The sequence below is a fragment of the Theropithecus gelada genome, chromosome 3 (genome assembly GCF_003255815.1).
Source record: "Theropithecus gelada isolate Dixy chromosome 3, Tgel_1.0, whole genome shotgun sequence".
Classification (NCBI taxonomy): Eukaryota; Metazoa; Chordata; class Mammalia; order Primates; family Cercopithecidae; genus Theropithecus; species Theropithecus gelada.
In genome coordinates, this window is record NC_037670.1 from 162,312,185 (window position 1) to 162,600,399 (window position 288,215).

Below are 288,215 nucleotides of genomic sequence, written 5' to 3' on the forward strand. Positions count from 1 at the left end.
TTTTTTTTTTTTTTTTTTTTTTTTTTTTTTTTTTTTTTTTTTTGAGATGGAGTCTCGCTCTGTCGCCCAGGCTGGAGTGCAGTGGCACGATCTCAGCTAACTGCAAGCTCCGCCTCCCGGGTTCACGCCATTCTCCTGCCTCAGCCTCCCGAGTAGCTGGGACTACAGGCACCCGCCACCTCGCCCGGCTAGTTTTTTGTATTTTTTAGTAGAGACGGGGTTTCACCATGTTAGCCAGGATGGTCTCGATCTCCTGACCTCATGATCCACCCGTCTCGGCCTCCCAAAGTGCTGGGATTACAGGCTTGAGCCACCGCGCCCGGCCACTATCTTCTACTTCTAAACTGGAACACTCAATTGCTCCTGCTTCTGAACTTTTCAATGGTTCCCAATGTCCAAATCCAATCTCCCAGATATGACTTCTCTTGACGGCTATGTCTCCAGACTGTTCTTCTACCAATCATCCATGTGTTTTCTAAGTTCTCCTGCTCATGGCCAAGGACTCCTCACCTCTATATCTCTGTTCTTGTTGGTCTAGATTGGATGGAATGCCCTACCTTCCCACACCCACAAATACATACACACACACACACACACATATATATACCTCCATCCCCCTGCCACATACACACACATCTAGGCCCTAACCAGAAAATGCCTATCTGGTAACCCAAATATCACCTCCCTGCAGTCTTTTCTATGCTTTCTAGGCTGGGGAGTTAAGTGGATTAAGTGCCTCTGTGTAAGCATGTATCAAATTTTATATCGATCATCTCTGTGCTTCACTATGTGCCCTTCCCTGTGCTGCCCAACAAAACAAAACGTTAATCTTCAACAAAATCCCCTTTTTCTTTTTTATCTTCTTGTGCCAGTATGATTCTTGATACAAAGTAAATTGCTCAATAAGTATTTGTTTAAATGAATTACAGTGAAGTGAATTAATGGCTTCAAAGAATTTATAATTTAAAAGGAGAAACAAGAACAAGGATTCTCGTATTCATCTATAACACAGGTCTCATTGAAAGTTTGGGGATTGAATGAACGCATAAATAAATAAAAGAGTAGGCAGAAAACTGGGTATCCCCACAAAAGGAGCTAATAAAGAACTACAGAAATTTAATGGAGAGAGACATGACACTCTTTTTTACTTTTTGTTTCTCATTTTAGTACCCTAAGCTGCAAAGCTTAAAATAAATGAATGCAAAAGATTTGGAAGTGGGAGAGGCTTTTTTTTTTAAAAAAAATAAAAATAAAAAGACTACCACCCACTCCCCATGCCACCCTCCCACTGGAATGACTATAGTTTTAGCATCCGTAATGGGATTGTTGCAGTTTTGAGAATGTTGCCATAGTAACCAACCCCAGCCCTTCCCCTAATATAAGATAAAATTTAGCAAAAGAAATAAATAACAGACTCCCATAGAAACATTATCAAACCTTTCCATATAAATAACCAGGGTAATTAAATGTTTCAAAACAGAATATTTAGAGAGCAGTGAAAAAAAGAAAACATTCCACAAAGTGTATTTTTAAATGAAGGAGGAAAAAAAAAAAAAAAACACAAAACATCAGCTGGAACACTTGGCTGCCTGCATGGTTTCAAGGAGTCACAATTTCCAAACTTGCCTGGACAAGAACCACAGTCAGAATGGAGAAGCACAATTCTATATTTTAATACACAAGCAACATTCCTATCAGAAACTCTCCAACCTTATTCTAAGGAGTTCTTTCAACATATAAGTAAGAGAAACCTCCTCTTTGTATTCCCCCAAACACAACAAGGGGCACTTCGAAAATATTATCTGTAGTAGCTCCTCATAGTACTATTACCTAGGTAACACCATAGTTTTGCTATATTCATGCTCTGTTCTTTTCAAGAATTCTCTAGTTGATATGTTAATCTATAGCACAGATTGCAAACTTACTCAGTAAAGAACAAGAAAATAAATATTTTAGCCTTTGAAGACCACACAGTCTCAGTCACAACTACTCCACTCTGTCACTGTAGCACAAAAGTAGCCACAGATAATACATAAATGAATAAGCATGGCTGTGTTCCAATAAAACTTTATTTACAAAAACAGCCAGCGAGATCTGGTCCATGGGCCATAGTTTTCCAACTCTTTATTGATAGTCTTCTTTGACTATGTCACAGACTGTGTATTACCGACACACACACACACACACACACACACTGGAACCACTCTTTCGCCCAGGCGTATGACAGTATGCTGCATTCAAAGCCGGAGAAAAGGGATCAATGTATTCACGATGTGAAGACTGACTCTGGATATGACTGCAATAAGCTACTCTGAGAAACTGTGAAATTCTCTCTTATAGAATTTCAAAAGCCAAACAGAAAGCCATCTGTCAAAGAAGGGTAGGTACAATACTTCCAACCAACTGGCTGCTAGCTCTACTTTAAATAGATAAAAAGCTCAGATGTCTGGCATGGGGCCCAATGACGCACTAATCAATAAAGCAAATTATTATCAGTCTGAGGTGTGGAGCAATTTCTACCAATTTGCAAACTTGGATGATTTTTCTGAAATTTCTTTAAGTTCTAGAAAGAGATGTGGATGCAGCTGGTGAAACAGAAAGAGCAGGACTCAGAAGATGGCTGGCGCATGAATCCCGTTCTCTCCCTGTAACTAGTGGTGTTACCTGACAAAGCACTTAATGACTGTATTATCACCTGGAAAATGGGTATAACAGTGCCTGTTGTTAGATTTGTTGAAGATCAAATTAGATAACCTATATAAAGCACTTCCCACAGAATAATAATTCCATTAATATGAGTTGCATTCCCCTCAAAGGATTAGGCAACCTTCAGCATTTGGCTTAATTTTCTCTGTTCTCTCAGAGAGGCACCCCTGGGGTCAGTGTTGCTACAGTCCAAAGGATAATTTTTTTCGCCTGAAAAACTGCTGTAGAAGGAGCTGTAAGCAAGGCTTAAGCAACTCATTAGCAAGGAAACCAGCCCAAGTGAGCAATGGCATGTGACAAGCACCACACCTCAGTAACTCTCGCCTCGGTACTCACAAATCTCCTCCTCTCTATCCCTCTTGATTTCTATGTGTGTATGTCTACCTCTCCTGTTTTTCTCTCTTTCCTTCTTATCTACTCTATTTCTCCCCCTCTATATCTTCTCTCATCTTCCTCAATTGGCCATCATATGAACTAGAAGAATACTTATTTAATGGTTTTGCATTCTCTTGCAAGTGACCCAAATTAGGTTGTCCTTTCTTAAATGTGCCTGATTAATTATTTTGGTGGGTCAGTGGTCCTGACATAGGATGACTCTCCACCCCTGCTCAGAATCTTTGTAGCATATCTTCTCCAAAAGATTCATTGCTATTAAACACTAAAGAAAAGACTTGTTTCGTTACAAAAGGCAAGCCAACTTTAAATAAAGGGACCCAAGGCAATTAGAAGAGCTGGACTTCAGGTTTCTACAGACTTTTTCAAGCAGAGCTATGTCCCTTAAAATTTGTCAGATCCTACAAGATTTCTTTAGTATGAAATTCAGCTGCAGCTGTATATGAGAAGGTCTCTATTCTGTTGCAGAGATGCTCTGGTAATGAACAAAAAAACCTTTTAGCTCTTTGGAAACAGATGCTAGATAATGAATTTAATTCCATTCCCTAACTCACTGTCACAGGGTGACAGTGGTGGAAGAAGTTCCTGACATTTGCTTCAGAGAATATTTTATTTTAGTGGTGGGTGAAGAAATGTAAGCAAAACAAACCACTCAATCCTTTCCCCCTCACTTCAATTATGCTGTCAAATTATCATGAAATGTCTAGAGATTAAGTCTTCTGTACACATGTGCAGTTGAATACATTTCAGCCACATGAAATAAAGCAGTTTAGCCACAACTCATTAAGTTGGCTGTAACAAACATCTCACTGGCCATTCAGAAAGGATGAACTATTGAAAAGGACTGAATTAAATACAGCACAGAAAAGAGAGTGTCTTTTTCCCTAAGAGCACTGCTCTGAGGCATAAGCCATAGGTCTAGAATATATTGGTTTAACAATTAACACAAATATTGACTGATCACCTGCTGTGAAACACAGATGAGGGAGCTACCTTCCAGGAATCATGAGCATAGAGATGGAAATCCCTTAGGATGGGCGTAGACAAAGAGAGAAAGAGAATGAAATAGAGATAAAGTTAGTTTGGAGAACAGAATATGAGAAATCAATAACTACTTTCCCCCAATCCTCCATTGGGGGATTATATGTATAATAGAAATCAACAGCAAAATGTGACCCTATAATCAACATATTTCATTCCTACATCGAGGGATATTTTATTTCCCCTTCATCCATTCATTAAACATTTATTAAGCATCTATTACAAATAAGCACTGTGTTGGGTGCTGATTTTGAGAAACAGAAGTGCTGCTCGATAGCACCAGGAGGTTCTTTCTTCCAGGTAACAGTAGCTTATCACTAACACGTATGAGTGCTTGCCATGTGCCAGGCATTTTTCTAGGCAACTAATATGGTTTGGATATTTGTTCCTTCCAAATCTCATGTTGAAATGTGATCCTCATTGTTGGAGGTGGGGCCTGGCAGGAGGTGTTTGGGTCATGGGGCTGGATCCCTCATGAATGGCTTGGTGCCATCCCCTTGGTGATGAGTTACTTGTCACTCTATTAGTTTACCTGGGAACTGGTTGTTTAAAGGAACTTAGCATCTCCCTCTTTCACCATGTGATATGTGTGATCTCCCTTTGCTTCTGCCATGAGTAAAAGTCCCCTGAGGGCCTCACCAGAAGCCTAGCAGAGGCTGGTGCCATACTTATATGGCCTGCAGAACCATGAACCAAATAAACCTCTTTTCATTATAAATTACCCAGTCTCAGGTATTTTTATAGCAATGCAAAACAGACTAATATAGCAACTTAAAGCATTCACTCATTTAATTCTCACCACTGTCTTATGAGGATGGTAAAGAATAGTTGCTATTAGTGCTATTATATCAGATAGTTTATCTCTTTCCTCTCTTCTTTTTTCTTTTTAGGGTAAGAGCTAAACTGCTTAATTACACATCTCTCCTTTATAATACCAGGGACATCAAGGAGCAATGTTCCTCTGTCCTGACATTACCTTGGTCTCTGTCCATCTGCCTTCATCCCCAGATAATGAAAAAAAGCCCTAGTTGGTCTACTTGACTCATTCTCTTCCCCTTCCAATCCATCTAGCATTTTGCTGCCCTTTTTTTTTTTTTTGAGACTGAGTCTCACTCTGTCACCCAGGCTGGAGTGCAGTGGTGTGATCTCGGCTCACGTAACCTCCACCTCCTGCATTCAAGAGAGCCTCCTGCCTCAGCCTCCTGAGCAGCTGGGATCACAGGCACATGCCACCATGCCTAGCTAAGTTTTGTATTTTTAGTAGAGACAGGGTTTCACCATGTTGACCAGGCTGGTATTGAACTCCTGACTTGACCTTGAACACCCGCCTTGACCTCCCAAAGTGCTGGGATTACAGGCGTGAGCCACCACACCCGGCCTGCATTTTAATCACTTACAAACACCATTTTCACATGTCATTCCCCTGCTTAAGAACTTATCTAAAATATTAAAATGGGCTACTAATGTTTACCATATTTCTTCAACTTTTTTTCTCCTTAATGTGATTCTTACTATATGTTCTCATTCAAAGATCCACATATCTGGAAGAGCCAAGAAGATTTTGAAGGGCTTTATTTTCTGGAGTTTGAACAAAGTTATGTAATCTGTTAATAATTTTCTAATAATCACAAATTAGTCCCCTCCCATTCCCACGTACCTTACTGAAGATCACCCAACAAATTTAAATTTACAAACTCCTACCAAATTTTCAAGGTCACCATCATCTAGCCATATGCTAATAAATTTGTATCAATTCCCATAACTCTTATATAAACCCTCACCTCGAGTCAAACTAATCTTCCTACTATTCAGTTTGAAAACAATTTATAGAGCATCTGTGAAATGCCAGTCACTGAGGATATATATATATAAGCAAGACATAATGCATGTTCTCAAAAACGTTACAGTTTAGACCTCTACCGCACATGATAAATAATTCCCACCTCTGTAGGCTGGCCCATATTCTTTCATCTGCATGACATGCATTCACTTTCTCCCCATCCTTTCCTCAAAGCCCAATTCAAATAATGCCCTTTGAACCATTCCAGCCTACACAGATTTTCTCCCTCTCTGATATTCTTGAAGCTCAACTATTTATTTTTACCATAAAGAGCTACAAGAAGGACAAGACTACAAAGATTGATATTCTCCAAGACTTTAGGAGCAGATCCTTCTGAAATTTAAGTTGATACAAATGAACATTAAATAGATGAAGCTAGCAAATTGCAGGAATCCTCCCAGGACAACCACATAAAGATGTAAATATACTACAGGCATGTATTTATCAAACTTTAATGTGCGCATAAATCACCTTGTTGAAATGAAGATTCTAACTTACTAAAGTCTGGAGTGGGACTTGAGATTGTACATTTCTAACAAGTTCTCAGGTGATGCTGATGCTGTATTTTTTGAGCCATACTTCAAGTAGCAAGTGGATAGCAAGTGTATCTCAAGAGTCCCCAGTCAATCCCAAAGCTCTATTGCCTCAGTTGTGTTCTGCTGGCTTTATCAGGTTTCTAAGTTGAGACAGATATCTCCACTTTTATCAGCAGCAAATACCACCAGCATCCTCATTTCATGATCTCAAGGCTTAAGATAAATATTTAGTGGTGGTTATTGTTCACAGAAATATTAGATATACCATTCCCCTTGGAGACACAGATATCAATCTTCCTAAAGAGGAGACAAGCACCAGACTTCATCATCCAGCTACATCCTTTTTAACACATCCATTTCCATTTTTCTGATTCTGTACTCATGAAACAACTTTTTAGTCTGATATTTGTGTCTCAAAAGAAGTCAGTCCTGATATGAAAACCACCTAGGAAAAAGACAGAATGGTGCTCCCTAAAAGTATGAGAGCAGTTGCAAAAATTGTCAAAATCAACATTTTCAGAATTCTAAAAATTAACCAAAAGGTTGAAATAAAAATGGCTTATTCTGCACAACAGTGAGCTCTGTGATACTTAAACCTACCCTATTCCTATTCCCATCTCCCTTTCTCTATCTCTGCAGTACCCTTGAAAACCAGCAGCTTTAGAAACATGGTAGCTGTGAAAACCAGTGGTCTAGTAGCTATTGGAGAGAGGAGAATAGTTTTGGATCTCCCACGAAAGGCCCATCCTCAGAGAATTATCACTATTGTAATTGTCTGGAAGCTCCCTGGGAAAGCCTTATTCACATGGGATTATCTTTATTCGACCTAAGTCAGCTATTACTCAGTGAGGAAATCCCTGTACCCAGGGGATTTTTCCAAAAGAATCAGGAATTGTTTAACATCACAGCTGCCTGAGGTGACTCTATCTGTTGGGGCAAATAAGAAGCTGATCGAAAAACTTAAAAATCAAAATATGGGAAATGAGAGGTCCACAGGAGCTTTGGAAAGTTCTGACATATTCTTGGGAATCTGGAAAGTCATGCATATGTGCAAGCTGTGCGTATTCCCAGGAAGGACCTGAGAAGACCCCAATCTCTCACTTTTGGCTGACAAAGCAGGAAGTAAAGGCTAAGGTAGAGTTATCAACTTACCAAAGTATTGCATCCTCTAACTCACACATATAGTTCCACAAAAAAGTAGTGGGAAACTTATTGGTTGAATAAATTTAAGGAAATGTCTGTCCAATTATTAGCTGACCATGAAGCTAACCAAGTAGAGATTTTAGATGCTGCACACAACAAAGAACACAGACTTTACAGAATTTTAAAAGTCACTAAAAAACATACAAACACACAAAATCAACAACAACTACTACTACAAGAAGTAGCAACAAAAACAAAAGGTAAGGATATGATTTCCAAGGATGCTCTATTATATTACTTTAAAAGTCCAGTTTTCAACAACAACAAAACATAAGATACATAATAAAATAGGAAAGCATGGTCCATACACATGGAGGAAAAACAGCCAATAGAAACTGCCCCTGAGAAAGCCTAGATACTGGGGTTACGCAAAGTTTTACTTTTATTTTTATTTTTTATTTTTAGACGGAGTCTTGCTCTGTTGCCCAGGCTGGAGTGCAGTGGCGCAATCTCAGCTCACTGCAAGCTCCGCCTCCCGGGTTTACGCCATTCTCCTGCTTCAGCCTCCCGAGTAGCTGGGACTACAGGCGTCCGCCACCTCGCCCGGCCAGTTTTTTGTATTTTTTAGTAGAGACGGGGTTTCACCATGTTAGCCAGGATGGTCTCGATCTCCTGACCTTGTGATCCACCCGTCTCGGCCTCCCAAAGTGCTGGGATTACAGGCTTGAGCCACCGCACCCGGCACAAAGTTTTAAATAAAAAGCTTTAAGGCCAGGTGTGGTGGCTCACGCCTTTAATCGCAACACTTTGGGAGGCCAAAGCAGGTGGGTCACCTGAGATCAGGAGTTCAAGACCAGCCTGGCCAACATGGCAAAACCCCATCTCTACTAAAAGATACAAAAAATTAGCTGGGTGTGGTGGTGGATGCCTGTAATCTTCACTACTCAGGAGGCTGAGGCAGAAGAATCACTTGAACCCGCAAGGTGGAGACTGTAGTGAGTCAAGATTGCACCACTGCACTCTATCTAGCCTGGGCGACAGAGCAAAAATCCATTTCAAAAGAAAAGCTTTACATATGTTCAAAGAACTAAAGTACATCTTGCCTAGACAGTTAAAGGAAAATATAAAAATGATGTCTCACCAAATAGACAATTTCAACAGAAATAGAAATCATTTAAAAAAGAGCCAAATAGAAATTCTAGAGTTCAAAAGTGAAATAACATAAATGAAAAATTCACTGAAGGAGGTCAACAGCACAACTGTGCAGACAGAAGAAAGAATTAACAGACTTGGAGATAGGGCAATTGAGATCATCCAGTTTGAGAAACATAAAAGAATGAAGAAAAATAAACAAAGCCTCAGAGACGTGTGGGACATGAGCCAGCATACCAACATACATGCAAGGAGAGTTCCAGAAGGAGAGAAAAGAAAGAAAGGGACAGAGTGTATTTGACAAAATAAAGTCTGAAAATTTCCTAAATAATAAAAAGTATCAGTCTATACATCTAAGAAGCTCAATGAATTCCAAATAGGATAAACTCAGAAATTCATACCTATATATTTAACTGTCAAAAACCAAACCAGACAGAATCTTGAGATCGGCAAGAGAAAAATGACATGCAAGCAATCTTCAATAACACTAACAGCTGACTTATCCTAAAACATGGAAGCCAGAGTCAGTAGGAATGACATATTTAAAAGGCTGGTAGAAAGAGACTGTCAGCAAGAAGACCAAATCTAGCAAAACTATTCTTCAAATTTTATGAGAAATTAAGATATTCCCAGATAATCAAACACTGAGAGAACCCATCATAAGAAGATCCATCCTACAAGAAATACTAAAAAGAGCCCTTCTGCTAAAATGAAGGAACACTTTACAGTAACTTGAATATCCATGGAGAAATAAAGACTACCAATAAAGGTAACCACATAGGTAAATATGAAGGACAGTATTAATAAGTTTTGTTTGTAACTCTTCTATCAGATTTAAATAGAAACAGCATAAACCAATAATTATAAGATAAAGTTGATATAGCTATAATGTGTAAAGAGGTCATTAGTATGACAATAATTACACAAAAGAGAAGGAAGGAAACAGAGCTATATATGAGCAGTTTTTGAATACTATTAAAATTAAGTTGATATTAACCTGAACTAGATTGTTTTAGGATTTCAAATGTAATCAGCAGAAAAAAGCACTAATAAAGTAATTCAAAAATAAATGGAAGAGATAATTAAAATGATACATTAGGAAATAAATGTTTAACACAAAGGAGACAGTAATGAAAGAATGGAGAAAAAATATAAAGAAAGATTTCAAGCAAATAATATATCCTCACACCTTAAGAAACTAGAAGAAGAAAAACTAAACCCAAAGCAAACAGAAGGAAGAAAATAATAAAACTTAGAGCCTAAATAAATGAAATAGGAGTCAATAACAGAGAAAATCAGCAAAATCAAAAGTTGATTATTTGAAAAGTATAATAAATAAAATTGAAAAACTCTCAGCTAGGCTGACCAAGAAAAAAAGAAGGAAGACTCAAATCACTAAATGGGGGAACATCAGTACTGATCTTACTGAAATATGAGGGAATACTATAAACAACTATATGCCAACTAATTAGATAACCTAGATTAAATTTAAAAATTCCTATAAAGACATAAACGACTGAGACTGACTAAAGAAAAAAATAGAAAATTTGAAGAGACCTATAATAAGCAAAGAGATTGAATTAGTAATTTTAAAAGTTCTCACAATGGAAAGCCCAGACCCAGATGGCTCCACTGGGGAATTCTACCAGCCATCTAAAGCATTCACACCACTCATTCACAAAGTCTTGTGAGAACTGAAAGAGGAAGGAAAACCTTTCAACCTACTCTATGTGACCAGTGTTATCATGATCTGACAACCAAACTAAAGCATCACAAAAAAGAAAAGAGCAGGCTGATACCCGCTTTTTTTTTTTTTTTTTTTTTTTGCGATAGAATCTCAGTCCATCACCCAGGCTGGAGTGCACTGGCGCAATCATGGCTCACTACAGCCTCAATTTCCTGGGCTCCTGTGATCCTCCCGCCTCAGCCTCCTGAGTAGCTGGCCACAGGTGTGCACTATCACGCCTAGCTAATGTTTGTATTTTTTGTAGAGAGGGTGTTTTATCATGTTGCTCAGGCTAGTCTCGAACTCCCGAGCTCAAGCAATCCACCCACTTCAGCCTCCCAAAGTGCCGTGATTATAGGCATGAGCCACGGTGTTCGGACTCTATATCAATGCAAAAATCCTCAACAAAATATTATCAAACCCAACCTAGCAACATATAAAACGGATTATACCTATGATCAAGGAGATTTTACCCTAGGAGTGCAAGGTTAGTTTAGCCCAGTAAAATCAATCGATATAATATACCATATTAATAGACTTAGTGACAAAACCCACATGATCATCTCAATAGACATAAAAATAGCATTTTTCTAAAAACCCAACATCTGTCAATGATTAAAAAACACTCAACAAAACTAGGAATATAAGGTAACTTCCTCAACCTAATAAAGAACATCTATTTTTTTTAAAAAACTCACTGCCAACATCACACTTAATAGTAAAAGACTTAACGTTTTCTCTCTTAGATAAGGAAAAGAAGGTGTCTTCTTTCATCACTTCTATTCAACACAATATTAGTATATTCATACAATTGAATAATATCCAGCAATTACAAGGAAGGAAGGCCTGATACATCCGATAACATAGATGAACCTTGAAATTATTATGTTAAATGAAAGAAGACAGTCACAAAAACTCACATTTGCATAATTCCACTTATTTGAAATGCCCGGAATAGGCAAATATATAGATAGAAAGATTAGTGTTTGCCAGGGACCGTGGGGAATGGGGAAGTGACTCTTAAGGGGTACAGAATTTCTTCTGAGGATGATTAAAAGATTGCCAAGAAAGTAGTGATGATAGTCCAACTCTGTGAACACACTAAAATATACAAAAGTGTACACTTTACAAGGATGAATTTTACGGTATATAAATTGTATCTCATAATGCCATTATTAACAAAATCAGTCCAACTCCTCATAAGAACATACTGAGTACAGTTATTCTACCTAGAATTTACTCCTTTAAAAGTGATTATTTTGATATTACAGTTCGTCCATTTTGGGCTGGATTGGTTAAAAAGTCAATCACATGCTTTCCTAAGGAAAACTGATCAAAATCTGTTTCTGACATAAGCCAGCCAATCAAAGAAATGCTTGAATGAAAGAATGATCAAATGAGAGATTAGTTATAACATCTCCCATACAACTTAGATATTGTTTGCTGTCCCATTAGGTGCATCCATTTTGAATCTTTAGCCAGCTTTTTAATTCAATGAGATTACGAACCACGTATTGAAGTTTTTGAAATTTTCCTCTATAATGATTAGCTCAATGCTAATTTTAAGTATTTAACGGCATTAGAAATCACCTGATTCTGTTTTTCAGTACGGTTCTCTCTAGACAACTGTTAGAAATAAAACAGGAAGAAAATGCCAGAGGTCGCAGGGATAGGAGGCATGGTTGCTTTAGGCCAACCAGGACCTTTTAAGGAGAATGAGAAATCTCAGGTACCCAAGAGATTTGGGGATTCTAGTTTCCCCCCTATAGAATATGGCAAGGTTGGAGGTGAGATTGTTGCTCAACAGAATTGGCAAATTCCTACTACACCCTTAGAACAAACTGGAGTGATATACCAGCCAAGTGGGTTCTCACTGGTTACAGGCAAGGAGTGTAATATGGTTGCGATGTTTGTCCCCACTCAAATATCCTGTTGAAATGTAATCCCCAGTGTTGGAGGTGGGGCCTGGTGGGAGGTGTTTGGGTCACGGGGGCAGATTTCTCATGGCTTGATGCTGTCCTCAGAATAGTGAGTGAGTTCTCGAGATCTGGTTGTTTAAAAGTGTGTGCTACCTCCCCCCAACTCTCAGTTTTACTCCTTCTCCTGCCATGTGAGACACCTGCTCCCTCTTCGATTTCCGCCATGACTGGAAGCTTCCTCAGGCCTCACCGGAAGCAGATGCCAGTGCTATGCTTTCTGTACAGGCTTCAGAACCATAAGCCCATTAAACCTCTTCTCTTACAAATTACCTAGTCTCAGGTTTTCTTTATAGCAATGCAAGAACTAACAGAGAGTGAAATGTTTGAATGTTCATGTTTAACAGGTATAAAACTAGACCAGAAAAGACTGGCAAAACAGAGATTCAGCTGAGCCAAATCTTGTTGATATTGAAGTCTATTCCTGGGTTGTGCACTTTGATATTTCATGTATGACTTTAACATTTTCTGCCCCCACCCGAGGCTCCATCCAATGCTCATAATGCCCAGTTGTGCATCTCCCAGTTGATCCTCAATAACTACATACTCAGTAAAGTTTGGTAGTTAAATAATCCATCATTCTGTAGAGCAAGAATTTTGTAGAATTTGAAGCAAATATTTCGGCCTCACCTTAGACAATATTCTCCTAGAGCTTCATCCCAAAATGAATGTTGTTCAGCAGTGATCTAAGTGCTGATGCCCTTTCTGTAGAACAAGTGTCAGCACTCTGCAATTTTTCATTCTGCAAAGTGTTTTGTTCTATACTGTCTAATAAAATCTTGTACTTCTCTTCCAATCACTCTTATCCACTGAGTTGTCATTTCCACTTCAGGAGCCTGGGAAACTTTTGATGAGGCATGACTCATGGCTCAGGAAGAGAAGAGAAGGAAGTACCAGCTGATGCTAAGAGGCTGGAAGGTCAAATATTATACTTTCTTGCTCCCTGGAGTTGGAAATAGCATCAGCTTTCCTGAATCTCAGGAGCTGCTAGAAAGAGAAAAAAAAGATCAAGGTTTCGAAAGGAAAGAGTAAGGGGAAATGGATTTCATAAAACAACTGTGTCCTTTACATCATTATATGGCCATAAAGTATAGTGCAAAAATAAACAACAAAAGCATTAGTTCATTAGATGTAGGACTAGACAGCTTGGGACCCTCTTGTTTCTAACCATGTGATTTCGAAAAGTTAAACATTAGGTTTCAGTCTTCAGTCTCACTCGCCACAGAATAAATAATAATTCTGAATGACCTGATAGTGAGTGGCATTATCACTCTCTCTGCCATCTGCTGACAGTCCTATGAATCAGGATGGAGATTAGTCTCTTTTATGATGTATAAGATTCCATATCCTGAATGGGAAAGAAGGGAGTGTGTTTATATGCACAGGCTTGCACCCAAGGGGGTGACAGCAGGGGAGAGAGGATTAGTAAATGTTCTGGAAGAAATCAATATGGGTTTGTGGCCGGGCGCGGTGGCTCAAGCCTGTAATCCCAGCACTTTGGGAGGCTGAGACGGGCAGATCACGAGGTCAGGAGATGGAGACCATCCTGGCTAACACGGTGAAACCCCGTCTCTACTAAAAAAAATACAAAAAAACTAGCCAGGTGAGGTGGCAGGCACCTGTAGTCCCAGCTACTCGGGAGGCTGAGGCAGGAGAATGACGTAAACCCGGGAGGCGGAGCTTGCAGTGAGCTGAGATCCGGCCACTGCACTCCAGCCTGGGCGACAGAGCGAGACTCTGTCTCAAAAAAAAAAAAAAAAAAAGAAAGAAAGAAATCAGTATGGGTTTGTGACTGGGAAAAGCATCCTCCAAAAGAACTGCAGCCCTCAGCTCTCTCTCCGTGGCAAAAGCTTCAACTTTAGGATGTGCTCCCCATCACTTAGTGGAAAACTTTATGCAAAAAAAAAAAAAAATGCATTTTTGGAAGACACAAGCACACACGTTTATAGCAGCACAATTCGCAATTGCAAAAATATAAAATGGGCCTAAATACCCATCAACCAATGAATGGATAAAGAAAATGTGGTATAACTACAGCATGGAATACTACTCAGCCACAAAAAGGAATAAAATAATGGCATTTGCAGCAACCCAGATGGAGTTGGAGGCCATTATTCTAAGTGAAGTAACTCAGGAATAGAAAACCAAATATTGTATGTTCTCTAAGTGGAAGCTAAGCTATGAGAAGGCAAAGATATAAGAATAATATAATGAACTTTGGGGACACAGGGGGAAGGGTGGGAGGGGATTGAGGGATAAAAGACTACATGTTGGGTACAGTGTACACTGCTTGGGTGACTGGTGCACCAAAATCTCAGAAATCACCACTAAAGAATGTAACCTAAAACCACCTGTTCCCCCAAAACCATTAAAATAATTTTTAATGTCTTTCTGGGAATAATTCTTTTCCAGCTGCAAATTTACTACATCATGTCCACTTGTTGCTGACTTTCTTTGTTCCAGCTGTTTTGCACCTCAAATCATAATAATCCTCTATTTGGACATTATAATCATCACTAAGTAACCAATTGTGATGTCATAAGTGGGGTTATGGCTTTATGAGGACATGAGATTTGCCCATTAATTTGCAGAAGGTCCTGACTAATAAAGGGATATTCTCCATGATGAGAAAAGTGAAAGATGGTTTGTGAAAAACTGAGATTTTCCAGAATAAATTTTTTATTAGTGCCAAATTATAAGATAGCCTTCCTCTCCTACCGGCCTCTCTCCTCCAACCTCTTCCCTTGCTGGGAAGCAGTTCACCTCTGAGTCTGAGAAAGTCTAACACCTGGCTGTTCCAACTGCATATCTTACTCTGGCCTTTATTTAATTGAATTTTATTTAACTAATATCTACTGAGGTTCATTAATACAATGCGTGAAGCACTATGCCAAATGCTACAAAGATAAAAAAAAAAGATGAGAAAAACTCTCAAGAAAATTATAGTTTAGGAGGTAAAATAAGACAAGCACTAAAAATAATGAATAAAAAGCAAAGCAAAGTAAGAATCACTATGCAAATATTAACACTACAAAAGGGAATCGAGAGGAAAGGCCAGGGCAGGTCGCTTGCATTAAGGAAAGATCCATAAATGCATCCTAGAGAAATAAGTGAGCGATTAAATGTTTCTACATTTGGAGACAAGGGATGGAGGGGCGCAGGCTGAGAGAAGAACGCAGGTGAGACAAAACAAGGAAATTCAGGACACAGTGAGGAGACCAGTTTTGCTGGGTTGTAGAGAAGATCGAGGTAAGTCTGAAAAAGGGGGCTGTGATCACTCTTCAGAGGCCTTACATTCCAATGTACAGTTTAGACAAATTACAGAGCCAGTAACAAAGAGCCAAAAAAGATTTTCAAACAAGAAAGTAATGAGACTAGAACTGTATTTTATGATTCTGATATCAGGAAGCATGTTAAAAAGACCCTCATATGAATCCTATCCACTGATTTCATTTTTAAAGTTATGTATATTATTCAGATCACCTGTTACCTGTATATTTTCTTTCTTTTTGATGTTATTTTTCTTTATGTTGTCTACTAAGATAATCCACCTTTCACATTTACAGACAGGCATGTTAACTGGACACAGCCTTAACATATAATGTCATTTTGAAGTCTCTGGAAAACTTTTCCTGAGCACAATGATTTCCTCCACTTATTTAAGAATTTCTTACAAAAGTGCAGTTTCACCTCCAGAAGCTTCAATTAAAATACAACTGTTTCTGCAGATGTAGCATATTAAGTAAGTGTGTATCAAATATCCTGGAGAATTTAGCAAGCTTTAAACGGACATTAGAACACAGCAAGGATTTGAGGGCTAAATGCACACCCTATTTGGATAGGACCCAGGTCCCATCCCTAACACTCGCTCACTATATCATCTTAGCTTTGTGAGGTAGTCCCGGCATGCATTTTTCATTGTCTGAAAAAATAAGCTAACAAGTATGCCCACTTTGCACAATTATCTTCTCTGAGGCTAGACTGAGGGAGATCCTTTGTGAGAATAAGTGACAACCAGCAAATACTGAGCGCATGCTATGGGAAGCACTCAACAGTAAGTGCTTGGCCCATTCTATCCTCACGTCTCCAGTACGCAGCAAACACCTGGCATAGAGCAGGAGCTTAATGCTTGAGTTTGATATTAAATAGGAAGCAGTGTGGCATTGCCTTTGGACTTCCGTCTCTTCCCCACTCTCTACTGGATATGTGAGCTTGGGCAGTTATTTAGCCTCTCTGAGCATCAGTTTTCTCTTCAGGAAAATGAAGAAAATTACCACTTTACAGTTATTGTAAAGAGATCCTACAAGAAAGCACTCAGAACATTCTAGGCATATACAGATAGGCTAGTTTTCTCTGCTTCAATAAGATTTAATTACTGGCTTGATGCCCTGTTTCCTCTTCAGAAGAGAAGTTCTTCACTCATTCTATCCTTTTAATAAGTCTTTGACCCCTGTGCCTCCATTTAACATAAATAAAACTAGACCAGCTATTATAAATTATCTGTAAGAGCAAAGGCAAAGCAGTTTTGAAGTCTTTGAAGAAACATAAAAAGATTTAAACTTTTTTGGTGTTTGTGCAAACATTGATTCTAGCTGACAGAGGGTACAGAGGCACTCATTTCGATAACAAGCTTGGGTGGGCACAGGAAAGGAAAGGAAATGGATATATTTCTTTTTCTGTAAAGAAGTCCGCATTAAAACCATGATTCACAGCAGAGCTTTGCCTATCTACAAAAAGAAATGGAAAATGATGTTTATCCTTTGAGGGTAGAGTAAAATTTCAATCTATTTAGTCTAATCTTACTTCGTAGGTTTACGGAGTTGAATGGATCGTCTAAAACCTCATCCAGGTCTCCTTTTTTATGTTCAACTTAAATGACTCATTCATTTTCTGAGTCTGTGTTTTCAGCTGTATTTCCACCAACTCATTTTCAAAGAAAGTAAGTTAAGAGAAACCCCAGAAGCAGCTGGGCTGCTTATTACCTACTTGTTTACACATCCCTGTCATTAAGAACTACAGGTTGACACACATGGATGACTCCACTATTGTACTGATGTGTATTGAGTGCTATTTTGCCAAGATGTTTTTAAAAGATAATTTCTCTCTGTATGCTTCTCCATCGTTTTATTTATGTTTTTTAACATAATAGGCACTAGTTTGTGCACATCTCCAGTAAATCTGTTTCTTTGTCTTCCAGCTGTGCTTGAGGGAAGCTAGAGCTGACTCACGTTAGTCTGACATCTCTATTGAGCATGACAGCATTCTCCTTACCTGCCTGACAATCACTAGTGCTGATTCTGGCATGGGAGCGAATGGAGAAAGAATGCCTACCATCCCTTACACTGTCTGTGGGGAGGGCATAACAAGGTCCTGGCCAGAGAGGAGCTACCCCTGAATGGTTGAGGCAAACTACTACTGGTTTGAGAGCTTCCCAGACAAGAATCCAAAGATAAGCAGCCGTGGCTGGTTTCCCAAGCAGACGTGACATAGTCATTGTGATTATCTCCACCAGAAACAATGGAAAAAACCATGTTCTTCAAGGCCAAACAAGGGCAGTGCATAAGCATGCAACCAGGCAGATGACTATAAAACCCTGCCATATGAAAGCTTTCCCGAGTTCAAAAACAGGCATGATTTGCATCTATTCTTACTCCCATCTCAAGCATTTCTCCTTTGAAGGCTCCCTTCATTACATTAATTCCACTTGTTCTCAGATGGGCATAATCTCTTAGAACTGAATAATTGGAAATACCTTAGAGATCACAAAGGTTCATGCTCTCATTTTCAAGATAAAGAAACTGAGGTTAAGAAAGGCAAAGAAACTTATTTGACTTCGTACAGGTCAGCCAAGGCTAAACCAGTGTCAGAACTGTGGCCACGAGTTGGAGTGGTCTGAACAAAGCATGAGAAGATAATTTCTCTGACGCTAAATAATACAGGCTGCATTTGAGCCGGATAAGAGCACGAGCAAGGGGACAGGGTATTTTATTTTCTCTTCTCAAACTCATTTATTATGAAACACTTGGGAGCAAAAACAACTGTTCAACCTCCTTTTTCCACTCACTGTGCCTATCCTTCTTTAGCATCTGTTTGGTAGATGGAGGTCCCCACCTGATGGCTTTAGAAGGCAGGGGAAATGAGAACAACCCAGGTATCAGTGACTCTCACTGATCATGAGTAAATGCTGAATGACTTGCAACTTGCATTGCATCTAAGTCAGGTGTTGCTTCCCCACTTTGCAAATGAAGAAACTCAGAGAGGTCTGAGAGAGGTTAGTGAGGTAACCAGCCCAAAGTTACACAACAGCTTAAGTGATGGAGTCAGGATCTGAATGCAGGTCTAGCTGATTCCAGTGTCAATGCTACATGATTGGAAAAAAAATATCAGAAACGGAACCTTTGCTTCTATGCTCAGGACTGAGATTGGCAATAGAGCTGGGCTTCTCATCTGCCCACCTCCCCACCATGCATGACAGCATCCAGGCCAGTGACCCACCAAGAAGTCGAATAAGAACTGTATAAAATCCATAGATAGCCCTTTTGCCACCCCCATTTCCCAACCATCACCACCAACCTAAATGGCAGAAGACCAGGGAAAGGGCAAGAAATAGGACCATCCAGGTAATTGCTTCATCCACTATGAGCCCTAGGAATAAGGAGCTGACGCAGTATGAGGCACACATTTAAGAACTATGCTAAACTTTCAATCCTGGGTCACTGCAACGGCTTGCCATATATGTCAGTGATCTGTTCTGTGTGATTATGAGACAGTTTATTTTACTTTTGAGTCACAAGTCTATCTGTGAAGACCTAAAATATTCTGCATATGCAATACTAAAAGAACATATACTGGTTCCCAAATACTTGTTTACTGGTTTTCAAATACAAGCACTTTTTAATATAAAGCATTTCAAAAACCTTCATCCAAGATCCATGTTACTTTAGGTTTGGATGCCTGGAAAATGTCTAATGGCAAAAAACTACTAGGAATCAGTAACAGTTCCAAATGGATTTTATGTTTTTTCATAATGACATCTAGGTACATTTGGAACAAAGAATTATTACATTTATGCATGAGCTACCTCGTTTCTGCAGTTTTAAGCCTACAGTGGAAGTGCATATGCTTTTAAGGACCCTCTATTTTGTTCCAGCAGCTCACAGGAGAGCCCTATATAGGGGCCCCATCCGAGTCACTGCACATCCCTGGGCCAGCACTTCTCAAACTTTCATGTGCTCACAAATCATCTGGGGACCCTGTTAAAAAGCAGATTATAATCCATCAGCGTTCCCTGTGCTGCTTTTTCAGAGAAGCCACTGCAGCTATTGATAGGCCAAGGCTATCAAGGCAAGCCCTGAAACTAGAAACTGGAAAAAATAATGGGGCCAGCCTGAGATTCTGCATTTCCAGCAGGCTCCCAGGTGGTGGTGCTGCTGCTGCTGTCCATAAACACACTTTGAGTGGCATGGCCCTAACACTAGGACCAACCCAGACTCAGCCCAGACTCTCACCTGCCTGCCTCTCCCCTTGACCAGTGTCTTCCCCCACTCATCAAATCATACACCCTCTTGCCACCATTTTTCCTCCAGAGTGAATATATGTGTGTGTATGACTGTGTCCCGCAAAAAGGCAACTCTCGTCTCTTGGGAGTCAATGATTCTCCCTTCATTCCCATTGGCTTGCAGACCACACTTCGTTACGAAGCCAATTAAGATCTCTGCTGTGATTGGCTCATTGCTATTTCATAGCTGTTCGTGTTGATATTGGTGTGTTTTAACTGTAATCTCCTTGAGAGCAAGGACAACGTAGTAAATCATCTCCACAGCAACCAATATTTTTCCAGTAAATAAGTCAGGTGTTGTTATTCCCCATTTTGCTGGTATATAAACTATCTGGATGAAAAATCTATGCATCCTGGAAATTAGTGTAATTAATACAGCATATAAATGAGATAATTATACAGACTTACTAATCATCAAATATTTATTTCATAAAAATGGTAGGTGCGGTTTATTGTGCATTTATTAAGAGCCAGACACTAAGCTAAGTGCCTTGTTTACAGTATTTCATTTACTTGTCACAAGGAACACAGGAGGGAAGGCTCCAAAGCCCAGACTCAACCATCACACAGTGCTGCCTCATAAAGTGTGCTTCTCATTAAGTGCCCAATATGCACCAAACTCGGTCCAAATCTGGCAGAAGATTACAGAACCAGGCACCTGCCTCCCCTAGCCCCCACTGTCCAGGCAGTAGCAGGCACAAATAATGAGGCTGCAATATAACAAGGATAATGATGTAGGTCAACGCAGCATGCCGTGACAGGAGAAAAACAGTCATCTGGGAATGTCAGGAAAGGCCAAAGAACTAACATTTAAATGAAATCTTTAAAAACCATAGGAGAGACCCGAGCAGAAAAAGGAAAAAGAACATAAAAGGTGATGAGAATACACTTGCAAACCATGAAGATGTCAAAGATCATGATGAGACTAAGGAGGTCCAGAAGCCTGGCGTGGCTGGAACCAACATTACACATGGCAACATTAGAGCTTCTAGCTGTGGACGTGGGGATGGCTAAGTAAGGAAGAAGTGGTTTCAGAATCATCAGGGGAGCTTTCTCAAACTCCACACACCCCCACCCAGGAATGTGTCATATCTCCCTTCCCCATCACCCAAAAGTTTCCCAGAATCTCTTGGAGAAGAGCATTGGGGCATAAAGAGTTTGACAAGCTTCCTTGATGATTCAGATACAGCTAACATGGGTGAGAACACGGCTGAAGAGGTACAATGAGCTCAGACTTTGGGGCTTTATCCTCTAGGCAGCGAAGGCAAGAGAGCTTTATAAACAGGGAAATGACAGAAACTGATCTATTTTTAAAAGATACACAGTATGGATTGGAATGAAGAAAAACTGGAGACAGGAACAAGAGGCTGCAGAATAGCAATAATAAAGATAATAATAGCTCATACTTATTGATGTCTCAGACACAGTTCTAATTTAATAGTGTAATCAACAGATTTGAAAGCCTGATCTGAAGCAATGACAGGAGGAATGGAGAGAAGGAATTGATTCCAGGGAGATCTCTAATTGGGCAGGATACGTGCCTAGTGTTTAAGAGACTAGTATTTTGCCACTGGGTATCAGCCTGCAGTCTCAGGCTGTCCTAACCCTTGTCTCTTTCCTTCTTATCACTTTATCATAAAATAGACACTTTGGCATGTCCTGATATGTGCAAGTTTAGAGACAGGGAAATTCTCCAGGGTCAGGGAAGTTTTAGTTTAGTTAAAACTACAAGCCAGGCGCTGTGGCTCACGCCTGTAATCCTAGCATTCTTAGAGGCCAAGGCAGGCAGATTGCTTAAGCTCAGTTCAAGACCAGCCTGGGCAACATGGCAAAACCTTGTCTCTATAAAAAATACAAAAATTAGCCAGGCATGAGGACATGTGCCTGTGGTTCCAGCTACTCAGGAGGCTGAGGTGAGAGGATAACTTGAGCTGAGGAGGTCGAGGCTGCAATGAGCCATGATCACACCACTGCACTCTAGCCTGAGCAACAGAGCAAAACCCAGTTGGAAAAAAAAAAAAACAAAACAAAATCCACATAAGTTATAAAAAAAGAAAAAAAAAAGGTGAAAAAACTCTCCAGAGTCAGCAGCAGTTTGACTGCTATGGCCTTGGCCATAAAATGGCGCAGGAGTAACAGGTTCTTCTGCTTTCACCTCCAAGAGCCCCATATATTTCCTATTTGCTGAGTGTAGGCACTAGAAGGCTGAGGTCCCCTGTGCTGCTATCTCACAGAGGCCAATGCACCTACTGATAGGCCAAAGCTACCTCTCATCACGGCAGCCCTGGAAATAGAAAATAGTACGACTTAGGGTCGAATTCAGTAAAAGAGTAATTGACAACAATAAGTTCAGGAAGAATCAAAATACTTCCAAAATGCTAATGTTAATTGTTCCCTACCAATCAACGGATTTTTGTACAAATTCATTCATCACTCGCTTATTGAGTGGCTGCTATGTGCCAGGCAAAACATTAATGGCTGGTACAAGGAGACACAGAAAAAAAAATTAAGGAAAAGAAAATGAAACTATGAAAGGTACTAAGTTTCATTGCCCCAAGACATCTATTATTAGGGTCTTAAATTTTCTCAGACTGCTAGACAGACTTCACAGTAAAGACAAAGCAGAGAAAACAAGAGACATCAAGGTTACACTTTGACTGCTCACCAAAAAGCACATGTCCCTGACTATGGATCATTGTGTTAGTTGAGATGAAGTAGGTTATACTGTAGGAACATAAGACATATCTCACTTGTTAAAATAACAACAGTTTATGTCTATCTAGCACTGCCTGTCTATAAAGAATTGGCTGCGGCTTTCTGGACCCAGGCTGACAATCAAGAAGCTGTAACTGTGGCAGAAGGAAAAGAGATCCCTGGAGAAGCTTTTTTTTTTTTAGTTATTTATTTGTGGCAAGTAAACATTCCATCCCACGAGTGACACACATCACTTCCAATCACAACATATTGTCCAGAACTGGTTAGGTGGTCCCACTCAAATATACAAAGGCAGGAAGTACACCTACCATGAGCCAGAATATTTGATGAAGCATACCTATGATGACCACAGACAGTTGGCAGAGCTGGCTCTATCTTATGTAGTACATTCTACATACGTACTCGGATGTAGAATGGAAATAATCCCAAATATCAAACTCATGCATCAGCCTTGATCAGACAGGCTAACATATTTATTGTCAACAGAAAAACTAAAATTGTTGCTGAATTCTGGTCCTGAAGCAATGGCGTGCTATTGGAAGATACAGTGATAAAGAAGAGGGATGGTTCTGTAATAACACACGAAAATGGGCTTAAAGTGATTAAAAAGTAACACCCCAGAGCTACTCCTTACCTACTGCTGTCAGGAGGCTCTTTAATGATATTACACAGGAAGAGTTATGGGGTTTTCACAAATGGGAAGATCCATTAAGCTCTATTCCGACCAAGAACTAACAATACAGATTTAATTCTCTCTCTCTCTCTCTCTCTCACACACACACACACACACACACACACACACACACCCCATACTCACAGCTCACAAAAGTCAACTTCCCCAAAGTAATTTTCTGACCTCAGGAGAAAACAAACACAAAATACTCTGTTAGAAAGACAGAGAATTACTAGCATTTTTCAAAGCCATCAGAAAGAACTGAAATCTGTTGCAGAAGTCTCTCGACATTGAGAAACACGAAAACGTAGTATAAGGGTTGTGGTGCAGCATCCCCTGATTGATCAGACTTCTGAAGACAAAGGCATCATGTACAACCAATTAGGACCAAAACTATTCCCCAAATCACAATGGTTAAAGATAATTGAGCTCTGATTCCATACTGAAGAAGAACTGCAGCCTAATCTCAGAATGAATTGCCCAACCTTTATCATCTGTGCTAAATACTTATGTACATAACACAGAATATTTAGAATTTCTAATTGCTCCACACAAAGCTAGGTAGGCAGTGACTCTCAAAGGATACATCTTTGCCTGCTTTGTTATATATTTTAGCTTGTTTTGTCTCCCTCACGACAACCTGTGAAGTAACTGTTATCTTAGTTTACAGATTAAAATTCTGAACTTCGGGGACGTTACGTGGCTTGCTCAAAGTCCAACATCTCAGAAGGACTAGATCCCAGGGAGATGCCCTTCACTTTCCATTCCCTCAGGCTCCCTGTTTTGAGGGGAACCAGTCTATTGTAAAGCAGGAAGTTCATAATGATTATTCATAGTTAGACCTGGGTGTAAATCTAGCTCCAAGTCTTTGAGTTGCACTTTCCTCAACTAAAAAACAGAGATAAGCTTCTCATCGTATGGTTTTTATGAGGAATAAATATGATTACATATTTGGCTTAGGACAGGCCTGGTACATGGCAATTGCTCAATAAATGTTGACTATCATCATTGTCATCTGGGTTCTATATCCTATAAAGACGGGAGGGATTTAACTGTAGCAAAGCTTACACCCAACCTCTTAATTAGTTTTGTTTTATATTTCTCTAAAGTCTGAGTGGACAGGAAGGTGCCAGGGCAGGATGATTGATGAAGAAACCCTGCTCTTTCAGGAGCAATTTTGAGGTCATTATGCTGAGCCCCCAGCATCATCACTGTAACTAAAATTTGATATTTTAAGCATAAATGGCAGTATTCCAAGCCCTTTCCATGTATTAATTCATTTAATCATCCTCACAATAAAACAAAGTGACAGATTATACGAATATATCTATTTTACAAAGAAGGAAGTTGAGGCCAAGAGATTTCAAATCACTTGGCCGACTCCGCAGACCTAGAAAGTGGTAAATATTTAGACCCAAGAAAGCTGACTTTTTAAAGCCTGCGATCTACCCACTAAGCTATGTTGCACCTTTGTGTAATATTAGGCATACAGTCATATTTGAGGCAATAACAATACAGGATGTCTTACATGTGCAAAAGAGAAGACTGCACCTCTCAAATCATTACTGCACAATGCACCGAAGTACAGTAAGCATCAGTTGCAAGAACAGCAGAAATGGTGAAGAAGTCAATAAAGCAGAGCCCCAAACAATACCCTGAGAAAGTATGCCAGAGACACAAGCTGATATGCAATCAGAAGGAAGGGAGCTCCTCTGTTTAAAGAAAGTAAAGACCAAGAACAACCCTAAGAGACAGGGTCCACCCACACAGGAACAGACTTAGGGGGACCAGGTACGGTGCTCACTGGTGATGGCGCTAGAGCTCACAGGTATCGGCACTGCTAAGACAAAGTGCAGACAGTCACTCTCCGGAGCATCACTTCTCCCAGGTCACATCCATGAAGAGGCTGAAAACCAGCTCCTGACTTGGCCTCTGATTTCTTGTTTGGGTTTGGCAAGCTGACAGCCTTCTTCCTATATATTAAATTAGGTCAGAAAGGATGAACCCAATGTTCATATTCCCAGGCAGATTCAGGTCAGGAAAGAGTGAAAGTGACCATAATCATCACGTCGAGTCATGTCACACTGGGCGTGGCAGGGCTGTGGATGCACTTTGTGAACCACCCCCTTGGGTGTTGAGTGTGCTGGTGCTGATTTCACAGCATTTGATACTGAGGATGTCTACCATTCAACAAACTTAAAACAGAAAGAAACTGATGTCAACTTCTTCCTCCACCTCAGAGGATTGCTCCCAAGTACCTCCAGTCTGATTATATTCTCTAGTTCCAGACCACTTTGCAAAGATGACTGGAAGTCCTTAGCTATAAATTTCAAATCCTAAAAGAGCTTTTGCCATGAGACAGATGGAAAAATGCATTTTTGGCAAGATTCTAACCCACTCAAATGTAGTGATTTTTCTCCAAATTGAATCTTAGAATTTCAAGCTGCATTTAGTGCTGGCAAAATGCAACTTCCTGGTTCAGGATATCTAATAATGCTAATAGTTATTGAGTGAGATGTGGGCAAATGAGACTAATATATAGACATAATTTCCCTTGAAATAATCTCAGAAGTGAAAGCCCAAGGGAAAACGGGCTCATAATGAGGCAAAATGGATTTTTGCTAAACACAAAAATAGTACAGGACATACTGTGAAACCCCAAAGGACAGCTTTACTGCCTGTATCGATCGATGGTTTGCCCTTTCTATTCTCCCTTTCCAAAGGATCTCCAGAGCAGAATGAAGGGATGGATGTGCAAGTACAGTGATGGGTGAAGGTGAGGAATAAGGGGAGGAAACCACCCAGAGAGCAGGATGACCCCACTCACAGGAGCCTTCACGAAGCCTGTGCTCTAACAGCAGGGCTTTCTGTTTAAGAGTTAAGAACAGCTCCTCTGCACTGGAATGGAACACCGTCATGTGTTCTTATAAAGTAGAGAAATGCCAAAAAAGGATTCAAATTCCGTCATCCACTCCCCTTCTCTTCGAAGGGGTGAATCTCTCATACTCTTGAATATCTGACAGCTTCTGGCTTCTCTGAGGCTAATAAGAACTAAATTACTGACACTTAGTTCATTATTTTTCCCATCCATCTATGTTTGGGGGTGTATTGTTTGAAACCCCTCAAATCCAATTCCCAAAGCCCCTAACCCCCCACTCCCCATAGTATTCTCAGACTAATAGCCAAAAAGGGCATGTGTGAATAAATACATAAGATCACCTTGGATATTATACCTCTTGAACACTGCCCCTTGACAGATGTACATCTTGGGAAAATAACCTCAGAGACTTGAGCTGCTCCAAGCAACCGGGCACAAACATTGAGGTTTGAAATGAGACTAAGAAACACCCCAGACTCTGTAGGTATTATTAAATGTTATAAGCACCCCTGCCAGAGAATGAGTATAGAAAGGAATATGAGCCTATAAATATTCCAGACGTAGACAAACCATGCACGTATATCACATATATTTAAAAAAAAAAAAAAAAAAAAAGGTACACTGGTTTTAGGTCAAAAAGGCAGATGAACTAAAAGAAAATACACTCCTTCAGCAGCAATTCCTGCCACTGGATTACTCAAGACATCTCCAATTTGGGGAATGAAAGATTATGCTTCTCCTTGGCTAACTTGAATCCTGCTGCAAACATGGAAATACCAATAATTACCCAAAAGATCGGCTCTCTTTTTGCTTCCCAGTAAAAAATAAAAAAGCGCTAAATAATATTGACCTTTGGTTCATAAAAGTAGAATTATTGGTTTTATTACTACTTTTCTTGGATATTTCCAGAAATTGGATTCCTTCCCCTGAATCTTTTAAAAACTCATCCCCCCTCCTTCGTCCTGGAGCAGCTAGAAAGAGAAGACACCATGTGCCACCCGAGAGGAGAGAGAATTCAAGAGCCCTGTCTTCCATATGTGCAGCCAACACATCTGGTCATTCTCAGAATGAGAATTTGAGTGGCTGGCCCAGCTTCTGCACAGGGTTTGGTGCTGGATTAGCTGCTCCCTTTCAGAAATTAGCTAAATGGCTTGCCTAAGAAGTTGGGGGTTGAGTTTATTTTGAAATAGAAAAAACAACAGAAAATTCACTGTTCTACAAATTTCTTCTTCTTCTTTTGATGTGGGTTACAAACAAATTTTCTAATGAAATGATACATTTAGTCTCCCAATAAACATTTTCTAATTCACATATTTAACATCATCTATTTATTAATATTGAAAGCCTACTAGATGTCAGCCATGGATATTCATGCTAGGGACACGGATGTGAACGAAGATGAAAATCCAGGCCTGTGGAAGTTTGCGGGCTTAGGTGACACTCACAGCACTAGCTATTATCTAACACCTCCCTTATGTCACTTAACACATTGAAAATATAAAATACTGTAGGTAGAACAGAGAGAGAAAAGATTAGTTCTACAAGGGAGAAAAGAGACTTTAGACAGAAGCTTGTGCCCAAAGCAGAACTTGAAATGTGACTCTACTGCTCTTTCTATTTTCATTATGGGTACCCTTACATATTAATGTGATGTCGGGGTGTTCCTTGGTTCTCTTCCCATCATCAACTTGTCCCTAAATAATCAAGTCTGCTCTCATGATTTCAGTTCCCATTACAAATTCCACACTTCATCTGAGACCATTCTCTTGAATGAGAGAATCCTTTTCATGTTAGCCTTCACCTTGATGGCTCACAAGTCCCTTGAGTGCGATATGACCAACATTTAGTTCATTACTTTTCCCATCCATCTATGTTTTGGGATGCATTGTTTGAAACCCCTCAAATCCAATTCTCAAGTCCCTTAACCCCCAACTCCCCGTAGCATTCTCAGACTAATAGCCACAAAAAGCATGTGTGAATAAATACACAAGATCATCTTGGGCATTTTCCCTCTTGAACACTGCCCTTTGCTAGCTGTACATCTTGGGAAAATAACCTCTTTCTCAGTTGGTTCATATGTAGAACGGAAATAATCATATACCTACCCCCGGAGGTTGTTTTGGGGATTGAGTTAATACATGCAAAACACTTGGAACAGTGCCTAGTATCAGTGGTAAAAATGAATGTTAACTACTATTATTATTCCAGCAACTCAGAATCTATGTCATTCTTCCACTTAGAACACCCATATATTGAACTTTTCCAAGCATTTTCCAATGTGCCTCACACTATTCTAAGTTGTAGAGATATAGCAGGGAACCAATCAAAGACCTTGTGGTGCTTATATTTTAAAAGAGGAGAGACAGATAATAAAAATAAACAAATGTATAATATAACATTAGATGGTATCAAAAGGTATAAAGACAAAAAACATGGTTTTGTAATAGAGAGTGACAGAGAAGGAGAGGCAAATTTTTATATGACAATTGGGGTAAGGAAGCTGCTGAAGAAGGAACTTTTGAGTTAAGACCTGAACGATGCAATCCAAATGTAAAAAGATCTGAAGAAGGAAGTCTCAACCTTGGCACTACTGACATTTTAGACCAGAGAGTTATTTGTTGTGAGGGGCCATCCTGTGCATTGCAGGATGTTTATCAGCAGCCTGACCTCTAACCACTAGATGCCAGTAGCATCCTGGGAGTTGTGACAAAATCTCCCTCACGGAATAGTAACACTAAATGACAATTTAAGTAATAAACACTGTTATCATTCTGGTCTCACTTCTTGACCCAATTGATCATATTATATTTCTGGGTTACCAACTTGCTTTTCATTTCCCTTACAGCCAGGTCATTTCCCATGGCCATACCTTTGCTATGCTTACCTCTTGATCTTTGTAGAAGACCCTTCCCATCCCTCTTCAACTGAACAGTTCCCTTTCATCAATTCAATTCAAAGTGTCATCAATTCAAAGTGCCTCACTGTCTAATTCATTTGTATTCAGTGCCTATAACACACAGTAGGTGCCTGACACATACTGGGTGCTTAATAAATATTTATTGAATGAATTAACTACTTTGCCCTCAGGATTTAACAATTGTTTAGAGGCCACAAGATATATATACATATAACTCTCAAATAATACTAAAGGTGATAAGCGACATACGTTCAATAACAACAAAACGTTTGAGTTCAGAATCAGGAAAAAGTACTCTTCAATGAGTACTTTTCTTATGTGTACAGAACAAAGTAAAGACTGTTGCCGTCAAATTGTGACTCACCTTCCAATATAGTGCTATAGTCATAGACCAAGGTCATAATTTCACCAGTGATCAATAAAACCCTTGCCGACCAGATGTGAAGATATTTGGTGGGTCACACTGACCATTGCTCCTACTGGAAAACCAATCTGTAGATACCAGTGGATTATTTCAATGATAAGAGTCCTATGAATGTAGGGAATGCAAACTGTATCTGAGTGAGACCAATGCTAAAAGGTATCTTCCCATGCATTTTTTATCCTTTCTTGCCTTGTCTTTAATATGTCACATCTGTTTTACTCCTATGCTTGTGTGTCCCAGGCCTTCTTAGCCACAGCAGGGGCTAACATCAGACACTATGTACTAGTACGAATTTATCAGTCATCCACAACCAGTGTCCATGCTCACACCTTACCCGTTGCTCCATATTTTGAATATTCTTCTTGGCTTCACCCTTACTTGGCTACATACTATCAATGACATTGTCTTACAGCATGAGAATCATACAGAAAATGTTTATTCCATTTGGTTACAAAGATGAGCTAACTGGGAATATTTTGAGAAGCTGGCAGGCTACCAAGCTAAAAACGTTCTAAGACAAAATTGAAGAAAATATACCCAACCCAAAAGCAAACAGGCAACTCAGAGATTTAGAATTGCTCTGAAGTTGGCCCAAACTGCTCATCACATGATTCCATTCCATAATAATCCTCTAGGTCAAAAGTTCAATAAGCATCAACTAATACTTAGGAGTCCAGAAATGTGTCATTAACCACACAAGTGTACCCCTCAGATGGCTCAAGTGGACCATTCAGTAAAGCTTTGTATATCTGTACATTCATGAAGTGAGCTCCTGAGACACCGTTTTTTGCACATATTCCTATCTCCCAGAAATTTTTTTTGTTTTTTGAGATGGAGTTTTGCTCTTTTTGCCCAGGCTGGAGTGCAATGACGCAATCTCACCTCACTGCAACCTCCACCTCCCAGGTTTAAGCCATTCTCCTACCTCAGTCTCCCAAGTAGCTGGGATTAAAGACATGCACCACCATGCCCAGCTAATTTTTTTGTATTTTTAGTAGAGATGGGGTTTCACCATGTTGGTCAGCTGGTCTCGAACTCTAGACCTCAGGTGATCCACCTGCCTCAGCCTCCCAAAGTGCTGGGATTACAGGCGTTAGCCACTGCACCCAGCCCTCCCACCATTTTTTGCCCATATTTCCTACTCCCACCGGATTCCTACTCCATCTATGGATCAAAAACTCAGGAAAAACTCAACATAAGTGTATTACACACAAATCAATACACAGATAACTTCTATTTCCATGTATGTTGATAGTTCATAAGACAATTAGAAATAATGTTAAACTTTAAAATAATGTTTTTCCCCTCAAATGACCTAAGCAACAGAAAAATCATTATCAAATAAAGCTTCTACAAAAAGCCCTCCCAACTGCACAGAAGTGGAAATTTCCATTTTACAGGTGATGATCCTAAGGCTCTTTGACAGATCAAGTGCTTTAGCCATGGTCAAAAGCATGATCAAAGGCTGAAACAAGACTTGCATATTTAAACTCCAGCTTAACTGGGAACCTGGTGCTCCACTCCCTGCTTGATGCTACCTCTTAATATAGCTATTGAGTACAGCCCACATTTAAACACCTACTCACAGACGTTACACCAGATAACACTCCTCAACGAAGCTGTGTTCCCAGACCCACAGCTTTGTACCCACACAGAAAATCCAAGAACTTTAGACTACAAGGGATCTTAAAAGATCATATAGCCCAGCCTACTCATTTAGCAAATGATCATGGTTCTCTGCACAGCCCAGCACAACTCCCCACCCCCAACAAGGTGAGATCCAAACTCACTGTATGGCAAGCACTCTACGTCCACTGCCAGCCTCACAGCCTGCCAGTTCATCCTGCACATGCATGCTAGTGTCAACAAACAAACTCACCTTTTCTAGAATACACCATGTTTTCTTCAAACCTCCATTGCTATTCTTTGTCCCCCTATGGAATCAGTCTTCAACAACTAGTTCAAATGTCACTACCACTGTAGGGCATTCTCTGACCCTCTCAGAGAGCATCACTGCCCCTTCCTTCATCATCCCATGACACTGCTTGCATGCCTTTGACATAGTGCATTTCTCATCATGTGTAAGTCTATGTTATTTACATGTCCACCTTCTTCCACCAGAAGGTGAGTTCTGTGAGGACAGGGACTGCATTTGATTCATTTCGCTCATCCTTGCATCTAAGCTAGCACTCAGTGTGCTCCTTAAAAAGTTAGAGAAAATGAGATAAAGAGAAAAAAGATGAAGGATGCCAAAGTCAGAGAAATTAAGAGATTTGCTCAAGATCACCCAAATGAATCTCACAGCAGGAGGCCCCAGTCAGCACACTTTGTCAGACAGACCAGGAGACATAAAGCCATTTAACTACTTACTGAACATTCCACATCCACCCACTGCCCTCCATTTTCTCTCCATCAGAGCATAGTTTCTGATTCATCCCACAGACAACTCTGCCACAGCTCTGGCAGAGACCCTTGCAGATGAAAATGGTTGTGAGCGCGCTGCACCTTGCAGAAGCAGAGAAGCACAGCTTGTGGGAGCACTCAGGTGAACAGTTTAATGCATAAGAGGCTCTTCCAGGCAGAACAGGTGGACAAATGCTTGGGGGAGACGGATGGGCGTTCTTGTTTCAACAGTTGCTACAGTAATCTCTCTTCCACCACCAAACCCCAACCTCATAACCTTCTAGCATACCAATCCCAAGGACAGTGTCTCTGGGGGCTGTGGGTCTCCCTGGCTGTCTCTCCAATGTCTGGGAAAACCTCTCCAATGTTTGATCATGGCCTCTCCTGCTTGCAAGTAAAGCCAGCCAGAAAAGCCAGCCAAGAAATTAGCCAGCTGGCAGCAGCTCTGGAGGTGGGGCTGTGTGAGAACAGACCAGCCTCCCAGCAAGGTGCAAGGGCCTCCCCCAGCCAGGCATCAGGCCTTGCTAAAGGGTGAGGAGTCTGCAGTTCCAGCCCCTCACCAACCTCCTCTGAAAATGTCAGAACAACCCTCCCCTCCTCCCCTGGGGCGCAGCCCTAGCGGGAGAGAGCGGCTCCTCCCCAGCTGCTGCCAATTTGCACCTCATTAGCAACAGCCTCTCCCCAGTGACAGTCCCTCAGAAACCCCACACTGAGTACCTCGTTGGTGCTAAATGAACTCTGGGTGTTTGAGGAGAATGACATCTGAGCTGCTAGGAAAATGACAAGTCTCAGGGCTTCCCAGAAAACTGGGAGAACACGGGCTACAGAGAAGAGCATTGTTCCTGGAAGAAACCAACGGCTCCACCTTCGTAGTTACTGACAATCAAAGGGATATTTTGAAAGGAGTTGATGACTGCAAGGTAAATGATGAGCTGAATGAATGCAACTTAATTGCTGCAGAATGCCACTGGAAGCCACAGGGGGTGCCTCCTCTACTTGGAATGCTTGAAAAAAAAAAGATGTAAAATTACCAATTCGCCCCTGGTCACAGAGAATTGGGAAAGATGAAATACCTAAAAAAAACTCTTAAAAATCCTTTAGAAGTAAGAGGAACTAAGAACAACATTGTCTGTTTAAAAATTCTGAAGAAATATACGACTATGTTAACTTTTCTATTGCTGTAAAGCAAAACAGAATAAGCAACTTCCAGGTCACTATGGTGAGCTGGACACATACTTTTAGCCCAGCTCGCTCCAGAAACTCCCACTAAGATGAAAGTCAAGGAAATAAAAGACATACATCAGAAAAAAAAGAAAGAAAGAAAACATGAGACGACAATAAAAGAGACAGATGACAACCTTTTTGGAAGCGGAGAAGTGAGCTGAACGCAGGCAGAGTAGAGAAATCCGGAAATCAAACGTGTTAAGGAGGGAGCAGCAAACAAAAAGAGGTGGGCTCACCCCACAGAGATCCAGAAAAGCTCAGGAACTGGAGGCATCAGGTACTGCTGAAGGTGCCAATGTGAGGAGGAGCCAAAAACAGGAAAAATCCTTTCTAGAGAGTAATTCAACCCCCATTCTGAGCAGCTGTGGCTACTCCCATGTAACACACACAGCTATGAGACTGGAGATTTAATTTCTAAAAAAGCTACACCAGAGAGAACTAGAAAATACAACCACAGCTGGGTTTGAGTGTGAGACCCTCCACTAAAAGCAGAGCGAGCCAGATGAAAGTCTATCCACTGAATAATAATAATTCAGCCTCAGGGCGTGGAGTAGTGGCTCACACCTGGAATTCCAGCACTTTGGGAGGCTGAGGTAGGTGGATCACCTGAGGTCAGGAGCTCGAGACCAGCCTGGCCAACATGGCAAAACCCTGTCTCTACTAAAAATACAAAAATTGGTCAGGCATGGTGGTGGGTGCCTGTAATCCCAGCTACTTGGGAGGCTGAGGCAGGAGAATCACTTGAACCCAGGAGGTGAAAGTTGCAGTGAGCCAAGCTCATGCCCCTGCACTCCAGCCTGGAGGACAGAGCAAGACTCTGTCTCCAAAATAATAATAATAATAATAATTTTTATTCAGCCTCAGAAAAAAGATAGTTAGACATAGAACTCTTATAAGGAAAGTGGAGGATTCTTCTCTGAGGAAACTAAACAGAAAATGCTTAAAGTTTAGGGTTTTTTCAATAAAACAAACCAGGACCCCACAGTGAAGCATAAGTCACAGACATGCACACCGAGCTTCCATTCAGCCTTTTGGGGCCTCTCTCTTAAATATTACTGGATCATCAGACATTTGAATAGTCTCCAATGTAAAAAGCAGCTATCAGCATGAAGAGAAGAAAATTTTTGAAGAAAACAGAGTTAATGTAGGGTGAATACGACATCCAAAAATTATTATTAATACCCTCAATGAATAAAAGAAGATATTAAAGCTATGAAACAAAAATAAAATAAAACAAAAAGGAACCTCAGAAAACAAGAAAGAGCTTGTAGAAATAAAAAGTATGATCACAAAAAATTTAAAAATCCAATGAAAGGATGGCAAACAAATGAGGAAATCCCCCAGAAAGCAGAATAAAAAGTAAAGGAGAACTTTAATAGAAAAAAAATTCAGAGGAATAGTTCAATAGATATATTAGCTATTTAATATAAATTCCAGGAAAAAAGCAACTGGTAAATTGGGGAGGAGGAAAATATTCTCCCCCAACCCCCCCAAAAAAAATACCAGAAAATTTCTTGGCATTAAAATATTTTAAAGCAAAGAGATCTAAAAAGGTCCCCAAACCATGAATAGATGTACGTATATAAAGTACACCAGTTTTGAAACTCCTAAACAATACATATAAAGGGAGAAAAATGTTAAAAATAAACCAAAGAGAAATAAAAAGATGTAAAGTTATTGAGAATTAGGATGCAATTTTTCTCAGCTGTGGCTCTGTAAGCACAGCAGCAACACAGAAATGCTTTCGCAATTCTGAGGTAAAATTATTTCCCATCTAGAACTCCATAACCTGAAAAACTCTCAGTCAAGTGTGAAGGTAAAATGTATCTATATTCTCAGACATAAAAGGACTCTAAATATCTAACTCCCATGTACCCTCTGCAAAGAAGCTCCCGCGGGATGTTTCACATCCTGAAAAACTTTTTCAACTTGGTCACCTAAAAATAGGAAGAAAGTTCCTGGGGAAAAACCTCATCGAGGAGGCCGGTGTTGTTCTTCTCCTTCTTAAAATGGTTTGTTCCATCAAACAAGGCATAAGTCAGAAAAGAGGTGAGCTTAGAAAATCTGGAAGTCAGAGGATCAGCCTGAGGAAAATGCCAGAAGAATGTCAAGGTATTGGAGAAGAACGGAAGCTACGTAAAAAACCAGTGCAGACAGGGCAAGATGATGGAAGGAACCAGAAGCGCTGTCTACAAGAAAAACCATGAAACTGACTCATTATTTGATACAATTAAATGCAATAAAACATTTATTATTCTGTTAAGAACTTTGTGGAAGAATCATGAGTAAGTCCATATAGAAAATGAGTTTTAAAATGAGACCAGTAATACAAGAAAGAAAAAGTTTGATAGCACATTGGGTGATTCAGCTATGGATAAGGTTTACAAAGTCACGATAATATAAGCATTTATTAACGATTTAAATAAAATTGTAATATGAATGTATTGGAAGGATAGAAGAAGAGATACATAAAGGTGGCATAAAAAGAGAACTACTAAATCCTCACCTTAGAAGGGACAGTTAAGAAAAATTACCAAACAGCACTTAGTGGCTAGTAGCATGTGATGTATAAATACAAACGCAGAATCCAGAAGAAACAGTTAATATATCATAGCAACTCTGAAGAAATGAGAGTATGGGAGAGACATCGAAAATGGAACTACTGGCCGGGTACAGTGGCTCACACCTGTAATCTCAGCACTTTGGGAGGCCAAGGCAGGTGGATCACCTGAGGTCAGGAGTTCAAGACCAGCCTGACCAACACGGAGAAACCCTGTCTCTACTAAAAATACAAAATTAACCGGGCGTGGTGGCACATGCCTGTAATCCCAGCTACTTGGGGGACTGAGGCAGGAGAATCGCTTGAACCCAGGAGGCAGAGGTTGTGTGAGCCAAGATGGTGCCACTGCACTCCAGCCTGGGGGACAGAGCAAGACTCTGTCAAAAAAATAAATAAATAAAAATAAAAAAGAGAAAATGGAACTATGGAGTTTTATTTAAAGCCCTGACGTTCTTTTTTACTTTTATTTTAAGTTCAGGGGTACATGCGCTGGTTTGTTACATAGGCGGTTTGTTGTACAGATTATTTTCTCACCCAGGTATTAACCCTAGTACCCGTGAGTTGTTTTTCCTGATCCTCTCCCTCCTCCCCACCACCACCCTCCAAAAGGCCCCAGTGTGTGTGGTTTCCCTCCACATGTCCATGTGTTTTCATCATTTACCTCCCAGTTATAAGTAAGAACAGGCAGTATTTGGTTTTCTGTTCCTGTGTTAGTTTGCTAAGGACAATGGCCTCCAGCTTCATCCACATGCCTGCAAAGGACATGATCTCATTCTTTTTTATGGCTGCATAGTATTCCATGGTGTATATGCACCACATTTTCTTTATCCAGTCTATCATTTATGGGCATTTAGGTTGACTTCATGTCTTTGCTATTGTGAATAGTGCTTCAATGAACATATGCATGCATGTGTCTTTATAACAGAATGATTTATATTCCTCTGAGTATATACCCAGTAATGGGATTGCTGGATTGAATGGTATTTCTGTCTTTAGGTCTTTGAGGAATTGCCCCACTGTCTTCCACAATAAAGCTCTGTAGTTCTAACCATGAGCTATGCCTTAAGTCTTGCTTATACATTACTTTGGCTAAATAAATATTATATTTAAAAATGAAACCCAAAAGCTGGCCAACCCTCACATAACTGCACTTGCACATCTCCAAAACCATCTGTACCATTTATAAACCTATGCTCCAGAGCTGGTGTGAAGAAATTTCATTACCCTGAGAAGTTTATAGGGTCTTCACATTATCCCATGGCAGATGGCATACATGTGATGAAGCACGGTGGTGGTGACAGCAATATCTTGTATGACTATAGGGCTATAAAATTTACAATGTGCACACATTATTCCATTCAGCACCAACAGCCATGCTGGGAAATAGGTATCATTAGCCTCATTTTTCAGATGAGGACACTGGGGCTCAGAGAGAACGACACCTATCTGAGGATTAGCAAGTGACACGAATAACGCCCATTTACACAGGCATGCACCACCCCCCAACACACATACACACGCACACACACACTCAGTGGTAGGTAGTAGTATTTTCTAACATGGACGGATGGTGACACATTAACAGACTTGTTTTCTGAATTTGTTTATGTCCTTGTCAATCTAGGGCAATGAAAACTAAACCTTTTTGAATGAAGGCTATCAAGAAAGAAAATTGTGGGACACACTTTTCTTTTTCATTTAAAATAAAACTGCCTTTATCAAGTAACAAGAAAAAAATATGAAGTTTTACATCTTTGAATTTAGTATTATTGACTAGAATTACGACATTGCTTAGTAGTCTTCAAATTATCAACAATGGATTTAGTTGAAAAATCAAGTTTTTAACTTCTTAATCATGAAATCAGCTTGTAGGTTGTATCTCCAAGTCAGGCAGGTCATGTGGGCCTGGGGGTCTAAGACCACTCTGGGTGGCCTTAAACCGAGACTCTAGTTCTTCCTGCCTATTAATAATACTTTGATCTCAAAGTTGCTCTCTCTTCTATGTTTCTCTATTTTCCATTTATATGAGAAAAAAAGATGATTTCTCCAAAATACAGAGGGTGAGCCAGCTCTCAGGCATTGCAATGCATGTACATAATGCAGAGAATAAGCCGGCCATCGTCCTAATCCTTCTGGAACAGGTCTGAAAGCCAGCAGTTAGAATTGGTCACACTGACTTTCCTCCACAATGTTGCACTCCATTTACTGAAGATTATGTCTGAAAAGAGTGTGTGGTTTGCAGCTAAAAGCAAATCTTTCTTAGCTGCAAAATTATCTGTATTTCTATTAACTGGTCCAGCCAATCTCTATTCATGTAACAGTGTTAGACAGTAACACAGCCCTCTGACAGTGAACAATGTTTAAGCTGCTTGACTACTATTTTCTAATAAATTCAGAACACACATTTCTCCTATTCATTTGTTCAATGATTTCTAGGTATTGGAATCTGGGGGAAAAAACCCATCCACTTCATTTTTTTTTTTAAGTCCAAAGATGTGATTTGGTGGGGGGAGGGGGGCGCAGGGGAGTTTATGCAGACAGTTTAGAGGGAAAGTGCCCAGCTCAGAGGCAAGCCACGTTCCAGAATTTTCTGTGTATTTACATGTATAGAACTTAGGACAATGTTATTTTGCTAAAGTGTTAATGAATGGCATCAAATCTAAACACCATTTATTACATTCCTTTATGTAAAAATGAGTTTCACGTTCAAACTCTAGTCTCATCTGAGACTAGAAACTCACCCTACTTCCTGTTGTTCCTACAGCATGAGAAGAGCCTGGTTCTCAGCCACCATGGCCCCTGCAGAGAGAACAGGGGTCCCCCTTCCTTCTTCATGTGCTAGAGGAGAAAGAAAAGTTCTTGTCTATACTGGCGTGTCTGGAGGCAGGGCAGGGTAGAGGTGTCACTTGCACAGGAATGATTTGCAGCTATAACAGCGACTCTGGCTGCAGGGTAACCAGCAATGGCTTCAGAGAACACGAGGACCTCCCCACAGTTGAGTACGGAGCATCACTTATAGGCTCGAAAACCTCCAATGGCTCCCTATTAACTACAAAATCCAAATTATTCTGATGGCATTCAAAGTCCTCCATAATGAGCATTTAACTAACCTTCCCTGCCTTATCTTCCACTCTGTCCTTATGTTCAACCCAAACTACTTCATCACCATTCACACTGCTGCACAAATATGTCATACATTTCTACCACTGTGTCCTTTCTCATACAATTCCTGCTGCCTGGAACACTTTCCATACTCTCCCTCCTTGTATCCCTATCTCCTCCTATTGAAATCCCACCAACCCTTAAAAGTCAGTGCTCCAAGGAAACTTCTCCCAAACAGAGCTAACCTCTTCCACTTTTGTGTTCCTATCACCCAGATCCAGATACAATCATGTGCATCATGCTATGCCTGCTGCTTTACCTTTGTTCAAGCTGCTGATGTCTACAAAGCACAGAACAGATATCACTTCTAGTAAAGGTCATTTATGCGTGGAATTCTAAGTTACTGGAACCTGTTAAAACCCTTCATTCCTTCAAATATTCAAATTATCTACTCTGAGAGCTTTTCAGGAGAGATTAGAAGCAAATGGACCGTGTCCTATAAATCTGTTTCTTGTTTGCCATTTAGAACCCAGAGTATGTTTTCTCCATTGAATCAATGACATGAACAAGTCCTTTAATTCCTCTCTCCATCTGGTTATCTTCTCTTCCTCCTTCGAGGCACATTTAACCATCACTGGCTGCAGATCCTCCACACTCCACTCAGACATAAGTGCCCTCTCTCAGGGCTCCCCCATCCTGCCTGCTGACCGCCTGCTATCTTTGTATTTATCACCCTGTAGACAGGTCAGTATCTTGCTTCTCTCTATCACCAAGCCATAAATTCTTGATAACAGAGATTCTTATTTCTCTTTTATTTCTAGCACTTAGCATAGTATTTGGTACATAGTGGGCTATATTTTTTTTTATTTCTTTCTCCAATAAGCAACTTGAAACAACTTTAAGGTAAAAATCATTTATTATTCAATTTTGTATTCCTCACCAAGGGCTTGAAGTAGTGTTTTGCACATATAACAAATTAGTATTCCATATCTATTCTTACAACATAGGTAAGTTTTTATCGAGAGGAATTCTCATGCTATAAAACAGGTGAGAAAACCTCAATGTTCTCCCAGTGGTGCCTTTTTTTAAAGTACTTTTTCCCAGCTTTCAATACCAAGACTTCAACGAAAGCATTCAGTGCGTGGAAGAGCCTCAGAGACCATTGAGATGCATGTATTTCATTTCTCATCTTCTAAAGCTTCTCTCCTTTTTTCATTTCTCATCATCCTCACAAATTATCTCACTCCCTTCAGCAGAGAATGCACATTACTTGAGTTATTTTTAGAATACCCTTGTGTGCAATATTGGCAGTTCAAAGCACCAGATAGAATCCACACAAACACAAACAGATTCTCCTGGGGCTTTTGCTCTGTCCTTGAAGCTCTTTTCACAGCTTCCTAAGGTCTCTCCCCTAGGAACCAGGGGAGCCACAGTAAAAGTATAAGTCCATGCATTTACTTCTATGCCTCCCTAGTGAATTTACAATAAATATTTATTGAACATGATGGGAACTGATGTTAAGAATAATATAAGACCATAAGAAACAATTTATGTGACACAGACGTAACTTGAAGCTACACGTCCACATTCCAAGTTAATATCCTTCATCTTGAATGATCCTCTTACCCAAATTTTAGGAATTAATTGCTAGAGAAGCCATAACGCTCTTCCCATAACCTTTATTCTACCTCCAAGTGCAGCCACCACAAGATGAACTATTTTAGATGGCAAAACAGCTAGGCCACCCAAAAGCTACAGAACACATTCTTTTACATCTAATGCTCAATACGTCTGGCAAAGCAGAGAAAGACGCAGTTTGCAAAGGAAAGAGAAGACAAACTCTCTGTCTTTACCCTTATCCTCAGTCACCACTGTGGTGAGGAGAGGAACACAGGACAGGCAGGATGATGGGGAACACCAAAGAGGACTCTCCCTCCCTTTCCTGTCTACAGTTCTCTCACCTTCCTAGTTACACCCTGAAAGTATAATTTCTGGCCGGGCGCGGTGGCTCACGCCTGTGATCCCAGCACTTTGGGAGGCCAAGGCAGGCAGATCACGAGATCAGGAGATCGAGACCATCCTGGCTAACACAGTGAAACTCCATCTCTACTAAAAAATACAAAAACTTAGCCAGGCGTGGTGATGGGCACCTGTAGTCCCAGCCCTTCAGAGGCTGAGGCAGGAGAATGGCGTGGACCTGGGAGGCGGAGCTTGCAGTGAGCCAAGATCGTGCCACTGCACTCCAGCCTGGGCGACAGAGTGAGACTCCATCTCAACAACAACAACAACAAAAAAGAATAAAAAAGAAAGTACAACTTCTTAACTTGGGGAACTTGACTTCATAATTCAAGAACTTTATCATTCAAGGTTATCATTCAAGGATGGCTGGCTTGAGGCTTCTGTAATTTTGATAAATTAGTATCTTGACACTAAGCCCACAATGCTGTGCTGTTTAATAGAACTTTCCACAATGATGAAAATGTTCTCTATCTGTGCTGTCCAGCACCGCAACTACTAGCTACATATGGCCCTTAAGCACTCAATGTGCGATTAGTGTGAAGGAGGAACCGGATTTCAAATTTAGTTTACTTAATTAGTTTTGGTAGGCCCATGGGATTAGTGCCTACTGTATTGAATGGCACAGCCTTTGTACTTGAAATAGTAAAATGCTGTCCTCTGGATAAAATAAGTAATCTTCTTGGCCACCAAATATAATTTTAGCCAAAGTCCACAGGGATTTCTTTATTGGCTTTGTGTCAACTCACTGAAAGAAAGTTCGCCAAAACCTCTCAAATAGCTTAAGCCAGTTTTTGGAAGAGTTCGTCACAGGCATTTCTCCACTAGCAGCAGGGTCAAAAGGAGGACGATGCAGGCATAAGTCTGAAAAATAGAGATAATAGTAAATAGAACTTAAGAGACAGCTTGCCCCTTCTTATTTAGGAAAAATGAGAGAAAGAGAAGGAAGGAAGGACAGATGGATGGACAGAGGAAAGGATGGATGTGGAACATTCTAGAAGGGCTTGGCATCTGAAAAAAGTAGGAAACAAGCCAAGTAAACATTTAGCCAAGTTAAAACGGCCAGTCTTAAGTGAAATGGTTGCAACCTAAGCAAAACTTTGGAAATATTATCAGCAACTTGTTGAACTGGAAGTCTGGATATTCAACTTTTGGAATGAATTTCACAGCAATTGGTCCACACCCATACTAATCCATATCCACAACCAACAGTCACAGCAAGCTAATGACATCCCCAAAGCTATGCCTATGGTGTATAGGTGTATCCTGCCCTAGGGAATCCAAAGGAGGAGCAGATGGGGACAGAAACCCAGCCTCAGTGCCCCCCACCACAGGAGAGGTCCTAACTGGATCTGACTATGCTCTGGAGTGCAGGAGAACTTTTGTAAATTCATGCATCTCAGATTTGTAACCTGTGTCTAATTTGAACAAAGGCACCATATGTGCTAATGGTGACCTTGGTTGAACCACATTTCTAGTTTAGTGCTCCATTTTTATGAAGAAAGCCATGGATAACCCAGGATGCTGTCAAATTAGAAAGAGCCAGAAAAATGAAGTTGATTGAAAATCACTTTTGGATAAGGGATAGAATGGAAGTGGAGATGGTTCAGTCTAAAGAAACAAGAGCTAAAGAGGCATGTAATATTTGACTTCAAATATTCGACCTGTTATACAGAAAAGGAAAGGGTGTTATCCTGAATGTCCTCCAGAAGTACAATGTAATATTAAGTAGGTAAAAAAAATTAAGGAGTGAGTTTCGGACTCAACATGAAGACAGCAGAATATAATGGGAAAAAATAGGGGCTTTGGGTGACTTAGAACTGAGTCTGAATCAAATTAATTGACTCCATCAATTAATAGCCCTTTGACTTAAAACAAATTATTTCCCCTCTGTGAGACACAGTTTTCTCATCTGTACAATAGTGATAACTACTCAGAGTTGTTGTGAGAATTAAACAAGAGAACGACAAGAAGGAGGCAACAAAGCGCCTAACACATACTAAGTATTCACTAAATGATAATATATTCATTTATCCTATAACAAAAACTCTCTAACAATTAGAACTGACCAATGGTGTAACTATCCCCCTAATGTATCTAAGAGCTCTCTGGCACTGAGGACATTCACAAGCAGAGGCTGCTGGGCTATTTGCCAATGATATTTTATCAGTTAGACTTTTTTTTAAACCACCTAGTTAACTTAAGCAAAAGGAATTTTATCGGGAAGATGTTGGATAGTTCACAATGAATAGAAAGACTGATGATCTGTATTAGTCCGTTTTCATGCTGCTAATAAAGACATATCCAGGACTGGGAAGAAAAACAAGTTTAACGGACTTATAGTTCCACGTGGTTGGGGAGGCCTCACAATCATGGCAGAAGGCAAGGAGGAACTAGTCACATCTTACATGGATGGCAGCAGGCAAAGAGAGAGCTTGTGTAGGGAAACTCCCCCTTATAAAACCATCAGATCTTGTGAGACTTATTTACTATTATGAGAACAGCACAGGAAAGACCCGCCCCATAATTCAATTACTTCCTATTGGGCTCATTCCACAACATGTGGGAGTTATGGGAGTACAATTCAAGATGAGACTGGGTAGGGACACAGAGCCAAACTATATCATTCCACTCCTGGCCCCTGCCAAATCTCACGTCCTCACATTTCAAAACCAATTGTGCCTTCCCAAGAGTCCCCCCAAAGTCTGAACTCATTTCAGCATTAACTCAAAAGTCCATAGTCCAAAGTTTCATCTGAGACAAAGCAAGTCCCTTCTGCCTATGAGCCTGTAAAATCAAAAGTAAGCTAGTTACTTCCTAGGTACAATGGGGATACAGACCTTGGGTAAATACAGTCATTCCAAATGGGAGAGACTGGCCAAAACAGAGGGGCAACAGGCCCCATGCAAGCCTGAAATTCAACAGGGCAGTCAAATCTTAAAGCTCCAGAATGATCACCTTTGACTTCTTGTCTCACATTCAGGTCATGCTGATACAAGAGATGGGTTCCCATGGTCTTGGGCAGCTCCACTCTTGTGGCTTCGCAGGGTATAGCCCCCCTCCTGGCTGCTTCCACAGGCTGGCGCTGAGTGTCTGTGGCTTTTCCAGGTGCATGGTGCAAGCTTATGGTGGAACTACCATTCTGGGGTCTGGAGGACAGTGGCCCTCTTCTCACAGCTCCACTATGTGATGCCCCAGGAGGGACTCTGTGTGGGGGCTCCAACCTCACATTTCCCTTCTGCATTGCCCTAGCAGAGGTTCTCCATGAGGGCCCTGCTCCTGTAGTGAACTTCTGCCCGGGCATCCAGGTGTTTCCATACATCCTCTGAAATCAAGGTGGAAGTTTCCAAACTTCAATTCTTGACTTCCACGCACCTGCAGGCTCAACACCATGTGGAAGTTTCCAAGGCTTAAGACTTGAACCCTCTGAAGCAATGGCTCAAGGTATACCTTGGCCCCTTTTAGCCATGGCTGGAGTGGCTGGGACACAGGACACCAAGTCCATAGGCTGCACAAAGCAAGAGGTCCCTGGGCTCAGCCCATGAAACCATTTTCACATGGCCTCTGGACCTGAGATGGGAAGGGCTGCCACAAAGACCTCTGACATGCCCTGAAGACATTTTCCCCATTGTCTTGGTGATTAACATTCAGCTCCTCATTACTTATGCAAATTTCTGCAGCCAGCTTGAATAATGGGATTTTATTTCCCATTGCATTGTCAGGCTGCAAATTTTCTGAACTTTTATGCTCAGCTTGCCTTATAAAACTGAATGCCTTTAACAGCATCCAAGTTACCTCTTGATTGCTTTGCTGCTTAGAAATTTCTTTCACCAAATACCATAAATCAACTCTCTCAAGTTCAAAGTTCCACAAATCTCTAGGGCAGGGGCAAAATGCCACCAGTCATTGCTAAAACATAGCAAGAGTCACCTTTGCTCCAGTTCCCAACAAGTTCCTCATCTCCATCTGAGACCACCTCAGCCTAGATCTTATTGTTCATATCACTATCAGCATTTTTGTCAAAGCCATTCAACAAGTCTCTAGGAAGTTCCAAACTTTCCCACATTTTCCTGTCTTCTCTGAGCTCCCCAAACTGTTTCAACCTCTGCCTGTTACCCAGTTCCAAAGTCGCTTCCACATTTTCAGGTACCTTTTCAGCAGAACCCCACTCCTGGTACCAATTTACTATATTAGCCTGTTTTCATACTGCTGATAAAGACATACCCGAGACTGGGCAATTTACAGAAGAAAGAGGTTTATTAAACTTACAGTTTTACATGACTGGGGAGGCCTCACAGTCATGGTGGAAGGCAAGGAGGAACAAATCATGTCTTACATGGATGGCAGCAGGCAACTTGTGCAGGGAAACCCCCCTGATAAAACCATCAGATCTCATGAGACTTATTCACTATCACAAGATCATTAGGGGAAAGATGCATCCTCATACTTCAATTACCTCCCACTGGGTCCCTCCCACAACATGTGGAAATTATGGGAGTACAATTCAAGATGAGATCTGGGTTGGGACACAAAGCCAAACCATATCACAACCCACGCTTAGCATAAAGACAGGAACCAGAGCAGCAGGAATTGTCCTACCAGGGCACTGCCAGTAGATATGAACAAATTGGCAATCCCTTTGACAATCCTTTAAGAGTCCAAGTCTAAGAGAGGCTAGTTGTCCAAGCTCAAGTCATACACTTGCCCTAAGGTATTATCAGGGTGGTAAGTGGAAGTCCCCTACAACAGCTTCCAAAGACCTTATTGGTTACCATGGTGGAGAGCCAGGCACCTTGATGTACAGCCCCACAAGGCTACACACAAGGGGAAAGAGGTCATTCCTAAAAGGAAAAACAGGGTTTTGGATGCATATAGGAATATAGCACAGAATAATGGTTAAGTGCACTAGATAGGGAGTTCTGGAATTCAAACCCTGGCTCCACTGTTGGCTGGTAGTGAGGCCCTGACATATTATTTCATTATCCTGTGCCTCAGTTTCCTTTTCTGTAAAGCTATGGATAGTAAAAGCATCTACCTTATAAAGTTGTGATAAGAATTAACTGAAACCATACATGTAAAGCACTTCACAGTTCCTGGCAAGTAAGACCTCATTAATGTTGAAGGTATATTATCAAGCACCTCCCAGATATGCTTTTTCTGAAAGACACTTAGGATCTTGCACTTCTATGGGTTTCATACCAGGCCGGGAAGTCAACGTTTTAGCTCTCTCCTCCCCAGCCTTCCTTGTCTTGATTTCACCATCTATATAACGGGTTCATATAACACAAGTGCTGTTTTGCTAAAGCTGTTTTGAGTCACTGTAAAAGTGTGTGATGAAACATATACGAGAGGCATTAATTGTTCGAGAGATGCTAAAACCAACCATACTAATTAACTCATCACCACAGTGGGAATAACCATTCACCATTTGTGAATTCATCCATGTATTACTTCTTCTGAGTCCGACTTTTAGTTCCTGGAAGAAGTACTTTGCCTTAAATGGGAGGGCAACTTACTGGAAATTAAAAACAAGCTTCCAGGCATCCCAGCTGCTCCCGGAAAAGGGCATTTTCTCTCAAATATCTTGAGGGGAATTGTGAGGAGGAGTATTATGCAGCACACTCTTACAAAACAACAAAGTTTGCTCCCTTAACTCCCATGAAGCAGTTATCTGAAGAAAATACATTTGTATAGATACACATAAGTTTCACGATAGTTTGGCAAATTACCACAGAGATGGCAGAAATGCCTTAAAAGGCAGGGCCAAGGGCTTCCAAGCTTCCAGGCTTCCACACACAGATCAATCTGCCTTCAAAATTAATAGTAGTATTTCAATCAGAAAAATATAGCACCTGACAGCTTTGTATGTTGACATCACCCCTTCACACACGTATCCATTGGGACATTAAGTATTATACATCCTCCTCTGCACTCAGATCCTTCTGATAAACTGAGCTCCATGAATTATGCTCGTCTTGCATCATATTTTCTTTTTTATTATTATTACTCCTTTTTTATTATTGAAATGTTTTTTCTTTTTTATTATACTTTAAGTTCTAGGATACATGTGCACAATGTGCAGGTTTGTTACATATGTATACATATGCCATGTCAGTGTGCTGCACCCATTAACTTATCATTTACATTAGGTATATCTCCTAATGCTATCCCTCCCCACTTCCCCCACCCCACAACAGGCCCCGGTGTGTGATGTTCCCCTTCTTGTGTCCAAGTGTTCTTATTGTTCAATTCCCACCTATGAGTGAGAACATACGGTGTTTGGTTTTCTGTTCTTGCAATAGTTTGCTGAGAATGATGGTTTCCAGCTGCATCCATGTCTCTACAAAGGACATGAACTCATCCTTTTTTATGACTGCATAGTATTCTGTGGTGTATATGTGCCACATTTTCTTAATCCAGTCTGTCATTGATGGACATTTGGGTAGGTTCCAAGTCTTTGCTATTGTGAATAGTGTCGTAACAAACATACGTGTGCATGCACAGAGAAACTAAAAACCTTGAAAAAAGATTTGATGAATGGCTAACTAGAATAATCAATGCAGAGAAGTCCTTAAATGACCTATAGAGATGAAAACCATGACACAAGAACTACGTGACAAATACACAAGCTTCAGTAACTGACTCGATCAACTGGAAGAAAGGGTATCAGTGATTGAAGATCAAATGAATGAAATGAAGTGAGAAGAGAAGTTCAGAGAAAAAAGAGTAAAAAGAAACGAACAAAGCCTCCAAGAAATATGGGACTATGTGAAAAGACCAAATTTATGTCTGATTGGTGTACCTGAAAGTGACGGGGAAAATGGAACCAAGTCAGAAAACACTCTGCAGGATATTATCCAGAAGATCTTCCCCAACCTAGCAAGGCAAGCCAACATTCAAATTCAGGAAATACAGAGAACGCCACAAAGATACTCCTCGAGAAGAGCAACTCCAAGACACATAATTGTCAGATTTACCAAAGTTGAAATGAAGGAAAAAATATTAAGGGCAGCCAGAGAGAAAGGTCGGATTACCCACAAAAGGAAGCCCATCAGACTAACAGCAGATCTCTCAGCAGAAACTCTACAAGCCAGAAGAGAGTGGGGGCCAATATTCAACATTCTTAAAGAAAAGAATTTTCAACCCAGATTTTCATATCCAGCCAAACTAAGTTTCATAACTGAAGGAGAAATAAAATCCTTTATAAACAAGCAAACGCTGAGAGATTTTGTCACCACCAGGCCTGCCCTACAAGAGCCCCTGAAGGAAGCACTAAACATGGAAAGGAACAACAGGTACCAGCCACTGCAAAAACATGCCAAAATGTAAAGACCATCGATGCTAGGAAGAAACTGCATCAACTAGCAAGCAAAATAACCAGCTAACATCATAATGGCAGGATCAAGTTCACATATAACAATATTAACCTTAAATGTAAATGGGCTAAATGCTCCAATTAAAAGACACAGACTGGCAAATTGGATAGAGTCAAGACCCATCAGTTTGCTGTATTCAAGAGATCCATCTCACATGCAGAGACACACATAGGCTTAAAATAAAGGGATGGAGGAAGATCTACCAAGCAAATGGAAAACAAAAAAAGGCAGGGGTTGCAATCCTAGTCTCTGGTAAAACAGACTTGTACCGTATTTTCTATCTCCATTTTGAAGAGCTTTCAGCTGCCAGCAAAAGCTCAATACAATGAAATCTTGGCACCATCCAACCCCTTGGCTGCAACAACAAAATTTTGTTCTATACCGTATTATTTCAATACCCTTAGAATTCTAAATTACCCAGCGTATTTCATTGAGATAGTATCGGTGAATGTCAAACACCACCTCAAAATGTACTTGTTTGTCAACAGTATTTTCTGGAGACTTCCAAATCCTTCAAACTGCAGGTAGCCTGAACCTGCTGCCCCTGTGAACTGCATGCGCCTCATGGAAGTCTGGTTATTAGGTGATCAGCTATATTGAATTTTCTCCATATGTTCAACAAATATGTTAAGGTGGCTATTTCTTCCCCTAAAAATCACTGAGCCACAGAAGCATATGCTTTCTGGAGGCCTGAAATGCAATTGCTATAAAAATGAAATACTATTCTTGGAATACCTGTGCCATTTCTTGAACTGAATCTCCTTTACAATGAAATGGCTGCTGCTTAGCAACTAATGCAAAGAAAGGGCCTAACTCTACCTCTACCTGTTTTTTTTCTTTTTCTCCAGTAAGAGGAGTGTTAAACATATACCATCACACTTGCAGTTTCATGTTTTCATGTGTACAGGAAGGGTAATGACAATGCAATGAGGTCATCCTCGTTGTCGATGCGCTATGGATTTTAGAATGCCAGCTAGTGACTGATGCCAACTTTGTCCATTTAGTGAGATTAATTCAAGTAAGTAAAATTAATGAGAGGGAAATGGTGCTATCTTTCCATAGATTCATGTGTGGAAACAGCATCCTGCAGTGAAAAGAGTATGAGACTTCAGATCCGAAAACCAGCCTGAACCTGGCAATGTCCCTCATGGCACGTGGCCTTGGGAAAGTCGCTTAGCTACTGTGACTGTTTCCTTAAACGTACAATGCCTATGAAAACAATACGGGGTTGCCTAAGATTGTTTTGTGAGTAAAGTTAGATTAATTATGTGAAAGGAGTTTATAAATGGTAAGCCGTGAAAGCACCGCACACATTTTTATTATTATTAAGTGCCTAAATTTAGTCAGTATAACAGTTTAAGAAATCTCCATAAATTTGTCTTTAAAAAAATCCCTTAGACTTTGTTATAAGTAATTCCACGCTGGCTCATAGAAAGCTTCTGTTTTAATCTTTAAATAGCTTGGGCATTTATTTTTGAAGTAGAGGTTTATTTTCCTAAGAAATTGTGAAAGTTTTCTTCAAATGAGAAAGAATGATTCAGGTTTTCAAAATGTTCCTTTGGAACTTTCTAGGTGTCTCTAACTGCACTCATGAACATACTTATGAATTCTGAAGGATGTTGTTATGGAAAAACTCATATTGCAAAGACTTGCAGCTCAAACAGGTCCTTGAGCTAAAGGTAAAAGATCAGACTCTTCTAAGAATATCTTTTGTAAAAATCAAATGGGGCTGACTACACCATTTCGGACATGTCAAGTGCACATAAGTTAAACCGAGCTTCTTCACTGGACCCCAACGCATGGTACCATCGCCTCCCTTCAAGTTCCACTATGATTACAACAAATCACAAGGTCTTGTACTGAAGGTAGAATTTAGAAGGAGCAATACCAGTCTATAATCCCCATAATCATTTCTTGGCCCCAGGAAACTGGATTTATTCCCCCGTCTCGTGCAATGGAAAATTCATATAGTTTTTACAAAAAACACCATGGAAAGCTCAATCTTGGCCTCCCTACAACTGACAGTAGCACATGATTATTCACAGAGCTAAGTTTTATGCTTAGACGTAAAAAGAATGTTCATCCACTCAGTCAATCAACCTTTGTCAAGGCCTTTCTCTATGTCCTGTGTGAGGTCTGGCTAGGTCCATGAAGATGAAACACATGGGTCTCTCTCCTCAAGAGAGTTTGGTCTAATAAACCACTAGATTGTGAAAATATGGCTATTTGCACACAGAGAGGGTAATGGGAAAGGGTGAAAAGAGGACAAGAAAAGCTGCAATCGGGAAGTAATAAGCAATATGCAAATATGGGCACAGATCTTAACTCTGCCACTTAACTGGCTCTGTGACTTGCAGGCAAGTTACTTAAACGCTAAGCCTCAATGTCCTTCTCTGTAAAATGGAAATGATAATAGTCCCTACTTGATTGAGGGTTCAATGAAATCCCGAATGTAAAATATTTAGCAACTCTTGATACAGTGTAAGCATTTGGCAAAATCAGTAACTTATAATGATTAATATTCACAGGTAGGGAAGTAAGTTAATCATTGCAGTCAGTATTTGAAGCAAGAAAAGCTTCTTCCTTCTCTGAGCTGCACTTACAAAAAGCTTGGAAGTGCACGGATGGCCTTCGCTGCCTCTGGGAATGGCCTTCAGAGGCCACTGTGAAGGACAAGAGGAGTGGTGTCTGTGGCTTCCTGGGATATTGTGAGAAAAAGGTGGGGTGGGGGGGCTGGTGTTTATGTCCTCCCAAAAGTCACGTGTTGAAATTCTCAATTCTCACCCCCAGTGTGACGGTTCTAGAAGGTGGGGCCACTGGGGGTGATTCAGTCACGAGGGTGGGGTGCTAATGAATGGGATGAGTGCCCCTCTAAAAAGAGGCCCCCAGGAGCCTCACTACCTCCACCCTGTGAGGACACCATGAGAAGAGATCTGTCTACAGCCCCAAAGAGGGCCCTCCCCAGAACCTGACCATGTTGGTGCCCTGATCTCAGACTTCCAGCCTCCGGAACGATGAGAAAGAAATGTCTGTTGTTTAGAAGCCGCCCGTATGGGACTTTGTTACAACAGCCCAAGCTGATGAAGAAACCATGAAAGCCAAGCAGTCCCGAGGCTGTGTGCTGTCAGGGAAGCCCATGCTTGGCAGCTTCCTGTGTAACTTCAGATGCTGAGGACGGTGCTTCAATTACAAAGGAAAAGAAACATGCCACACCTTAGTCTTTGCATTGAGAGAGGGCTGATTTAAAAGGGAGAAACCTTTTTTTTTTTTTTTGAGACGGGGTCTCACTCTGTTGCCAGGCTGGAGTGCAGCGGCTTGATCTCAGCTCGCTGCAACCTCCGCCTCCCAGGTTCAAGTGATTCCCCTGCCTCAGCCACCTGAGTAGCTGGGACTACAAGCATGCGCCACCATATCCGGCTAATTTTTTTTGTATTTTAGTAAAGACAAGGTTTCACCATGTTGGCCAGGATGGTCTCGATCTCCTGACCTTGTGATCCGCCCACCTCAGCCTCCCAAAGTGCTGGGATTACAGGCTTTTCCTTCAAAACTCTTTTTTTTTTTTTTTTTTTTTTTTTTGAGACGGAGTCTTGCTCTGCCGCCTAGGCTGGAGTACAGTGGCCGGATCTCAGCTCACTGCAAGCTCCGCCTCCCAGGTTCACGCCATTCTCCTGCCTCAGCCTCCCGAGTAGCTGGGACTACAGGCGCCTGCCACCTCGCCCGGCTAGTTTTTTGTATTTTTTTAGTAGAGACGGGGTTTCACCGTGTTAGCCAGGATGGTCTCGATCTCCTGACCTCGTGATCCGCCCATCTCGGCCTCCCAAAGTGCTGGGATTACAGGCTTGAGCCACCGCGCCCGGCCCAAAACTCTTAAAGAGAATGCTTTCAGTCTGAAAGAGATTGTCTCAAACTCTGACACATCCATTAGGACAATGATGAGATCTCAGGCCTTTCAGCCTGAGGAATGTTCCAGAAGTTTGTCTCTAAATGATACATGGAACCCTTTCCCACCGCTTCCACATAAGCTTATGTAAAGCTCTTTTTATCTTTCAACAAATTGCTTTCAAGTTTTTTTAAAAAAAAGCAAAAATGTATTTTTCCCTACAAGCCTGACATCTTTCTCATGTACAAAGGAATGACACATTTTAAAAATGTACTTTGGTCCTTTCAAGGAATCTATTTTCCAGCTATTTCCTGAAAGACTACATGATACACAAAAGCGGTCCAACTGTCTTATCTTTGCCTTTTTTAAGGAAAACAAAAATGAATTCACCTCCTTAACATTTATTTCACAGTCCTGAGCAGTTTTACTTGTCTAACAAATATTTAATAACCATCTACATCTTTTAAAATATATTCTGCTGTTTGGCCTGGTTGAAATAACTAATGGAACATCCCAGAAGGCTGTGCCTTCCATTTCTGAAATAATCCAGCGCAGGTAGCATCTGCAAAGCTTCTTTCTGTGATTGCCAGGGCATGCCAGCCGGCCATTGTCTGCATGTACAAAGCAGACATCATCAAGACAGGCCAGAAGAGAAATAACCTCTGTCCTGGAATCACAGGGGACAACTGTTTCTAGTACCTCGGTCTTTATCAGCTTATCCATTCCTGACACTGCAAAGCTCTGAGATCCCTCTCACCCAACCCTCCACGTTTGGCTTCCTGCTCTCAGATGACCAGCTGGCAGTTCGGGCTGCTGCTACCTGACTCCTCTGCACACTGACTGTGCCTGTCTCCTCCGACCTCTGCCTTCTGTCCGCTCCAATTTCCAAAGCACTAAGAAGCAGCTTTCTCCTTTTCACATTCCCTAGTAACAATGAACTGTGTTTTAATAAGTTACGAAATAAAAATTACATATTCTATATCTTAAAGAATGCCAAAACCTGTCAGCTAAATTTCTTAAGTCTATGTCTCTCTCATTTTCATATTACCTGAATAATTTTATCACCAGCTGCTGACATTTGACTGATGTTCTGTATTTTGAAGAATAACACACAAATCTGCTCCTTAACGGGACTTAAGTATAGATAACACCACCTTAACAAACACACATATAGCATGTACTTTGTGACTCATTTAAATGTCAAATAATTCTACAGGATGAGTACCACTATCATTACTATTTTGTAGATGGGGAAATTAAGACACAGAGAGGTTAAGTAACTTGTGCAGGCACACAGCAGGCAGAGGTGGAGCTTTAGACCCAGGTGGCAGGGCTCTTCACCACTACTATCCTCTACCTCTCAAGTAATTGAAAGGTAAGAAAAATGAAATTTAATTGTGGTTTAAATATTACTGTTTTGAATGCTGTTCCCAACATCTAACAAAAGCCAGGCTATAAATATTACAGTTTAAACCAGAATTGGTTCTTTTATCAGAACATTATTTATGAGTCTAGACAACTAAAGGCAAATTTCCATTTCAGCAAAACTCAGGTTGGATGCAAGAATGACAGAAGCCCCCGTTAGAAAGCTGTTGCCTTAAAAAAAAGGAAAAAAGAAAAAAGCTGTTTGCTTTATTTCAAAGGCTCACAAAACTCAGGGCTGGAAGGAAAGAACATTAACATTCATATGCAAAGACCTTTCTTCCCACCTCTACCCAATCACAGCCCCCTCCTTCAGCTAATAGGCACACACAAGATGATTAAATTTTCTCTAAAGTAACCCAAGCAGTGCTCATACCGCCTCTCCCCAAACACTATGGGAGTCAGGACATTCGTGAGCCATTCTTCAAGTGCTCTGTATGGTACATGAATAAAAAGTAGCTGGTGCTTTTCCAAAGATTTTATTAAGTGGGTTAAAAACAAAGCAAAAGCTTAGAGTCACTGAGCAGATGAATGCACTCTTCCTAAAATAACTTCTTCACCAAAGTCAATCAGATGAGTTGGAAGGAAAGGGGGAGTGAAGTAATATAGAACAGAGGTGGCTGGAGTGACCTCTGGCTGGCTGGACAATGGTCAGGACTCCAGGAATGCTGGGTAGCCCTTTTCTGCATTTTTACGTTTTAATCACTGAAGGAAAAGTCAACAGAAATTTCCCTGAGGAGAAAATCAATGCTGCCCCCTGGAAAGGGATGAGACAGACAGAAAGAGAACCAGAGAGCTAATTAGTGCTACTCAGAAGGCAAATTAAGGCCTTTTCTTTGACAAGCTGCAAATAGCTGGTTAAGTAAGAGTTTCTGCCACCCCTCTCCAGCCTCCAACAGCTGGCTAAATGGCTGATGCAGGTATGCAAACAGGAAGCTGTAAACAGAAAGACAGTCCTGAGCTGCTGGACAAAGTGTAAATAAGAAAAAGGCAGAGGTTTCTTTGTAGAAAAGAAACTCGCAATTGAGATGAACCGAGAATGAATAACAGTAATAATTTATTTTAAAATGCCAATGAAATGTATTTATTCAATAAATACTTATCCAACACCTACCGAGCAAGAAAAATCTGAGTCATCGATTCAAATGATCAGGTGCAAGTTCTGCCTTCAAAGGAGCTAACAACTTAGTTTGGGGAATGGTAATAAGTACACAAGTTAACTCTGTGCAGGGCACTATGCCATGTCCTTTAAATAAAGTAACTCATTTAATCTTCCTAACAAACCTGTAAGTTAGGTATTACTATTATCTCATTTTAGAAATACATTGGCTGAGCCTCAAAGGAGTTACATAGCTTGTCTGAGATTAGCAGAAAGATGCCAAGTCCAAACCCTAGTCTAAGTCCCAGACCAGAAAATGACACTTCAGTCCTAACAAAGCTATTTGAAAGTGCCATGTGAGGACAGGGGAAGACCAGCCACCTATCACCCCAAGTGGATGCTTTTGAGCTTATACCAATCGAGGAGCTTTCCTGGTGAACAAGCCAGCAATGAGTTGTGGAAGCATTATGGGCAAACAGACTTAGCTTGGTATTTTTATTTCTCCAATTATCTGCATTGTTTGTTGTGCCTTGAAATAGGTTTCAATCAGTTCCAACAATTAGAATTAGCCCATTTTTATAGGCATTTTGAGCAAATTAAATTTTAATGACAAAAAGTTTTATGGCTTAGATTTCATTTTACTTCTGACCTTTCCTTCAAAGTTATCCACTGTAAGAAAAGCTCACATGCCATCATTTATTTGCAGTAACTACTGTCCCAAAACTACAGTTATAAGGCCTCAGGAAAAATAATTAGTCTCCACAGGATCAGTGTTACCAACGCATACCCATGGAAGAAAGCAAATGTCACAGCCCAACGTGTAGGCAACAATCTTCCAGATGCTTCTGGTGTCACTTCAAGGTACTCAGCTTCAAGGATAACTTCGGGTTGTGGAGGGAACATGTTCTCAGATCCCAGGCCAGACGAACATACAGGGTGTAGACACCCTGGGCTCTCACTGGGAACCCTCATTTCCTCAGATTAGAAAGTGCAGTGTTGGAAAGAGCTAGCTCTAGTCTAATTTAACTTGGCCCCATGAGGCAATGCTGTTGTTTGTTGCCACAGCAGAACTGAACACCAGCAAAGACCTCTCTTCAACTTCCCTATCCCCGGATTCCACAAGACCCAATAGTGTCAATCTCCCAGGTAAAAACCGAGCCTCTAAAAGATCACTTAGAACAGAATAAGTACTCTGGACAGTGGTTGAATTGAAATCTTCCCCAGTGTGTATCCTAACTGAGGAAGTAACAGTCAGTACGTAAGTAATTACTGAGAAAAGAATTAAATTAGAACAAAGATTTTAATCTGATCCTAAAGTCTTTAAAAATCTAACAGATGTGCAAAGCACAGATAAAAACAAAATAAAATGGATTTACAAAAGAGGACGCTACATACTGATATTCAGGAGAAGAAAGGTTCCCCCGTACACTATTGATTACAATGCAAGGAAGAACAATATCCATTTTATCCTACGTGGCTTCCAACTCCTCAGATATCTTTCTTGTAATAACATAACCTTACTTTATGGGACAACACACAAAACAAAAATACTACATTCTAATCATCAACCTATAAAGAATAATAGATCATTTTTTTCCATGGTTGCCCAAACTAAGGCATTTAATACTCCTTGCTCCCATTTCTATCTCATACCAAAAACTTCCTTTAAGAAAGGTTTGGTATTACCAAAATGGCTTATGAGTAGAGAAACTAAATCACAGGCATCAACATCTCGTAAGTCATGGTCTGCCCAGACCTACTGACAAGCAAAATTATACTTCATCCCTCATTCTGGGCTGCCCAAAGAGGTACCGATGGGCCAGCTCTTCACTGGACCTAGGTTCACCTACACAACCCTGTGTAAATTTTTTTAAAGGCATATAAACCTCTACCATGGATATCTTCATAGCAGGTGCATGGAGGTGGTTTTGTTCTCAGAAGAAAAACCAATATATTTGCAATCATGAATTTATATTCATTTATATTTCTGAGATAGTAGAAGGGTTCCCTAAAATTATATAGGCAAAAGACCACAATCCAAAAAAAGTATGCAATAATATATAATAATAATAATAGATAATGAGCTGTCATGTATTATGGATGAGGGGAAGATAACACACTGCACACATGCGTGCATACACATATGCACACATGGAGAGACAGTTCAAACCTAAAATAAATGTTTAGGGAAGCAGCGTGATGCAGAGTCTAAAGAGAAAGTCCTTTGGAGTCATCTGTGTTTAAATTCTGCCTCCTGCTCAAGCTCTATGCCTCAAGTTCATTTTCAATAAAATGGAAATAGTCATAATCACATCATAGGACTGTCACCAAGATTAATTAAGACAGAATATACAATAAGGCTTAGCCCAGTGCCTGTTGCATGAAAGACAATAAACTTCAGCTACCTTCTCCTTCCCCTCCCTTATGTGTTTCTGAAGGCTTTTTATTTTACTGACTTAAATGGGAATTCTTACAGCAGTTAAAAAAAAAAAAAAAACAGTTCCTACACATTATATAGTCATTTACACATATGTATCTGTTGCAGCACCATAATTTGCAAAGAAAAACGAAGTAGTAATTTTAAAAGAAAAGTACCAGCTCACTTGCACTGCCTTTTCAAACCTTCAGCTTTACAGTCGACAGAGACTATTTGCTCTAGGGGTGCAGATTCTGAAATAAAGGAAAAAATTCTCATGGGAAAAATGGTTCTCAAAAAAAGCCAACAAAGAAAAGATAATGAGGGGAAATCTAGGAGTATAGAAAGGAGTTTATTTTACTTAACAAAGTAAAAGTCAAGCAAAATGAATAATCTGCCTCCAGAAATGGTTATTTAAAGGCTTTTTGTAAAGGGCTCTGGTTCCTAAAAAGACAGGAGTCACTGCATATGCCCACCCACTCCTCATGTATTTTTAAACCCTAGCTTATATGTTCCTTAGCAACAGAAGGAGCAGATGAGACCCCCCTACACACACACACACACACACACACACACACCCTCTCTCCCAAAGCCCCCTTCTTTTTGCCTGTCAAGTTTCATTCCAAAAATATCCATGTTCTTCAAAAGATATTTTTTGCCTACCTGCAAATCTCCACTCCTCCACCTCAAATGATCCCCCTTACACAAGCAGCCACGCTCCATACCCTAACTGAGCCCTTTCACTCAGACTCCATTCTGTGTGTCTTCCTGCCTTCTCTCCATAAGCTCCCACCAGACACCGTCCTCAGGTGCCCCCAGAAGGGAGGTGGTGTGGTCCTCACTGAGGAGCCCACCCTCAGTTCCTGACAAAGTTGCTCATTTTTTACACACCCTTTGTCCATCCCACAGTAAAACAGCCAGCCCCGCTGCAGGAGTCCAGCACCAATGGCCGCCATGATGAGTGGGCAGGCCACTCACCATGACTCCAAAACAAATAAGTAACAGTAATCAAAATGGACACACTTTCCTGTTACCCAGGGACAAATATGCTCCAGATGGAAGCATCTCCTTTTCACCATCTTTTCCTCTGACTTTGAGACTGACTGGCCCGCTTTGGCTGGGGAGGGTTTATGAGTTCAAAGATCAATTGTTTAGTCTTGGGGGCAAAATAGGGTGGCAATCCCCAGATATTAGTCTGCATAAACACCGCCTGAGGAGCCTGTTAAGAATTCCCACCCACAGACAGTTTGATTCTGTAAGTCTAGGGTGGTGAGCACTTTTAACCAGCCACCTGAGGTGACACTGATGCAGGAATTGGAGACTGTAAAGCTTTATTTAAAAGGAAATGATGTTCATGAAGTAGAATCCACCTCTATGTATGGATTGTAAAGCAGATGCAATGTTATTATTCTTCTGTAGAAACATGCTGCATCTGTGTCCATGTCTATGCTTGTGTGTGTACACACTTACATGTGCATGTGTGAGCATGCAACTCAGGAAGCAAAACCCCACACAACATACATTTTGAAAAAGGAGGCTCAGAGAATGACCCCTGCCAAGAGGCAAGCTGAAATGATTTCCCTTGCAAACTCTGGCTTTGTATTCCTACCCAATGAGGACTCTGATGAATACCAATGAGCCAGGAGCAGCCCACACTGTGCTTCACGTAATCACCACCCCCTTCCAACTCCCTGCTCCTAAATTAGGCTGAATGTAGTCCCTGTTCCCCCAAGGGCCAGACAGGCCATCATAACTAGGAAGTAGAACTGTCAGTGTCCTAGCATACATCCCTAGAGCTACCCCCTCCCCATCACCTGTCTATTTTTAGAAACCAAAGTATAAAAAGAAAGATCAATTTGGACCTGATCTGTGTGAGTAACTAAGAGAACAACTCAGGTGGGGAACTCCCTCAGCGCACAGCGAACAAAATGCATGCGAGCAACGCAGAAGCAACAACCTCACCAGGAAGGCGTTTTAGGAGTCATCAGAAGTCAACACTTAGACACAGAGCACATGCCCTAGTGACTGTGGCCTCCAGGCCAGGCGATGTCTGTGGGGATCCCAATGATTCACACACCTGCCCCCATAAATAAAACACACCCTCCCAAACCCACACACCTCTGTCATCTGCGTTTGCTTACATAACAGCACATGGTGTGACAGGCTTCATACTTTATATGGTTTTTGGGAAGGGAACACAAACTCAGAAAGAGTAGGATTACAAGAATGTTTTCACTGACCCCTTTTCCAGAAACCCTCTGAGCTCCAGCAAGTGTACATCTTTGTAAACCTGTGCTTGCATATCACCTCGACCTTTAACATCAACAAGCAGTAGGGTTAGTGTCGACAACTCTCCAGACCTGTCAATATCTTTATTCTTGCCTGCGAAAGGGAGGTGGGAGAGAGACCTTAATAAATCCTAATTCCTCGTTGTTGGATTCTAATGCAATGTGGGGTTATCTTTTATCCTAATTTAGAGGCCATTGATCCCACACTGTCCTTGTGTAAAGGGCTCCCACACTCATCCTTAGGTGCAAATATGGTCCCTACTCTCACCTTCACCCCTAGCTTGCCAGCGGGCTCCCCACACTCTCCTCCAGCCAGGAGAGAAGCAAGGAGCACACAGGCATGGAACCCCCATAACCAGTGGCGCATCTACAGACATAAACCCACTCTTCCTTCATGAGGGATTTCGAGGCAGGTCCAACTTCCATAAGGATTTCTCTTCAGTATAGTGCTATTCATTTCTGCCTGTCGGAGTGATCTCAGCTATCAAGTTAGTGCCAAAGGTTCATCCAGCGAAATCTGGAAGGTGGGGGAAGGGTGGTTGAAGATGACACCTGCTTAGGGGCAACTTTGACGACTTCTCTTAAGAAAACTAAGCATCACTGAGTCTGCAACCCTTTCTCTCTCTCTTCTCTCTCTCTCTCTCTCTCACACACACACACACACAGAGAGAGAGAGAGAGAGAGAGAGAGAGAGAGAGAGAGAGAGAAGAAAGAGAGAGAGAAATACACACACACAAATTTCTGTTGTTCTGACCTTAGGGACCCAGTGCTTCTCTCCTGCCACAGGGCAAAGCCGGCGTTGCTTCCCTTCAGCCTGGAATGATAGGATGGGGAGAGGACAGACATCCCCGGGAGGAGAGGGGAAAAGGGGGAAAGAGAGGCTTGGAAACAGAGAGGTGCCCAACTCCGCGGAAGCGCCCCTTGCTGGGGGAAGAGTGGGTCTCCCGCCGCGGCGCACCTGTCTCGGCTGCCGGCTCCCCGCGCCTACCTGTACGAGACCTGCTTCCGGAAAGTTAAGTTTCTCAGCTTCTCCTCCAGCGCCTCGTCCTTCTCCTTCTGGCCGGCGGCCGCGGGCTCGTCCAGGGCAGCGGCCCCCGCCGCCGCGGCTGCCCCTGCGCCCCGCGGGTCCGCGCCGCCCTCGGCGCCCAGGCAGCAGCTCCCGGCGCCGCTTCCGCTGCTGCTGCTGCCGCCCGTCGCCCCCTTCTCCTCTCCCGCCGAGGAGCTGGGGTTCATGGCGCCCACTCCGGCGGCCGCGGAGGGAGCGCAGGCGGCCCCGCTGCAGAGGCCGGGCGGGCTGGCGGCGCTGGCGGCGGCGGCGGCTGCAGGAGCGCGGGCAGGTCCGCGCGCCGCTGGCAGGGGCAGCAAATGGCAGCCCCTTCCCGCAGCATCCATCCGCGGCTGCACCGCACCGGGGCATTGTGGGAAACTCCGCTCACTCCCCCGCCCCGGCCAATCAGAGGCCGCCGCTCCCCGCCTCCCGCGCCCTCCCGCGCCGGCCCGCGCCCTCCAGCCCCGCTGGCCCCTTCCTAAATCCCGAGCGAAATCCCGAGCTGAACCTGAACTCTGCCCAGAGGCGACGGGCTGCGGCGGAGGGGGAGAGAGAGGAGGAGAGGCTGAGCCCCCGGGCTGGGGACGCCAGGGCAAGGACAGCGAGCATCAGGAAGGAGAGGGTCCGGGGAACTCGAGTGACCGCGCCCTGTGTCCTGCACCGCGAGGCTAGGACCAGGACCGGCGGGCGCCCACCTTGGTCCTGAGCCCGGCTGCCGGCGCTGGGCCGGCACCCTCTCCACCGCCGCCCTCCAGTGAGCAGAGCTGGGGCCAGGCAGCAGCCCCCGAGCGCGGGAAGGTAGCGGGAGCTGCATTTAGAGGAGGGGGGAGGTAGCAGGAGCGCCGCCGGTGGGAACCTTAGAGCGAATTCGTCGGCGGGTGCCAAGTCGAAGCGCCGACCTCCGGTCTCAGGACTGGGGCCGGGACCCCTGCGTCCCGGAACCGCGTCCCCGCCTTGCTCCTCGCCCGGCGCCTTCCTTACGCGCAGCAGAAGCTCGCTAAACAGCGGTTAATTCGATGGGATCGGATCACAGGGCCCTCGGTGAAGCAGAAAGGCGGAGGAAATCCAGGAGGCAGAAGTCCTGAGGAACCGAGCGCCTGGCGCCGCTGCGGTGTTCCGATAAGGAGAAGAGGCATCCCAGAAGGGGCTTCAAACCACTTAGGACCGACTGCTGAAACGAATCCAAGCCTGTGGTGTCTGCAGAATTTAACTGCCCGCCTCAACCCCAGTTTTTGTTTCTAAGATTATCGAAAACTGTGCGGTTTGAGTGATGTGCTACACAGTGTTTAAAACAGATTGTTTCCCAAATTAGGGGTTTCCACACAAGAAATCGCTGCTGTCGGCAAACACAGGAACGATCTACGGTTAAGACAAGGTGGTGTTCGTAACCAAACTATAAACCTACACGTATGTGGTGGTAAGAGAACCAGACCAGTGAACAGTTTCAGGTTGGCGTGGTGTGCCCATGAACAAAGAAGTTTAAGACTGGCAAAAATCTAAATTGCTTTCTTTCCTTTTATTTTGTCATCGCTAAAATTAAGAAAATGAACAGATACGTCAAACCTCTTCTAACACCCATGTTCTGTAATTCTCCTTGTATGTACCTTATAGTAAGATAAAGGGAGAGACATTTCCCTGTGCAACGAGGAAAAGTAATAAAATTAAAAACAGCTAACAAGTATGAAGCCCTCCTTTTTATACGGTAAGTGCTGTATAAGCACTTCCCTCATCCACCTCTACGTTTTCACAGCACCTCTCAAGGGTTTGGACACGTGTGAGGACAAACTGGCAAAGCCAGTAGTCAAGCCAGGCTGCTCAGTGGTCTTTGTGCTTCACCCCGGTTTAGTGCACCCGTCTTCGGAAGGAATATGGTGTATTAGGTGCTTCAACAGCAAGATCCATGAATATCTAGCACATCCCTAAAATCAAGCAAATGTCATCTGAACCCAATTACTGGGACAGCCCCCTCACTACTCCCACTTACTTTCAGCGGTATCTTCCCCAATCCAATCTCAAGTGTGAGCCCCAAGATACTTCTGCTTTTTCACGCCTCCACTTAAAAATCTTCTGATTATGTCATATTGCCATTAGGGTAAAGTTCAAGCAACTCAACTGATTTTGAGGGCTACATTGGTGGGTGGTGGAGTACTGCCCACTTTCCCTTCATACTGTCATGACAGTGAGATTCTGAACTGTTCTGTGTGCAAACCCCACACGCTCTCTGCTCTCTCCCTTCCCATTTTTGCACGTGTGAGTCTGCTGTCTCCTCTTCTTTGCTTCTCCTATTCCTAAGATTTGCCAAGCCAACTACTCTATACCTCCATCGGATTTTAGTTTACATGTCTCGCCCCATGTTTTTCCCCACTAGAAGCCTCCATTGATGATTCCTTTCTAGATTGTGATGGACGTACCTCCCATAGCTCTCAGTGCACCATTGTACTAAACTTGGACCACTGCAGCTGTCCTGTGTGCACTTCTCCCACATGTATATAAAGGCTATATGTGTTTATCACTATATTCTCAATAATAATAAACAGATAACATAATAGCATAAGTGTGTATATTATAGACCATCATGAAGTGTTTATTGACTGAGAAAAGAAATATACATCATTGTGAACATAATGAAAAGATGTCATTTTTCAGAACAGTTTGATAATAGATGGTATTGATGAGGGGGGTATGAAAACAAATGTTTTCTCCAATTGTTGATGTACTTTAACTAGTAAAATCTCTCTGATGGTAAATTTTACAGTATCTATCCATTTTTGAAATGCATAATCTAATTAACCAAGCAATTTCGCTTCTGAAAATTCATCCTCTGATATACTTGTAGGTATACACAAGGAATTTAAGAGTGAAAACCACCTAAATTGTTATTCATCCAAACGATGGAATTCTCTGGAGCTGTCAAGATAAATAAGGCAAGTTAATATTCATTAGATAAAACAATCTCGAATATATGATGCTAACAAAAAAAGAAAAACCATGCTCAGAGTGTTTAGTAGTATGCTATCATTTATGGAGAAAATAAGATCTATAGAAATATAATATTTCTGGAAAGATACATAAGAAAATGGTCACAGTGAAGTGCAGTTGAATGGCTCTAGCTAGAATCTTGAGGTTTTGCCTGATTCAATAAATACGTACCAACAGAATGTCTCCCAGCCTATCAGAAAAGCCAGCTTGACCTGTCAAGTGTGTATTTGTATGTTTAAATAGTGTATTAATGGGTTGCTAATCAGAGGAATATTGGGTTTTTTAAAAAAACAGACATTGAACATTAACTCTAACTTAAGACGGAGAGACATTTGGGAAGCACAAATAATTCCAGCAAAAGACAAATGAATTCTGTTGTGGGGTGGCCTCCTGAGAAGTTACTTAAAATATTAGTCATTCTCTTGGACAATTTATTTTCCTTTCTATTTTTCAGTGATGCCAAGTAACCTTGTAATTATTCATCCTGCTTCTTAGTTTCCTTGACACTAAAAAGTGGAATCCTTGAAAATGGGTCAAAAGCATTCTAATCACAAAAATAAATTGACATTGTGCTTTGAAACTGCATTGCATGTGATTTTGAGTAACATAAGTATATAACCAAGAAAATGAGCATCTCTGGGTGTATTGAAACATCTAGTGTCTGGACCTGAAAGTATAATCTCAGACCTCAGATGGACAATGTTTCCATCACTGGGCCCAAAGCCATGCTCCATTTGGTGAGCTTCTTAACTCGCCTTTCTATTATTAATTACTGTTCAATCTAAAAGAGGTATCATCCTAGTCTTAAATACCAAACTTGAGTCTCCTAAATGCTAGACTTGATGAAAGGGCCTCAATGTGAAGTTTGAAAGAAAGAAGAAAAAAAACTTAAGTCTAGATAAGACTGCAAGACCAAATAATAATGAGAACATTATATCTAACATTTTTAAATGTATGTAGTTTTCAGGAACTTCAGGAATTTTCCAGAAATAACACATAGTCATGTTTTTTAAAAAGCAAGTGACACATTTAAATATGCATATGCACACTTTGGAGACCTCAGTTATGTATAAAACCAGGGAAAGATAATAGAGCTTTTGAAAATGTTGTCACTGAGGAAAAAAAGAAGTAGTAGTTTCCAGAATTAAGCTTGCATGTATCATGTTTTACAGAAATGATAACTGAGCTTCCTTGTCAAAGCCTACAAGGCCCTACCTGGTCTCTCCTGTGCCTCCTCCATCCCTGCAGTTGCTCACCTTCTCACTCAGCTCTCCTAACATCCCTTTTCTCATACATGCTGTATTACTCCATTTTCACACTGCTATAAAGAACTCCCTGAGACTGGGTAATTTATAAAGGAAAGAGACTTAATTGACTCACAGTTCCACATGGCTGGGGAACCTTTAGGAAACTTACAATCATGGCGGAAGGTGAAGGGAAAGCAAACACCTTCTTCGCATGGCCATAGGAGAGAGAGAGCAGGGAATGAAGGGGAAAGAGCACCTCATAAAACCATCAGATCTCATGAGAACTAACTCACTATCATGAAAACAGCATGGGGAACCAACTCCATGATCCAATAACTTCCCACCACGTCCCTCCCTTGACATATGGGGATTACAGTTCGAGATGAGATTTGGGTGGGGACACAGAGCCAAACCATATCACATGCTAAGCTTATTCCTGCCTCCCCATAAGGCTCCACCTCAGAGGTTCCCAAACTTTCTGAGTTCACACCACCCTTACTGAATGTCTCAGTAATTATTTTTCGTGGCACTTCTAGGCTGAGATTTATGAAGATGAACCTAACACTTATGTTTATTAAGTATTCAGGTGCTAACAATCCAATAAACATTTACTTCTTGACAACATTAGTAACTATTTGAAAAAAAACATAAATTGAAAGAAAAAAGGTTTGTATTTCATTTGTAAGCAGCCACAATCACCAATGGGATAGTAATGGGCATGACACAACCTCTCACATCTTAGGATTATATTAGTCACCACCACCTTCATTTCCTGTTCCACACTAATTTTCATGTGGTATTGCTCTTTAATACCACATTAAATTGCAACCACCAAAACCCAGCTTTGCAAATGTAATGATGTCACTGAAAGAATGTAGTGTAATCTAGTGTTGAAACTATCAACTACATTGAGCCGGTAGTAAGCATGGTGTCTAACAAATAAGTATCTCTGAGTTTCCTTCAAAATTTTAATATATCCTGCGGTGTCCCTGGGAAGGTACTGCAGAAACCTGAGCACCTCCGTGAACCTGAGCACAGTTCCTGAACTATGGTTCATATTTTTGCATTGTGTTTGTTTTTGCCTGAGTTTTCTAGAAAACAGATCCTGAGGCAAAACTTACAAGCCAAGGCTTTATGTGAAGTTGTAATTCCAGGACTCAAGAATGAAGGAAAAAGAGAATCAAGGCTTAAAAGAAGGGGAAAGTAAATTCAAGGTGGTGAGTTATGAATGACTACAGCATCACAAAACAACATACCTGCTTTCTTGGTCACCAGCACTTCTTCCAGACAGGACCTACGTTGTCATACCTAGAAACATTCTGTCCACAGAAGAGAGTGGAGATTCTCTGCCAGTGTCTTCCTGTCTCCTGTTGAAACTGGTTGAAGTTTGTCCCTTAGAGAACTAATTAATTCACCCTCACCTCCAGGTTGTGTTACTGGCTCTTTATGGCAACTACTAGGGAACCTTGATCCCCTAGTGATTGGAGGAACCTCTAAGGATACAGACTGATTGCACCTGAGCACCAAACTTGTGAGTCTCCTTCTAATGCAGTCACAGTGGAATCCAGTCACTGGGGGAGGCTGAGGTCACTGGCACAGATGGGATACAGGGTAATGGCAATGGCAATGGTGGGTTGGGCTGGCCATTGAACAAGCAAAGACACAAGGGTGTGAGAGAATAGATGGAGGCCAGCCATTCTGGGGACATAAGTCGTGTCTTATACACTCTGATTCTTCTTATCATTCAGGTCTTACTTCTCATGTCAACATGTCAGAGAAGCCTCTTGCTCCCTAAACTGCCGTTCTCAGTCATTAGCTGACATATAACTGTGTCTGTGTTAAACTATGCCTGTGTTAAACCTAGAGTTGAAGATTGTCAGACTTATATCATGGCCATAAAAAATATGAAGCTACAGTGGGAGCTTGCTGAATTAGTATAGAGAAAAATATTTTAGGTTCTATTGATAGGAATTGATTTCAACAGGCAGTGTCTAAGTTAGATTTAACTAAAAATAGAACTATTATATTGCTAGGAGGGAAGAGATCTTTAGATTACCCAGTCCAGCCCTCTCTCATGCATGATGCTCCCACAGCATCTCTTCATGTGATTTTTTTTTTAGACTTAAACAATTGAAGTTACAGAAGAGTCACTACTTTCTAAGACAACCTAGTCATTTTCAACAGTTTCTGTCATAAAGTGCTTTCCATTTTTTTATCATTATTCCTCATTCGAACTGCTGGTGTACCAAAAACCATATATATAATTTACAATGATTCTGTACTTGAGCAGCTAGTTTGTGGGGGACAAATTGAGGAATTAGCTTGCATTCCCACTAAATTTCCTCTTGCTGTGTTCTGACTCTCACTCTCTCATGCAAAAGTATTCGGGATCCAGAGTCTGTCATTCATTGCATTCACTATTTTTCTTGGTTACTTATCAAGAGCAGACCTGATCTGCAACAAACTCAATGAAGTCACCAATAAATTACCTCCCAAAAAGGATAAAGTTGGCATCAGAATGTGCAATGCACTCCTAGAAACCTAATTCATTCTGACAGTCATTTGTTTTACAGGCAGTTAGTAAATGTCTACTTGTAATTGTAATATACTGTTCTAAGTACCAGTAATTCAGTGAGAAAAAACTAAAGACCCTAATCTTTTGGTGCTAAACATTCTAATGTTCCACTATTTAATAACTTTTGTGTATAGTTATTAAAATCCATATTAAAACATTCAACTGGACTCTCATTGAATCCGCATTCCTGTATTTGTGTACAAAGTTTTGTTGGCAAACTATGCCTAATATTCTTTTTGTTGCATTTCCCTAAGTTATCAGACAAGAAATGCTATCAAGGAAAATGATGCTAATCTAATATGACTTTTTAATTAATCCATTTAGATTTGCAGGGAACATATATTTACTGTTTCAACACATTACAAAACTTTTTGAGCCTTTTCTATATGAACATTCTGCTAATGCTAAGGATTCAAAGATGGATACAATTAGATAACTTCCCTGAAAGAGATTACCATTTAATTGTAATAAATGAAAACCATTTCCTTTCTTCTACACTTCTTTTTACGTAGAGTAATGAAAGTCAGGTGGCAAACGCCATGACCTTTTAACTTAAAAGTCATTCACATTCCCTTTCTTCATCTTCCTAGAATATAGAGATGTACAAGATGAAATGCTTTCTTTTCCACTGCCCTTAAGTGAAGTGTGACTATGTGACCTGGTTCTGAACAAGGAGATCAAAGCCTAAATAATCAAATGGAGCTTCTTCTAGAGATGTGTTTTATTAGTACAGAAAGATAATATGCCCTCTCAGTCCTTTGCCCTTTTCCTTCTTCGTGCTTAGAGAGGAGCTCAGTGCCCACAAGTATAATAACCATCTTGCAACCATGAAGATGAAAACCATTCACTAAGCATGGAAGAGTCAGAAAATGTAACAGGCCTTAGTCCTTGATGACTTCTTTGAGCAGTTGCCAGCCCAATACAGTCCACCTACTGCTAGACTTTTTATTATGTAAGGAAATTAAACTCTGATCTGTATAAGCCACTGTTGAGTGGATTTATTTTTTTCTCTACTTGCAGCCAAATGCATTCTTATTACATGACACAATAAATTCAGAAAAATAATTAATATATTGATTGAAATATTCATAATCTATATAAAATAAGATATTTGGACTATATTGCCCCTAAAATTATACTTGTGTGGATAATTTTCAAACTTAACTATAAAATTAGCAATATTACTCTTTAATCAAATAATCTCATTTCTAGAAATACATGTTAAGAAAAAAATCTCAAGTAAAGAAGATTCCGAGTATAGAAAGATATTTGTTATAGAATCATTTATAATGTTAAATAAAAGAAAGTGACCTAACTGGTCAACAATAGGAAAATAATTAAGTAAATTTTTCAATGTCCAGTGAAGGAACCTTATGCAGACTTCCAAAATAATAGTTATGGATCTAAGTAGGAATAGTACAAATTGCTGCTGATGTGCCAAATGAAAACACTAGGATATAAAATTAAGTGATACCATCCTTGAAACTACATAAAATCTGAATCAACAAAGAAAAGGAGCACAAAACAGGAAATTAGTTGACTTTAAAGATAACCCTTAATTTTTAAATTATTTATAGTGTTATTATATACTTGTAAGACATTTTAAATGATAAATATTATTTTATTAAATACTGTATTATTTAAAAATATATCTTCTCTTGTGCCTCCACCAGGGACAGAGGTATTATAAACCTATGGTTTGGAACACTGGAAAAATTTAAACAGGGCTATAGATTTAGACAAATGACATATAACGTTTTAGTTAATTATACAGATGTAAAATTGGGCGTGCTCATGGAGATTAGAATGCTTCCACTCAAGAATGAACGTGAAATGTAAAGTCAAATAAGGTAAAGACATTTGGTTTTGGTTTTGTTTTCCTTGAGTGTCATGGACAATGAAGTTATTTTAATAATTAAGGTTGTCTTTTGCATAAATACAAATGGCAATAATAAGATGTCAGAGCTGTAAGGGATGTTGGAGATTATCTGTCATCATCTTTCACTCACAAATGAAGAAACAGACCTTGAGAAGATAAATGACTCACCCAAGGTCACATAAGTAGTCAGTGGAGAAGGAGCAATAAAGTTCAGGTCTTTTTCAATGTTATTCATCCCCCAGAATAAACATTCATTAAATAAGCATTCATGGCTGGGCGCGGTGGCTCACGCCTGTAATCCAGCACTTTGGGAGTCTGAGGCAGGTGGATCACGAGGTCAGGAGATAGAGACCACGGTAAAACCCCATCTGTACTAAAAATACAAAAATTAGCCGGGCGCAGTGGTGGGCGCCTGTAGTCCCAGCTACTCGGGAGGCCAAGGCAGGAGAATGGCGTGAATCCAGGAGGCAGAGCTTGCAGTGAGCCGAGATTGCGCCACTGCACTCCAGCCTGAGCAACAGAGTGAGACTCTGTATTAAAAAAAAAAAAAAAAAAAAAAAAAAAGCATTCATTAAGTAGCTAGCTACTAGGTACTCTGTGCTAGCTGTGGTTGGACACTGTGGATATACTGGACACTGTGTTTGGCACTCTATACAAAGATAATCTGGGGACATATCCTACCCGTAAAGGGTCAGAGTTTTATGGGGTGAGCATTAGGATAATAATTTTAAGACATATTGACATAAGTACTTGCATTCTACTAAGTTACAAGTGCCTTGGGGCATGACCTTGAAGGACATAACATTTGGCATCTGAGAAGTCTCAGTAAAGAAATGATTTTTGCCTTATCTCTAAAGGTTTGAGTGAAACTTTACCACTCAGAAACAGCACATTGCAAAAGTACAGAAAAATGAAAAACTCGGATGTTCTATAGAATGTGGACTACCTTGAGATGGAACAAATTTGGAATGGGGGTAGGTGGCAAGGAAGAAGTGGAGGTAGATGAGGCTAGAGTGGGGCAAGTCACAGACGCTTGGAGAGAGTCTTCTATTCTGAAGATTTTGAACTTTGTGGAATAGGAAGATAAAATACATGGATTATTCCTAGGCATGAAAAATGATGTAATCATATATAAGTTTCAGAAATGTATCAAGGTGTGGAGGACAAAGCTGGACAGGAAGAAGCAGGAAGACAAGTTATGAGGCTATGGAGGTAGTCTGTGCAAGATATACTAAGGACCTGATATAAGGAAGTGACAGTGGGCTAGGAAAGGGAATGAATATTTGAAAGATATTGCTGAGGTGTAATTTTTAAAATTTTAACAAATTGGTTGTAAATAGGGAAATGGTGGGATAAGAGTTAAATCCAACCATCCTGAAGTAGTTTAATCATAAGTAGCTCTAGAAATTTTAGGCAAATTTAAATAACACAAAAACCCAATAGAATTTAATTTGTTCCTATCTGTATGTCGTAAAGTGATGCTCAAAACTTCCATAACTAGCACATCAAATCTCTTGGTAATCAAATACAAGTTTTGCAAGGGTGATCTTGAATTAAGAATATATATCATACTTACCAAGGTTGAATCAGAAAGACATAGAAATATGAATCAGATCTAGAACTAGAAATGAGATTGAATTATTAATCAACTGTCAAACAAAGAAAGCCCAGGACCAAAAGGGTTTCACTGGGGAATTCTGCTAAACATTTAAAGAAGAATTAATACTGATTATCCTCAGACTCTTCCAGAAAATTAAAGAGTTCCAGACTCATTCTATAAGGCCAGCATTAACCTTATACCAAACCCAGACAAAAACACTTCAAAAAAACTATAGACTAATATCTCTGATGAATATTGACAGAGAATCCTCAACAAAGTGCTACCAAACAGAATTCAACAGCATATTAAAAAGATTCTACACAAGGACTGTGTGAGATTTATTTCTGGAATGCAAGGATGATTCAACACATGAAAATCAATCAATGTAATATATCACATTAACAAATCAATCTATGTAGTAAGTATATCACATTAACAAAATGAAGGGAAAAAACTTGGTCATCTCAATTGATATAAAAAAGAACCTGACAAAATTCAACAATCTTGAATAATACAATAAAATAACTCAATAAACTAAGGATAGATGGAAACTACCCTAACATAATAAAAGCCATATATGAAAAATTCACAGCTCACATCATACTCAATGGTGAAAGACTGAAAGCTCTTCCTCTAATATCAGAAACAAGACAATGATGCCCACTTTTGCCATTTCTATTCAACACAGTCCTGGAAGCTCAAGCCAGCACTATTAGGCAAGAAAAATCAGTAAAAGGCTACACACTGAAGGAAAGAGGTAAAATTATCTCTGTCTGCAGACATAATCTTAAGTGTAGAACACTTTAAAGATTTCACCAATTTTTTTTTTTAAATTACTCAAACTAACAAATTCAGCAAAGTTGCAGGATACAAACTCAACACAAAAAAATCAGGTGTATTTCTATACACTAACAATGAACAATCCAAAAAAATAATAAGAAGAAGCCAATCCCATTTACAATAGCATCAAAAAGAATAAAATAGTTAGGAGTAACTTAACCAAGGTGGTCAAAAAATTGTATACTGAAATCTACAAAACAATGTTTAAGGAAATAAAAGAAGACACAAATAAATGTAAATACATTTTTGTTTATTAGTTAAAAGACTTAATATTGTTAAAATGTCAATACTACCCAAGCAATCTACACATTTACACAATTCCTATCAAAATATCAGTGGCATTTTTTGCAGAAATAGAAATATTCATCTTCAGATTCATATGAAATCACAGGGGACCCTGAATAGCCAAAACAATCTTCAAAAAAAAGAAAAAAGATGGAGGTTTTACATTTCCTGATTTCAAAACTTATTAAAATGCTGTATTAATCAAAACTATGTGGTGCTGGCATAAAGACATGCATATAGACCAATGGAATAGAATAAGAGAGCTCAGAAATTAGCTCTCATACACAGGGTCAAATGATTTTTGGAAAGAGTGTCAAAACTGTTCAATGGGGAAACAGTGTCTCCTCAACAAATGATGCTGGGAAAATTGGACATCCATATGCAAAAGAATGAATTTGGACCTCTATCTTATACCACATAAAAAAAATCAAGTCAAAATGGATCAAAGATTTAAACTGAAGACCTGAAACTATAAAACGCTTACCAGAAAATATAGAGGAAAAGTTTTACGACATTGAATTTGGGAAAGATTTCCTGGACATGACACCAAAAACACAGGCAACAAACGTAAAAGTAGACAAATTGAAATATATCAAAATTTAAAAACTTCCATGCATCAGAGGACAAAAGCAACAGAGTAAAAAGGCAAACTATGGAAGTAAAGAGAATATTTGTAAATACATCTGATAAGGAATTAATATCCAGAATATATTAAGAACTCCTACAACTCAACAACAAAACAATAAATAGCCTGATTTAAAAATGGAAAAAAAAATCTGAACAGACATTTCTCAAAAGTGATATATAAACGGATATAAATGGCCAAGAAGCATATGAAAAGATATTCAACTTTGTTAATCATTAGGGAAATGCAAATCAAAACCAACAATGAGATATCACTCACACCCATTAAAATGAAGAAAAAAGAAGGAAGGAAGGAAGAAAGGAAGGCAGGAAGGAAGGAGAGAGAGAAAGAATGAAGAAAAAGAAAGAAAAGAAAGAAAGAAGGAAAGAAAAGAAAGAAAAGAGTTAATAAAGATAAGGAGAAATTGGATCTGTAGTGCGTTGTTGGGAATGTAAAATGGTTCCTTTTACACTGTGTGGAAAACAGTGGCAGTTTCTATACGATCCAACAATTCCACTGTTGCATATATATGCAAAAGAATTGAAGGCAAGATTTCAAAGAGATAGTTACATACTCATATTCATAGCAGCACTATTCACAATAGCCAAGAGGTAAAACCAACCCAAGTGTCCATTAATGGATGAACAGATAAGCAAAATGCGATCTATTCATACAATGCAATATTAATTAGCCTTCAAAAGGAAGAAAACTCTGACACATTCTACAAGTTGTATGATTTTTGAAAACATTATGCTAAGTGACATAAGCCAGTCACAAAAAGACAAATACTGTATGATTCCACATATAAGAGATATCTAGAATTGTCAAATTCTTAGAAATGGAAAGTAGAATGGTGGTTGCCAGGCACCAGAGGAAGGTGAAACCAACAGTTGTTATTTAATGGGTACAGAGTTTCTGTTTTGCAAATGAAAAAGTTCTGGAGATTGGTTGTACAGCAATGTGCATATACTTATTACTCCTGAATTATACAATTAGAAATTGTTAAGATGGTAAATTTTACATGTATTCTTAACTACAATAGAATTTTTGAAAAAGGAATACTAGTGGTGGAAAACCTCTGGAAGAAGGGTAAAAAACTATGTTATGGGAAATAATGAAAATAAATTTATGCTGAGGCCACAAATTATTGAAATTCATCTCTGACTTTAAGTCTCAGACCATGAGCAAGGAAAATAAATTATCCTAAGAAGATGGGCCCAACTGACTAAGAGCCAGGTAGAAGCAATTGCAAACCAAGGAAAGAAATAATTTCTTGATGGAGTCATCTACACTGTGATGCCGATCCCTGCACCAGATTTCGCTGGAGCTTGCCCTCCCCTGTTCATTAATCAAAGGTAATGCAGAATTACAGGATGGAATTACTTGCCAGTTTTCCATTTTCTGTCCCTGAGATGATGCTGATTGGAGTGAGAAAAGTTTTCTGAGGACAAATGCTCATGCTCTTAGGACCAGAGTTTGCCTGTAGCAAAAACAGAATGCTTAGAGGTGTGCTTTCATTATTATTATTCTCAGAGGCTCTGGTGAGCCCAGTGCAATCAGCAATACTCATCCAGGCCAACTCACCATTAGGGAGCCTCACATGGAAACATTTACATTTCCCACTTTGTTTCAAGCGAGTCAGGTCTTTAACTGGATTGTGGTAATTGAACCTTCCTGTTACAACACTGCTTTAGCTGCCCAAAGGACTCAAAAGCAGCTCTCGTTGCATTTATTTGAACTTTTATTTGATTCATACTTTATACCTCTGGTTCTCCATCTTCGGTCGTACACCGGACTCTCTAAAAGGAAAAAGAAATTCTTACAGAGTCTCATAGATTCATTTAAATTCTTTTAATGATAATTTTAATCAAGTATGTTTTACAAAAATAAGCCTAAAAGTCACAATCCTAATTATACAATAATAAAAACCAAATAACATTCAAATACAATGTGAGTATATAACCCAAACACTTGAAATCCTGATATTAATGTTGTATGATAGATAGTGTTGTTTTACCTTGAATTGTATCACCACCTTCACCTGTTTGCCCCAGAGCAGGTTCTTTTTAGATAGGTGCTGTGAGAACCCTCAGTTGTCCTGTCATATTTCTATGCAGCCATTACAGTGGAGCCTCTGCTCACACAGGCTGTCATGATGTCATTTGGCCTTTCTTAGCACAAAGGCAACATTTACATAATAATTCCATTCCTATCCTTTACTCATTAGCCCGCAGTCACAAAACAGTGCTGTTTGGTGATCAGCGCAAATGTGGCCCCTGAAATCACAGAGCAATTTTTTTGGAAGGAATAGTCTAAGTGATACAGAATACATCTCTACTCTATTAATTTTAAAATGACCATATAAATTAAAACAAAACTTTTAATTTTGAAGAGAAATAGCAGAGGTTCTTGGGATTGGTTGAGGAACACTACTCTATACCACGCTGCCCTTACTATCTATTTAATACTTAAATACAACATTTCATTGCTTTCTATTTGTCTCTGCCAGTTAGAGTGTCAGCTCCTTGAGAGCAAGAAGCCTTACGGTTCTATTGCTTCCCCGACAGTACCCAATAACGCTCTGCCCAGGATAGTAAATTATGAGTAATCAATTGATTGCTTGCTTCAGAGGTTGCTGAATTGAATGACTGATTAAGGCTTCCTGAGTGTTAATACTTCGGAGTCTGTACCAGTCAGTTCATTGGTTTAGAGAGGATATTATTATTGCAGATTACAGAAAATGAGTTCAGGCCAAATATGGGCCGTTTTGAGACATGAAGGGAGGTTCTGTCGGCTCACCACAAGTAGTGCTCCATTTGCTGCCATCTGTATTCAGATCATAACCCCTGAGCACCCACACCTCCTGCTGGAGCCCTGAGCTAGAGAATGGAGACTGGTCGGGTGTGGTGGTGCACGTCTATAATCCCAGTTTCTGGGGAGGCTGAGGCATGAGAATCACTGGAACCTGGGAGGCAGAGGTTGCAGTGAGCCGAGATGGCGCCATTGCACTTCAGCCTGGGAGACAGAGTGAGACTCCGTCTCAAAATAAATAAATTAAATTTTAAAAATTAAAATAAAACAAAGCAAGTACAGGAAAACCTAAACCAAACGTGTCATAGTCAACAATCTGTCTCAGAAGGACTTAGTCGTGGAAAGGATGCTGATGAGAATTTGGAGCCCTAGCTGCTCTATCTTTATCACCAAGAAGTTGTGTGGCTTCAAGCAGGTCATCTAACTTTTCTAATATTTAGTTCTTTTATTTTTAAAATGAAAGTTGAAAGAGAGGTTCTCCAAGATTCGTCCTTGCTCCAAGAATCTAATAAATATGAATGAGGCGGGAACTGGAGACTTGAGGCCGACTCTACCTTATCATGTACTTTGCTGCCTTAAACATCCTGAAAGAGGCCCTTACAACTCAACTGCTCCATTTTTTTCTCCTGAGAAATAAACAAAAGTCTCTCTCTCTTTCTCTGTGTTATCCCTCCTTCTCTTATTCCTCCCTTTTCTCTCCAGGTTGTGACTACCATAAAGGAAGAAAAGCAATGGTATCAGGAGCACTTTCACAGGGAGTAACGGCAGGACTTCTTAAAGATACCATTGTGTTCCCTTGCTCTCAGGAATAAATATGGATCCTTCTGATGTTTTTCCATCACAGAAAGTAAATTCACGGGTGTGCTTGCCAATCTGAACATTGAACTCCTTCCAAATGATCGCTTCATCAAAGCTAATGGATGACTGTGGTCTGATAGTCAAGAGCTCACTGATGTATTTCCTGCTCCATTACTGAATAAACATTAAATAACAATAGCAGAAAAGATACTATTAAAATCACTCTGTCTCAGTTCGTTGAGAGGGAAGAAAGTAGGAAGGAAGAGGAGGGAAGACATTATGCAGAAAGTTGTAACTCACGTAAAAGGAGACGTGTTTGTTCCCCATAGCACTGGAGCTGCCAAAATGACTTTGCATTTTGCTTTGTATCTGCGAATGCTGACTGAGTTTTGAATGCTACTCTGACATTTGCTGATGTGGAAGCCTCTGACCTCTTGTAGGAACATGTAATCACATGGAACACAGTGGCTTCCCTGTGCTGCTCAAATCATTATTACTTTTTTTAAAAGGATATGGAGAGATTTAAGAGCGTTAAGAGACAAGTAATGAAGATTACTGAAAAAAATTAAAATGGGGAAAAGGAAAGGAATGAGAGATGTTTTTTGAGTTTGAAAAGGAAAAAGCTAATGGCTGACTTAATTACCATTTTATGGGAATGTCAGTAGATTTGTTATGGGACAAAGCAAAAGAAAATAAACTTTCTGTATCCTCCAATAAATTTTTTAATTCAGAATTTCTTTTGATTCCAGAAACTCTAATTTGTTCTTCAAGCAAACATCTTCTCTTGATCCCCAATTACATTTTTATTAACATTGTGTTCAGTTCTTCCATTAGTTCTGCTTCCACAGAAGCATCTAATCTGATTGTTTCACCTGAGCTCCCCTTTTCTAATATCTCTTGCCTCCTAATATAGCTTGTGATGTTTCTTTGCCTACATGGGCCAAGCAGCCTGTGATTTCCTAAGCACCAGTGCAGTCAGACTGTTGGGCTTCCCAGGCAGATGTGGATAGTCAAGAAGTGAAGGTGAGGAAGGTGTCTTTCCTTTCTTCAGTGGGTCTGCAGCAACAAGTCTGGTCAGGAGGGGAGACCTCCAAATATCCCTCTGCTGCTAAGAGTTCCTGCCAGATTAAGCACAGACAAGCAGCCTCTCAGTTGGCAAAGCTCTTCAGCCCCTGCTCTGAAAAGGTCCATTAGCTCAGCTAGCTGATTGCTCAAGGCACCCACGCAGATGGCGGCGTTTGTCTCAGGGCCTTGACTAAAAGGCATGCCTCCTTTGCAGCTTTCAGTACTAGGATCATCGTTTCTGGTGTGGCTATCTGGACTGTTCACCAAGTTCCTAGTCTGGGTATCATCTTATATTAACTGTCCACCAAGTTCCAAAGTTTGGCCACAGTTATTTCAGTTGTCCACTGGCTCATGCAAAAAGTAGGAAAATTGGGGGGCCTAAAATCTGTGCTCAACTTATGAGGTCCCCAAATCATTCAGGGCATTACTTGAAACTAACAGCAGAAAAAAATCATAATTGGTTTTGAGGAATTCTTGGAACCTCTAGTGAATTCACTGGTTTCTCTCTCATTCTCCATTCCACCCACAATTTTACTGACCCATTTTTATTTCCTGGTACTTGTCTTCTGCTACACACCTGTCTACCTGTCTATTCAACTAACCATTTTTACATGTCAAAAAAATCTACAAATTCATTTCCTCCTTCCTACCTGCCTTTTTTTTTTTTTTGTACATGCATATCCATTAAGCTGGATAGGAATGCTTACATGAGTCAAAATGTGAGTGAATGTCTCAACAGAAGCATGTCATAAATACTGATGTCTGAACTTTACCCCAGAACAAATTATTTAGAATCTCTTGGAATGGGGCCCAGGCATCAACGTTTTGATAAAAACATTCCGGATAATTCTAACATATAGCCAGGTCTGAAAACCTTTGACATGAAAGCTTGTTGGTTTCTTCTGGCCCCAACACTCTGGGTACCAGTCACGAAGTGTTAGGAACCTGATAAAATAGCACTGGGCCTGGCTTGGTGGCTCATGCCTGCAATCCCAGCACTTTGGGAGGCCAAGACAGGTGGATCACTTGAGGTCAGGAGTTTGAGATCAGCCTGGCCAACATGTTGAAACCTCACCTCTACAAAAAAATCCAAAAATTAGTCGAGCATGGTGGTGTGTGCCTGTAGTCCTAGCTACTGGGGAGACTGAGACGGGAGAATCACTTGAACCCAGGAGGCGGAGGTTGCAGTGAGCCGTGATCATGTCACTGCACTCTAGCCTGGGTGATAGAGTGACACTCCATCTCAAAAAAGTAAAAATAAATAAAAAATAGAACAATAGAACAAATATTAAAGTAGCATGGTTCCCCAAGGCCCTTGCAATATAAATAATGGGTGTTAAAGTAGTTTCCAGAGGGGAGAGATTTCTGTGCAGTGGGTTGGGTCATTTGTAAAAGTTTTGTGGTATTAGTGGGATTCATAGAAAGTTTTAAATTATAGATATATTTCTATTCCATGAGGATTTCTATCTAGAAATTTTACACAAACAATAATAATTATAACTAACACTTATGTCATAAATACTATGTGCCAATTATTAATGTATTACTTATATTCACTCACTCTAAACTCATAATAACCCTGTAAAGTAGATATCATTTTTATTACCATTTTACACATGAAGGAACTAAGCAGAGAAGTGGTAAGACTTTCCTAAGATCATAAAGGTAGTACATTGCAAAGTCAGAATTTTGAACTTTAGGCGTCGGGCTCCAGGATCTGTGCCTTAAAAACTCTAGAATAGTAGTATGTCTCTAGGTCAGAATTCCAGTGTGGAACCACTTCATTCATCTATGATTCCTTACACTGATCTAAACATTTTCTCTTTTCCATCTCTATCTATGACTTCTACTCTTGCTTTTGAAGACAAATCTGTTTCTTATAATGAAGGACCCTTATATATCTAGGATTTTAGAATGTTAGGGCTAGAAAGGGCTTCATAAATCAACCAGCATTGCCTCTGCATTTATAGGAGTGTTTCCAATTTACTAGGTCTCCTTATGATTGTGTCTAGTCTGCTGTGACACACGTTGCATTCTCTGGAATAAGATGCTGAATTTGAGCCTGGTGTATACAGTTTATTGAGGATTCAAATCTATGGCAGGATAGAGAAAGAAGCAAGATTTGGCAGACAGTCAGACTGAAATAGAGTCCTAACAAACTCTGGCCAATCCAGTAGAGACATCTGAGTGAGTATTTCCTAGCAGAATTGTCCTGCACAGGGAAGAAACAGTCAGGGTCTTTATATCCTCTCATTGCTCAGAAACAGGATATTAACTTTTCCAGTGACCTTGAGAAAGGCAACTTGTGTCTTCTAAAGAAGATCCTGAAGGAACTGACAGCCTGTCAGTTGACCATACTCCTCGGAGTTCAATAGATTTAAAGCAATAGTCCACAGGGAAACAAATATAAAAGTTAAGAGATGTTACTGATAGAATGAGGTCTGTAATAAGAGCAATCAGAGTTACATAAGTGTAACAGAAGGAAAGGGAGAGAGTCATAATGGAAAAGATAATGGCAGAGGACTTCCAAAATTGATGAAATATACCAATCCTCAGATTAAGGAAATGCAATGAATCTCAAGTTTTAGAGGTTAATGAACACATCATTGAGTCCATTATTAGACAAAGAAAAGATTATAAGGAAGCCAGAGAAAATGCCAGATTAACTTCGGATAATTAAGAACTAGTAAAACTGCCTTTTCAACAGCAAAATTGAAACCCTGAAGACAGTGCAATCAAAGCATTGAGTGAGAATACCTGTCAACTTACAGTTGTATACCCAGCAAAACTATCTTTTAAGAACTGGGAAGAATAAAAGACAATTATAGACAAATTAAGGCTTAGAACAAGACCCTCAATTAGCCCTTTTCCTGTATAACACTTGGCAGGTATTTTAAAAATTCTTCTGCTGCCTCCTGATCTATAAGTAGCTTATTTGCCTGCAAGTTTAACATTTTTTCCTGCCTTATCACTTTTGAAATCTGTGAGGCAGTCAGCCAGCTGATACTTTGACATTTTCCTGACCCTGGGTGATGCACCCGTACATTTTGTTTTGGCCTTCAGTGTCACAACAATATTGTCCATTACGATTTTTTTAAAAATCAGTCTTCATCTCATGAATCCACAAATACAGCCACTTTTAAAATTTTTCTGTAACTTCATCACTCACTATAGATGTTATTTTAACACTTTCCAGAGTGACCTCACGAACAGATTGGCATTTCCTATACCTTTGTCTGGATGTATCATACTCTTGATTCATTAGCATTGAACTCATGGCCAGCAGCACTCTAACTCATGCCTGAGGGAAGCTTCTCTAACACACTATTTTCTCCATAAGATACATTGTAGCCATTTTGCACTTAGAAACACTAGACAACACTTCAGCACTATGCCTGGGAACCATTCGAAATAACAAAATCACCAACAAAAGGCACAAAATTGGGAAAAATGTGGCAACTAAATAAACTATGAAAAGGATACTTGCTTACAGTTATAAAGAGCTAAAACAAGAAGCCAAGGCATCACCTTGTTCAACCTCAGCTGAGAACATGTGTGTCAGGCAACTCAATATTTTTGCCACTCTGTTCATGCCCATGAGTTTCAATGATGGCACTGCCAGTATTGATTTTAGGGTTATAAGTAAGTTTTAATGACTACATGAGATCACAAATAAGGTATCTGTGAATAATGAGGGTCAACTGTACAACTAAAATATTGCACAGAAATTGCACGAAACTGGGAGAGTTGCTCAGTATTAAAGCATTCTAAGACTCTTCAGCTATTCAGGGGAGGAGATGTACTGATTAATTTTAGATGTTTAAGTAGAATATGCATTAAAATGATAAAAATCATGTGTTTCCAAAGAATAAAAAGAGTGGGTTTTACTTTAAATAAAAATGACAACCACCAGATGTCATTTTATGCCCATCAAACTGGCAAGAATTAAAATCCAGCAACAAACGTTGGTGTGCGTTTTAGGAAATAGGAACATATATTGCTGGTGGAAGTGTAAATTGATACAACCATTTTGATAAGAGTTTGTCAGTACCTAAGAAATGTCATCATATGCATTTTAAAATGTGGTACCCAGAACAGGATGAAATACCACATATGGGAATCGATTAATTCAAGGTGGGGTCACATTCTTGCTTCCAATGACTTGAGACAGATTCTAAGTTTGCGGTCACTTGAGGACAGTCACATTCCAACATGTCAACACAAACTTCCAGATACATTGCCAAGCCAGAGCTTCCTCAATCTTTTATTGGGAAGGTAAGGTTTTGGACCTAAATATAGAGATTCTCCACACTCTGAGTCTATCTTTTTACCCCCAGATTTGGCTGCATAGCTGCTGTAATCAGGCATCCAGGAAAGGATAAGGGAATGTGAGATGTGCCAGGGAGTCCTGCTTGGAGGGCTCTTTTTGCCATGTTATCATCTCTCCCTTTTACTCCAGGATATGTTCAGCTTCTCATTCACTTTTGATCCTAGCTTGAAAATTGTATTTTAAAACTTTAACAAAAATGTTAGCTCTTAATTGTTAGTAACATTTGCTCTTTTAGACATGCAGAGCTACTTTACTCTCATTTATGCAAAAACTCAGGCACCTCTGGAGCCATGAAAACAGCATCCAAGACAACTGCTGGCTCAGTAATGTCCAAGGGAGATGGAGTTTGAGCAGGGGAGACTCAATCACTGCTTGTCCTTGGTGTTCCTCACTGATTACATCAACTAGGCAATGGTAAAAGCAAGTGTTGAATCATCTTGAAAATTCTTGGAGGTTCTTTAATGGAGGCAATCAAAATGAACAGAGTTTAGGCCACTAGAGACAAAAGACAGCAAAAGTGAAGTATGGGACAAATTAAATAAATTGTATACTGAATGATTAGACTCACTCCACCTGGCTCTATTGCTCACTGTGATCCCAGAATACCTGCACCTTCCCCAGTTAGGACATGAAACATTCTCCTCTTGAAAAACTAAATGGCCCCAGGTACTCATATACTACCATTTGAGAACCCTAACAAAAGTTAACTTATCATCCTATCCCTTACAGAGAGTTCAATCAGTTCGTTAATACTCTTTTTTTTTTTTTTGAGAACTTCGAGCCTTTTTATTGTGACCATCAGAAAGACATAAATTTTACATTGTGAACCAGAACAACATTTACACATACACATACAGGACTGAAATGAAAGTTACATGAAACAGTATTAACCTCTTTTAGATGCACTATGGTATTTCTATTTATTCTGTGTAATTCTAGGCCATCCCATCCCATCCCATCCCATTCCATCTCATTTCATTTTGTTTCTCTTTTTCAAATTGTTGTTCAAAACATACTGAATTGATTTCTCAACCTTTTGACCCTCAATTTGAAAAACACTAGGCTAAAAGAATAAAAAAATCCACTTACCCTGACACAAATTTAAGACAATTAGTCATTGTGCATCATTAATGTTATTTGATGCCTGTGAAAGGACAGCAATATCCATCTATTCAGATATTTGAGGAAGACTGATAATACAAAATAGAGACCAAAACAAACAAACAAATAGGGAAATAAAATTAGAACAAAGCAGGAATCGGCCAGGCGTGGTGGCTCACACCTGTAGTACCAGCACTTTGGGAGGCTGAGGCGGGCAGATCATGAGGTCAGGAGATTGAGACCATGCTGGCTAATACGGTGAAACCCCATCTCTACAAAAAATACAAAAAAATTAGCCACACATGGTGGTGGGCGCCTGCAGTCCCAGCTACTCGGGAGGCTGACACAGGAGAATGGTATTAACCTGGGAGACAGAGCTTGCAGTGAGCCGAGATCACGCCGCTGCACTCCAGCCTGGGTGACAGAGCGAGACTCTGTCTCAAACAACCAAAAAAAACCCAAAAAACAAAACAACAACAACAACAACAAAAAGCAGGAATCAGAAAAATTTTAATACATTATAATTAATACACTTAGGTAAAAGACATTGCTTCTAAAATTCAGAACAGAGGGCTAGAAACAGGAAAAAACTGTAGAAAGAAAAAAGAGCTTTGAAATTAAAAACAAATGAAGAACAAAATTATAATAAAAAAACTGGAAGTTAAAGTAGAAGAAATTATAATCTAAAAAAGAAAAAGAATAGATAGAAAATCAGGAGAAAAATATAAGAAATATAAGGGCTCAATTCAGTAATTCTAAAAATCAGGAAAGGAAATTTATCAAAGAAATTATTCGAAAATGTTCCCAGAAGACACGAGTCTTCAGAATGAGAGATCCAATACAGCAAACGAAAAAGACCCTCCATAAGGTAGATCATCATTTTGTGACAACAGAAATAGAGGAAAAAAAATCATAAGAAACAAGAATCAAAGTAGCATTGGACTTCTCCATGAGAGCATTGCAAGATAGAAAATTATAGGGCAATTCCTTCAAAATTCTGAAGGAAGATTTTTTCAGCCAAATATGCTAGACCCAGCCAAACTATCAACTATGTAAGAATGAATAAGATATTATGAGCCTTGCAAGAATCAAGTAATTTACCACCAATGAAGCTTTTTGTAGACAGCTAATACAGAACATACTCCAACTAAACAAGGGAAGCAACCAAGAAAAGACAAGACATGTGATCCAGGACACAGGGACTCCAACAGAGCAAATGGGAAAGGGTTTTCCCACTACCATTGTGAAGGGGAATCCTAGAATAACAGCTGTAAAATCCGACTACAAAGCAAATGGATTAAACCAGGTGACTAGAGACTTCTTGGAGGAGTTTCTCAAAAAGAAAAAAAAAGAATGTTGATAGATTATCTAATTCATTCAACTATCAAGAACATATAATAATAAGCACTAAAACTCTTGACATAGCTGGTATATATTTACTATATTATGTATATAATATAATAAATACTTATATAAGATAAATGAGTTTTTAAAAATAATCATTTCTATATATTAAATATGAGCCATATACACACTAACCAAATGGAAAAATGAGGCAACTATTAATCCCAGGAAAGATGCAAATGTATACAAGGGAGGCAACCTAATTCTAATAAAATAATACATCACTCAGCAGAGAACAACATTTATGTCATTATATTAATGCAAACACACTATTGGGAAAATAGGACACAGAAATGTGTGTGTGGTCAACTTTTTATGTACCATGATAAGAAGCTAATAGTAAATGTCTAAAATTGATATATCAACTGTTAGCAACATAAACATGTTACTTAGAAATATAGAGATCAATGTGAAAAGAAATTGAAATTGGTTACTTCCAAGCAGTAGGAATTTGGATGGAAAAGAGATAAAACAATGTACCTCTGTTTTTCAATAAGAGCTTTTTAATTCTCTAATATTTTAAGCTATGTACAATATCACAATAATGTTTTTCATTTAGTTGTATTAGAGGAAAATTTTGTCATTGGTCCCAATGGCATTGTTTCTACCTCAGTATTTTCCGATTATTCCGTAAATGGCACTCTCTAATGCTGACTATCTCTACAGCATCTGTCCTAATTCAACGTACATCCCCCAGTCAAGTATTGCCCCTGGAGTGCAGTTGCATGAAATTATTTGTGCAATAGCAAAAATACCATCTAAACTGTATTTTCTGTGTTCAGTTACAATATAAACTACCTCAACCCATGATAAAAAGCTGTATCAACCACTGAAAGTTTAATTTAAACAATAAATAACCCAAGAAAGGAAACACTGGGGGGGATTGAGGATCCCTTTCCTGTCCCAGGGATCTCTAAATACTATGTAGGTTGCTTTACATTTAGAATTTTCCTTTTCAAGGAGATATTGTCTTTGAACTAGCCCAGGCATAGAGAAGCTGTCATGTACCCATTAGGAAGCTGAACTTGCCATCTGTTTTGCAGTGATACTGGGGAGGACATTAGTTATGAACTGGCAGCCTCAATTCCCAAATTCTTTTCACTTGAGAAACATTAAACATTTTGAAACAGACTTCTCAGAGAACAGTACAACAGCCTCTCTGGCAGCTTTTATGGTATTCCTCAATGGATATTTTTGTCCCTCCATCTAAAAACAACAGCATAGAGGGAGGAGGAGAACACATGGGCTCCTCATGGGGCCAGAACTTGTCTTTAAAATTGCCAAACTATCTAGCAACAGCTGTGACCATTGGAAGACAACATCAACTTGAGGGATCACGTGGAATCAGACTCTCAGACGGTGACGTGGACTAGTTTGCAGGAAATGACTGAGTTGAACCACTTTCCTTCTTCTTCCCTCTCTGTAGAGACAGACTCCTTCGGGTGTATCTCAAATCTGGGGTCACAACTCAATCCTGAGGATGCTAAGAAAAACAGCATGGCACTGGCACCTTGCAAAGCAGGTTCACTTCATGGATAAATGAAACTCCATGGAAGGTCATGGATGACTTGGACAGCGAGTGTTCCCTGCCCAGATGAGGCATGGCTGATGTAAACGGCACAAGGATGGAAGTCAGGACAGCCGATTCCTGATCTGCTCTGCACTCGTTCACTGTGTGACCTACTGTGGAGCCAGCCACATCTCTACGGCCTCTATTTCTCAGCTGAGCAACAGGGACAACAGTGATTGCTCCACCCTCCCCATGGAAGATCAGCCAGTCCAGCAGAGAACATGTAGACAGACTTGCTGTAAGGCACAAAGTCCTAGACATGTGACATCATTAGGATTTTTTAGTATACTGTGTTTCTCTTTTCAGCATGTTTATAATTAAAAAAAGAAACAGCAACCCCGAATTCCCAATGTTATGTAATAGTTAAATTATAATAATTTATATAAAATAATATAGTATTCAGACAATACAAATGTTGCTGTAGATTAATACTGATTCTCATAGAATGATTTTATGATATACTGTTTGGTGGAGAAAAATAAGACATAAAACCAATAGGTCCAAAATGATTTTGTTTTTATACAAAAACTAAATAGGAAAAAACTCATTTATATTCATATTCATATTTTTATTGGGAGTCTGGAAATACACACCAATGTATCCATGTGAGTTATCTATGGGTCAGGGAATTGTTTTATACATACGCATGTAGTTTATCTATTTGATATAATTTTTGAGATTAAAGAAGATTCATCGTTGAGAATAGGAAGACCAGACCAGACCACAAACTTCAGTTTTTCCTTCAGGTAGTGAGAAGAGAGGTCTCCAATGTGCAGATTACCCCACAGCTCACAGCCAAGCTGCCTTCCTGCTCAGGCCTCTGAGGGTGAAACTAGCCGCCCTCCCCACCTCTTAGTTCCATCACCAACACAGGATCTTTCCTTTTATTCCCTCTCGCCACTCCCCAGAATTTAGCCACCATCTAAACCAGAGGCAGTGAATTCAGATGACAGAAGGACCAGCTAAGTACCATGAATGACTGAACCAGCTTGGGTGTGGGGAAATGTGGCCACCAGAAATGACAACGCTGTCCTGGGGGTCGATACCTTTCAGCTCTTGAAGTTGCTGTGTCTCCCAGTCTTTCAAGAAAAGATGGAAATCTGGAGTTTTATGAAAATCCTTTGAATGTTGAAAAGTTAACCTATAATTTTTAAATGCCCTACAACCTTGTGGAATGTAGTTCGAAGACTTTGGACATGGTGTCAGCCCAGGACTCAACCTCTCATCTGCAGCTGCTTTGTTGGATGGTCTTGAGTAAGTTTCTTACTCTTTTGGAACTCCAGTTTCCTCAACTTTATGTTAAAGGTGGTATATGTATCCCCATGAAGGGGGTGATTTTGGAGGAATTAAATAAGATCATAGATAATTCATGAAAACTGGTCTGGTGCAGTGGCTCAAGCCTATAATCCCAACACCGATTCGGCAGGCTGAGGTGGGAAGACCACCTGAACCCAGGAGTTGAAGATAATTCATGAGAACTTCCTGGTACATGGTAGGCACTCAATAAGTGTCTCCTTTTGCAGGCCAGCAAGTTAATGGTATAACTAGTGCAATAACCCATACACCTCTATCTTCTGAGTCCCACTTGTTTCTTCCCCCCACTGTATCCAGGTGTTCCCTTGCCTCTATGGCACTCATTGTCAGAGATATCAAGTATGACTTAACTTGGAACCTGAGCACAGGACTAGCGTTTTAGACACTGCTTTCTCTTCCCATGAACAAGCCACACTACTCCCTGGAGATCTCTTTTCCTCTCCAGAACAAAAGTGACAACCAGTGTGCAAAGAGGTAATAGATCTGTATTCCCTCAAGCTAAATCACAGCAGGCCCATCTGTGAAGCCCCAGATGCCCATGAGTCTGGGATCAGCCTCTCATTTGATATTCATTTTAAAATGCAGGTTTGATGGTATGATTATTCGGGTATGGCGAGGCCAGCAGATTTTTATGATACGATTATTTGGGGATGGTGAGGCCATTGAAAAGACAGCTTGTTACTCATAGTCCCCAAGAGGAGAGTGGATGTCACGCAAGGCCACTTGGGGAAGCACCAGGGTGGGTCAAGAAGCAGGAGGAACGAAGGGAAAATGCAAGCAAGGGCTTTTATTGTGGTTTACACAGGAAAAAAACAGGCCAGGCAGGGTACACAGGCTTTGGATTGGCTAGTTTGAGTAATTTCAGTAGGCTGCAGGGTTAGAGACTGGCTCTAGTTGTCTGGTACCTGGCCCTAGGGTACCTAGGGCAGTGGGAGGGTGGCCCAGAGTATGAGAGGCCATAGAGGAGGTGGCTGGGCTATGGACTCCAGGTTGGTTTGTATATGAAAGGCATGCTCCTAAGCTAGGAATGGGCTAGCCCTGGCAGGGGCGGTCCCTCCAGGGTCAGCAAGGCCCTAGATGTTAAAGCATTAGAAATTCAGAAAATGGAAAGGCATGATTAACACAGAACATTCTCAAATCAGTGAGTATTTGCCCTCTCCACACACCACTGAAAAGATATCAGCATATTGGGGGGTGGGGGGGCTTCAGAAAAAGGCTCCCCATAAAAGAAAGAGTAGGGTATGATAATCAAAGCCTCTGAAGGGAAAGGCCCCCTTGTGTGACAACGGAAAGTCAAGGTGCTCTGGTGAGGACAAGATAGAGCAGATCAATGTACCCTCAAGGCCAGGGCAGGGTTGGGCATGCTGCTAAGGAAAAAAAAACACACAAAAGAAACAAACAAAAAAATCCCACATTTTGTTTTGTTTTTCCAAGTGAGCACAGTCCCTGGCCTTAGTTTCTAACATCCCAAGTCAGTCTGAGACTAAACGAAGCCCCCAGTCTCTGAGTGAAGAAAGCTACATTTGGATCCAGACATTGTAATGGAATGAAAATTACTCTGCTTGAGTGCATTGACCTTTATCAACCATTTCATCAGAATTTCTGGAGCATGAATCTGTTAGACCTCCTCTGCAACTGTTCGTAGGAAGAAGGATCATTCCTTTCTGGCTCAAGTCCAAAGGATCTTTCTCAAGCAACCAGAGATGGGGAAAGCAAAATCAAATCCACAGACAGTTGAAATCTAGTTAGGGAATGGTTAGAGGAGACAACAAAAATAACAGTCAGGCTGTAGAAGTTGCTAGAGGATACTGTTTTTCTTCCCGTGGCTGCCTGAAAAAAACAATTACATTCGCAATATTCCTCCAACTAAGGCTTGGATTCAGTCCTATATAACATACCGATTGCTGGTTTGAGGCTCTTCTTTCAGGCCAAGTAGATATCCAGGAAAGAATGGTTCGTTCGGCACACATACACAAATCCATGCTCATAAAAAAAAAAAAATGCTTTTCAAAATAGTACCAAGATTGTAAAGACTGGGCAACATCTTACTATTTAAGAAAAAATATTTATTTGCAAGAAATGGAAATACAAAAGCATAACAATTTCAATTTATTTTTTCCCCCAAACTAAGTACAAGTGTCCTACAAAGCTTTTTTTTTTTTTTTTTTTTGGTATTTACTTAGCTATAATAAAGAATAAAAAGTCATTTAAAAAACGCGATAGGACAGATAACAGACTCACAACCTATTTAGATTTAAACACTGCTGGTCTACGTAACCTGTTACAAAAAAGAGCAAAACCTAACTGTCAGCATAGACATTAAAGCTCACCGTTGATTATCGCCCAGGGTCTGCTCAGCATTGTTTAAAAAGGGTCACTCACAGTTTTGTCAAAGAGTGCCGGTGTTCTCCATGAACTCAGAAAGTGTTTTATCCGAAAAGGTGATTTTCTAAGTAGTGTAAGCCATGGGTACATGGTGCAAAAAGTTCATGTTCTCACTCAGCTGGTGAGCAAAGGATGGGAGCAGAGAACAGAGCTAAAACCCCTGGTTTTCCTTTCCCCAGATGTAAAGCCTGCTAGCTGGAACTCACAGAAGATTGGAACAAAAAGGTAGGAGATGGACACCTGGGGGGCTGCTCCAGCATGAAGGGAAGCAATGAGCATTGCACAGCAGGGCCATTGCAGGGGACAGGTGCTATAATTCCTGCCCAGAGAACTTGAAAGCTTACAGTGTGATAACAGGAAGGAATCGGCTCAGCTAGTCCGGAAATTGTTGCATTTCCCATATTACTTAGTTCTTTATTCATCCTGTGGTAAAGAGTCACCCTTGTTTTCTGTATCTATAAAACTGAAAGACTTAACACTTACTTAGCATAGCTCCCAACACCTTAGTAAATGCTCAAGAAATATTATTTCCCTTCCTTCTAGAAACCAAGACTAAATAAAACATTCCTGAATTTTATGTTGTCCAAAGTAACAAAACAAAACAACACCGAGTTTTTTCCTGTGCTGAGTACCGACCCTTTGACCACAAAGGCATGGAACATTAATCTTCAAATGGGCCAGGTTCCTTTGCCCTGAGAACTGTTCCGCTGTGAGGATTTATAATACCTATAATCCTGGCTGGTTGTTTTTCTGATGTGATTGCACTCCTGCAAACTGGGATTTTCCTAATGGATGTAACCCTATTTCTTTTCTCCTGATGTGCAAATCTGATAGTGGCTCACTTTTAGGAAACCACTTTTCAGCCTTTGGAAAAAATTCTTTCCCCCACACCCACCTCAATCTAGTAATGGAAGAATATATACAAAATCTCCCAGCGACGAGGGATTCCTCAGTCATCCTGGATTTACATATAAGGCACATTTAAGGCACAAATGAACATGTAAGGGAGGAATGTGAGTGTGTGTGTGTCAGAGAGAGAAGGAGGGAGAGAGAAGCATAGGCATTTGGGTGTTTTGAATAACTACTATTAATGTTTCCTCAATCCCTTCTATTCCCTGATATTCCCCAGGGCCTCAGGCAACACTCTTCCTTATGAAACTGAAAAGGCTTAGGAGTAACTGAATGAATGAATGAATGAATGAATGAATGAATGAATGAAACATCTAAGACTTGTCTCCGGATCCTTCACAGCCCCCACATCACCACCACTTACTCCCTCCTGTAACTGCTCTCCCAGTGGGGCCTATCCTAGCATGTGTCTACGGACAGCCTCAGTTGAAGGTGGCCAAACAAAATGACTCTCAAGAGGGCACTACCTGCCCACGGCTTCACAGGTCCAGCCAGCCCAGCAAGCAGAAGTGCTGGTGTCTTTAACCCAGGTTTCTTAAAGACTGGCTTTAACAGAACCAACTGTAGTGACTTGGGGCAGATGAAGGGGAGGATGAAGGTCTTCTCGTGCATCCCTGCCCTCTCTGTGTTGGCAAGGTCAGCATGAATGGGTCATTATTCAACTGGGGGTGGGATGTCTCCATTTCTGGACTGGGCTCAAATTCACACCTTGTATGACATGTGTGCAGAGGAGCTGGCCTGGAGAGGCCTCTGATTCTGCCCCTGTGCTTTTGCTGGGTCTGAGGACGTGGGAGGGAGGAGTCATAAAATGTTGGAAAACAATTTTAATAAAACACTTGTGAAAAAATGCTGGACATTGACTCACTGCCAGAATAAAGAAGAGCCAATTCAACATCCCAACTTTATGGGCACGTAAGATTCACAAGCTGAACTGAGAGATTTAGGAAGAAAAAAAAAACATGGTAATTATAGGGGGTTTGTGAATAAGTTGAACTAAAAGCTGCTTTCACAATCTACAAATCAGGCCTCCAAATCAAAATCATTTATATTAACCAAAAGGTTATCTAATTTTGCCCATATTGGTGTCAAATCTCATCCCCACTCCCTGCCAAAAAAGAGCAACCTAGTTCAGCTGTCGGATTTTTATATAACACTCTCTTTATGTGAGCTAGACTCCAGAGTCCTCACACTTCACAGAAATTCTTTCTTAAAACTGGCACTGCAGCCTTTCATTTACAATATCCCTTTTTAAGTGCAAAGTCGAGAGCTGCGAAAAGAACCACACTGGGGGGTCTGGGTTACGCAGGTCTTATCCAGTGAAAAATTAGTTCTCTGAATCTTTGCAAGACAGCTCTTTCACTGGTGCAATCTAAGAAAGGGAAATGGGAAACCTGTTTACATGATGAAAAATATAATTAAGAGATTTACTCTTTATGGCTTATGGTCGCTCTGACAGACTCGTATTTCTCAAAACTTACATTCAGGAGCCAATGTCTGCCACTGTTTGAAATCTTTAGAGCTAATCATAAGTTAATGACTCGTCTAAGAGGCCACTTGATGGGGAAAACAAATCCACTGATATTCTGGTCTTAATTCCTGAACAGAAAATGCGCACACATCCATTAATTATTTGGAACCAATCTGGCGCTATACAACTCTTCTGTGTCCTCTTGACCCCATTGTGTCCTCCTAAAGGGACAATTGTTAGTTCCTTTAACTCACTCAAGCAAGGAGTGGAGGGCAGAGGTTTATCTAAAAGAGCAGTGATGTTGGTTCTTGGAGCCCCCTTAAAAGGGCCATCTGAGCTCTCTGGCTAATGTCCCATGTTTCTACATAGATTCCGTTTTGGAAGGACAGTTTCCCAGAGAAAGAGTCCTGCTGTTTGGAGGTTTAGAGAGAGTGATGTCAAGCAAGGGTAGGTAAGGGAGAAAATAAAATCCTCAAAGCGCTAAGGACAGGGGCTAGAAGTTTCCTTTACCTTCTCCCTCCTCATTCAGAGGAGCATGTTTTCTACTCTACGTCCGGGAGCCTTGAAAACCCACTCTGGTTCAGTTGCAGCAGGTACATGAGCTGGCTCATTCTCTCACTTCTGCTCTTAAATTTGAAACCTTTCCTTCCTCATTGCCCAAATCTACTTAAGTAAATCTTATCTTTTTGCCTTCTTTGGGCCCTATAGGCTGCCTATGCCTGATAATGACCTGACAGTTTAAAAGAGAGGGATGGGTCAGTGGAGGCCCATGGCTACCAGACACTAGCCAGGCCCAACAGGATCTGGGCTGCAGACAGTGGAGCAGAGAGAAGCAGAAGCAGAACCTGCTAGCAACCCTCCTCCTGCACAGCCCAGACAGTCTCCACCCTGGCTAATGTGAGGGACAACAAGAACCCTCCAGACAACAGGGCTGCCAGGACTACAGGGGCCCAGTCCAGCTTCCACTCACAGTGAGAAGATGAACTTGGCAGCGTTCCAGGCTGGAACCCTCTCCAGCATAGCAGAGAGAGGGGAATCACTCACAGAGAGCCCCAAATGGGCCTAGACAGACAAGGCAGGGCCCCGCTTATGAGATACGATGACAAATGTTAATAACATCAAATCCTGTACCTGATATGGAATGGAAGCCAGGTTGTGGGCTTAATCCCTCTAAGTACAGGCTCCAATAACAATGCAGATGACGTGTGTGTGGTAGAGGGGAGAGAGAGAGAGAGAAGGGGGGAGAGAGAGAGAGAGCGAGTGAGAGAGAGAGAGAAGCCAAAACCAAAGGCATTTCAGCTGCTCCTAAAAATAAAATACAAACTCTATGCATATTTCTTACACAAAATCTTTCCTAAGCTGGGAAAAAAACACTTGAGGGTCTTCTACATTATACAATAAAAAGGCAATTTCCATTTCTTATTTGTATGAAAGAGGAAAGATTTTTTTAAACTACAAAAGTTACTTTTAATCATAAAAAAAAAAAAAAAAAACTAAAAGTAGGTTGGGGGTTACGTTGTATCTCTTTGGGCGAGCTGCAAAGTAGCCAAACCTGACTATCAAAGGTAAGAATGTGGATACACAAATGTCACCCACCCCACCGTGCTTTGTGGAGACAGGGGACGAGGAGGACAAAGTGGAAGTGTGGAAGGAGGAGGGGGCCAGGCAGGTGTGGAAAGACAAGCCAGCAAGGCTGTCTGAAAAGTCTGTTGTCAGGAACAGGGCTTCCCTTCTCTGTCACGAAAACAGGATAGAAAAAGCTTGTGGCCAGGGAGCCCCGGGCCTGAGCGAGGCATTGTGCCATCTCTCGCTCTGAGCTCATCCTAGAGGCAGACATATACATGCCTAAGGGAACTTCTTTTTCAATGGTTATTATTCCAGTTAAAAGAAAAAAAAAAAAAAAAGGAAAGGAAACAAAACATTGTCTGGAAAGACAGGGGATCCCAGAGCCTAAGGTGCCCTCCTCGCTCTGAAGGCTAGCAGAAAACTTGGCTAGCTTGAAAGGAGGCACTGATCTCTTCAGTGTGGTTGCTAGCAGGAAGCCTCAGCAAGCTAATAAATACTATTTACAAGTGGGGAGGAGAAGCCGGGGAGGCAGAACTATGGATGTGTGGGGAACCAGGTTGTGGGATGTCCTAAAAGCGACAAGATGGGGCAGGTTTGCCTGGAGTAGAAAAGCCTGATCCCCTCAGGCATTGCACTTGCGGCCTGAGAATATGAACGGGAGCCCTCGTCTGCCAGTGCTGGTGCAGGAGACGATCCAGCGAGGGCTCCCAGAGGGCAGAGTGGGTGGAGGGCTGCCATCGGGTGCGTTCACACGGGAGACCCCAGTGCGAGCAAGGGAGGACAGGGGTCAGTGCTTTGCCAAATACCAACAGGCATCATGGCATTTTTGTGGCCAGAGTCTGGGGTCTTGACTGAACAAGAGCCATCTCGTCTCCAAAGCGGGAGCGGATCACACCTCACAGGTGCACATTAGGCAGTATCTTTTTGGCACTGTTGGTGGAAACAAGCCTGCTTGTCCCACCTCCAGCCCCTAAAATAATTTCCTATGGCAGTAAGAGAAAGGAAGGGAGGGATGCAGGCTTCCTTCTGCACAGGAGGGGCATGGACCAGGGGGAGATGCTCTCTCACTGCAGGGGAAGTCCCAGGCTGGCCTCCCATCTGAAGCCACTAATGCTTGCCCATGTCTTCATGAAGATCCGGTGGCAAAGAGGAAAAGCTGATGACAAAGGTGGTTTGGGGATGTAAAAGTAGAGTTAAGGGAAAGGACGGGGTGCAGGCAGCCTCTTTAGAAAGTGGTGTTCACTCTTCTGTCGAGTTCTACAACTTTTAGTGTTTCATTTCCCTCCAGTTTGGCGCTGACCCTGTGAAGGCATTAAAAGGAAAAAGAAGTATTAGTCACCAGCTGTTAGCTACAATTCTCATGCTTTGTAGTGTGATGCAATCATTCAGGGGTTGTAACTTGGTGAGATGGCCTGGGCATGTTTCTTGTCCTCTTCTCTCCTAGTAGCAATTCTCTATTTCCAAAGTCCCCTGCTACCAGCCTCTCCACTGGTCCACATTCTTACCTTTATCCCCACCCAAGGCATCCCAGTCCTACTAAGGATAAGCATGGTGGCTTGATAATCACCTGTTATGAGATGCATTAAATTATTCTAGTTACTTAGGATGTTTAGCCCTATGCTAAACTCAGGGAAGGAGAAAATAAAATAAGAGCTGATCCTTGGCCTAGAAGAGTTAATAATCCAGACAAAGATTTTTAACAATGAGCTAATTTGAAATAATAATAAATCCATAACAGAAAATCAATACATTATTAAACTGTGTAACAACATGGAAAATCTGTAGGCATTCAGAGGAGTGCGAGGAGGCTCTGTTATCTAGGAGACATCACAAAACAAATGGGATTTGAACGGGGCCTTGAACAGCTTAGCTAAGAGGAGAGAAACTGTGTCCAGAGCCAAGTAAGAAGGCAGTTGGGTCTTCTAGAGAGCCCAGCGGTGGCTACATTGGGAAGTTTCTCTATGGTGGGAATAATAATGATGCCTTACCACCTGGGATAGCTAAAAGGATTTGTATGATACTGTTAGCCCTCATCCAAAAATCTAAAATCTAAAATTCTCCAAAATCTAGACATTTTTGAGCACTGACATGATGCTCAAAGGAAATGCTCACTGAAGCATTTTGGATTTTTGGATCAGGGATGCTTAACTGTTAAGTATAATGCAAATATTCCAAAATCTGAAATCTGCAACACTGCTGGTCCCAGGCATTTCAGAGAAGGGATACTCAACCTGCCTCACATCTGTAAAGTGCTTAAAATAGTAAGTGCTAGTAAATGTTAAATATGTATGTATAATGTACACACATAAAAGTACTTAATTGTAAACCATCCCCTGCTGAATTAAGGGATGAAAGCTGAAGAATCTGAAACAAAATATTTCACATTTACATTGGAATGGCCTCATTTCTGGGAAGCACAGGAGCAGAGTTCAGCTAAATCACCAACCATGCCACACGTAACCAGGAGCCCAGGGACCTCCCCTACCACAATAACAATACCTTGTCGTCGCATAAGCCTTTATGTTTACAAAGGGATTTTTCCCAGAAACTACCTAAGAGAAACAACTCATGTAGAATTGGAGCCAAATAGAGGTTGTTTTCAATATGGAAATGCATGCCTAGCGCCTCTTAAATGGTACCTCAACATACATTTATAAGTATAAAACTATAATAGCTATAGCTTTAACACATGTATATTTACATATAAATCATAAACATATATTGACTTATAGCCCAATATATATCTACTCCCTAGTTGAAGCCACGGAACATGTCTTAAAGTTGGATTTGCACAGTAAACACATTGTGGTTACCTGGGCTGTGCATTCACTTGTGTGGCTTGGAAGGGAGGATGGAGACAGTGGGGGAAGGGATTCAAGCCCTTCCCCCACTTCTTGACGCCATCACGCCAGCTACCCACTGATGCAGCAGACATAGGGGAGCTCATGCTGGGTTTTTCCCCCATCTCTACTCAGGGCAGCTGTTGGCCAGCAACAGACTCTCTGCAGTCCCAGGTCCCGGAAATAGGTCCTGAGAGAGCTGAGGGACTGAACCAGGCCTATGGAGAGTCTTGACCTCACATTCCAGGTTGGTGACTCATAACCCACCATCAGTGCACTAGAGGAGTTGGCTCTGTGTCTCTATGACTCACAGGTGCTGCTGCAGCTCCAAGAGCACTGACTTCTCCAGGCTGGTCTCATTCGAGATAATGAAATGGGGAAGATCCACATCCGGCCTGGACTCCAGCGTTGACACCCTGAGCAGGGAGGAACCTCTGTCCCAGCCCCCCAGCTCCCCAGCCGAGCCTGGGCTGGACGGCTCTTCTGGGGGAGAATGTTCCTCATAGATCAGCAGGTTCCTGGATCTCACTGAGGACAGAGCAGAGTAACAAGGCATTAGCAAAAGACCACAGGGGTCCAACACATCTCCTCACACCAGGTACTCAGGGCTGGTGGCAGATGACAACGTGTGGGTTCTTGTTGCTCAGAACTATGGGTGCCAACAGGATTTGGCTTTCTCTAAAGACTTTAGAGCTTTGGAGTTTGTGCGTTGAAAAATTATACCAATTATACGGTACTGGAAGAACAATAGAAAAGCAAATAAACACAAGGCAAACTACCACCCCCACTGCTTTGAAAATATAAAACTCGCCTCCTTACCAGCCATAACCATCTAGGGAACATGATTCGTGGAGAATGGGAATGGAATACTTGCAGATGTCCAGACCCAGCTAAAAGAAGAAGCATCCCCAGTGAGTAGGTCTGGCAGGGGGATGAGGTACAGGGCATTTCATCGAGAAAGTGAAGAGGAGACACAAAGCCAAAGCCATACATCAAAGGACAGACAATCTCCTTTGTTTTGTAGGACAGTCACACAGCTAGATGGCTCTGTAGCAATTTTCCACGACATAGAAACTATGCTTCCAATTAAATTTACAGAGATAGTTCCTTAGGGGGAAAAATTCCCAACAGGCCACTGAAATTATTTAATTGGAATGCCAGCACTTCTGTCATACCTGGCAGAGATGCACCTGCCTGGTGAAGGCCACAGATGTTTCAAAATGGCAAAATTTTCCCTATCCCAAATATAATACAGTAGTCCCTTATCCATGGGGTATACGTTTCAAGAACCCCAGTGGATGGTTGAAACCGAAGATAGAACTGAACCCTATGTATATGGTATAAGGTATATATTACAGGAAAAACCATATCGGGTTTATATATGGGCATATAGCATATAGGGTTTATATGCCTTTTCCTATACATATGTACCTATGATAAAGTTTGATTTAGAAATTAGGCCCAGTAAGCAATTAACAACAATAATAATAAAATAGAACAACTCTAACCATATCTTCCAATAAAAGTTACATGAATGTGGCCTCTCTCTCTCAAAATTTCTTATTGGGGTGTAGTCAGCTATTTTCACATAACTGCAGGTATTTTCATTGACTGCAGGTAATGTTTCTTATTGTAGTGTATTCAGCTATTTTAAGGGAACTGCAGGTATTTTTATTGGCTGCAGGTAGCGTTTCTTATTATAGTGTATTCAGCTATTTTAAGGGAACTGCAGGTATGTTCACTGGCTACAGATAACTGAAACCTTAGAATGTAAAACCTCCTAACCCCACGCTTCTTCCTATAGGTGTATGTGTGAATTTGTGTGTGTATTCCTTACTCACCATCCCTTTATTTCTAGATGACAACACCACACGCTTCTTATCTGACACCTGGGTCCCCAAATTCTCTAGATCTTGGGCCTAAGGTTTTGTAAGGCAGGCTGATTATTTTTGTTTGAGATGGAGTCTTGCTCTGTCGCCCAGGCTGGAGTGTAGTGGTGCAATCTCTGCTCACTGCAACCTCCGTCTCTCGGGTTCAAGTGATTCTCCTTCCTCAGCCTCCCAAGCAGCTGGGACTATAGGTGCGTGTGCCACCACGCCCAGTTAATTTTTGTATTTTTAGTAGAGATGGGGTTTCAGCATATTGGTCAGGTCGGTCTTGAACTCCTGACCTTGCTGATTCTTTTTTTTTTAGATGGAGTCTCGCTCTGTCATCCAGGCTGGAGTGCAGTGGTGCGATCTTGGCTCACTGAAAGCTCTACCTCCCAGGTTCACACCATTCTCCTGCCTCAGCCTCCCCAGTAGCTGGGACTACAGGCACCCACCACCATGCCCGGCTAATTTTTTGTATTTTTTAATAGAGACAGGGTTTCACCATGTTAGCTAGGATGGTCTTGATCTCCTGACCTCATGATCTTCCCGCCTCAGCCTCCCAAAGTGTTGGGATTACAGGCGTGAGCCACCACGCCTGGCCCTGACCTTGCTGATTCTTTAACTTCACTTTACAAGCCCTTACTATATACATTACATTACTTATCCAATCCCACTCAGTGGAGGCAGAAACACAGCAGTTCTCTTAAAATGTCACAGAAAGCGACAGACTCTGTCCCTCATCTACTTCCCTCTCCCTTATCAGAACTCAAAAATTAGATGTCAGAATGGATCAGGGAGCACAGTCTAGAACAGTAGTTTGCAAACTGTGCTCTGTCCAGCTCTAGAAAATTCCCAGTGATGCCTCAGTCCAGCGGATGAGGGGCCCCAGGGGAACCCCCACTTGCTTCTTCTAAGGGAGAAGCTCCACTTTTACCACTTTTTAAACATTGAACTTTCACAGAAGATTCCTTTTGGAAGGCTGAGAAACCCAGCTCCAGGGAAATAAAACAAGACCCCGCCCAAGTTGCCACGTGCTGTCTTACCCACGGAGGCTGTGTAGGGCTCCTGCAGGGAATGCTGGCTGGGCAGAGCCATCTTGGTGGCAGAAGGATAGGGCCCGTAGCCTTGAAAGAAGCTGCCGAATGCAACAGCAAAGCACAGCACCACAACCTGTGGGGAGAGAGAGAACACGAGGGGCTGCGGACTCCAGGCCCTGGACAGCACAGCTTTATACCCTGGGAGAGCCAGGGACACAGACGCTCCTCTTCAGGCTGGTGGACTGCACCCACGGGTAACATCACCGGAATGCCTCGCCGAGGAACAGCCTCGGAGTGGAGTTCCTCCGTGTGGTTTCTCCTGCTGCACAGCACTTGGCCTTGGTAAGCAGAGGGAGAGGGGAGACAGGGGCCAGGCCAGGGGCGGCCACGGCACCACCCTGCTGGGAAGCTCACCATGAGGCAGGTGCCAGTCTGCGTGCCGGCTAACTTGCAGGTTCGAGAAACCTTGCCCATCACCAAAGTCTGAAGCTTCTGGAGTTGCTGAAGGAGAGTCCTGCCAATGATAACAAAAGCCGTGAGGGGAGTCTGACAGAGAAGAGATGCTTTTTGATCTCCCCATGTGACCCAGAAAGGTCGCCGTGGCTTCATGCCTGCATTTCAACAGAGCCCCAAGGGACAGTTTCCTCTGGAAGAAGACACGAACACCAGTGCCTTCTAGCACTGTTGTCACAGAGCTCACTGGGGCTCAGAATCAGCCTTCACACTTGAAGGTCCTGTCCTTGCACTGCCCTGAGTTAGAAGTAGCTGCCTCCACATTACCCCTGACAGGCTGTGGCTTGTTTCTCAGCGATTGAGAACAAAGGAAAAGGAACACTCTGATTGGATGGTGGCTGAAGTCTGAATGGTTGTGTCTCTCCTAAATCCCTATGCTGAAACCCAGTCCCCTGTGTGATGGTATTAGGACACAGCACCTTTGGGAGATGATTAAGTTATAAGTGGAGGCCTCATTGATGGGATTTGTGCCCTTATAAGGAGCTGAAAAGACTAGAGTGCTTCCCTTCCACTATGAGAGGACACAGCAAGAAGCTGCCTCCTGTGAACCAGAAAGCAGGCCCTCACCCAACACTGAATCTCCCAACACTTTTATCTTGGACTTCCTAGCCTCCAGAACTGTAAGAGATCAATTTCTGTTGTTTATAAGTGACCTCGTTTATGATATTTTGTTATAGCAACCTGAACAGACTAAGAAAATGTTGACTAAAAGAAGAACTCATTTAACCAAGAGATGAGAAACATTGACAAAAACATAAAAAAGGGACAAAGGCAAAGAGAAGGAAAAATAAAAAATGACCAGCAGAGAATAACAGAAGGAGTGGCCAGGGGTGGGGGGCTGTAATTGGAAATGCCAACTGACAGTAAGAGGCATTCAGAGGCAGGTTGGAAGAGAGAGAGAAAGGAGAGGAAAAACAAGCACAGCTCTATTTAGGGCAGAGAGGCAAACAGCCACCTGCAGCTCAAGCCTATGGTTCTTAAAGGCTCACAGCAACTCCAGAGTCAGAAAAGAAGCCAACATATGAAAGAACAGAGATGCCTGCTCAACTGGACCCTCATGCCCAGAGCCAGGGGTCTTTAAAACCATCCTTTGAAACAGACTCTAGCCTTTCTCCAGGAAAAAGACAAGAGAGCAAGAGTAGGAAAAAAAAAAAAAAAAAAAAGGAGACATTTTATCCCTAAAATTGGACAACTGTGCCTCTCCTTAAAAGGCAAAGTTTGAGGGATAAGAACAGTCTTATATACTCTGCTCTGTGTGACATCAGCACACAGAAAGAGCAGATGGTAAAATTCTTTGCAAATTCTGAACACTGCAAGGCGTAGAAAAGGATCTGACAACACACCCTCCTGAGTTACAGCACCCGGGATGAGTTCCGTGTGAGTGGTGTAAAGAGTTGAAGCTCCTCCTTACCCTCATCCCCCACCCCCAAACCCAGTGCATATGGCAAAGTGGAAAGATATGATGAGCAGATGCTCTCTCTTGGGTCTCAAGGATTTTCAGAAAATGCATGCTGTGATGTAACAATGTTAGACAGCCACATAAGTTCATTGGAAAACATCATCAAATCATTTATTCACAGAACACTGTGGGCTTTCACAGATAACTTGCTTCTCATCACAGTCTACCCCCGAATAGCATTCAGGTGCTAGAAGGACAAGCAGATTTTTCCTGGGCTTGCATCTTCGCCCCCAGCTAGTACCAATGAAACAAGTTCTCCCAATTCAAGCAAATTAAGGACAGGTTGGCCCCAAGAATGGTTTTGCTTTCAGCAGTTCAAATGGCTAGTGGTAGTGGGTGAATTGGAGCAACCCTCAGCACACGGAGTAGAAGCTTTCTGGACTCAAAACGCCTTTGCGGGACAGGCGCTGTGGCTCACGCTTGTAATCCCAGCACTTTGGGAGGCCGAAGTTGGCCAGATCACGAGGTCAGGAGTTCGAGACCAGCCTGGCCAACATAGTGAAACCCCATCTCTACTAAAAATACAAAAAATTAGCTGGGCATGGTGGCAGGCATCTATAATCCCAGTTACTCGGAAAGCTGAGGCAGAATCACTTGAACTCAGGAGGCAGAGGCTGTAGTGAGCTGGGATTGCATCATTGCACTCCAGCCCAGGCAACAGTGCGAGACTCCATCTCCAAAAAAACACAAAAAAAACACTCCTATACGGTACCATCTACATGACATTTTTCCCAGGTATAGTGATTTTAATTTAAGCAACAAAAAGATCAGTCATTCTATGAGTTAATATCACTAAATTAAGTTCTATTTAATGTGAAGATTTTTTTTGTACTTAATCGTACATTTTTGTTTGTTTCTGATTATATAGAAGTATGACTGAATGTAGTTTAGACCTGGTTTATATTTAAATGTATTCAGGTACAATTTTTGTTTCTTTTTTTTTTTTTTTTCTGGAGATAAAGTCTTGCTCTGTCACACAGGCTGAAGTGCAGCGGAGTGATCACAGCTCACTGCAGCCTCAACCTCATGGGCTCTAGCAATCCTCCTGCCTCAGCCTCCTGAGTAGCCGGGAGGGAATACAGGCATGAGTCATCATGCCCAGCTAAGTTTTTGTATTTTTTATTTTTTGTAGAGACAGGTCTCACTTTGTTGCCCAGCTCGTCTGGAACTTCTGAGCTCAAAAGATCCTCTCACCCCTGCCTCCCAAAGTGCTGGAATTACAGGCACGAGCCACTTGCGCCCAGCACCATTTTCTTTACAAGCATTTTGTATGTTTACTTAATGCTGAGAAATACTCAACAGCATAATTACTTTAAATTCTACTTAAAGAAAGTTTGAGCTAAATGGTTCTACGATGCAGCACCTTTCCTTCTTCATGAAGCGTTTCTCTGTTCTCCCAGGACTTCCCCAGAAAATTCCCTTTCTACCCAACAGCACAGCTGCCTTTTCCTTCTGCACAGCCACTTCCCGAGTGTGCATTCATTCTCACAGTGAGATTTCACTGGCCGGAGCATATATTTGACCGTCGACCACCTGTAATGCCAGCCCCAAAGCCCTTGCTGGGTGCTCCCTGCTGATATCTCTTCAAGTCCTTGGGCAAATTTACAGGTAAGCCCACAGATAAGACCACACGGCACAAACCCTGTCCTCTTACTGCTGACCACTCTCCATCGTAGGAGCGGGTCTCTCCTTCCCGCTAAGCTATGAAAAGCGATCTCCTGTTCCGCTGGCCTGCTCAAGAGCTCCTTCTTTAAGAGATGGCTGTCACTTTTCCTGGCACCTCAGTTTTCCACTGGGCACTCCTGCTGCCCGTAAGCTGGTGGCCTCAAGGTGCTGAAGTTTAGCTATGCTCTGGGCATGAGTGGGTTAACGTTTCTCCATCCAGGCTTCAGTCAGTACCTTTCCAGATGGTACCAAAGCACGTTACTTTTGCTCTAAAGTCTTAAGCTGTTCTGAAAGGGGAAGGACCACTCCATTTTTTACCAACAATCCTTATTGACCTGCGGCCAGCCCATACTTCCTCCCTATCCATCCCCTACCCCTTGCCTGGTCCTTATAGCTTTAAAAAAAATCCACACAATACTTGGAATCAGTCCTGCCTTCCAATTTCTGGTTGAGATCTCTGGGCCTGGTACCCCTTCCCCTAGGAAGAATAGTCTCCCAGGAGGCTCCCCAGTGCCTCCTGAAAACAGACTTGCGGCAGGCCAGATATATCCAAAGCCCCCTGAAAGAGTATCTTAGGCTCAAATTGGAATCCCCCTTTTCCCAGTTACAGGTGTGAAGTGCTACAAGTTGGGAAGAAGGACCCTTTAAGAAGGGCTGGAGAGAGCAGGGAGGGCTGGTGTTTCCTGACTGCACAGCACTTTGGTTGGCATTCACGGGCATTTGCAGACACATCCTTTCCCAACTCCAGATGATTATATTCTGAATCCACTGCAAATGAAAATGGTTGTTTAATAGTCCCTGATTTCTAACAGTTTATAATCTAACTCTTTAAGATGAGCAAACATGTAGTTTAAAATACACATTTTTAGTGCGAAATGTTGGTGGAAAGCGCGACAGTGACTAATAACGTACTGTTTGCCATTGCTTCTCCTACTGGTGCTGGAGAAAGTAAACGGAACTGATGGTGGAAATGACAACATGCGCAAGGCCCCGTCAATCAGCAACACTGAGGCATTTCATGCAGTGTTGGATTTTGGATTCAACCAAAATCCAAACAGACTTCGATGATCCAATAAAGTTTGGGAAATTCATACACATCCATACAACAGAAACACTCCTTTTCATCATAAAAAAGAAAATGAACAATGACAGAGTACTGAGTGCCTACTACTTGAGTTCCAGGAACTACATACACTAAAATATTAAATAATCATCTCAAAGTCACGTAACTAATAAGTAGAGGACCTAAGATGTAAACCAAAACCTATCTGACCCCATAGCTTGTGTTCATTCCAACATGGCACAGCATGGTACCCTAATCAATAACCTACTCAAATTAATAATAAAGCATATCTTAGTTAAGTAGATTTTTCTTAACTCCAGTGACATTATATTGACACCAGCCCAACTGGAAGATATGTCCACCATTAAATATGAAAATATTACTATTAAAGGAGACTAAGCCTTAGATGGAAGAGCCACAATAAAACCCATTCCAATGGCAAGAAGATATATACTAACAAAATTTCAGTAACAACGACACAGAACCCATCAAGGCAAATGACTATTGTGTGGTATTTTCTCTGGGTACACCAAAGATAAAATGCAGATAATAGATAAAAGAATCAAGGGTACTCCTTGCCTAGTTAAGGTGTCAGGAAGACAAGCCTGGGCTTGGAAAAATGGAAAATATAAAACCTGTCCCTCTGTCAAGCACCAAAAAAGCTGATGAGATGGCTTTAGAATTGCTAAGCTGATGCATATATATCAAAACAGGAGGATTGGCTCTAAAGCAAAGACACCTGAGTTTCAATCAGAGGACAACAGATATGTGCCTTTAATCAAGTTAAGTTCTAAGCTTAGGCAGCTACTCAGATGAATTCCCTTGACCACATCAGCTAATGGAATCATGAGAGTATGCCCCCTCCCAGGGTAACTCCAGGTTTGCTGAAGCAGATACATCTTTGAAGGGTGCTTGCTGTCTCTTTTCATTGATGACAGAGGCGGCCAGCCCTTTTTATGGGAAAGCCTGTGACCTCATAACTGATATGTTGGTTTGAGATGATGTGGCACTTTCTCTGACGTCACTGAAACAGATGTCATTGCTGCGGCAATGGGAGCTTGGATGACAAACCCCACCCTACTTACATGAAGGGCTGGGTGGAGAAAAGGCAGCCAGCAGATGAAATGGAAAAGTTATTTTTAAACTACAGCTATAAAAAGTCAACCGCAGGACAGATCCAATGGTGCCTACGAAGCTCAGTATAAACTTCCTCTTTATTATTGTATTTTAAATCATCAGTGATCATGCCTAATTATGGCCTTAATGAATTCTTGGGCTTCCGGGAACAAAATCTTAATTTAGAGAAAGGAATACTCTTAGCATACGTTTATCTGGGCCAACAGATTTTTCACAACTTGTTAAATTGGAGTGTCCAACACTTGATTGAAAATGTGGATTCTGTCCTGTGGTGAGATGTAAAAATAAACTCAGTGGCTATCCTCATGCAGTTCCTTGCAAAAGAGCAGTCGAAAGCAGCTGCCAGCCTTGCCCAAAATAAACCATCACCCTATATCTTGGGAGGCATCAAAGGAAATGGGGCAAAACATTCAGAAGCATCCAAGAGTGGGAGACACAATCTTACAATAACTGGGAAATGCATCAACAGTCTCGTGTTTTCTTTGTCTTTGGTTTAATTTTGCTTTTTGTGTGTGTTTCCTTATTTACGAAAGAAAGAATGAGAACAGTCATACAGGTATTGAATGTTGGACTTTGAACATTCAGGAACCTAATTTCTCACTGGAGTCAGAAACCAGGACCAGGGGAAAAAAACAAAAAGTGGTGGTTCCCAATTATTTGCTATGTTGGGAGCTTCAACTTAGGCCCTCTCTGTAGACATACTTTCATCAAATCTTGTAACACAGCTTAGAAATGGAACTCTCTGGGAAGTGGTGTGTGCAGGTGCACATATTGTAAACTATTCCCTGGGTATATCACCCACCTTCTAAGATGAAGGAACTTTTTCACAGCCTTATGGAAGCACCTAGAGCAGTAACTTCCAAATTCCAAACCATGAACCATTCGTGAGTTTGTGAAATCAACTGGGTTGTGACTGGTATATGTTTTTAATGAAATGGAATCAAACAGAACACACAGTATCAGAGGGCACTGTATGCCGTAAAGAACTATCGATTTGTGCAGCATTCATATTAGTGAGGTGTATGATGTATACGCACATGTTCGTGTGGTATGTCTGGTGTGCCATTGACACCGCATAAACTAAAATAATTGTACAGTCCAAAAAGCTTGAGTGTCACTTATCTAGAGCATGCAATAAAAAAACAAACAAACAAACAAAACCCACAGAACTTGGCCAGGCATGGTGGCTCATGCCTGTAATCCCAGCACTTTGGGAGGCTGAGGTGAGCGGATCACTTGAGGTCAGGCATTCGAGACCAGCCTGGCCAACATGGCAAAACCCCATCTCTACTAAAATACAAAAATTAGCCAGGCGTGGTGGTGTGTGCCTGTAGTCCCAGCTACCTGGGAGTCTGAGGAACAAGAATCGCTTGAACCCGGAAGGCGGAGGTTGCAGTGGGCCAAGATGATGCCACTGCACTCCAGCCTGAGTGACAGAGTGAGACTCCATCTCAAAAAAAGACAAAACTCAAGCGACGATCAGGTGGCCTAATGATGGAAGAGGTGAGCATCCATGTCCTTCTGAGGCAAAATCCCCCCTGAATCCCTTCCTACCCTGCCTGAGTCACATGTAGAGTTAGTGCCTGGGAGATTCTGAGGTGAGGAGGGCGTGTCCAACAGCTGAAACCTCTACCTCAAAGTCCTGGGATGGATGGCAGGGAGGTGGCTGGATACAATGTTAATAATTACAAGTTCTACACATTTCATAAGGATATTTAAGGAAAATCATGAACAATCTCAAAGACTTTTAAATACTAAAGTGTATCATACACAAAAGACAACCATATCAGCTCAAACTCCTAAACCTTGAGTAAATTCCTATGTTTACGGCCTTTTACTTAAGTTTTGAAGGTTGTTCATGGGGATCTGGCCTAAAAGAAAAAAAAGGGGGTACAAATTTTCTCCTTTTTCTTCCTGTGTTAATTGCTACATTACAAGAGGCTTCTTGATTTTGCAGGAAGCAGAGGGCATTTCTGAAATGCTAAATTACCTACTGACCCAGGAACAAACACTGGCCGAGGAACAAAACCTGAGGCTGTGGAATTTTGAACTTTACACTAAATTACACTAAAACTCCTTTCTCATCTCTCTGGGGAACATAGTTTAGTGCCCAATAATCCTTTGAAGTTTGAAATATTTCCACGTGAAAAGAAAGTTCATACTCTTCGCACAACCAGAAGTTAGAGATAATGGAGAAACGAAAAGTGAATTAAAATCAAGGTAAAAGTGTATAGTAGAGTAACTTGGGTCATTTATCAGTCCTCAAATAGCTTCTCTGTGTGCAGCTGGGGGTGGGTTCAGCCGGTTATTGTCAGTCTAAGAGAGAAGAGATGAACCCACACACAGAAAACCGTAATAGTGTGTAGGGAACAAATACACAAAATTAGTGCAAACAGACACAGCTGTGTGGGCTAAACAAACAGACCAGGAGAGCCAGAATCCAGTCAAAGCCCAGTAAACTTGGCTGGAAAGACCTTTAACAGGAACCATATAGAGATTTTCAAGAACAAGAAAAGTAGAGTTAGAGAGAAAGACTACAGTTAAGAGGAAGATCAAAGAGAAAGATTAAAGAATTCTTATTTCTGATAACAACAGAGATAAATGTCAGGCAAGCATGTCCCTTACTCGTGAGGTCCGAGGAAAGTGTACAAATGAAGTCCCCATGCCACACATCTTAAGGTTTCTCCTTGCCTTACTCCAAGCCAAACAACCCAACACCTGCTCCTTCCGGCTCCCTCTATGGCCAGGTTTGAACTAGAATTCTTGGACTTCTCAGGGCTGCTTGCCAAAATGTGGTAGTATAAGCAGAATTACCCCAGGCCTCAGCCTGCTCCACTCCATTGGAGAGAGACAGTCTCTTGGGTCTTCTTGTGTTCCTATACATTCTGCTGGGGATGCCACGATGGAAAGGCTCTCACTCCTCTTTTATGATGGGCCACCTCTCAAGGTTGTTATGAAGCTGGTAACCTGGACAGATGAGGTAATGTCTCTCTCTGGGCAAGAAGCAGGCTTATTGATTGCTTGCTATAAAAGCAGTGGATTCTCCAAGCTCAGGCTTCCTTAGCTGTGACACAATCCCCACTGAGAGCACAGCATCCACCTGGATCTGTCCTGGCTCCTGGGGGCAAGGAGAACTGATACATATACGCTTATGCTCATACTGCCTGCTGAGCAATAGAGTCCTTTGTCTCTGACCCAGGAATCTCATGTCTTCTACAAATAAGGCTAAATTGAATCCCAGAGCTGACATATTGTGAAGGATGTCATGCACACACCAGCCCTGGTTCAAACTCCATATGCAGCCCTCACAAAGAGCTGTCTCTGTCTAGCCCATTGGCTTCATTGGTGCCCGCTGGTCACCAGGTTTGCCCTTCAGGGAACAGATTTGGGGTAGAAGTCCACATAGGCCCTGGAAATGAGCTAAGACCTTTGGACAGGGAATTCCAAGATCCTAGGTAGTAGGGTAAGTTCTAGAGGGCTAGGGTGAGAACTCCAGATGGATGCATCCCTTTGTTCCTGCCAACTACGCATCCCATGGAGGGGGACATGGCTAAAGGACAGCCAGCACAGGGCCCTCTAGAACACTGAGTCCAAATCAAGGGTCCTTGTGTCTAGGTCTAAAGTTGGCTCTTGCTGGGGCAAGGTCCTTGAAGGAGCAAGAGGCACAGCAGCAAGAGAAACCGAAGTAAGGGCCAGTTCAAAAGTTAAGTGACCAAGTTCTCACCCCCTTCTAGCTCTAAATGTTTAGATGACTTTAACCCCACCAGGCCTCAGTTTCTCCTTCTGTAAAATAAAGTGATTAGCAGTTCAATACAATGATGTCTAAGGTGTATATCAAGTCTAAGCTCCTACAATTCTACAAATCCATGCTCAAGGAGACTGGCTGCAGCTCACAGCCCTAAAGAAGCCTGAGAACAAAATAAGTAATAAATGGAGCAAACTGAGCCACAAACGCCTACAAGTGATGGGCCGGCCAGTGTATGTGCATCACTCGTGCAGAAGAAAACTATACCAGTGGGAAAACATGACAAGATTTCTCAGGGATGAGACCAGGGTGGGGCCATTCAGAGAGCTTGCAGCTTAGAGAGGTGCATTCACTTAGAAAAGCCAGAAGGATTCTCTAGCAGCCACACATGGGCACTGCCCAGACACTGGCAAGTGAAAATGTATTTCTTGATGGAGCACAGGAAGGAGGGCCCCCTGGGAAACCATCTCACTCCCATCTTACACATTTCCTGATAGCATGCAATTAGCGGATCACCTCAGCAAAGGAAGTGTGAAGGTGCTTTCACACTGCTTCAGCTCTGTTCCGAGAGGCTCCCAGAGAAAAACCAAAGAAAGATGAAGAGGACTTCCTCATCTCTCCCAGCCCTGTCCTCTTCCAGTTTCCATGGCTCAGATAAAAAGTCTTTTCACCTAGAAATCAGTAATAGGCTAGGTGGCTGCTGCTGAGTCCAGTACAAAAAAAAAAAAAGAAAGAAAGAAAGAAAGAAAAACTAACTCAGGATTGACTCATAATCCGAGCACAAATTTTCATCTGGGTAGATGGGAAAGTCCCCTGTGGGGTATTGTATAGGAGTGGAAAAAAGTAAAGAGGTATCATTTTCTTCCATTTGGTCAGTGATGAAACAGCCACTCCCCTTCCCTGCCATGCTATGGCAAGCCACATGAAACAATGGCCCCCAAGGCCTCTCCACCCCCCATTTCTGGTGACCCAGGATCCTGTTCACTTATCAAAGTTGTTCTACTTCCGTCCAGCTGCCTCTGAAGGATGATAATATGAGAAGCACCAACAGGAACACACACACAGGTGTGCATTCCCCAGCCCAGCCCTGCACACAGCTCAAACACCGGTCACCTGCACGGGGCGATGTGAGTAAAGGGGTCCCGACGTCTTCCCTTGCCCAGCGCCCCAATCACCAACTCCCCATGGCTGGCTCTAGGGCATTGCCAATGCTTACATCAGTCATTCTGGTTAGCATGGTGTTCTCTGAGTACCACAGAGGCCCTTGGCAGAAAACAAAGAGAAAGGGGGAAGAGCAGTCAGAGGAACTCTAGGTCCATTCCCCCTGTTTGAGTGAGGCAGCCCTGCTTTTATTTACTTCCCTCTCAAGCCAAAATACATTAAAAGCTACGGATTTTGTTTGTTTGTTTTGAGATGGAGTTTTGCTCTTGTTGCCCAGGCTAGAGTGCAATGGCGCAATCTCGGCTCACTGCAACCTCCGCCTCCGAGGTTCAAGTGATTCTCCCGCCTCAGTCTCCTGAGTAGCTGGGATTACAGGCACACGCCACTATGCCCAGCTAATTTTGTATCTTTAGTAGATACGGGGTTTCTCCATGTTGATCAGGCTGGTCTCGAACTCCCAACTTCAGGTGATCCACCAGCCACGGCCTCCCAAAATGCTGGGATTACAGGCGTGAGCCACCGCGCCCAGCCTTAAAAGCTACTGGTCTTATATATTATGACCTTAGGAGGTCCCTGCTACAATTATCTGTGGGAAGATCACAGATGAATCCATTGCCAGCCATTACTACCATAAAAGTTTTGTCCACGAGGAGAGGTGAGTCTTGAAGAGGTAGAAGAAATGGGAGAAGAAGCCAAACGGAGCCACTGCGCTCCTAGAGTCAAGGGAAGGCACAGAGTACAGGGAAGGAGGCCAAGGGGAAGAGGAACATCAACATACTTGTCCTGCTTTGTAAGTAAAGTAAGCCAGACAAAGACAAATACTGTATAGTATCACTTACACCTAAAAAAAAAAAAAAAAATTAAGTCAAACTCACAGAAACAAGAGAATAGAAAGGTGGTCACCAGGGGCTGGGAGTGGGAGAACTGGTCAAAGAGTACAAAGTTTCAGTTATAAGGTAAATACATTCTGAGGATCTACTGTACAGCATGGTGACTAGAATTAAAAATGCCATATCATATACTTGAAATGTGCTAAGAGAGTAGCTCTTAAGCATTTGCACCAAAAAGAAAAAAGAAAGGTAACTATGTGAAGTGATGGATGTGTTAATTAGCCTGATTGTGATAATCATTTCACAATATACACATACATCAACTCGTTACATTGTATACTGTAAAAATATGCAATTTTGTCAATTATACCTTAATAACGCTGACAACACATAAACAAACAAAAAACTTTCCCTGCTTTAACAGGTGGCTAAACTAGCCCTGGTCACATTTAGTTACAGCAGCCTATCAGGGAAGGCTAAAGATCCCAATAGCATGAAGCAGATTATTATTATTATTATTATTATTATTATTATTATTATTATTTGAGATGGAGTCTTGCTCTGTCACCCAGACTGGAGTGCAATGGCACAATCTCGGCTCACTGCAACCTCTGCCTCCCAGGTTCAAGTGATTCTCCTGCCTCGGTCTCCCGAGTAGCTGGGATTATAGGCATCTGCCACCATGCCTGGATAATTTTTGTATTTTTAGTAAAGATGGGGTTTCACCATGTTGGTCAGATGATCTCTGACCAACAGGTGATCCACCTGCCTTGGCCTCCCAAACTGCTGGGATTACAGTGGTGAGCCACTGCACCTGACCAAGGTAGATTATTTTTAATGGTGAGTCAAAGAATCCTGTAGAAATGTATGAGAATATGTCCAGTGTTTTGTTATGTGGAAATAGTTCTTAACAAAGAAGTATGCACAATATAAATACGTACACATAAAATATTCCAAAACATAAAGACAGTTCTGAGTGAAAGAATTCTATTTTTTTCCTACATTATTTTTACAAAGAGCACATATTATGTATGCATCTTCCTTAAGTCTGAAACATATGATAAACAAGTAAAACTATATCAAACTAAGAAGCTTCTGTACAACAACAACAAAAAACAATTAACAAAACGAAAAGGCACCCCACGGATTGGGAGAAAATGTTTGCAAACCATATAAACCATGAAGGGTTAATATTAAAAATATATAAAGAATTCATACAACTCAACAGCAAAAACAAAAACAAAAACAAAACCCGATTTTAAAAAATGGGCAAAGACCCTGAATAGACACATCTCTAAAGAAAACACAAAAATGGTCAACTGGCATATGAAAAGGTGCTCACTGACACTAGTCGTCAGAGAAACACAAATCAAAACCCTACATGATATCACTTCACATCTGTTAGTACAATCATTATAAAAAAGACAAGGCGTGACCAGTGTTGGAAAGGGTGTGGAGAAAAGGACCCTTCCACACTGCTGGTGGTAATGTAAATTAGTAAAACCATTATGAAAAACAGTGTAGAGGTTCCTCAAAATATTAAAAACAGAACTCGCATATAAGCCAGCAATCCCTCTGCTGGTATATACCCAAAGACAATGAAATCAGCATCTTATAGAGTTACCTGTGCACCCATGTTCGTTAATGATGAAGAGTCTCGCTTTACAAAAATATTCTGCTAATAACTGGAGGAGAAATGACAGAATTCTACAAGGCTACTTTCAAACCCCTAATGTATTGATCTCTCTAGTTAATAAGTGTACATTGTTGAGAACCAAATACGCAAATTTTATGTTCCTTCTGATAGAGGCATGTAGTGGAACCTATGATGAATTCTTACCGAAAACTGAAACCAAACAAAGTAGAGTCTGTAGTGGGCATAGGACTGTGCTAACAGACACCGCAAGGATATTACAAGTAAACGAAGACCACGGAAGACTCTGAAGGACAACTGAGTTGGCCTTTACTAGATAACAGCAAAGACATTCAAGAGAACGTACAGACAAAAAGATATAATGGACGGATCAAACAGTTTGAACACATGGCCCTTATTTGGATATCTGACTCAAACAAGCAAACAAAAATGAAAATGTGCAAGGAGGGAGAAAAGGAGGGAGGGGGGAAGGAGGGAGGAAGGAAAGAGAAAGGAAAGGAAAGGAAGGAAAAAAGAAAGGAAGGAAGGGAAGGAAGAAATGAAGAAAAAAAAGAAAAAAGAAAAAGAAAAAAGAAAGAGAAAGAAAAGAGGAAGGAAGGAAGGGAGGGAGGGAGGGAGGGACGGAGGGAGGGAGGGAGGGACGAACGAACAAGCAGCACAGTCCACCTGCAGAGGGGAGGAGAGACTTCCCAGGCAAGGTAGTGGATCGGTCCTTCTCCCTCACACAGCCCGACTTTGCCCCCAGCACATCCCTGCTGTGCCTCTGCTGCCCCCATGTGGCCGAGGGAAGGCCTGACACTGAGGCTGTAGAGGACGAAACCTGAACACGAACTCCAAGGAGGTCTTTGACAGATTGCTCTTTCCTTTTCACGAATTCCTGGCCGGGATTTGTCCCACCCACTTAGGAACATGGGACTGCTGCAGGAGCAAGTGCCAGGATGGGTGCCGGGATATCTGCTCAGAATGCTAAAAACTTGGATACAGATGCTGGCTGGGCAGGATCCAGAGAACCAGAGCCGCCTCAGGCAATCCCCCCAGGGGAGAGGAAGTGGAGATAAAAAGAGAGGAAGCCCCAGGAGACGAACGGCCAAAGGCAAGCAGTGAAACCAGCTCCCTTGCCTCCTGAGATCAAGGTAATGCCAGGCTAAGTTGGTGGCGCTTCCTCCCTTCGGGCAGTCTCTTACAGAGCACTTGCGGTGAACTGTCCCTGACTGCTCTCTGAGCACACGTTCCCAGAAATGCAGAGAAAATTTCAGGGGGATCCCACTGATGGTAGTTTTAGCTTATGTCTATATTAGCCAGCTTTTTGAGCAACAAACCATAAAGAATCAGGAAATGGGAATTAAATTCATTTGTTATTATCAAATAACATGCAAAGAGATTTAAACTGATCCCTTAATATTTGCACAACTGTTACTGGGCATTAATGCTGACCCTTAATCTGATTAAATTTTTGTTTACCCAGTAAGTTCATTTTTCTCTGCTTAATTTATTGGATCTCTAACACTCAGGGTGACAGGAGTCTCTGACTAAGAAATAATTGTCACAGCACAGGTACGTATCACGTGTGCACATGAACATATACATTCTGGATGAAACTCCCCAAAAGCCAGTTTCTTAACCCTGCACTTTCACCCCTTCCTCTTGCGTATGACCCAGACATAAACCTCCATATACTCCTCCTATACTGAGACTCCAGAGCCAGACCACCTGGGTTCAAATGCAGCTTTAGCATTTACTGTGTGACCCTGGACAAATCACCTAAACTTTCTGAGTTTCAGTTACCTCCTCTATATAGTGAGGATGATAATAATGGCACCTCATAGGGCTAAATGAGTTCATAGCTGTAAAGTGCTTAAAACAGCACTTGGCACAGTAAGTGCTAGAGGAATTTATCAACTTGGTACCATTATAATTTTTGTAAAATGGGTTTGAAATGCAATTAATTAACAAACTAGTTAATTTTTAAAAAACAAATTTAAAAAACAATTTTCAGCTGGGCACAGTGGCTCTGACATGTAATCCCAGCATTTTGGGAGGCCTCCTGATCATGAGGTCAGGAGATTGAGACCATCCTGGCCAACATGGTGAAACCCCATCTCTACTAAAAAAAATACAAAAATTAGCCGGGCGTGGTGGCACACGCCTGTAGTCCCAGCTGCTTGGGAGGCTGAGGCAGGAGAATCACTTGAACCCGGGAGGCAGAGCTTGCAGTGAGCCGAGATCATGCCACTGCACTCTAGCCTGGGTGACAGAGCGAGACTCCATCTCAAAAAAAAGAAAAAAAAATACCAATGATTTTCTCTTTTTTTAAACTAGTATCATTTGCTACTAAAATTGGATTATAACGAAGTGGCCAGTGCCTCCTTGTTCACCTCTAAATTTTGATGTCATTTTCAGGAGAATCAGGCTTGTTGATCTTATTCTCCTCCAAGCCTCTTTTTTAACCCCCTAGTAATAGCCCTTATCATGATCACCTTCTTCTTCAATGCTATATCATTTAGGAAAAGTAAAGAATATGCATGTATGTGTACATGTGTGTGCATGTGTGTGCATATGAGAGTATGTCCATGTGTATTGAGGATGTGAATATGACAGCATGTGTGCATATGTGTTTCTGTGTGTCCGAGAGTAGCACATGTGCATGCGTGTGTGCATATGTGTGTGTGTAGCAGGAGCGGGTGGGTAGAGTTTGGCCATGCTGAGCATCTCAGCACATCTGCACTTTCACTGTGACCTCCTTCACTTTTCTTCCATCCCTGGTTCTGGATTCTATCCTCTTCCTTCCCTACCTTCCATTTGGCAGCACAATCAGCTCTCAGTCCAGTGACACTTACCTGTTAGTGTTCTCTAGAACCTCTACCTTCTTCCGAAGCTCCAAGTTCTCAGTTGAACAAGACTCCACTCTACAAAAGAGGGAGAAAGAAGAAAATTATTATCCATAGAGCAAACACTAAGCCAGGAGCTAGGGTAGGTGGGGATGAGGAAAATGAGGGTTGGGGGGATCTGTTACTCCATGGAAGTGTGGGAAAGTATGGAAAGAAGGATGAAGAGACTTAAGAAAAAAAAAAAAAATAGGCCGGGCGCGGTGGCTCACGCCTATAATCCCAGCACTTTGGGAGGCCAAGGCGGGCGGATCACGAGGTCAGGAGATCGAGACCATCCTGGCCAACACAGTGAAACCCCGTCTCTACTAAAAATACAAAAATTAGCTGGGCATGGTGGCATGCCCAGCTACTTGGGAGGCTAAGGCAGGAGAATCGCTTGAACCTGGGAATCGGAGGTTGCAGTGAGGCAAGATAGCCACTGCACTACAGCCTGGTGACAGAGAGAGACAAGAAAGAAAGAGGAAGGAAGGAAGGAAGGAAGGAAGGAAGGAAGGAAGGAAGGAAGGAAGAGAGAAAGGAAGGAAGGGAGGGGGGAGGGAGGGAGGGAGGGAGGGAGGGAGGGAGGGGAAGGAGAGAGAGAGAGAGAGAAAGAAAGAAAAGAAAAGAAAAGAAAGGAGCTGGGGCCAGGCATAGTGGCTCACGCCTGTAATCCCAGCACTTTGGGAGGCTGAGGCAGGCAGATCACTTGAGGTCAGGAGTTCAAGACCAGCCTGGCCAACAGAGATGAGGTGAAACCCCATCTCTACTAAAAATGCAAAAATTAGCTGGGCATGGTGGTATGTGCCTGTAATGCCAGCTACTTGGAAGGCTGAGGCAGAAGAATCACTTGAACCTGGGAGGCAGGTTGCAGTAAGCCAAGATCATGCCACTGCACTCCAGCCTGGGCCACAGAGTGAGACTCCGTCTCAAAAAAAAAAAAAAAAAGAAGAGGGAGCTGAGTGACAAGTGCCTGAATAATGCAAGATGAATAGGGATGGTATAAAATATGACCCTCTTTTAGGGTGTTACAACCCTCTTTCCTCTCACCTCCTCCCTAGTGTTCTCAATGCCCATCATACTTCTCCCTCTATACTACGATGATCTGGACACTCCCGGCTACACTCTTACCAGGACTGATAAGAAGTGAAGAGACTTAAGCAAAGGGCAGGACAAGAGGGAGGACAAGAGCCCAGGACAAGGAATCCCGGTGCTGGGGCACACATGCCCAAAAGAGACAGTAAAGAGATTTTCATAGAAACATCTTAACCCTGGATGCCCATAGAAAACGGGGGACAGCATGGAACTACAGTCATCCCATTGTATTCAGGGGGGATTAGATCCAGAACTCCCCATAGCTATCAAAATCTCCAATGCTCAAGTCCCTGATATACAATGGTGTAGTATTTGTATATAACCTTTACATATCCTCCAGTATATGTTAATCATCTCTAGGTTATTTACAATATCAAACACAATATAAATACTACGTAAATATGTGTTATCTTGCATTTATAGTTGTATTAATTTTTGTTGTAGTTTTTTATTATTATTATTATTGAGTTGTTTGGTTTTGGTTTTGGTTTTTTGAGACAGAGTCTCACTCTATCATCAAGGCTAGAGTGCAGTGGCACAATCACAGCTCACTGCAGCCTCAACTTCCTGGGCTCAAGTGATTCTCCCCTCTCAGCCTCCTGAGTAGCTGGGACCACAGATGTGCACCACCATGCCTGGCTAATTTTTTTTTATTTTTTAGGGGGTCTGGCTACATTGCCCAGGCTGGTCTTGAACTCCTGAACTCAAGCAATCCTCTCACCTTGGCTTCCCAAAGCACTGGGATTACAAGAATGAGTCATCACACCCAGCCTATTGAGGTTTTTTTCTGAATATTTTAGGCCCATGGTTGGTTGAATCTGAGGATGCGGAACCCCCAGATATGGAGCGCTGACTATGCTTAATGCTACATTACCAGTACTTAAGTCAGGTGATAGAAGCACTAGACTTTAAATAGTAACTTCGAGAAACAGCCAAGAACCACCAGCCACTCCCTTCCCCAGATCCACATGAAGTTCATTCCTGGGTCTGGGGCCTCATGCCCATCTTCAAAAGGTCTTAAGTTTGTTAGCTGAAGAACTAACTTCTAGGGCTAAGACAAAACTGTATTTAATTCCTCTTTTTCTAACAGCCCGCCTGATGTTATAGACTTTTTAAAAGAACAAAGATTGCCTTCAAGTGTTTTTGCAAAAAAACATGAATTGTAGTGGCTGGAAAATAAAGGCCGCCAACCTGACATCTTTCTTTCCCTGCGTGCCCTCTCTAGAGCGTGAGGGAATTTGGCCAATGCGGGCTGATTAAGTAGCACCGCTCCTTTCGGCTAAAACAGGGTTTCTCCTGCTAGGAGTTCCAGGAATGTGCAGCAATGTTAATATTTGTACGTGTTAGAAAGGAAGTCTCTGAGGACTCCGGGGTCCTGGCTGACAGTGGTGTGATTCAAACACCTACTAAGGTGCTTTACTTCTTTCTTGCTTTATTATAGACATCTCCTCCAAATAACCACTAGGTGGCAGGCAAATATAGCTGATAAACCACCGGGTTTCCAAGGTGGCCAGAAAGAGGAATTGAACTGCTTCTCCGCGATTTTCCACACACCCACATTTCTCTGTGCATATTGCCCGTACTGCCTGATGAACGCAACAGTTTGCCAGCAGGCTTACTTTTTCTCCAGGCTGTCCATGTATTCTTTCTTCTTTCTCCTACTTTCTTGGGCAGAAATCTGAGAGAGAAGGGTGGGAGGAGAATGATTAATTTCCAGCTCTGTGAGTAAACCAGTTAAGACAGGAGGTGGTTAGCGTAGAAGTCACTAAAGCCCTGCTCACTTCTGCAAGCTGCTTGCCATTTGTTTAAGCTGCTGGTTCATCAACTAGTCACCTATTCTGTCCTCCTGGGTTTCCAGCTGCCGAACTCACACCTACTTTCCTACAAAGTAGGCCCCCAGTAAAATGGACACTGAGTGGCCAGACGCGGTGGCTCACGTCTGTAATCCCAACACTTTGGGAGGCTGAGGTGGGTGGATCACTTGAGGTCAGGGGTTCGAGACCAGCCTGGCCAATATGGTGAAACCCCGTCTCCATTAAAAATACAAAAAAATGGCTGGGCGCAGTGGTTCACGCCTGTAATCCCGGCACTTTGGGAGGCCAAGGCGGGTAGATCACCTGAGGTCAGGAGTTTAAGACCAGTCTGGGCAACATGGTAAAACTCATCTCTACTAAAAATACAAAATTTAGCTGGGCGCGGTGGTGCGTGCTTGTAATCCCAGCTACTTGGGAGGCTGAGGCAAGAGAATCGCTTGAGCCCGGGAGGCAGAGGTTGCACAGAGCCAAGATTGTGCCATTGCACTCCAGCCTAGGTGACAGAGTGAGACTCTGTCTCAAAACAAAAAACAAAAACAAAAAAATTAGCCAGGCATGGTGGCGCACATCTGTGGTTCCAGCTGCTTGGGAAACTGAGGTAGAAGAATCACTTGAACCTGGGAGGCAGAGGTTGCAGTGAGCTGAGATCACGTCACTACACTCCAGCCTGGGTGACAGAGTGAGACTCTGTATCAAAAAAAAAAAAAAAGAAAGAAAGAAAAAGAAAAGAAAAGAAGAGAAAAAAATGGACACTGAGTAAGGAGCCAGGCCAGAACATGTGGCTCACAAACCATCAGTGTGGTCTCAGATAAGTGAGTTTAACTCCCGGACTGCTGCTGGCTGAACTACATCTATAAAATAAGACAGCTGGGGCTTGGTCATACATCAACTTGCTGCTAGTTCCGCGCATGGATAGTGACACTAAGCTCTTGTCTTCCTTCCCTCTTTGCCCCCACCCTCCCGGTAGGCCTGTGCCTCAGCCATGCCCCTGGTTTTCATCAGCCCTGCTCAGCACTGAGCGGCCCAGGGGTAGGACACTACTGAGTCCAAATACAGACCAGCAAACTGCAGAAGTTTTGTAATCACTAAACCCTACAAGAAAAAAAAATTAACCAAGCACTGTCAATGTACTTGCATTATATATATAATACATATATATGCTGTATTTTTATATATATAATACATATATAATATACAATACATATATAATATGTAATACATATAATACATATATAATATATAATACATGTATAATATACAATACATATTATATAATACATATATAATATATAACATACACAAAACATATAAAATATATAATACATATATAATATATATAATACATATATGTCTACTAGAGGAAACTATTGTATATATCATAAACCCAAAATTTAAAAGGCTGAGATTTTAAAGAAAAACTAGATGGAAATTCTAATAGCTTCCTCCCACCCCTGAATGTATCATCGTGGGCACCAAGGAGGTAGACACTGATTTGGGAGTCTGTTGGCCTCAAGAGGGATGGGATGGGCTGGAGGAAGAGAGGGGCACGTGGTGAGGATGCTCCTCCCAGGGCCTAGGAAAGGGAAGGGCTTGGCCTTGGTCTCTGTCATGGGATGGGGTAGTGCTGGCCATTGGGAAGGCAGGGAAGGGGATGCTGACTCGATTCTGCTCATGTCTGTGCTCTAGAAGTGCCTAGATTTGAAAGGCTCACCTTATTCTTGATCTTCCTCCGAATTTTCTTCAGGGCCTTCTCCTCTGATTTTGACAGGGGCAATTTGGTGGGGATGGGATAGCCCTCAGCGATCAGGGTCCTCTTTTCCTCCTCTGTCAGGACCAGAGGGCCTGATCCCTGCAGTTTCTGTGCAGACCAAGGAGCAGAAAAGGGTCAAAGAAAAAGAACTGGGACCACTGAAGAATAGCCTCCCGATGGGGTGACGAGAATCTGTTACAATGTCTTACAGAAGGCTCTGGGACAAGGATGCCCCACCTGCTTTGGGTGATAGATGGGTATTTTGGAGGGCATGGGAAGATGGGGAAGACACTCCCATGTAAGTGTTATAACCTAGGGGTTATAATTCAAGTAAAAGAATAAAGAAACCTCCACCCATTATTTCCCAGGAAGCACCCCGCTCGCTAAAACATGAAAAGAAAAGGTAGAGAAGTCATTTCCCACATCCCTAGAGATTTCCTGGCCTTGGAGTGATGAAGGATTCATTTGCAGCCCTGCTTTGTACAAGAGTTTTGTTGTTCTCCTTCTGAAAATGCAATTTTATAAGGTACTCTCTACACACCAGGAATCACTTCTCCACTTTTAGCTAAGGGTGCAGAGCACCCAGGGACACACCTGCAGACTCTTTCCATAGAAGCCTCTGGCTTTGGCAGTCTCAGACTGTCCATCAGCAATGAAGACAAGAACAGTAGCCCATCTCATGGACCCCACAGTAGAATGGTGTGTTTATAATTAATCAGAGTCCCTATTGCATTTTAGCTCCATACTAAATGCCATGGAGGACTATCTCTCAAGTAGCTTGTGATCAAGACTGTGAGACTGAATTGATACCCATGAAAGGATAAGAGTAATTAAATGCTAAACTGTACTCTTAGCGGATATGGTTTGGCTCTGTGTCCCCACCCAAATCTCATTTTATAGCTCCCATAATTCCCACGTGTTGTGGGAGGGACCCAGTGGGAGATGACTGAATTATGAGGTGAGTCTTTCCCGTGCTGTTCTTGTGAGAGTGAATGACTCTCACAAGATCTGATGGTTTTAAAAAACCGGAATTGCACTGTATAAGCTCTCTCTTTCCCTGCTGCCATCCATGTAAGACATGACTTGCTCCTCTTTGCCTTCCACCATGATTGTGAGGCTTCTCTAGCCACATGGAACTGTAAGTCCAATTAAACCTCTTTCTTTTGTAAATTGCCCAGTCTCAGGTATGTCTTTATCAGCAGCATGAAAATGAACTAATACATTAGCTAAAGGTGCACTAAAAATTTGAAGTAAGAGAACAGTGCTATGAGCTGTGTAATCAGGAAAGGTTTAGGGCAGGAGATGAGATTTGAATTGGGCCTCCTGAAAGAAAGGGGATGATTTACATAAGAGAGAGGAGTGCATTCGAAGCAAAAGGCAGTATTTTGAAAAGTCACTGAAGAAGCCACTCTGCCTAGTGTGGGTAAGGAGTTCTTGAAGCAGCGGAGGGTTGGACACCTGATCATGAGTAAAGGTGTCACGGCTTGGTGCCAATAGATGATAGGGAAACACAACATAGTTGTTGGGCAAGCATCTGACATGGGGAAGAGTTCCTCCATCAACATGTAGAATGGACAGATCACAGTAGTACACACAGGTATATAGGATACAAGCTATTCTACTAATCCAAGGAGTGAAGTCAGGTTCCAGTTGAAAAGGTGAAGAAAGAGTGGAAAGGTGAATTCCCTTGTCCTCAGTAACAGTGAAATATAAGAATGTGGTTACAGATCTAGAACTTTCAGGGATGGAATCAATACAAACTTTCAAAGTTATGTTAATTAATGGATGGATGGTTCTTACAGAATTTTTAAACATCTCATTTCATTTAAATTTTCTAGTTGTGATACTGTAAATTCAAAATAGCTGATTATAATTTTTACAATTTCATAGAAATCAATTCACTCCTAGAACAGTAAGAAGTTAATGATCTATTCTTCTTTATTATGGTGTCCTCATGTATGTGAGGGATGAACGATGGGTCTTGATGTCTGATCTGAGTTTCTGGGTTAAGAGTCATATGACACACAGAAAAGGCTTAAACTGTTTTTGACCTTTAGGCATCAAAGACATTAATCTCATAGTAATTTTTAAGTTCACCAAAAATTGCTTATTTAAAATATAAAAGGTATGTCCTATGACATAGGTCACGAGGATCATTAAATTAACACAAATATTTATGATAGAACTTTGAGGAGAAAAACCCCAAATCTTTATTCCTCATGCCTATAGCTCTGTAAAATAAACATACGAATAAAAACCGGAAGTGTGCATGTGAAAAGGAAGAGAATTGTGGTAGTAAAAGGTGAGGTGTGCGGGCAGTTCTTGGAAAGTGTTCTTTAGGGTTGACATCACTCCGCTTTGGCCATTAAACAGAAACTTCTTGACAAAAGTGAAAAACAAACAGCCTTGAGTGGTCCTGCTCTAGATACAGCCCCATGGGAATGAATGGAGAGGGTTCCTTTTGGTCCAGGAACGCCCGCTGCATACTTACATGAGGAGCCGTGAGGAGAGGGGAGCTGGAGAGGGCGGAGGGGGCCCGGGATGCAGCTCTGGAGGGGCTGTGGGTCTGAGGCAGGCTGAAGGGGTGCAGGCGTGGGTTGGGACTCAGGCTGCCCTCTGAGTCACTGCCGTGACTGCTCGGGGGGGTGGGTGGCAAATGCAGGTGGTCCACTGGGGCTGCAAAAAAGGAAGCACATCTCATCCATCCCAGAGCCACAAATCAGGATACAACTGATCTGTGGGACAGTGAACTAAAGCACAAGGGGCCTCCACGAGCTGACACGGACAGATCTCCAAAGTGCAGAGGCTGGATACAGGAGTCCTCCTTTTGCATGAAAATGGAGACCAAGAGGATATTGATCCCACATTTGCTTGTATTGGCAAAAAGAAACACTGGAAGTGTATACAAGAAACCAATAAACATGCAACCAGGGGCCAGGCAAAGTGGCTCATGGCTATAATCCCAGCACTTTGCGAGGCTCGGGTGGGCACATCAAATGAGGTCAGGAGTTTGTGACCAGCCTGACCAACATGGCGAAACTCCGTCTCTACTAAAAATACAAAAATTAGCTGAGTGTGGTGGCACATGCCTGTAGTCCCAGCTACTTGGGAGGCTGAGGCAGGATAATTGCTTGAACCCAGGAGGCGGAGGCTGCAGTGAGCCAAGATTACGCCACTGCACTCCAGCCTGGGAGACAGAGCGAGACTCCGTCTCAAAAAGCCAGAGTGGCTGCTTTGAAAAACGCTGGTTTGTTTCTGGAGCAATGTGCGTGGTCATGCCCGCAGGCAAGACGCCAGGCATTCTTCATTCAGAAAACATGAAATTCATCTTCAGATAGGGGAGTGGGCACAGGAAAAGTAAGTGAGAGTTCAGTGGGGAGACTTTCTCCTGTAAAGTCTCCGCCCTTCCTCAGGGAGGCACAACACCCTCTCTGCCAGGGCCTATGGAGCCTTGGCCAGTGTCCATCAGGCATCTCCAGGGCAGCAGAGATGGGCTTCTGAAGGAGGAATCCAACCAGGATTCCTTGAAATGAAAGCACTCTTGGTTCTCACTGTTCTTTCTGAACAGTGCACATTTCTGTTGTACCAGCCACAGCTACTGAGCCAAGGGAGATAACTGCAGGTAAACACTTCATTCCTGGAGCTCCCAGGACAATGAGTCCTCTGTACAGCAGCCCCACGGTGGGCATGGCCCACACAGCTGGGTCTGCTCGGCCAGGGAACTAACTGCTGAAGGCCATGAGAAGCCTCAGCGCATCACCTCCTCGTCCCTTCTTCCGATGGAGACTATCCAACGTACTATGGACGGGAAGGGCCCTCCTGAGACACAACAACAACCCAAGAAAGATGACCTCATTCATAGCTGTCTGATACAGTATGGCTGTGTCCCCACCCAAATCTCATCTTGAATTGTAGCTCCCACAACTCCCACGTGTGGTGGGAGGGACCCAGTGGGAGATCACTGAATCGTGGGGGCAGTTTCCCCCACGCTGTTCTTGTGGTAGTGAATAAGTCTCATGAGAGCTGATGGTTTTATAAGGGGAAACCCCTTTTGCTTGGTTCTCATTTTCTCTCTCGCCTGCCACCTTGTAAAATGTGCCTTTTGCTTTCCGCCATGATTGTGAGGCCTCCCTATCCATGGTGGAACTGTGAGTCCATTACACCTCTTTTTCTTTATAAATTGCCCAGTCTCGGGTATTCATCAGCAGCATGAAAACGGACTAATACACTGCCCTCAGAGAGGATGAGCAGCAATCAGCAGCTCTCTCCTATAGGAATACCTGAATAGCCGAGGCCACAGCAGGCAACGCCCGGTCCCCCGGCCCCGGCATGCTATTTTTTCTTCTCTCTCTCTCATTGCCATTCCCTGTCTCTCTCCCACCCTTTCTTTCTCTTTCTGCCACATATAGCTTTTCTCTAGATGTTTCCTCTTTCCCTTTTTCTCTGCCAGTCTTGCCAAAGAGGTCCCTGGGGTTTTTAGTCTCTGTGGGCACTCTTAAAGCTAAAGAATATGCTAAAATAATCCTTATCGCACTATTCCCACTACTACTGCCACGGGTGCAGGCAGCCCAGGAAGGGAACCACATGCCTTAAATATGCAGGTGCTTGGCTAAGAAGGAGTCCTAAGCGTGTTAATCAAGGTTTCTTGAATGCCATGAATATTATGGCACTTCATAGTTTAAAAACAAAACAAAACAGGAAGCAGACGAACCTAACAGGGGCTCTGTGCTGTTACATTCCCAAGAATGTACCTAAAGTACCTAAAGCCACCCTGTCCCTTTCACTTGGTAGGGGCCAAATTATTCTAATACTGTTCTCCCGTCTAAGCAGAGGGCCCTTCACAAAAGACAGAAAGAAAATGATGAGAAAAGCAAGTGAAGCAACTTAAATCTTGTCTTTCCTACCTATGAAAGAGCTACAGGGCTGGCCAGAGGCACCTCAGGATCAGATTTCTAAATATCATTTGAAATGCCGCTTTTGGGTTACTGCAAGGTCTGGGGACAACAAGCTACTTTGCCTAGAAATTGCTGCAGTCAAGGATATAGAATTTCCTTATCTCTGTTTATCCAGGATAATAAGGAAGGTCTGTCCTTTACTTTATTCTTGAAACATTTCTCCTCCAATAACCCTGGATTCAGAAGCCACTATGGGATTCATTGTTATGGTGATGACACTTCTGAACCACATCAAAGCATAAATTAAAAGAGTAAGACGCATTTGATAGTAATAACTAGTGTTATACAAATGAAAGCAATTACTTTGAAGCAGTATATGAAGCTGCAAGGCACTACTGTCTGTCACTCAGTGCAAAGAAATAGTGTCTCGATATGGATTCTACTCAGTATTGTTAACTTTTAAAATTTAATCATGTCTTTATTGATAATAAAGGCAAATAAAGGGCCAGCCCTGACTACATTGTTACAAACCAAATCCTGAGTTAGTTTCTAATGGAAAGAAGATAGCTGATATTTTCATGAGAAGTGCTCATATGTAAATATCCTCACGTTTATATACTGTAGCACATATACCTTTTTGGTGACAACTGTATAAGCCAATTTCTTATTTGTTGACCAAAGTCATGAACTGTACTTCAAAATTTGTACTGAAAGTATGAATGGGACCAGATGAGGTGCCACATGCCTATAATCCTGTCACTTTGGTGGGCCAAGGTGGGAGGGTCACTTGAGCTCAGGAGTTTCAGACCAGCCTGGGCAACACGGTGAAACTCTGTCTCTAAAGAAAATACAAAATTCAGCTGGGCATGGTGGTGCATGCCTATAGTCCCAGCTACTTGGGAGGCCGAGGTGGGAGAATCGCTTGAGCCCATGAGGTTGAGGTTGCCGTGAGCCAGGACTGCACTACTGCACTCCAGCCTGGACAACAGAATGAGACCCTGTTTCACAGAAAAAATAAATAAATAAAAAGTAGGAATGAAAAGGGAAGTGATGGCATGACTGAAGGCACAGAAGTGAGAAGAGCAGGACCTATTCAGGAGAATCTGCATTAACAAGGCGGCAGAGAGAGTTTCATTAGACTTTATGAGGCTCAGCGGTCTGCATCCGGGATTCCTAGCTATGGGCTTCACAGGAGAACAAAGAGGTAGAAACTCAGAAAGAAACTGACATAGAGAAAGAGAAATATAGACATATAACAACCTTGGCCAGGCGCGGTGGCTTATGCCTGTAATACCAGGACTTTGGGAGGCCGAGGCGAGCAGATTGCCTAAGGCTGGGAGTTCAAGACCAGCCTGACCAACGTGGCGAACTCACTAAAAATACCAAAATTAGCTGGGTGTGGTGGCGCACGCCTGTAATCCCAGCTTCTCAGGAGGCTGAGGCACAGGAATCGCTTGAACCTGGAAGGCAGGGGCCAGGCGTGGTGGCTCAAGCCTATAATCCCAGCACTTTGGGAGGCCGAGACAGGCAAATCACGAGGTCAGGAGATCGAGACCATCCTGGCTAACACGGTGAAACCCTGTCTCTACTAAAAAACACAAAAAACTAGCCGGGCGAGGTGGCGGGCGCTCTGTAGTCCCAGCTACTCGGGAGGCTGAGGCAGGAGAATGGCGTGAACCCGGGAGGTGGAGCTTGCAGTGAGCTGAGATCCGGCCACTGCACTCCAGCCTGGGTGACAGAGCGAGACTCCATCTCAAAAAAAAAAAAAGAAAAAAAAAAAAGAACCTGGAAGGCAGAGGTTGCAGTGAGCCAAGATGGTGCCACTGCACTCCAGCCTGGGTAACAGAGTGAGACTCTGTCTCAAAAAAAAACAAAAAGTATGACCACCTCTGAAGGACGTGTTAATTCTAGATGGATGGATGTCAAGAAGCCCAAAAAGATGCACAACTGTAAACTATGAACATGACCAAATAGAGAGGGGGCTCCTTGCAATGGCTGTCATCCAAAGTCAATGTTTACAAACAATGAATTGGCCGCATAATTAATTGTGAATTTACTTCACAAAGAGTTGAAACTAGAGTTGTTTAAAATAAGCAAGGTGCCTTTGTAGAAGGTTGTTGATTTGTGGGGTTCTACAGGGTTCACACCTGGATGAGTAAGAGCTGCAGTTCTCTTGTTTGATAGCGTTTGTAGTAGTAGTCCATAAAGGTTTTGAAAAACATCACCCTGGCTAGAAGTAAAATATGGTAACACTTAGCCGAAACTTAATTAAGTGCATATATGGGAAAATAATATTTAGCTTGCAAAATTTTTATTTGGAAGCAAAATTTTTATTTTTTAAGAACAGAGCTATTTCATAAAGTCAGCTACCTCTGAGGTACAAACTCATCCCAGCTCCCTCGCCATATTCCCTCTCTGTAGATTCAGAGACCATCTCCACACCCAAAGGGACACAGGGAGGGCAGACAGACCTTCTTTAGGAGAGAAGTTTAGAAACTGATCCACTTCATGAGGCTCCAGCTTAATTTTAGGAATAATGGTCTGGCACGAGGAATCAACCTGGAGGAAGAATTTCAAACACAAGTTTTAAAAACCAATCACAGCCTTGAAGACACACGCAGCAGAGCTATTTGTCACCCATGTCTACCTCTCGGGACAGCCCTGCCTATCCTGGAGAATGGCTGAGTGTACGCAGCTTCCTCAACAGGGAGTCATTTTAGTTCTTAACCTTTTTCTCATCACCAGACTTGGCATTACAGCTGACAGGACCCTCCGAACTTACTTGAGACCACCCTGGGTAACATAGTGAGACACCGTCTCCCCCAAAAATATAAAAATTAGCCAGTCGTGATAGCGTGCACCTGTAGTTCCAGCTACTTGGGAGGCTGAGGCAGGAGAATCACTTGAGCCCAGGAATTTGAGGCTGCAGTGAGCTGTGATCATACCATTGCACTCCAGCCTAGGTAACAGAATGAGATCCTATCTCAAAAAAAAAAAAAAAAAGAAAAAGAAAAGAACGCTCAGAACTCTAAAGTTGAAAGTCAAATGCTCAAGCCCAAGACTATATCAATATTCTTTTCTAAGTTTTTGTAGTACTGTAAAGGCATTTTATTACAAAATATTCTGGTACTTTTTTTGTGTGGCATCATTCTGCTAACTTTATTCTTTATACACAGTTTGGGTTAAGTAAGAACCAAACATTGCTTCCACTCCCTCTATCCTCACTCCACTTTGGGGCTTTAAAAAGCGACTAATAGTTGATACGGGTCAGGATTCCCAAGACTGCAAAATTTAGCTGTAGAGCATAACTGTGCATTTGATCTCTGAAAGAAAATAAGAGACCTTCTAAGAGGTGGTGACCTTAGCAGAATGAGGAGGGGCCAGGGGGTCTGTTATCCCAGTTCAGCCTCACACCAGCCTGGGAGTTTTCCCTGCCTGCAATGTAAAGCAGCCTGTAAATTACATATAGCCACAATGCACTTAAATCGAGTCAATCACCATGGAAAACGGGAACTAAATTTTAAAAAGTCACAGGCGTCCACCAGCTTGCCCTGGGGTAAGGACTGTGCACCAAACCACATCCTTTCTCTTATATAACTTTATTAATATTGATTATTAATAATGCTTATAATATATAATTAATATTAATAATTAATGTTATTAAGGCTTCTTAATGACTGATGATATCTAATCATGAAATGCCTGGTAGGGAAAGGAGAAAAGTTACCTGGCCCATACACGGGAGCAAGACCATGCCTCTGAGCTTTGCTAGTTGCATGCTTTACAATAATTCAGCTAGGCCAGGCGTGTGGCTCACGCCTGTAATCCCAACACTTTGGGAGGCCGAGGTGGGCAGATCACTTGAGGTCAGGAGTTCGAGACCAACCTGGCCAACATGGTAAAACCCCATCTCTACTAAAAATACAAAAAGTAGCCGGAGGTGGTGGCAGGTGCCTGTAATCCCAGCTACTCGGGAGGCTGAGGCACAAGAATCGCTGAACCCGGGAGGCGGAGGTTGCAGTGAGCTGAGATCGTGCCACTGCACTCCAGCTTGGGCGACAGAGTGAGACTTCCGTCTCAAAAAAAAAAAAAAGTAATAAATAAAATAACTAAAATCCTGTGGAGCAAGGAGACTAATATAGACCCAGACAGCCTAGTCTAATAAAGAGACTCAGGTAGTTACTGAGAAAGGAATCCTAGCACACTTGCAGAGGCCTCTGTCTATAACCCTTCATCATTTACACAGATGGACTAACAAGTGAGTATGCAGTGACATTTTATGAGTCTACTGATTCAGTGTTATCTTATTCTGAAGAGGTAGACATTGTATCTTTTTTTCTTTTTTTTTTCTTTTTTTTTTGAGACAAGTCTTGCTCTGTCGCCCAGGCTGGAGTGCAGTGGTGCAATCTCGGCTCACTGCAGCTTCCGCCTCCCAAAGTGCTGGGATTGTAGGCATGAGTCACCATGCCCAGCTGCAGGTAGACACTCTATCTTGCTCATAAGAAATCTGACTTAAGGAATATTAATGAAGTTGTTGTTTATAACCCGAGGCTTTGAACTTAAGGGAAGCTAAGACAGGCTTCCAACACTCGCAAGAAGATGTACAAATATGATGCTGGTCCATGGCTGGACACTGGAAATACCCAGAAAGAAGGTAGAGTAGAATTAAATTCTATTTGCAGTAAGCATGGAATCCAGTAAGGAAAAAATCCTGATTTCTTATGCTTTCCACGGGTAACATAATAATAAGTGTTATTATTACTATTAATATTATTATAATGTTATTAATATTGTTATTATATTCATATTATTATATGAATCAATAGGTGGGAGGTTCCGGACTTGAGTAAGGACAACTCAGCATCTCACTAGGAAAGTAAAATACTACACAGGAGCTCACATTCCCAGGAGCCACGCACTGTAAGCCACAGATTGTGTCATCACCTCAATCACTCCCTTTCCACTGCTTAAAAATCAGTGCCATAGAGAATTTTTTTTTACCATAGATATTTTCTGTGTTTTTTATTTTGTAACAGTAATCAAAGAGAGAATGAAATCAGCTTACCTACTATCTTTTTCTGAACAATGGCTTTAAAGGAAGCTGGCACCAAATCAACATACCCTTATTAAATGTATATGTATGTATATACACACATACAAAGTTGCATGTCCTTAAATGTACACAGCCACTAACTCCAAAAAGATTAAACACCTTATTGGAGAATGATCTACCTGTATCTTTTAATCCAACCTGTTTATACAGAAGAAAACTGAGCATACCCCAGTATTCATTTCCAGAGGAGGTTCCTCCTTTTCATACGGGGTGGAGATGGCTGTGATCGTCAGAGTGACAGACGGAACGAGTCCTGGGGGTGGTTCGTCTGTAATTGGCTCTGTCTTGATGGTTGTCGAAGGGAAGTCTGTAGACAGGTACCATTTCTCACTTTCCACCTCATCTGCAGGAAAAAGACAAGCACACATGTGAACTTGTTCAGGGCATCAGGCATAAGCAAAACAAATAACCACTGGTTTTTCTCCCCAAAAAAGCTCAGTGAAGGATTACTGAGAGTGGAATAAAAGAAAATGAAGTATGTGAGAGAAAAGATCGATAGATGTGAACAGTAAAGAAAGAATCGATACTTGTATTCACTTGCATGTGAGTGTGCCTAAAGAAACTCTGGAAGGAATCCATAGAAAAGAGAAATTGCGTTTGTCAGGAAGAAGCCTGGGTTGATGGGGAATAGAATAGGAGGGAGGATTTTGAATATGTAATGAGCTACTCTTTTTGGTTGTCAAATCATGTAAATGTGTTATCTAATCACAAACAGATAAATAAGCAAATTTAAAAACATTAAAGAAAGAAGCAGCTGGGCACAGTGGCTCACACAAATAATCCCAGCACTTTGGGAAGCCAAGGCAAGAGAATTGCTTGAGCCCTTGAGTTCAACACCAGCCTGGGCTACAATGCAAGACCCTGTCTCTACAAAAAAAAACTTTTTTAATTAGCTAGGTGCAGGGGTGAGCATCTGTGGTCCCAGCTACTTGGGAGGCTGAGGCAGGAGGATTGCTTAAGCCAGGAAGGCCAGGCTTCAGTGAGCCGTGATCACGTCAATGTACTCCAGAACCTGGGCAACAGAGTGAGACCCTGTCAAGAAAGAGAGAGAGAAAAAGGGAAGGGAGAGGGAGGGGGAGGGAGAGAGAGAGGCGGGGAGGGAAAAAGAGTGAGGGTGAGAGTGAGAGCAAGCCAGTGAGTGAGAGAGACAGAGAGAGAGAGAGAAGCAAGCAAATGGTTGGCAACCAAGGGGAGACGATGGGAGAGCATGGTGAGTAGGTCTCTTTCTCCTTCTGCCCAAAGGGAAGATACTTGTTTTTTTCATATTTTTTCTTCTCACTCCATTTTTTTTGTTTGTTTTTGTTCCCTTCTGTTTTCACTGTGATCCCACCTAGGCCTTAAACCTTAACTTAGACTTCCAGAGACTTTGCTCAGCCCTTTGGGAGACTCTGGTTTGCAATAACCATCTGTCCTTTGCTGAAATGGACTAAATACTCTTCCAGAGAAAACAGCTGCATCTTGGTGAGTCTGGGTCTTGTCTGGTCTTTCCTGATCATCATCAGGCCTGGAGATAGCTAACAACCGAGAGACAAGACTAGAACAGACAGAGTGCCTCCGCCACTTAATGCACATTCTTCTCAGAGTCTAAGAGGTACCCTGTATTTCTTAACAAATTACTTTGGGGCTAGCACCTCAGCACTGCCTGGAAAAGCAGGGAGGAGGGAAGGAAAGGAAAAGACGAGAGGGTTGGAAACAGCCACAGAACAAGACAAAGCAAGCTAAAGGCCACATTCCTTAGCTGATACCAGTTTTACTAAAATGAGGCTAAAATTAAGCAAAGACATGCTCCTTTACCAAAATGCTTAAACACATACACCACATTTCACATACTTAGTGACCCATGACTGTTAGGAGAGCCAAGTCGTTCACATTATAAATTTATTTTACATTTAAGAATGTGACTCCAGTTTTCTTATGAAACGGTACAATCATTCAGAACCGCTAGCAGGAAGGGAAGGGTAGACGCAGAAACTAAGAACTAAAATCTAAGATTATTAAACTTGTGTTTCATAAGCAACTTCCTTCAAGTATAAAAACAGGTTCAAGGCCGGGCGCGGTGGCTCAAGCCTGTAATCCCAGCACTTTGGGAGGCCGAGACGGGCGGATCACGAGTTCAGGAGATCGAGACCATCCTGGCTAACACGGTGAAACCCCGTCTCTACTAAAATACAAAAAAAATTAGCCAGGCGAGGTGGCGGGCGCCTGTAGTCCCAGCTACTCGGGAGGCTGAGGCAGGAGAATGGCGTGAACCCGGGAGGCGGGGCTTGCAGTGAGCTGAGATCCGGCCACTGCACTCCAGCCTGGGCAACAGAGCCAGACTCCGTCTCAAAAAAAAAAAAAAAAACAGGTTCATATTTGAGGAAAATTATTTCCCCCCTAAATCCAGCTTATAATTGATGAATTATCCCAGCCTCAAATTATTTCCCGAGGTGAAATAAAGACGGGATGGGCAGGCCTTCTGGTGGAGGATGACGTTTTGCTTTTAGAGTGGCGCTGCTGAGTGCTATGGTGTGATGGGGATTTCCATCCTTCATGGGGTGTGGGCCATATCGTGGTGGAAGGGGAGGGAGGGGGAACAAAGGGCCTTCTGATGGCGGCCAGAGGAGGGAGACCACTCTGTACCGGACTCAGACCGTGCCCCAGCTCAGCCCAGAGAAGCAGCAACTGGACCACCAGCCAAAAGATTCTGTTGACTCTCCCCAAAGGAGTTTAGGAGCTAGAAGATACCGTCTGCTGCAAAGAACACCCACTTAGGACAGTCAGGGAAGGGTTGGGGAGACAGAGACATCATAGATTTCATTTTTTCCATTCAGCAATGACATGGTGATGCTTTTGCTTTTTTTGTCTTGTTTTGTTTTGTTTTGAGACATTCTTGCTCTGTCACCCAGGCTGGAGCGCAGTGGTGCTATCTTGGCTCGCTGCAAGCTCTGCCTCCCAGATTCAGGAGAGTCTCCTGCCTCAGCCTCCTGCGTAGCTGGAATTACAGGTGTGCACCACGACACCCAGCTAATTTTTGTATTTTTAGTAGAGATGGGATTTTGCCATGTTGGTCAGGCTGGTCTTGAACTCCTGACCTCAGGTGATCGGCCTCCCAAAGAGCTGGGATTACAGGTGTCAGCCACCCTGCACAGCCATGCTTTTGCTTTTTGAAGTCAACACTTAAAGCCTGCCCACACTGAGCAATATTTATCCCTGGCAGAGGCTGGAAGAAAGACGGTAAGATGAAATATAGCCTCAGTACAGGCTGAAATGGATGGTAAGGAAGCAACCCTGAGAAAAAGGTCGCACACAATTACCAGGAAATTGTGAGATAAGCCCAGGTCCCTTGACTATGCAGTGAAGGCGACTGTGATGAAACTTAATTCACAAGGCAAACAAAAGAAAAGGCAAAAGTTTAAAAAAAAAAAAAAAAAGAATACAAAAAAATTATAAGACAAAATGAAGATGGTTGATAGAATCAGTTCTTCTAATCTAGCGAAGCCATTCTCAAAGCATGCACATTCATAAAACAAGTCAAGACCATTTATATTCTTAATGCCCAGTGTCCTATAGCCTTCCTTACAAATGTGCAAATATCATCAGTGTTGCCTCAGGGAATGGAAACCGCAGGGCAAGCGATGGTGCCTGAACTGTAAAAGGAAACCTTCTCTCTCAAGGACAACTACATTTCCAAGGGAGAAGCCCAATGAAGTGGCCTCTCCTCCCCTGAGCTTGTTTGAGGACAAACAACTGGCGTTGCTTTCGTGCTTCCACTCCAATATAGCAATTTAGTCCTTGATCCTGAGTTATAGAGAGATTTAAGGCCATCAAGCTCAAATATCATTTTTTTTTTTTTTTTTTTTTTTTTTAGACAGAGTCTTGCTGTGTCACGCAGGCTGCAGAGCGGTGGCGCAATCTCAGCTCACTGCAATCTCTGCCTCCTAGGTTCAAGCAATTCTCCTGCCTCAGCCTCCCAAGTAGCTGAGATTACAGGTGTGTGCCACCATGCCTGGCTAATTTTTGTATTTTTTGTATTTTTAGTAGAGATGGGGTTTCACCATGTTGGCTAGGCTGGTCTCGAAATCCTGACCTCAGGTGACCCACCCGCCTCAGCCTCCCAAAGTGCTGGGATTACAGGTATGAACCACCACGTCCAGCCTATCATTTCTAGATGAGGAAAATGACACCTGGGCCTAGGTCACATGGCAAATTAGTGGCAGAACCCAGATCTCTGCACTCTGGCCAGTAATCTTCCCATTAACCAGAAAACTTTCTATGTGGATAAAGATTATGCATAAATAATGCTCACTGCGGCATTGTGTATAATGACAAAACACTGAAAATAACCAAAACATTAAAAAGCAAGAGAAAGGTTAAGTCAATTATGGTGCATCCATACAATGGAATATTTATGCAGACATTAATATTACATGTATACAGCCTTTTTAATTACAAAGGAAAGACATAATAAAATATTAAGACAAAAACTCTCTATATAAATTTAAATACTATTAAAGAAGAAAGTGACAGAGAAGAATCAAAAGAAATATGTCAAATAGTAAGCATCTCTGGATAATCGTTCAGAACATGCATGACTTTTTCTTCAGATTTTATAGTACTTCTGGATTTCCAATCTTGGGACACTATTGTCTTTGGATGAACACACAGGGACATGGCCTCTACTTCATGGCTTAGGATGGTAATTATTGGATAGAGGCTCCAATTGCCCAAGGGGCCATTTAGAAGCCCTTGACTCAGTAAGAGTCAATGAGTCCCTTATTATGTAAACACGTTGCATTCCTGGCTCCAGGTCTTCCTCCTCCCTCCTTCCAGGTCTTTTGTCTTAGAATTTTGCAGCGCCCTCCTCCCGTGGGCTGATCCCCACCTACAGCTTGGTTCTGTGGCTTGATGTACCAATAGTATGTGAGCTTTTTAATACAAGCAGAGTTTTGGAATGTGCTTGCAGGATGGAACTAATGTTGCTGCAGTTTTGCCATCAGCATGAGAGGAATGAGCTGGGACAATCTAGTTATCTCAGGAGAAAGATGACAGCCACAGAGAACAGTCACCCCCAGAGGAGCTGAGCCAAGACTAGCCAACTGTCGGCTGACCTCAGAGATGCCAGTGAATCTAGCTGAAACTCGCAGAACCACTCTGCTGACCCCCACACAGAAACAGACACGTGGATTACCATAATAAATGACTGAGTGACTGCGTTTGGGGGTGGTTTGTTATCCCGCAACAGAGCTGGCCGATACAATATAGCCGAATGTATGAAAAATAAATGAAACCCATTACATTAGAATCTATTACAATGAAATTACTACATTCATTTCCAAAATAATTCCTCTGAACCATCAACTATGGATCATATCAATAAATATTTGTAGACTGGCTGATCGGACCTACTAGTTACATCATAAAATATGAAATGACTTCATAGGAAGAAAGTCAGCCAGTAAGTAGTTTGGTGAGAACAGCATGCCAGTGGTAGCTGAAATGAAAGAAAAGAACTTTTATTCTGAACTACTGGAGGCTGGCTTGTACTTTCTTGCTCAATGGAAATAAATACCAAATCACAGAAAACAAAATGACAAATGTAATCTGTGAAGTGAGGGTTAAGGAAGGACAGAGTCTAGGAGAAGGAGCAGAATATGTATCACAATGTTTCTCTATGACCTTATTTTTGTAGTTTTACTTTACTGGCAAAAAGAGCAGTAGGGCCACCCTGGCTTAGAACTGGAATTATCCTTGGATGTCTTAGTTATTGGCTAAACTACAAACCTAAGAGTCAGTAGACACTCCACACCCTCTAATTTCTAAAACTTGAAGCTGAGATACCGAGTGGAAAAAATAAAAATGTTCTTTCTGCATTGTGTTTATACGTCTTTTAAGTGTCATTTCAGACGAAAAACATCCCTGGTAAAGTTTAGCAGTCCACAGTGTGAAGAATAAGAACAACCCCCGCCCCCCCATATCAGCTGATTCAAACAGCTTCCCGTCAAAGGTCAAACTCGACTGGCACATTTCCTCAGCTTCACCACTTAGCTGTCGCCAAGAAAATAAAAACAAGCCACCGATCGTGGTGAGAAGCAAGTCCTTTACACCCAAAGACAAAACGGAGCAGCCATGATCAATGGGGCTAGATGCCAAGTTATCAAATCATCGAGATGGACAAAGAGACTGAAAAAGACACGAACTCAAAGCCAAGGTAACAGCAACACCAAAATGCAGATGTTCCATCCTTTCCACATGTGCCACGTAGATAAGCACAAACGGATACAGGTTCCTAGGAAAGAAAGGAAAAAACAAACAAACAAACCAAAAACCCTAAATTGGGAGTTGGCATTATCTTGATATATAATGAAAGGAAAATAAAAACTCAGGACCCCAATCCACTATGCCAAAGGGAAAAATCAAGCTGAAAGCTGAGTCATGCAAGAAACTACCTTTCCTTTTATTCCTAAGCACAATTATAGATAAAAGGTTAAAGATCTCCACAAGTAGACACTCCATGTTGACCTTTTTTTTTTTTCTTTTTTTCAGACAGTCTTGCTCTGTCACTGCAGCCTTGACCACCCAGGCCCAAGGGATCCTGTCACCTCAGCCTCCCAAGTAGCTGGGACTACAGGCATACATCACCACGTCCAGCTAATTTTTTTTAAATTTATTTTTTGTAGAGAAGAGGTCTCACTGTGTTGCTGCACAGGCTGGTCTCAAACTCCTGGGCTCCAGTAATCCTCCTGCTTCGGCCACCCAAAGTGCTAGGATCACAGTCATGAGCACCCAGCTTAACATTCGTCTTATCTTAACGAAAAGTGTTGATTTACTGAGCACGAGATGAATGCGTAATGGACTATTCCCCACCTGCTCCTTTTTTCTCTTGCAACATGTGGATTACCACACTCTCCCTCTTTCCTGTTCAGCCACTTTTCCTTTAAATACTGAAGTCCTCAAAGTCATCTTTGCAGAAAGGCACAGACCACAGATTATTTCTGTGATTCTGTGTTTATTTGTTCTGGGCATGTCTTTAACCTTGGCAAAGTAAACTCCTAAATTGATTGAGACCTGTATCAGATACTTTTCGGTTTACAATACACACACACACACACACACACACACACACACACTCTTATATACATGTGAACATAGAGAGAATGGGCATTTATTCTTAAAAAGAGAAATCAGATGACGTACTACCACTTACATGAGAAAAACACATACGCAGTTGGTCCTTGAACAACACAGGTTTGAACTGTGCGGGTCCACTCACAAGCAGATTTTTTTTAAACAAACATTGATTGAAAATACAGTATTCATAGGATGCAAAACCCAAGAACAGTGAGGGCTGACTGTACATCCATTTACTATTTACATAACATATCTAAAGTGAAAAGAAAATTGTTTAAATTAAATAAATATGCCTCATCTAAATCCTTTAGCATTTCATTTGTTTGCCCTTTGAAAATTTTCAAAGGAGTTGGCACATCTTGAATTTTTTAATGTAAAATTCTCTTAAAGGAAAAATATAATGGCTGGGCTCTGGAAGCTGGGGAAAGGGGCAAGAATTCAGTTAAATGTGTCAGAATCATATTAAACTACAGCCCACTACATGCTCCAATGGAAGTTAGAGGACTATCTCCCCCTGGCCCCATTCCTGAGTATCTTAACCCTGAAATAACTTTCACTATTGAATGGCATGAAGAGGTGGTGATAATAGTAAAAATAGAAAATATTTACTATATCCTTTCTTCTTCATTGAAGAAGTTATGACTCTCATTCATGAATATCCAAAGTAACTGTAATGGCTAGATTAATGTGAACATTGCTTTCTTATACTAATCTAGCATGGCAATGGCTAGGTAGAGAAGTCATTATTTTACTTTTTTCCAAAAAATAAAAAGGGGAAACATCATTATTGTTTTTATCTGTTTGGAAAAAAGTAAAAGGTAACACCAAAACGGGGAGGAACAGCAAAATAGCGTGTATTACAAACCCAAGCTTCAGACGGAAGAGGTCAACTGGTCCTCTGCCTGTCCTCCCCAGTCACTGTCAGGTTCTCTCTTTGGCCGTGCAGGACAGAGGACCCGGTGACTCTCTCGGTAGATACACACACCTTCCTCTTCTACCCCTGAGTCTGGCTACTCTACGATGATTCAGACTGATGTTCTTGTCATCAGCTCACACTACATGTGATGAAGACACCGCTATGCACCTCATTTCTGTGATTTTCAAGTCTCGCTTCCATGGACCATGTCAACATCAAGATCTCTTCAACATTGCAAAGCAAAAACCTAAGTCATCTCTGACTCACCTCTGCCCCTTCCTCAGCATATTCGATCCTGTGCTTTTCCTGGGGCAGGTTTCATCAAATCATTTTAAAACCCATTCTTTCTTTGCCATCATGTTATATATACCTTTCCTCTTCTCCCTGGATAACTGTATCTGTGCACACCTTCCCTGTTCTCACATGGCAGCCATGAGATCTTTTGTGTTTCTTCTAAGCTCCAGAAAACGTCATCCTATGTTTCTCAGTCCCTGCTTCCCATCAGGCAGAGATCAAACCCTAGTCCTTGCCCTCCTCCAGGCTGTCTCACTTACCCCATGTGACTTTGCCCCAGCAATGTCTGCTCACCTTTACCTCACAGACAACTGTGTTCATTCCCACCTGAGAACACAGCTCCATAAATGTAAGGTATCATAGTGAACCAGCCTATCCAACCATCCCTTGCCACTGAGAGCCCTACTAAATTCATTAGGAGGAAGATGATTCTTATCCATGTCCCTGTAGACCTGGGACAGCCATAGTTATGATCCTTTGCTCCACCCTTAACTACATTTGTGATGCAAAGGTAGTATTAGACCACTTCTGTATTAGCATATTTTATGCTAAGGTCTGTTGATAGTCTATATAATCTTTAGCTCTGTTCTTGTATCATCTTAGAGGATAGGGGCCATGTCTGGTTCTCTCTGAACAGCCCTCATCCAGCACCACAGAGTTTCTTCTTTAGGAAGAACACCAATATTAAAGGACAATGCAAATGCATACCTAGCATCCCAATTGAATTACACAAAGGAACATGACTGAAATACAGTAACGCATAAAGACAGCCTCCATGTGTACAAGACTTGGTCATTCAAATGCAAGCTTTTGTTTCTCAAAGCATAAAAGTATCACAAATATTTTGCTTGGATGCTTCCGCTCTTTTCCCTTAACCTCATTACATGTTTTTTTCTTTTTCTTTCTTCCTTTTTTTTTTTTTTTTTGGTGTTTCGTTGTTGTTGTTGCCTTTTTTGTAGAACAGAAAACCCTGCTTAGCATCTGGTTCACAGCCTTAATCACAGGGAGAAATGGCTGAGTTGGATGTAGGATGTCTTTCTGCTGGTTTTGAAGCCTGCACCTACATTTCTAGGGCTGGCTCCTGTGGTTGCTGGGCCACGTGAAGTTCCTTAGCTCTAGTGTTTCAGAAGTCCACACTCAAAGTCCCCCTGAGATAGATGACTCCTGTGGAATCCTGGAACAGTTATTTTTAACTTTTTTGGTCACAAACTCTTTTGAGAATCTAAGAAAAGATGCAATAACTCTCAAAAAATTAACAAATGTAGATAGCCCAAATTTTTATATACAGTTTTAGGGGTCCGCAGTCCATCTGAAGTCCGTGATACAATGATAGGATAAGAACATCTGCGCGTGCCGTTTTTAGTTGCCCTGGGGTTCAGGTGGAGGATGGAGGGAGGAAGGGAAAGTTAGGAGAAAAAGGGCAAAGGAGGAAGAGGGAAAGAGAAGAGTTCTAGTGGGAAGGAGAAGGAGAGAGGGGAAGCAGCAGGCAGAGGGAGAAAAAAGGAGAAAAACTCTAATAAATTAGGAAGGCGTTTCCACCTAACTGTGTGTCATCACTCTTTTTCCAGGCTTAGAAGCAATTGCAGAAGAACTGTATTTAATCTAAGTACAACTGGACAGGGAGAGCTGAATCATTGGTTTTCCCAGGTGTAATGAAATATTAATTCCCCATCCGTCACTGAACACAAGGACTCCTAGTTTTGCTTAAGCTATTATCCCCATACAGCAGACAAAGAATATTAAATTTAAGGTATACAGCTGTCTATACATGCTACATATTTATGTATTGCCTAAAAATAACCATCCTTCTCCATCAGGGTGGTTATCTGCTCTAACAGAGCACTTGGATTTGGGAGAAATACTCGTGGATTGATTCCCCCACCCCATGGATCGCCACCTTAAGGGGGATGCAAACTGGGGTTCACATGAATAAAATAATTATGTTCCCAAACATCTGCCCATCCACACAACTCAGAAAAATAGATCCAGACAAAGCTTTGCTGGGCAAGTTCCCCATCCACTCATCCACACTGCTTCACTCTGATTTCACACATCTTAAATGACTAGTATCCTCAAAAAACTAGTATCCTCACAAAAAAGTTGGTGACCAAAAAAAGCCTCCCGAGTAGCTAGGACTACAAGCACCTGCCACCATGCCCAGCTAATTTCTTTTGTATTTTTAGTAGAGACAGGGTTTCACCATGTCAGCCAGCATGGTCTCAATCTCCTGACCTCATGATCCGCCCATCTTGGCCTCCCAAAGTGTATCCCATGTTTGCTGTCTCAGAAAAGTGCTTTTGCTGGCCTAGGAAAGTGACTTTTACTCAGAGAAGACATTGGTACTTCAAAAAAGATGAGCTGTGGATCAGAAACCCTTTGTAAAATATATCTGACCCACCGTACCTGTTCTCAGCAAATTACCAGCATGGCCTGTCACAGCCTAAGGGCTATAAAGAAAACAAAGCCCCAGCTGGGGGAACTGAATGGTGAATGCTTTGGCCTCACAATAAAAGTGCATCTCATGCCATTTAGAATGGCGATCAATAAAAAGGAAACAACAGATGCTGGTGAGGATGCGGAGAAACAGGAACACTTTTACACTGTTGTTGGGAGTGTAAATTAGTTCAACCATTGTGGAAGACAGTGTGGCGATTCCTTAAGGACCTAAAACCAGAAATACCATTTGACCTGCAATCCCATTAGTGGGTATGTACCCACAGGATTATAAATCATTCTACTATAAAGACACATGCACATGTATGTTTATTGCAGCACTATTTACAATAGCAAAGACTTGGAACCAACCCAAATGCCTATCAATGCTAGATTGGATAAAGAAAACGTAACACATATACACCACAGAATACTACACAGCCATAAAAAAGAATGAGTTCATGTCCTTTGCAGGGACATGGATGACGTTGAAAACCATCATCCTCAGCAAACTAACACAGGAACAGAACAGGAACCAGATGTTCTCACTCATAAGTGGGAGTTGAACAATGAGAACACATGGACACGGGGAGGGGAACATCACACACCAGACCCTGTCAGGGGGTGGGGGACAATGGGAGGGACAGCATTAGGACAAATCCCTAGAGGATGGGTTGATAGGTGCAGCCATCTTCAAAAGATGCTGCCATATGTACAGTGGTATGAGAACAAGAGGTCAACACTAACATCGAGAAGGTCAAGTTAGTGAGTATTCCTCACCATGTCATCCTCCTGTAAAGAAGAAGGCATATGCTGGACTGGCAGTAGGAAATGTAGTTTTAAAAATTTACAGTACTAAAATAGCTGGCTATCCCTCTAAGAAAACAAAACATAGAAAATTAAATTTAAAGCTGGGCATGGTGGCTCATGCCTGTAATCCCAGTACTTGGGGAGGCTGTGGAGGAAAAATCACTTTAGCCCAGGAGTTTGAAACCAGCCTGGGCAACATAGTGAGACCCCCCATTTCTACAAAAAAATAAAAAATTAAAAAATTAGCCATGTGTGGTGGCACATGCCTGTAGCCCCAGCTACTTGGGAGGCTGAGGCTGAATGACTACATGAGAGCCCGGGAGGTCAAGGCTACAGTGAACTGAGATCATACCACTGCACTCTAGCCTGGATGACAGAGCAAGACCCTGTGTAAAAAAGAAAGAAGGAAAGAAGGAAGAGAGGAAGGAAGGAAAGTGAGGAAGGAGAGAAAATAAAGAAAGAAGGAAGGGAAAGGAGAGGAGAGGAGAGGAGAGGAGAGGAGAGGAGAGGAGAGGAGAGGAAAGGAAAGGAAAGGAAAGGAAAGGAAAGGAAAGGAAAGGAAAGGAAAGGAAAGGAAAGGAAAGGAAAGGAAAGGAATGAAGGAAGGGTGGGAGGGGACGGGAGACAGGGAGGGAGTGAGAGGGAGGGAAGGAGGAACGGAGAGAGAAAAAGAAGAAGAAAGAAAAGAAAAGAAGGAAGGGAGGAAGGGAAGGGAGGCAGGGAGGGAGGAAGAGGGAGGGAAGGAGGAAGGGACAGAGAAAAAGAAGAAGAAAGAAAAGAAAAGAAGAAAATTACACTTAAAAGATATATATGCCTTGCAGAGTTTGGAACAAGATACAGTTTTTACCAATTACGGGCTGTAGAGTAATGGTGAAAACATCTTAACATCTCCAAGGTCAGAAAAACTAGACCTTCAACAAATACCACACTCATGGCATTGATGATGGGCATGAAAGTGTAACCAACAAGAAAGTCTAGGAATGTCCACTAAGATCTGGGGTGGGGGACATGGGGTCAATAGAACATGATGGAAGTGGGTTAGGAGGATGCCCAAGAAGCTTCTATAGAGGAATGGTTCTTTTTCATTTAAAAAGAAAAAAAAAAAAGGCATGACCCCTTGAAACACTGGACATACTGTACTGGCAGGAATGACCAGCCAGATAGGCCGGGCTGATTTGCAGAAGGCTGTTCTGCTGCTGAAGCCACAGGACGAGAGAGTACTGACTATCCTTCAGCTACGGCAAGTCCCCAGGGGACCTGAGCAGTGTAGAGAAATGGGTCCTGTGCCTCTTTGCTTTTCCCCACAGCCCAAGCACAAGGCCTTACACACTGTAGGTATCTCACTAACAAGGGTGCTGACACCCTCTTTAAGATAATACACACTCAGCACCCTCAAGAGCTCAGAACCAAAGGGGCTAAGGTCCAGGTCTTCCTCCTCCTCTGAGTTTACCGTCATTGAAGCTGTCACTGGTGGTAACGTGGGTGAAGGGCGACTGGGCCCGAGGCTCCTCGCACAGGGAGTAGCTGTGCTCAGCCTGGATGAGAGGCGCCGGGGACGTCGGGGAAGGTTCCACCTCCATTGACACACTCTTCTCTGAGAGGAAAGGGTCATTCAGGAGCTGACCCAAGACGTTCTGGGAAAACTCATCCAGAAGTTCTGAGAAGTGCTACAAGAAACAAAGGAGGAAGAACTCAGTTTCTCTTAACCATGATGTAATAGTTACACTACACACATATTCTAAGGCAAATTACCTCGTCCATGCTCGATATGAAGTCCCTTCTACACACACAATGTCCAGTTAGCGCATGCTGTGTAGCAAACCACCCCAATGTTTAGTGGCTGAAGGTAACCATAATATTAATATATTACTTCTCACTCCTCAGTGGGTTGGGCTGGATGGGTGAGCTGATTTCATCTGGGTTCCCTGACACAGCACATTAGTGGGAAGGCTGGCTGCGAATGCGCTGGGCTGGGACCCCTGGACACCTGGGCCTCTTTCTCAAAAGGGAAGATCAGGCTGGACTTCCTCCCATGATGGCAGAAATCTTCCATGAGGGAGAAAAACCAAAGCTGAGTGGCCCCAGACATCACGTACCATTACACCCTCCACATTCTTTTGGTCAAGGCAAGGGACAAGGCCAGCTCACGCCCGTGGGGCAGGAAAACAGACTCCACTGCTTGATGAGAGGAATGGCAGAGTCACAATGCAGATGAGTGTGGACGGTGCGGGGGGCATGATTCACTGAGGGTCCTTGCTGTCATGACCTACCACATTTTGCACTGATAATATTAATATGTTTAAATAAGCAATCCTCTATTTCTATAGCAGGAAGGTGCAGTTTACACTAAGGTGCCATGCCCAAAAATATTAGAGGTGGCTTCTCTCTAGTCTCCCCATGGCCTGGACTTTGTTCCTCTCTGGTTTTTCCTTAATATCCTCCCATCATTCATCTCTAATACCATGAACTTTCCAGTCCCCATCATGCTTTGGACATAATATAGAACTAGCCCATATAAATTCCCTGGGATTCCCATACCCGCTGTGACACTGTCCCACTCTAAAGGAGCTGCAGTGCCGTCCACTCTCCCTCCTTGATGGGTCTATATTCATGGTAGGTATGAGGATCTTCCGAGCAGGGTTTCTCAACCTTGGCACTAATAACATTTTGGACTGGATTATTCGTTGTGAAGGGCAGGGGTGGGCATTGTTTTGTGCATTGCAGGATATTTAGTAGCATTCTCAGTCTCCACCCACTAGATGCCAGTAGCACTCCCCCAGTTGTGAAACCAAAAATATTTCCAGACACTGCTCAAATGTCTGTAGGTGAAAAAGTCACCCCTGGTTTAGAATCATTGCTATTGACTATATTAGAAATAATAATAACAATATAAAATAGGGCCAGGTGTGGTGGCTCATGCCTGTAATCCCAGCACTTTGGGAGGCCAAGGTGGGCAGATCACAAGGTCAGGAGTTTGAGTCCAGCCTGGCCAACATAGTGAAACCCCGTCTCTACTAAATATACAAAAAAAGAAATAGCTGGGCGTGGTGGCAGCTGCCTGTAATCCCAGCTACTAGGGAGGCTGAGGCAGGAGAATGGCGAGAACCCGGGAGGTGGAGCTTGCAGTGAGCCGAGATCGCGCCACTGCACTCCAGCCTGGGCGACAGAGCGAGACTCAGTCTCAAAAAAAATAAAAATAAAAAAATAAAGAAGCAAAGTGAACAGCAGAGAGAAGGCCCCTGCAGGCTAGGTCCCTAAAGAGTCAGAACAGTGAAATTCACTGACATCACAAACACGGGACATGGTATTTCATCAGGACAGAATGCAGGGAAGCTACAGGACTTGGGTATGTCCTAATAGTCATGATTGTCTATGAGAACAAGAGAGAGGATCAGGGAGAGAGGTGTCTGAGTACAAATACATTTCAAACTGGAAGGTCCTTAGGAGTATTTGAGGCCACATGCCAACTGCCTGCATCACGATTACCAGGGAAATATGGGTTAGTCATTTCATAATGAAATATTTTAAGCATTCAGAAAGATTATACATATTATGAACAATTATGTAGTCATTCCTTTAAAAAAAAACACAAAAAACTGGGCAGGGCGAGGTGGCTCATGCCCGTAATCTCAGTACTTTGGGAGGCTGAGGCAAGAGGATCACTTGAGCCCAGGAATTTGAAACCAGCCTGGGCAACATAATGAGACACAGTCTTTACAAAAAAATACAAAAATTAGCCAGGCATGGTGGTGCATGCCTGTAGTCCTCACTACTCGAGAGGGTGAGGCAGGAAGATTCCTTGAGACCAGTAGGTCAAGACTGTAGTGAACCATGATTGTACCACTGCACTCCAGCCCAGGCGATGGAGTGAGAACCTGTTTTTAAAGAAAAGGCCAGGCATGGTGGCTCACGCCTGTAATCCTAGTACATTGGGAGGCCGAGACGGGCGGATTGCGAGGTCAGGAGATTGAGACCATCCTGGCTAACATGGTGAAACCCCATCTCTGCTAAAAATACAAAAAATTAGCCGGGTGTGGTGGCAGGCGCCTGTAGTCCCAGATACTCAGGAGGCCGAGGCAGGAGAATGGCGTGAACCCGGGAGGCGGAGCTTGCAGTGAGCCAAGATCACGCCACTGCACTCCAGCCTGGGTGACAGAGCAAGACTCTGTCTCAAAAAAAAAAAAAAAAAAAAAAAAAAAATTGGCCGGGCTTGCTTGGTAGCTCCTGCCTGTAATCCCAGCACTTTGGGAGGCCAAGGAAGGTGGATCACTTGAGGTCAGGAGTTCGAGGCTGGCCTGGCCAACATGGTGAAACTCCATCTCTACTAAAAACACAAAAATTAGCTGGTGGTGCGCACCTATAGTCCGAGCTACTCAGGAGGCTGAGGCAGGAGAATCACTTGAACCTAGAAGGCAGAGGTTGCAGTGAGCCGAGATCACACCACTGTACTCCAGCCTGGGTAACAGAGTGAGACTCTGTCTTAAAAATAAATAAATACAATTTTAAAAAATTTAAATACAAAATTTAAAAATCTTATTTTTACATGTTTGCCGCTGTAATCTTTCTTTTTTTGCTTTTGCTTTTTCTCAAAAACTAAAACATGAAGGACTGTTAAAGCTCCCATCCATTCCCTTCATCCGTCTCAAAGTTAACCATTAGCCAGACTTAGTGTTTATCTTTCCCATCCAGGTCTTTATCCTTTTACTACATATGCATGTATCCGTTACACATAGGCTTCTTTAAAACGTTAAGTAAATGGTACCATATCTCATATATCCTCTGCAATTTTCTTTTATCGAAAAAAATTTTTTAGATTTATTCATGTCTATACATGTAGCCCTATTTCATTGATTTAAACATCTGAATTCTACTCCATTGTATTTATCCATTTCCTCTCGAGGAACTCTTACATTTTCTTTACTATATGTAATATTGTAAAAAATATTCCTTAACATGAAAGGAACTTTTAAAAACACAAAAGTTTTGCTTTCAGAATGTGGTTTAAAGGCATAAATAAATAAAAACATACAAATTTGATGATCCACCCTCATAAACTTTGACTTAGTAGGTTAAAAACACCTATATTAAAACTACCACCTAGGCCAGGTGCGGTGGCTTATGCCTGTAATTCTCACACTTTGGGAGGTAGAGGTAGGCAAATGGCTTGAGCCTAGGAGTTCAAGGTCAGCCTGGACAACATGGCAAGACCCCATCTCTACAAAAAATAACAACAACAACAAAAAAACTCACAACACCAGTCCTTCTATGGTCACCTCAGTTTCTCAATCACTGGCTCCTTTTCCACTCAACACTCCTCTCCCTACGCCACTTTACAGTTAAGTCCCTAGAAGCTTACAAAGATCCTAGAAGTTCAAATATGCCCAAGGTAAGAGGAAGATTCAAGGATTTTGCAGCTACTGTGTGTTAAACTTCAGATAGACACTGGGGATACAAAATAATAAATAAGAAACTAGAAAATGCCCGTGCCCTACCAGAGTTTACCACTTAGGTCAATGCTCAAAGTTTTATGTGCAGGTGAATTACCTGGGGCTCCTAAGCCATCGCTTCTGATTCACAGGTCTAAGCAGGCCCAAGATTCTGCATTTTTAATCAGCTCCCAGGTAAAGCTGTGACTCCACAGACCACACTCTGGGCAGCAAGGCTCAGAGCAGTGGCAAGGCTAAGATTAGAACCAGACTTCCTGATTATACAACAATCTAAGTCAGCATTTGATTGCCTAACTAGCTCCCCAAGGACAAATTTCCTGGTTGCCTGATGGTGACTACTCTGCAACTGTTTGACAGAGATCCTTTCAAGACAAAACTAAGTTAACAAAAAGAGAAATAAATTACCGAATGCAACATGCAAATGCAAGAGGTAAACCCACAGTCCCTGTATTTCCAAGCTACAGTTTTGTTCCCTGAACTACAAGGTCAAGTCCCGATCTGCTGTGCTGGCCACTAAAGCTCTGGAATCCCATTCTATCCCAAGGCAAGGCTCTCTTTGATTGGCCAGCCTTTCCCATGGAAGTTGCCCAGGTTGGCCTGCTCTGCTGACACTCTGTTTTCTTTCTTCTGAGCAGCACTAATGAATGTTTTCATGAACATCCCCTGGATAACCAATAATAAATGTTCTCTAACTCTGCTAACTTTCCCTGAACTCCCCCTACTTTGGATTATGCAGTAATTCTCATATTACAAACCATTTAGCCCTAATGATAGACAGTTTTGAAGCGTTCACAGTTGTTATCAAGTGTATTATAACCTCCCCTCTGGAAAAGGATCCTCCTCAGAAGCCTAACTGTGCCTAAACACCCACCCACACCCAGGAATTTAGCAAAGTGGTGAGCTCTCAGTAGGCTCAGGGAGATCCTTGTGATGGAAAAGAAACCGGTTCCAACCACATGCTATGACTCAGCCCAGCAAATTAGCTCCAGCTGGGTCTCCTTGGCAGTGGTGGGCTCCAAGACTCAACAGACAGGTCAACATCCCATTGCTGGTGCCGGATCGGGCCAGAGTGGGCCCATCTTTAATGCCAGCCAGTTGGAGAGGGGCCTTATGGTCCTGAAGGCCAAAAACCAGAGAAAGGAGCAAAGTGAGCCTCAAAGAGGAAGCCTTTCTGGATCCTGCAAACGCTTTAGCAAAGTACTACTCATGTGAACCCAAGGGTTATGGGATTTTAGTTTAATTCCTTCAAAAGGCAATGGCATAACAACATTTTACCATTCTAATATTTGAATCAAACCTTATGGGTTTACAAAGTAATTTCATAGCCTTTTCCTCACTCAATACTCATGACAATCCTGTAAATTGGCTTTTAGTCCATTGTCCAAGATCTCTGTCCCCTACTGAGAGACCTTGAACTAGGGTACTCTTATTTCAAATTCACTGAATTTTTTCCTTATTGTTTCTTCTAGGAAAGAGGTATTTGAGCCTCACAATCCAACTGTATGGAGAGGTTGTAACAAGTGTAAAACCATGATGGTGATGATCATGGATGATGATGTTGACAGGATTAGGTGCTAGACTTGTCTGATGGACTAAGTACTTGACATATTAGATTTTCAGAAAATGAGCTGGGTGTTTTCCTAATAAAAGGTAAACATGTCCCCATTTACAGATGAGAAAACTGGGGCTCAGGATACTTAGCTATTTTGCCCTGAGATGCACAGCTGATGAAAGGTGAAACTGACATTCCATCCCATGTTCAGCCAGTTCCAAATCCCAGGCACTTTCTACTATAGCATGTTGCCTCATTTGCATCAGCCTCTAAAGCTAGATAAAGATAGGCTCACAGACGGTCATCCACTATGAACACACGGTCTCCTGCACTAAACCTGTAGAAACATGCCAAGAGTTTGTTAGAAGGACAGGCTCCTGGTATCACTTGCTGTGATACATCAGCAATAAGGATGGAGATAGTTATTCGGACTTAATGCATGTTTCTGCCAAAGGGTTCAGGCAACATCACAGAATCTCAGAGTTGGAAGAAATCTGCTAAAAGGATCGAACCCTTGCCTCACAACATAAATGTTCTTCACCCAGTTCAGAGAATACACATGGCAACTTCCCTTAAAAATTGTGTCAAGTTTTATCTGCCCCATTTGTGTCAGGTTTTATCTCCCCATTATCTAAAGATTCTGCATTAAACATCCTCCAACTATCCCAGAAAGTTTTGTCTCCCTTTATTCTTATAAACACAACACCTTCATTCCATTCCTAACGGTCAGTGTATGACATTGCGGCAATAGAGCTTTGGAGTCAGTCAGCCCTGAATTTGAACCCTGGCTGTGCAAGCCTGAGCAAGATATTTCCATACTCCAAACCTTGGTTTATGAAGTTAACAATAATGCCGGTAAAGTGAAGTTGACAATAGTTCTGGCCTTGTGTCATGAGAATTAAACTAAATAATGCATGTAATACACCTAACACTCCACTGCATAGCAATCTTTAAAAAAGCTCCTTTGAAAAACTAGCATAATTAAAACAATAAAATGTTGGCATTTTCTACTTGTACACCAGCTTCTCGCATTGTTCTTCCTAGAATATGCTTTCATTTTCATCTTTACCAATCAGTAAACTACCTAAGACAGAACAAATGTACTTCTTTTAGAAAGTCATCCCTAGACAGATACACCTTGAATCGATCTTTCATTTCCCTAAACAAGTAAAGCCCTTTAAGTATCTCTTAATTTGACACATTTTTTCCTTTTCTTTGATGTTCCTTTCATTGCCAAGTTACTTAAATATCTTATCAGTAGGCCTTCCAAACTCTATGGCCCAGATATAAACCGTTTACCCACCCCTCTCTCTGGACCTAGCCCAGATCAGAGATCACAGATCGTAGATAGTTGCTGCATTCAACAACTATCTCATCTGGATCTACTATCATTCTATAACATCTTAATGAAATAGAAGATAAATCCAAATTAGGGCTAGATCTCCCAACAGTTATAAATAAGTGCCTTCAAACATTTAAAATGTATATCCAAATTTGAAAATCAGATAAATTAGGAGAAATTTTTACCCTTACAAGAATTACTTATTTTATAAAAAATTACCTTGGCTCTGAAGCATTTACGCTTTGAGTTTTCGGGTCACTAATGAACTGCCAAAGTAGCTTGCAAGGATGGAGTGGTTTATGATCTGGGTCACCTCCTGCTGCTAACAACTGCCCTAAGATCTGAGGTCACGAGGGTGAGGAAAGGGGAACAAGGTGGGAGGAAAAGGAAGGATTCATGATTCTTTAGTTCAAATAACTGGCTACATAAAGCTACCAACCTGTCTTCCGTACAGCACTCTCCACTGAGGTTCACCCACTCAACAAATACAGTGGGAGCATGGGCAGAAAGATGAATAAAGGTCTTATAAAGACAGAATTGTCCCAAGCTGCAAAATGAGTTATCCAGAATGTATGTCCCAGAGAACTTGTAGAGTGTGTTCTAAAGCAGTTTTGCCATCCCATAGTCAGCCCAACAGGCCTCTTCTGTGCACAGGCTAACAGAACAGCGCTGCACCAGACCAGTTAGGGACAGGAGTTCTAGTCCCAGCCTTGCACTTCCCTGGTGGTCACTCTGCCTCTTCTAGATTCAGTTTCCTTATCTGTAAACCTCTGTGTGTGTGTGTGTGTGTGTGTGTGTGTGTGAGTGTATGGGTACTGGAGTTTTAAACCTGATCAGTAGTTTGTCACTTTTTCTCACCTTTTTTAAAATTCTTGGACCCTTTTGAGAATCTAATGAATGCTCCTGCCTGAGAATCTAATGCTCCTTTTGGGAATCTAATGACAGTCCTGCATGAGAAATGCTCACAGTCACGCCTGAGAAATGCTCACAGTCACATACACAAACACATCCCAGCATTTCAGGAGGTTGACCCGCCCCTGAAGTCTGTCTGCAGACAGCAGGGGGATTCCATGGATCCTGGGTTAAACCCTGCCAGCAGCGAAAGCAGTAATAACAGAGGGATATTTATAGGTCATTGCTAACAACCTATTCAGCTCTACTACCCTATCATTTTCTAAAATGTTGCAGGCAACATAAAATGGAGCTACAAAGGTTTTTCAACTTGGGAAAAGGAGGACGGAGAACACCCTCTTTCTGCCTCACGGGTTTGTTTAGATTTGCCCCTGTAACACCTGCCCAGGGGCAGTGAACCAGGTAGGCACGGCAGGTAATAGGATTCAGAAAGCAGAAGCTGGGCTGGCAGCAAGAGGCCCAAGGCCTGCCTGGGCTCCGTCTGAGCTCCCCAAGCATGCAATTCCCAGCCCTGCCCCCCGGGAAACAGGGATGCTTTGCAGCCAGTCTCTGGCTGAAAAGACAGTTCTCAGGCAGGCAGAAGAAGCCTTGTACTTAAAAATCATGGCTAGGAGCCTTGCCTAGAGCACAGAATGCCTCCCAAAGACTGGAGCCACAGAAGTAGTGAGTGTGGCGGGAGCAAGCTGACCCTCTCCATAAATGATTCAGAGGACACACCTCAAATTCACATTAGAAACCAAGGCCCCCTTGCAGCAAAACACAGTTTGACTGTATTGCTCAGGCAGGGAGGAGCTGCCCTGGGCTCCTGGCATCCCCTAGGCCACCCTCCCTCCTCCCCTTGCAGGGAGAGAAGGGAACTGCCTTCAAAACCAGTGCACCATAGACCTGAGTGGCTCTCACACAAGTACCCTGCACACAACACACAGAAAAGGGCCAGATGCCAACCAGGAGTAAAAAGGTGACCTTGTCAAAGTCCCAAGAAAAAAAATGGCTCACAAGTCAAACCCCATGACAGTAAAATTTCAAGGATACCCAATTCTTTTCTAGTAGAAAAATGTAGGCATATTACATTATTTCTTTAAATTTTAAAAAATGGGGGCTGAGTTTGGAACTCTTTATTACACCAGAGGTTTGGAGGTTTGTGGCAGGGGTTATTTTAGGCAGGGTTGTTTTGTTCTGAAGTGATATTTCCTTTACTGAAATTTCACTAGCAGTAACAAAAGCTGTGTTAAATTTAAAGGGCCTTATTACAATAAGTAAATAAATAAATAAACACCTTGCTTGGTAGTATCCAGATGAATAAATGGAGTATGTGAAACAGATTAAGCAATAAAGGCATTGAGACATGATATTTAAAGGAAACCTATTATAAATCCATTGGTAGGGTATATTGGTATACCATTGGTAGGGTATATTGGTATACCATTGGTANCCATTGGTAGGGTATATTGGTATACCATTGGTAGGGTATATTGGTATACCATTGGTAGGGTATATTCGATATTTTGTAAAAGGAGTCATCCTGGGAGAAGAAGGAATAAATAAGTGGACCACAGATGATTTTTAGGGCAGTGAAACTCTGACACGGACATTATAATGGTGGAGACACGTTTTTATACATTTGTCCAAATCTACAGAATGTACATGAGAGTGAACCCTAATGTGAACTATGGACTTTGAGTGATAACAATGTGTCAATGTATCTACCATCATGTCTACCAATATGATGGTAGATGCTGACAATGGGGAGGCTATGAATGCGTGGGGCAGAGGGCATATGGGAAATCTTTGTACCTTCTGCTCGATTTTGCTCTGAACCTCAAAGTGCTCTCAGAAATGGGAGTTTGTTTATTTGGGGACAGAGGATCACTCTGTTGCCTAGGCGGGGGATGCAGCAGTGTGATCTCGACTCACTGCAACCTCCGCCTACCAGGTTCAAGCGATTATCTTGCCTCAGCCTTCTGAGTAGCTGGGATTACAGGAGTGCGCCACCACACCCAGCTAATTTTGGTATTTTTAGTAGAGACAGGGTTTCACCATGTTGGTCAGGCTGGTCTCGAACTCCTGACCTTGTGATCCGCCCGCCTCGGCATCCCAAAGTACTGGGATTACAGGCATGAGCCACCGTGCCCGGCCAGAAATGGTTTATTTTTTAAAACTCATTCCTGATGTATATGTTATGTAAAAATGAATTTTTACATATGATATTTGCTTCAAGGGTCATGCACCACACTAATTCCTTTTAAACTACATAGTTGTTCATCATTAAAACAAGTAATGATCCACTTTCCCAAATGCATGCCAATCCTGAATGGCCTATAGCAGTTATTAGAATTTGATATGGGAAAAAAAAATCCACTGTTTCATTTTAAGAGCATCTGCCCACAATACAAATAAATCAGTTAATGAGATGAAGGCAGAAATATCCCATAGGTGGCTCCTGATAACCAAGGAGAGCTGCAAGATTCAGAATTAGCTAGCACACAAAAATTCAATCTGCTTCCTTCTTGGCTTATTTACACATATAGCCGCAAATGCCCCCAAAATGCACTTCTTCATTCTTTCTGAACCCAAACTAGCCTCTAGCATGGTAGGACCTGTCCTTCCAAGGCCCAAGAGTATCCAACAAGTACCAACAGGAATAAAAATACTGCGAAGAAAATATAATAATAATGGCACCTTCCATGTTCAATGCATAGTATTTACATACAACAAAACACTTGCACACTGTGACTGTATGTGATCCTCACAAGATGGAGAATTATCCCGAGGGTGGAGACAGTGGGGCAGCCTGGAGTAGGGCAGGACTCCTTTTTGCTCTCCCCTTCCCAGGCACGTTCAGCATAGTCCCTGCTGTCTCCCAATCACTAACACAGAGAACTTGGAGCTCAGATTTCTAATTGTTCCCCAAAAATGCTTTTTAAATTGTAACTTGGGCCTGAGAAAAGGGCAGTCTCTTCATGTTAATGGAGGAAACCCTCAGGATCCTTTTAGAGCACGCAGAGCTGTTCCAGAAATACCCGTATCAGGTGGAGAAGTCCTCTGATTTGCTTCAAGAAACTCAAACCATCCCTGAGTCCTCTTGCCCCTTCCTTCTGCCACAACAGACAGCTGAATCTCACCAACAAGTGAAAGACCATCAAAGCCATGATCAAGCCAACTGTTCAAGGCTGAGGCAGTACAGAACCTGTGATTCTGTTCTCATCATCTGTGGTGGGGAAGCCACGGAGACTGGGATGCTGAGAGCAGCTGCCATCAGGACCACCAATTCTTCCCTCCCCCTTTTCCCCACTTCTATCCCCGAGTCTAGACTCTACCCCGCACTCTTGGACAGGAGTGCTGGAGGCCCAGCAGGGCTTTTCGCCTGGTCTATCCCACATGCCAAGGTCAAAAAATATTTGCTTTTAACCCTCCCACACTTAAGAGCCTCCCACATAACTCAATCTATGTCCAAATTCCCCATAGTGAGAGTTAAAGTAGACTTAAATTTCTTACTACCCAGTTAAATTCTCTAGATACTCTTCCTAATTGGTGTTCTATTCCTTGTTGATATCCCTCCTTCTGTCCCTTATCCTTCAATTTGCAGTTTTCAACCCGTTTACATGCTCATTATATAAGGAAATTTGGAGGGTTTTTTGGTCAGACTGTTCTAATGAGGTCTCTTGCCCTCTCTGTAGTCATAAGCTTCTCCTCTCTGGTATCTTCCACTCTCTTAAACAGAAGGCATCCCCATTCCCTCTCCCACAGTATACACTTTCCATCTGCAACATTTCAGTCTTTACCTCACCAGGGAACACCCAGGGCATCCCCTCATATGCTTCAGTGAAGGCACAAGCTAAGGTATTTACTATTCCTACGCTCTTGCGTCCTACCCTAAAATAATACAATCTGGTACTTTGCCATTCATTCCAGAAAAACTTTGGTTTACAGCAGGCTCCGAATCACAGACTTATGAAGCTTGAGAAAACATTGGATATCATCTGGCCTGACCTGGTCACTCTAATTTGAGAAAACTGAGGTCCAAAATGGCACATGAAATCAAAGAGTTGAGAATTGAAATCTACACTACAGACTCTCTAACAAGAGAAATGGTGACCAGACATAAAGATCCCCAAATGGGTGACTGAAAAGGCTTCCACAGACAACCCCCACAGAATTCTCTGAACAGAACGTGCATGTTGCAATGGAACAATTCCAACTCCAAGTCAAGATCCAATGCCAAAAACATCAGGTATGAAGCACTAACGGGGCGATGAAGTTTGTGGGAAAAAACGAACGGTATGCATACTTCCTAGAAACCTATGCTTTATTTATGAGCCAAATATGTCATAAGCATTACTGAGATAATCTCATCCCTAGAGGACCACACTGGGGTAAAGGGAAAGTGCCTGAGAGGTACAAAGTACTATCTGTGTTGCTTAAATTCTCAGGCATGACTCTGCCAGGACGTACCCCTCTACCCCAAGATAAGAGCTAAGGGAATCCCGCAGGTCAGCAAATGGGAGACCAGGAAGGTTCTGGCTTCTAGCCACTTTGGCTCCTGCTCTGTGAGACCTCACATGTATGCCCCACCTCTCTGGAATGACACGTGTTGAAATATACCAGGGGATCTTAGCCTTTGGAGCCCTTGTGTTATGCACTGGACTCATGAGACAGAAGGCATATAGTCTACATCAACTCTGTAGATCCTAGCAGGAACCTTGGGTCAAATCACTCACGCTCTCTACACCACTAGAAAATGAGAAATCCAATCTGCCTTCCAAAACTGTAGTGAAGATAAAAATGAATTCATCGATACAATTCTAATCCAGATACAAGATGGTGCTATATTATGGTAAGTGAAAACTGGCCAAGAAAACCACGTGCAGGCTATGAACACGAAAGTGACTTCCCAGACATCCACAGAGTTATTTCTTATCTCCATTGTGGCCAGCCAGTTAGCAACAGCAGTTATTGGGAGCGCAGCAGCCATTGGCTGTCTGCTTCTGCGTGTTCCTTCCTCTCAAGAACCTCAATCAGCTGAGGCAATGAACCCTCTTCTATCTCTAAGTGCTACCAGAATCCAAGAGCTTTAAGGCCTGCTCAGGACAGACTGTCTTGGAGCAGTGGGAAGTAAAGGGCTCCGGTTGGCTCTCTGTTATCCCACATTGCTAGCCCCAGCCAGGTTATTCATTCCAACCACATTTCTAGAAACAAGACAGATCAGAAAGGGAAGCTTCATTATTTTAAATGAAGAACCTGACGTTAAGGTACACTAAACCACTACCCCAAAGAAGCAGAGTTTGATGTTTCTCTATTCATTTAGAAGAGTTACTTTCGCATAAGAGCTTAATAAATGTTAGCTGTTTTGTTGTTGTTTGTATTACATGCCTCGCTAAAACCGGGACAAAATTCTTAAGCATTTCTCTGACTTATCAGTCTATTAACACCATAAAAAATGATGAGGGTCACAAAACACCATTTTTCTTCAGTGAACTCAGTAGATTCTAGTTTGCCCATTTGCTTACCAGGGGACTCATTTTCAGTTCATCAATTCATAACTGATCGATCTTCCTTTCCTCTTTTTTGAAAACTAGGCCCATATCTCCAGTCTCAAAGCATCTCTCTCATTCCCTGCAATTTCTCCACAGATCACCAGCCACACTGTGCTCACATCCATATGCTTCTTTAGCGCCCTTTCATCTTAACCAGCAATTATAATTTTTAGGCAAACCTCTCATTCAAACTTTTATGAAGGAACTGTTTAAAGTTGAACTGAACTATCAAGTTCCTGCTTTGGTGGCACTGCTGAAAATCAGACGAATATTTTCAGGTTCTCAAATCTTTCTCTGGAAGTGGGGTCCGGGTTCTCCTAAAAGTGTCCCTCTAAATCCTTCTGCCCTCAGGCGGATCTCCCCTGTCACTGAGCCACAGTCCTGTCACACCTTTTGGAATAGAAAGGAACCATTCTCAATGAATAGGGAAACATCAAACTCTGCTTCTTTGGGGGTAGTGGTAGTGGTTTAGTGTACCTTAACTTCAGGTTCTTTATTGAAAACAATGGAGCTTCAATTCTTCAACTTGGTGGAGTCGAAGAATTTCTAAGAAGGGGCGGGGGGGAAAAACCACGAGGCCATAATATTCTCTTTCTAAGAAAGACCATAAATAGAATCTAGTGATCTCAGCAGGTTATTATGAGAACAAGCAAACAGAGATAGTCTGCAGTCCTGCTGGAAAACACATGCAACCACCATATGTTAAAAGTTATTCCCAAACAGTTTGAATATTTTTCTCCCAAAAGACGAGGTAGAGCAATGCTTCTGAATATTTTGTCATGACTGAACAATGGTGGATAGCTGCTTATTGGATCATGAATAGGACACATTTGCCTTCTAGTCACAAAAGATCATTTTTCTGTTACCTATAAAGCCAATGGTATCAGAAAGTACACAAGGTTTGAATGTAATAATGATGCAATGCCTCAGGGTGGGGGGCAGTGGGGAGATACTCTAGAAAGAAAGTCAGCACAGCTTCATTAAGAAGTAAGAAGTCAAAGGGGTAGTTGCTGGCATAGCAGAAAGAACGCCTTCTTTGGAATCAAAACGCTTGGGTTTTAGACCTAGCTCTGTCACTACTTGGTTCTGTGACCTTGGACAAGTCACTGAATCCCTCTGGGTCTCTTATTTCTTAGGAAATAAAATAAGAGGTGGGACCAGGCGGTCTCCCAGACCCCTGCAGCTCTGGTATTCTGAGACCATCTATGATGTAGGTAGCTTCTGCTTCCCCTCACACCTAAAGGAGTAAAACAGCCTGAAAATAAATCTTAAGCCTGAGTCAATGTTCCCTGCAACTCCCCCTCTCTGGCCTTTTCTGAGACTCCTTTTGGCAAAGAATGGGTTCCCTTGAGGATGGTTGAGCTAACAGCTGGGCAGTACTGGATGATTTTCGCCCTTTCAGCAGCTGGTCTCTGAGACAAACAACCAGACAGGCTTTATCAGAAAAAATGACTCAACTTGTGGAGACCAAGCATAGATGGAGAGCAGTATCAGACTTAAAACTACAGTACTACTTTCCCTTGAACCAAACCTCTTTCCATCTACCAATATCTTCTAGCCTCACTTATGCAGAACCTCCATGAGAAATGGGGGAGGGAAATGGCACTAGACAATTTCTGGGAAGCCTAGAAAAAAAATTCAGGCCATAGTTTCATGTTTTCTGCCCCATTCCTCAGAAAAAACTAACAATTTCTGAAGTGGTTAGAGATGTTCAACCAGGCCATGTTGATATTGTCGATAGGATGATTCTTCATTGATCAGGATTTTCCTGCACATTCCAGGGCCCCTGGGCACACAGTGCTAGTAACATCCCCCTTCCCATTGTGATAACAACCAAAACTGCCACCATATTATTTCCAAAAGTCAAAAAAGGAGCTTTCAAAATGTAGACCCAACTAAGAGGGAATGATAACGTTGATTTAGGTTCTTTCCAAGGGTCTGTTTTCAGCATTCATGTAAAATGCAGCACTGTGTCTGAAACTCCTCTTCACGACTGTCTCTGGCATGAAACTGTATTCTCTTCACTGTCTAAAGACCCACCAATATCCAAGAGCCCCTTTCCCCATTAATCCGAATACTCTTCACATTTGCAAAGTCGGGGTGTCTAATAGGTTAAACCTCTAACTTTTGAAGTTTGGGCTTTAAACTGATCTTTTGCTTACCTTTGTTTAAATAGATTTTTGCCACCAGCAGCCCATTTAGAAGGGAAAGAAAAAATAGCAATTCACAAAGCTGTACACAGAGTCTGTGTGTGGAACGAAGGTGCAGCTGGACCACCTCTCTGCCTCATGATGTCTGCAAACGCACAGTAAAATTAAGAAATTGTGCCAGTGCTAATATTCCCAGTCTCAACAAAGTGGTTTGTTTATTAGGTCTTCTAGCTCACAAAAGAGGTATTTAAAAACTCTGCAAGTAGCCTTGGGAACCAACCACGGAAAAAGTAAACCTAAAGCACAAGTTTTGCCTTTGCAAGCAGCAAGCACTGAATCAATGAACATTAGACCATTTGAGTGAAGGCAACAAGATCACAATCAGAAAGAACAGCTTACTGATCAAAGGTAGAGATGGCCCTGAATCGTGATCCATTGATCTATAAAATTTAAAATAGCCCACGTAAGAGTATTTAAATAAATTAAGGTATGTCTAAGTGGTTATTGAAAAAAATTGCTATTGTAGAAAACTAGCTGTTAATATACAGAAATGTCTACATCATATATCTAAATGAAAAATATATTGTGAAAACTGAATTCCCTAATTTATAATTGTCTTTATATATGTATACATTTTTGTTACATACTTTATACATTAATGTATTTTTATCTATTTCATAAATTTATAATTTTAGAATTTATAATTTTTAATTGAAAGTATAAATTGTAAGTGCTAGAATATAAAAATGTATGGACAGCCTTTTAGCAAAATGTTGACACACTTCTGTATAGTGCTAACAAGGTCTTTTTATTCTTATCTATATTTCTGACAACGAAGACCTCTAGTTTACAATGGGAGGAAAAAAGCATTTGTTTTTTCAAAACAGACTCTGTTTAACTGAATTAAGTGAGACCTGGTTTAAATAGTCCTCAGGGAACAAAAACCAGGGAAAACAACTGACTAGAGACGACATTTTCTGCCCAAAAGATAGATACTCTATATTTTACGCATGTTAAAAAATAAACAAGCAAACCCATTGGCAGGCACAGGCCTAAAAGACAGACTTTTCTGCAGGACAATAATACCCCAAATCACAGATACTTCTTCCTCTGACACTTTAAATGTCACATAGACAGAAATCTGCTCTCTAATTTTGCCCTCCATGTTGACAGCAATCTGGACTAAGAATAACTGGGCCTGTCTCCGACAAGCATGGCTACCTACAGGTGAACACGCAGGTTTTGTATTAGAACCTTAAATGCTAGAAAGGAGCTCCTCTTCATTCACTCCCCTCCTCACAAGGGTGGGTTCTGAAATGACTCCCAACAAATTGTCCTATCAAAACACTTTTCCTTTCATAAATCCAAATTTCCACCCTGAGCCGCTACAATTAAGCTTTTATCTTTAGATTGCATTTAGTGGCCACTTCTGTTCTCTCTCATGACTTGAGCTACCAGCCACAAATACTTAAAATAATATTTTTGATCCTGCTGTCCAAATGCACCCTCCCCCAAATTACAGTCTGTTAAATCCCTCTGCTTTTATGGAAAGAACAAACAGGCACTGGCCACACACTCTCTCCTGCCCACTGTAGTAGGCTGAAATTCTAAGATGACCCCCAAGATTCCTGCTCCCTGCTGTAACATGCTTGGTATAACCCCCTTCCCCTGAGTGTGGCCTGTGCAACCTGTGATTATGACAGATGGCCGTCCTGTGAGTGCCGGGTTACAATGGTGAAGGCAATTTTGTAGGTGTCATTAAGGTTCTAATTCAGTTGACTCTGAGTTCATCAAAATGGAGATTATCCTGAGTGCATCTGACCTAATAAGGCAATCCCTTTAAAAGAAGGTCTAGAAATGAGAAAAATTTTCCTCCTGCTGGCCTGGAAGAGGCAAACCACTAGAAGATGTATTAAAAAAACAAAAACAAAAACAAATAAAAACCCTGAATTCTGTCTCCAACCATGTGATCCTGAACGAGGACCTCGAGCCTCAAATGAGACTGCAGCCCCAGTTGACACCTAACTGCAGGTTGGTGAGCCACTGAGGACAGGACCCAGTGAAGCCATGCCCAGACTCCTGACTCGTGGAAAATGTGAGATAATAAATGTGGTTGTTTTAAGCCACAATGTTTGCGGTAATTTGTTAGGTGTAGTGCTCTGGATTAAACTGTGTCCCCCCCAAAATCTAAATGTTGAAGCCCTAGCTCCCTCTCTCTCTCTCTTCCCTCTACCCAGTAAGGACACAGCAAGAAGGTGGCTATTTACAAGTCAGGAAGACAGCCCTCACCAGAAACCAACCATGCTGGCACCCTGATCTCAGACTTCCCAGCCTCCAGAATCATGAGACATACATTTCTGTTGTTTAAGTCTCCCGGTTGTGGTATTTTGTTATGGCAGCCACACCCGATCAATACCTGTAGCAAGAGAAAACTAATACACCCACTGACTGGCTACATCTCTGTCCACTCCCTCGCCTACACCCTCGCTTCTCTGTGTCTACTATCTGAAGACATTCATGAGGAGGAAAAATGAATCCTGAAGAGAAATGTGAGAGCCGGAGAACCTGTGACACTTTCAGGCAGCCTCAAACTGGGGGTGTGGCCCTGGCCTGAGCCCTCCTGGGCTCCCCTGAGCCTCTCCACACCTGTGTCTTGATCCCGCCATTTGCCCCCCTCAGCTCACTCCTTTAGAGAAGGAAGTCAGACTAAGATGGCACCCGCGACTTCATACGTGGGCTCCCAGATCACAGGTCAGTTGTTCTGCCCTGGCCTAGGTTTAGGTAAATCTCTTTTTTCCTGATGGTCTAGCCAAGAACAAGTTGAGTTTTTTAAAGAAACTTTTACAGGAAAACTGAGGGGAGGGAGGAAGAGGAATTTTTGAAATGCTCAAAGTAGGCACATTTACATAAGACACATTTCTTAACTGAAGACCAGTCACAGCCTGGCTTGGCTGGTGTCACGCCTGGAATATCCACCTCCACATTCACTTCCTTCCCCTGCCCTGTCTCTGCAGGAGGTTTATAACTGTGCCAGGCCTCCTCCAGCCCGACCTTCATTTGAGTTGGCTCCCTCACTAGCCTGGAGCCCCGGGCCCTGCCACTCTACAGCTACCCCACCAAGTCCTCCTGCTCTGTTTCTGGCTCCCTGGATGAACGAGGTACTTCCATACCTGACCTCAACAATTTCTCCCCTGGATCTAATAGTGAGGACCTCACAAGACAGTGCTTTCCCATGACTCCCTGTCTCCAGGCCTCTTCGTTCTTGTGTCTTACCCTTGTTCCCTGACCACCTTGGCTTCAATTCAGCTAAGACATATTCAGAATTCATGATGTGTCAGTCAACTGTGCTAAATTCTGGAGATGCAAAGATGCTGTCTTGCAGCTCAAAGCCTACTAGGACTACCTAAAACATGCTCACTAGTTCATTATTGAAGCTGGTATTACATCATGCTGAAACTCAATTCACGATTAAACTGTTTTTCTCAACTAGTGCCCAAGCTTCATCTTGCTAGTAGCCAGGGGAACATTACGGTAGGGACCAAAACTTACCTGTAGCTTCTCTATCTCCTCCAACTCTCCAACTCTCCAAAGTTGGAATAAAGCAAATATATTGGAATTTTGGTGTCTCAGTTCCATGTCCCTACTAAATTTCTCACTATTAGACTGTTTACTTACTTGCAGATATCCACTGCAAGTTAACAGAAGGAAACAGGACACTGATTTACCTGGGCCAAGGTAAATATTAACATTTAAGAGGATCGTCCTGGCTATTCAAAAGTGTGCTGGGCTCACCACAAGACTTCTGTAGTTTCAATTTTCCTACTGAATCCACAGCATGAGTATTAGTACATAACTAAAGAATAGCCTCATGAAAACGAATTGACCATTCCTATCCAGTTATCTGTTATAGACTGCAAACTCCAAGAAGGTATATCAGATGCATTTTATTGTCCTTGTTCTGTGACCTGCACAACATAATGAACAACTGGCCATTCAAATGAGTTTTAGTGATGATGATGAAAACCAGCAGGATCATCAGTTTTGTGACGATCCCAGGCTTAAGGATGGCTGTCTGTTACCAACTTACACCACAGGAGTCAACAGAAATATACAGGACATTCACACAAGAATGTTCCAAACATGTTTACATGAAGGTGTACCTCTTCCTAGTTGAGAAATAAGTCTATACCTCACATCAGGGTACAGAGATCACTGGTCTCAGGGCAATCTCAAAGGCCAAGTCAGCCCAAAGAAGTATCATTTTCTCTTAGGCAAATGCCAGCTATCAAAGTGCAAAAGGAAATAGCCACTTGGACCTGGAGTTCAGCATTCAGACTGCTGACCCTATCATCTCTGCCATAGTGAGGCTGATACTGACCCGTGATGGGCAATCCAGCAGTTGGGATTCACTTGCTAGCTTCCCACAGATGTTTAAAAAAGGACAGGTCAGAAACGATGTCATTGTAAAGTGGAAGCTAATCTCAAAACACACTTTATAAAGGGCTCACATATTCTCATTTAATTGCAAAATTATCAGGAGAGAGGGAATCTTTTTGTTTCTCCAGTAATTCAAAGGCTTGGGGAGGCTTTCCCTGGTTTCAAGATCCTTCTGTGCAAGTTACTTCCTTATATTTCGCTTTTCCCATGGATTAAATAGGCACCAGTGTTGCAGTAGCCTCTTCCCACACCCCTTTGACCTGGGTCTGTTATATTCAGCAAGTCTCTTCTATGGCTTTATTCAACAGCTAACACAGACATAAAGCTTGTCAACACCCCAATCAAGATTAGAAAAAAAAATCTAAGGGGTATTTCATGAATGTTTACTTTGGAACATTTGTGTTTCTCACACCAGGGAAAAAATAACATGTTTTGGAAGAATAAAATTAAATAGTGACATTTGCTTAGACACTCATGGATGCAAAACCCAGTCCACACTGGTTATTTGATAATGGTGTTATTGAGAATGATCAACTTCAGGTCGAGTTGCTGGGAAACAAAGGTCACCGTCAAGATGACTCACTGATTTTCTCTAAGGATCTATTGATAAGCTCCTTGTCAAGAGAGGTACTATCAGAAGTATAATAAGGAAAGTGGCTAAGTATATTATTTTATTTAATCTTCACAACAGACACATGAGTGGGGTCATTATTATCCCATTAGCCCAACGAGAAAATGCAAGCTCAGAGAGGCTTTACAACTTGCCCAAAGTTGCACAGCTAAGGAAGGGGTAGAACTAGGAAATCAAAATCAGTTCCTCTGACTGCAAAAGCCACACTCTTTCCACTACACCATATGCTTCTTGATCTTTGATGGTGAAAATGTGAGTGGTTTTGTCATGGAATTGTGGGTCATATGAGGGGTACTGCGTTTTCCAATGGGATAGCTATTCTCACCAAACAGGCGCTGGTTAAAGAAAGGATCAAGACTCACACCCTGGATTTCTCCGGAGGGCAAAATGTCTGATAGTCATTTCAGGTAAGGTCAGATATGATTACCATCAGTTCACATTTATGTCTTTTTCTGGGGAAACTGGACCACATCAAAGAAGCTCACAAATGCTAAAGCCCCTCGTAAATGTAAGGTGATATTATCACCACCGCTCCCTTCTGAGACACAGAGGGCTGTTTCTCCCCATGCTTCTGAGCTACTCTGTAGTAGTGCTTTCTTCAGGAATTTGGTTTGTTTGGGGTGGGGAGTGAGGAGGTATTACGAAGGCTCCACAAACACCAGAATAGCAGTGTGTCTGTGTACGCATCTGAAGGTGAGCCATTTATCATTCAGTTTCATGGCAAAACAAACAAGGACATGTCAGAAACCGTGTCATTGTAAGGTGTAATCTAGATCTCAAAACACACTTTATAAAGGACTCACATATTCTCATTTAATTACAAAATTATCAGGAGAAAGGAACCCTTTTATTTCTCCACTCTAGTAATTCAAAGGCTTGGGGAGGCTCTCCCTAGTTTCAGGATCCCTAGTTTCATGGTACAGCCATGGTACAGTCTGAAGAATAATACACTGATCCTCATTATTCACAGATTCCATATTTATGAATTGTGTCTAATTGATAAAATTGATTTGTAACCTCAAAAATCAATACATGTGGCACTTTCATGGTCATTTGAGAATCCACGTAGTGTGGCAAAAAATTTGGGTCACTGACATGCACATGCCCAGCTAAGGCTGAAGCAGGGCATGCTCTGCCTTCTTGATCTAGCTCTCAGGCTGTTACGCAGGGTCCTTTTCATGGTCTATTTAGTGCCATGTTGTTTTTCACATCTTTGTGCTTTTTGTTGGTGACATTGCTGTCTAACACACCTCCCAAGCACAGTGCTAAGTGCTCTCTAGTGTCCTAAGTACAAGACGGCTGTGATGTGCCTCACAGAAAAAAATCCATGTGTTTGATAAGCTTTGTTCAGGTATAGGTGATAGCACTCTTGGCCGCAGTTCAATGTTAATAAACCAACAATATACTAATACATTAAGTATGGTGTCCTTAAACAGAAGCACACATAAAACAAGGTTATATACTGGTTAGTGATAAAAATGTAATCAGACACTGCAGGAACCTAATCCTCTATTTCCCTTAGCAGCAATGGTTTAGTATTTGCTAGTTCAGTGTTCACAGTGACTTAACAGACCCTAACCACTGCAAATAACAAGAATTGATTGTACTTACTGAAATGTATAAGTATGGTATATAAGCTTAAGGAAGTATTGGGGAAATGCCTGTTATGCATTCAAAGGGCAATATATTAACTATCCAAAATCACATACATGAAAAAGACTGTAAGAAATACACAAAACAGGCCAGACGTGGTGGCTCATGCCTGTAATCCCAGCTCTCTGGGAGGTGAGGCCCAAGGACTGCTTGAACCCAGGAGTTCGAGACCAGTCTAGGCAACATAGGGAGCCTCTGTCTCTAACAAAAACAAATATTTTAATTAGCTGAGTGTGGTGGTGCACAGCTGCAGTCCCAGCTACTTAGGAGGCTGAGGTGGGAGGATCCCTTAAGCCCAGGAGGTGGAGGCTCTAGTGAGTCAGGATCACGCCACTGCACTACAACCTGGGTGACAGAGCGAGACCTAGTCTTCAAAAAAAAAAAAAAAGAAAGAAAGAAAAAGAAATATACAAAATAGATAACAGGGCTGTTAGGATAGTGGGAACATAAGAGATTTTTCTGATTTCTCTAACTTCGGTAATATGTTATTTTCATAGTTTAAAAATAAAGTTTCAAATGCAAAATTACTCCCATCCATTAATATCTCTGAGAAAAACCCACAAGTCCTTATTGTCAAGTCTATGACTAATACCCTGTTCGGCAGCCCTACGAAAAGGTAATTAAAACCATCTGGAGGCCTGGTGAGGTTTGATTTACTTTTCTGGGAAACCTGGAAAAGATCTTCCTAGTATGGACCTGATTTGTCATCTAACATTGAAGGTTCTCGTTGTGTTTGATTTCTATTAACTATCTCTTCCATATACTCAGCCTCCTTCCCATCCTCCCCACGGCTGAGAGGATATCCCCACCCAGCCCTCAGGCTCTTAGTCTTTCAACTCAAATGTCACCTTAGAAAAGCAGTGTCCGTGTCCCCTACAGGAGCCACAGGTCCCATTTTGTCATCTTCACTGCATTTGCCAGTATCTGAAATTAGCTTACCGATTTATCTGCTCCAGTTTTTATCATGTGGCCCCTGCTTCCCCACCTTTGCACTAGAAGATACAGAGACTGTCCGTCTTGCTCAGTGTTTGACTGACACCCTACTACCCCACCCCACTCTACCATATCTGCAAGTGCTCAGTATTTGCTGACTTACTAAGTTTTTCCTGATTCCTCTTTCTCCTTTGACCCCAAATCCAGACATAATCACTTATTTACCTATTTATCCTATTCCAGGAGGAGTTTAAGAATCTTTCTTTCTTTCTTTCTTTTTTTTTTCAGATGGGGTCTCACTCTCTCACTCTGTCAACCAGGCTGGAGTGCAGTGGTGTGATCTTGGCTTACTACAACCTCCGCCTCCAGGGTTCCAGCGATCCGCCTGCCTCAGCTGGGATTACAGATGCCTGCCACCACGCCTGGCTAATTTTTGTATTTTTAGAAGAGACAGGGTTTCACCATGTTGGCCAGGCTGGTCTCGAACTCCTGACCTCAAGTGATCTGCCTGCCTCAGCCTTCCAAAGTACTGGGATTACAGGTATGAGCCGCTGCGCCCAGCCAGTTTAAGAATATTTCAATCACTTACTAAGACCTTTTAATGTAAACTCTTGATGTCTCTTGACTTCATCCTGATTTATTTCCTGGGAAACAAGAGAGCTCAGGGTTAGAGAGCTTGTTCCCTCTAAGTCACTGTAGTTGATGTTAAGTGGGATTAGCTCCCAGTGGTGTTTCACTGAAAACCTGCTTACCGCTTAGTTGATTAACTGCTACTCCACATAACACATTCTTTCTTTACGACCAAATTGCTGCCAGAGCCTTCTAACTTCTCTGCACCCACTCCAGTCTAGCTAAGGCCCGAAGAATGGATGGGTAAATAACAGTATCTGAGACCTGCTGTTGGTTTATGTTAAATGTTCTTTAAAAAGGGTCAACCCTCCCCAACACATGGCTCTCCTGAAAGGGAAGGGTATGTGGGTTTGCAGAGGAGGGGAGAGTTGGGTGGGTGATGACTGTCTCGAAATGTGACTATAGAGAAATCATGTCATCTCTGTTGGAAAGTCCTTGTTTCACTTGCATTGTGTTTTAAGGCTGGGAAGGGGTACACACTGAGCTCTTTCTAATGCCAAGCCTTCATCAGAAAGCAGCTGTAATATAGAAAAAATGCTTTGCCTAATCCTGTTTTCATAACGGTTTCTAGGCAACCACTTGATGCAAACTAGTTTGTAAACAGCTGGCAGCTAGATAACCAAGAGAAAAAAGAGCACTTACAACAGACGGTCAAAGACCTGCAGAAGGGAAAGGCATCATCATGGGGTTTTCACACAGCCCAGTAAGATCACAAGGTCCTGTAACCTCTCCAGGAGGAAAAAGTAGCAGGGGTGTGTGAGCTGGAAACCTGGAAGAATAAACAGCACTCTCCTGATGAATCATAAGGAAAGAGAAATTCTTCGTGTCATTCTTCACGGAGGAGACAAGATCAAAATCTTGAGAAGCAACCTCTCTGCATGGGTTTCTGCCTGGTATTCCGAAGTTCCACACACATAAGTAGAGTCCAGCCCTTTGACCTTGAGATACAGGTTGGACCTGTCCTGTCTACGTATGAGGGATAACTGAAATGACAACTGAAATTGTGAAATGACCTACAGCATTTAATGATTACCGGGAACAAAAGTGTAGGATCTTAGTGCTTGTTTACATTTGGCTTGAATTGTGTATTATTTTTCCTGAAAAAGAAAAACTAGTAATCCTAGGAACATAATCCACAGCTTACAAACACTCCTGCTCTTGCAGGTGGTGACAGCAGATGGCTACCTAGAAGTAGGGGTGGACCCAGGCAGGGCGCAGGGGGCTAAGGATCATCTCAGAGGTGTCTGTTTGCTCCCTGTTCTAACTGTAATGGCCACGGCTCTCTATTTTCAGAACACTTTCAGCAAAAAGGAAAGAACCGCAAAGAAATCATCAGGAGCACTGCAGGCAGCGCACATGTAACCTCTATAAAGGCAGGTCATGCTTGCATCCAAACTACCCTAAGAGCACTCCTACTTTTTAAAATGAATCACTTTGTGTTGCCAAACTCCCCAGGTGCACCACATGTAAAGTTTATCTGTCACAGCAGCCTAAAGAGTTTGGAATGCTCATGGAATTGTCTGGCCATGAGACAGGAGGCAGGCAAGAGGAGAAGAAGAAGGCACGGAGGCTAAAAAGTAGGAAGACCAGCTGCCCCAGTTGCCTCAGACTTTTCTGGTTGTAAAGTTCCACATCCTGGGATACCTCTCAGTCCCAGAGAAGCCGGAACAACTGCCCAACCTATAAAGGAATAGAAAGAAGACTACAAATGTTGCCTAAGCGCTAGGGTAATTAGTCACTCAAGACTCCCAGTGATTGAAAACCCAGATCCAAGAAACCAGGCCCTATAACTGCCAGAGTCTGGGTTCTTATTTAACATAAAACTCTAGGCCGGGCGCGGTGGCTCAAGCCTGTAATCCCAGCACTTTGGGAGGCCGAGACGGGCGGATCACGAGGTCAGGAGATCGAGACCATCCTGGCTAACATGGTGAAACCCCGTCTCTACTAAAAAATACAAAAAACTAGCCGGGCGAGGTGGCGGGCGCCTGTAGTCCCAGCTACTCGGGAGGCTGAGGCAGGAGAATGGCGTGAACCCGGGAGGCGGAGCTTGCAGTGAGCAGAGATCCGGCCACTGCACTGCAGCCTGGGCAGCAGAGCGAGACTCCGTCTCAAAAAAAAAAAAAAAAAAACAAAAAAAACTCTAAAGTTCCCCGGACAGAGCCACTGATAGAGACACCATTCTTCGACCACGTTAACCTACATTTAGAAGTAAACAATGAATGATCATGATAAACCAATCCCTCTCCTGACCCCTAATTCTCACCAGGCTGACCTTTTGTAAGTGGTTACAGATACACTACTACTCCATCAGAAATCCTTGCCCATTTATTTCCATCTTCAATGAGTACAGTAAGAATCCATTCAGCAGGTATAGAAAAAGCACGTGTTCACAGACAGTTTCTAGAGCAAGCAGCAAAGCCCGGGTGGATTGCAGCTGGTCGCATTCTGGTTTGGGAAGCACCACAGAATGGGGGAGGGTGAAGATGGCAGTCTTATGATTAGTTCTTCAGCACTGCCACCTCACTGCTCTCGCCTTAATCCCCACAAGCCAAACATACGCGTCCGGTTCAAAAATACTCATGGAGTCTAGAAATAGGTGTGAGGGCACTTGGCATTTTCACTTCTAATTTGTGATTAAATTTTTGGTCTAATTGGAAAACAATCTGAAACAAACATAACTCAGAAAATAATTTAACAGGTACCCGTGAAATCCACCACCTACACTTTTCAAATGTAAATCTGCGATCTTGGCCTCAAATTTTTGAAAAAGAACTGAAATATTACCAATAAAATTAAAACCCACCTCAAAGAGGCAGATCTGAGCACTGTCATCTCCTTTTTATAAAGACAGAAACTGAAGCTTGGAAAGATTAATATGCCTAGTGTTCCATTATTGGAACGCTAAGCATGTGGGAGTTATTTATATCCTACCACTCAAGGTCATCGCCAAGGTCTGATTTTTCATTCATGCAAAAATTCAAAAAATTGCAACCTAAGGCATTAATGGGTTAAATAACTTCCCCCAGGATATATGGGGACAGTCATTGGACACATTCAAATCCTAGTCTTCCTTGCTGCAAGTAAAATTTCTCTCACTGGGTACTTTTCAATCCAATTGAAATCACTCATACTTTGATGTTTAAAACACTAGCTAAGGCACTTGATTTCAGGTCTCAGATTTTGCTGCCGCTTGTGTTACCAGGCACCAGGTATTTGGTGGCAAGACAGAACCATCAGTTTGCCTCAGGAATGTAAGACTTTGAATCAGAGAAGACCCAAAGGCCTTCTAATTATTTATAAACAGTTGTTTCCCACTTATAAGTGGATATAAAATTAAAAAGCACTCACCAAGTGAGATGAATAAGCTATAAGGAGTAGAATACAATTTCAGTCTAATTGGACATTTTCATTATAGAGCATTTGCAAATAAGTGTCTAGTCAATTTACTTTAGAGAGCATCTCAGGTCAGTGTCTGGTTTAAATTCCAACTACCACTCCTGCCAGAAGAAAATCGTTTCGCAGTGTTAGCAGTGGACAGTAATACCCAGGTTTCCCCCCCCCCAGTGCAAGTTTCCAGTAATAGAATTAATTTTGAAATCAATTTCCGCTAAATCAAACCTGAGCTCTCTCTTATTCACAAAAGCTCCGAAGCCCACCTGAGCTGCTCTCAAACTGCCATTGCACTCTCTACCTTCCATCTTTCGGGTCCTGTAAATATTTGTCCTTTCGTGCCAAATATTTCTCGAGAAGCCACAGCCCAGATGAGCCATATTGAAACAGTAGAAAATAACAATGATAGTTATTTTACTTTTACTTGTATTTCACAATCCAGGTTCTGAATTCTTCGAGTTGGGCAAAGATTTGCGATTGCTAGCCTACAGCATAAGGCCCCACCTAAAAGAGACCATTCAGACAGGTGAAACAACATTCCGCACTGAGCTAGGTGAATCTGTTCACCTTTTTCTAGAAAAAGGGATTTGTCACTTACAGGAAAGTAGCCAAATTCAATTAACCCAGTAGTGAAGAGCTACTTTTAGAGCTGAACAGCATTTCATTTTGTCAAACAGAGGCCTTTTTAAAAAGCAGTGTGTGTGTGGATTTAATCCAATGCCCCCCACCCCCCAGTGAATATTAAAATTCATAAAATGTTTTGTCTTTTCTTCTTCTGCCTCTCCACTTGGTTCCCGCTCTGGTCTAGTCAGATGTAACGATGACATGGAGTTCCCTGAACACACAGTGCTCATCACTCCTCCCCGTCTTGAACACAGGTTCCTACAGCCTGGAATTCCACTTCCCTCCCTTCTCCACCTGGAAAACTGCTACTTCCACAAACTAGCCTTCTTCCACTCACCCAGGAAATCATGTCACTAGGCACCCAAAATGCGCCCAAAGATTTCCTTCTCTCAACACATTTACCACTTACTTTTTGCGTTTTTTTTTTTTTTTTTTTTTTTTACTTATTTCTCTCTCTTCAAGGATGTGACTACAGGAATCTACAATGCCTAGACATAACAGAAGCCAAATAAACACTTGGGAAATCCATTAATGTCACAACCTCATTGCTTTCCCCACCATCTGTACAGCATCCTGACTGTCCACAGGGATGCCTAATTATACAATCCCAAGTCCTCCTTCACCGTGGAATCTCCACTGGGCCCAGACTACTTCGCATCAGAGAAAAATACAGTAACTCCAACCTCAGCAACTAGGCCCAGCCCCTCAACTAGTATAGAACTCTTAAACTTGAGAAGATGGATAATTTGTCTTCATTTTTAGAAAGCGAAGAATATTTTAATAACCCAAATAATTCCTACTCCTTCCATTCAATTTACAGGCTTCACAAGTTTTCTTCAAAGAACGCACCTGTAAGAAAGCTGGGTGTATAAGAAGAGTGGTAAATGCAATGACATTTATCTCTTTCCTCTGCCAAGGTATTAATTCATCAATAAGCAAAAACACTTCAGATGCGTTCTTACTAATTTTTGCTGTATCACAGGGTGGAAGGCTGTTTGATCCCAAGGGAACAATGGCTACAATATAGGACCTCCTCCCAGAAGGCAGGAACATTGTGTCTGGCGTGTTCTGTCCCAGGCCTGGCCCACTGAAGTCCCAGGAGTTGTTCAACTGAATCAGTCACTTTCCAGTTTTCCCCTAAATCCAGGTCATCACTGTTCCTAATTTCCATGGTCACCAAGGGAAACACGCAGCTCCCTGACTCATGCAATTCCCTGGGGTCAGTCCTCAGTGGGAAGAGAGTAGAGTTTACAGGCCAGAAGTCAATTCAAACAGTTCACCCAAGCCCAAGGCTATGCATAACAAACGTGATGGCCCAACACAAGTTAGAACTCAGGTAAAATTCACGTAAAAAAAGAACCCCTTAAGTTTGTGACTTGGAGACAAACCACTAAGATCCTAAGTCTACTGTCTTGGGAAAAATCTTGGAATTTACTTTTCCCCACAATGATCAGAAAATAAAACTTTGGCCAGGGACAGTGGATCACACCTGTATCCCAATTCTCTGGGAGGCAAGGCAGGAGGATCAATTTAGCTCAGGAGTTCAAGACCAGCCTGGGCAACAGAGTGAGACCCTGCCTGTTTAAAAAAGAAGAAAGAAAGAAAGAAAAGAAATCCTTGGCTGCTTCAAACAAGCCAAACAGCTTGAGATCATCTGATGGGTGACAAGAGTTTTAAAAAGCTGCATTTGAGGAACTCACTTATCTGCTTGGCATTTGGTACAATGCAATGTTTAAATGTTTCAAGAAATCCAGTGAGTTAAGGGGCGGCCCTTTCTCCTATGTCTCACTTTCTGCATCAAAGACAATGAATAAGTTGCTCTTGATCCAGGGCCACCTGAAGAGCCTCTAGTGAGGTCACCAGCTGACACTTCCTCATTCTGCCTGACCACTGCTTAGACACGGGTGAGTGGATCTGGTCAGGATTAAATCCAAGGAAGGCCCAGTGTGGTCAGGGTCAATCCTCTGGTGCCAACACTTCACACACTTGCAATCTGTCTGCAACATAAGGGATGTAAAAACTTAAGTACTTCTTTTCAGTCTCCAAAATGCCAAGTCATTTTTTAAGAGACTAACATTAAAGCAGAAGTTACTACAGTATGTGTGTACGTCTGTCTCACATCTGAGAAGGAACCTATTGACTCCAAGAGACCAGAATTGACTTGTTAATGAGGACTGTAGAGACCCCACCTAAGGAGGATTGTGAAAACGGCCTCAATGTTTGGCAGGCCCTCCCAGGAAGAGGTGATGTCTGTTTCTCTGCTCTTCGATTCTGCAATGGCGTTTCGAGTTGCTTTGGCCAACACAATGAAGTGGAAGTATAATTGTCCAAGTTCTGAAACTGGGTCCCAAGAGTCTTTGGCAACTTGAGCTGCCATCTGAACAAGACAGGACTAGTCTCTGGGTAATGAGTGAACCCCAAGGTCCATATTCCCCACCATTCCCTTTCTCTATCACCCCAGCTGATCGCCACCCATCCCCTAGAAGCAGAGCTGGCTGACCAGCACCTGACCACAGACTCATAGGTGAACCCAGCTGAGACCAGCAGAAGAAGAGTCCATCTGAGCCCAGTCCAAATTGCTGGTTCACAGAATTGCAGGCTAAATAAATGATGGTGGTTTTAAGCCACTAAGTTGTATGGTGATTTGTTACGTAGCAAAACCTCAGACACCATTCCCAAAAACGTTCTGGGAGACAAGACATGACCATATGTTGAAATGACATTCAACTTCGTGAAGACAGGGAGCCCGATCAATGATTTCTCAAATATTCTACAAACCAGGGTGAAATAAAGCATGATGAGAATCAAAGTGTAATAACCAAATTAAATTACCCTAAGTAAACTGCATCTTTTGCCATCCAGTGAGGAAAGTACATGCAATATTTAGAAAATGTAAGGTAATTTAATTACTGGTTCACCAGTACAACAGAAAGTTGAGTGATAAAATACTTATTTACCTCAGTAACTTTTCACTTTCACTCTCTTCCCTTTATTTCTCAGAGGTCTACTTTCCACATTCCCATTCCCTAGTTTTTAGAATTCTCATTGCTTCATATCCCCATTGTAGTCCTCTAGCAAAAACAGAAGCAGCAGTAGTGTCCACTAATGGAGAGATTTTACTAGGTGCTTTTAACACCTAGTAAAAAATATATAATTCTCATTATATAGTGAATTCTCATAACTATCCCATTAGATAAGTAATAATTAGACCCATTTTATAGGGCAGTAAACCAAGGCTCAGAGAGGTGAAGTAACTTGCCAAGAACATGCGGTTTGAATGTGCTGGAGCTAGAATTTAAGCCACCATCTGTCTGGTTACACAGCTCATGAATTTTCCATTATCTAAACCGCCTCTGAGGAATAAGTGCTAAGTTCATAACATAGACTTTCCACGAGAATGCAAGCTTAAAATACAGTGACCATAAGTAAATGCAAAATAAATACATATGTGTGTATTTATACACATACACATGCACACACACACGGGGGAGGGGGGAGAGAAAATAAAAGACAGAAAAAAGTAATTGTGAAAACTGAAATTCCACCAAAAGAGTTAGAATATTAGTGATTTTGTCCAAAACCTTTCCAAGGCTTAAAGAGAGAATCAGGAATATATAACAGTTAGGGTCAGTGGCATATTAGCCTGGAAATATCTAATAAAAGACAACATTGGATCAATTACCTCTGGCTCTAAAGCATACACATGTAAAGACATCCACAGGGGAACCATCTGAAATTCAAATAATTAATTGTGCATATTGTGAACAGTTTTCCCATGATATAACCACTACAGAAGCATGTGTTTTATTTCATTTAAATTAACAAATAAACATAATCTTATTTATCAATTATTTTAAACTTAAAACTAAATAATTTCCTTTTTTTTTTTTTTTTTTTGAGATGGAGTTTTGCTCTTGTAGCCCAGGCTGGAGTGCGATGGCACGATCTCAGCTCACTGCAACCTCCACCTCCCGGTTTCAAGCGATTCTCCTACCTCAGCCTCCCGAGTAGCTGGGATTAGAGGTGCATGCCACCACACCCAGCTAATTTTTTGTATTGTTAGTAGAGACGGGGTTTCACTATGTTGGCCAGGCTGGTCTCGAACTCCCAACCTCAGGCAAAGACCTCGGCCTCCAAGAATTATTTCTTTTACTCAGAAAGAAATGTGGGCTTAAAAAGTCAATCTATTATTTTAGGAAGAAGCTTAAATTGTTAAATGTTTACATTCTGCATTAAATTTACTTCCTTCCTCCAAATTATAAACTGGGGGGTGGGGGGTAGAGGAGATGAGAATATTAAAATTTTTCATTTGTGCCCAATTTTCTCAATTTAAATGAATTCGCTCAGTGTCCTTGCAATCAGACCAGCATATAATTAAGTGGCAGTTTGGAGGACAGTGCGTATGTCTCTGAATTGAAATTGGGGAAGGAACATGGGGGCCCTCCCCCTGCACAGCCAAAACACAGGCTGAATCAGGCTCTCTGTGCTTGGGTCAGCTGTTGCTCCCCACACCCAGGCAACCCAAACCTGGAATAATCTCAGGCTTTCTCCTACGTCACCCTCTCAGGCAGAGGCCCTTTATCCCACCTTTGCCATCACGGGATACAGACAGAATGCGTCTTCTGTGGATCCAACCTCTAGGCCTCAACTCTTCCTGTCATCTTGGGGGTCTCTCCCCTGTGGCATCTCTTGCCCTCCCCTCCCCATTTCTACGCCAGACAGTCCTCTGTCTTTCACACAGGTACCTGTGATCCCTAGGAAACAAAAGCTTTCCTTTTCCCACCCAGGGACACACCTCACAAGCCTCTGATTATCACCTTGGTCACTCAGCTGGAAGCTCTGTCCCTGGCAACTCTTCCATTCATCCTCTGCTGCTTCCTGAAAGACCTCTAGCCTACCCCAGGCCTCTCCTCCACGATCTCAGGACCCATGCCCTCTTCATGCCCACTGCTCAGTCTCTCTGTGGCAGGCCCCCTCGCTTTTCTGAACCATGGGAAATTCTAGGAAGTTCTTCTAGGAACTCACACGGCTCCCCTGTGTCTCCATGAACCCAGCCTCCACTTCCCTCCTAGCATCCCCTGCACCTCCACGCGCCTGCTCTGCTCTTCCCCATCTGTGACCCCACCAAAGTCAGGACCAATGTCAGGAAACACCTGTTCTCCAAGGCGGAAGATTCAGTGAATGTTCACATTGAAACAGATCCTGGTGGTTTTTAAGCTCAAACCCAGGGACGCTAAACTCATGAAGCAGCACAGACCATTGCTTGGGCAACTTGAATTCTAAAGCTGCCATACACTGAACTAAAAGCTGTCTCTTGGTAGCTTTCACTAGATGGCCATGGCTCTGACTTTGGAACTGTTCCCTCTAAGCATTGGAAGGCTGTCATCAAGAAGGATCCTGAGTGTGTATTCCCAGATCTTGTCCCTCCTCTACTCAAATCCTGAATCTCATCAGGATGAACAGCGGGTTTCTAGGCCCCCTTCCTCTGCCCTCTCACCTGGAGCTTCTTCCCGCACCATCCTCCTTCCCCTTCCCTGAGGGCTCTCTGCTGCAGGCACACTTGCCTCTCCCAGCTCTAGCACCCACGCTGGGGAACCACTTTTCCCAGCCATCTGGGCTGACTGCACCTTCACTGCCCTCAGGCTCAAATACCACAACATCAGGCAGGACTCCCCACAACCCTGCGTAAGCCAGTCACAGCCTCCCGCCCTCCACCAGCATTCTCTTACCCCATGGTGGTTTATTGTTCTCCATAACATGAATCACCCCCTAAGAAATTACATGTATGTTTGTTTCCGATCTCCTGCACTACACATGAGCTTCATGGGGGCTGAACGTTTTTCTACTTGATTCACTGCTCCAATAGCACCCAGAACACAGTACCTGGCACAACGTGGGTGCAGTGCTCTGCACGTATATATCAATAAATGAATTCCCACTCCCTTCCATCCTCGCACTCATCCCCCAGCACACACAAACCTCTTTGCTTTCTCTCTGCATTCACTGGCCTGCATATCCAGCTTTCCTAAACAGCAAGGTGATTTTGGATACTGATCTGACATCTGACATCCCAGCAGTTCCTCTCAGCTTTGGGGCCCTTGGATCTTCATAAAGACGTCTCCCTCCCACTTCATCTCATTCACACCAGCCCCCCTCCTTCACGTTCCTTCCGGATCCCAAGCCTGCAACTCCCAGAAAGTCTAGATAAGGGTTATGGTCTATGTCATCCTCAGATATGCTGATAAGAAGGCTGAGCAAACAGAGCAAGTTTAAAGATCCCCCTCTCCAGAGGCTCTAAGCCAGAATTTACCTGCTTCTCAGGACCTCTTAGGCAAATCCATGTTCCCACTTAGTCAGCACTGCTTTCTTCCTATTCACAAAGGATCTGTTTAATAACCAGCTCTACCAGTTTTCCAGGTATTAATGTCAAGCTTTTCCCTTTTCAAAAACCAGTACAGTATTCACTTCTTTCTAGTTTTCAGGCACCTCATACTTGACTTTGTTAGTCCTTAAACTGATTTCTAATTCATGCCATTTTATATTTATCCTAAGGTAAACATCAATCTCTCTATCTTCTGAATACATTATTTTAAATTCTGAGCTTAACAGAAGAGTCTCTAGTCACTCTCTGGTATCATGATCCACCCCTCCCATCTTTGTTTTTATTGTTCATTTTTAATGGATTAAATTTAAATGTTTTTCTAACTTCCTCCTTCACAAACTGTATTTATATTAGAGTCTCTGGTCATGCAGCTTACCTAATTTTCCCCCAGGATCTTTTGAAATCTTGAAATCCTCTTCCCTAAATTGCCAAAGCAGGGATAATTATGTCCAGCCATTGCTTGATTTGTTTTTATAAGCTTAAAAATAGTTATTGCCCTTTTTATTTTGGTGTTTCTTTAAAAAAAAACAACAACAACTTATTTTGTTCAATGTTAGGATAGTATTTGACATATCTGTTGAGGAAAGAAAGAAAAAATAGAAATGAACAAATGATGACAACACCAAAGTAAGAACGCATCACAATCTGTTTTCAGCTGACATAAATTCCTAGAAGATCCTTTATCCCTTTTAAGATGGCCATGTTAAAGAAACCCTTGTGGCCGGGCGCGGCGGCTCACACCTGTAATCTCAGCATTTTGGGAGGTCAAGGTGGGTGGATCACCTGAGGTCAGGAGTTCGTAGGCCAGCCTGGCCAACATGGTGAAACCCTGTCTCTATTAAAAATAAAAAATTAGCCGGGCGTGGTGGCAGGAGCCTACAATCCCAGCTATTCAGGAGGCTGAGGCAGGAGAATCACTTGAACCCAGGAGACGGAGGTTGCAGTGAGCCAAGATCATGCCATTGCACTCCAGCCTGGGGGACAAGAGCGAGACTTCGTCTCAAAACAAACAAAACAAAACAAACAAAGAAAAACCCTTGCTTAACCCACCAGCATGTCTCTGGCTCCCAAAACACTTGTCACTACCAAATCAATCATGTGTTTCAACAGGGGAATGTTTTCCTCACGTGTTTAGCCTTTTGAGCACTGGCATCTAGACTAAAGCACCCAAGGCTATTGACCCATCAAATACAAAAATGTTAAGTCATCTAGAAAAACCAGATCATTGAGTTAAAGGCTTTCTTTGTGTCCCCTGCACTTCCACAAAGATGGGGAGGGGACAAGTGTGATATGCAAGGTAATCGGATATTGAACAATCTGGACAAACAGACTGCTTTCAAATTCTTCAAATTCTACCATTCTTTTCAAATTATAAAGAGTCATAATCCAGTAGTGATATGGTTTGGTTGGGTTTCTACCCAAATCTCACCTTGAACTGTAGCTCCCATAATTTCCACATGTTGTGGGAGGAACATGGAAGGAGATAATTGAATCATGGAGGCGTTTTCCCCCATACTGTTCTCATGGTAGTGAATACATCTCATCAGATCTGATGGTTTTATAAGGGGAAACCTCTTTTGCTTGGCTCTCAATTCTCTCTTGTCTGCCACCATGTAAGATGTGCCTTTCGCCTTCCACCATGATCGTGAGGCCTCCCCAACCACATGGAAATGTGAGTCCATGGAACCTCTTTTTCTTTATATATTACCCAGACTCGGATATGTCTTTATCAGCAGCATGAGAACAGACTAATACACGTAGTGACTACAGAAGATTATTCGATAGGGGAAACAAAAGATAAAGAAACTACCCATAAGGTAACATTCTAAATTCAGCTATCTCTAAAGCCAGAGTTAGATCAAGGGACAGGATAGTGCTCAAACTGTTGCCAACTCCAGTAACCACTCCTTCCTTAGATTACTTACAATTTTTCTATAAACAGAAATTTAGTCTGTCTCCTTCTGTCTTTCAAACATGTAGTATCAACACACATGTGCACAAATATATTTACACTCATCAAGGAAAACATGGCCAAGAAGGCAGAAATGTGAACTTTTGTTAGTTTAAGCATTTTATTTTCTCCCTTAGGATAATTAAATCAAACCAATGACAAAAGTCCCTTGATTGTGAGGCTTTGCAATCTACATCTGAAATATCAGAATATTGTTAATATTAAAATGTTAAGAGAACCCACAGGTGATTAGACCAATGCTATTGGTTCTTCTGGAATATTTCCTTAAGTTATTTTACAAAGAACCCTGGTCTCAGGAAGTACTGATTAAAGTCTCAGGGAAGTGACACAGCCCATGTTATAAGCAAGGAGACAGAAAGCCCTGGCTTCTTCAGCCAAACACTGCAACTATCTGCAAAGCTCTCTCTTCTATGGTAAAGTGAGTTGACCAGGGTGATATCCACTCAAAATCCCACTCCACTTAAAACTATGGGATTGTATGCCTGAGGAGGAGCAAAATGAAGTGCTACTATTTATGCAAAAATGGGCAATTGGGAGAAACACCCACTGAATGCAGTCTCCTCGTCTAGGGCAGGAATGCTTAAACCTGAGGGTATATCACAATTACCTGGAGAGTTATTAAAACACAGATGGGTGCATCTCACCCTAGAGTTTCTAATTCAGTAGGTCTGCAGACCCAAGAATATGTCTTTCTAACAAGGTCTCGTACGCTCAGCTGGTCCATAAAGCTCACTCTGAGAACCACTGGTCTTCAAGGAAGGAAGCTGATGTTCACTGATGGCATCAAGGACTTAGGGGAACAGAAGGTGGGAGGGGCATCAAGACAGAGGAGCCAAAGAAGATATAGATCAGAGACAGGAGGTGCAAACATGTGAAAAGTCATGAAATTCTTCCAGAAAGTGGAAAAATAAGGACGAGTTGCATCTTCTTAAATTATATCCGACTATGTCTTACTGCATAATTTGTAAAACAGATTATATGTTACTTGCTTATGTACTTTTAAAAATTATGTCCACTAAATTTGGATGGTAATGTGATGCACTTTCAGAAAGCAGGTTAAAAAAAGCAAATTCAGTCAGCAAAGAAAACTGTTAATGCATTGGCGCTCCCTCCAGTGGTTCAGGGAGAAGGAGGAGCGCTGTCCTTGATACGGAATTGGAATATTTAAGAAGTGTATGGTGATCCTAGCCACAACTCAGATAGAAGGAAAGCTCAGAATAAGTCACTCTTTTGGATAAAAGAAGAAGACTACCTCACTTGTGACTACAGACAGCTCAATTTGGAGATTTTACAGAGAACAAGAAATAACATATTTTGCCTCATTTTCATGCCTTTTTATAATAAGGAAATTATAAAAAGAAAAATTGTAGGTAGAAAGGAAGCACCTATGCCATATGAGAGTTCATCAAAGCTCACCTGCAGTGGCTTACTGACAAGCTGTAAAACTGTGCTTCTGAATCCTGTCTCTGCCTCCATATAACACGCAGGAACCGCATCCTCCTCAAGGTAACACTCTCATTACATATGGATTCTCAAGTGTCTGGGAATCAGGGCATGGAAGGAGGGTGTTATGAACTGAAAGTGTGTCCCCGCAAAATTCATATATTGAATCCCTAACCCCCAATGTGATAGTATTTGGAGATGGGGCCTCTGGGAGGTTTACATGAGGTCATGAGGTGGGGTTCCCATGATGGGATTAGTGCCCTTATAAGAACAGCCCAGAGAGCTCTCTCTCTCCCCCTCTCTTCTCTCTCTCTCAGTCTTCTCTCGTTCTCCCTTCCTCTCCCTCCCCACTCTTTTGCCCTGTGAGGATACAGAAAGAAGTCAGCTGTCTGCAAGTCAGGAAGCGGCCGCTCACCAGAGCTCAACTATGCTGGCACACTGATCTCAGACTTTCAGTCTCCAGAGCTGTAAGAAATAAATGTCTGCTGTTTAAGCCACCCAGTCTATGGTACTTTGTTAAGGCAGCCTGAGCAGACCTAGGCAAAAGGGGAGTGAATCTCGATCAGCCCAGCAGTTTGGACTCTGAGCTCATAATCAGGACATCATTATCTACCTAGAGACAATTCATCTAACTTTGGGCCAAGGACTCAGGAAGAAAAGAGCCTCTGGAATGTTATCACGGTCACCACACTACTAGCGGATCTAAAAGAACAAACACCAGGCTCAGCTTGAGTCCCAGCCCTCCTCCCACAGTCACTCCCCCAACCCTAGCTTCTCCCTAATGCTAACCCAAAACAAGAGATACTCCAGATGACTCAGCCACAAGTGCCCTTGCTATTGATTTGAACTTGATCGGACAGTATGGTTCTGGCTCTTCGATTCTTTCCCAGACACCAAGTCCCATGCCTTTGAACTGGAGTGTTCCTGTGGCCCCTGCTCCTGATCACTGGAAACTGACTTACAAGTTTCCCTCCCAGGAACACGAAGCCTGCCCTGCACTGCATTCCTAAGATCCTTCTAACCACTGGCAGCTCAGCCTCATGTTGGCCACCTGCATGAACTTCCAACCACCACCTCCCCTCGCTGTGATGCCCCATCCACTTGCTGGGACACCGTGTAAATACCTAACAGCTACTGTTGACTGAGCACCACCGTGTGCCAGAATCTCTGCTTTAATACGCATTATCCCTAATCCTCAACACAATGCTGTAAGGTAGGTAATACTCGTCCCATTTGCAGCTGAAGCACACAAGATTTATTGAGTTAAATAACTTTCCCAAGATCACACAGCCAGTCAGCAACAGTTTGCTATGTTCACCTTTCTGTCTGACTTTAAAGCCTATTTTCTTTCCAATACAACACAGTGTCATTTCTACCCCATTTTGGCACACCCCATCCCTTCCTTGTCCTCCACAGCTGATGTTGCCCTGGACTGGAGCTGGCCATTTTTTTTTTTGTTATTATTATACTTTAAGTTCTCGGGTACATGTGCACAACATGCAGATTTGTTACATAGGTATACAGGTGCCATGTTGGTTTGCTGCACCCATCAACTTGTCATTTACTTTAGGTATTTCTCCTAACGCTATCCATCCCCCAGCCCTCAACTCCCCACCAGGCCCCGGTATGTGATGGTCCTCTCCCTTTGTCTATGTGTTCTCAATGTTCAACTCCCACTTGCGAGTGAGAACATGCAGTGTTTGGTTTTCTGTCCTTGTGATATTTTATTGAGAATGATGGTTTCCAGCGTCAAGCATGTCCCTGCAAAGGACATGAATTCATCCTTTTATATGGCTGCATAGTATTCCATGGTGTATATGTGCCACATTTTCTTAATCCAGTCTATCACTGATGGACATTTGGGTTGGTTCCAAGTCTTTGCTATTGTGAATAGTGGAGCTGGCCACTCTTATATCCTCTCAGCCTCACACTGTTTCAAGCCAGCTGAACCTCCTCCAATGGGGTGTACAGCTGGATCAGTCCCTAGTATAGCACCAGCTCAGGCCCACCACCAAGTCTCTGTCCCAATCCATAAATGAATCCAATTTGGGAGGTCCCACCTACAACCCCATCGATTTCTAATTTCCAATTATAGCACATAAGAACAAGTCTTGTGTGTGTCCTAGGGGGTCGAAGAAAAGAAGAAAGGTGAGAAGGGGCAAAAGAAAATGAGGAAGAAAAAAGAGAAAGGAAGGAGAAGAATAGGGTCAAGGAAAAAAGTGGATCAGAGGAGAGAGAAGGAACGAAGATGTGGCATCCCATAAAACAGCATATGTCAAGTAAGGACACTGTGGGGCTGCTTAGTCAGGAGGGGCAGAGAGCTCAAATCTGGAACTCTAGCAAGATCCCTGGTCTCCTAGTTAAGCCAAAGAAAACTGTTCCTAGTCTGAAAAGAGAATGTGCGTAATGATATCAAGATTACAAATCATAAAAGCAAAGTTTGCTTTTTAATAAATTGGATCAGAAAAAGACATGGCTATAAAGGACATTTTGGGGACAGCTAGGGCAATTTGAACATGAATGCCTTAGATAATAGCACTGTATTAATGTAAATTTTTTTTGAGCATTATGATTTTCATTGAGGTTGTTTAGCAGAATGTCTTTTTTCTTCCAAGATACCAGCTAAAGTATTTAGAGATGAAATGCCATAATGTCTCAACTAACTTTCAAGGGTCATCAAACACACACACACATACACACACACACATACACAACATACACATATGCAGAAAGACAGAAAAATAAGTTAATATGGTAAAATACCAGCAATTGATGAATTTAGTCAAAGGATATATGTCTTAACTATATTATTTTTACAACTTTTCCCAGGTTTGAACTTTTTCAAAAGAAAAAAGAAAAGAAATTACAATGTAGCCACAATCTAAGAAGCAAATGTTTCCCAGAGGCTCAGGGTATTTTAATTTGCATAATAAGTTCTTCCAACTGACTTGAAAGCACTGCCATGGGCGGTTAGAAGATCATCCAGCTCTGGAGTCAGGCTGCCTACACTGGGATACCATATAAAGAGCAAGTTTCTTAACCTCTTCAAGCCTCAGTCTCCTCATCTGTAAAATGGTGCCCAAAATGGTATGGAATACAAAGGGTTGATTATGAGAGTTAAATGTAATAAGTCACAGAAGTTATTATTATTATTGATACGAGAAAAGACAGGATGAATAGTACTATCCTCACTAAAACTGCCCAAATCGAATTCCAAAGAATAAGTTGACCATTTCATTTTAGGACTTTCTTTTTCTTTCTTCCTCTTACATAAAACACAGAGAAGCAATTTCAGAAAGATGGTGTGTGCCAAAAACCACACATACTGGAATCAATCCAGATATCGTATCTTTTAACGAGAGAATGGGGTGACATTTCTCTACCAAATAAAGTTTCTTATAAACTCTGTTTCTTAACTTTACGTTCAGGGCGAATCACTTGCAGTGAAGAAACAGCAACTGTAAGAAGAAGAAATGGATCTTCTTCAATAAGCCGGACAGTTCACAGAAGCGGGTGGGTGGGGTGGGCAGGGTCCAGGTGGGAAACCCAATCTTCAAAACAGATTCCTTCTTTTGGCAGGAAAAGCTCAGGTCAAGGAACTGAAGAGCTGGCTTCTTCCTTTCCACAGTAACTGCCTTGATGACTGGGAGTGTGGCCCAGACAGAGCACATTCCATAGGGCTGGAGAGCGGGCATGGGGCCAGCAACCGTTAAACACACTTTTGTATCCTCCAGCAAAAAGAATGTCTGGAACCAACAGCATGTGCCTTGTTCGAAGAACAGATTTCTCCTCTAGCTACTTCTCCAGCTTACAGAAGAAGTGTTTATACAGTGTGCACCTACCCACACTACAGTTACTTTATAGCTGGGTGCCTCAGTGTGAGATACTTAAGAATATCCCTATTTTTAAAAAGCCTGGAGAATGGCATGCTTCCAACATCAGGATGAACCTAGTCCCTAAATAAAGTTAGCACACATATTAAGAGATACACACAAACTTAAAGAAAAAACAAAATCATGTCTACACAGAGCTTAAAGGTGCCTACTTATTTCCAGAGTCAGAATTATGTTTAAAAAAAAAATTGGGGCCGGGCGCAGTGGCTCACGCCTGTAATCCCAGCACTTCGGGAGGCCGAGACGGGCAGATCACGAGTTCAGGAAATGGAGACCATCCTGGTTAACACGGTGAAACCCCGTCTCTACTAAAAATACAAAACATTAGCCAGGCATGGTGGCGGGCACCTGTAGTCCCAGCTACTTGGGAGGCTGAGGCAGGAGAATGGTGTGAACCCGGGAGGCGGAGCTTGCAGTGAGCTGAGATCGCGCCACTGCACTCCAGCCTGGGCGACAGAGCGAGACTCTGTCTCAAAAAAAAAAAAAAAAAAAAGATCCAGGGAGACATACAAGTTGTTATGAAGGACACTAAGGCATGCTGCAGACACCGCAGAACTCGATCTTTTTGCGGCTATGCTGTGATGTGCGAGTGCGCACAAAACATCGGTCCTTACTCCCTGCAACCCTAATCCCCTGGATCTCTTTCCCCATTGTAAAGAACCTTATCATATGTTCTTACCTTAATCATTAACCTCTCTGGATGGTCCAAAAACAAAAAAGCCATGGACTGTTTCTAATGTATATTCTTGCTCTTTCCATTTTTCTAAAACTATTAATTAAACATTAAGCCAACCTATTTAAAAGAGGGAAAAATGGGAAATAACCTAAAATCCTAACAACTGAATGTCACTTAAGAACCTACAAAACATACACTCAATGAATAATACACAGCCATTAAAAAGTGATGGATAGGCTGCTCTGTCTATGGAGTAGCCATTCGTTCATTTATTTACTTTCTTAAAAAAAAAAGTAATGGTTAAGTATTAAAATAGGAAAATGTCCATTATTAAATACAAAGGAGCATGTCACAATAGTTATATGAATATAAGTTATATTAATAGCTATGTAAAAGAAGTATTCATAAACAAAAATCTGAACTCTAACACAAGAGACATTAACAGCAGTTTGGGGAGTGCATAATGAGCTTTTGACAGATGTCTTGGCTGGGCACAGTGGCTCATGCCTGTAATCCCAACACTTTGGGAGGCCTGTAATCCCAGCACTTTGGGAAGCTGAGGTAGGCGGATCACAAGGTCGGGAGTTTGAGACCAGCTTGGCCAACATGGTGAAACCCGGCTCTACTGAAAATACAAAACTTAGCCGGGAGTGGGGTGCACGCCTGTAATCCCAGCTACTTGGGAGGCTGAGGCAGGAGAATTGCTTGAACCCAGGAGGTGGAGACTGCAGTGAGCCAAGATCATGCCACTGCATTCCAGCCTGGGCAACAGAGCAAGACTCTATCTCAACCAAAAAAAGAGAGCGCTGTCTTTTTTGCTTGTTCTTTAGTTTCCTTAATGAGGTAATACTCTTTTTGTAATGAACGATAAAACAGTATTTTTTTCTTAATAAGTAAAAGGAAGCCAGGTCTGGTGGCTCACATCTGTAATCCCAGCTATTTGGGAAGCTGAGATAGGAGGATAGTTTGAGGCCAGGAGTTTGAGACCAGCCTGAGCAATGCAGTGAGATCCCTGTCCCTAAAAATATATATATATATATATATATATATATCTCTCTTATATATAGAAAAGAAAAATAATAAATCTAGGATAAAGGTTGATTTCTTATTTTAAATTCCACAGTCACCTAAGGGAGCTAAACTCTAAGGCGTCTATAACATGCATGAATAAATATACTGTGGATCAACCCAGGGAGCATTTTCATACCAGCAAGGCCCCAGATGGACACCCTGGTAACAAAGTCCTCTTGTTTGGGGGAATGTCCCCAAATCCCGATATAGGAAAGAAGCTTCAGGGCCTCTATGAAAATATTTACACATGAGAGAACACAGACACACACACCCCAAATCCACATGAGAAAATTGAAGAAATAGCATATCATGAAAACCTAAAATGGTTTGAAATTCTTCAACTAATGATGACCTTAATCACAGAGATCCCTATTCCAACTTATTTGCCTTGTGTAGAAGACTTAGGTCCTAAGGGGAATCCATACACTCATGGTGAGGGTGTGCTAAAGTTGATGAACTTTAACTAAATAGGTTTAGTACTGCACCAAGGAACACAGTTTCCCAGACAATAGCCCACCAGTGCCTATTCTCCTTGAACACAATGGAAAGGCACACGACCCTCAGGAGCTAGAGGAAAACTCACCTAGAATGAGTTAGAGTCTACTGTGCTCCTCGGTGGGAGTAAGCAGCAAAAAGGTAACAAGAGATGTCCTAAAGTCAAGAAGGTAGCAGCCCAGGGCCCATCCAACACGAGATCAGTGAGGAAGCCCAGAGACTTAATATGACGGATCTGAGACACTAATGCCTAATGCCACAAGGCAAAACAGTCAGACTGGCCAGAAGAAGGACCTTAGTCAGCCACAGCTTTACAACTCAGTCTCCAAATCCTCCTCTTACAAACCTCCTGGCATTGTTTAATCAATTATCCCGACAGGGCTTCTGATGAATGGCTCCCCCATTCATCTTCACAGTTAAATTCTCCAGTAGTTAAGTATGCACGTTTTCACAAGGTTTCCAACAACCTTGAAAATATTTTATGAACTGGCATTGCACGTTCTGGGGAGTATTTCCAAACCAATCACTGCTCATAATTGTCTCTGCTGTAGCGAATCTGGAACGAGCCAACACCGAGAAATGATGGCACAGAGAACCTATCAGAGGCAGAAATATCCATACTATAAAATTAGAAATAAAATAATGCCAAGCATCTGCTCTTTAAAAAAAATCAATCTCCGTGTGTAAAAAGAAAATGAATAAAAATACTTGTCCTACCTACCCCATTGGTTTCATTCATTGAACAAATATTCCTGAGAGCTGGGTACTGAGGTACGATGGTGATGAATAGCAAATAGACTCTTGCTCTACTGGAACTTACAGTAATGGGAGAGAAGAGGCGAAACAATCAAAATAATGAATCAATGATATGAAACATTATAACCCCTCTGAAATAAAGGAATACAGATCTCTAAAAGCAGGAAGAGTTTCCTTATGGCTTGAGCACAAACTGAAGGCTAAGCACTAGGCAAAGGGAAAAGGGTGAAAAGAGTGTTCCAGCCAGGACCAACTGGAGGTACGAAGGCCCCATGGCAGGAAGAAATGTATTTAAAGATCTTAAAAAGGGGAAGGACGCTGGGCGCGGTGGCTCACGCCTGTAATCCCAGCACTTTGGGAGGCCGAGACAGGTGGATCACGAGGTTAGGAGATCGAGACCATCCTGGATGACATGGTGAAACCCTGTCCCTACTAAAAACATAAAAAATTAGCCAGGCGTGATGGCGGGCGCCTGTAGTCGCAGCTACTTGGGAGGCTGAGGCAGGAGAATGGCGTGAACCCAGGCGGCGGAAGTTGCAGTGAGCCGAGATCGTGCCACTGCACTCCAGCCTGGGCAACAGAGTGAGACTCTGTCTCAGAAAAAAAAACGGGAAGGAGACTCATGGATGGAACACAGATTGTCAGGGACGAGCTATAAGAGTCACACCATAGAGGGAGGTGAAGGCCTTATTAGGAATTGTGCTTTTATCATAACTACAATATAAAGCCATTGATGGGTTTAAGGAATGACGGTGACATAGTCAGATTTGCATTTTGAAAAGATTTCTCCTAAACTTGGGGATGATAGGAAAGAGAGAGAAGGGAGAATGGATATGAGGGAAGTTGTTAATAGGCTACTGCAATAGTCCTGGCAAAAGACAGGGATAGCTCAGTCCTAATGAGGTGACCAAGGAGATGGAAAGAAGTGAATGGAGTCAAGCTATTCAAGAGGGAAGAGCCACAGGACTGAGTGACAGATGGGATACAAGTTAGGAGAGAAAGAATGACATCAAGGATGGCTCCTAGGTGCCTGGCCTGCCCCAGTGAATGTCTGACTGCACCATTTGCTGGAGATAGGGAACAGGTTTGGGGTAGAGCCTGTGAAAGTTGAGGAACCTTTAAGATAGTCCAGTGGAGAGACAAGGTGGCAACTGGATAATCCAGTCTTGGAGAGAGATGCAGGCTAACGATAAAAATTATGGGCCCATCATGATAGAGATGCCAACTGAAGTGCTGCCCAAGAAAAAGTTACAGAACGAGAAGAGATGACATTTCAGCATCAAGCCTTGAAATACTCAGACCTTTTAGGAAGTTGCATGAATCAAGGAAGATAAGGTATATGAATATGTTTTATAAACTGTAAAGCATTATAAAAATATTGGTTACTCTAAAAGATGAAAGGGCATGGAAATTAGTATTTATCTGACATTAAAAGCTATAGATCAAGCTCAACAAGGCCATCAGTTGTATAGAACTCATGAGGAGTTTAATCCGTATCAAAGCTCCAAAAGTCCAGGAGAACAGATTAAATTTGCTGTGAGCCCAAGAGGCTCTCAGAAGGGGACTTAGGGTTACTCATAACCAGCAGGCTATTTCTTCTTGCAGAACCCACAAATGAGTCCCATACTTGGGCCTCTGCAATCAGTTGACTGCAGCTCCCAGGCGGGCTGACACACACTGCAACCTCACATCTGCAGGACTCTCGCCCCTTCTCTCTTTTTTAAAGGGCCTTTGTCCTTTGTTCCCCAGCCTCACAGGCAGGACAGAAGAGCCTTTGCTTCTGTACTTCTTAAAAGCATTAGAAAGAGACTTCATTCTGCACACTTCGGGGAGGACCAGGACCCATGACTCCACAGGAAGTAACACACAAGTAGCACACGACACACTTCTAGACGCTCTCTGCGTCTTCCAGCACCTCAACATCCAATTTTAAAACAGCAGGAAAGATTCAGTTAGAGCCCAAAACTAAATTTAAAAATTAAAAAAGAAAAGAAGTAAATAAATTAATTAAACAGCAGGAAAGAGAGAGACAGTCAAGCTTTGCATAAAACAACTTTTATTTTTCTTTTGGGAAAACGGGTTTAAACTATAGTCATTCTCTGGAATTCAAAGTAGTTTTGCCCTTAAAAGGTTGACCTTAGAATCATTCCATCCAGCTGCATAAATCCAATACAATTCAGCTCAGGCCACTGGGAAAGACACTGAGTGGGAGGCTGAGCCAGATGACCCTCAGTGTTTCTCTGCTCCAAGAGTCTGATCCCGTAAGTGGGAACCAGATGTTCCGCACACATCATCTCCAATTAGGGAATCAGGATCTTCCAAAAACAACTCTTTCTCTTTGCTAATAATGTGGCCCAATGGCCCTCAGAACTCTGATTAACCAAGTATTGGGTTCAACATGGATATTTTATCAGCCAGGAGTCTGCTCTTACCTACTTTCCCGGTTGGGCATCCTTGGGTCCCTTTCCTAAATATATGGCCACCCAGCCACCAGGCATGTGCCACAATCTGCTTACTCGACACCCCTTACCCAGAGAACTAATGTAGTCTCTCTCCAATGATCTCCACACTCAAGCCTTGGGTGGCATCAGCCCCAGATTTCCTGCCCTGAGCACCTCAATGCAGTGGCCACTCGCTATTTTATCCTTTCGTCCAGTGATCCTCAAACCTGGCTGCATATTACAATCATCTGGAGAAGTGGTTATGTTTGGTTTTTTCCCAGCATTTAATTTAAAATATGCAAATCAGAGCAAAGTTGAAAGAATTTTATAATGAATACCATATGCCTACCTCCTAAATAACACCATTAATATTTCATTGTTCCTGCTTATCACAAACCGACCCATTGATATATTCATCCATCACCTCACTTTATTTTTTATGCATTACAGAGTAAATGGCAGACCTCAGTATAAATACAAATCCCATCTGGAGATTATTTTTAAAAATTTTACGCCCCATCTCCAGAAATTTTAATTTAGTCAGTTTTGAGTGGGGCTCAGGCATTAGTATTTTTTTTTTAAATCTCCCCAAGTAATTCAAATGTGCAACCCAAGGAATAGGGGAGAATGCTTCTGCCTCCCATGAGCCCTGCCCAGAGAGGGTGGGAGAGGCCAGTGGGTGGAGCCTGAGGAACACCATAAGCTATATAGGGTACGCAGCCAGCAGCCTGCCATCTTCTTGCACGTACGCACCCACACACGACACCAACCATCGACAAATGAAGCAAAGGCCAAGGAATGGGGTGGGAGGTGGAAAGAGAAAATTCCCTTCATTCCTTTAGAAATGAGGCTGCAGAAGGGGAAATTCAGGTCTACAGACAGACACCCCCTGAGCTTCCACACTTAAATACGGCCCCTGCCCCTGCACCTGCACCTCTAACCATCCTTTCCAGGTTCCTCCCCCATTATTCTGCCTCCCAAATACAGTGGAAGCCTGCATGGAAATGGGGTTGCAGGGCTTCTCAAAATCCAGCAAAAGGAAGCAAGTGGGATTAGCAATAAACCCTGCCTAGATTTTCTAGTCCAGACAGTTCAAAACCAAAGTGCCAAGGTGGCAGAAGCTACTGGTAAGCAGCATCTCCACTTCTGTCCTCTAAGAGACCCAGAGCACACAAGTGAAATGGTTATGCAACAACACAACGATTACAAAATAAGACTGTGGGGACAGTTAATACTTACAGGGGCTTGGAAAAAGGAATGACAAATAATGACTCAGGAAAGAATCTTGGTATAATCCACTGGGCATCTAACTACATCAGTAGTAGCCATTTCCAAAAGACCTGGAAAATTAATTTCATTTTGAAGGCAATAAATTATAGATAGATAGATAGATAGATAGATAGATAGATAGATAGATAGATAGAAAGACAGACAGATAACCATATGTAACAACATATCTTGTTTTGTTTAAAAAGAAATGTAGGGCTGGGCACAGTGGCTCACACCTGTAATCCCAGCACTTTGGGAGGCTGAGGCGGGTGGATCACTTGAGGTCAGGAGTTTGAGGCCAGCCTGGTCAATATGGGGAAACCCTGACTCTACTAAAAATAGAAAAATTAGCTGGGCGTGGTGGTGCACACCTGTAGTCCCAGTTACTTGGGAGGCTGAGGCATGAGAATTGTTTGAACCTGGGAGGTGGAGGTTGCAGTGAACCAAGATCATGCCACTGCCTTTCAGCCTGGGTGAGAAAGCAAGACTCTGTCTCAAAAAAAAAAAAAAAAAAAAAAAAGAAATGTAGAAGCAGTTTCCAACACTGCCTTATAGTTCAAACTTGATGCCTTACAATTAGCCTTTTCTGAAGAGATTCCTCACAATCTTAGTAATCATATCAGCTTTGTGAAATCAATAGGTATTATCATTTCACCTTACAAATGAAGCAGAAGAGACCAAGATAAATAAAAACAAATCAGAGACCATGGAGTACAAGGAACCCAAAAATGCAAGTATCTTGACTTCTGGACAACTTCTTCTAATCTCAAAGCATTTTAAGAAAACTTGAAGTCAAGGCCATATAGAATAATCACTCTTAAAACAGACTTTACGATAGAAAAGATGAGCTTGAAAAGCAGAAAAAAAGAAAATAGAATGTCCCGGGTCTAATTCCACAGGCATTTCAGAGGGTTGCAGGAATAGCTGTCTGTTTATGAAACACAGGTAAAATACAGTGCATGCCTAGACCTATATTATCTCAGTGCAGTTTACACAGGTGAGTATCTGTTAATAATCTGTCTGAATTTTGGGAAAGTCCACAATTTATCTCTGAGTGGCCCATAAGACACCTACTTTATGTTTTTTGTAGTTTTTTTTTTTTCCTGCATTTGTTGGCAGAATATAGTGGGCAACTTTTTAAAAGCAAGAGATTTGGCCAGGCATGATGGTTCATACCTATAATCCCAGCACTTTGGGAGGCCAAGGCAGGAGGATCACTTGAGCCAAGAAGTTCAAGACCAGCCAGGGCAACAATCTCTCTCTCTCTCTTTCTCTCTCTCTTATTCTCTCTCTATACATAAATACATAAAATATATATTTACATGTAATATATACTATATATGTTTATATATATTAATATATACATTTAATCAAAGATTGGTGGATAAACATAAATACAGCACATATACAGCACAATTACTTCAGATCATTCTTCATATTGTATATACACAAACCAATGAACATAACCTGAAAGAAACTTGTAGACGGCAATGAAATGCATATAGCTTTTTCTCCCCTCGCTCAAAAAAAAAAAAAAATGTTTAAATACACACACTTAGAATTTCATCAGCACACTCTCTCTTGTGACAAATGATTCAGAAATAAATAGTGGGTGCAAAGAAACTATATGATAACATTTGAATAACCTTTATTCAATGAAAAAACAGAAGCAGCAATAATGATTAAGATACACTCAGTTACCGATAACTAGTTGTGCCCTAAAGGGCATTATCAAAGAGGAATTATGCTGTAGAGAAAAGCGATATATACATACACAATGAGAAAATAAACTGCAAGATTAATGCATGCAAGTTTATACTTTCTCTATTTATATATAGAGAGATTATTTCTATACATATCTCTATATACAGAGATAACTCTCTATATCTCTCAAGAGATAATCTGTTTCTATATATAAAGCAAGAGATTTTACACACATATAAAATCTGTATTTCTAACATCTTTTGAAGTCAGATCATCTGAAAACACTGGGTCCAAATTAAAAATGGTAAGGGTCCATTGGAGCTGAGTGGCAGCTGCTTCCTTTAAGCAGGTCCTGAACTTTCCTATCCCCTCCATCCCTCCTCCTCCCTATGATGTCCCTGACCAGCTTCACTCCTTCATGTGCCTGACTCCTGAGCTCAAATCAACCGAGATGGTGATTTGAGGTGGTTCTGGAAGGTGGCAATGGCAGGCCTGGTATGATGTAAAGGTTAGGAAGTCATGTCATATTGTTTTCAAATAGTGGTGAGTGGGAAAAGAACGTAAGACACTGGTCAGGCAGTGACACAGGGGTCAAGAAGCTGAGTGACTCAGTGTGCTGTCATTCCCCCTGGGTGATGAGAAATGAGACGACTGGGGCTGTCCTGACTCGGGCAGTAAGTGACGCAGCTGAGGCAGGCAGCTGGGCCTCCACTAAGTTTGTGTTCTTCCAACACATAGCCCACTGCAGCACTGGGCACAAAGCTGCTCAGGAAACATCTGTGGAAGAGAGCCGTGGATGAAAACCTCAACGAGAAACACATACTCATTTCACCAACTGCCTGTGAGGGCCTAGAGTGGCCCCATGCATGGTGGGATGGCATCTCAAAGATGTGATCTGAGAACTTGGAAGCTGTGGGACAAAACTCAAGACTCACAACGAGAGCGGTAAATGATGCTACTCTGGGAAAAAGAAATTTCAAAATAGTTGCATCGTAAGTAATTGAATATGTCTGCCTGGTGTGCCCCATTGACAGAGGAACTAGCATCAAGTCTGAGCTCAGGAGGGGAAAGATCTGTGTTGAAAATAAGCATGTTCAGGACACACGGGGAGGGAAGAACACCAGAGCTTTGTGCCTGTCATCTCTGTTCTAATAGATCCCAGCTCTAGTGTATTGTACCCATTTTCTTTCATGAAACATTTCCTTTTAGCCTGATTTTCCTGTTCCTACCCTCCAGGGTCAGGATGGCAGGCTCTGCCAGGCTGACTAAGTAAAGCACAGCAAGGATGGGTCATGAGGCCAAGACATCAAAAAGCACAGGCTGCAACTGGTCCTACCAGTCCTTATTTTAAAATAAGAACACTGCCGGCCGGGCGTGGTGGCTCACACCTGCAATCCCAGCATTTTGGGAGGTGGAGACGGGCGGATCACGAGGTCAGAAGATCGAGACCATCCTGGCTAACATGGTGAAATCCCCTCTCTACTAAAAAATACAAAAAAATTAGCCAGGTGTGGTGGCGGGTGCCTGTAGTCCCAGCTACTCGGGAGGCTGAGGCAGGAGAATGGCGTGAACCTGGGAGGCGGAGCCTGCAGTGAGCCGAGATGGCGCCACAGCACTCCAGCCTGGGTGACAGAGCGAGACTCCGTCTCAAACAAACAAACAAACAAACAAAAAGAACACTGCCTGGCTCTTTCAATCCCCGGCCTTGAGACACGCTGGGGCTTCTGAGTGGGCAGGTGTAAAAGGGATCAGTCAGAAATGGAGAGAGCAGGGAGCCTAACTCAGATATAGAATGGACCCCCAAGAAGGGATCCTGGGGAGGCCACGTCAGTTTCTTGGGCTCCATCTAGCTTGATCTGGCATCAGTACCTGGTGGTACTGTACCTGCAGATGATAGGTGAGTTCAATCAGCCACAGGAGGGGCAGCAGAATATTCTAGCCAGCAGTTCTCAAATTTTACATGCACATGGATCATGTGGTGATCTTCAGATTATAATTCAGGAAGTCTAGAGGAGGGCCTGAGATTCTGAATTCGTGACAAACCCCCAGGAGATGAATGTTGCCAGACCATGGACCACGCTTTGAGTAGTCACGCTCCAAGCCAGTGGTTCTCAACCTTGGTTTCACTTTGGAAGCACTAGGAAAGCTTTTAAAATGCCTGGTGCCCAGGCCACATCCCAGAACCAATTAAATCAGAATCTCTTGGGTTGGGAGCCAGGCATGAAAATTGTTTAGGCTCCCAGGTAAGTGTGATGTGCAGACAAGACTGAGACTCTTTGCTCTAGACCGTGGGGATGGGCAGAGCCGGAGCTTCATCGTTCCATTGGGTTCACCTGGCCTGGGGCAGCTCAGGGGAGTGGTCACCCAGGCTGAGTTGCGCAGGTGACCACAGGCTCAGTTAAAAAGGTTCCAAACTGGTGGGCAGCAACCCCAGGTCTGGACAAACACAACCAGAGAAAGGGGGAGGCACTTGCTGGTGCCCAGGGCTTACCTCAAGCATTGCAGACACCTGTAAAAAGCAGGCCTGCTTTCAGACTTCCCCAACCAGTGGTCCAGGTTCCTAAAATACATGACATGGGATTTCTCTGTATAGGCTCCAAAGCTACTAGAGCTATAGGCTGAAGGTCCTCAGGATTTCTACTGAGAGGGAGGAGGTGGGAAGGGCAAACTAGGAAACAATTTTCCACTGGCCACCAACAAAATTCCTCATTAATCTCTAAGAGTGACCAGCTCCTCTCTTCGCGTCTCCTGCTCTTTATTGATGCACTGGTCCCTGTTCCTCCACAATGTGACCCCCCTTTGTTGCCAGCTACTCCAGACATTTACAAAGTCAATTCTGCAATTTCCAAATGCCAGATAGAAATCCCCTCCAAAGACTCTTAACGATGCACACAAATAATGTGACACCGTCCAGAATGGCACAGTCTGCTGAAGACTCCGAGTCCTTGCAATAAGGTAGGAGAACCTGAGACAAGATCCCAAGCCCTGAGTTCAGGTCCTCACATCAGGACTGAGCAAAGCTCTAGGAACACTGGCAGAGTTAAAGCCCAGAGGAGGAGGGGAAGACCTGCATGAACAAAAGAAAGAGGAGAGCAAAGGAGACAAAAAGGGAAAGAGAAGGAGAGAAAGGAGAGGAGGAAAAGGGAGCCTGGGTGGAGAATGGGAAGGTGGAGCATTGGCAAAGGCCTCCAGCGTCCTTTGGGGTCAGGGGTAGCAGTGACCTAGCCTGAGGATAAACCCAGATTCTCTGAGGGCCTGTGCTTGTAAAATGGATTCATGTTTACCAAGTTTTAAAAAGGACTGAAGTGACTTAGAGAAAACATATCAAATGAGGTCAAATAAAATTCAACATGGGTGTAGAGAAGGATTAGTCATGTGGGAGAACCAGGAAGTAGAGAATGAGAAAAAAAATAAGTATGGGGCTAGAAAACAGTCCAGATCCCACAGAAATTAACTAGGAAAAAAGTCACAGAGAAAAAATGTATGCCCAAGAGTCCCAGCCCTGCTCTTGAGATCAGTTAGCCGGGCAGGCAGTGGTTGAGCTCAAGCAGGGATGAATGAATGTGGGGGCCAGAGCCCTCCACTGAGAGGCAGAAAAGCCAGCTTCTAGTGTTGTCTGCTTTGAATCCGAATCTTGAGAATACTGTGAAATGTCTTTAATAAGCACAGTGGTTTTTCTGGTTTATGATGTCAGACAGCCACTCGTTTCATGTATTCTCCAAAAATAGAGTTTGCTCCAAAAATAAAGAGTAAAAGAAGTCAACAAAGGGTTAGGTTTCGAGTACAGAGGCACAGGGTAGCTTTTGGAGGAAGAGCTCTCTCTCTTTAGTTCTTGGGCAGTAAGCTCACCTGCCAGCAGTCAAGGTCTAATTAGTGTCTAGCAGCAAGAGGGAACAGAGCTTCTCTGAAATGCTCCGGGGGGATGGGACTGCACAATGAGGTGGGGGTCCTGGCCAGTGCACACGGGATGCTGGTGGTGGACATCACTGTGCACAGACCTGTTCCCTCACAGCCTCTACTTTAGAAGTACAGTCTCTGGGACAGTAGCTTTTACCACTGTCAGGTCAGCAAACCTTTTGAAAACGTGATGAAAGATGCACATATGCACTACATATACGATACCTTGAAGGGCATTTCTGGAAATTCCCAGACCCTCTTGAGGCCATGAACTCAGCTTAAGAACCTTCAGTCTGTAGGTTTCAACTCTCACAGGTTTCTTTCAGTAGAAAACACACTGCTCTGGTCACCACCACGAGTCCTTGGGAACCTTATGAAACTCTAGTTAACCCCCAGTGCTATGGGTTGAATTGTGTCCTCTGCTAATGTAATTTGGCTGTGTCCCCACCCAAATCTCATCTTGAATTGTGGCTCCCACAGTTCCCATGTGTCATGGGAGGGACCCGGTGGGAAGTCATTGAATCACAGCGATGGGTCTTTCCTGTATCATTCTCGTGAGAGTGAATAAGTCTCATGAGATCTGATGGTTGTATAAAGAGGAGTTCCCTTGCACAAGCTGTCTCTTGCCTGCCACCATGTAAGATGTGCCTTTTGCCTTCCACCAAGACTGTGAGGACTCCCCAGTCATATGGAACTGTGAGTCAATTAAACCTCTTTCCTTTATAAATCACCCAGTCCTGGGTATGTCTTTATTAGCAGCATAAGAACGGACTAATACACCTGCAAATTCATATGCTGAAGCCCTAACCACCAACGTGACAGTATCTGGAGACTGGGCCTGAGGGTTAAATGGGTGAAGGATGGTGCCCTCATGGTGGAATTAGCAACTTCATTGGAAGAGGACATAGCAAAAAGGAACAAAGAAGATGCTCTCTCTACCACATGAGGATATAGTGAGAAGGTGGCCATCTGCAAGCCAGGAAGAGAGCCCTAACCAGGAACAGAATGAGCCAGCACCTTGATCCTGGACTTCCCAGTCTCCAGAACTATAAGAAATAAATGCCTGTTGTTTAAGTCACCCATCTGTAGTATTCTGTTATAGCAGTCTGAGCAGACTAATATGCCCAGATACTCTCAATGCCAAAATACAGTCTACCTGTTCCCATGTGTGCCATAAGAGCCTCTAAAACACTAGTTCCCCCATTTCTGCCCCCTCCACCAACCACATGACAAAGCAGTGAATGCCTTCCAGAGGACTATCTACCACATTGCCCCAGGACAGAGGAGACTGGCTGGGCCCTCGAAGAAGAAATCTTAAACAGCAGAAGCAAGGGCAGAAATGCAACATCAGAGCCACCAGGCAGTGGGGAAGGGAAGAGAGGATGGAGATTGAAAGTTCAGAGGAAATGCTGGTACAGAGCTAGCGGTCTTTTAGACATGTTCCAATAAATCTGGCTAACTTAATACTCCCTCTACATCCATCAAGGAGTCCGTAAGCACTATTGACTCAGGCTGTTCTTCTAAAGAAAACACAGCAGGCTTCAGGCAGGTGTTGTTAAATTGCTCCAACCAGGCAAAGCTGCTGACTCTCAATTAGTATTTTTATACACCATTGTGAGCCACCAAATAATAGACCTTTACAAATCCCGAGTCAATGCCAGCTCCTCCAAGCCACCTTCCCGGCCTGGTCACTCCATTTGCTATGGGCTTTCTTCATTGTTCGCATACCTCTCTGCTTTATCTCTCCCCTGTGGTTGTTCTGTCCGCCCTGCTAGGCCTTCACTCCTCAGGGGCAGGGACTGAGTCTTGTATGGCTTTTTCATTCCAGAAGGCTGGATTCCAGGTTCTGCACTCAGGGGCGGCCCAGTCATTATTGTTGGCCGGCTGCTTTTCCTGAGAAAGCACAATCAGGCCTTTTGATTCCCACACGCACACTGCCCGCTCCCAGCCACTCTGCTCTCCAGTGAAGGAACTTCTCGGCCCATTCACAATCCAGGCACAGTTTAGGGATCAGGGGAAGAGCAGCGACACCCAGAAGTGCCAAAAAGTGCCACTGAGGTTTTTGGCACGCTGAGTAGAAGTAGAAGGAAATAAAGTAGTTCCTTTATCTGTGAGATGCAGGCGTCATTCTCCGCCATCTCACAGGTCCCGACCAGACCCTGCATTCTATAAATTTGGGAAAATGTTATTTTGGGATGTGGTGGACACTACTGCTTGACCATTCAATATCCATCCTACCCGTCCTCCTTACTATCAGACCAATTTTCTTCAGGGTGGCAAGTATTAAGCTAACACACTCACACCTTCCTGGCCTCTTCTGCAGCTAGGGATGGCCAGTGAAATCTAAGGGAATTCTGCTGGAGGCCTCAGAGAAAGCCCCGGCTTGTGCTAATATAGGTACTACCCTTTCTGCTTTGCCCCGCCACTTTCTTCCACCAGTGAGGCTGATGACAGGCTGGAAGTGAAGCAGTCATCTTGTAGTCATGAGGACAAAGGTGACAAACAGCCTCACGGAGGGGCCCCGTTGGCCCTGATCAAGCACTACACTAGCCCTGGAGGGCCTAGCTCAAGACTGTTCAGTCCACGAGATAAATAGGCCCTTACATGTTTAGATTACCAAATGCTAAAGCCAAGGGACAGAAAAGCTTGTCATCTTCATACTTTTATTCTTGTTATTTTGTTGCTGCTGCAGCTTTTTGTTTGGTTTTTCTAAAAGCAAACTTGGCTCAAGTAATAGTTCCTCAAAAAAAGCTATGGGGGGAAGAAAACATCTACCTACCAGGATATTTTTCTTTCAGTTGGCAAATACCAAAGAACAAACTTCTCCATGAAAGGAGTCTACGTTTCATGAAAGATCAAAGGTCTCGAAGTCTCCCAAATTGCAAACTCTTTTATAGTAACATAGCCCATAGAGAAGAACCATCAGGTACCTCATTAAAGCTTGTTGGCCTCAATAGCTAAGATTTTCTTTCTTTCTCATTGAACTCCATTATCAGCAATGAGTTCTGTGGGGAGTTGGGGGTTTCGTTTGTTTTCTTTTGCTTTTGCTTAAAATACAAATGTGTAACTTAACTTCCAAGAGAGATTGAGATTTGGGCACAGGTTTTGGTCAGCTCCCTCTTCAAAGACCTACCGAAACTGCCAAAGTAATAATAAGACATTATGAAAAGGAGGAAGGGGGCCCATTCACATGTCAGAATCTCCATATAACCTCTGTTTGATAAAATGCTGGTTGGTCCAGATAAAAGGAAGGCACGGGAGAGCAACTTAGAACCTGATTCCGAAGAAAGCAGGACTCAGAGAGGTTCTCTCACTCAACAATATATACATCAACTGCTTGGCAACAGCCAAGGCTAGATGCAGTTCAGGCCAGGGGTTGGAGGGAGCATGTGGCTTCAATGCCTTTGCTGCAGCGTATCAACAGCACTCCAAAGGTGCTCTGCTAGGAAGCCCCAGGCCTCGTGGATGGAGAGCACTTCAGCTGGTCCCTGATGCTACAGGCAGCAGCCCCACCAGGGCTGCTCAGTGCCATCCTGCTGCCCCTTACTCACCTTCCTGCTGTTAACAGACCCCTAAACAGGTCACAATCAGCCTCAGAAAAACTATTTTCATTCGCAAAAAATAATGTAAGTGACCTCAATGTCCAGTGATAGATGGTGTTTCAGGAAATGGCAGGGGCATGGAACAAGCTGTCCCCTTCTTGTCTTCCCTCTTGTAACTCAAAGAGTGCTAACACCTGCTGCCAACCCACCCCCTCAAAACTGACCAAAAAAATTTCAGTTCCTCAGAAGCAGGTGCCTGAAAATTGGAAGTGTTAATTCAGTCATGCAAATCAATACCAGGCATTGAACCTAAGAGGACTCAGGTAAGAATTGAAGAAATATTTCAGGTCTTTTTCCCTAAATACCTTTTCACAATTAGGCCACAATTCAGAGGTCTTATTCTATTTATTCATGTTCTCCATGAGTTCAGAATGCAGCAAACATTTTCTTCTTCCTAGGCCTCTCAGAAATTATTGGAGCAAAAAAAAAAAAAAAGGGAGGAAAGGAACCTAATATCACCCATCTAGCGGCCACACACCAGACATAGTGACATTTTACTTATGTCATGTCATGTATCTTCCTCCACCATGGCCTTGTGAAACAGTCTCAGAAAGGTGCTCACCGTAGGGAGAGCCAGAACCAGATTGTAAGCCTAGACTCATTCGCTTGTTCATCCATTCAGTCACCAAACATTTTACTGGACACCTACCATGCGCCCAGCACTGTTCTGCTAGCTGGGGATAAACAGCAGTGCATAAAACAAAGTCTCCGCTTTCACGGTGTTTCCATTTTGTTAGAGGAGAAAACAGACAAGCACACTTATCAGGGCTTCCCAACAGGTATACCAGGGAGTGCCCTACTCCATGGGACTGGGAAGGAGGGCAAGAGAGCAGCAGAGGCTGGAGCGACTGCACCCCTGAGATGGATTCCACCCACGATGATTAGCCTCATCCGTTACTCTGACACACAGCACCATGCACATATCATCATTTTCCATGAGTGCCATGTCAGCAGGGCTCGAGGGCACTAAAGAAATCATTTGCCAGTGGTGATAAGGGCTGTGCAGTTGTGCTGACTGCAAAATCCTTGTTCCTCCTACCAGCTGACTTTTCCAGAGGTTGAGCAATCTGCACAAAGACATTCAGAACCCCACCACTGAAACTGGGAGGGTAGGAATAAGAAGCTGAAACTTCCTCATGCTCCATCTACCCAGCCATCCCACCCTCCTTTCAGTGTCTTCCTAGAAGTCTGTATTTCAGTCAAAATGAAACAGTGGGTTTCGACGTGCCTCGTGTTCCTCAGCTTGTAAACACAGCTGAGAAACCAAATGGTTTTTTTTGGCAGCTACATTTCTGTCCCTCTCTTACCACACAAGAAAACGTGTCTGTGAAGACTGCCAGGGTCACTGGGTGCCTTCGTTAGAACATGATGCCCCAAGCCCAAGGGCGACCACACTGCACCATGCAGATATCATCACAGCTGTGCAGCAGTTGTTCACCTGCAGCTGGTTTGGGACTTGGCCTCCTCAGCCCACTGCCCCAGCTCTCCCAGCGGCTCCAACGTGGGTCATGGGCTGCAGGAGAGCCTGGAGTGCAAGCTTGCAAACCCAGAGCAGAACCAGAAAAACAATTCCTGGCAGTGCCTCAGAAACGAATACCATTCAGGGATAGGAAGTTAAAAATCAAAACTACGAAGATCGGAGTCAGGTTCTTTGGTTACAAAAAATATATACTGTTTCCTCACTAGATCCCATCTCTTTCCAAAGAACAACATCTACTGCCTAAATCATCTGTAAATGGAGAGAGGGAGGGAAGTGCAGCACCATAGTTTGACTTTTTAATGGTACTGAAATCTATAGGTATGTGCCTAGTCGTTTGAATAAGTTTTCAGTAGCAAAAAACAAAAAACAGGATACAACCTTTGGTGTTCAAGGCTCTTGTGGCCAATCTGGCTTCTTGCTAGAGTACAAAGGGAGGCTTATCTGTGACTAATCTTAAAAAATTAAGTTAAAATCAAAAGCTGCCCCAGGTGACCCCAGCTTATGAATTCATATGCCAAAAGTCTGTAATAGCAGGATGTGGATGGTGGGACAGGTTTTGTGTGTTGAGGGGCACAAGAGATATATGGGAACTTTTTGTATTTCTGCTCAATTTTGCTGTGAACATAAAACTGCTCTAAAATGCTTTCTGTTTTTGGAGAGACAGGATCTGGCTCTGTTGTCCAGGGTGGTGTACGGTGGCACAATCATGGCTCACTGCAGCCTCAACCTCCTGGGCTCAGGCGATCCTCCCACCCCAGTCTCCTGTAAGTAGCTAGGACTATAGGCGTAAGCCACCATACCTTTCTCCATCTTTTGTTAAAAGTTTTTAACACAGGTGGTTCAAACTCACAAGACATTTTCTCATTGACATAATGTGATTTAAAAAATCATCTGTTTCCCACTCAGGCCTCAGAAATCCACTTAATTCACCACAGAGCTAAACTGTGGAGTGAATCCTAAACTCTGTGTCTCCTTCCAAGAGCCTGCTCTGCTCTGGGCTGTGAAGGGTGGCCCTTTCCTCCCTGTGCAGTCCGAGGCAGAATTCTCCCTCCTCTCCACCCACCTCTGTCTTCAGTACTCACATGCCCGACCTCAGGCCCAGCTGAAGGGCTTCCTCCTCCCACCCCTGTTCCTCGTGTCCCTGGGAGGCCCGAGGGCCATGACAGAAACAGAGATTCAGTGAAGCAGAGTGCAAAGGCAGAATCCAGAATCCAGCCATGGCACATGGGAGACACAGGAAGGGAGCAGGGATGTGTCCAGCCAGAGCACCTTTGCGGGTCCTGAAACCTGGGCATTGCTAGCAGCTGCTCATTTTCTGTGAAGCTACAATTATTTACTTAATGTTCCTTTTACAGGCTCATATTCTTATTACAAAGCCATTTGTCCTCACCTGTCCTTATTATTATGTCATACAAAAACGGAACCAATTAGGGCTTGTTTCTATGTTTCTACCACTTGAGTATTGTTGATGCCTCTGTGATCAAACTCATCTTCGGCATTCAGTGGATCCACCTGATACTTCCTTGGTGGAAGAGGCAGAAGAATAAAGAGAGGAAAAGACTCACACCTTGGAGTCCTGTGGTGAATCCCAACACTCTTGAGCAGGTGTAATGAGAACGAAGGCTATCCTTTTGCAAAGCCCCAAAACTGAGAACTGCAAATGACACAGTCACAAAACAGACACAGGCACCAACTCCATCCAGCCGATGGGAAGGACATCCAGAGATAGATGGACTTATCTGGAGAGAAGAATGAAGAAAGGACCCTCAGAGGCCAGGCTCAGTGGCTCACGCCCATAATCCCAACACTTTGAGAAGTGGAGGGAGCAGGATGGCTTGAGCTCAGGAGTTCGAGATCAGCCTGGGCAACACAGCAAGAAAGCAAGAGAAACAGAGAGAGAAGGAAGGAAGGAAAAAAAGGAAGGAAGGAAGAAGGGAAGGGAAGGGAATGGAGAAAGAAAGAAGAAAAGAAAGAGAGAAAGAAAGGACCCTCATAAAACTACACAGGCACCAATGAACCAGTGATGGTCCCCAGTGCCAATTTTGAAGACTGATATTAATCTTGTTCCAAAAAAATCAAAAAAGGCAGTGCTGTGTTCTACACTTTGTCCATTTACTCTGACCTCCTGGCCTGCAGTTCGTGCTGTCACCTGGAAACCAGGCCTCTCCTTCCCAGCAGAATGCCACATCCCATGCACACAGGTCTGCCACAGAGAAGACCTGTGGCTGCGGAGACACAGACACCACCCTGAGCTAACATGCTAGTAAGTCCTTGGGGGACTCAGCGGTCAGCTGAATAGCACACTCAACCTTTATTTGTACTGACCACCCTGTAGCAACTCTCCCCTATTTTGGAGCCTATGATGGAATTTTCCTGGCTTTTCTCCACTTTTTTTTTTTATTATTATTATTCTTTCTGGGTTCTATCTGTAGGGTCTTCTCCCTGGCCAATCCTTCCGGTGCCCCCAGGGTTCCACACTCAGCCCTTCTCTCACACTCCTCCCTCTCACTCTAACCTTTCTGGACTATCTTATACGGATTATTGGCTTCAATAATCCCTCACCAGGATCCTAACACCCAAATCTACATCTCCAGTCCAGACATTTCTCCAGAACTCCAGACCCAAGTTTCCAAATGCCTTTTAGGTGTCGCTCCTGTGAATGTTCTGCAAGTACATCAGAATTACTGTGCCTGAAAGTGAACTCATTATCTTCTCTGCCAAACTCATCCTCCCTCCAAATATTCCCATTCGAGGTCAATGGCAACACCGTCAACTCAGCCTGCCAAGCCAGAAAACAAGAAGTCTCCCATAGCCCTCATGCCCTGTAATCACATCTCCAGTCTAGCCTCCCCTATCCTCTCTTGAATTCATCTACTCCTCCCTGTTGGGTTCAGGCCCTCATGGCATCCTGTTCTACTTCATGGATGAAATAGCCAGCCAGAACATCAACTTGCCACTATCAATTCTGCCGTCCAGTCCATCCTTTCTAAAATAATTTCTGCTCCTGTCCGGTATCTCTTGTTAAAAGCCTCTCACCTTCCTGCTTACAAAAGAATGTCTAAGTCATTTGCCAAGCACGCAAACCTCTCATGATCTTGTGATATCTCCCAAGACTCCCCATAGAGCACCCTACTCTCAAACTACATAAAATGACTTCAGATTCCCAGGATCAGTCATGACTTTTTACACGTTCCTATTCTGTACCTGCTGTTCCCACTGCCTGGTGAACTCCTATGCATACTTCGGAACCCTTTGTAAATATCACTTGCTCCTCCATGAAGTGCTCCCCAACTCTTCACCCCCTTCAGATGTGTCATTCCATCCTCTTTGCTACAGATATACTTTGAACACAGCTCTCATGCAAAACATATATCAGGTATTTAATGACTTATAATTCAATGACGTGTTTATACATCTTCCTTCCTACTCTACTTGGAAAGCCACAGGTCAAGAATGTTTATCCCCTGCCTAGAACATGCACATGTTTAGACAAGCAGCTCATTAAGTTCCTCGAATTGGAGGAAGGACCAGCTCTGTGAGAGGTTTCCCCAGGATGCACGCAGACAGGATGCGAGGGGAAGGAAGGAGTTAATGGCTGAACCTTTAAAACTCTGTGATTGGTAACCTTGGATTTAAATTTCGTTTTAACACAATTGGCCACTGAGAAAGCATTTTCATCACAAATCCTATTTCCTCCAAGTTTTCTAAAAACGTCACCCTATCAGTTTGAATCCTGCAAGCTCTTTCTCAGCCAAAAGGAATTTCCCTTTAAACAAAAACTGTTCAGACATTTCCAAGATATGAAATGTGAAAAACCAGGATTTTCCACTCAGACAACTAGGAAACTGTTTGCAAATTTTTTTTTCCCCAGACTCCTTTTATTTGCCAAGGAGTCTGAAGAGATTTTCTAATGTTAAAAAAAAGTTTCCTACCTCTGTGTCTCTCTGTTTTTCCATTCTTTATTTTGTCTGGGTTTCACTTAAACAAAGTTTTAAGTCAGAAAACAGAGACCACAAAATGCAAAACGACACCTGCCCGTTGAATTGCCCAAATGAAATACACAATCCACCAAATGCTGCTGGTGCTGCTGTTGTCGTCGCTGTTGTTGTTTTAAATAGCTTTCTGTTTGTTTGTTTTTGTTTTTGCTTTTTTTTGTTTTGTTTTTTTGAGACGGAGACTCGCTGTCTCCCAGGCTAGAATGCAGTGGCGCGATCTTGGCTCATGGCAAGCTCCGCCTCCCGGGTTCACGCCATTCTCCTCCCTCAGCCTCTTGAGTAGCTGGAACTACAGGCGCCCGCTACCACGCTCAGCTAATTTTTTTTTTTTTTTTTTTTTTTTTTTTTAGTAGACACAGGGTTTCACCATGTCAGCCAGGATGGTCTCGATCTCCTGACCTCGTGATCCGCCAGCCCCAGCCTCCCGAAGTGCTGGGATTACAGGCGTGAGCCACCATGCCCGGCCTTAAATAGCTTATTTTTTAAAGAATCTTCAGTGGTAGGGCCATAACACAGGTAATACCTGTGGGATTTTGAGATCATGTAACAAAAATGTAGAATTTACAAAGTGATCACCAAAGATATGAAGTAAATTGCACTGTGATGAGTTTATACATCAAAAGGCATGGCCGAGCGCAGTGGCTCACGCCTGGAATCCCAGCATTTTGGGAGGCCAAGGTGGGTGGATCACTTGAGGCTAGGAGTTTCAGACCAGCCTAGCCAACATGGCGAAACTCTGCCTTTACTAAAAATACAAAAAATTAGCCAGGCGTGGTGGTGGGCACCTGTAATCCCAGCTACTCGGGAGGCTAAGGCACAAGAATCGCTTGAACCCGGGACGTGGAGGTTGCAGTGAGCCAAGATCATGCCACTGCACTTTAGCCTGGGCAATAGAGCGAGACTCTTGTCTCAAAAAAAAAAGGCTTTATCCTCCAAAGAAAAACTCTCTTCCAAGAACTACCATTGATAATTGTAACAAAAATCAGGCATTAAAATATGGATGGTTCAGAATAACCCATCTCAATTCTTTAAAAAAGGATCCCCAAAGTAATATCAGACACCTACACCAGAATAGAGCAACTCAAAAGCAGGCAATTCAACATAAGGCAACTGTAGCTGAGCCCCAGAGCTGAGCCCCAGAGCTGCTGTACACACAAGAGGAAAATATGGTACGTAATCTAAAAAGTTATGTCTCACTTTTGAATTGGCCTTCCACACAGTCGAAAAGATTAGACCTACCCCCACAGGATGCCACAGAGGGTTTCCCAAGCCAAAGTACAAGCAAAACACAGCCTGTCTCTAATGAGTGACACTGACTGTAGAAGCAGCTGAATCCCAGGAATGACCCATGAGCTCCTCTTGGGTTTACACTGCAAGAGAGCTGAGTCACTAAACATTCCCTGAGATAAATGGGTGCAGCGATAAGAAGGATCAACGTCCCAGCTCTTCTTTGAAACACATCAAGAAACATACGAAAATTCAAGGGTTACCCAGCCAGAGCTGTGCTGCTGTTCATGTGGACCTCGCAGGTTTGAGTCAGACTCCAAAGATCTGCTTTTCATCAAAAGACAAATAGCAAGTATAAAAAACTGAGAACCAGTTGCACCGAAGTTTATAGCGGAGGCCAGGGGAACATACAGAGAGAAGAGAAGGCCAAGTACCAAACACTCACATTTCACAGGTGGTATGGAAGCCAGAGGAGGAAGAACTAAGCTTGCCAGAGTGTCATGGAAGCCAAAGCAAAAACGAGTTATGAGGCAATCCTGTGGTCAGTATTGCCAAATAATCCCATGAGGCCCTGCAGGTAAGGACAGAGAAATGACTATTGGATTTAGCAGCTAGGGAGAGGTTGAGCAGTAGGACCCAGGGGGCGGAGGATACAGGGTAGAGACTAAGGAAATGGAGGCCATAGCTGGTGACCACCCACTTGAGAAAACCTGGCAGTAAACAAGAGAAAAGAAATGAGTAAGAGGGAGCATCTGGCAAACATGTGTTCAAGGCAGAGGCCTGTGTTTACAGCAGAAGAGGAGAGGAAATAAAGATGCATGAGAGAGAATAATGACAGGCTCTCTCCACTTTCTGAATGATGTCAGACTCCCAAGGTTGGGACACTTCGTTCCCAAAGAGAAGACATGTGACTTAGGGGATAGGTTGGAAAAGTACTTCTATTACGGGTCAGGCAGTGACATGCAAAGAAACTGAAATCCACATAGGTGAAGTAATGTACCCAAGGTCACCAGAGAGCCTATGTCCCTCAACACCAAAATGGTCTGCCTTGAGAGCCCACCCTTTCCACTATGCCATCAACTCGACTCCCACTGGAAACAGGGACTGTCACTCAATCACCCCATGCCCATCTTGTTCTCTAATCAAAACAAGAAAAGATATTGACACAGAATTACCCAAGTCACTCTTATACTGAATTTTCACATTTGCAAAACCATTTACAAGAATCCAAAATTTATTTGTTTGTTCATTTATTTATTTATTTTGAGACAGGGTCTCGCTCTGTTGCCCAATCTGGAGTGTAGTGGCGTGATCACAGCTCACTGTAAACTCAACCTCCTGGGCTCAAGCGATCCCCCTGCCTCAGCCTCTGAAAGTGCTAGGATTACAAGCATGGGCCACCACATCCTGCCCAGAGTTTTTAAAATATATAAAAAGAGGCCAGAGCCACCCAGCTTATCCATTTTCCAGGACTGCCTCACTCTACTTAACTATGCATCAAGCACTTATGATTGGGCATCCTGCACTTGACTAAGGACCATGAGGGTATAGAAGAGACAGTGATGTCTCCTGTCCTCAAGGAACTTGTGCTGAGCAAATCTCTCTACTGCTCTACGTCTCACATTCCCCATAGATAAAATGGCCCGTCTTCTCCCATGTGCCTCATGAATAACCTATACAATTCGATTCAGGGAAAAATCAAGATCCCTTAGCACTTCATTGGGAAGGGCCAGAGAGCATCTACTGAGCAGGGAAAAGGAGAAATAGGCTCAAGGTTAATCCAGAGACAGTGGGTCTCATCATTTCCTTTCCATCCTAATTCCACAGGGGCAGAAAACATGGGCAGCACTCCCTCATTCATGAGATCACTCACTTGAACAATTCAGATGCCCTGCAACCATAGGCCTCAACCCTACCAAATGCCCAGCTAAGGCTTAAGGCTATTTGCCCCAAGAGAGTCACCAGACAGGGTGGAGCCATGTCAGGCTGAGGCCAGCAGTTTAAGCTGCAGACAGGCACATGTGGCCGCATCAATATTTGAACAACCATATGCAACTGGAAAAATAGCTTATTTGAAAAATGGCATTTAGCTTTCTACCTGCTGTCGATCCCAAACAGAACAAACCATTCTTGTCCTGCATGGTAAGCATGATTACAGGCTCAGCTAGCTACCTCCAGCCCTGGTATTCTACTCTGCTGCCAAGAGTCCAGATAATGCAGTTAATTCTACATCTCCTAGTTAGTGAGTCAAGACGTAGCCATAATCTCCTCCGGGCTCCCACCCCACCCTGAATAGCCTTTGCCTGGACTTTCAAGAGGCTATTTCTACATTTATAGTCTTCCTTCACTGGGCACTGGTAGCATAGCTAAATAACATTCTTAGAACTTTGCTGGGCCGGACATGATAGCTCATGCCTATAATCCTAGCACTTTGGGAGGCCGAGGCAGAGGATCCCTTGAGCCGAGTAGTTCAACACCAGCCTAGGCAACAGAAGGAGACCCTGTCTCTATTTAAAAACAAAAAACAAAAGAACTTTGCAAATGGCCCAGTACTTGGGTTTACTGTTTTACGCCCAGGGCAAATTACTGTGAATTTTAAATTTTCTAGTTGCTAGCCCAGGTTCATGAGAAAAGAAACATACCTTTTGACTAAGGAAAGAACTGTTAACTCAGACTGTTTTACTAATGATCCCAATGGTCATGCTGGTTGACTCTCCAATATCTCTTCCATCCCCATATGATTAATCTAAGCTGATGACATAAATCCCATTCTCCTTTCCAGCCATATGCTTAAGAATGGTCATGTGGCCCAATCCTTACCAATAAAGCTTTAAGAAAAAGAAGCTAGTGGGCTACTAAGAAAAGTTTCTTCCATTCTAAAAAAGGGACACAAGAAAGAGACAACTTATCTTCTTCCTCTGGAGGTTGTCATTTTGAACATAACACCTATGACTCCTGTGTCCATCACACATCCAACCTGAGGATGAAAGCTGCACATGGGTGGAACCAAGGTCCATGGGGACACTGAGGAACTGCTGAATCAGCCAAACAAGGAGCTCTATTTGTTTTTGTTTTTTTGTTTGTTTTGTTTTGTTTTGTTTTTGAGACAGAGTCTCACTCTGTCACCTAGGCTGGAGTGCAGTGACATGATCTTGGCTCACCGCAACCTCCCCTCCAAGTTCAAGAGACTCTCCTGCCTCAGCCTCCCGAGTAGCTGGGATTACAGGCGCCTGCCACAGCGCCTGGCTAATTTTTGTATTTTTAGTAGAGACAGGGTTTCACCATCTTGGCATGGCTGGTCTTGAACTCCTGACCTTGTGATCCACCTGTCTCAGCCTCCTAAAGTTCTGGGATTACAGGTGTCAGCCACCGCGCCCAGCCAGGGGCTCTATTTAAAAACCTCTTGCAACATGAGATAATTTACTTACTATATGAGCCAATCTGAATCCATTTTCAGTTATTTCCAGCTGCAAACATTGTAATGAATTCAATTATTAATCTAGATTCTATACCTTATAACTCCTTCAAAAGCAATGTCACATCACAGATCCCTATTTCCACTGAACACTATAACTCAGGGATCTTTCGAGAAGGAGGGCAAATATAAAACTCTGTACTGCCCTCTCATCTTTCAGGACTGTGCCTATGTCTACCGCCTCCCAACCAATGTTACTACCATGAGAACAATTTCAGAGACAATAAAATCATCGGTTAAAGATTTTTTGCTAAGCCAATGGAAATCCTTTAGATCACAGACAAATTAGCAACATATAAACAAGGCTGCCTTATGAATAAGAGCCACATTATGAAATAATGGAGGGGCAGTGAGGGTTCCTCTCCCATTCCCCAAATAGTCCCCCACTACTACCTATACCTAGCTATCGCCCTAGGTTCTCCAAGTAAAGATTCACCCTTTTGACCTGAAGTAATTATTGTTAAATATAAATGCCCATTTCGGGGTAACATGTTAAATCTTACTAATACTTAAATTTCTAGTGTAAGCTTATCAAATCTTTCCTGACAGCAAAATTTGAAGAGAGGAAATTGGAAAGAGAACATTACAGTGAACACTTGATGTCTGAGAAAGGAGGGGAACACAAAAGGGGTGAGCATGTTGAAAGGTACCCCAAGGGTCTGGAAAAATTATACTTACTTCCCAATTCTGTCTCCCGTTAGAACTCATTACATTTATTCAGCTTGGGGAGGTCTTGTGATCATAAGTAATGCCATTCTCAGCCAACGAGGACCCGGGTCCCCCTTCAGAACCTGGCGTGGGGCCAAGCCTAGGAGGTGACTCCAAAGTGGAACATCAAACCAAAAGCTTCAAGATCGCATTGAAATCATATCACTCTCCGGGCCAGGCAGGAGGAAGAGGAAACCACACAGTCTGTGAGATCAGCCAAGTCCTTTTCAGCACTCAGCAAGACATGGAAGCCAGATGGCCTTTCCATCTGGACCAGGCAGGTCGGATATTTCCCCAACTCCCTACCTACCACTGTCTGGGACCAGTAGTTTCACTTGAAGAACCAACCAGATATAAAACTGTAGTAGCATAACCAGCAAATGATTTTACAAATAACTTGGCTTTATAGGAATTCTGCATTTTAAACAAGCAGAACTTCTGTTGTTACTTTCACAAAAACTTAGTTTTTATTATACACTTTTTTAAAAGGATATAATCATGGCAAAAATTGTATTATTTTCCAGATGGCTAAACTGAGATAGAAGAAAGACAGAACATTATCAAGATCTTGACATTTATCATAGGCAAACCCCCTGCCGACCTCTCCCCCTAAAGCCTCTTTCCACAGGGCCTTCCCACTTCTCCTGTTCTTCACCCAAGGCCTCCACCGACCTTGAGTGGCATTGAGTTTCTATATACTCAAGCTATATACTGAAGTATATATTCTACATACTGAAGCTCCCTTTTCCCCAGAAGAACACTTGGTTGAAAATTACCTCTAGTTCAGTTTTACATGGTGCCCACAAGTTGTACTTCTTCCATTTTCTAGACACAGTCAAGAGATAAAAATTTGAATAGTACCAACGGGTGTAATGCGTAGACATGCTTCCCTTCATCTCTTGACTTCCACTTCCCCAAGCCGCTTTCCCAAAAATTATCCATTTCTTGAGCATCCTTCCAGATACAGTTCATACATACATAAAATACATTTTAAAATTTATAGATTATTTTGCTCTTTAAATTGCAAAAGGGGGCTGAGCACAGTGGCTCACACCTGTAATCCCAGCACTTTGGGAGGCCAAGGCAAGAGGGTCCCTTAAATCCAGGAGTTGGAGACCAACCTGGGCAACATACTGAGATCCCGTTTCTACCAAAAAAAAAAAAAAAGAAAAAAAAAATTAGCTAGGCATGGTGGCACAGACTGATACTCCCAGCTACTCTGGAGGCTGAGGTGGGAGGATCACTTGAGCCTGTAAGGTTTAGCTTGCAGTGAGCCATGATTGAGCAACTGCACTCTAGTCTGGGTGACAGAAAAAGACCCATCTCAAAAATAAAATAAAATAAAAGTAAAGTAAAAAATAAACTATAAAAACACAGATAATTCCCAGAAAGTAATTTTCAGAGAATCTTACAGGGATACAATACAAATGGCAGAAATGTCCAACATACAGGCAGGTTTGGGGAAAAGAGGCAAGGTTTCTTCTCACGGTGGTACCAAACCCCAAGAGATATTCTCCTGATTTTTAGATCTGCCATCTTTCCTGAACCAATTTTAGCCTGTATTCCATCTTGAAGCAACAGTTCTCCTAAAATCAGTACTCACTGAATTAAAATAACATTTCATCATCTGTATGGAAATAATTTTTTAAGCTTCAAGAGGAAGCCCAGAGTTTTAGCAATTCAGGATCTAATGATCAATCCACCTTTGCCCTATCCATATGCTTCATTATTTTGTACACTTTGAACCTGTCTGCCTTTGTCCTTGTAGACCAAGATGTCTTCATAACTAACCAAATGGAAAAAAACAAAACAAAACAAAACAAAACACTGCTCCTAATGGCTAACAGAAGGCTCCTGAGAAACATTATAATCTCAGCCTTGGGCAACAAACTTGAACATTCTAAATTGTTTAAATCAAGTATGCGACAGGTTTGCTAAAACAGAGCATTAGCAATCATGCATGTAGTAATTAAATCCCTAGTAAGAGCAACAAAAGTGATCTCACTAGGAAGGCTTGGTGGCTGCCACTGTCAGCCTCATTTAAACATTAGCTGCTTTCAGGCTCAGCAGTTCCTATATTCCAGTCATTCTCTTCCAACCTCTTACTCAGTTCCTTCTCTTTAAGTCAGGATTCTTCATTCAGACAGCCTGATGGGCAAGTACTTGGAGGCAGGCAGACAACGGGTTTGAATCCGGGTTCTATCACTAAATAGCTGTGGGAACTGAACCAAGTGCTTAAACTCACTAAGCCTCATTTTTCTCATATGTAAAATAAAAGTAATAAAAACGGCTCATTTCATTGGGTCATTACAAGGGTTAAATGGCATAATCTTTGTAAAGCACTAGACACAATGTCTTTCAGCAGGACCAGCTACGGAATGTGTGAAACCCAGTGTAAAATGAAAATGTAAGGTCCCTTGTTCAAAAAGAATTCGGATTTTCAAGATGGTGACAGCAGAGCATCAAACCAAGTGTGGACCCCATGGCACTGCATGGGTGGCAGGCCATGTGGTCAGCCCTGCCTTTCAGATGATAAACACTCAATAGATGGTAGCTGTCATCATCTCTTACCACCCTCGCACCTCACCCTCCCCTCAGGCTCTCTTCCACTTGGAAAGTTTTACTAAATCATTCCAAAAACAGGCACTGGTGTCTCAGAAGCACCCGGAGTTTATAAGACAAGTAACTCACCAAAATGAGTAATCTAAAATACATGATATTAACACAGGCTCATGAAAATGCACACCTACCTTAGGCCTTTGCTCTAGTTTTTCATCCTGCTGAGCTAACACTCTTACCTCCTTCCAATTTTTGTTCAGATCCATTTTCTATGGGAAGCTTGCTCTGATCACTCAGTTCAATCCCATACTTTGCTCTTCTTCCACCCTGTGTTCTCTATCCCCCTCACCTTGTTCTGCTTATACGTGTTCCATAGCATTTATTTCATCCAATATAATCACTTCTTTATTATGTTTATTGTTTATGTTCCCCTACACACACACACACACACACACACACACACGCACGCACACACACGCGCGCAAATATGAGCTTCTAGAGGTCAGGGATTTCTGTCTGCTTCTGTTCACTCATGTTCCCAAGTGCTTTATATATTCCACAAATAGTAATCAAAAGAACAAATATCTCTTTGACTGAATGCATAATCAGGCCATCCTTTTTCCACATAAAGATTCAGCTGGAGTAACAAACAGCTCTGCCCCTGGATATCTAACAGAGTTCAGGAAACAGATGGGAAAGTTATCTATCTCCCCACCTCTTCCAAACGTCCCTTAGTTTGAGAGAAATATAACCCAATCATCTGTACTGCTAAACCAATACCTCTTTCAACAGTAATTCATATGCACAGTTTGTTGCACTGACTTGCAGCAATGATAAGCAGCATTTTATAGGAATGAGCTGTTCACAACAGACATGTACCTAAGTGGAGGACATAATAAGCATTTTTAAAAAATTGAATTAAAAGAAAACTAATCACACATTCCTGCTTTATCACAATGACAGAAAAACTGGGCTGTTAATATCAAAGCAAATGTAAGGTCTCTACTCCCTGAAACTGTGCATAAAGATGTTAGTCAGAGCCAGTCCAAGCAGTTCTTCCTGGAGGGAATGCCACAGTCACAGGTAGCATCTCGCACCCTTCCCTGTGAACTCACAAATGCAAGCTACGGGCTCAAACAACAGCAAGGTAGATGCCTGTGCGTAATTCATCCCACCAGCTGAAAGACAGCCCCCTAACTGTAGCATTGCAGCTGTTGGATGAGACACTGTCACAGCAAAAGATTGATACTTTAAGAACAAAAGAGAAGGGCTGCCCCTCTGCATATGGATAAAATGTAGCCTGTCAGCAGAAACTCCTGGAGCACCCAATCATCAAAACATATTTGAGGACCAACATACTCCAAGTCCTTTACTGAGGACAGGAAGCACATCTGGGAACCCAACCCCCACACTGCCCGCATGGTGTCCCCAGGACAGGCTCAGCAAGCAAAGCCCAGAAGATCACACTGAACATCTGGCTTTTGCCCCAGCATGAACTACCACTCCCTCTCAGCCCTGCACTCTGCATTTTTTTTAAACAAGCCACTCTCAGCCGCCACAAATACTTTGGTGGGAATCAGCAGGGAGGCCCTCATTCCTTGTCCCAAAATAACGTCAGCCAGAGGCAAAGGCCAAAGAGGTGGAGCCTGCAGGCCATTTTGCAGAAGTTTCAAATATCCTGGTACTGACCCCATTAAAAAAGGGTGAAGGGGAAGCAGCCAAGCCTCTAGTGGTTTTCTCATTAGTGTTCCCCCTCACCCCAGCCCCACCACCATTACAAACGTCTGCATGGATAAGAATCAAACAAAGAGAACTCGCATAAAGTTCTATGATCAGTACTGGCCATTGGAAACAAAATAACATTTTGCAAACTTAATACCAAAAAGTTGACATTAAAAACTTTAAAAGAAATGTGCGTGCTCTGGGACAGCCTAACCCCCAAAGAGATCTCTGAGGCATTAGTAGAAGAGCGAACAAGCAACTGGTGAGCTGTCCCACCTTCCCCAGAGCCTGCCTTAAATATGCAACTGTCTCAGATTTTCCATACTCCTCTGCTGGTTTTTCCTCTGAAGAGGGAGGAAGGAGACTTCTTGGTCGTACAGTTTAAGAAGGCAAATAAAGCCGCCTTTCTCCTTAACGTAGGGGAGCCCTTTCAACACACACACACACACACACACACACACACACACACACGTGTACTTTTTAAAACATAAATATGAAAGAAGAGGGAGGGAGAGAGAATACGAGACAGATGAAAAGGAAATGCTACTTAATCTTGTCCAGTTTTTGAAAACCTCAAAAAAAAAAAAATCAATAGGCAGAGGCATGTTATTCTCAAAACACACACTCCTCCCGCATTACAGTACTGTTAGCAACAGCAAATGATGTTACAGATGGAAAAAGCCTCAGGGAAAAAAAGCATGAATTGTTAAAGGAATACAAAGTGGCATTACTCTCACAAGAAGTGCAAAGGGGCCAGTTGCCCTCCTTCATCTGGTCAGACATTAAAGTACACCTCGCCCAGGACCTCTTGACTCTGGCCATGCCCTGCCCCAAACCCTGCCTTCCCGGGTCCCAGGACTCCAGCTGCTCCTCGCGTGACAACACTTCCCCGCTTTGAAAGCCCTCCTGCCCCGCCCGCCGGGTCCTCACCGTGTGGTACATGAGGGCCTCGCCGTCCCCGGGCTCTGACAGCTCGCTCAGCTTGCGGTCCCACTGCAGCACGCCCTGCTCCCCGCTCTCCAGCACCTCCATGGCGGTGCGGGCCGCGCTGGGCCGAGGATGCTAAGCGCAGAGGGGACGCGCAGAGCTGCCTCGGACCGGCGAGGTTCCTCTCTTTCCGCGTGTGCGTGCGTGTGTGCGCGCGCGTGTGTGTAGATTTGCACTTGGAAGGCAAACGTCTGCTCTTCTGCCGGAGAGAGGATGGCCAAGCGCTCCCGTCCGGTGTCCTCGGAGATCCGGGAATCCCCAGGGACACGGGCCGGACCAAAGGCTGCCGAGGCTAAAGCGGGATGTGCATCCAAAATGAAGGCAGGAGACCCACTCTCATCCCAGGAAAATCCCTTCGCCGCAAACCCACTTGCCGCTACAGCTCCAGACACAAACTTTGAGACACCCCAGGGCTCCTAGGCTCTGCTCCAGGACCCAGCTGCGGCCGCACCTCCCTCCCAGGCTTGACCAATCGGATATCCGTCTTGCCCAACAGACCCAATCAGAAGTCTCACTCTCGGTCTTGTCCCGCCCCCCAAAGGCAGAGGCCGCGGGAAGTCTCCGCCCACGCCTTGGAAAGTAGCCAGGGAGTGTCTGTGACGTCACCGAGGAACTCCTCCTGCCTGAGCGCAGCCCGCTGACGGCTGTCGCCTACAGCGGACCAATAGAGGGCTTGGGTTCGGAAGTGATGGACTGGAGGCTTGACTAATGGGAAAAGGGCGTCTGAAAGGTACAGCCAATGAAATAGCGACAAGAATACATTTTGTAAAACGGGGAGGGTGAGCTTAGTCTTGCTGAGAATCCTCAGAAATTAGCCAGCGCGCCGACAGGGGGCGCGAGAGTTGCTGCGCGGGGGACTTACACATTTTCAGGTACTTTAGTTCATTTGGATCTCTCGGAATTTTTTTAATGGATTACATATTATACAAAAATCCAAATATTCCTCATGCACATAAATTTATATTAGTGCAGCTCTAGCAAATTGTCATTGTTCTTCACCTTTTTCGCCCATTTTCTGCTGGGTTCTTCTATTTTTTATGGACTTCACTTATTGTATTTTTTTCTTTCATCTGCTTGGTAAGAGTCAATGGCATGCTTTTCCAGGTCCTACAGAAGTGAGCCCAGTCCTTGAATTCATAGAGCTTTTATCTCAGAGGAGTCAGGCAATAAACAAAGAAATAAACATTTAAATTCAGAAAGTGGAAATTGCTATAATGAAAAATAAAAGCAGGAAAACAGGATGTGTCAAGATCGATGCTATTTTACGTGCTGATCAGGGAAGTTCTTCCTAAAGGAAATGAGATTTCAGGAGAAGCTGGTGTTCCCATGACTGCTGGGGAGGCCAGTGTGGCTGCAGCAGAGGTGCTTGGCAGGGAGGGGTGGGAAAGGCCGGAAAGGTGAGCCAGGGCCAGAGCACCAGGCCCACCTCCTAGAATAGGGAAGAGATGGCCTGTTCTAAAGGACTTCCCCCAACACTGTGATTCTTCCTCCTTTTTAATTCCAAAAAAAAAAAGAAGCCCTTGAAAATATAGTTTACCTATGTTAAATATAAAAGTAGGTCTTTACCAGTTAGCTCTAGAAGTTTCTTACAATGGCACATTCAAGTATTAGCTATTGTGTTGTCTCCTTGGCAAGTATTTTTTGGCGGTTGGGGACAAAAGTCTTTGAACTCTATGTTGTCTTTAAAGCAGCAGTTTATCATATAAACTATTCTATTTGTCTGGCTGGTCCTATCTTCTGGGGTCTTTCGAGATTTTTTTTTTTTTTTTTTTTTTTGAGACAGTCTCACTCAGTCACCCAGGCTAGAGTGCAGTGGCACGATCTCAGTTCACTGCAGTCTCCACCTCCTGGGCTCAAGCAGTTCTCCTGCCTTAGCCTCCCATGTAGCTTGGACCACAGATGTGCACCACCACACCGGCTAATTTTTTAATTTTTTGTGGAGACAAGATCTCACTTTGTTGCCCGGGGTGGCCTCAAACTCCTGGGCTCAAGCAGTCCTCTTTCCTGAGTCTCCCAAAGTGCTGAGATTTAAGGCATGAGCTACCACACCCAGCTTTTGAGATTATTTTAATGCTAAATAGAAGCTGTAGTTTATGGGCACACACCTTCCTTATATAATAGTTTTCTCATTTTTCTCTTAGGTTCTTGGTTTTTCTTTTCCAGCCAGGTATCCCCTTCACCACATTCTTTCCATAGATCGCTCTTTCCATTTTTAGAGGCCTTTCTTATTTTTTTAATCTGGCACTCAATGTACAATGGGATTACATCCACATAAACCCATCATAAATCGAAAATATCATAAGTCAAAAATGCATCTAATATACCTAACCTATCAAACATTATAGCTTAGCCTAGTCTACCCTACATGTGCTCAGAACACTTATATGAGCCTACAGTTGGACCAAATCATCTGGCAACACAGTACTAGTTTACTGTCATGATTGTGTGGCTGACTGGGAGCTATGGCTCCCTTGCACCAAAAGAGAATACAATATCGCGTATTGCTAGCCTGGGGAAAGATCAAAATTCAAAACTCAAAGTACAGCTTCTACTGAATGCATATCTCTTTCACACCATCATAAAGTCAGAAAACCATAAGTCATAAGTCAGGAACCATCTGTACATCTTCCTTAATGTAGGAATACAAACCATCTTCCTTAATGTAGGAATACAAACATTTATCTGTGAAGCATTTCTGCTTTTGACAAAGTCTAATCCTGCTTATGCACCCATGTAGTAGCCAGTTTCCAAGATGGCATCTAGTGATCCCACTTCCTGGTGCTCACATTCTTGTGTAATTCCTCCCCTTGAGTCTGGGCTAGACCTGAGGACTTTCTTCTAACAGAAAGAATATGCCAAAAGTGAGAGGATGTCAAAAAGATTATGGCTCCTGACTTGCTTTTTTCCTCTTCCTCTCTTGCTTGCCTGCTCTAAGAGAAGCCAGCTGCCATGCCATGAACTGCAATATGAAAAGGCCAATGTAGCAAGGATGTGTCCAGCCAACAGCCAGTAAGGATCTGAGGCCCTCAGTCCAACAACCTATGAGCAACTGAATTCCGCTAATAAACATGTAAGTGAACACAGAAGTGGGTCCTTCCCCAGGCGAGCCTTCATATGTCCACAGATCCAGCCAAGACTTTGACTGCAGCCTTGTGAGAGCCCCTAAGCCAGAGGACCCAGCTAAGCCATGCTCAACTTCTTGACCTGTCAGGTAATAAATGTATGTTGTTTTAGGCCACTAGGTTTTTCCTTTGTAAAATATGTATTATGATCATTGGTACCCTAAATAGTTTGGTTAAACTTACCTGTAATCTATTAATAACATCACAATCCCTCATGGTGAGTTTCTCCAGCCTCCTTTGTTTCACGTATACTTCTCTGTTAAATGTACACACAACTTCTTACCAGTCTGTCTTCCTGTTTTGCATTTTCAAAACTAAATTATTTCCCTTTTCTTCTCCTTCTTAGAACTTAGTAATGTAGTTGACTCTCCTTCCAGCTTCTCTGGCATCCTTGTTGTCCTGTCTCTGTTATTAATAGATTGATGGCACTTGCATGACTGGAAGTCATACTTTCCCAAAATGAAAATCAGATACATTAGCCAACAAGACATTTCTGTTTCTTTTTTCTGATATTATTTGCTATCTTTCCACATGTCAATCTATTTACAGATTTGTTCTATGTGCTTTCTATACCTTCATCTCAATTATTAAGACAAATTGTATCTAGAATTGGGCACTTGACAGATCCCCCACATCATGAAAATAGAATCCACCTGCCAAGTTCTCATGGCCCCATTCATCAGCATGCTTTTACTTTGACTACTCAACAAAAATTAATCTATTGAATTGTCCCTTTTCGTGTCCAGTACTTTTTCAGTTTATTCACAGGGATAACTGTTAACTACCTGCTAAATTCCAGACACCATTGCATATAAATTTTTCCAGGTTTAAAACTCCCTTAAAAAAAAGAAATGGGGCCAGGCATGGTGTCTCATTCCTGTAATCCCAGCACTTTGGGAGGCCGAGGTGGGGGGACTGCTTGAAGCCAGGAGTTTGAGACCAGCCTGGATGATATAGCAAGCTGTCTCTACAAAAAAAATTTTAAAACTTAGCTGGACGTGGTGGCACACGCTTTTAGTCCCAGTTATTTGGGAGACTGAGGCAGGAGGATGGGTTGAGCCGAGGAGGTCAAAGCTGCAGCAAGCTATAATTACCCCACTGCCCTCCAGCTTGGGAAAGTCTGCCTAAGCCAGTGTGAAAAGGCTGTGCAAAGGCATCCCTGGTGCCACATCCTGACACCCACACATGACACAAGCTGTGAAGACTCGGTCTTCTCAAGTGAAATTGTCGGCCAAAGAATGTGTGTGGGGTAGACAGCAGTTGGCTTATCAAGGTCTCCCTCACCGAATGGTGAGGATTATGTGAAGGGGAGAGGAAGGCATACTCTATTGGTTTCCCAAGGCTGCCATCACAAAGTACGACAGCCTGGGAGGCTCCAAACAACAGCAATGACTCTCCAAGGTGTATGTCACCCTCTAATGTTCTCTGCCTCCTCTCTTTCCTTTGTACCTGTCCATTCAAGAGCTCATCTCAGCCCTTTCCCAACCAACACACTGAGTTCTCCAAGTACAGCGCCCTTGCCATCCTTACTGAAACCATTTGGGATTACTCAATCAGAGCTGCATTTTTAAGATCATCTCATTCCTCTTGGGCAGTTTTTTTTTTTTTTTTAAATAATATAACAAACCATGGAATCCTGCCCATTTCATCTCTGACATTGTTTTAATAAATTCTGAAGATATATTTATTTTGCTCCTCCGCACTTTTGACTTTCTATCATCTGTTGAGATTTTTCTTTTTTATTTTAACGTGTTCTATCATTCTATTCCAATTTGGAATGGGAGCGAACTTTTATCACCCTCTGGCCTTCCTTTGTTTAATTCTTCCTGTTAACACTGTTCCAACAGTGTTCAGTATAATAGAAATTTCCCAGCTTTGAGGATTTTCTTTCAATTTCTATTTCTTATTTATTTATTTATTTGGAGACAGGGTCTCGCTCTATAACCCAGGCTGGAGTGCAGTGGTATGATCATGGTTCACTGCAGCCTCAACCTCCCAGTCTCAAGTGAACCCCCCACCTCAGCTGCCTGAGTAGCTGGGACTACGGGTGAAGGCCACATGTCCAGCTAATCTTTTATTTTGTATAGAGACGGGTTTCCTGCTTTGTTGCCCAGGCTGGTCTCAAACTCCTGGGCTCAAGCTATCCTCCCACCTCAGCTTCCCAAAGTGCTGGGATTACAGGTGTGAGCCATTGCACCTGGCCTCTTTAGTGTATATAGGACAAATAGGAGAGAAGATATCTGCAAGAATCTAATACCTTTCTAGGAAATCCAGGAAATCAAGATAGGCCTCAGGAATGTGAAGTAAATTGGTAATGAGGACTTGGAGTACTGGGATAAAGAGTCAGACAGAAGGAGGGGAAAAGGACAGCTGCTCCCCACCGCTGAGAAGTCCACCTGGGGTAGAAAATGAGCTGGAAAGGGGCAACACAGGTGCCTTGGCTTCAATTGGCTGCAGATTGCTTATTGATAGAGAATAGCCCCTGATGGGGGTCCTGGATGGAACCTTCCCCCCTGAAGTCAAGGAAACACGTCTGTTTGCCTCTCGGTTTCTGAAAGGGGTGGGGGCACTCGGAAAACCTACAAAGCAGGCTACCCTTGGAAACAGACCTTTTCCCGTCTTGGCAAATTCAGAAATGGCCAAAGTCCCCGGGACAACAGGAAGAGCTACAGATACGAGTAGCCAGAGTCACATACATTGGTCCTTCTCTACCTCTACTGATCTCAGGAGATCTTGGACTCCACCCTCCCAGGGCCACGCCCCCTCGGCTTCACAATTACATGCTGAATCTATACTCGTACTAACTTGCCACTGTGTGGTGCCTGCTAATGCACTACAGCTTTAAAGATTGTAGAAAATTTGAAAATAAAACTTTATTATATTAAACCCCTACCTTACCACTTATATGAAAAAAAGCTTCAGATGGACTAAGGATATTAGTGTAAAATAAAACAAAGCTATCCAGAGAAACCAGAGATAAAATGCTTTTATAATTTTAATTTTGGTGTGACCAAGGTCTAGGCATAATGTAAAAGGCAGAAAATAAATAGGAAAAAAACAGCTTTAATTTATACATAAGTATATGTGTCTGTGTGTCTATGTATGCACACACATAGCTATACAGAGATAATACATCTAACTTGTAATTAAATAAAAGAGATTAAAATGTTATACATGTTGCCGTTCGCATGAGTCATTTTGCAGTGAAGGTTTTTTTCTTTCTTCCCCCATTGTTTATCTGCTCATGGCCGTCTCATCCCAAGAACACAGTGGTAACAGCCTGGTACGTATCGTTCCATACTTCCTTTATGCTCATATAATCATATACAAATACACGGAGACAGAGAGAAGTTTGGTCATTGTTTTATTATGCTCATTTCTCTGTATTTTGCTCTTACGGCTTAATAAGAGATCTTGAAAATACCCCCAGTTCTCCAGTGTGGATTTAATTCATTCTTGTTAGCAGCTGACTGGAAAAGGATGAAGCATTTTTCATTCCCTGTTGATAAACAGGTTTTACTTCTAGAAACATCAGTTGTGTGACATGGGGATCATACACTTCGCACAACTGAATTTCCCGGTATGTGACCTTCTCCCAGTGATGGAAGATCAGGCTTAGGGTGTTGAATTTTTTTTTTTTTTTTTTTTTTTTTTTGGAGACAGAGTCTGGCTGTCATCTAGGCTGGAGTGCAGTGGCACCATCTCAGCTCACTGTAACCTCCACCTACTGGATTCAAGGAATTCTGCCTCAGCCTCCTGAGTAGCTGGGATTACAGGCGTACGCCACCAGGCCGGGCTAATTTTTGTATTTTTAGTAGCGATGAGGTTTCACCATGTTGGTCAGGCTGGTCTAGAACTCCTGACCTCGTGATCCACCCGCCTCGGCCTCCCACAGTGCTGGGATTACAGGCGTGAGCCACCGCACACGGCTTCAGGGTGTTGAATTTGACAGCCTAAGGGCACACCCAGTGCCCAAGGAGCGGGGCTAGGAGGGCAGGAGAGGAACAGAGAAAGGGATCAGGCATGAAATGGTGTGAAGGGCCTGCGGGATGGTTAGGCCGCAGGGATAGAGAGGCTCAAAGATTGACACTGCTTCACCACAATTTTTCCTCCGACCCCTGTAGGGCGTTCCCCTTAGGACACTGTTGGCACCGTGTCACAAGAGAGGTTGGTGGAGGCAAGAGTTCCCTTAAAGGAGGACGGAGGACACAGCCAGAAGCGAAACAGCCCTTTAGTTGAACTAGAAAGGACCGGAACTTCAATTGCAGCCGTTTTGGTCACTTCTCCAACACTGCCACCAAGTGGCTGTAGAGGAACAATGCAACTAGCAAACCCAAAGGGAAAGATTGTAAGAGCTGGGCTGTCGTAAGTAAAACCACCACGCCTGGCTAATTTTTTTTTTTTTTCAGTAGAGACAGAATCTCATTATGTTGCCCAGGCTGGTTTCGAGTTCCTGGGTTCAAGAGAACCTCCTGCCTCGGACTCCCAGAGTGCTGGGATTATAGGTGTGAGCGGCCACTCCCGGCCCCAGCAGTGGTAAAATAAAACCACATCTCACGGTCCAGATTAATTTGCAACCCTCAGGTGGAGATAGAGAACATTTCCATCAACCCAAAGAGTGCCCTGACGCTGTCTGCTAGTCAGTGCGCCTCCTGAGGTCATTGCCTTTCTGGCTTCCATAGATCAGATTTGCCTGGTCTTGAGCATGATGCAAATAGAATTTTGCGGCACATACTCCTTGTCTGACTCACGTGTCTGTGAGCTGGGTCCATGCTGTTGCATGTACAGCCTATTCCCGTTATTTGCAGTAGCTCTGTTCTATAAAATCACCACAGACGCTGAATCAACAAATACTGAACCACTGCTCATAGGGAAAACAGGGTTTAGGTTCCTGGGAGACTCTGCTCATGACAATTTCATCAGGCAATCAGTACATATAAAGAGACAAATGTATCAATCTATGTTTAACATGTATCAACTGATAAATATGCAGAAACAAAATAAAAGCAAATAACCTGGTTTTATGTGTATTTCTGTTTAAAGACACCTTGTTAAATATGTATTGGTGACTCATTAACGTTGAACTCATGGCCAACAGCACTGTACTTCATGACTGAACAAAACTTATCTATGTGTCTTTTACCCAAAAAAACACCTCACAGCCTTCTTGCACTTAGGAACATTAGACAGCACTTTACCCCTATGCTTGGGGCCATTTTAAACAGCAAAATCAGCAACAAAGCAGCACACAAATGAATTTAATGCTATGCTTAGCACTAAATTGACCACAAAAATGACACTTGTTTTACCGTATGACAGCCAGAACAAGAAGGCAGAACTTGGTCTTGTTTTACCTCACTGGGATAACTCAAATTTGGGGTGCAGTGGGGCACACCAGGAGATTCAAATTTTTCACTGTTCTGTGCAGGTCCAAAATATGGACCATAAGAATACCATGAGTATTTAGCAAGTAGGCAAATTCTCAAACACAGAATCCGTAAATAAAGATCAACTGTATTTGTACTTTGGTCTGTGGAGTTTATTGTTGTTGTTTTTGAGACAGGCTGTCACTGTGTCACCAAGACTGGAGTGCAGTGGTGGGATCACGGCTCACTGCAGCCTCGACCTCCCTGGCTCAAGCAATCCTCCCACTTCAGTCTCCTGAGTAGGTGGGACTACAGGCACACCACCATGCCAGTTTTTCCGACAGGCTATGAGCTCTATAAAGTCAATCTCAATTACTCAAAGCAGTCTTTTTATATCTGAAAATATGCCATTCCAGTCAAAGCCTTGGTAAAATACCCAGTGTCTCCACTTGTGACCTGTTACTAAACAAAAACAAAAACAGATTCTTATTGAACCTATGCAAATAACTGTACTGCCATAAATTAAGAATACTCAAATGGTTTCCAAATTCTGGAGAAATCAGGTAGAGAGAAATTTTACTCACAAGAGTATACTCAATTGTTAAAAGCTATAAATAACTCAAAAAGTTTTCAGCTGGGCACAGTGGCTCATGCCTGTAATCCCAGTACTTTGGGAGGTTAGGGTGGGAAAGTAGCTTGAGCCTAGTTGTTCAAGACCAGCCAGGGAAACATAGTGAGACCTCATCTCTACAAATAGTAATACAAAAAAATTATCTCGGTGTGGTGGTGCACACCTGTAGTCCCAGTTACTCGAGAGGCTGAGGTGGGAGGATTGCTTGAACCTGGGTAGTCGAGGTTTCTGTGAGCTGAGATCATGCCACTGCACTGCAGCCTGGGCAACAGAGCAAGAACCCACCCTTCAAAAAAGGAAAAGAAAAAAAGTTTTCTTGACTCTGAAAAACAAAACAAAATAGTATCAGCAATGTTCCAAACAAAAAAGGCATAAAAAATTATTTCAGTTATATATTAGTTCAGTTCTGTGTAATTAACCTTTGTTCTGTCCAAGATTGGGACAATAATCCTCATGAACATATCAGCTCTTCAATGAAAGATCTGGCAATTTTCTCTCTAGTCCAATGACACAGCCTCCAAACTTACTAGCAACCTGCATTCAAGAGCGCCCGTCAGAGTCCTTTCCATGAACTTCCCTAAAGAAGAAGTAACTTTTGAACTGTAGCTGATCATAAACTACTTTTTGAGATGAATCAAAGTAAAACAATAACTGTCCATGGATGACAGTCCTGTCTTAGGACAGGCCAGCTGCAGTGGCTCATACCTGTCATCGCAGCATTTTAGGAGGCTGAGCAGGTGGATCACTTGAGTCCAGGAGCTCAAGATCAGCCTGGACAACACAGGGAGATCCTATCTGTACAAAAAATAAAGTAATTAGCTGGGTGTGGTGGCATGAGGCTGTAGTCCCAACTACAGGGGTGCTGAGGTGGGTGGATCACTTGAGCCTGGGAAGCAGAGGTTGCTCAGTGAGCCGAGATCATGCCACTGCCCTTCAGCCTGGGTGACAGAGTGAGACTCCTATCTAAAAAACAAAAAAGTCTTAGGACAGGCATGGTTGAAGGTACAATTGGCAAGAAAATTTGCTTATTTCTATGACATGCAATTTACATCAGAATCATAATTACTACTGATAATATAATATATACTAAGACATATCAGGATTACAGGAATCTCATACGATTTTGGAACACATACTAATATTTATTTAACTCAAAGTTAAATAAACATTTGATATTTGACAATGCTTCCTTTATGATTTTAACACACCAAATAAGGCAAGTAAGTCCAAAATCTCTTTTGGACTTCAGGGATCCTAATATTTAAAAAAGTTAATGAGGTCAAAAAGACTAAATTTCAAACCTGAAATTTTGATTTTGGAAAGTTTGTCAAATTTCAAAAGTTGAAAACACTTGAGATCACAAAATAGGATCACAGGTTATTCATTTAGCCAAAAGTGGTAACTCAAATATTGCCAAAAAGAAAAAAAAATCTTTGCTCTTTGATAGAGAAGAGACTCGGTTTCCCAAACAATAAGACCTAATAAAGACAGCATGCAGCCAACTGAATCTGTCTCTTTACTTTCCTCTTTTTTCCTTTTTTTTTGGCAGTTTACTCAAAAAGTAAGCAAACATATTTTACTGTTTCTTAATTATTACATGAAAATCTTGTTTAAAAGAGAAAACCAAATTTTGCCTTTGCATAGTATATTACTTCATAGTTAATTTTTAATAAAATCTTATAAACAAATCCATTTAATCTCAATCACTTTGACTATAAGGTAAGATATCTGTAAATCTTTTAGAATTTTCTAGTAAAGAACAGATCAGTGCTCTAAGAAAACCCTTTTATTCCAACACAGGGTTTCTGACTCTGGCCCTGCATCAGTGTGCTCTTGATATTAATGTTTAATTTACAGAAAAACTAAATAATACCCTTTAAATTGTAGCCAACTTGATCACACAAAAAAATTCCTTTCATAAGATCAATTCATCGTAAATCTTACTTAAAGCTTCACTTTTATCCTATCATTTTATCTTAGGACAAAAATTTACTTTTCCAATTTTCTATATCCATTTCATTTTATCTATCATTTTTCCTTCCATTTAAAACAACTTAAAAACCTCTAAGCTAGGAAAAATAACTTTTCCTTTAAAAAAACAAAAAAAACAAAACAAAACTACATTTCTCTGACCTTTTACCAAAAACACATCCTACTTTCCTTATATACTTTACATATAGAATTTTTCTCTTCTATCTAGTGGTTTTAATTACATATATTAGTTACAATGTTAACTCTTCATAATTTTTAAACAAAAACCTAGGAGGTAAGCAATTTAAGTTATGTGTCAGATGTGTAGCCCAGGACAAAAGGAGAGAGCTGCAGATAATACATGACCCTTCCTACCACGGTGAGGAGGCATAGTTGGGCCAGAGAGAATTCCACATGTCCCCAGGCCCTACCATGCCACCTTTTAGAGCCTAGAATCTAAAGGTGCTAGCACAGGCAAGTCAAACAAGCATCAAAAATATTCCAGAAGCAGTTTATAACCTTAAAACATCTAGCAAAGATAGCATCTGACCTACCCAATTCAGATCAAATGTCTACATTAAATTCTGAAGATGATTCTATTTTATTTCACCAGTAATTATAAAATTATCTTTATTTACTAAAGATTATTAAGGTCATGTGAACGAAAAGATATTTGAGTTAAAGTTTCTGTTTTTCTGATAAAGTATTTGATGTAAGCACTTACTTTTTTTCTTTAAGCCAATTGGTTGGAGCTCTATTATATATTTTGGTAGTGAAACATCATACGTGTGACACAGATACATAGATAGAAGCAGATCTTAAAAGTTTACATGAGTCTCATCAGCCAGTTTTTAAATAGGTTTTTTTTCCCCCATATACTCTTCCAATTGCCTATTTTATTGCCCTAGGCAATTATTATCTAGGTAACCCTATATTTGTCTTTATAAAGGGACCATTCTTAGGTGAAATGAGATAGAAAATGTTTATTTCAAAAGCACAGAGCCAAGACATTAGTCCTATATATTGTACCATCATTTGCTCAAACCAAGGACAAAATGGTATAAGTTCAGTTAAGATGGCCAGGAAAAGTTTGCTTGCTTACTTGCTCTTTCTGTCTCTCTGCTTCTCTCTCTCTCTCTCTCTCTTTCTTTTTGTATTAGTTTGTTTTCGCACTGCTGTAAAGAAATACCTGAGATTGGGTAATTTATGAAGGAAAAAGGTTTAATCAGCTCACAGTTGTGCATGGCTGGCAGGCCTCAGGAAACACAATTATGGTGGAAGGGGAAGCAGACATGTCTCACACGGCAGAGGTGAGAGGGACAGAAAAAAGAGAAGGAAGAACTTCCAAACACTTATAAAACCATCAGATCTCATGAGAACTCACTCACTATCACGAGAACAGCATGGAGGAAACTGCACCCATGATCCGATTATCTCCCTTTCTCGACACGTGGGGACTACAGGTCCCTTCCTCAGCGCATGGGAATTACAATTCGAGATAAGATTTGGGTGGGGACACAGAGCAAAACCATATCACTTTTCATTTTTGAGAGAGGGTCTCACTCTGTCACCCAGGCTGGAATGCAGTGGTGTGATCATGATTCACTGCAGCCTTGACCTCCCAGGCTCAAGCAATCCTCCTGCTTCAGCTTCCCAAGCTGGGACTGTAACCAACTTTCCCATTTTTTGTAAGAGAAAATTTATTTATTTTTTCTATCTTCTTTTATCTTTCCTCCTTTTCCCACTTTCTAGTTAGTCCTTTAGAAATGCAAGTATAGCCTTTTACCTCCCCTTCACCAGACATTCCCTACAGGGCAAGTTCATTTAACTATCTGCTTAGGACCTCCTTAAAGGAAATCTCACCCACCAGGAGGTTGCCTTGAGAGATAACAGTCAATCTACAACCCAAAGTACACATGCCCACAAAGAAACAGGCAGTCACCGCCTTGACCACCTAGTAGATAAGGTACCAAGCTAACATGTAGAAGTCCCACTTGCTTACTTCCCCCCACCCCATGTGCCGTTCATGTTAAGCGCCCTTTAAAAGTGCGCACTTTCTGCTCCAAAAGCAAAGTTATATTTTAGGCAGGAAGCCTGTACTTGTTCCCCTCATCTAGCTTTGGAATTAAAAAAAAAAAAAAAAAAAAAAAAATCACTTTCTTTATACCAGACCTTAGTTGGACTCTGCAAGCAGCAAATAGCTGAACCTGCATATTGGTTACAATTTTGGTGGTGCATATAGGGAAAGTGCTGCGTGCTCTGGGTGAGTCTGTGCCTGACAGCCAGGTTTTGCTACTGGGCAAGGTGTGGGGTCACCTGTGAGCACCAGCTGCTCGTGGCTAGCAGATCTCATGACAGGAACATCCGGGAACTTCTCAGCAACTGCCAAAAATGCTTTTGTTTTGGGGGAGCCTCCCTTGTGCCTCACGGCACACCTGCTGCCTTCAACTCTCCGCTGGTACAAAGAAAGTGACCTCTGTAAAACCTGGCAAACTTTGAAAGTGGCTGAGTTAGCTGGAAGTGCACCCGATCACCCTCTGCTTCTTTTGGGGTGTCACTGGGGCCCTGTTCTACCTCAGACTTGGCTGCTAGTGACAGCATCTGAGCCTTTTAGGTATTTCTATTTGTAAGTGCAGTACCATAGAAGCTTTGCTGGGCCTAGGGAACCATTTGAACCTGGGGGGGGGGCATTCAGGACCTCACTCAGCCTCCTTGATTGGAGACTCGTTTGGAAGTATGCTGTTTGTTTGCAAGCACTTTGTGAATGGGCCCTGATTTCTTTCTTTCCTCTCTACTTCCAATCTCACTCTTCTATCTTCAGAGAGCCACCTACAGCCTTAGTCCTCTCAACTGCAGGCTCCCCTATCTCTCTATGACTGAAAGAGCTCATCTTGACCAGTTACTTGTGAAGGTGGGAGGGTCCCATCCCATATCATGTGGACCCTGGGTCTGAGTCTCTCCTGAATGGGAGATAAACAAGGGTGATGGGAGTATCAACCCTGTGCCGTGTAAGTGACTGGAAGCTCTTGAGCTCCCTTTCTATCACTTTACTGTTCTTTTTATTTCCTTCTCCTCTCTCTCATGCCCTGCTTGTAAAACCTGGCTCCTATGCAGAGGCTGGCCAGACTATATATTCCTCTATTTTCTTTTCTGCCTGCTTTAAATCTGCTGTTATACTGGTGTTAAGATAAAAACGACCATTTGGATTCAACTGTTTTTTTAATAAACGGTTGAGTCTGCATTGATATCTCTTGGCTAGAGTTCAAAAACAAAAGCTATAGGATCTTTGTTTATATGAGTATGTATATGTGTGTTTATGTGTACACACATGTATTTTGTTATATGTTGCTGCTACAAGGTACCAAATTCACTTAAGGAGGACTCATGAGACTTAAGTAAAATCTTCAATAAATAAGCTGGCTTTAAAATTATTGGTGAAATAATATTAGAAATGTCTTATGAATTGTCAATATACATTTTTGTTCAGATTTATTGATCAAGTGGTTTCATATTTATCTCTGCCAGATATTATAAGGCATCAAAATTTGGCATAAAAGTTATAAAACTGTAAACCTAGCCCCAAAAAGAATGATCTTTGTTTGGGTAATTTTTGATAAATAGTGTCATGCACGTCCATGTGAAGAGACCACCAAACAGGCTTTGTGTGAGCAATAAAGCTTTTTAATCACCTGGGTGCAGGCGGGAGAAAAAGAGAGTCAGCCAAGGGAGATAAGGGTGGGGCCGTTTTATAGGATTTGGGTAGGTAAAGGAAAATTACAGTCACAGGGGCGTTGTTCTCTTGGTGGGCAGGAGTGAGAGTCACAAGGTGCTCAGTGGGGGAGCTTTTTGAGCCAGGAAAGGGAATTTCACAAGGTAATGTCATCACTTAAGGCAAGGACCGGCATTTTCACTTCTTTTGTGGTGGAATGTCATCAGTTAAGTCAGGGGCAGGGCATTTTCTCTTATTCTGTGATTCTTCAGTTACTTCAGGCCATCTGGGCGAATACATGAAGGTCACAGGGGATGCAATGGCTTGGCTTGGGCTCAGAGGCCTGACATTCCTGCCTTCTTATATTAATAAGAAAAATAAAACAACAAAATAGTGTTGGGGCGGTGAAAATTTTTGAGGGGTGGTATGGAGAGATAATGGGGGATGTTTCTCAGGGCTGCTTAAAGCGGGATTAGGGGCAGTGTGGGAACCTAGAGTGGGAGAGATTAAGCTGAAGGAAGATTTTGTGGTAAGGGGTGATATTGTCAGTTTGTTAGAAGAAACATTTGTCGTATAGAATGATTGGTGATGGCCTGGATGCGGTTTTGTATGAACTGAAAAACTAAACAGAAGATAAAAGGTCTGAGTAAGAGAAGGAGAAAAAAACAGGTATTGAAGGACTAAGAATTGGGAGGACCTAGGACATCTAATTAGAGTGCCCAAGGAGGTTCAGCTTAGCCTTGCCAGCAAAGATTATTTATTTACTTTAAGAGGGAATTTAGAGTGGCGGTTTGGGATAGCACCAGGAGATATGAGCTGTGATGGCTTGGAGAAACAGTGTAAACCGGCAGTATAAACACGAGCAGGGCATTCATGAGTAGTTGAGAACAGACGGTGAATAGGAGTATGACTAGACAGAAGACAGTAGGGATGACAAGTTTTTTGGGGTCCAGTCCAAGTTGGTCTGGTGTCTGCAATGAGACTGGGCCTTAATAAAAAGGAGTGTCCACACAGGAGCTCAAATGGGCTGTACCCTGTAGCATTCCGAGGACAGGCCTGAATTGTGAGAAGGGCAAGTGGTAAAGGTATTGTCTAGTCCTTTTTAAGTTGGTGACTGAGCTTGGTGAGGTGTGTTTTTAAAAGACCATTAGTCCATTCTGCCTTTCCTGAAGATTGAGGATGGTAAAGGATATAAAGGTGTCACTGAATACCAAGAGCCTGAGAAGCTGCTTGGGTGATTTCACTAATAAAGGCTGGTCCGTTATTAGACTGTATAGAGGTGGGAAGGCCAAACCGAGGAATTATGTCTGACAGAAAGGAAGAAATGACTGCGGTGGCCTTCTCACACCACGCGGGAAAGGCCTCTACCCATCCAGTCAGTGTCTACCCAGACTAAGAGATATTTTAGTTTTCTGACTCGGGGCATGTGAGTAAAGTCAATTTGCCAGTCCCGGGCAGGGGCAAATCCCCGAGCTTGATGTGTTAGGAAGGGAGGGGGCCTGAACAATCCCTGAGGAGTAGTAGAAGAGTAGATGGAACAACTGAGAAGTGATTTCCTTGAGGACAGATTTCCATGATGGAAAAGAAATGAGAAGTTCTAAGAGATGGGCTAGCGGCTTGTAACCTACATGGAAGAGGTTATGAAATGATGATAGAATAGAATGGAAGGAGGTATTTTCCTTGGTCCAAGAACCATTTGACTTGTGTTGGAAGAGATAGGTGGAAGTTTCAGCCGGGGAGTAGGTGGGAGTGGCCAGATGAGAAGGAGAAAAACTGCCAGGAGGGATAGAAGTTGGAAAGCTAGCTGCTTTTTTAGCTACCTTATCAGCATAAGCATTGCCCTGAGCAATGGGATCTGATGCCTTTTGATGGCCCTTGCAGTATCTGACTCCAGCTTCCTTTGGAAGTAAAGCAGCCTGGAGAAGAGTTTTGTATTAAAGAGGCATTAATGATGGAGGACCCTTGGGTAGTGAGGAAACCTTTCAGCCCATAAAACAGCATGGTGGTGCAGGATATGGAAGGCATATTTAGAGTCAGTATAAACATTGATGCAACAGTTATGGAGGCAAGGGAAACAGACCCTTGAAAAGAAGGTAATGTGGAGTTGGTAGCCTCCATATTAATTAAGAAGAGGATGGACTTACCCTCCACTGTAAGAGTTACCAAAAGCGCCTGTGATGGTCCTGTAGGCTTCCGAGGCGATCGGGCAGTGTCAGTCTTCAGCCGCTAAGCTGAGAAGATCTGGGAAGGAGTCAGTCACAGCCCTGGGCCAGTTGGAACAGTCCAGTTTCCAGTGGGGTCCCACACAGATGGGACACAGCTTAGGAGGAATCCGGGGCTGCGGGCATGCCTTAGCCCAGTGGCCAGATTTCCAGCACTTGAAGCAAGATCCTGGGGGAGGAGGTCCTGAAGGAACGCTTGACCCCTGTGGCTTAGGTGTTTTGAAGTTCTTGTGTGCTGGAGATATGGCTGGGGTTTCTCTCACAGCGGAGGCAAGTAATTGCAACTCTTCTCTATTATTGTACACCTTGAAGGTGAGGTTAATTAAGTCCTGTTGTGGGGTTTGAGGGCCAGAATCTAATTTTTGGAGCTTTTTCTAATGTCGGGAGCTGACTGGGTGATAAAATGCATATTAAGAATAAGGCGGCCTTCTGGTTCCTCTGGGTCTAGGGTGGTGAAGCGTCTTAGGGTTGCTGCTAAGCGGGCCATGAATTGGGCTGGGTTTTCATCTTTACCTTGTGTAGTTTCTTTAAGTTTGTTGTAATTAACAGCTTTGTAAGCTGCCTTTTTAAGACCTTCAACTAGGCAGGAAACCATGTAATCTCGCCTAGCTATACCTGGGGAATCTGCCTGATAGTTCCATTGGAGATCTTCTCGGGGAACTGCTCTAATGCCTTCCTGGAGGTCTGGCTCATGAAGCTGGCGGTTATTGGTGTGAGATTGGGCTAGAGAAAAAACTCTTTCCCGTTCATCTGGGGAGAGGGTAGAAGTTAGGATGACATTTAAGTCACTCCAGGTTAAATTGTAGGATGGAATTCCTGTATATATTTAGTGGGGTCTGATTGAGAAAGAGCCTAAACGCTGGCTGATTTGGGAAAGGTCTGATAGAGAAAAAGGAGCATTAACCTTGACTATGCCTTTAGCTCTAGCCACTTTTTTAAGAGGAAATTGCTGGGCAGGTAGGGGAGGGCTAGTCAAGGAACGAAACTGTAAGCCAGACTGGGTGTAAGGAGGGGAGATAAAAGGATTATAGGGTGAGGGAGCGGAGGCTGAGGAAAAATTGGGACCTAGCTTGGCCTGGCGAGGAGGGGAGAGGTCAGATGGGTCTGTAGAAAAGGAATATTAGAAAGACTCAGCGATGCTTGGGGTTGGGACTGAGGGGACAGGCGGGAGGGAAAGAAGGAGAATTTGGGACAAGTTGCATTGGGAACAGAGACTAGGGAGGGACCAATGTGTAAAAGAATGCTTGGACGTCAGGCACCTCAGACTGTTTGCCCATTTTACGACAAGAATTATTTAGATCTTGTAGGATGGAAAAATTGAAAGTGCCGTTTTCTGGCTATTTGGAACTACTGTCGAGTTTGTATTGGGGCCAAGTGGTATTGCAGAAGAAAATAAGATGCTTAGATTTTAGGTCAGGTAAGAGTTGAAGAGGTTTTAAGTTCTTAAGAACACAGGGTAAGGGAGAAGAAGGAGGAATGGAGGGTGGAAGGTTGCCCACGGTGAAGGAGGCAAGTTTAAAGAGAAGGGTAGAGACATAGAGAAAGGGGTGGGGAGCAGCCCTAGACTGCAACATGGGTGAGCAGCCAAAGCAGGTGTCCCCGCAATTGACTTGCCACCAAGGGAACATGGGTGAATGATCAAGGCAGACGTCCCCGCAGAGATCAGACACCAATGGAACATGGGTGAATAATCAGAGAGGCATCCCCGCAATGATTAAACACCAAGGGAAGGCTGCCTTCCTCAGTCCGTGACCGGCATTTTGGGTCCACGGATAAAACATGTCTCCTTTGTCTCTACCAGAAAATGAAAGGAATTGAAATTAAGAGAAGGGAGAGATTGAAGGGTGGCGCCAAGATTGAAAGGAGAAAGAGGTTGAGGGATAGCTGAGGTTGGAGAAGAAGAGAGTAAAAAGAGGTCGCTTACCGGATTTAAAATCGGTGAGATGTTCTTTGGGCTGGTTGGTCTGAGGACCCAAGGTCATAGGTGGGTCTCTTCACGGAGTGAGGATGAGGACAGCAGATTGGTCTCCTGAAGGAGTCCCGCTGACCCGGGTCTTCGGCACCAAATATTTCACGTGTCTGTGTGAAGAGATCACCAAACAGGCTTTTTGTGAGCAACACGGCTGTTTATTTCACCTGGGCGCAGGCGGACTGAGTCCGAAAAAGGAGCCAGCAAAGGGTGGTGGGATTATCATTGGTTCTTATAGGTTTTGGGATAGGCGGTGAAGTTAAGAGCAATGTTTAGGGGGCAGGGGGTGAAGCTCACCAAGTACATTCTCAAGGGTGGGGAGAATTACAAAGAAACTTCCTAAGGTTGGGGGAAATTACAAAGTACATCTATCTGTGAGGGTGGGGCAGAAACAAATCACAATGGTGGAATGTCATCAGTTAAGCTATTTTCACTTCTGTGGATCTTCAGTTGCTTCAGGCCGTCTGGATGTATACGTGCAGGTCGCTGGGGATATGATGGCTTAGCTTGGGCTCAGAGGCCTGACAAATAGGACATTTAATATTGTTTAACAGGAACAGCTAAATCTTCTAAGTCAGCACTCCTCAACCTTCTTGGCACCAGGGGCTGGTTTCGTGGAAGACAATTTTTCCACGGACCCCGTGAAGAAGGTAATGGTTTGGGGATGATTCAAGCACATTGCATATATTGTGCCCTTTATTTCTATTATTATTACATTGTATATATAATGAAATAATTCTACAACTCACCACAATGTAGAATCAGTGGGAGCCCTGGGCTTGTTTTCCTGTAACTAGACTGTCCCATCTGGGGATGATGGAAGATAGTGACAGATCATTAGGCATTAGAGTCTTAAAAGAAGCACACACCCGGATCCCTCTCGTGCACAGTTCACAATAGGGTGCATACTCCTATGAGACTCTAATGCCACTGCTGCTCTGACGGGAGGCAGAGCTCAGGCAGTAATGCAAGCAATGGGGAGTGGCTGTAAATACAAATGAAGTTTCACTTGCTTGCCTGCTTACCTCCTGGTGTGCAGTCTGGCTCCCAACAGGCTATGGACCGGTCCATAGTCCATAGCCTGAGGGTTGGGGACCCCTGTTCTAAGTTATCAACAAAATGTCCATGTATTTGACTATAAGGTTCTTACTTAAACAAACAACTGATGTTCACAAGCTTTAAAAGTGGTTAATAGAGAAATAACTTTAAATAATGACCACCTTTGTGTCATAACCTAGTTTTCAGAAGTAATCTAAATAAATGTTTAAAAATGAGAAAATGATTAAAAATGAGAAAATAAATGAGACAAATGCTTAGAAAAAATAAACTTTTTGTATAATTTAAAATCTTAAATTTTTTTTTTTTTTTTTTTTTTTTTTTTTTTTTTTTTTTTTTTTTTTTGAGACAGAGCCTTGCTCTGTCACCTAGGCTGGGGTGCAGTGGAGTGATTTCTGTTCACTGCAACATCTGTTTCCCGAGCTCAAGTGATTCTTCTGCCTCAGCCTCGCAAGTAGCTGAAACCACAGGTGCATATCACCATATCCTGCTTTTTTTTTTTTTTTTCCTTTGTATTTTTGGAAGAGACAAGGTCTTGCCATGTTGCCCAGGCTGGTCTTGAACTCCTGAGCTCAAGCAATCTGTCTGCCTTGGCCTCCCAAAGTGCTGGGATGACAGGCGTGAGCCACTGTGCCTAGCCTATTTTGGATGCTTATTGAATATTTGGATCATTTCCAATTAAGAAATGATTATATGGGAAATATGTTCCAAAATTGTGAACTATAAAATGCTGATAGTGCATCTATAAAATGCTAGTATCTGACAGGCAGTTCAGGATTTATTGCTTCCCAGGTTTACATAAAATGTGCCAAAGAAGATGTGTTCTTATTGAGAAAAAGAATACTTTCATCTAATTCAAAAGTTATCTAAAAGTTTATTCAGATTATGGATTTGAAAAGGTTATTGCATCCATGTAACTTTCTGTATTGCCTTTAAAGTACTTCTGCCATTAAGTCATAGGGCTTTGACTCCTTACATCTAAAAAGGGCACATGATAATGTCGTGTCTAGCCTCAGTTCTCTTGAATAGTTAAAAATCCTTTGCAAGCTCAGTAGTAACTGCTCTAGACTCCTGGAAAAAGCAGCAGCAACCACCTTGTGCTAACTCAGTGGCTAAGGCTTTGCTCTTTCACATTGGCAGCCTAGGTTCAACTCCTGGCTTTGGAAGTCAGTCCTTTCTGGCTACTTCCATGGTAGTCATGGGACTTACCATTTGTTGACTCTTTTTCCCCTCCATGGACAGCTTCTGATTTCCTCTCTTGAATTTTCTTTTCTCTGAGCCACCCTACTGGGAATTCTAGATCTTGTGAAAACTGCTTGCTGTCTTTTTGGAGATACCTCATACATCCGTGGTGAAGTCATAACCTTCATTAAAGCTTATTGGTTTCACTTGGGAGAATACTTTTGGGGGAAAACAAAACAAAACAAAACAAAACTTAAAGGCCAGAGGTGTCAGCTGTTTTTCCCAGCTAGAATCTGGTAATAAGAGATTTTAAAAGATTTTTGTTTTTTGTTTTTTTAAGAAAAAAAAGCTCTATCATTAAAAGTCAGCCCAACTAAATGCTGATATGTATTATATACATATTATATAAGTATATATAATATATAATCATAATATACAACATATATAATTTTAATATATGTTTATATGATATAATAATTTATATATGATAGATATATACATATATCCAGTCAACTGAATTCTGTCTGTCTTCATGCTACCCTCAACGCTCACATGAGAGGGCCTAAGGTAATTTCTGATATCCTGGAACTCCTTGGGAGAAACAGAGAAGGCACTGCAGACACCATTTCAGGAGAAACCTCTGTTTTCCCCATGGAACTCCAAGAATTGTGAGTAGAAAGATCCCTATCAAAATCTAAGGCTCTGTTCTGTTTTGCATTGTGTTACCTGAACTTTTTGACTTTTAGGGGCATCAGAAATTACTTTGCATTACAGTAGAACTTTTAGCCTTGGTGTGTAATAGATAGGTAACAAATATATTTCTAGGGATGGTTAATGGCAGTTGCTTACAGTGTGTAGGCATTACTACAGGCTGGTACTTCTTTCTTGCATTTAAATAGGAAGAAAAGCATGCTCTATTGGCACCTAAAAGGCATGGAATGGGGGATGGGTCGATTATAAAATGGGCTGATTGGCTTTGGTTTGCCCATCGGCCTCTGGAGAATGCCCTTGAAGTGAAAGGCACCAGTGAAACCATTGTACTGTCTTCTCCTATATCATTTCCTTCAATTCTGCAGGACAGCCTGTCACCCAGGCTGGAGTGCAGCGACACAAGCTTGGATCACTGCAATCTCCACCTCCTGAGCTCAAGCAATCCTCCCACCTCAGCCTCCTGAATAGCTGGGACTAAAGGCACAAGCCACCACACCCACCTAATTTTTGTAGTTTTTGGTGGAGATGGGACTTCACCACGTTTGCCCAGACGGGTCTCAAACTGCTGAGCTCAAGAAATCCACCCACCTCAATCTCCCAAAGTGCTGGGATTACAGACATGAGCCACCACACTGGGCCTCCTTTTTTTTTTTCCCTTTGAGACAGGGTCTCCCTCTTTTGCCTAGGCTGAGTGCAGTGGTGAAATCACAGCTCACTGCAACTTCAACCACCCAGGCTTAGGTGATCCTCCCACCTCAGCCTCCCAAGTAGCTGGACCACAGGCATGCACCACCATGCTTGGCTAGTTGTTTTTTTTGGTTGTATTTTTTGTATTTCATCATGTTGCCCAGGCTGGTCTTGAACTCCTGGGCTCAAGCAATTCACACCTCAGCCTCCCAAAGTGCTGGGATAACAGGAGCCACCACCCCTGGCCTTTTATTAAGAATAGTACACTAATGCAAAGATGAAATTTCACTTTTGCTTTTGAACAACACTTTCATGCATTTACTAAAAGATAATGAAAGATTTTTTTTTCCTTTTAAATAAACAACCAAAAAAAAAAAAAAAAAAAAAGAGGGAAGGGAGAGAGAGAAAAGTCAGATTCGGGTTAGCCTCATGCTGTCTTTATTGGGTCTTGTATGGAAAGTTGAGTTTACTCTCAATCAACAAGTAACATTTTTGCTTTTTAAAAAATGTCTGAGCTGCCATCACAGCTACTGCAGCCTCTGGGTGCCTAGAAAAGGGGAATGAGAACAGTGAATGACTCAGTCCCCCATGGCAGTGGTGGTGGTTGTGGCCAGGGAGGCATGATGACGAGGTGGGGGCACTGCAGCTTCGAAGAGTAGGCAATGGTGGGGTGGTGTGTTTGGGGTGGGGCCAGGGCGGGGTGTTGGGGGCAGCACGTGAATAAAAAGAATCATCAAAAGCAGGGAAAAGTGGAAAAAGTTTAAAAGAAGGACAAGACACAGTAAGATCAGAGCAAATTTCCTTCAGGAAAAATAGCCTTGTTGCTGTCCCATCTACAGTATCTGCTAAAATAAATGTACCAATCTGTCAGCCCATAGTGAAGAAAGACAAACAGCAAAATTCGTCAAGGTTTAGCGTGAGCAATAATAAAGAACTCAAACACTACCATCTTTAAACGATGTTCCTCCTGCTGATCCAGAGACACTTTTCATTTGGAAGTTACATCAGTGTTGTGTCCTCTTTGACTTTGTTTCTGATCCACAAAATGACCTAAAGTGGAAGGAAGTACAATGAGCTACTTTAAGTGAAATGGAAAAATGTATCACCCATCATTGGAATTGGATCACAGAACCTGTTTACCCAGAGGTAGTCCATATGTTTGAAGTTGACATGTTTCAAACATTACCACCTTCTAGTGTCCAGAAGCTGAATTTGGCCCAGAGAAAAACAAACCAATGTCAGAAGCAACCTGGCCTCATTTACAGTTTGTTTATGAGTATTTCTTAAGATTTTTAGAGGCCGGGCACTGTGGCTCATGCCTGTAATCCCAGCACTTTGGGAGTCTGAGGCAGGTGGATCACGAGGTCAGGAGATCGAAACCATCCTGGCTAACACGGTGAAACCCCGTCTCTACTAAAAATACAAAAAATTAGCCAGGCATGGTGGTGGGAACCTGTAGTCTCAGCTACTCGGGAGGCTGAGGCAGGAGAATGGCATGAACCCGGGAGGCGGAGCTTGCAGTGAGCCGAGATTACACTACTGCAGTCCAGCCTGAGCCACAGAGCGAGACTCCGTCTTAAAAAAAAAAAAAAAAAAAAGATTTTTAGAGTCTCCAGGTTTCCAACCTACTACAGCAAAGTAATATATTGGTCAGAAGTTTGCACTGCAGCTTTTAGAGTGCTTTGACAGTGAAGATGCTGAGGGAAGAGTTTTTTGTTGTTGTTTAGTTTTTTCTTTGTTTGTTTTGAGACAGAATTTTGCTCTCTCACACAGGCTGGAGTGCAGTGGCACAATTACAGTTCACTGACTGCAACCTCTGCTTCCCAGGTTCAAGCAATTCTCCCACGTCAGCCTCCTGAGTAGCTGGGACTACAGGCATGTGCCACCACACCTGGCTAATCTTTGTATTTTTTATAGAGACGGGGTTTCACCATGTTGCTCAGGCTGGTCTTGAACACTTGGCCTCAAGTGATCTACCCACCTCACTCTCCCAAAGTGCTGCGATTACAGGTGTAAGCCATGTGCCTGACCTGGGAGAGAGCTTTTCCTTAAACAAGCCTTTGCAGAATCTATGGGAAATTCTTAGGCTTGAGAGCTTACATAAGAAAACAGATAAATATTACATTTCATAGGTTTATTTATGAAACAGCTTCACGATGGTATAGCAGAGTTACTAGATATATTGGGAAGTATAATTAATGGATTTGTTTTACCACTAAAAGAAGAGCACAGATTTTCTTATTCAAGGTGCTATACCTTTGCACAAAGTGAAATCTCTAAGTGTCTACCATCCCCAGCTGGCATATCATGTAGTACAGTTTTTAGAAAAGGATAGCACCCTCACTGAATCAGTGGTGAAGACACTTCTCAAATATGGGCCAAAGCCTTACAGTCCAAAAGAAGTAATGTTCTTAAACAAATTAGAAGAAATTTTAGATGTAATTGAACCATTGGAATTTGGAAGATCATGGAGCCTCTCTTCTGGCAGCTAGCCAAATGTGTCTCCAGCTCACACTTCCAGGTGGCAGGTGGCAGAGCAAGCACTCTATTACTGGAATAATGAATACCTTATGAGCTTGATCAGTAACAACGCAGCAAAGATTCTGCTCATCACGTTTCCATCCTTGTACTGCAATTCAAAGACCCATTGGAACAAGACAATACATGGCTTGATATCCAGCATCCTGAAGCTCTTCATGGAGATGAACCAAAAGCTATTTAATGACCGTACCTAACTGTTCAAAGCAGAGAAACTGAAAGAGAAGCTAAAAATGAAAGAACAGGAAGAAGCATTGGTTAAAATAGAAAATCTAACCAAAGCCAATCATGAGGTACTAAAAAAGAGAGTAACATGAAAACGTCCAGGGTGTTACTTGAATGCTTTTTTTTTTTTTTTTGAGACGGAGTCTCGCTCTGTCGCCCAGGCTGGAGTGCAGTGGCCGGATCTCAGCTCACGGCAAGCTCCGCCTCCCGGGTTCACGCCATTCTCCTGCCTCAGCCTCCCGAGTAGCTGGGACCACAGGCGCCTGCCACCTCGCCCGGCTAATTTTTTGTATTTTTTAGTAGAGACGGGGTTTCACCGTGTTAGCCAGCATGGTCTCGATCTCCTGACCTCGTGATCCGCCCGCCTCGGCCTCCCAAAGTGCTGGGATTACAGGCTTGAGCCACCGCGCCCGGCCACTTGAATGCTTTTATAAGATAGGAATATATCTTCATCCTGAGAAGGAGGGATATCATTTTGGCTAACTAAATGACTTATAGTGACCTGGGATTCTATTTTGTAATAGCAAGTGTTTAAACCTTTGATATTTGACAAACTTTCCAAAGTCAAATTCTAAGCTTTTTCTTTGATCTGGCTAACCCTTTTAGATATTAGGTAGCCTAAAGTCCAAAAGGGACATATTTGGCTTATTTGGCATATTAAAACCATAGAAAAAACATTACCAAATATAAAATGGTGTTTAAACTTTCTTTGGGTTATATTCATATAAATATATTATTAGCTTGTGTTCCAAAATTGTGTAAGATTCCCATAATTCTGATATGTCCTATAATTCTGATATGTCTATATATTATCAGTAACAATTATAATTGTTAAGTTAAATTGTTTTGTGCCATAAGGTAATCAGACTTTAACCATAGCTGTTGTGAGCCTTTAGCCCCTCACCTGGCCTGGGCAGCCCCTCCCCTGACCCTGCCATGAGCAGCCCCCTTGCCCCAGTACTCTTCAGGACCTGGTGGCCTGGCACTCACTTTGCAGGCCTGAGTGGCAGTGAGCCAAGTTATTTGTTAGGCTCGGGGAGAGAGTTGGCAATCCCCAGAGGAAAGGGAGCCTCAAACCCCTCTGTATGCAGTTGCCAATTGTTATTTCACTCTGATTCTTTTCAAAGGCAGTTTTATAATCAGCTATAGGACTCTGAAAGGTGCCCTGGAATCTAGGTTTCTGATAACTTTGAAAATTGTGAAATTAGAATAGAGGGAAAAACTTCCAAGACTCCCATAGAGAGTTAATGTATTCATAAATGTCAAGCAGAACAGGAGTTAATTACATGGAAGACCAAAATAGTCTTTTTATGACTTTTTGTTTGAAACATGCTAATTCTTTTGTTTTACAGAGTTCAGAAAACTTTTCGTCTTTTGTACTGTTTACAGCTTTTAACAATTGGGTAAAGTACACTCTTGTGAGCAAAATTTAGAGCGTATTTCTTTCTCTCTACCTGGTTTCCTTAGAATTTGAAAACGATTTGTAAGTATACTTAATTTATGGCAGTATAGTTGTTTGCACAAGTTCAATAAGAATCTTTTTTCTTTTGTAACAAGACACCATTGGAGACCCTGGTTATTTTACCAAGGCTTTGACTAGAGTGGCATACTTTCAGGTATAAACAAACTGCTTTAAGGAATCAAAGTTGACTTACAGAGCCAATAAAAGCCCCTTGGGAAAATTGGCTTCATACCTTGTCTACACAGTCCTTGTATAGAGTCCTCACCTGTGGTAAGTAAAGAATGTCACCTTCTGACAGGTCCAGGAGCCCCAAATTATCTTGAGGTCTTAAGGAGAGGAATTCCCCCAACTCATACAGGTATTTGCAGGTACAGATAACTCCATGACTGGGCTCAAGGCTTTAAAAATCTAATCTGAGATTCCTTATGGAATAAAGGAATCAAACACTACCAGCGAAGCCAATTTTAGAAAGAGTCTACGTGGCAAGTAATTATTCTTGTTATACTTTATGCAAATATTCAGGCCACACATAAGACTGAAATTTATTATGCAAATAAATTGGTTCTACAATGACTTGTCTTTAGTAAAAATAACTAGAGAGAAAAAAATATGTTTTAGAAAAAAACCCATAGTACACCTGTTGTTAGAGTCTAGTTGTGTTCACTGTTTGTGAGTTTTTATTTTCTGCAATTTGGACTGAATCCTGAATTCCATCCAGCCTTCAAGTCCCAAATTATTGCTTTCAGATTTTTCTGGCTTGGAATCAATGAAATTACTACTGCATTATTCCTTGTAATAGAGATGAGAAAGACATGTCAGACTACCACAGCCTTCCTCCTCTGTAACTAAAGATGCTTTGAGTCTAACATCTGAATAAATTGTGCTCAGTGTTAACCTTTGTTTTTCTTCTGTCTCCATAGAAATGCCTCTTATTAATAATCTGTTTGCCTTCATCACATGTAGAGGCCTAGCCCATCTGCAATGCCACCTCCGGGATGGGACGCAACTATTTAACTAACCTGATCCATTCTCAAGAACTAGACAGTGCTTATGACTAGGTTCATGAGTATTCATAGCTCTTCCTGGAACCTGTTAAATACATATTTAGCCAACCTGTCATTATATCCAATTATGACGGGCAGTGGGCAACCTATATGATAGTTAAGACTAACTGCTGTGTACACATCCCAGTAAATTTGGGAAATGTCTCAGATAGCCCTGCAAGACACATCCCAACAAATCAAAGCTATGTCTGACTCCACATTGTCACTAGACCAGTGATTATTGTCCTGACTCAGATCAGTACCATCCTGGTAGCAAAAGCTGGCTGTAACATTGGCCCTGATTTCAAGGATAAGCATGTCCCTCTGTTGTGGAGTTCAATGCGGCTGCACCCTCCGTATGGAAATGTAAGACGGACTTTCCCCAGAGACTTTCCAGACCTTGCACCATAGTGGTCCAGCAAATATCATCTGTAAAGTCCAGGTATTCGTAAATATTTCCAAATCCAAACAGATCAATTCCATACCAACACCCAATAACTACACCGTCTTTCAGCAGAAAGTAGCCAGAATAAATACAGTACCCCAATTTCACAGAGATGGAAGGGAACTTGGCAGTGGGGAATTGTAACCAAGTACTCCCATTTTCCTAAGAAATAGTTTAATTATTTTTTCCTCTCTTCTTCTCTTTTTCCTCCTTGTCCCCACTTTTTACTTAGTCCTTTAGAAATGCAAATTTCTAAATTTGAATAGCCTTTTACCCCTCCTTCACCAGACATTCTCTACAGGGCAAATTCACCTAACTATGTGCTTAGGAGCTCCGGAAAGGAAACCTCACCCACCAGGAGGTTGCCTGGAGAGATAACAGTCAATTTACAACCCAAAGTATGCCTGCCCATGGAGACACCAACAGTCACCGGCTTGATCACCTGGTAGATACGGCACTAAGCTAACATGCCAACCCCTCACCTGCTCACTTCCCCCCACCCCTTGTGCCATTAATGCTAAGCCCCCTTTAAAAGTGCTTGCTTTCTGATCCAAAAGAAAAGTGGTACCCTTAGGCAAGAAGTCTTATGACTTCTTCCCCTAAGCTAGCTTCGGAATAAAATATCGCTTTCTTTATACCAGACCTCACCCTTATTAAATGGACTCTGTTGGCAGTGAGCAGCTGAGCCTCCATTTTGGTTATAAGACTACAGGGCATGCCACCATGCCCAGTTAATTTTTAATTTTTTTTTGCTAAAAGTGGGGTCTCACTATGTTGCCCAGGGTGGTCTCAAACATCTGGCTTCATGTGATTCTCCCACCTTGACCTCCTAAAGTGCTGGGATTACAGATGTGAGCCACTGTGCTCTGCCTCTATTTTGGCTTTTTAACTTAACTTATTCCCTATGTAGATAACTGGTTTTCAGTAAGGAAAGGGCCAGGAGAGCATGCAGCTTTAATGTTTAAATATGTAACAAGTAGGCAAAGCTGGAAAGCAGAACACAGATGCCCCAAAATCAAGGATCCCATTTTACATTAAATCTCGGGTCCCCAAAAAGAGGGGAGTACAGTGGAATGTGAGAGTGCAATGCTTTTATAATACACTTCACTGCAGGGACATTCTCCCAAGATTGGTAGACAACTCAACACTAATCAGCCCACTCTGATCAGCCCATCCCCCACAGGAGTCTTATCCCTTATTGGAGAGTGAGGGTGTTTACATAGCTTTTAAACACCCAAAAGCACCTTTTTTCCCCTCCAAGTGTGCCACAAAATAAGTAGCACCTTGGAGTAATAACCATTCACTATAAGTAACTACCACGAGCCATCTCTAAGAGTGCATCTCTTACTTAACTATTACACACACCAAGGTTATTTTTGCATCATGCAAAGTAATTTCTGGTACCCCCCAAAAGCCAAAAAGACCACATGACACAATTCAGAAAGAACAGTTTTAGATCTGAGAGGACTATGTCCATTTACAGCTTGGGATTCCCTGAGGAAAAAAAGCAGCTGCTCCCGAAAAGGAGTCTGTGGCACCTTTTTGTGTTTTTCTTAAGGGTTCTTGGACTGTTAGAATTTACAATATATGAAGAATAGGGTGAAATAAAACTAACTTGAAGAACAATTCTTAAAAAAAAGAAGTGAACATAGAAACCAAACACATAGGTTCTTTAAAAAGGTTCCAGTCATCTGAAAAAAAAAATTCCCAAAAATAGAATTAAAAAAAAGGGAAGAAAAGTATAAGGCCTTTTAAATACACACACACACACGTATATATATGTGTATATGTTTATAGAGAAAGAGAGACAGAGAGAGAGAGAGAACACTTGAATATCAGCTTTTAATTAAGCTGATTTTTAGCCACAGAGCTCTTTAAAAAAACAATTCTTTCAAGTCTCCTGTTACCAGATTTTAGCCAGGACAACAGCTGATATTTTTGGCTTTTGAGTTTCTTTACCAAAGGTATCTTTCTAAGCGTCTCAACCAGAATTATGACTTAATCATGGGTGCACGAGTTATCTCCAAAGAGGTGGCAAACAATTTTTACACGATCCAGAATCACCCTAGAGATAGCTCAGAGAAAGGAAAACGCAGGACAAGAAATGAGAAACTGTCCATGGAAGAAAAAAAGATCAATAAATGGCGAAAGCCACAAAAATATCAAACCAGAAAAGACTAATTCCCTGGCTGGGTATTGAACTCATGCAGCATTAGTCAAATGGGAGAAACTTAGCTACTGTACTATAGCATGGGGTGGTGTGTTAACCTGCATTTGCGTTGCTATAAAGAAATACCTGAGCCTGGGTAATTTATAAATAAAAGGGGTTTGATTGGCTCATGGCTCCGAGGGCTTTAAAGGAAGCATGGTGCTGGCATCTACTTCTGGTGAGGCCTCAGGAAACTTACAATGATGATAAAAAGTGATAGGGAGCCTTCTCTTGGCCATGTCATATGCCAAGAGTGAGAGAGAGAGAGAGAGAGAGAGAAAGAAAAGAGGTCCTAGACTCTTTTAAACAACCAAATGTTGCATGAACTAAGAACTCACTTATCACCAAGGGAATGGTGCTAAACTATTCATGAGGGATCTGCTCCTATAATCCAATCACCCCCCACCAGATCCCACCTCCAACACTGAGAATCACATTCAACATGCGATTTGAGAGGACAAATACCCAAACCATATCAAGTGATCTCCACTGATCTTCCCGGAAGGAATCTAGAGCAGGCAGTTTTGAACTTGCAAATGATTTTAACTTTTAGGTCAAAACTTTTTTTTTCAGTCTTTTAATTTTATCAAGAGAATTTTTTTTTTTTTTTTTTAGACGGAGTCTTGCTTTGTCACCCAGGCTGGAGTGCAGTGGCCAGATCTCAGCTCACTGCAAGCTCCGCCTCCCAGGTTCACGCCATTCTCCTGCCTCAGCCTCCCGAGTAGCTGGGACTACAGGCGCCCACCACCTCGCCCAGCTAGTTTTTTGTATTTTTTTAGTAGAGACGGGGTTTCACCAGGTTAGCCAGGATGGTCTCGATCTCCTGACTTTGTGATCCACCCGTCTTGGCCTCCCAAAGTGCTGGGATTACAGGCTTGAGCCACCGCGCCCAGCTATCAAGAGAATTTCTAAGGCTAGCCATGATACTTTAAATACTTTAAATATAAATATATACTTTAAATATAGCAGATAAATATAGCAGATAGCTGCAGATAAAACGTTAATCATCTCCACAGGCAGCTACTCTATGTTCACCTTATCTTATGTAAAGTGCTGATTTATAGTATATACTTTATAGTATATGTCCTTTTAAAATTTCTGGTTTTCCCATTAATTATTTAGAATAAGAAATGTATAAAATGTTTTTTATTTTCAATGGTGTACTTAGTTCCGATAGCAACTCAATGCAAAAGCCTCTTGAAAGCCCAGGTAGTAATTTTCCAGGTTTTTTTCTACATAAGCAAGAGGTATTCCTGGAGAGGGCTTCGAGGAGGCAGTCCCCATGATCATCAAAAACTTACTCTCAGAAATAGACTTAAAATAACAAAAGACAATGTGAAAGGAGAATAAATACTTGGGGCCCCAATTCATTATGCCAAAAGAAAAACATTATCCTGAAAGCTGAGTCATGTAAGAAGTTGCCTTGCCTTTTTTGCTCCCAAGCAGATAGCTGCAGATAAAACGTTAATCATCTCCACAGGCAGCTACTCTATGTTCACCTTATCTTATGTAAAGTGCTGATTTACTGATCATGAGATAAATACATAATTGTATACATAAATTGAATACATAAATTCCCCTACCTGCTCCTTTTCTCTTGCAACATGTGGATTACCATACCCTCCCTTTTTCCCCCCCAGCCCACTTTTCCCTTTTAAAAACTGAAGCCCTCAAACTCACAGTTAGAGAAAGGCACAGACCACAGACTCTTTCTGTGATTTTATGTTTATTTCTTCCAAGGATGTCCTTAACCTTGGCAAAATAAACTTCTAAATTGATTGAGACCTATCTCAGATACTTTTTGTTTTACACAACAGAAGCCCCATAGAGACGGAACCTTTCAAGACAAAACTCCCCTAAGAGCTTGAGACACTTGAGGTGAAGAGTATGCTGCTTAAAATATTACATGTCTTGGACTCCCAATCCTTTCAGACTAGTCCCCTGATGTGAACCCAAAAATTCATGCCCTCCTCCTGGGCACAGTGTAATGCCTGTAATCCCAGCACTGTGGGAGGCTGAGGCAGGATCCAATCACCTCCCATGAGGCCCCACCTACAACATTGAGCACAGGAGTTCAAGACCAGCCTGGGCAACATAATGAGATACCATCTCCACCAAAAATCAAAAAAATTAACCAGGCATTGTGGACGTACCTGTAGTCGAAACTACTTGGGGAGCTGAGGTGGAACGCTCACTTGAACTGATGAGGTCAAAGCTGTAGTGAGTCAATATCACACCACTGCACTCCAGCCTGGTTGATAGAATGAGATCTTGTGTCAAAAATAAAAGTTAAAATTAAAAAAAAAAATTCATGCATTCCAAATGGTAGAGACAAAGAGAGGGTATCCCCATCTAGTCACAAGGTAAAGCTCTCAAGGACATAAAACAAGATGAGAGGGGACTCTCATCTGATTTTTATTTCGGAAACCTACAGCAAAGTTTGTCTTTACAGATGCCAACATAGAACTGTGAAAACTGATCAGTCTGCAGGGCCTTGAACAGTGGGTTTAAAGGCTCATGTTCTCCCCTATGGTACCCCTCTTAATGACAGAAAAATACGGAAAGAAAAAGACAAAGGAAAAGAGCAACAGAAAAAGCTATTTCTGAGAGGAAATGGGGAAGTGGGTCAAACAGTATGAATATTCATACCACAAGTACCAAGTGTACACCAGAGTCACTACAACCCAAGACTTGTCACACAAATTCTTTTTTCCCATTGATCAAAACCGTGTAGAGGAGACAACCAGTGATTTTTACCATCTCATCAGCTGGAGTGCACAGAGGGAGAGAGGCCCCCTGGCTGGTAAGAAATTCTTACCTCTTTGCTGAAAAAGGTTCTACCCAGGTTCCTGTTTTGTCTTCAGTGCAGCTTGCAGGAGAGAAGCATGGCTTTGACCATCCTGCTCACACTGCCATACTGTGGGGGCTATGGCCATTCACCCACTAAAGGTTCATTGAAAAATCACTGGCATGAAGCAGACTGATCAAGAGGAGAAAAGACATACAAATTAATTCAATGTGTCTACATAGGAGCCTTCAGAATGAACACCCAACTTCCCAGTGAGTAATAGAAACTTTTCGAGTTATAGAAATTGCTATATTATCTTAAAATTATGAAAAAAAATGGGGGCTTGTACCCTGGTAATATAGATTATGGGAGCAGGTAGAAGAGGAATTCCATTGAGGGGCAATAAATAATTGATAGGGAGAATGATTGGACTGGGGAGCAGAGATCAACTTGCAAATCATTTTCTTTGGAATTTCAATGATCCTTGGAGACAGTCATTATACTGTCTTCTCAGGTATGGTCACATCTGGGTCTTCTTTCCTGCAATAGATAATGAGATAACAGGAAGCGGAAGAAAGAACAACTGTCCTCCTTGCTGGGTCCAGATCCTAGGCAGATAAAGGAACTTCGGCTTCTTTGAGAGAGACGGTGGAGGATAGGGGAAGGTTAAAGAGACCGTAGGCCTTTTCAGTTCAGCAAGTCAAAATGCCATACTTGGAGGTATTGGTTTCTGAGCCCCAAACAGCTTTATATTTTTACTTTTCACATTTAAATAGATGATCTGTGAAAGGAAAGTAAAAAGTTGGGACCCCAACTCACTCTGCCAAAAGAAATAAAATTAACCTGAAAACTGAGTCATGCAAGAAGCTACTTTCCATTTTGTTACTAAGCAGCAAGCTACAGGTAAGTTAAGTATCTCCACAAGTAGCTATTCTGTGGTCGCCTTATGGTATAGTGAGCACAGGATGAATACATAATTGACTATTCCCCTACCTACTTTTTTCTCTTACAACATGTGGATTCAGTAATGTGACCAAATCCTCCCTCTTTCTCCTCCAGCCTGCTTTTCCCCTTTAAGTACTGAAGCCCTCAAAATCATCTTTGGAGGAAGAAATAGGCCTGTCTCCCAGGCACACATCCTTCACTTTGGCAAAATAAACTTCTAATCTATTGAGACCTCTCTTGGATACTTTTTGGTTTATAAATTGGCAACCCAGGTAAGGGCCTCTGAGTGGAGGTGTCCCTTACCTTTGACAAATCTCCTGTTGGTGCTTGGTACCAGCTTGAATGAATATCTTTAATGCTCAAACCGATAGGACATTTTGCTGAGGTCTGGGAGCTACTGCCCTTCAGAGGATCCTTGATCTCCCCAAATTTGGTTGAGATTTAAGGTTTATTTTGCTGTAAAGCTCCTTTTTCTGGAGTTTTACTCACTTCCAACAAGAAGGCCAGCTGTTTTGCTTCCATGACATTGGACAGCAGGCAGTTCTTTCCTGGAGTTTCAGCTCACTTCCAACAGGGAAGGCATGTTTGAGATTTTTCCTGCTTCTAAGATGGTAGAGAGCAGTCTTCAGTCTGGGCCCCATTCCTAGATAAGTAGCCGAATTTGGGTTTTATCTTGGAAATTCTCCTTAATGACTAAAGTTAACCTTACCAACCAGCTGATCTTAATTTTTCCTTACCATTAGAGCATTCAGTTATTGTATGAATTATGCAATTGGGCCGGGCGCGGTAGCTCAAGCCTGTAATCCCAGCACTTTGGGAGGCCGAGACAGGCGGATCACGAGGTCAGGAGATCGAGACCATCCTGGCTAACATGGTGAAACCCCGTCTCTACTAAAAAAAAAAAAAATACAAAAAAAAAAATTAGCCGGGCGCGGTGGCGGGCGCCTGTAGTCCCAGCTACTCGGAAGGCTGAGGCAGGAGAATGGCGGGAACCCGGGAGGCGGAGCTTGCAGTGAGCTGAGATCCGGCCACTGCACTCCAGCCTGGGCGGCAGAGCAAGACTCCGTCTCAAAAAAAAAAAAAAAAAAAAGAATTATGCAATTGCTTATTTTGCTAACTGTTTTTTGTTTGTTTCTGTTTTTGTCGTTGTTTTGGTCTTTTTCCATTGGGTTTGACCAACTCTACCCAACTTGATCAAATCTGAAAAAAAGTTCCAAATTATGGGGAACAAAGCCTCTGAATTGGCTAAATTTCCATAGCTGGGGTGGGGGGGGGAAGGCCAGCAAAAAAAAGAAAGATTTTTACTACTTGAAGGACTACATTTGCATAACTAGGCCACCTTTTGCTAGCCGAGCCAAACTGATAGAGCAATGACTGTCACTTCACATTGTAATTCAGTAGCTAAGATTCTACCCTTTTTTTCACCATGACAGCCTGCATTGGTTTCTAAATCAGGTCTTCTCTGGCTTGATATTTCTGTTAACTTTAGAAATATCAGTAGTTTATCCCAGCTAAAAAATGGTATTGAGATTTAAAAGGATTTTTTAAGAGCTCAATGGTTAAAAGTCACCTTAATTAAAAGCTAATATCCAAGATATAAATGTGTGTCTGTGTAGGTTTTCATATTTATATATTACCTACATAATATGTAATTCATATTTATATATTATCTATAATATTTAATTCATATTTACATAATATACATAATGTGTATATATATTTAAAAGGTCTTTATGTTTTCTTTCTCTCTAGGGTCTTGTTTTTTGAGAAAAAGTTTTTTTTCTTCTCAGTTGACTAAATTATGTTTTCTCCATTTACTTCTACCTGTCTCTCCTTCCTCTTGCCACCCTCTGCTGCATGAGGGAACTAAAATAATTTCTTTTTTTTCTTTTCTGAGATGGAGTCTTGCCGTAGTTGCCCAGGCTGGAGTGCAACAGTGTGATCTCAGCTCACTGCAACCTCTGCCTCCTGGGTTCAAGTAGTTCTCCTGCCTCAGCCTCCCAAGTAGCTGGGATTACAGGTGCCTGCCAACACACCTGGCCATTTTTTTTTTGTATTTTTAGTAGAAACAGGGTTTCACCACGTTAGCCAGGATGGTCTCGAACTCCTGACTGCCTTGGCCTCCCAAAGTGTTGGGATTACAGGCGTGAGCCACCGTGCCCAGCCAAACTAAAATAATTTCTAACAGCCTGGGCTTCCTTGAAGAAAACAGAAGGTGCTAAACTCCTTTTTGGGGCAACACCTCTGCTTTTCTTATGACCCCAAGAGTATAAACAGACAAAGTCCTCTCATATCATAATCTGCTTGCTTTTGTATTGTGTTACCTGATTTATTTATTTATTTATTTATTTATTTATTTATTTATTTATTTTTTGAGACAGAGTCTCACTCTGTTGCTTAGGCTGGAGTGCAGTGGCAAGATCCTGGCTCACTGCAACCTCCACCTCCTGGGTTCAAGCAATTCTCCCACCTCACCCTCCTGAGTAGCAGGGATTACTGGCATGCACCGCTACACCCAGCTGATTTTTGTATTTTTTAAATAGAGACGGGGTTTCACCATGTTGGCCAGATTTTTCTTGAACTCCTGACCTCATGTGATCCTCCTGCCTTGGCCTCCCAAAGTGCTGGGATTACAAGCATGAGACACTGTACCCAGCCTTACCTGATTTGCAGTGAGCCGAGATTGTGCCATTGCACTCCAGCCTGGGTGACAGAGCGAGACTCCATCTCAAAAAAAAAAAAAAAATAGTTATTACAACAGAGATACTCTTGTTTTACATAAGAAAGGGTGTTTAACATAAGAAAGGGTGTGTTAGTCCGTTTTCATAATCCTCATAAAGACATACCAGAGACTGGAAAGAAAAAGAAGTTTAATTGGACTTACAGTTCCCTATGGCTGGGGAGGCCTCAGAATCACGGCAGGAGGCAGAAGGCCCTTCTTACATGGTGGCGGCAAGAGAAAATGAGGAAGATGCAACACCAGAAATCCCTGATAAAACCATCAGATTTTGTGAGGCTTATTCACTACCACAGAATCAGTATGGGGGAAACTACCCCCATGATTCAAATTATCTCCCACTCGGTGCCTCCCATAACATGTAGGAATTACAGGAGTACAATTCAAGATGAGATTTGGGTGGGGACACAGAACCAAATCATGTCATTCCACCCCTGGACCCTCCAAATCTCTTGTCCTCACATTTCAAAACCAATCAGTCCCCTTCCCAACAGTCCCCCAATGTCTTAACTCATTTCAACATTAACCCAAAAGTCCACAGTACAAAGTCTCATCTGAGACAAGGCAAGTCCCTCCTACCTATGAGTCTGTAAGATCAAAAGCAAGCTAGTTACTTCCTAAATACAATGGGGGTATGGTATTGGTAAATTCAGCCATTCCAAGTGGAAGAAATTGGCAAAAATGCAGGGGTTATAGGGCCCATGCAGGTCCAAAATCCAGTGGGGCAGTCAAATTCTAAAGCTCCAAAATGGAGTAGGCTGAGACAGGAGAATCACTTGAACACGGGAGGTGCAAGTTGCAGTGAGCCAAGATCGCACCACTGCACTCCAGCCTAGGCAACAAGAGCAAAACTCCATCTCAAAAAATAATAATAATAATAATTAGGTAAATGGAGTAAATTCTTATAAATAAGCTTGTCATATAATTTAGAATCTAAAATTACATTGGATTAAATGATATTCATTGTATGTCTGAGTCATTTCCAATTTTTTTTTAGAAAATTGTAGGAAAACATTTTTCTAAAAAATTGTGCTCTTGGCTGGGTTTAGTGGCTCATGCCTATAATCCCAGCCTTTTGGGAAGCCATGATAGGGCAATCACTTAGGCTTAGGAGTTCAAGACCAGTCTGGCCAAGTTGGTGAAACCCTGTCTCTATGAAAAACACAAAAATTAGCCAGGCATAGTGGCATGCACCTGTAGTCCCAGCTACTCAGGAGGCCTAGGTGGGAGGACCAGTCCAGCCTGGGAGGTGGCGGTTGCAGTGATCTGAGATGGTACCACTGCACTCAAGCCTGTGGAGGACAGACAGGGTCTGAATGTCATACACACACACTCACTCACACACACACACACACCAAATGTGTTCTTATTTAAAGGAAAATAATTTTTGTCTAATTCAAAGGTTATTTCTGAAACAAGGTAAAAGGAACCAGTAAATAAGAGAGACAGAAAGACAGTCATAGTTATAAAGAGACATTTTTTGGTAAGAAAGGTTAAAAGGAAAATAATTTTATATGAGAAAGAATCTTGTACGGTAAATTTTCTGTCCTGCAATGACTAGTTATTTAAGAAAGAGCGATGTTTAAGGCAAAACGGGAAGCCCAAGCATGTCATAAATGTTTTGTGTAAGTGGTAATAAGGTTTGTAAAAAGAGGATTTATGAGGAAAAAAACTTTATGTAATCAAATTCGCTAGAATTAAAAGGAAATTATTGGTCGGGCGCGGTGGCTCATGCCTGTAATCCCACCACTTTGGGAGGCCAAGGCGGGTGGATCACAAGGTCAGGAGATTGAGATCATCCTGGCTAACATGGTGAAACCCCATCTGTACTAAAAAAAATACAAAAAAATTAGCCAAGTGTGATGGCAGGCACCTGTAGTCCCAGCTACTTGGGACTACTTGGGAGGCTGAGGAAGGAGAATGGCATGAACCCAGGAGGCAGAGCTTGCAGTGAGCCGAGAATGCCCCATTGCACTCCAGCCTGGGCAACAGAGCAAGACTCCGTCTCAAAAAAAAAAAGGAAATTATTTATGATAGTCTTTCTAAAAATTGGGCTTTGATATGAAACAAAACCCATGAATACACTAAAGAATGAGTTATAACAACATTTTCTTAAAGTATTAATTTTCTCCTAATAAAATTACAAGAGATTTGTTTAAAATTACTATTATTTTTTTTTTTTTGAGATGGAGTCTTGCTCTGTTGCCCAGCCTGGAGTGCAGTGGTCCACTCACTGCAAACTCCACCTCCCAAGTTCAAGCAATTCTGCCTCAGTCTCCCAAGTAGCTGGGATTACAGGTGCATGCCACCACACCCAGCTAATTTTTTGTATTTCTGGTAGAGATGGGGTTCCATCATGTTGGCCAACCTGGTCTCGAACTCCTGACCCCGTGATCTGCCTGCCTCGGCCTCCCAAAGTACTGGAATTATAGGTATGAGCCACTACGCCCAGCTGAGATTTTTATTTTTTTAACCCAAAAGTTCAACTTTTACTGCTTCTTACTGTTTTTAGCTTTCTCTTCAGTTTGAGAAGGCTGTAGATAATAACTCTCTCTCCTCCAACTTTTTCATCAGCTCTTGTGACCTTTTTCCTAGGTTCTAACTGCAGTTGTGGCCTGATGCTAAAAAGGTTTTATTTTAAAGGAAATGTTGTCTTCTAAGATAACATTCTGTGCTCTTGGCTTTAAATTCTTCTATGAAACTTAAAATGTTCACTTACGACCCAGGACATACTCTTCCTATGTCTAACTAATTCAAGTATACTTTTCATGAGTTTTGACTTCCAGATTATTGAAATGGACTCCCCATAGGGAATAACAATCACATTGAAGATGCTTTTTTTTTTTTTGCCTTTTGGTAACTGGCCTCAAACAGATTTTTGTTTCTTCAAAATAGTTCCTATGACATTGTTATTAAGTTTTGATTTGCTTAGGAAAACTGAAATTAAACTTTTAAAATGTAAGGTTATTACACCCATGTAACTTTCTGTATTTCTTTTATAGTCCTTATGCCATTAAGTTACAGGGCTGTGACTCTTGGGTCACCAAGACACCAAGTCCTGCTAAATCTTAAACACTGATGGCAGTTAAAGCTGCATCTTAAAACTCAGGAAAAGATGACAATCAAAATAAACTGTGTTCATGAGACCCAGGGCCAGAAATTAAAACTACTGAAACCGTCTAAGCCCAGGGAAGAGGTGGATGCATGAGATTGTAAAGGTGAGACATTTTTTGAGAGATAAAATTAATTCAGATTTTCTCTGTAAACATTAATATCAAAGGCACATTGATGTTACTAGACCTTGTCAAATTAACAAGGTTTTCTTGGAGCATTAGCCCACTTTCTAATTTAAATAAATTATAAAATGTTATAAAAAAGGTTTATGGAGGCCAGGCATGGTGGCTCATGCCTGTAATCCCAGCACTTTGGGAGGCTGAGGTGGGTGGATCATGAGGTCAGGAGATTGAGACCATCCTGGCTAACACGGTGAAACCGCATCGCTACTAAAAATACAAAAAATTAGCCAGGGGGTGGTGGTGGTTGCCTTAGTCCCAGCTACTTGGGAGGCTGAGGCAGGAGAATGGTGTGAACCTGGGAGGCAGAGCTTGCAGTGAGCCAAGATTCTGCCACTGCACTCCAGCCTCAGTGACAGAGTGAGACTCGGTCTCAAAAAAAAAAAAAGGCTTATGAAATTTATATCTTATGATTAAGATAATTACAATTTAATAGATTTATTTATAACATATGAGAGACAGACTTGACTGGCCTCATGCTATCTTTATTAGGACTTGCTTACTGTTTGGGAAATTAAGTCTCCTCTCTGAAAGAATAAAGGTTTTGCTTTTAAAAATATATTTGAGTTGTCACTTTGGTCAAATGAATGACTTATTTTACAATGACTTGTGATCCTATTTAGCGATATCAAGAGTTTCAAACATTTGACATTTGTCAAAGTTTCCAAAATCATATTCTAAATTCAGTCCTTTTGACATCATTTAATTTGTTTGATATTAAGTCCCCCGAAGTCCAAAAGTGACATATTTGGCTTACTTGGTATAATAAAATCATACAGGAAGCATTGTCAAATATGAACTGATATTTAACCTTCTTTGAATTATATTTATATAAATGTGTTAAACGTATGTGTTCCCCCCACTGTCAATATTAGCCAGATCAATGAGACACAAGATTAAAAGGGATATCCAGGACTTGAACTCAGCTCTGCAGCAAGCAGACCTAAGAGACATCTACAGAACTCTCCACCCCAAATCAACAGAATATACATTCTTCTCAGCACCACATTGCACTTATTCCAAAATTGACCACATGGCTGGAAGTAAAGCACTCCTCAGCAAATGTAAAAGAACAGAAATCACAACAAACTGTCTCTCAGACCACAGTGCGATCAAATTAGAACTCAGGGTTAAGAAACTCACTCAAAATCACACAACTACATGGAAACTGAACAACCTGCTCCTGAATGACTACTGGGTATATAATGAAGTAAGGGCAGAAATAAAGATGTTCTTTGAAGCCAATGAGAACAAGGACACAATGTACCAGAATTTCTGGGACACATTTAAAGCAGTGTGTACAGGGAAATTTACAGCACCAAATGCCCACAAGAGAAAGCAGGAAAGATCTAAAATTAACACCCTAATATCACAATTAAAAGAACTAGAGAAGCAAAAGCAAACAAATTCAAAAGCTAGCAGAAGGCAAGAAATAACTAAAATCAGAGCAGAACTGAAGGAGATAGAGATACAAAAAACCCTTAAAAAAATTCAATGAATCCAGGAGCTGGTTTTTTGAAAAGATCAACAAAATGGATAGACCGCTAGCAGGACTAATACAGAAGAAAAGAGAGAAGAATCAAATAGATGCAATAAAAAATGATAAAGGGGATTTCACCACCGACCCCACAGAAATACAAACTACCATCAGAGAATACTATAAACACCTCTACGCAAATAAACTAGAAAATCTAGAAGAAATGGATAATTTCCTGGACACAAACACCCTCCCAAGACTAAACCAGGAAGAAGTTGAATCTCGGAATAGACCAATAACAGGCTCTGAAATTGAGGCAATAAATAATAGCTGACCAACCAAAAAAAGTCCAGGACCAGATGGATTCACAGCCAAATTCTACCAGAGGTACAAAGAGGAGCTGGTACCATTGCATCTGAAAGTATTCCAATCAATAGAAAAAGAGGGAATCCTCCCTAACTCATTTTATGAGGCCAGCATCATCTTGATATTGTGCCTGGCAGAAACACAATAAAAAAAGAGAATTTTAGACCAATATCCCTGATGAACTTCAATGCAAAAATCCTCAATAAAATACTGGCAAACCGAATCCAGCAGCACATCAAAAAGTTTATCTATCAAGATTAAGTTGGCTTCATCCCTGGGATGCAAGGCTGATTCAACATACCCAAATCAATAAACGTAATCCAGCATATAAACAGAACCAAAGACAGAAACCACATGATTATCTCAACAGATGCAGAAAAGGCCTTCAATGATAGACTGGATTAAGAAAATGTGGCACATATACACCATGGAATACTATGCAGCCATAAAAAAGGATGAGTTCATGTCCTTTGTAGGGACATGGATGAAGGTGGAAACCATCATTCTGAGCAAACTATCGCAAGGACAGAAAACCAAATGCCACATGTTCTCACTCATAGGTGGGTTTTGAACAATGAGAACACTTGGACACAGGGTGGGGAACATCACACACTGGGGCCTGTCAGGGGGTGGGGGGCAGGGGGAGGAATAGCATTAGGAGAAATACCTAATGTAAATGACGACTTAATGGGTGCAGCAAACCAACATGGCACATGTATAGCTATGTAACAAACCTGCACATTGTGCACATGTACCCTAGAACTTGAAGTATAATTTTTTAAAAAAAGTATGTGTTAAAAACATGTACTTTTGTGTGATATTCCTATGTGATTCTGATGTCTTAGTGTATGTTATTAGTACTAATTATGATTATTATGAAAAATTGTTGTACACCACAGCAGTAACCAAATTTCTTTGTCAATTGTGTCTTTAACCATAGCTGTTCTAAGATTTTTGTCATGCATAATTGTTTTACTCTGCTACTTTTATAAGGCAGTTTATAATCAGCTACAGAACTCTGAGGAGTACTCTTAAATATAGATTTCTGATAACTTTAGAGATTGTTCCATTGAGAACAATAAAGAGAAAAACTTACAGGACTTTCATGGAGAGCTGATGAATTCATGAGGTTTGCTAATCCAATATCAGGAAGAACAGGAGTTAATTGCATGGGCCAAACTAATAGAAGACTGAAATAATGTTTTATAATTTTTTGTTTAAAACATTTGCTTATTCTTTTGTTTTTCAGTTAAGAGAACTTTTTCTTCTTTTAAGCTATTTACAGCTCTTAACAATTGAGTAAGGTATACTCTTATGAGCAAAATTTAAAACAAAGTTCCTTTCTCTCACTGAATTTCTACAAATTTTGGAACTATTAAGTGAGTATTCTTAATATATGATAATATAGTTATTTGCATAATTTTAATGAGTCTGTTTGCTTTCATAACAGAGCATAATTGGAGTCACTGATTATTTTACCAAGGCTTTGAGTGGGATGACATTTTCATACTGCCTTGAGAAAATGAGGCTGACCTATAGAGCCAATAAAACACCCTTAGAAAAATTGGCCTGATATTTTGTCCTTTACAGGGTCCTGACCTGTGGGTAAGCAAAGAACGTCACTTTCTTCCTTTTCTGAAGCACGTTAAAGAAAAAAAAGAATGACACTTTCTGATAGGCCCAGGAACCCTAAGTTTTCTCAGGACCTTAAAAAGAGGAATTGTCCCAATTCATACAGGACTTTGCAGACACAGGTAAATCCTTGGCTAGGCTCCAGGCTTTTAAAAAGGTCTAATCTTAGATTCCTTATGAAAAAGGTTCTAGCAAAGCAAATTGTTAAAAGGATTAGGGATAAAAGTCTTTAAGGTAAAAAAAAAATAAATAAAGAAAGAAATTTAGAAAAGAGAGACAGAGAGTCATATGGCAAATGATTATTCTTGTTGCACTTTATGCAAATAATTAAGCCAAATGTAATAGGACTAAAACTTACTTTACAAATAAGTTGGTCCTACTGAACTAATGCTTGGACTTCTGCTTCTGGCCAAGACAGAGTAACAGGGAGTATAATTAACCTTCTCTCTGGAACAATCTAACAAACCAGACAAAACATATAAAAACATTTTTTAAAGACACTGAATATTAGACAATAAAAGACAGTGATACCAGAAGGAATAGCATGAAATCCTGTATTTCTCCTTTGAATAAAAACTGATTTTTAAAAATATTAGAATTATATCAGTTTTCTTGTTGTTGACCTGAATTAAATTTGTGTTTACATAGATATTTTCATTTCCAGGTGTGTTTTTCTCATTTCAGTGATATGCTAGCAGACTGCAAATCTTGTTGCCCAATATACTTGAAAATAGACATTTTCACAATGACTATGATATTCACCTTAATTTATCTATTGGTAATTGCAAAATGGTGATATTATAATTCTTACATTTATCAGTTGCATTCTTCAGAAAATAAGAGTCTTTTCTCACCAAGTGTAAATAAACTGTGTTACAAAATTCGGGATGAAAATGTAATCATTCGTATTTAACTATCAGTTTTTGGAATGGGAGTAGATGTAGTAATTGCCTGCAGTGGTAGTCTACGAAGTGTTTTTTGTTTGTTTGTTTGTTTCAGTTCTTAACTGTTTAAAAATAATTGTATTAGCTGGGCATGGTGGGCATGCATCTGCAGACCTAGTTACTCAAGAGGCTAAGGCAGGAGGATCACTTGAGCCTAGGAGTTGGAAGCTACAGTGAGCTATGATCACACCACTGCACTCCAGTCTGGGCAACAGAATAAGAACCTGTCTGTAAATATATAAACAATGATTCTAGACTCATGAATTTTTATTTCCTTAAAGTTTTATAATCACTATTTTTAAAATAATTAAATTGTCCCAAATTGGACTAGCTCCAGTTTGCTCCAGCAAACTGATCTCTGTGTCCTTTTGATGTCTGTGTCCTTTTGATGTCCTTTTGATGTCTTTGAGCACTTTCTTCCCTTGGCACATCCAGAAAGGCAAGTTCACCCTGTCCTTTCTCTGCCCCAGTCCATATCCAGTCATACCTCTAAAGAGCCTTAATTTCCTGGATTAGAGAAAGGTATTTAGACGCTTAGATCTGAGCTCTAGGAGGGCTCACTACTAAGCTATCATTACTTTTAGGTGACTTCAGTGTGAAGAATATATGAATATCTTCTTAACTTGAGTTTATGTTAATCTATCCAACTCAAATTTGATATGACATGGCATGATTTTATGTTTATAGCTCTTTGGCACTTTAAATCTTGATTCCTAATAACTTTAAGATATTTATTTATTTATTTGCTTTATTTTGCCCTGTGCTAATTTTGTAAATTTTTTTCTAACGTGACATTTGCATACGTTGTATGTGATTCACTTCCTTTTCATCTTGCCTTTTTTTCCTTTCAGCATCTTTATATGGGGCTTGATGTAATTCTTTTCTGTTGTTCATCTTTAAATGAGATGTGTCAAGTAGTTATTAATTTCAGACAAAGCCAACTTCATAACAAGGAAAATGACCCAGAATAAAGAAGGATATCACATAATGAAAGAGAAATCAGTTCTTCAAGAATACATAATTTCTAATGTGTGTGCACCTAGCAACAAAGCATCAAAATATACAAGGCAAAAACTGATAAACTGCAAAGAGAAACAGAGTAATCCACTATTATATGTGAATACTTCCATGCCCCTTTGGAGTAATGAATGGATCCTGCAGTGTGAATATCAGTGAGGACATAGTTGAGCTGAGCAGCACCACCAAACAACGGGATCTAATTGACATCTATAGAATATGTCATCTAGCAACAGAGGAATCCATATTCTTCTCAAGTTCACACACAACATTCACTATGATATAAGACCACATTTTGAATCATAAAACACATCTTAGCAATCAGAAATTATATAAAGTATCCTCTCAGATTACAATGGAACTAAACCAGAAATCAAATCAGAAAGATAGCTGGAAAACCCCCAAAGCCCCAAAATACTTCAGTTTAAACAATCCAATTTCAAATAAACATAGGTTTAAAAAGTCTCTAGATAAATTTTAAAATATTTTGAAATAAAATGAAAATACAACTTATCAAAATGCATAGGATACAGTGAAAGCAATACTTTGACAGGAATGTATAGCACTGATAGCATTGAATGTGTGCACCAGAAAAGAAGGAAGACTTCTGATTTGAAAGTGGCAGCATAGAAGCAAGCTGGCTTCACTGCCCTCCTGCAGAAAACCAGAACATCTATGGAGAGCATTGAGATTTTTACCAGCAACAATTCAGAACTCAAACATGAAGATGAGAGAGATACCAGATCCACAAAAAAAGTAAAAAATTCCAAGCCAATAGCAGAATCAGACTTTCATATACCTGATGCTGTATCTCCTCATTGTGCCCAGCAACCTACTTGTGAAAAATCTTTCCTCAACCTACAGTTTCTACACTAGGAAAAGTGAGATTGAGGTGGTCAACCAGCTTTCTCACCACAGTTACCAATATCGGAAATTAAAGAGGGGCCATTACTACTAACTCCATGGACAGTAAAAAAAAATGCAATGAATAATCTATGTCCACCAATTTGAAAACCTATATAAAATAGACCAGTTTCTTGAATGGCACAAACTAGATCCTGCCAGTCAGCCACTCAGCCTACACAACCGCCTGAGTTCTCACCACCACTGCTGTGGTAAGCAGCTGCAGTGCCACCTTCTCATTATCCTGGCTGGATATAACTGAATCTTCAGGAAACTGAGGATTGAGCCTCGGGGATGCCCAGAGGGGCTGGTAACAGGGCTGGTGGGAGCCTACAAAGATTAGTCTGGGGTGGCCGGGTGCAGTGGCTCACACCTGTAAACCCAGAACTTTGGGAGGCCAAGGTGGGTGGATCACCTGAGGTTGAGAGTTCGAGACCAGCCTGACCAACGTGGAGAAACCCCATCTCTACTAAAAATACAAAATTAGCCGGGCGAGGTGGTGCATACCTGTAATCCCAGCTACTCGGGAGGCTGAGGCAGGAGAATTTGCTTGAGCCCCGGAGGCAGAGGTTGCAGTGAGCCAAGATCATGCCATTGTACTCTAGTCTGAGCAACAAGAGCAAAACTCCGTCTCAAAAATAAATAAATAAATAAATTACTCTAGGGTTCAAGTTGGCATTGAGAATGCTTATTCTCAATGTGCTGTTTCATGAGGGGTCAGCAGTTAGAAGTGATCACACCTTTTCAATTATACTTCAATTCCTTAATTAATCTTTAAACACTTTCAAATATGGAGATTAATAACAAAGTTCTTACTTTGAGGGGCAGTTGGATTCCATTTTTTATTTAACATAATTTTTCTATCATTACTGTCAAATGCTAGAAGGCTGTTTCTAAGGTTGGACAGTAGACTTTGTATTTATGTTCCTCTCTGGTGGATTCTTAACGACCGTATCCTTCAACAAATAGAACACATACAGGAAAATGTTAAAGAACACCCTGTCTCTTCCTAAAGCTGTTCATCTGTCTCCCTTGATTCACTAGATATTCTGAACAGATAAAAGCAGACCTCCAGATTTTCACTTCAGGGCACCGCCATTTATTTTACAGCACATTTTCTGTGACAACTTTCCAAGCCTAGAGGTCAAACAGGATGAGCATGTCAGAGGAGCTTTTAACCAGGCATTGCAATTGGATACATATATTTTTTCTTGGAAGATCTATTTCCTGGTCAGCCTGATGGAATAAGAATTCTGAAAACAGGGCCGGGCGCGGTGGCTCACGCCTGTAATCCCAGCACTTTGGGAGGCCGAGACGGGCGGATCACTAGGTCAGGAGATCGAGACCATCCTGGCTAACATGGTGAAACCCCGTCTCTACTAAAAATACAAAAAACTAGCCGGGCGTGGTGGCGGGCGCCTGTAGTCCCAGCTACTCGGGAGGCTGAGGCAGGAGAATGGCCTGAACCCAGGAGGCGGAGCTTGCAGTGAGCTGAGATCCGGCCACTGCACTCCAGCCTGGGCCACAGAGCAAGACTCCGTCTCAAAAAAAAAAAAAAGAATTCTGAAAACAGAATCTATTTTGAAAGCGATTTTTGATACACCAGATAAGGATCCAAATTACAATCCACACCTGAAGAATGGTCAGAAGGTTTCACCTGGGGTGAAGGCCAGCACCTCAAAGGTTAAAGCAGCAGTGCCAATAATGAGACCCAGCTGAGAAGGACCCAGTGATACCCACTGGGATTCTTTTATCCTTTGTTGCAAAAGTGTGGACACTTGACAGCCTAGCAGATTTTAATTCCAGGAGCACTTTATGAAATGGTACACTGACAAATTCAGAAGACATTTCTAGCAGTTTACCAGTGGTTTCTCACTACACTGGTACTGAAAGTGTAATCTCTTGAAGCCAAAAAGCTGGAGCAACAAACATCCTGCCACCATAACAAGTATATGAGTACTTGGATTCTAGGGTATAAGGCAGGGCTTCTTCTTTCTCTTCTTTGACAGATGAGGACATGGTATAAATGTAAGTTTCAGAGAGGACAAAATAAAACTGAATCCCACTTTTCTCTCACAGAAAGGAAGGAAGGAAGGAAGGAAGGAAGGAAGGAAGGAAGGAAGGAAGGAAGGAAGGAAGAAAGAAAGAAAGAAAAGAAAGAAAGGAAGAAAGAAAAGAAAGAAAGAAAGAAAGAAAGAAAGAAAGAAAGAAAGAAAGAAANGGAAGAAAGAAAAGAAAGAAAGAAAGAAAGAAAGAAAGAAAGAAAGAAAGAAAGAAAGAAAGAAAGAGAGAGAAAGAGAGAGAGAGAGAAGGAGGGAGGGAGGGAGGAAGGAAGGAAGGAAGGAAGAAAAGAAAAGAAAAGAAAGAAAGAAGAAAGAAAGAAAGAGAGAGAGAGAGAGAGAAAGAGAGAAAGAGAGAAAGGAAGGAAGGAGGGAAGGAAGAAAGGGACACAACCCAAAATAACATACATGAAGTAGATAGTCTGAAAAGGCCTATATTTATTTAAAAAATTGAATCAATAATTAACCTTCCAAAACAGGAAATACAGACCAAGATGATTTCACTGGTGGATTCTACCAAATATTTAAAAAAATAATTGTATTGGTTATCTACAATTTCTTGCAGCAAATAGAACCAGAGAGAAAACTTCCTAACTCATTCTATGAGGTCACATTACCCTAATACCAGAGAGTGACACTACAAGTAAGAACTACAGACTGATATGTCTCATGAACCTAAATGCAAATATCCTCAGTAAAACATTAGCAAATCAGATCCAACAATGTATTAAAAAATACAGCACAAATAAGTGAGATTTCGTCCAGGTATGCAAGGCTGATTTAATATTTGAAAATCATTTAATGTAATACATCACATCAACAGGCTAAAGAAGAAAAGGCATATGGTCAGTCATATCAATAGATGCAGAAAAAGCATTTGACAAACAAACTATGACACCCATTCATGGTAAGAACAACAAAAACAACTCTAGCAAACTAGGAATAGGGAAAACTGTTACCAAAATGACCTAGAGGTTCGGTGTACTCCTGCTGCTTGCTGCACAGAAAGTGAATCACTGAAACAACAAGTATTGCCAGAAGTGAAGAGTTTATTTGGGTGCTGCAGCCAAGGAGATGGGGAATCAGTCTCAAATCTAGCTTCCTGACCAACGAAAATTAGGGGTTTATATAGTAGAAATGTGACTACATGCAGGAAAATAGGAACTAGGGAGGGGGAAGGAAGAGAAGTTAGTCAATGGGAAGCCGGTGGTTGGTTAGACAATCATGATAGGTAAGGGGTCTGACAATTCATTGTCCAAATGCAGTGACCTCGTGAGTTTCAGTTCCTTGATATTATATGAGAGGCCTGATGATTAATTTCCTGAGAAGGGAGCTTAGATAAGACAAATGTAACTTTCTCAAGTTTCAAAATTTAGAGAATCAGTTTCTACGTTTATTCAAAAGAAAGCATGAAATCAGTCTTTGGGACAATTGGCTCAATTTCAAAATTTCCTAAACTCGATTAAGAAAAATTGAAGGAGACTTAAATAAATGGAGATATATTCCATGCACATGAATAGGAAGACTCAATAATGTCAAGATGTAAGTTCTTCCCAACTTTATATATTCAACACAATCTCAATCAAAATCTCAACTTATTTTGTGAAAATCAACAAACTAATCCTAAAGTTTATATAAAAAGCTGAAGACCTAGAATAGCAAACTGACATTATCTAACTTCAGGATTTACTGTAAAGCTATTGTAATGAAGACAGTGTGGTATTGGTGAAAAAACAGACAAATAGATCAGTAGAACAGAATCAACAGACCAGAAACAGATCTATATAAATATAGTCAACTGATCTTTGATAAGGGAGCAAAGGCAATTCAATGGGGAAAAGGTAGTCTTTTCAACTACTGGTGCTGGAACAACCAGACATCCCAAAACAAACAAACAAACAAACCAAAAGTACAAATCCAAAAACAAACAAACAAAAAGTACTATAGCCCTAGTTACTCAAGAGCCTGAGGTGGAAAGATCACTTGAGCCCAAGAGTTGGAAGCTGCAGTGAGCTATGTTCATGCCACCGAACTCTAGCCTGGGTAACAGGGTAAAACCTTGTCTCTTAAAACAAAACAAACAAAACAAAACTGGATCTGAACATGGACTTTACAGCTTTCATAAAACTTAACTCAAAATGGATCATAGAACTGTAAATGTAAAACACAAAATTACAAAACTTCTAGATTATAAAATAAGAAAAAATCTAGGTGACCTTGGGTTTGGCAGTGAATTTTTTGACACAACACCAAAAGCATGGCCCATGAAAGGAAACAGTAAGTAGAACTTCAGTAAAATTTAAAACTTCTGCTTCAAGAAAGACACTGTTAAGAGACTGAAAAAACACAAACTGGCAGAAAATATTTACAAAACATATCTGATAAAGGACTGGTATCTAAAATATATAAAGAACTCTTAAACAATAAGAAAGTAACCCAATTTTAAAATGGACAAAAGATCTGAACAGACACCTCACCAAAAAGATACACAGATGGTAAATAAGCATATGAAAAGATGCTCAACATCGTATGTCATCAAAGAATTTCAGGCCAGGCGCAGTGGCTCACGCCTGTGATCCCAGCACTTTGGGAGGCCGAGGCAGGCGGATCACGAGGTCAGGAGATCGAGACCATCCTGGCTAACACGGTGAAACCCCATCTGTACTAAAAATACAAAAAATTAGCTGGGCATGGTGGCGGGTGCCTGTGGTCCCAGCTTCTCGAGAGGCTGAGGCAGGAGAATGGCATCAACCTGGGAGGTGGAGCTAGCAGTGAGCCGAGATCATGACACTGCACTCCAGCCTGGGTGACAGAGTGAGGCTCTGTCTTAAAAAAAAAAAAAAAGAATTTCAAATTAAAACATTAAGATACCACTACATACCTACTAAAATCACTAATTCATGTGGTATATGACATAAAATCTAATGATTTTTGTCTGATCTCTAAACTAACTGTACGTTAGAAAAATCAAAGGCAGAGGGTTAATTCAATCCTCTTTTGTAAGGATTGTAGCAATCCTTTTGTAAGCCAAAAATGAAGAGATTGCTACATATCAAAAGTCTATGGAGGTTGGGCTTGGTGGCTCACACCTGTACTCCCAGCACTTTGGGAGGCCAAGGTGGGCGGATCGCTTGAGGTCAGGAGTTCGAGACCAGCCTGGTCAACATGGTGAAACCCCATCTGTACTAAAAAAAATACAAAAATTTAGTTGGGTGTGGTGACATATGCTCGTAATCCCAGCTACTTGTGAGGCTGAGGCATGAGAATCACTTGAATCTGGGAGGTGGAGGTTGCAGTGAGCTGAGATTGCACCACCGCACCGCAGCCTGGGTAACAGAGTGAGACTCTGTCTCAAAAAAAAAAAAAAAAAAAGTCCATGGGTAATCAGTACAGTGACAATGTGATACTGGTGAAAATAACAGGCAAGTTAGTTCAATAAAACAAAACACACAGCCCAAAAATAGACCCGAAAATATAGTGATCTTTGTTGAAGGAGCAAGGCAGCCTGGGCAACAAAGTGAGAACTTGACTTTAAATAAATAAATAAATGGAATTTCAATTTATGTATGCTTTGTGCCTGTCTTTCTCACTCAGCCTAATGATTTTGAGATTCCTCCATGTTGTTGCACATACAAGTAGTTTATATTCCTTTTTACTCCCTGGTAGCATTTGCTTGTTTGTATATGCTGCAGTTTGTTTCTCTATTCACCTGTTGATGGACTTTTGTGTTGCTTCCAGTTTGGGACTCACAAAGAAATCTGTTATGAATATCAGTGTATAAGTCTTCATGTGGACATACTGTGTCTGGAATTGGTTCCTTCTGGTGGGTTCTTGGTCTCGTCCACTTCAAGAATGAAGCTGCGGACCCTCGCAGTAAGTGTTACAGTTCTTAAAGACGGTGTGTCCGGAGTTTGTTCCTTCAGATGTTCAGATGTATCCAGAGTTTTTTCCTTCCGGTGGGTTCATGGTCTCGCTGATTTTAGGAATGAAGCTGCAGACCCTTGTGGTGAGTGTTACAGTTCATAAAGGTAGTCCGGACCCAAAGAGAGCAGCAGCAAGATTTACTGTGAAGAGCAAAAGAACAAAGCTTCCACAGTGTGGAAGGGGACCCGAGTGGGTTGCCGCTGCTGGCTCAGGTGGCCAGCTTTTATTCCCTTATTTGGCCCTGCCCACATCCTGCTGATTGGTCCATTTTACAGAGTGCTGACTGGTCCATTTTACAGAGTGCTGATTGGTACATTTACAATCCTTTAGCTACACACAGAGTGCTGATTAGTGCGTTTTTACAGAGTACTGATTGGTGCGTTTACATTCCTTTAGCTAGACACAGAGTGCTGATTGGTGCGTTTTTACAGAGTACTGATTGTGCATTTACAATCCTTTAGCTAGACACAGAGCACTGATTGGTGCGTTTTTACAGAGTGCGGATTGGTGCATTTACAATCCTCTAGCTAGACACAGAGCGCTGATTGGTGCATTTTTACAGAGTGCTGATTGTTGCATTTACAATCCTCTAGCTAGACAGAAAAGTTCTCCAAGTCCCCACTCAACCCAGGAAGTCCAGCTTGGCTTCACCTCTCAATACGTTTTGGTGAGCAGGAGGTTCACAGAGAAAAACTACAAATAATCAAACACAAGTTTTAAAAGATACAAAATTTGAAACAAAATCTTTTTGTTTTATTTATTTGTTTATTTACTTAGAGATAGTTTCTCACTCTGTTGCCTAGGATGAGGGCAGTGGCACAATCACAGCTCACTGCAACTTCGACCTACTGGGCTCAAGCAGTTCTCCCACCTCAGCCTCCCAAATAGCTGGAACTACAGGTGCATATCACCACATCTGGCTAATTTCTGTATCTTTTGTAGATACCGAGTTTCACCATGTTGCGCAGGCTGGTCTCGAACTCCTGGGTTACCTCCCAAAAGTTCTGAGATTACAGGCATGAGCCACGGTGCTTGGCCCTGTGCTAATTTTCTAAATTTTTTTCTAATGTGACTTTTCCATATGTTGTATGTGATTCACTTCCTTTTCATCTTGCCTTGTTTTCCTTCCAGCATATTTATATGGGGCTTGAATGTAATTCTTTTCTGTTGTTCATCTTTAAATGAGGTGTGTCTTCCTGCATAGTTAATCAGAGAAGTATTTTTGTATTTAGTATTTCTGTAAGGGATGGAAGTAAACCAGAATAGCTGCCTTAACTCTGCTGCTGGAGGCTCCTCCTCTGTTGTTACCATCAAGAATCCAAAAATGTGGGCTCCCCATAAAGCCATTTCCACAATTTTGAGATCTGCTTCCTCTGGACCCATTCCACCAGCAGTTGAAACTTTTTTTCTCTCTCACTCTCCCTTTCTGCTCCTAAGTACTCCCTTATTCTCTGTTCTGCTCTAGCCAGTCTTTTCCATACAATATGTTTCTGTGCAATTTTAAGTGAGTTTTTCCTGGATATTTCTGAGTTTCTTGAATGAGGCTGCCTCAGGACTTGCTGGTCTCCTATAGCCTCTTAGAGAGTACTCGTGGGCTTTTGGTGCTCATCCACATATTGGATCCTCCTTCCAACTCACTGATTCTTTATGTTTTTTTGAAACAGATGAAATTAATTTTATTAATATATTTTGTTTAACCTAGTACATCACAAAATTGTTTTCAACATGTAGTCAATATAAAACATTGTTAGTGAGATATTTTATCTTTTATTCCCCCAATCTTCAAAATCCAGTCTGTATTTTATACTTGTAGCACATCTCAATTTGTCTTGCCACATTTCGTGGCCAGTGGCTACTGTATTGTATAACATAGATGGATCCACACCAAGAAATATCTATTCTGGGTATTGCCAGCACACTTGATGAGCTCTCTAAGCCCTCACTCCAATTCCAATGTTGCCTCAGAACCCTGGTCTTTCATATGACAAATGACTTCAAATACACAAAACCTTCTGGCTTGGCACCAAACTCAACTGGATTCTGGAAAATACAAAGACAGGGCACTATATAGGATTTATGTCTTGATCTGTGGACTGATGTTAACTTGAGGATGCAAAACAACAGACCCAACTCAAAATCAAGAAATGCCTGGCATTCATTTACAGGGAAACTGGGTGGGTGTCCTGTGCTTAAGAAAACAGCTACCATTACTGAGAGTGTCATGGTCTTCCTCCAGCGTCCTTAGGAGCCACTTTTGTATTTTGATAGATGGAGAAGGAAGTTGGACAACTTTTCTTAAACAGAAAGGAGCTGGGCGCGGTGGCTCAGGCCTGTAATCCCAGCACTTTGGGAGGCCGAGGCGGGTGGATCACAAGGTCAGGAGATCAAGACCATCCTGGCTAACACGGTGAAACTCCGTCCCTACTAAAAATACAAAAACAAAATTAGCTGGGCACAGCGGTGGGCACCGGTAGTCCCAGCTACTTGGGAGGCTGAGGCAGGAGAATGGCGTGAACCTGGGAGGTGGAGCTTGCAGTGAGCTGAGATCGCGCCACTGCACTCCAGCTTGGGCGACAGAGCGAGACTCTGTCTCAAAAAAAAACAAAAACAAAAACAAACAAACAAACAAAACAAAAAACAAACAGAAAGGATATTTTTAAATTTCCTAAAACACCTGTTAATATATGTAATCAGAGTGATGGCAGAAATAACTCATTAGGACCTCACTGCATTTTTGTTGTGCTAAAGATTTAGATGAGAGCAGCATCAGACGAAATAAACTTTTACCCACTTTAACGGAACTTATGTATGGCCAAGTGCTTTTGAATTCCTATAAAGTGAAACAGAGTCCATCAGAGAGTACCATTTGCATAGAATAATGTCACACGTGAAGCCAGATTACATTTGTTAGATGATTTGGTAGTTTTAGTAGCTGTCATGGTTAGTCCTAATACCCACATCTCTGAATGAAACTTCATGCTAATTTTTGCTCTTTTTTTTTTTTTTTTTTTGAGATGGAGTCTTGCTCTGTCACCCAGGTTGGAGTGCAATTGCATGATCTCAGCTCACTGCAAACTTTGCCTCCTGGGTTCAAGTGATTCCCCTGCCTTAGCCTCCTGAGTAGCTGAGATTACAGGCGGTCGCCACCATATCCGGCTAACTTTTGTGTTTTTAATAGAGACAGGGTTTCACCATGTTGTCCAGGCTGGCCTTGAACTCCTGACCTCAGGTGATCCACCTGCTTCGGCCTCTCAAAGTGCTGGGATTACAGGTGTGAGCCACCGCACCCAGCCAAATTTTGCTCTCTTTTTTCTCCATCATATTTTTTAAAAATTACCATCTATCTACTATTAAACATTACAGAAATATATAACTTAAAAGTGAAAATTCCCTGTAATGTTGCTTGTTTATATTCTTTCAGATTTTTCTATGTGTACTCATTTTTCTCTAAATTGAATTCATAAGTTCATATTTCAATATTAATTATATTTGTAAAAGTTACCCTTCTCAAAGGCAACCACTACTACCAGTTTTCTTCTGTATTTTTTCTAAAGGTAATCTATGCAAAGAACTCCATATAAATCTTTTTTAAAACAAAAAACAAATGGTATTATTTGAGGTCAGGAGTTCGAGACCAGCCTGGCCAACATGGTGAAACCCCATCTCTACTAAAAAAATACAAAAATTAGGTGGGTGTGGTGACACATGCTCGTAATCAGCTACTGACACCAGCTACTTGTGAGACTGAGGCATGAGAATCACTTGAACCTGGGAAGTGGAGGTTGCAGTGAGCTGAGATTGCACCACTACACTGCAGCCTGGGCAACAGAGTCAGACTCTGTCTAAAAAAAAAAAAGGAAAAAAAAGTCCATGGGTAATCAGTACAGTGACAGTGTGATATTGGTGAAAATAACAGACAAATAGTTCAATAGTTCAATGAAACAAAATGCACAGCCCCAAAATAGACCCACAGTATATAGTCAAATGATCTTTGTTGAAGGAGCAAGGCAGCCTGGGCAACAAAGTGAGCAGGTATTCTATGCTCATTCTACTTTTTCATACTTAGTATATGTTGGAGATCCTTCCATATCTATACATGAAAAGCTGCCTCTTTCCTTTCTAGAGATGTATGGTATCTTGCAGGCTGCACATTAATTTATTTCACCTATTGATGGACATTTAAATTATTTTCCATATTTTGGGATTGTAAGCAATGTCTCAATAAATAACCATGCAATTGTGTCATTTCAAACGTGAATATTTCTATAGGATAACTTTCTGAAATTAGAATCATTAGATCAAAGGGTATATGCACTTTAAATTTTGGCTACATATTGTCAAACTGCACTCCCTAGAAAGTTCTGCCAATTTACAAAATTCCACTGGTACAATGTGTTCTAGTTAGCTGAGAGGTAGAACAACAGTAACTCATTTTGTTTAATTTGCTTTTCTCTTATGAGTGAACTTGGTCACGTTTAAATAGGTTTAGGAGCCATTTGCAGTTACTTTCTATAAATTGCCTGTTATTATTTGCTGACTTTTTAAAAAACTATACTTTAAGTTCTAACTTAAGGGTACATGTGTACAACGTGCAGGTTTGTTACATACCTATACATGTGCCATGTTGGTGTGCTGCACCCATTAACTTGTCATTTACATTAGGTATATATCCTAATGCTATCCCTCCCCCCTCCTCACCCCCCGACAGGCCCCAGTGTGTGATGTTCCCCACCCTGTGTCCAAGTGTTCTCATTGTTCAGTTCCCACCTATGAGTGAGAACATGCGGCTTTCGGTTTTCAGTCCTTGCGATAGTTTGCTCAGAATGATGGTTTCCACCTTCATCCATGTCCCTACAAAGGACATGAACTCATCCTTTTTTATGGCTGCATAGTATTCCATGGTGTATATGTGCCACATTTTCTTAATCCAGTCTATCATTGATGGACATTTGGTTGGTTCCAAGTCTTTGCTATTGTGAATAGTACTACAATAAACATAGGTGTGCATGTGTCTTTATAGCAGCATGATTTATAATCCTTTAGGTACATACCTGGTAATGGAATGGCTGGGTCAAATGGTATATCTAGTTCTAGACCTTGAGGAATGGTCACACTGTCTTCCACAATGATTGAACTAGTTTACAGTCCCACCAACACTGTAAAAGCGTTCCTCTTTCTCCACATCCTCTCCAGCACTTGTTGTTTCCTGACTTTTTAATGATCGCCATTCTAACTGGTGTGAGATGGTATCTCACTGTGGTTTTGATTTGCATTTCTCTGATGGCCAGTGATGATGAGCATTTTTTCATGTGTCTGTGGGCTGCGTAAATGTCTTCTTTTGAGAAGTGTCTGTTCGTATCCTTTGCCCACTTTTTGATGGGGTTGCTTGATTTTTTTCTTGTAAGTTTGTTTAAGTTCTTTGTAGATTCTGGATATTAGTCCTTTGTCAGATGGGTAGATTGTAAAAATTTTCTCCCATTCTGTAGGTTGCCTGTTCACTCTGATGGCAGTTTCTTTTGCTGTGCAGAAGCTCTTTAGTTTAATTGATCCTATTTGTCTATTTTGGCTTTTGTTGCCATTGCTTTTGGTATTTTAGTCATGAAGTCCTGACCCATGCCTATGTCCTGAATGGTATTACCTAGGTTTTCTTCTAGGGTTTTTAATGGTTTTAGGTCTAACATTTAAGTCTTTAATCCACCTTGAATTTATTTTTGTATAAGGTGTAAGGAAGGGATCCAGTTTCAGCTTTCTACATATGACTAGCCAGTTTTCCCAGCACCATTTATTAAATAGGGAATCCTTTCCCCATTTCTTGTTTTTCTCAGGTTTGTCAAAGATCAGATGGTTGTAGATATGTGGTATTATTTCTGAGGGCTCTGTTCTGTTCCATTGGTGTATATCTCTGTTTTGGTACCAGTACCATGCTGTTTTGGTTACTGTAGCCTTGTAGTAGTATAGTTTGTAGTCAGGTAGCATGACGCCTCCCGCTTTGTTCTTTTGGCTTAGAATTATCTTTGCAATGCGGGCTCTTTTTTGGTTCCCTATGAACTTCAAAGTAGTTTTGTCCAATTCTGTGAAGCAAGTCATTGGTAGCTTGATGGGGATGGCATTGAATCTATAAATTACCTTGGGCAATATGGCCATTTTCACAATATTGATTCTTCCTATCCATGAGCATGGAATGCTCTTCCATTTGTTTGTATCCTCTTTTATTTCGTTGAGCAGTGGTTTGTAGTTCTCCTTGAAGAGGTCCTTCACATCCCTTGTAAGTTGGATTCCTAGGTATTTTATTCTCTTTGAAGCAATTGTGAATGGGAATTCACTCATTATTTGGCTCTCTGTTTGTCTGTTATTGGTGCAGAGGAATGCTTGTGATTTTTGCACATTGATTTTGCTCACTGATACTTTCATTCACATCTGCTGTCCGAGGATTCCACTCAGACATATTTCTTCTCTTCGATGACTCAAGAGTTTGGGGTGGGGGGTGGGGGAAGGTACAGTGGCTCACGCATGTAATCCCAGCACACAGAGGCAGGAAAATCACACAAGGCCAGGAGTTGGAGACCAGCCTGGCCAACATGACAAAACCCCATATCTATTAAATTTTTTAAAAAACACACATACAAAAAGTAGCTGGGCATCATGGCATGCACCTGTAATCCCAGCTACTGGGAAGGCTGAATCTGGAGAATCGCTTGGACCCAGGAGGTGGAGGCTGCAGTGAGCGAAGATTGTGCCACTGCACTCCAGCCTGGGCAACAGAGCTAGACTCTGTCTCCAAAATATAAAAAAATAAAAAATAAAAGAAAGAAAGAAAGAAAGAAAGTGTTTGGGGGAAATCTCTGTGTTCCAGTTTTCTCTGGAGATCAGAATTCCTCTGTCCCTTCCATCCACTACTTCTACATAGATTTATATAGACTTTAAATCTAAGTGAGTTCTAGAGGATCCTGCTTTTTTTTTTGGAGGTCATTTAGCCCTACCTGTTGGTGTTTAGGGTTTCATGGAGTTTTCTTTGTTCCCAGTTGTATTGAAGATGTCTGTCATCTTTTTTCTTCTGCCCTCTTAGTTCCCCTCTCTCTTATATAAAGACATTTGGGAAAATTCAGAAACTCCTCTGCCATCATAATCTTGCTGTTTCTAGTGATCCCTTATAAAATCTTAAGCAAAGTGGCTAAGGGGGTCCTTCCAATGTTCAGAGACGGGAGTTACATAATGAGTCATCACCTGGACTGCATTGCTGACAATGAATTTATCCTCACCCTGAAAGTTTGGTACCTTATTTAAGGACAAGGCTACTCTCCACAATTATCTGTTGTTGGGGCTCAGAAACCTGTAACCCAAAATATGGTTCTTTGACATGATGAACTGGAGAAGGCTCAAGATCTCTCTGGCCTGCCCGCCTACCCACTATGGCCCCCGCCGTCTCTCCCAAAGCCTTTATCTGTCTGACATCCAGACTCACCACTTTTTATTCCCGTCCGCATAACACCAATAGGGTAACCCCATTTGAACAGACACTTTCACAAGATAACATACAAATTAATCTCTGCTCCCTGATCCATTCATGCTCCCTGGTAATTTTATCAACAGAATTCCTCTTCTCTGCCCTCCGGTAACTTGTTTTGCCAGGATGGTATATAAGCTTCCGCACCCCATTGGGGAATGGGTAAGCACTCTGTGATTCTTTCCATGTATGTACATTAAATAAATTTGTGTGCCTTTTCTCCTATGAATGTGCATATTGCCAGTGATTTTTTTTCAGCAAACCTTCGGAGGACCAAGGGGAACTTACGCCTTGGCCCCCCTCCTATGTCAAGCTATAATTTTCAAAGCACTGAAAATATGACTGATCAAAGAGGCCAGGCCCAGTGGTTCATGCCTTTAATGCAAGTACTTTGGGAAGCCAAGGCAGGAGGATCTCTTCAGCCCAGGAATTTGAGACCTGGACAACATGATAAAACCCCATTTCTACAAAAAATAAATAAATAAATAATAATAATAATAATAATAATACAAAAATTAGCCAGATATAGTGGTGCACACCTATAGTCTCAGCTACTCAGAAAGTTGAGGTGGGACGATCACTTGAGCCCAGGGGGTCAAGGCTGCAGTGAGTCATGACTGTGCCACTGCACTCCAACCTGGGCAACAGAGCAAGACCCTGTCTCCAAAAGCATATATATAAAATCAAAAAATGCCAAAGGTTTATTTAACTTATTAATAAGGAGATAAAGAAGGAGATAATAAGAAAAGATGGTAAAGCTAGTTCCAAGAGGATTCTAGTAGCAAGGGTTTAAGTAATCCATCAGGAATGGCCTTTCAAAAATTTAGAAATAAAAATTGCTGGGTTGGATATAAAACTGATTATTGTCCCATAGGGTAATACATATAATTTGGGGGTTATCTTTGCTACCAGACAAAATCTACAAATTAACATGTAAATTCAAAAAGAAGATTTTTATCAACTAGTAAAGGGTACTAAAGAATTAAATAGGCCGGGCGCAGTGGCTCAAGCCTGTAATCCCAGCACTTTGGGAGGCCGAGACGGGTGGATCACAAGGTCAGGAGATCGAGACCATCCTAGCTAACACGGTGAAACCCCGTCTCTACTAAAAAATACAAAAAAAAAACTAGCCGGGCAAGGTGGCGGGCCCCTGTAGTCCCAGCTACTCGGGAGGCTGAGGCAGGAGAATGGCGGGAACCCGGGAGGCGGAGCTTGCAGTGAGCTGAGATCCGGCCACAGCACTCCAGCCTGGGCAACAGAGCGAGACTCCGTCTCAAAAAAAAAAAAAAAAGAATTAAATAATCCTGGGCCAGACACAGCGCTCACTCCTATAATCCTAGCAATTTGGGAGACTGAGGCAGGAGGATTGCCCAAGCCCAGGAGTTCAAGACCACCCTGAGCAACAAAGCAAGACCCTTTAAAAATTTATCCAGCATGGTGGTGTGCACCTGTGGTCCCAGCTACTCAGCAGGCTGAGGGAGGAGGATCACTTGAGCCCAGGAGTCCAAGGCTGTAGTGAGCTATGATTGCACCACTACACTCTAGCCTGGGTGACAGAGCAAGACCCTATCTCTAAAAAAAACAAAAAACAAAATGAAACTATAGGCTGGGCATGGTGGCTCACGCCTGTAACCCCAGCACTTTGGGAGGCTGAGGCGGGCAGATCACAAGGTCAGGAGTTTGAGACCAGACTGGCCAATATGGTGAAACCCCGTCTCTACTAAAAATACAAAAATTAGCTGGACATGGTGGTGGGTGCCTACAGTCCCAGCTACTCAGGAGGCTGAGGCAGGAGAATCGCTTGAATCTGGGAGGCAGAGGTTACAGTGAGCCAAGGTGGGGCCACTGCACTCCAGCCTGGGTGACAAAGTGAGATTCCATCTCAAGACCAAAAAAAAAAAAGTACATGAAATTAATCAAAGGCAAACTTGAACAGGGGTCAGAAAAACTTTTATGGCAGGGTCTGCAGAACAAATCAAACATATCCTTGCTAATTTCAAAAACTACCAGTTCTTTATTGGTGACACATGATTCCAGATGACATGGTTGCTCTACTGGATTACCCTGAGGGTGGTGTGACCCCCATATATGATTTTCTTTAGGGATGGTTTAGAAATGGAAAAATGTTAACTAATTTGGCAATTACTTTGGATCTATCACTTGTCATCCACACAGCACCAGGATTTAAGACAAATGGAACTGAAGTCATCTTGAACTTTTCATTTATTTTGATTTATTTGAAGTAGAGGTATTGTTTTTAAGGAAATGACATGTTATGTAGGTTGTCTAAAAATATAATGCATTTAAACTCATTTGAGAGAATAACTCTTAGTTTAACACATTTTAATATTTAAACTAAATCCATCCTGTAGCTGCTTCTTCCTGAAGACACCTGGCTGTAGGCCACTACAAGAAAGCGTAATACTGTCATCAGATAACTTCTATCAAATACTGTCATCAGATAACTTCTACAGTGGAAACTACTTCTGGGGCTAGAATATAAAAAACAAGAATCATTTTTTTATTTATTGTAGAGACAGGGGTCTCCCTGTGTTGCCAAGGCTGGTCTCGAGCTCTTAGACTCAAGCGATTCTCCTGCTTTGGTTTCCCAAAGTGTTGAGATTACAGGCATGAGCCACCATACCTGGTCTAAAAAACAAGAATCAAAAGTGCAGGGGCATTTGAAAACAGTATGCTGAAAATAGATAGGGCTCAAGGACAGTATCTCCAATTAAACTTTTAATGAACTCCCGTAGGCGCCAAGAAGGCGGGCAGATAAGGAAGAGCATAGAAACAAGGAACTGAGTAGAAGGTTACATCTGCGTAAAGAAAGTTTGTTTTGCATTGTGTTCTTTCTGCTGACATGGGGTTTATGGAGTATAAATAAAGTGAGGCGGAGGCTCTGAGTGCGGCTGCCATGTTCTCTGTTTGTCTTTGTCTTTGTGTCTGTTCATTCTCCACCACCCCCGGCACGGACCCCAATACAAAAGTTTTAATTCCGAGTTGCAGTAAAGAGAAAGACCATGCTCTTAGCAGTGATAGCATTGGAAGTGGAGCCTTACCCATTTTATCGCCTAAAATGGAAGCAGTAACTCTGGAAGAGATTGCCAAGAGAATAAAAAGAGCCTAATTCAGTTGGAAAAAAGAGAAAAAGAAACGAAGGCACTATGGAAACACACACACACACACACACACACACACGCACACAACCAAAACACCCCACGCCTGGTATAAATGAGTTGCTGCTGCATCTCCACTGACAGTTTTAACCTCTTTCCATTCCACTTGTTTCAAAGATAAAAATTATGATGCTAAATCATTGAATTGTAGCCCCACTTTCTGACAGTGCTCAATCCTGATCAAACTTCTGATTCTTGAACTCTTTGAAAAATAACCTTAGGCCAGGCGTGCGTGGCTCATGCTTGTAATCCCAGCACTTTGGGAGGCCGAGGCAGGAAGATCGCTTGAGCTGAGGAATTTGAGACTAGCCCGGGCAACATAGTGTGACCTCATCTCTATAAAAAAGACCTCAAATATTAGCCAGGCCTGGTGGCATGTACCTGTAGTACCAGCTACTCAGGAGGCTGAGGTGGGAGGATCACCTGAACCCAGGGAAGTCAAGGCTGCAGTGAGCACTCCAGCCTGGGTGACAGAGTGAGACCCTGTCTCAAATTTTTAAAAAACATAAAATAAAAATAACCTTAACATAAAGGCTCAATTCTTTTTTTTTTTTTTTTTTTTTTTTTTTTTTTTTTGAGTCGGAGTCTCGCTCTGTCGCCCAGGCTGGAGTGCAGTGGCCAGATCTCAGCTCACTGCAAGCTCCGCCTCCCAGGGTTACGCCATTCTCCTGCCTCAGCCTCCCGAGTAGCTGGGACTACAGGCGCCCGCCACCTCGCCTGGCTAGATTTTTTGTATTTTTTAGTAGAGACGGGGTTTCACCGTGTTAGCCAGGATGGTCTTGATCTCCTGACCTCGTGATCCGCCCGTCTCGGCCTCCCAAAGTGCTGGGATTACAGGCTTGAGCCACCGCGCCCGGCCATAAAGGCTCAATTCTACAAGGAGCATCTTTTCACTCCCACTTGCCAAGACACTCCCTATTTCCCCAGAGTACGGTCTCCCTTGCTGCACCAAGCCCAATAAATGTATTAACTACAAGATGTTATTTGTGGTAGTCTTTGATAGTGTGTGAGTGTTAATAGATGTGGAGGATAAACCTGAGACTCTCTCTGCTATAAACAGATATTTAACCCAGTAAGAATGTATATGCATTCTCTGAGATCCTTTTCGTCTTTATCTGTTAGTCCCCCCCAACCACCCACCTGACACAGCAATGGGTATGTTGAGTTGAATCTGAATCTGAACTCGGATTATTTGATTGCAGCCATTCAAGGTAAGATTTATCTTGTGTTCCTAGAAATAACATCTCCAGAACTTTTTGGGTTGTCTGGTCATAAGTTTATTGTTCTTTGACATAAAGATGTCCAGTCTTCTAAAACTTGCTTCTGTTATTCTGGGTTATTATCCAGTATCTTGAGTCTCATTTTTCTATAACAGGAAAAGTCTATGGAGAGAGGATGAGCATAGGCCCAGTGAGTCTATCCTCCAGGTGGCCCAGGGCTGAAGAGTTCCAAGGGTCTCATTAGATTAGGGCCCTTTACATAAGCTTTGCCTCAGATATCTTTTTCAAAACTCTTCAAGAATTGTTCTGCAATCTTGTCTTTGTATCTCTGAAAATGTCTTTATTTTGTTTCATTTCCCCAGAGGTTTCACTGGTGATGACTTGTCTTTGGCCAGGTTTGGAAGACACATAGTTTCATGAGCAGCATTCTAATCAGTCTCAGAAGTCTCCTGACTCTAAAATTCTGCCTCCTCCAGGCCAAATACCTATCTTTCTTCATGCTGTCTTGCTTGAGTCAATTCATGCAAATATCATTCCTTCTTTTTCTTTTCTTTCTTTTTTTTCAGGGCAGGGGTAAAATGGATTTTTATTTATCAATTTGAAGTGACAAATAAAAATGGTATTATTTATAGTATACAGCATGATGTTCATGCACCTATCCTTCCAACTGGCACAATTTACAGAGACAACCTGGGATTATAGTGGCCACTTTTAGAAATCTTTGGTATAAATAAGATTATTCATTCAAGATGCTCCTTAAGGAAAACAAAACACAATTTTAACTGTCCAATGGTCTGCTTTCTTTTTTTCTTTTTTCTTTTTTGTTCCTGACCCCACCTGGTCTGCTTTCTTTACTTAAGATGAGGAGGCTTCCAAGTGCAATTTGCCCTTTAAAACTGCCTCTCTAAAAAATTCTTTAAGTCCATTGAAAAGTTCGAGAACTTAGTAATATACTTCACCACAATTCTAACCCTAATACCACTCCTCTCTAATTGAAAATAAACTACTTAAATGAACCTGCCCTTGTAGTATAAATCAATGCACCAGTCTTGTAAACTGGAAATGGAGACCTTCTCCCCAGTGCAACTCAGAGAGAAAGTATTGAACTTCACCATCAAAGCAGGTTAATAATGTATGTTTCCATCTGAATCCTATTCCCCTCATTCTTTTTTTTTTTTTTTTCTTTTGAGACGGAGTCTCGCTCTGTTGCCCAGGCTGGAGTGCAGTGGCCAGATCTCAGCTCACTGCAAGCTCTGCCTCCCGGGTTTATGCCATTCTCCTGCCTCAGCCTCCCAAGTAGCTGGGACTAGAGGCACCCGCGACCTCGCCCAGCTAGTTTTTTTTTTTGTATTTTTTAGTAGAGACGGGGTTTCACCGTGTTCGCCAGGATGGTCTCGATCTCCTGACCTCGTGATCCGCCCGTCTCAGCCTCCCAAAGTGCTGGGATTACAGGCTTGAGCCACCACACCCGGCCTTATTCCCCTCATTCTTGTTTGTATCTTTCCTTTTTCTCTTCAGATTTTGACTGGTGTGTGCATTTCAAACCTTGATCATATTCGTATCCCTATGCCATATATTCATAAAAGACTTCTCAAACCGCAGGATGGACAGGAAAAGGTATACTGAAGAATTCAGATCTATTGTGACCACTAGCAATTATATTTTGATAAGACCAGAAGATACAAAAACTTGGCGAAAAATATAATTAGTATAATCATGAGAAGGATTTACAAATTAATGAATTTTTAAGGGAAATTTAATAATTTTTTTCAACAAAGAGACCTGTCAACATTTTAAACAAAGAGGTTATGGGGAAATTAACAGTCCTATCCTAACTAAAAGGAAACGCAAAAACATTAAACTTGTAAAATGTGTTGTCTTTTACTATTTCATCTTGCTAGAAGCTCAGCGTTTAAAGGAAATAATGAGAGATTTAATTGTGAGTTAAACTAATGTCACTGGTTAGGGTTACAAGATTTAAAAAGTTGACTATACAGAACTTTTGGCATACTTTAGAGTCTTTCAACTTCAGTTGTTAATACAGATGTTTATAAATTATATTTTAAAGGTTTATGTAATATTCTTGATTAAAAAGGTAAATCTCAGATTGAGTCACTATTAACTCCAACAAACTAGAGTTAATATTGGTTTAGAGACAAATAATATTGATTGAGAGATAACACTGTCTTTCCCCAGGTTTTGTCATATGAGAAGTTTGTTAGCACAATATTTTAGTTTGTGCAAGACTGAAGTTAAGTTTCTCAAGATTAAAATTTTAGAAATTCCTTTCATTGGTCAAGTACATATAAGATGACAAAAATAGGTTGGGGCAGAGCAAGATGGCTGAATAGGAACAGCTCCAGTCTCCAGCTCCCAGCGCCAGTGACACAGAAGACAGGTGATTTCTGCATTTTTAACTGAGGTACCGGGTTCATCTCACTAGGGAGTGCTGGACAATCGGTGCTGGTCAGCTGCTGCAGCCCAACCAGCGAGAGCTGGGCATCGCCTCACCTGGGAAGCGCAAGGGGGAAGGGAATCCCTTTTCCTAGCCAGGGGAACTGAGACACACAACACCTGGAAAATTGGGTAACTCCCATCCCAATACTGCGCTTTACCAAGGGTCTTAGCAAACGGCACACTAGGAGATTATATCCCACACCTGACTGGGAGGGTCCCACACCCACAGAGCCTCCCTCATTGCTAGCACAGCAGTCTGCAATCTAACGGCAAGGCAGCAGCAAGGCTGGGGGAGGGGTGCCCACCATTGCTGAGGCTTAAGTAGGTAAACAAAGCCACTGGGAAGCTCGAACTGGGTGAAGCCCACAGCAGCTCAAGGAGGCCTGCCTGTCTCTGTAGACTCCACCTCTGGGGACAGGGCACAGCTAAACAAACAAACAAAAAAGCAGCAGAAACCTCTGCAGATGCAAACGACCCTGTCTGACAGCTTTGAAGACAGCAGTGGATCTCCCAACATGGAGGTTGAGATCTGAGAATGGACAGACTGCCTGCTCAAGTGGGTCTCTGACCCCTGAGTAGCCTAACTGGGAGACATCCCCCACTAGGGGCAGACTGACACCCCACACCTCACATGGCAGGGTACACCCCTGAGACGAAGCTTCCAAAGCAAGAATCAGACAGGTACACTCGCTGTTCAGCAATATTCGATCTTCTGCAGCCTCTGCTGCTGATACCCAGGCAAACAGGGTCTGGAGTGGACCTCAAGCAATCTCCAACAGACCTATAGCTGAGGGTCCTGACTGTTAGAAGGAAAACTAACAAACAGGAAGGACACCCACACCTAAACCCCATCAATACATCACCATTATCAAAGACCAAAGGCAGATAAAACCACAAAGATGGGGAAAAAGCAGGGCAGAAAAGCTGGAAATTCAAAAAATAAGAGCGCATCTCCCCCTACAAAGGAAGGCAGCTCATTGCCAGCAACAGATCAAAGCTGGATGGAGAATGACTTTGACGAGCTGAGAGAAGAAGGCTTCAGTCCATCAAACTTCTCAGAGCTAAAGGAGGAATTATGTACCCAGTGCAAAGAAACTAAAACTCTTGAAAAAAGAATGGAAGAATGGATAACTAGAATAATCAATACAGAGAAGGCCATAAACGAACTGACAGAGATAAAAACCATGACACGAGAAATACATGACAAATGCACAAGCTTCAGTAACTGACTCGATCAACTGGAAGAAAGAGTATCAGAGATTGAGGATCAAATGAATGAAATGAAGCGAGAAGAGAAGTCTAAAGAAAAAAGAGGAAAAAGAAATGAACAAAGCCTTCAAGAAGTATGGGATTATGTGAAAAGACCAAATCTACGTCTGATTGGGGTGCCTGAAAGTGAGGGGGAAAATGGAACCAAGTTGGAAAACACTCTTCAGGATATCATCCAGGAGAACTTCCCCAACCTAGTAAGGCAGGCCAACATTCAAATTCAGGAAATACAGAGAATGCTACAAAGATACTCCTCGAGAAGAGTAACTCCAAGACACATAATTGTCAGATTCACCAAAGTTGAAACGAAGGAAAGACTGTTAAGGGCAGCCAGAGAGAAAGGTCGGGTTACCCACAAAGGGAAGCCCATCAGACTAATAGCAGATCTCTTGGCAGAAACTCTACAAGCCAGAAGAGAATGGGGGCCAATATTCAACATTCTTAAAGAAAAGAATTTTCAACCCAGAATTTCATATCCAGCCAAACTATGTTTCATAAGTGAAGGAGAAATAAATCCTTTACAGATAAGCAAATGCTTAGAGATTTTGTCACCACCAGGCCTGCCTTACAAGAGACCCTGAAGGAAGCACTAAACATGGAAAGGAACAACCGGTACCAGCCATTGTAAAAACATGCCAAAATGTAAAGACCATCAATGCTAGGAAGAAACTGCATCAACTAACGAGCAAAATAACCAGTTAATATCATAATGACGAGATCAAGTTCACACATAACAATATTAACCTTAAATGTAAATGGACTAAACTGTCCAATTAAAAGACACAGACTGGCAAACTGAATAAAGAGTCAAGACCCATCAGTTTGCTGTATTCAGGAGACCCATCTCACATGCAGAGACACACATAGGCTCAAAATAAAGGGATGGAGGAAGATCTACCAAGCAAATGGAGAACAAAAAAAGCAGGGGTTGCAATACTAGTCTCTGATAAAACAGACTTTAAACCATCAAAGATCAAAAGAGACAAAGAAGGCCATTACATAATGGTAAAGGGATCAATTCAACAGGAAGAGCTAACTATCCTAAATATATATGTACCCAATACAGGAGCACCTAGATTCATAAAGCAAGTCCTTAGAGACTTACAAAGAGAGCTAGACTCCCATACAATAATAATGGGAGACTTCAACACTCCACTGTCAACATTAGACAGATCAATGAGACAGAAAGTTAACAAGGATATCCAGGAATTGAACTCATCTCTGCACCAAGCGGACCTAATAGACATCTACAGAACTCTCCACCCCAGATCAACAGAATATACATTCTTCTCAACCCCACATCACACTTATTCCAAAACTGACCACATAATTGGAAGTAAAGCACTCCTCAGCAAATGTGCAAGGACAGAAATTATAACAAACTGTCTCTCAGACCACAGTGCAATCAAACTAGAACTCAGGACCAAGAAACTCAATCAAAACCGCCCAACTACATGGAAACTGAACAACCTGCTCCTGAATGACTACTGGGTACATAACAAAATGAAGGCAGAAATAAAGATGTTCTTTGAAACCAATGAGAACAAAGACACAACATACCAGAATCTCTGGGACACATTTAAAGCAGTGTGTAGAGGGAAATTTATAGCACTAAATGCCCACAAGAGAAAGTAGGAAAGATCAAAATTGACACTCTAACATCGCAATTAAAAGAACTAGAGAAGCAAGAGCAAACATATTCAAAAGCTAGCAGAAAGCAAGAAATAACTAAGATCAGAGCAGAACTGAAGGAGATAGAGACACAAAAAACCCTTCAAAAAATCAATGAATCCAGGAGTTGGTTTTTTGAAAAGATCAACAAAATTGATAGACTGCTAGCAAGACTAATAAAGAAGAAAAGAGAGAAGAATTAAATAGACGCAATAAAAAATGATAAAGGGGATATCACCACCAACCCCACAGAAATACAAACTACCATCAGAGAATACTATAAACACCTCTACACAAATAAACTAGAAAATCTAGAAGAAATGGATAATTTCCTGGACACTTACACTCTCCCAAGACTAAACCAGGAAGAAGTTAAATCCCTGAATAGACCAATAGCAGGCTCTGAAATTGAGGCAACAATTAATAGCCTACCAACCAAAAAAAGTCCAGGGCCAGATGGATTCACAGCTGAATTCTACCAGAGGTACAAGGAGGAGCTGGTACCATTCCTTCTGAAACTATTCCAATCAATAGAAAAAGAGGGAATCCTCCCTAACTCATTTTATGAGGCCAACATCATCCTGATACCAAAGCCTGGCAGAGACACAACAAAAAAAGAGAATTTTAGACCAATATCCCTGAGAACATCGATGCAGAAATCCTCAATAAAATACTGGCAAACCGAATCCAGCAGCACATCAAAAAGCTTATCCACCATGATCAAGTGGGCTTCATCCCTGGGATGCAAGGCTGGTTCAACATACACAAATCAATAAACATAATCCAGCATATAAACAGAACCAAAGACAAAAACCACATGATTATCTCAATAGATGCAGAAAAGTCCTTTGACAAAATTCAACAGCCCTTCATGCTAAAAACTCTCGATAAATTCAGTATTGATGGAATGTATCTCAAAATAATAAGAGCTATTTATGACAAACCCACAGCCAGTATCATACTGAATGGGCAAAAACTGGAAGCATTCCCTTTGAAAACTGGCACAAGACAGGGATGCCCTCTCTTACCACTCCTATTCAACACAGTGTTGGAAGTTCTGGCTAGGGCAATCAGGCAAGAGAAAGAAATAAAGGGTATTCAGTTAGGAAAAGAAGAAGTCAAATTGTCCCTCTTTGCAGATGACATGATTGTATAGTTAGAAAACCCCATCATCTCAGCCCAAAATCTCCTTAAGCTGATAAGCAACTTCAGCAAAGTCTCAGGATACAAAATTAATGTGCAAAAATCACAAGCATTCTTATACACCAGTAACAGACAAACAGAGAGCCAAATCAGGAATGAACTTCCATTCACAATTGCTTCAAAGAGAATAAAATACCTAGGAATCCAACTTACAAGGGATGTAAAGGACCTCTTCAAAGAGAACTACAAACCACTGCTCAGTGAAATAAAAGAGGACACAAACAAATGGAAGAACATACCATGCTCATGGATAGGAAGAATCAATATCATGAAAATGGCCATACTGCCCAAGGTAATTTATAGATTTAATGCCATCCCCATCAAGCTACCAATGACTTTCTTCACAGAATTGGAAAAAACTGCTTTAAAGTTCATATGGAACCAAAAAGACCCCACATTGCCAAGACAATCCTAAGTCAAAAGAACAAAGCTGGAGGCATCACGCTACCTGACTTCAAACTATACTACAAGGCTACAGTAACCAAAACAGCATGGTACTGGTACCAAAACAGAGATATAGACCAATGGAACAGAACAGAGTCCTCAGAAATAATACCACACATCTACAGCCATCTGATCTTTGACAAACCTGAGAGAAACAAGAAATGGGGAAAGGATTCCCTATTTAATAAATGGTGCTGGGAAAATTGGCTAGCCATAAGTAGAAAGCTGAAACTGGATCCTTTCCTTACTCCTTATACGAAAATTAATTCAAGATGGATTAGAGACTTAAATGTTAGACCTAATACCATAAAAA

General features: G+C 42.0%; 3 protein-coding genes and 1 pseudogene across 6 annotated transcripts in view; 2 read left to right on the forward strand and 2 right to left on the reverse strand.

The window, feature by feature from the left end:
• DGKI (diacylglycerol kinase iota) overlaps window positions 1–60,858 on the reverse strand; it is a 467,910-nt gene extending 407,052 nt beyond the window's left edge. For 2 of the 4 annotated variants that reach the window (XM_025379314.1, XM_025379313.1), the window contains exon 1: window positions 60,453–60,858. In XM_025379314.1, the coding sequence (XP_025235099.1) occupies window positions 60,453–60,856 (404 nt within the window). In that variant the 5' untranslated portion in view covers window positions 60,857–60,858. Of the gene's footprint in view, window positions 1–57,355; window positions 57,431–60,218; window positions 60,325–60,452 lie in introns of those variants that run through there. The other 2 variants (XM_025379316.1, XM_025379315.1) reach the window with 2 other exon arrangements.
• A 28,122-nt stretch (window positions 60,859–88,980) lies between these two features.
• CREB3L2 (cAMP responsive element binding protein 3 like 2) lies at window positions 88,981–216,761 on the reverse strand. Its single transcript, XM_025379324.1, has 12 exons — window positions 216,265–216,761; window positions 142,783–142,999; window positions 129,937–130,112; window positions 127,128–127,215; window positions 122,253–122,437; window positions 119,723–119,869; window positions 117,817–117,875; window positions 115,076–115,144; window positions 99,426–99,525; window positions 99,018–99,144; window positions 96,415–96,631; window positions 88,981–94,564 (listed from the first exon to the last, which is right to left on the reverse strand). Exons 1-12 carry the CDS (start codon window positions 216,364–216,366, stop codon window positions 94,489–94,491), a joined length of 1,563 nt encoding a protein of 520 aa, XP_025235109.1. The 5' UTR covers window positions 216,367–216,761; the 3' UTR covers window positions 88,981–94,488.
• Window positions 166,838–171,491, forward strand: LOC112620605. Its single transcript, XM_025379325.1, is given in 6 exon segments — window positions 166,838–166,893; window positions 168,922–168,953; window positions 168,956–169,045; window positions 170,281–170,309; window positions 171,382–171,424; window positions 171,427–171,491. Coding segments are annotated over 6 exon segments (315 nt in total).
• A 22,907-nt stretch (window positions 216,762–239,668) lies between the features above and the next one.
• LOC112621068 lies at window positions 239,669–241,802 on the forward strand (annotated as a pseudogene).
• The last annotated feature ends 46,413 nt before the right edge of the window (window positions 241,803–288,215 follow it).

Coding starts and splice junctions, on each gene's coding strand:
- CREB3L2 (XM_025379324.1), bottom strand. CDS start 216,366: ATGGAGGTGCTGGAGAGCGGGGAGCAGGGCGTGCTGCAGTGGGACCGC. Junction 143,000..216,264: donor AGGCCCTCATGTACCACACG/GTGAGGACCCGG, acceptor TGTTTCTTGTAG/CACTTCTCAGAACTTCTGGA. Junction 117,876..119,722: donor GGAGGAAGATCAAGAATAAG/GTGAGCCTTTCA, acceptor CTTCTCTCTCAG/ATTTCTGCCCAAGAAAGTAG.